At 46.2% G+C, this 288,358-nt stretch overlaps 3 protein-coding genes across 8 annotated transcripts; 2 read left to right on the forward strand and 1 right to left on the reverse strand.

Moving 5' to 3' along the window:
* The first annotated feature begins 23,223 nt into the window (after window positions 1–23,223).
* Window positions 23,224–45,571, forward strand: LOC8039013. Of its 3 annotated transcripts, none has more exons than XM_029966641.4 (6): window positions 23,224–23,721; window positions 38,085–38,246; window positions 38,665–38,906; window positions 39,045–41,115; window positions 43,424–44,100; window positions 45,189–45,571. In XM_029966641.4, exons 1-6 carry the CDS (start codon window positions 23,640–23,642, stop codon window positions 45,399–45,401), a joined length of 3,447 nt encoding a protein of 1,148 aa, XP_029822501.2. In that variant the 5' UTR covers window positions 23,224–23,639; the 3' UTR covers window positions 45,402–45,571. The 3 variants fall into 3 exon arrangements, with proteins under 3 accessions (XP_029822501.2, XP_002413100.3, XP_029822500.2); XM_002413055.5 differs by lacking the exon at window positions 23,224–23,721 and adding an exon at window positions 28,737–29,337; XM_029966640.4 differs by lacking the exon at window positions 23,224–23,721 and adding an exon at window positions 35,734–35,814.
* Window positions 45,572–65,001: 19,430 nt separating this feature from the next.
* Window positions 65,002–219,381, reverse strand: LOC8039012. 4 transcript variants are annotated; one of them, XM_029966623.4, is made up of 17 exons: window positions 219,151–219,381; window positions 217,846–217,933; window positions 217,076–217,406; window positions 192,557–192,704; window positions 122,896–123,007; window positions 120,538–120,696; window positions 118,147–118,261; window positions 110,566–110,726; window positions 106,627–106,744; window positions 99,585–99,854; window positions 97,929–98,018; window positions 90,278–90,495; window positions 86,013–86,195; window positions 82,113–83,495; window positions 76,548–77,337; window positions 72,469–75,289; window positions 65,002–67,482 (listed from the first exon to the last, which is right to left on the reverse strand). In XM_029966623.4, the coding sequence occupies exons 2-17, from the start codon at window positions 217,897–217,899 to the stop codon at window positions 66,825–66,827; spliced, it is 7,611 nt and encodes a 2,536-aa protein (XP_029822483.2). In that variant the 5' UTR covers window positions 217,900–217,933; window positions 219,151–219,381; the 3' UTR covers window positions 65,002–66,824. The 4 variants fall into 4 exon arrangements, with proteins under 4 accessions (XP_029822483.2, XP_029822485.2, XP_029822486.2 ...); XM_029966625.4 differs by having other exon boundaries at window positions 192,557–192,701; window positions 219,151–219,342; XM_029966626.4 differs by having other exon boundaries at window positions 65,002–67,428; window positions 219,151–219,340.
* A 33,573-nt stretch (window positions 219,382–252,954) lies between these two features.
* Window positions 252,955–267,085, forward strand: LOC120837341 (leucine-rich melanocyte differentiation-associated protein-like). Its single transcript, XM_040206615.2, has 3 exons — window positions 252,955–253,399; window positions 258,574–258,834; window positions 266,168–267,085. The coding sequence occupies exons 1-3, from the start codon at window positions 253,227–253,229 to the stop codon at window positions 266,331–266,333; spliced, it is 600 nt and encodes a 199-aa protein (XP_040062549.1). The 5' UTR covers window positions 252,955–253,226; the 3' UTR covers window positions 266,334–267,085.
* Window positions 267,086–288,358: the final 21,273 nt, after the last annotated feature.

Genomic DNA, 288,358 nt, shown 5'->3' on the forward strand with positions numbered 1-288,358 from the left:
CCTCTTTTTCCTTAATTAGCGCTTCCAGGGCGTCTTCTGGATCTTATGGAGCCGCCGCAGTTTAAGAAGACAAGGTAGGATCTTGCTTGCATTGCGGAGCGTTAATCCGCCTCCAAGTCTTTGTCAAATGCAACGTGGCCCGGTACTTTTTCTAGTGGTGAGAAGTAATCCGCCTCCAAGTCTTTGTCAAATGCAACGTGGCCTGGTACTTTTTCTAGTCCAAGTGGTGAGAAGAAGGCGGTAGAGGGGATCCATGTACACTGCTGCACAAAAGACATTCGTGTCAAGAAGTTGTCGCTCCCTCTTTTTCATTGACTGGACCATTGCTAACGGCGACGATGTCTTGGAAGTGTCCATAGAAAATCTCAGCCATGCGCCGTAGATATCTCCTACAGTGAGCTGTTCCTTCTGCAATCTGTTCGTCGCCACTTCTGCCGGGCGAAGCGGTACTGTGAGGATTTCTACTTCCGCCCATCCGTCTTCGGTCGACCTGGAGCTTTCTTCTTCTGAGAGCAAGCCTTCAGCGAAGCCTCTTAGTTCAAGTAGCCTGCTGAGCAAATGCAGCGTGGACATCCACCGCGTTGGATAATCAAGCATGGGTTTCTTCAACCCTAGCTTCCTGATGAGGGACATAACACATATTGGACATGTAGGCTCTTATCAAACGCACGGCTTTCTCCGGTTTGCGCGAAAATAAGTTGTTGTTTTACATTTTCGGTTTATTTTTTAGGTTACTGTGTTTTTCGCCAAGCACTTTTCACGCGACCTGACTTTGCGTATGAACCGAAAACCGCATGGAAAACATATCGGTTCTGCTCCGGGGCGGAAAAAATGATTTCGTTCCGGTTGAACTCCGGTTCGAGCGAAAATAACGGTTTTTTTCCGGTTTTCGGTTCACGGTTCGGGTTCGGCTCAATACCCTGGTGATGACACAATGCGGAAGGCTCTCGAGCCTTACGGGAAGATCAACAAAGTAACCCGAGACCTTTGGAGAGTGGAAGGCTTTCAGAATGTCCAGACAATAACAAGGCTGGTGAGAATGAACTTGAAAAGGCGTCACCAAAGATAACCTCCCGCACCAGATGCGACTGTTTGGCAGCAACGTTCTAGTCCTTGTTCCCGGAAGGACGCCCCTCTGCCTCCGATGTGAGAGGACCGTTCATAGGACAGGTCATATCCGCAGAGAATGCTGCGTCCCTCGATGTGACAAACACCACCGTTTCGGGCACGAGCTAGAAGATTGCATCCGGACGTCCGGCACCGTAATGCCGCCTGCCCCCGAGGAAGACAACTTGGAGTTCTTCATCGACGAAGAAAAAGCCTCGAAACATGAAGACGGCACTGGGCACCCAACCACCACCCATATACACTAGCGTCTTCAACCGGTCACGAACGAGACATATCGCGAGACAAAGACATCACCGCGTCAATATTGGAAGCTGACAAGTCAACTGCCTGCGGTGGCACCGGCACAGACATCGACAGTGTCACCCCAGGCCCCTCACAAAGCCAGAAAATGAAGACAGTAGACGAGAACCAGCGCCGATCAAAAGACAGATCCGAGGACGACTTGAAAATAAACGACAGTTTCGAGCCCTCCAAGCGGCCCCTGGATCGAGTCCAAGGTCCTTTATCTGGACACTTGGCGAAAACGTTGGCGAGAAATCCGGCGGCTATAATTGGCCGGCACCAAGCTAAAGTGCAGCGTTGGCTAATCACAGCCGCCACATTTCTTGCTACCTTTTTCGCCAAGTTTCCAGATTAGCTCCCCAGGAGGAGGACCCTGACATCAAGGGGCCTGACTGGAACACGCCGCAAAAAAATAAAAAAACAAAACAAACAACAAAAAAAAAACCGCAAGATTCCAACTTTCCCGGATGGTGCAATAGTTTTTTGCGTTCACATTAGGAACAGTTCATATATCTGTTTGATTAGGTTCGTGATTATTATTATTTTTTTCTTGTGATTGTTGTCATAGCTGTGAATTATGTAAGATTTGTGGGGAGTGGTTGAACATCGTGTTTTATTGCAAAGCTCCTCCTCCACCCCGATAATGCCTGCACCCAAATTTCGAACTCCTTTCACTATTGGCATAACGCTGGGAACACTCAATATTAGCGGTTAAAATTCTACCCGTACACAGTACCAGCTGTTACGGGGTCTTCACGAAGATTTACAACTACTGTTTACCAGGATTAGGAAAAAACAATATAGAACTCTATTTGAAACGTTCCCCGTGTTTTTGTCTGCTTGCTAACGACTTGCGTATGCGGAAATATCAATACCGGTAACAATAGTAGCATTTTTCATGCATCCAGAAAGTGCGGGTGTCTTTTGTGTAAAAGTGAAATACCTGTAACCAATGAGTAAAACGAATGACTTTATTGTAACTGCTCAAACTGAAATTAAAGAATATAAAAAAAAATTAAAGAAACTTGACTTGGCCGAGTGGCCTAGAGCACACCAGCTAAGAGCACGTGGAGCAAAAGCTCGAGCTGCAGAACCCAAGGATACTGGGTTCGATCCCCGCCACTGCCCATTTCGATCTGGATGAGCATCGTACCGGCGTTCGGTCGTGTATCAGTATCACTACTGCGTGGTGGACGTTAAAGACCCCAGGCTAGCAGTTGTACTGCACTGGCTATATTTCTCATCTGCAGCTGAGAGACAAGTCACCCGTTGAGGCAGACTAAGTTTAGGCTGTATAAACATACACACACACCACAATTTTCAGCAACTTTGCTTTTTACCTACAAGAAATCAGATTGCTCGAGGAAGAGCAAGTCACGAAAGCGCTACAACCCTTCCTTATCTCGTGCGACGTATGTGTAACGCATGCAGTTGGCACGGCAGGAGGCTTAGAAAATATGTTCCTCTTCCTGATGTGAGTGTCACCACCGATGCACGTGAACGTTTCCTAAAGTGTGACTTTAATTTGTTTGTCGCTCAGTGGCAAATAATTTGTCTATGCCCTTTGTAAAGTCAGTGAACAAACATTGTTTTTCCACGAAATTTCACATTACATCAGATCAGATCGGACCACAATATTTCTAGGCGACTATATGTGGGCATGTGATGCAGGTGACAGATCTCCAATCACGCAGAATAACGATGTTAGTGCAAATGTATTTTGCGAAATAATAGCAAAAACAATTTAGAAGATTTGATTTTAAATATTTCGAGCGGAACTAAGGAAATTCTGTTTACGCACTTTTAAGAATCTTCGCGTGCACGCCATGATCGCGTTTATGTTTCTGCTGACATTATCCCGTAAAACTAATATTTTTTAGTGACCACTGCCTCATAAAGGCCACAATCGGAGAAAACTAAATTTAAAAAAAAAAGTTTAATTGGTGGTTATGTAAGTTAAACACCAGTCTGATTAAAGACGAAACACTTGTAGCCAGTGGCCACAGTAGATGGCATGTTGAGGAAAATGGCAGAGCAGAATGAGACATGTCCATTTGAACGATGGGATCAGTTCAAGGGACCAAGTAAAGATGTCAACAATCCAAAATTCGAGCACGCTTAAGTTTTACGCTCGGGCAGAAGATCGAAAGCTGCAACAGGATTTACGCACAGTCTGTGAAGCTTAATGTGAAAGCCCTCGTCGAGTAGCCAAGGACATCGCGAATGCCAAATTGCGCCTCGAAAAATTCCAGAAAGGGCGATATTAAGGCGCTATGATACGTTAAAGAACACAGCGGTTTCTCTGCGGAGAACACCCACCCAGCAGGCCCCGATAGCGGAAAAAAGTACGATTTCTCTAAATAAATCCTCAAAATAGAGAGGAATGACCATAACAACAGAAAGAGCGAACTTGGAGGATGCTTTTGTGGAACATTATCGACGCCGTCTTGAGCTCGTCCCAGAGTGACAAGAAGATGCAATTGATAAACTATTGTCCTTTATGCCGATGCTTGATGACAAAATGAAGGAATAGCTGGAGGACCCCATCAGCTTGGAAGAAGTTCAAAGGGCAGTAGGTGTTGCCCGGGGGTAAAACGCCAGGCCCAAACGGGCTTTGTTCAAGTTTTTACAAGAAATAAATAAGGTACTTTCTCCCGTTTTGCTCCTTGTCATTGACAAATCTTATAAAAGAAAATAATTACCACTATGTCTTTATAGAGCCCAAACTGTGCCAATTCTAAAATTAAAGGACGCCGCCAAGTTGAGCCGTACGGAAGGTAATCGGCCAATAGGTCTATGCAGTGTAGAATATAAGATAGCAAAAATACTCAACGGAAGGCTACACCACGTAATTTGCCAATTGGTGGGTGACCCCCAAACGTGTGGCATAAAGGGCAGGTCGATCCAAACAAACGTTCGCGTAGCCAGAAGCATTTAAAAGGGCGGTGCGACGATAGTCAATTGGAATGTTTTTCACTTTACACGAGCTTACTGGCACTAGTGGGACTCAAGATCGATACTCGCACGCAACACCACTGGCCAAGAAACTCATTTCTTGCGTTGCAAGTTCAAGGACAAAAGCGAGCCTTTTCATTCAATCACTCCTTTGCGAAACTTCATGACGTAATTGGGGGATCGCAGTAACCCCCAGTGACGATATTTTAATGCGGCTCGTAGATTGGACTTGAGCATTGCACGCGCACTCGAGTTGGGCTCGTGATAATCGATAGCTCGAGAAGCCTTCTGGTAGTGGCACGTGTCCAATCGCTGCCATTACGACAATAGCCCCACCATAACGTTATCTGGAACTCAGCGCGTATCCTGTGTTTTGCCAACCCCAGCGCGTGGCTATGATCACCATTGGCGGAATATTATCGGCTCCAGGTAACATGGCCGCTTTTTCTGGCTGCGAGTTGAGCGGGTGAACCCTGCTCGTTTTTCTTTAATTTTATCCGCGACTTCTATTGCGTGAAGTGAAAAACGAACGCCTGTTTCATAGGTTATTAACGCCAGGAATCCGTTCTAAGCGGTTTTGTGCAAAGTGCAAAAATCGTCGCATCGCCCCTTAATAACTGTTGTACAGAGGAAGCAGAACAGATTCCTATGCTACAGATTGCCTCAGAAAAAGCATTCGGTTGCGTACGTCGCAAATTCCTTTGGGTCATTTTGCGACATATCAACATTGGAGATGTTACTTTTGAAGGCGTATTAATGGCGTATGATGGCTGTCCTACGTGACAAATTGTAAACCGTAACTTTATTTGCAGCATCCCTGTACTGTCCTCAGTACGCCAAAGTTGCCTGCTCTCTCCTTTATTATTCGCGCATTATCTTGAGCCTTTCTGTTAGAGCGACGCTTACAATAGAAACGCTCATTGCTGTACGCTTAATTCCCTCAAAGTCATAATATTGGCGTATGCTGATGATGTAGCAGTTTTTTTTTTTTTTTCAAGGACACAAGAAAAAAAATTTAAACAATGGTGTTGCTGCTGTATGTTATTGCTGGTGCTGCTGTAAATCTAGAAAAATGCTCTGGGTTTTGGCATGATACATGGGCCACAAAGCCTTCCGGGTTTGAAGGGTTCAAGTGGGGCACGACGCCTACGAGATACCTCAGTGTACCACTGCAGCACAAAGCGTAATCCAAGTGTTTACTGGTTCGAAGCCACAGCTGAATTGAAAATGAAAGAGTCACGGTGGCCAAACCACGACCTGTCAATTTTTGCTGGACTAACGGCCTGCAACATCTTTCTTGTTGCCAAGATCATGTATGTGCTTCAAGTAGTACATTGTGCTCAAGGCGTTATGAATAAAATTCATAGCATATGTGTCATATGCATGTGGAAACCAAACTGAAAGCGAGTGAGAAGAAGCAACATCTTTTGTCGTATTTCTTTAGAGGGATGAGTCCTATCGCATTTATTTGTGCGTCAGCTCATATCGCGATTCATATTTCTACGTGATATTGAACAACCTGTTATGTGCGCGGTAATTCAGACAAAACTGGCGGAGTATATGCCTTCATTTCTAATTTCGAGTCATGGCGAGCAGCCATCTAAGATTGTCGGATTCCTTAAAGAGGTCGTTGATGCATACAATTTTTTTGGCAGAACGCTATTCTAAAGACGTAACTCGACAATCTCTGTCCAGCGCCCAGTATGACGCTCTTTTTCCGGAGCCTTTCTATCGTACATTGTACAATCGGGGACCCGAACCACGACGTTCTCTATCGTGTCAAAAAAATGGCCATCCAGCGACGTGCCAAAAGTTTATTTCTGATACTTCATACCTCGACACTCCCCGTGAAAGCCTGGCCTTTTGAGAAAAGTAATCTTGTTCCTTCACTCTACGCACACAAAAGAAAGGATAGGCTTTACATTGCTTTGTTACATATAGTAAGGCTGTATACTTTCCGGTACTTTTTTGTCAAAAGTCTATGGATATTTTTCGGTGTCTATTTTTCGCCAAAATACCGGTGAATTTCGGTGAACTGTCTCGTGCAGGCCCAACGGCTTTTGTCGACGGAAAAAAATTGTGAATAGAAATGAACAATCAAGACGAGAAACCATTGAACTTTCATTCACATGTGATACACAGTGTTTTACACGTAATTATTGTAATATATGCATGCATACTTTCCAAGCCTCGCGTATATCATTCCTTGCCGCTCCTTCCTGTTGACGACGTGCAATATCGAGAGCGTGCGCTCTACATTTGCGCTATAGACACGGAAAGTCCGAAAATGTCCAAAAAGGCTTTGGAGAGTGCTGGCCCAGTCTGGCGAATGCAGCTTCCGGACACGCTTCCACCGAAAAATTATAAAAGACACTTCAAACCACCTAACTACGGGGTTCAATGTACAAAAGAGCACAACGAGGACAAATTTTTGGGGACATAAACTGAAGGTCAAAATAACCGGCACTGACAGAAAAAACACATGACGATTACCAAAAGTCCTTAAAAAGCCTAAAGCAACAACCGTAAGAAAAAAAAATAAAACGAAAGAACGAGTCTGGCGAACGTCTACAAAAAAACGTTTTCGATAAAAAAAAAATAAAAAAAAAACTGCCGCCTGTACGAAAGTATTCAAAAACCGGTGCTTTTCGGTTTTAACCAGAATGTTATTTTCGACACCGGCGGATGTTTATCGATGTTTTTTTCGCTTAGAACCGGAAAGTATACGGCCTACATATAATACACCTCATAACTTCAGTCGGACGTACAGCGCACTGACGTTTAACCCAAGGTACCAACTTTCACGAGCGGCTTGATAGCCCAGTTGTACAGCTTATTAAAATAGCTAATGTACGTTTACCGACTGTAAAAAAAAAAAAAAAAAAAATCGGGTTTTTTTTTTATTTTATTGCAAAACCTCAGTGCTGCTTTTTTTTTTTTTTTTTTGTAGTGTTCGATGCGTACTTTACTTGTTTAATATGTAATATCAAACCGTTATCAAACACCTGCTAAATGTTGGGGCCGTCTGTTCGGCTATAGAGCGCTGTTCGTCGAACTGAAGTTTTGGGGTGTAGTATATGTGAAAAAAAGCTGTCAAACTGCACCTTTTTTTTTTTTTTTTTTTTTAGTGTTGAATTACCATTAAGTTTTTGCAGCGTAAAACATCCGAAACTATAGAGCACGTGTTTATTTTAAATTGTGATGCCTCGTTGTCTTGGGATGAGCAGAGAACGTTAAAAAAAAAAGACTTTGAAATTACGGTTTATTCGATGCGATTTCATTCGATAACTCCACAGGAACTTGTGCCGTACAACCTTATAACATTAATCGGTCCGCATCTGGTGTTTGCGGACGGCGATGGGTACGCGGACCTTACCCGCGGCCGGTAGAAGCATACTTTGTTGAATTTGTGACTCAAATACGTAGTACCTATGCAGAACAGGATACTGTTCCTGAGTGCAGGTCGGTGAGTGTGAGAGACTTCTAAAAAGTTCTCAAAGTATTTAGTGAGACGTGTGAACCAAAAGACTGTACGCTTAGCCTTAAATTGTTTATATTGTGTAATGCTGTAATAAAAAAGTTCGAGGACACCTAAGCATTTCTTATGAGTTGTGAATGAGAAAGCATGAATGACGTTCTTCCGCTCTCTTGGTTCGTCTGCGGCGTAGTGGCACGTGGACGACCACGTTTCGGTACTGTTCAGGTGGCGGCCGACGGTCGAGCGCGCACTCCCGTGAAGTGGCCACGCCGCGCTGAGCTCGGCCGTACAACCTCTCCGGAGTTTGCCCGAGCGGGCTCTGCCGCCACCGCTCCTCTTACCGGTGGCCGGGCCGCTGCGTGCGCTGCGCCGCCATGGAGAGGGCTTTTCTGGTGCCAGTTTTTGGAACTACGCCGCACCAGACCCAATGAGAGCCTCGTTCCTTGATAACGCGCGCTAGCCAATGGGAGACTATCCACCAGAAATCGGCTTCACTTTGGGGGAACTTAGGCGCCGTTTGGCGCGGGGCTTCAAAGCTGATAACGTCGGTTCGCTTTACAAAACAATTATTGCTTTCGCATTAAACAAAATTTAAAGAAAAAATTGTGTCGTAGCTTAGGGGTAACACCTCCGCTTCCGACGTAGCGGACCCAGGTTAGATTACCGCGGGCGGCGACGGGCGATCTTTATCAAGGACTTAGCAACATCGAGGACGGACACCCTACATTGCCAGCTACAACATCAACAAGGATAATAACTACAACTACTACATCAACAGCATATACTACTACTACAACTACAACATCAACAATGGACGTCATTTCCAGGGAGGGGAAGCCCTATAGCTGTAAAACAAATGCAGAAAACTTTGCCATCTGAGCAAGTGGAAATCGGCATGTTTTTCCGGTGACACTATCACAACACATTCTCCCTTCTCAGACATAACAAGATACCAAAGCCCGTCTGTCTGCAAACACGCGCCACACAGACCTCCGTCATCCTCTCACGTCACTCCGCGACAGAAGCATCCCCGGCGCGGTCTCACCTTTGGCCTCCTATTTTTAGGTAGCGATAAAAAGAAAATAGACGAACGCGCAATGTGGCGTCTACGCTGCGCCAAGGCGCAACTCCGGAAATCCCGCAGTCCCGAAATAACCAGCGTCCAGCGACCGCACATTCTGATGGATGGCGAGCGCCCGAGAGGGTGCAAAGAGATTCCAATCGAGCCAGAAGAGTCGCCACTCAAAACCCGTACTTCGAGTGCCAAACAAATCGCCAGTGAGTACGAGAGCCAGCGGGACACTCTGAGAGCGGGTCACATACAGCGAGCTCTGACGTAACCCTCTGGGAAACCACGGGGAATCCGCCCGCGGCCCTTACAGAAGCAGGCACACACACACATAAAATGCCGGTTGCAGACCGGCGAGCAACCCACGACGCAATGCTCGCTCGCGTGTACACATTCACTTCCTTCCGACAACGTCCTTCCCCTCCGGAGTTGGTTTCCCTCTCAACGGCGCGCCGGTTTGCCGGGTCCTACCTGGCTCGGTAGGTACCGGCCCCAACGGGTTACGACAGAGCAGACCCGGCGGGGAAGCCGAGTTGGGCGCACACGCGCCGACGCTCCGTAAAGTCCGCGGTGCCGCCCCGAAGCCCTTCGACGGAGAGGCCGTTTGTTTACCCATTCCAGGTGCGCCCGTGTGCGCGGCATGGCCGGGGAAAAACGGAGCCGCCGCCGACTGTGCTATCGGATGCTGCGGGGGGAAAAAGAGAAGCGGAAGTTAACCTCGCATGCCCTGTCCGGCGTTTTACTTAGATAGCTCTTTAAACTAAACCAAAAATAAAAAGTGTTTTTTTTTTTTTTTGCGTAGTTAGTTAGGCCAGGCACGACACAAAATAAATGATCGTCGAAAATTTACTTTTCTTCAATATTTATGCTACAATACAATTTTTTCGATTTGCGGACGAAACCGAAATTGTTCCCCTGCAGGGTTCACGTGTGCGCTCTGAGGTCCAGCGAACTCGGTTACAAACGCTACCGTCATCACCCACAGGGGTACAATATCGGTTTCGCCCGCAAATCGAAAATTCGTATTGTAGCATATATACTGGGCGAAAGAAAAAAGTTTTTTTTTTTTTTCAACATTCATTTATTTTGAGATATGCCTGTCTTAACCAGGTAATTTTTTTTTTTTAATTCGGTCTTTTATCTATATTTTTTTACTCAAGCTTTTGCCTATGCGTCCGTACATTTCCCGCTAAATCTAGCGAGTGAATTCACGTTACGTGACCTATACAGCAATTCAGTCGCAAAACTACATTAGGGGGGAATGACGTCACGTGATCTGAAAACCACTTCAGTTTCCCCGCTAGCGGAAAACTTAATGTCACGTGACCTGACTTCAAGAGATCCATACACCGATTCAGTTTCGCCGCTAAATTTTGCGGGAAAATATAGATAAAAAATAGGTTCTTCTTTACACCGCGAAACTGCCGTTTAAATGTATTGTAAACGCATTTATACGATTGGCTTTTAAATGCAACATTTCATGCAATATAAAACTAAAAAGCAAAAAGGTCTTTACCATTTTTTTTTTTTTTATGCATATTTTGAGAAACGGCGATTTCGCAATTTGTGAGGTCGAGCGCGGGGCGAACAATGGTGTTGTGTCGGCGCGGATGGAAAGCACAAATGGTTTGTTGCGGACGGTCCACGAGGAAGTTTCAGGAGAAGTGTTTAGTATCCTCCCGGTCGTCAAGCGTTCTCGCCAAGTGACAAAGGCGCTCCTCGTGTCTCTACTCGCGGTTTAAGAGGTGACCTGGGAAGCCCCGACTGTCCGGCCTGGAATCTGGAGCGTCATGGAATCTCCCTGCTCTCCCGGTCAACACAAAGGGATCGTCCCAACCTCGACCTAGGACAGGTCATATGGTGTACCATAAAGCCGCTGAAGATGTTTTTTCTTGTTTTTATTTTGTTTTTACGTGCCTCTGTACATGAGCATCGTACCGGCGTGCGGTCGTGTATCGCTACTGCGTGGTCCACGTTAAAGACCGCAGGCTAGCGGTTGTACTGCACTGGCTAAATTTCTCATCTACAGCTGAGACTCCAGACGCCTATTGAGGCTGACTAACTTCAGATTGTCTAAACGTACACGCAACATAATTAATTAATTATCTGCGTTTGCGTGCCTGTCTGCGTGTGTGTCTATGTGTGTGTAGAAATGTGCCCGCGCGTGCGTATAGGTCTGCATCTATACTCCACCTCACAAGTAACTGCAGTGTAGACAAAGCCATGGGCCCGCGCGCGTGGCTTTCGAATGTGCCTGCTGTGCACGAGTTCTCGTACACACAAAAGTATTCTGCTGAGCTAGGTTCACACCCCTGTACCTTTGTTTTTACTGCAGACATGTGTGACAGGGAGTAAAGTCATGTATATATTTGGGTGTGTGTATGTGTGCATGTGTGTTTGTCTGTCTGTATATATGTATGTATGCATCGACGCACACGAACGTGTGTTTGTATACGAATAGGTATGGCGTGTGTACTATAATGTCCGAATTATTTACCGCAATTTTTTGTAGCATATTTTGCGGAACATAGTCCGGACTATGCACCGTTCCAGTTTTCATCACCCGGGTGACAAATGCCGAGTCACTGCGTTCAGAACGCCTTCCACAGCCCCAATAGACAAAGATGGCAGCGCCGCAGAAGGCGATTATTGCAATAGCCAACGGTCCGCGGACATGTTTAAAACGTCATGTTCTACGTTGTATGAACCATCTAAAGGCACGGATTACACGAGCGAATTTGATTTTTGTTTCAAGGGTGTTTCTTATCAGTGGCTCGTTCGCCAGGCGGCTTTTGAGATCATGCTCTTTCACACTGGGCGTTTGTCAGCGAAAGAAGTTGACACTGTCAGTGTAATGCTTTTGCCCGCGCTGTCCTTGCAGGCGACGCGTTAGAGAGCTGCGCCTACGTGTGGTTTAAGCTGGACCTTAAGGGCACAAATAGCCTCCACTTGAGGTTCTAAAATTATTACTACAGGTAAAGGAGTGATCGTGGAATCTTTCTGGAACAACGGTTGCGAAGTCTCCAAAATTAAGAACAGCAAGCTCGCTTTCTTCTCTGTCTCGGAAAACTAAAAACTTACAATTTGGGACAGAAGTGAGGCATGCATTCAAGGTTCGCGCTATCTCATGGCAAATCGTTTTATCAGCCAACATTTGGCCCTGTTAATTTATACCGGGTGCGGACTCCAGTCCGGGAAATGTGTATGTGCATTGGGCCGTACGCGTGTGTGCTTGTGGTGCGCATCTTCGTTGGCGAGGGCGTGCGCGATAGACCCAGTGACTCGGCAAAAATATCACAAAAAATATTGCACATTTGGTGAATGACACGTCCTGCATGGTGTAATGGACGCAAGAATCACTACATGGACAATGAATACAAGAAAATATGTGGCGCCACTAATGACTGTGGCGCTTGAGCTCAATGAGGAAAGTACGAACTGTTTGTTCTTGAGACTGCAGTGTGAGCACTTAGTCCTTTTAAAACCCAAACAGAAAAGACAGTAGATACATATAAGCATGCGTCTACTCAGCTTACTGTGCACTCGAAGCCGCATATAGGAAAGGGCACGCGCCAGCCCAGAGGACGCTTTTAGAGCCCAGCTCTTAGGCGCCCGTTTCCGGTTTGAGCGGCGTCGGCGTCGCCGTCGGCGTAATCGCGCGGTGCATTATGGGACGTTTCCCCTGATGACGCCACACGTGACGTCCCGTGTAACGTCACGATGGTCACGGGTTGCATTATGGGTGAATGAACCCGCTGAATTTAGCGGAAGAATTACGCCGTTAAATTTAGCGGAAAATGTCCCCACTAAATTTAGCGGAAAAATTTTCTGCTAAATTTAGCGAAAAAATTTCCCGCTAAATTTAGCGGAAAAAATTTCCCGCTAAACTTAGCAGAAACATTTCCAATCTAAATCTAGCAATAAAATTTCCCCGCTAAATTAAGCTGAAAATTTTCCCCGCTAAATTTAGCGGAACAACTCCCCTCGCTGAATTTAGCGGAAAACTTTCCACGCTTTTCAGCGGAAAAAATTCTCCGCTAAATTTAACGGGAAAAACACTCCGCTAAATTTATAGAGGAATTTTTCCCCGCTAAATTTAGCGGAAACAATTTCCCAGCTATATTTAGCGGGAAAATGTCCCCGCTGAATTTAGTTTAAAATGTTCCCCGCTAAATTTAGCGGGAAAATTTTCCCCTCAATGGAAGGCAAGGAAGAGAGGAGGAGGGAAGGGTACGGATGAGGAGGAGGGGCATACCATCCTCTCTGTAACGTCCCCTCCTCCTTCTCAAGAGCTGCGCTCTAGTTCGGCGTTACAGGGGATTGTAAACGCTTTTCATATTTTTTCCTCAGCTTTCCCTACCCCGCGTTACGTGCAACGATAAACATTAAATCTCAAAACAATATAGAAAAGTAAATGTTCAACTTGTACGTCTACACTAAAACGACATGCCGTAAATTCCGCCGGAACGAAAATGTATCATCACGAGGTAATCCGTTGACATTTACGGAACTGTTCAAGTGGCATACCCGAATGACGAAACACCTAAAGACTTGACACGAGGAAGTTGTAAAGAGTGGCGGGAGGGATTCCCTGGGGAAAATTGAGAATTGTTGAAATACTCATCGACCACACCGCAAGGTCAAAGACAAATAAAGCGCTGGCCTACCGGTTTAATACGGGTATATTTCGTGAAATGAATTTTATATGAAAACAAATGCTCACCTGTGTATAGAAAACACGATGAAACCTTGCGGAAACTCGAAAAACGCAAGATCAAAATGATTTATTTTTAATATAAAGCAGATGTACTCGGGTCAAGAGTTTCTCCGGAAGTGCTTAATCAGTTCTTCTCTTTTTCTTTCTTTGTTAGCCTTTCTGAAAAGTAGGAAAACACGTAAGAATAATGAAACAAATGTGTCTTTATGCCTACATGGGTCCCAAGCAGCGAGCAGAGCAAGTCACAGTCGACTGCCAGCCATCGCGACTGGTGGCTAAAAGCTGAAGAGTTGGGCAGCCTCCGCCACCAGACGATTAGGAGTTAACGTTGTGATACCGAACTATTCCTTTATTTCAATTGACTAGTTTTATTATTCAAAGTCTAGGAGAAAGAAAACAACTTGTATAAACATGTACACTACGCGACGCTGTTAACGCAAACAAGCAATCGCCGTTTTTTTTTCTATTTTCTTTTTGTCAAGAAAAAAAAAAGTTGTTACCAAAGATACCTGAGTGGTGGAAAGTCCTTTGGGGAACTTACCCGAGCTATAAAATATTTTGTCTGCTGTAAGGCTGGTCCCCCTCAAAACCCCAAGGGTTTGGAGGGGGAGGCGATAGACGTGGCCAGCCGGACGGTTAGTTTTTGCTTTGTTTGTTTCTCGGGCAAGTGGACTTTCCTCGTCGACTCTCCGCCGGTCGCGGGTTTGTGGTGCGTGTTTTTCTTTTAGCAGCGGGGGTCATTTACGTGCGGGTAAACCTCCTCCGGGGCCGATAGGGTTTCAACAGTGGAAATATCTTGCGAGTCGCCCACCATCCGACCCAGTCGAAACGAGGTAGAATTAATAAAAATTCTCCTCTTTTAGAGGCCGACTGTGCATCGGACTCTACGGTTCTCGTTGGAACTGTCAGCCAGAGTTCTGGGCACGCATGACAGATGTCAATGACCACAGTTGGTTTGTCTGCGTCACGTGCCCCTGTCAACAATTTGAAACTATATAACTCCTGTCCGAGGGCCAGGAGGTTGGTGCCCTGAAACACCCGTACACCGGTCGTGAGAGGGCGATCTTTGGCTAGGATCTTGACCCCCGCCACGGGTCCACCAGAAAACCCTTTTATTGTACTTAGATATCATATGTGTACATTGTTTGTAACGAAATTATTCGTGTAAATATAGTGTAAATAAACAGTTTGGACCTGTACGATTACGAACCCCTCGTCACACTCCTCCGACTCCACACCGAAGAAGACCTCGTCGACCATCGACCCGCATAACACCGCGGACCAACAGCAATCAACAACCATCTATATTCCTGACAATGCCCTTTCGGAGTAAAATTTAAAAAAAGAAAAAGTGCCATGTTGTGTTCGCGCTAAAAGTGCATTTAAAGAAAAAGTCCGTTTAAAGAAATAACCCGAACGAGATTTCATCAGAAGCAGGGAAAAAACAACAACACAGAACTGATTTACATTTGAGACAGGGGCAACCCGCTTTAGAGCTTTGCTTTGCTCTAAACCAAGTTTCGAGTTTAAATTACTGACACCACCATGTGACATAAAATTACACTCCGCAGAAGAACATACAAAGGTAAAAAAAGAGCTAAGGTGCTCTGAGTTCATTTCCTCTCACACATAATTCTCGAAAAACCCAATTAACAATTACCCGGCCTCTTTCTTCTAATGCGCCTACGAAATTACAAATAGTGGGAACTAATTAGTGTTTACCGACCCTAGCAGGAAAGCTCGTAAACATTTTGTCTCTATAAGAGAAATCAAAATATTATCAAACAAACCAGCACGCTTAACACCAACAGAAGAAAACAAAAATATTGCCAAAGCCGCAATTCCTCGCTTCTTTTTTTTTTTTCTTTCTTTCCGTACTAAACTTTTGGGTTGTTTATACTGATAATACAGTGATTCTTTACCCAAGTTCTTACTTGGTTTTGAGTATTTCTGGTTTAGCTGAAGGACTACGGCAAGGAGCTTAGAAAGGGCATTTGAAGTAGTTCCAAAGTAGAAATTCCGACATTGTAGGAATAGAGAGTTTTAGTAGATTGTTTCGATGACTTCGATACCCCCGTAACGATACGATACAACCGATACCCAAAAACGGCAGCAGAGCATCGGGTATCGTTAGTGGGGACATCGGAACAATCTACTAAAACTCTATATTAACGTGGCCGCACGACTAATGTTTATATAGTCCTTCATTTGCAATTTCTGCATGATAGAAAGGCTCCGGAGGGAGGTAGTAGGTAGGTATCCTACACCGGAATGTTGGCAGTCGCGAAAAGATCATGATCTTTATAACTCAAAATAAAGACAACGGTGTCACTTCATGCGAAAACGTGCCACAAAATACACGGGTCTCATGTTCACAATGGCATGATGATCAATTCTCTGTGTTCCTGGATACATATTTTATTCACAACGCAGATAAGCACTTCCTTTTGTTTTCTTCGAAGTTCATATATATAAAAGAAATTAGCACGGCAAATTTTTGTTCGAATTTTTCCAATCAGATTTACTCAACTCAGCGCTACATGAAGAAAGCGTAAAAACACTGACAAGCTGGTGAATCACATACGTGCGTTCACCCTAGGCCAAAAGAAATACTAAAAAAACACGCAACATTCGACGAATTGTGTTTTGTTTCTTTTTTTTATATATATTTTATCATCCCGGGTGGATTGGGAATGATCTCTGTTGATGGCAACCCCTCAAACTACGAGCCAAATTCAAAATCTAAGCAATGACATTTACTTGAATATACGTAAAACATGTAACCCAGACCTCTTTCAAGTAAGCGAACATACGAGGACTAAGCAGATTATATCTTCCCGTCCAATCTAATTTAAATCACTGCAGCTAAAAACAATTAGGGGCTCATCATCAGCACATGTATTCTAAAAGGTGGTAGATTGTTTGATCAATTCGTCCGATCACTGATGACATTGCGGAAAGAATGATCACTGTAAATTTAATGTACAGTTTAATTAATGACCTATTATTGGTGTAATCGCTGCCATACTATAGAACAAAAACAGCTTGATCTTTCTAGTTAGCCACAAAACATTACTAACTTTTTTGACGTTCTGATTTACTTGCAATGAGATATTACTATTTCATTTTATTTTTCTCCCGCGTTTTGATTTGCTCGCAATAGGACGTTATGCCGCCAACAAACAAAGTGGAATAAATAGAAAGAAAGCTCAATGATCCGATTTGCTCAGAAGAGCAATGCTTGTTTTTCGTGCTCAGTCTGATATATATCAGGCTGAGCACGAAAAACAAGCATTGCTCTTCTTGCTTGATGACGGCTTGATTTAAAGACAAAAGAAGGACACAAAGAAGGCATCAACTTATAGACACACGGTCAATAAGACCTGTCTTGAAATTATTTTTGCGCGAAAGGTTTCATTTAATTCACCGTAGTAAAAGTGATCTGATATAAGTCACAATTTAACTCGCGATTGAAATCATCGTGATTTGTATTCTCCAACTTGACCAGAAGTAACCGGCAAGGTTACGGCTTGAAAACCCTCTCAAAGGGGACTCAACTAAGGGACTTTCCGAAACGACCGCTTCATTCTTTTTTGCTTGATTTCTTTAATGTTTATACAACTAAGCTGATTAAGTCATTGGCCTTTTTTATATTTGTATACTCATTTATTTCTTTAGACGAGGAGCACGAAGTTGGCACTGTCATTTTTGATAAAAAGACAAGGAACGAATAAAAGATATTGGCGAATTAGCTGCGATGTGTACGAAATAAAACGCGGCGGACGCTTCCACGACGCACGTATCGAAAAGCTACAGGCAGATAAATAACCGACATTCTTATGACAAAAGTAACAAAAAACATGCAGGTGATCTGGTGATCTTTCGACATCTTAAAAACCCGAGACAATATCTTAAAACCCTAACCAAAAACCCGAGGCCATCTTAAAACCCTATTCAACGCTGTTTTCGTCAATAATTTTCGTGCGAAACGCAACTTTTAAGATTAACAAATGGTTTTCATGAAATTCTCTATCGTGGCCCACACATTGAGATGTTTTCCTGAACGTCTCCAAGGCGTTTAACAAGGTGTCTTATAAACCCCCTCCTTTTCTTTAAGACCGACAAGCTTAATATTGACCCTAATGTGCTTTCTTGGATTCGCCCATTTCTGACTAATCGATCATAATTTGTAGATTGTAATAATAGCAACTCACGAGAAATTCCGGTAACATTCGGAGTACCTCGAAGGACTGTGCTCCCTTTGTTTTGTTTTTTTGTTTTTTTTTTCGATTATATTAATGACTTACCTTTGCATGTTTCCTCTTCTATTTGCTCATTGACTTTATTTGCCGACGATTGTGTTGCATTCCGTGAAATAGCTAATAGTTCTGACATATCATTTCTTCAAAAGGACCTCGATCCTATATCACGTTGGTGCAATCTTTGACACATGCCATTAAACGTCAAAAAGTGTAAACACATGACCATTTACAGACGAGTTAGCAATCTACCTCCTATATTCTTAATGCCATGGCGTTGGAAAACGTTGACGCTTACAAATATCTGGTCGTTTAAATAACATGTAACCTCACCTAGGAGAGGGCTCACATGTTCAGCACGTCGTTTCCAACGCCAACCAGCCAACAGCTACTTTAAACGCGTCACTTTTTCCAGTCTCCTTCAACTCTGAAATTATTTATTTAAAACTGTAGTCAGGCCAAAACTGGAGTACGGTTCTGCTGTCTGCGACCCTAACATTGAGAACCTTGTCGCGCCTTGGAAGCTGTCCAGAATATATCCATGAGCTTTATTCTTTCTAATTTTCATCGCAAATCAGGCGTAACATCTCTGAAAAATAGCTTACCTTTGCCTAATCTCTGTTTACTCCGGAAGATTTCTGGTTTATGTTTGTTTCAAAAGTATTTTTTCACAACCCAGTCCAAACATTTTAACTGCTACATAACATTCTACATATTATCACGCAGCGATCATCCACATAATGTCGGGATTCCACGTCACACTATTAATTACTTCAAATCATTCGTATACCTCGTGCGTCTACTGACTGGAATCCTCTTCCCCCGTCCATTGCCACAATTCTGAATCCTTTTGATTTAGAAAATGCTGTAGACAGACTACTAGGACCTGCTTCATGATTTCCTTGTTTTGTTTTATTTTTTGTACATTGTTAACCCAAAACCCCTCCGTAACGCTTTCGGGCTTTCAAGGTGTTGGCATGTGTATGTAAATCATTTAGGGGCAAGCGCAAAAATGGATTTTAAAGAAGTTAAAGAAGGTGTTCTGACTGGTGTCGATCCTTTTCTTAGATTAACACATAAGCACGAACAATCTCTGCTGCGTATTGCGTTATATAATTATTTACGCTAAAACGACTGTCCCAATAAGGCAGGACCGTTCAATATAAGCGTCACACTCGGGTCATACGTGGAAAGCTGTGCTTTAGTGAGATTCCTGATTTAATGTGGTTTGGTTGAAAGGACAATGCTTGAGTCTAAAGGACGAAATGACCCTGCACATCCTACTACTGACGATATTTTTTTTTTTTTACTGAATACTTGATTCTGTACGCACTGTGCGGTGGGATTCTGAGCAGAACTGACCCTCTGTACGTACTCACCGCTGTGGATTTTGCACACAAAGCTCTTTCTAGGCTCAAGTTCGACATTCGATAGAAGCCTTATCTTCTCTCAATTCCACCATCCAAGCATCCTTGCTTCAACGAATTTGGTGGAAAGAGTAAGCGCCACGAAAACAAATCGAAGATCCACCTCGCGCTATTTGTATTGTGGCTTTATCGGCAGAGTGCAGATAATGACAAACGCAGCTGGTTGTCGAAGACTGGCAAAAGGTATCCCTATACGACACCGACGCGCTTCGTGTGAAGCAATAACGAGCACTGCAAAAATGGCTCACTTGTTTGACGCCAAGAGCTTTTATTCTGCATATGTTGATATAATCGACGCTCGATATTATTTCTTCGGTGAGGACTCGAAGTGGGTCGTGGTAGATAAAACTTCGATGCAGATACAACTTTTTGACAAAAGGAGGGCATGCACGTTCAGACAAAAACGTGATACCCTTCTTCAAAAGAAGATTGAGCCTATGCAAATGACCTTTGCTAGACAGTCCAGATTCTTTTATAAAAAAAACAAAAAAAAAACGCATGATATAAGTAAGCAGGGCGACTAATAAACGACTCACAACATTCAGGAAAAAAAAGAAGTGATTATTCAATCGTTTTCGATGCTTTGCCTTATAAGCCCTACGTTTGTGTGACAATATACATTACAATCTCTTTCGCGGATTAAGAAATGTGCACATTATAAAACCCCAGATGGAGGTCGACACCAGGAGAAACAAATATATCCACGGTATCAAGAAAATGTTCACTTGTTCGCGCGCCTATATAAGTTGTTGCTTCTATTCTTATTTTTATTATGCTTGCCCGACGGGTGCAAGCACGTCCGGCATGCGCGCGAACGTATAGCTTTGACAGGCTCGCACTCGCACGAGTGGAGACATGGCCCGCTCGCAACTGCCACAGTGTGCTGCTCCGCATGCTCGTCGTCACACACAGGCGACGAAAACAGGAAGCGTTACGTAGACATATACGCTCGCTCTTACGATCATACCGAATTTTCCGGACGATATTTCGATCGACAAGAAGCGCGAGAAAATACCCGACAATTTCGCAAAGAGTACATACGGGAATACACGTCGCTCTGAAATTCCAGCGAGCGCGAAAATGTCTGCACGCGCGCTACCTCCGGGAAGTCAGAGTGCCTTCGCCGTCCCAAGAATATGCGATGGAAATGGTACCGTCTTGTCAGCTCAATTAATTTTCAATGTTTATTTGATGAAATTGAGAATTTATTCCCATATTTTGGGACCGGCTACATCAATTACCCGGAGAATGAAGAGGACGTATGATGTGTGAGCTACAATGGTGAAGTCTGTAGATATTGAAAAATGCATTGGACTAAACGCAGGCGCCTAGAAGTCACAATAGCTTATACAATAGGCCCTTTACAAAAGTGGTCGCCAGCTTGTATATAGCTTCTGCGCCCTTTTATGTTTGATTACTTATACTCTGAAGATATATTGGACCCAAGGGATCTGTCAGTGTTCGGCGAGGACTTGGACTCAGCTGCACTCTTATCCTCCTTCTAACTGACCTCCGCAGCGCGCTCCGCGCAATATGATGTCAATAAACGTGTTTTAATCAATCTGCACGCTTCGTGCCCATGAATGGATGGATGGATGGATGCTATCGGCTGTACTTTTTATAACGAGCGGTAGCTTCCGCCATCTAGCCTAGAAATTAAGAAACGGCGACTCCCAATGTTGTTTGGTGGGATTTTGAAAAGGGTGTGTTACAATAAGAGATGTTCGTCTCGGCAATTGCGACCACAGCGAGATTTTATTTTGGCAAGCTTAATTTGTTCCCGCGTGTTTTTTTTTTTTTTTTCTTGATACGATGGCGGACGTCCTTTTGTTCGCTTTGTCGGAAATTTTTCGAATCGCCGCGGAAAGATCCAATAAAATAAAGGATTCCTCGACGGAATAATTGTTACCGAGCGCAGTCTTTCTGAAGCAGTTTCGGCTGACGTGGTTGAATACTGCGGTCGCATCGCGGTGAAAAGACGGAACAATTTTCGAAGGAGACCAGGAAAGAAATAGTCGGCACTTATAGCAAAATTTTCGCAACGAAAATAACTGTCCTGGCTCCCTACCCTCGTGTGCCAATTGAACAGCGCCCCGCTACCGAGATGTATAGTTGGTGAACTTTAAGCTCATACTCGCCTTAATAGAAATGTTTCCAATACCTAAAACACACTTATTGGTAAAACAAACATATGCAAGTAGTAACCAGGTTTGCGTCAGCTACCTCCACAGCAAGTTGTAGTTAAGCAAAATTCTATTCATTTACGTGTGATGGTTCTGTTAGCGCCTTTGTAGCATCAGTTGTTTGATTAAAGACTCTATTCATTTACGTGTACGGTATTTTAGCTCCCTTATTGATTCGGGGTCTTTTCGTTTGTTCGATTCCCTCTCAGGTTATAGTAAAGCAAAACGGTCTGTTTCGCAAGGCCATTATAATGTCCGACGTATACGAATGGCATAGCAAACGGGGTTATTATTCTTGGACAATAATAAAAAGCCAGCTCGCGTTCCTTCGGCACCGACCAAAGTTCGACATGGCGATTTCGTTCGGTTAGCCTGGCCTCTTCCAACAACTCCCAGCACAGACCAGCGTGACGCTGTATCGTCGGAAGCGAGGGTAGCACCCCGATACCGTCTGTCAAAATTCGCCAGCTCACTTATCATTGTTGTCGCCAGCACGATTATAGTTGCTGCTCCGCACCCGAAGTCTTGGCACTGTCCATACTAACCCGTGCTTATCAATAAACGCTGTTCACGACTCACCATATCTACCTGCAGCACACGTGGCAGCACGTGAACAAGCTGGGCAGGAATAGACGATCCGGCTGCTCCACCGTGCCCCCCACATGCTCCGAGTATTTTCTAATATTGACTGACCTAGTGGTTTTCCATGACGCGCTCAGCAAGTTTCCAAGTAGAACCGTGCGTTTATTTTCAATAACTAAAATGTTGATTAACGTATTTTAGTCCATTAGGGGACTGATCGTTACGATTAGCCCCCTATAATATGTTCCCTGGCCGTGAAACTGACCTGCACAAACCCCATTAGTGTAGCTTTCACATCATCGTTTTTCTTTTGTTGTCTTTTTTTTACAAATTTGTTAACACTATTTTACAGCGCAAAGACAAGTATAGGAACGAGAAACGAGAACGCAAGCAGATGACACGCAGTGTCCGAATGCCAAACAATCGAGTGATGCGTTAAAAAAGAAACGTTAATGGGCAACTGTACTTATAACGGTCATACCCGGAAGGAAAGTCGGGAAGAAACGACCTATCTCATACCAATTAGGAGGATAAGGCGTCGGCTGACTACGGAAACGTCAAGTCAGCTCTCTTCGCAGACACAGCGGAAGCGCGACGGCCGGTGACAGCGTTGATTTGGGAAAGTTACCCAGGAATATTCCACGGACCCGTCCCCCTCGCAGGCAGCCGCACAGGCTAGCACAGGCAGCGTCGGCACCGCCACCACGCCTGAATGCCTCGCACACGACTAATGTTCCGGCGAGCCAAAAAACAATTTACAGTCGCGTCTGACACAGATACGGCAGGACAGAGGATCTCGCTTTCAGGCGCATCCCAGAAGACCCCCGCCGCCATGGCCCCCTACCCACGGTGAACAGCATTCCCCATTCGCTGACAGTGCGGTGGAAGCTACTTGCTCACTGGACCAGTTAAATGTCTATCTTTCGCCACGTGATCGTGCTCCCGCCCATAGCCACGCGCAAAGAACGGGGTCACGCGATGAAAGGAAAGCGCTTCATTCCAGTTCACCCCCAGCTCACTGCCAGCTGAGGAGGTTAACGAAGTATAGAACCACTTATCGTGGCTGCTTCCCATGTTTTGTGACATCAGCAAAACAGCAGCAGCCGTCCTCCCAGCAGCGGAATCGCCAACAGCATCTCTCCCGCTACTGAGGCGCATGCCAAGCGGGGAAAGCGTGGCTGTGAAGAGCGAGCGGGTCATTCCCCGAAGCCTGGCGGGTTTTCTCTTTTTTGTGTGCGTGTGCGCGTGTGTATGTGTGCGTTTTTTCGCTTTCTTTTACCACCGGCGATGTGAGGGGGCACCCGCGGGAAAACCCGCCGGCGCCGGCGGCTGTGGCCGTGTACACGCGGCGAGGCGGGGATGCACCCTCGCTCACGACGGCGAGCGGCACGGGAGCAACGGAGTCCCAGGAAGGCGTCCTCACGCCGCCAGTTGAGATCGCGAGCCAAGGCCGAAGGCAGCTCAGAAGCGCGAGAGACCATCGAGACGCCCGAGTGTTGGTGGTGCAGTCCGCGTCGTTGCCTCGAATGACGGCGAAAGCCGTGGCCCAGTGAGTCCCCATGCCAGGATCGGCGTGCACCCGAGCCCGCGTCAGGATGTTCCCTTTCCACGCCAACGCAGGGCGCCAGCCGCGTCTCAGCCGTGAGTTGCTTTTCCGCCCTTCTACGCAACTATTCTACGAGCATTGCAGTCAAAAGCCCGTCACAGCGATAATCACGCAAGACACCGTCTGTCTCTTTCTTAACATGACTGTCCTTTGACGTACAAACATTGTCTGCTGGAACGTGTCCGCAGTTGATTCGATCATAATGCCTGCGGAGAACTCCGTGTTTTTTGTATGATGTACTACATACGAGGGCACCGTCACTGCGGCTGAATGACGACCGAACGATCAAATGTCGTTTTGTAAAGCCACTCCTTCAGCTGCATGTTCGTGTTATCCGCACCCCGAGAGATGAACTACGGTGTAAAATGTAAATGTTAAGAGCCGACCCAACCTGCCAGCAAAATTAAGGAGGAACGTTTCTGAGAGCTTCACAGGTGGCAGGGCCTCGTCAATCTTCGAGTATGCAGCTTTTCGCCTTGTCTCCCTTATGTCTGTGAAACAAAGGAAATGAAGACGATTATTATTGTTATTATTATTATTATTATTATTATTATTATTATTATTATTATTAGTATTATTATTATTATTATTATTATTTCGCCGAGAGTATCAGTGCGTGTTTGCAAGTCCATTGGGTCGTTTTCTAGCTTTTGACAATGTAAATGTATCTGGTTGAGCGACCCCGATCGATTACAACAATTTTCTAACGCATTATACGCTGATATTTTTATCAATCTTCGCGGCGACTGATAATTGCGTGTCCTGTTTCTTATCATCTCAAGACTTGCACACTTGCTTGGTATCGCTTGGCGTGAAATCCCATGGGTGCAGAGTTGAGAGCCTAGAAAATTCCTCCAGACCTTCTTGTTGATTAACTCGAAATTTAAATTTATTTTAGAATATCTCTTTCTTTTTGTTTTTCCTGAGTCGACAGAAAAGATGGCAGCTAGATAATCTAACTTAAAATTCCTCTAATATTTATATTACACCGCAAGTGATGCAAACAAAATGGTGCCAGTGTCTACAACAAACGACCCGCGACGCTAAGCGAAATATTCTATGCTTCGTGAATTTCTCTAATACACCCGTTTCCTATGCGCTTCGTGTTTTCTTTTTTTTTTTTTTAATTTCCTTTACGTCAAGATGGGGGGAAAATGCAGGCGAGCTGTTGAATGACATCCATATTAAACCCGAGACAAAGAATTGTTTGTAATAAACAAACATACCAACGAATTCTGTTCTTTTTTTAATTATTCCTTTGTCTCGGGTTTACTATGGATGGCATTCATGTCATTTCACTTCCGCTTAAGTGTACGCTTCAGTTGCACTTGGGTTTGTCACGTCTCACGTGTACGGAGAAAACCTCACCACTGACGAAAAAAACGAGTGCCGTTGCACCTGCGAACATGGAGCGGCAACAGAGTGCCGAACGCTTGACTCACGTGCATCACTGTGCACCTACTCTTTTCCGCACGCCCGGGGCAGCTCTGTTCTACTCAGCTGTGTTTGTCAGAATCAAAGTCCTCCACGCCGAACTGCTGCAGGAAGTAGCTCCGTGTGTATGGTGGCAGCAATCCATTCCCTTCACTTCAAAAGAAATTCGTGCGGAATTTCGTAAATACGACAGAAGCATGCGAGACTCGGGGAATTTAAGCGAAGCCCTCATTGTTCTCGGTCAGCTCAGAAGGAAGCTTTGGTCTACTCTAAATTCATTAAGCCGCGCATTAAAGTTGCAGATGCCCAGTCAAAAAATGCACTCCATAATAGCTTTTTTTTTTCTTTATTTTTTTTTTTTTTTAATCAGCATAGGAATAAAAACAAAGTATACTCAACACACTGGAGCTCGCTTGTTCGCAATTTTTCAAAGTTTAATCCACCTAAAAAAAAAAAAGAAAAAGAGAAGACGCCGAGCTCGTCTGTGCCGATATCTAAGCTACTATATGTATCCTTCAGTTGGGATTTATTTTAATAACCTAGGTCTGCGTTTCGTACAGTAATCAGTGTGAATCGAGAGCCGCACGCGCCCAACCTCAGCGGGAGAAACATAATCCACGAGCTATCGGGCGTCGGCGACCCAGTTTTTTAAAACGACGATTACGGCTCGCGTCGGTGATTTTTTTAGCGGCGCGTTTTCCGAGGTCAAGGCCCAATCTCGAGGCGTCGTAGTGCGGCTGGCGATGAGCTGGAAGCCCCAGCGTATTTGTTTACATGACCTCGCCCGCCGAGGACCGCGGTGTCTATCTGCTCGAAGCAAAAACAAGCTGAAAATCGCGGCAGTTCCAACAAACGCATTGCCAAGGTTAACGTGTGAACAGAATAACGCACTAAAACCCGTGTTCCACGCAACCTTGCATTAAAAAAAAAAAAAAAAGAATCGCGGAGATTGCTTTTAGTGGTACGTTTGCTCCCTTTATGTTGAGTGAAACACCGGCCCCGGAGTCTGTTTATGCATAATGCAGGAAGTCGCGGGAGAGCGGAGCACTACTCTTGAATGTTATCGCGGTTTTCACGCGAAACGTCGCGATGATCTTGAGCTAGTTCCTCAAGGCGACGGCTTTGAAACGGAAAATCTGTGCACTCAAGAGTATCCGTCCGCCATTCTCGAAAAAAGACGCGCGCGCGTCGACGTTCCAAATATTTTGGCTTTCTCGGGTCAAGAGTGTTCACTGGCGGCCATGTAGTAGCTTCGTTCAATTTACGTGCGCCTCCTGCACCGGTGCAGAAAAGTGCAGGGCTGTGTACTCAATGCACATACCGAAAGTAGACTGCACTACACTTTTCTGCGGTTCAGCCTGTGCGGACAGCAAGCATTCGCCAGATTAATTTTTTGCACCGTCAGAACTGTTGTTCAAGGCAGCCGATACGTTTGCTTAGCACAGAACTTGTGCTGATAATGACATCTGATTTTTTTTTTTGTCCTATTGGATGGTGAAGTTAGTTTGTTGTTAGAAGTAGCTTCAATAAATGTGACAATCGTGAGCATGTAGAGCCACATATAAAACATCGTAACGAGCTTCCGTCGTTTGCAAATATGTTCTTAATCATCTGCTTAAATTGTACAGTGCTCTTCAAACTTATCCGGACCACGCGAACGGCGTTTTATCTCATGGCAGCACTATCCAGGCGGCGACCAAAGAAATGCTGCATGGGCGCTCAGTCCGAATCAGGGGAGGCCGCTCGCTAGGCAGTGGGTACCGCAGCAATTTTGCCGGCCGGCCTATATGCTTATATTTATCGGCAGCTTTTCGCACGAAGATGAATAGAGGACTGTGGAAACAGTTGGTAATTAGATGATTCAATCAGTAAGCATTTGATGTTTCTGTCGAATCAGGCAAAACGTGTAGATCGCCTTGCAGAAAAAGTTGTTGTGCTAGCTGTCCCCGGTTCAGCAGCGGTTTTAGGCCTTGAGACAGCGAGCGATCTCCCCTGCCATGACTGTTCCATTGAACGCTTCTTCATGGAGTAGTTCTTTGGCTGCCGCCAGGATAACACTCTCGCATGAGATGAGACATCGTTCGCGTGTTCCGGATAAGTTTGGAAAGCACTGTACGCTACGTCAAACGAGACAAACTGGTTAACCTCATAAGAACGAAGTCGACTAAAAAGCGTAGCATGGCATGGAGTACCTGGAAACATAAACCCAAGCCTGTTCTGTGTTAGCTCAGGCGCAAAAAGAAAAGAAAATAATAATAATAATAATAATAAGATCGAAAGAGGGAGACGGGCAATTGTGTTTTGGGGAATATGAAGAGCTTACATCATCACTAAAGACTTCACCGGTCAAAGCTGCGCACGCATCGTAGTCGGGCAAAGTGATATATATATTTTATTATTATTTTTTTAATGTTTGCAATTGTTGTTTTGGCCTTCCTCCAGAAAACAATTTGTGCTCGCTACTATCAGCACTTCGTCACAATGGCCGTTGCCGGACCGACCAGCAACAACGTTTGTCCGCTCTCTGTTTATGAGCTAAATGCCAAAGCTTACTGAGTGAGGCACTCGACCGATAGGCTGCGATATTTTAGCTTTCCTCGCTATCTTGAGGCCACAAAGGGCCCACGAGGCGTAGGGCGGAAAGGGTTTCACTAGTGCCGCCATTCCATCTCCACAACATCTTTTATTCTAATACCAAAGTAAAAGAAAAAAAAAGCTTTGCTTTTTTTTTTCTTCCGGGTTGCAAAACACGCTGGCTCTGAGTGGGGCAGGAAATATATTGGATCAATTCTTTTTATAGAATCGAAGTTTTTTTAATGCTATTTCAGGTTTTGGGTTCTTAGCACTTCTGTGTGTTTGTGCTTCTGGGTGAGCATCGTACCGGCGTGGGATAGTGGATCACTATACTGCGCGATGCATATTAAAGGATATCAGCAGTGGTAATGCGCTAGCTAAATTTCTTATCTACAGTTAAGACACCAGACGCCGACTGGGGCTGACTTCCCGCTGTCTTCACCTGCATACAAGACAAATAAATACTCTGTGTGTGCGTGGGCGGGGGCTATGTCAAACTGGGAGGCCATACCAGTATAGTATGCACTTACAATGCAAAATCTCTTTTCTGCGTGTGTAACGAGCATTATTTTTCCAACCTTGTAACCCCTCGAATTTGTCGAAACAACAAATTTCACTTTGGCATGTAGTCGCACACGTCACAGTCGGCACTACAGGAAGTAATCAACAGCGCTGCCCATCTGATAGTGACACAGCTTCAGTACACTCTGATAAGGATAACACGGCGAGCCCACTGATCGCTACGCAAAAAGACGCAGACGGTCGACACCAGGCACGAAGCAAACCGAAGCTGAAGGGAATATGCCCCAAGACATCATCCAGAACGAAACCGAAACGACGAAGAGAGGACCCTGAAATTGTTGTTCGTCAACACTGGTCACACGCAAATTCCGATGTGCACCGAGACATTTGCTGAATGGGTTTTGGAACGCTCTATCTGTCGATAAACACGCGCTATGCCGGGAACACAATCGGCGTCACCGCTTATCTGCCGAGAACTATCTCGGACTAAATGGACCGGGCAGAAACAATCGACAATTGTCTCTCTGGACGGTCTTTGTGCCGTCAGAGAGGTTTGCCGAACGAACCCATCGTTCGGGCCTCGCTCAAGAATCATTCGTTTATCGCGCAGTATTTGATAAGGACGCGTATAGCCGCCATCAACAGCTCGTAGGAAGAAGACACCCTCCAGTCAACACCATATTCTGCAAGCTTTTTCCAATTTTTTCGGCACCAGAGGCAAGGCTTTCGCTTCGCCATCTGAACGAGGAGAGTGGCCCAACAACTTGCAATCTCCGCGGTGGACGCGTCATAGGTCTGTGACCCGTTTCAACCGAATCGCGTTCACGCGGTGACGACCAGGTGTTCTGTGATTCGGTGCCGATGTGAAAAAGTCCAAGTCGCTGTGCGGAACCTGCCGACCGCCGAAATGCAGTGGGGAAGCAACCGGATTCGCAAGATCAGCAACGTCTCTATTCCGTGCGTGGTTTGCCGGCATTCGAGCTTCGATGTGGCCCCAGTGACGCCTAAGGGGAACGGCATTGTGATCGGACACAGCTCCAGGGACTACTACGCTCGTAGGCGACGGCTCCAAGATCCCGGAGGTATGATCATCGGTGCCAGGAGGACCAGAAGACAGCGAGGTAAACTGCGGTTCTACAACGCGTTCTGGATGTCTCGTGATGCAGGGTGGCCCGCACCCCCATCGCTCCGATCCAGGTGTTGGGATAACACTCGAGAAGAGGAAGATCAGAAATGCTTTAACATAGCTTTAGAAGAAGAAGAAGAAAATAGATGGTGCTATATTCGGTGAAGTTTAGAGCCACACACGCGTACAAAAGTCCCGGTCTGCCCCTGCTAAAGCTCGACGAAATCAGAGTCTGGCAGACATGATCACGTCTGCGGACACGCGTCAAGCTCGTTCGAAGGATGTTTACTTCATACGTGCTTCCAACATGTGTGCAGACAGTTTTTCGACAACAAATGTGAGACAGTGTCGACACACTGTCCTTTGCAGGCTGTATTAATACAGGTGCCCAGGTGACGGGTTCGAATCCCGTCCGAGGTGTCCGCAATATGAGGGAGGCATATTGCGGAGAAGGCGCCGTGTAACCGAGCTGTCGGTTTGCACGTCAAAAGATGCCCAGGTGGTCGAAATGAATCCTCAGTTCTCCGCAGAGGCAATTTGACTTTGTATGCTCTATTAACGCTGCATGTGACCACCCTGCTTAAGGGCTCGACATCAAACGAGAAAACTGCTCATTTGAATTCAGTCACCCGCTGATCACGTGCGTGGTTCCGAGGTTTCAAGTGCGGGATTTGAATAACGGGTAGTTCGTTCCCCAAAACATCGACTGGTGTATGACCCGACCTGTAAACTAAGTCTCGCCTTAACTTCCACAACCATAGACAAGCATCAGCTCGATACGAATGTCAATTAATCAAAGTTTTGTCGCGCGATATGTATACGCGTGGTATACGCTGATGCTTTATTCGCCGTCAGCTCAAATCTCACGCGAGGGAGCTGCACCTCGCCGCCGCTGTCTCGTTTATGCAGCGTTGTGCATGCTTCTGCGGAAGCTTCCTCTTGCTTTTACTTGCTCTCGGTTTTCATTCGTTTAGTTTAGCTGAAGATAATATAAATGAGAGTAAATTGCGTCGAACAAGCGAAACGAACCAATTGAGACCGACGCCAATGAACTGTAGTTATTTCAGTTTTCGGTTTATATTACGAATATCGGTTGGGTGGTACATACACGTCGCAGTGTTGCAGGCAAAACGGAGTAATCCGTCCCATTCAATAATAGTGAACATTTCTTGTTGATTAGTCAAGTACGTCTTTTCTTCCTAGACACCGAAGAAGTGTGTTAAACACTCCCTTTTATCGGGCGATGGACGGAATATTCACCTAAAGTGCCAGAAACAAATGCGCACCAGAAATCCGCTCTACCACTGCATAAAACATTCAGTATATGGAGCCCATCAATGAACGGCAACACTGCTCGTTTCGAGTAAAGTTCCATAAGTGCTCCCAACAAGTAGCGATATTCTTTGAAGCGCCGACTGCATGACGGTGCAGGCTTTAGGAAGCGAATGGCGGCACACAGCAGAAGACTGAGTTGCATGACGCCATTTTGTTCTAGCGGAATGTGCTTTGTCATATGTATTGGTTGTCGGTACTTGTAGAAAGAAGCATCGAGGGACTTTAGTTTCGAGCACACGTGCGAGCGCATCTAGGGCGCCTGCCGCATTGCGGCGTTGGGTCGTTCCTATAAGGGGTATTCACACGAGGGAGAAATCCCGGGGATTCCTCCCCGGCACGCGCATTCCGCGACGAAAACGTCAAGCTTTGCGATGTGCAAAAGCCTCGCGTTTTCATCTCGTGATGCGCGCGTGCCGGGGAGAAATCCCCGGGATTTCTCCCTCGTGTGAATACCCCTTTACGTTCACCACCCACTGACCAACGAACATCGTCAGTGTCAATCGAGTGAGGCTGCATAACCTGTTGCTTTCCTGTAGACATAGTGTGATAGAATTGGGCGAAATAATTAGATATCAATCAATCGGTCCTTACTTCCGTTTGTGTATACAAACTGAGGGTGGCGAGAGAAAAAAAAAAAAGTGTTACTCGCTGCTTGACAGGTCTATACCCTGACAAGTCGGCAGTAAATCTGATAAAAATAAAAGATAAAACTAAAAATATATGTAGAGATAGTTTTATTTCTCTTTTACGGACCAGTTTTGAGCGATAGCGCCTGATAATTCTCACGCCCCCTCAATTAAGAACAGCGAGTGTAGTTAGCACAATAAATATGTTCACTTATTTTCGCTATTTTGTGCTGCTCTTGTCGTCAACTTGACCAGAACAAACTATTCTGAGTTGAGTGGGTGTTCAATGAGGGCGAAACTAAACCATGCCAAAAAACAAAGCAATTGCATAAGCGAGAAATTTGCTGCGTTTTGTGAACTCACAAGCCGACATTTTCGTGCAGCAAAGCTAAACAAACCGAAAAGCGACATAGATAGCCAAGAGCGTGTTCGTAGCTGTTTTGTCTAGCAGAAGAGTGCCGAGAAGAAAGTGTACACGTGTACAAAGCTAAATAACTTGTCCCTGGTATGTAAAATCAAGAATGACAAGCGCGCGTGTCATCTCACGGCGACCTCCACTAAAGCCCACCGCAAGACGTTGACTTCGCAAACAATGGCTGCGAGTAAAGAAGAAAACACCGACTTCTTGATGCAACTCCGGGCTTTCCTTGCTCGACCGGCGTGTAAACGCTCGCACACTCCAGTTCCAGGAAGCAGCGAGTTGCAAAAGATCGTGATGCTATGGCGGTTTGAAGAGACGCTTCAAAAGACAGCACAGCCTTGAGTTTGAGAAATTTAAGACGAACATAGAGGAAGTAGCGTTTGCGCTTTACCTCCTCATTAATTAGCTGACCGATCAGCGATTCTCGGTTTCCTCCGGTCGTAGGAATCGTTGTGCAAAGGCTGTCTCGACTTGGGGCTTTTATGGCGTGCGGCTGTCATGAGCGGCTCTATGACGAGTTCCTATCGACAGCGAAACTATTTCACCGTTGCTGCACGTCACTGGGTCCGACCATCTTGTCCCTCCACACCTTTCGCTGTCCATCTATCACGCCACCATATTGCAAGAACTGAGGCCGCAGCATTCCCGAGGTCGAGAGCGCACCCCCCTCAATTTACGAGCTAGTTGTTCCTCTAAGAGCTTTCGCAACACCTCATAACCAGGGGTGTCATGCGTCCAGAAGGGCATAAAATTGTAGGCGTCACTTTGAATATTCGCGCTTTTCTTTTGCTTTTCACGGTGACTTTTCTGTTCCTGACCCTGGTTGTTTTCCTCTTTCCTCGTGCCATAACAAAAAAATTGCACGATATCGCAGCGAACCGAGCACCTTGGAATCTAATTGCTTGTCAAGTTAAGTTTCGAAGAGGAAGAAACTACTCCTTTTCCTTTTGGCACAGGAATCACAACTTGACTATACAGTCATCTACATTAGCTGTTTGGTAAAGACACTCGCGTGAAACCCTCGCGTTTGCAGACCTCCTTACTGCTTTGCAGGCGACATCCAGACGAAGAAATTGGGTTTTTGTTTCTGGGAAGTGCCTATACGCTCCCAGCATGTGATGCTTTAGCTATTTAGTGAAGCTTAAGAATCTTCATTGTGAAGAAACTCGTCCATTAAGAGGGGAGCGCGATTTCCGCTACTTCTTCAAAGCGTACTTCAAAAAGATTCAAAATGATAGTGAAAAAAAAAATGCGATGTTTAGTTTGTTTTAAAACATGGCAATAAGCGCAGGATAAAATACGACCTAAAACACCGTTTCTACGTTCGTTGGGCTTCGTAGTTTTTCAAACCTTTCGTTCCACTGCAATTGTAAGTTTTTCTCTTTTTTTCCCCTATATTACAACATGCATTCTTCTAACTTGGACGACGCTTCGGGCTGTTCGGCTTCGAGAGCTGTGCCTGAACTCGGGAGACGAGTTGTTGTCATTGTCAACATTATTATAGCTATAGTTTCAAATCGCTGAGTCTGTTTCGTGGGCAGGCCTCTCATTGCTGTTGTCTGCGCGTTTGCGTTTGGTGGGTGCACATTTACTCGCCTTTCAAAGTAACGCGCGAGGGGAAGGGAGGCGAGGTTGAAATACGGGAAAAGCGAGTAAAGCCCTCAGCCGTGCTACTCACGGAAATAGAACAACCACCGAAATTAGATGCCAAAGATGCCCGGCGTCTACATGTACTGATATTAGTGGGCGCGCAGGCAGACCGGATCTATAATAGGGAGGGGTAGGGGGGGGGGGGGGGGGGGGGCGAGGAAAAGGGGAGGGGAGGGGGAGAGAGGAAAAGGGGAGGGGGAATGTGTGGTTCATGTAGAGATAGTCAACATGGACCTGACATCTCAACCACACTGCATATATTCCCCGATGAGTTTTCGCTCCAATGCAAAAACTAGGACAAGGGCGTGCATTTGCTATACAAGTTCTCCCTGCTCGCTAATTTGTGCAAACCTTGCTTTGCTTTGAAGCGTACTCATTCAACGACCAAAGAAGTGGGCAACATATGCTGTTTGGCCGTTTCGTGCAAACCAAAGTATTTCACTGAGCGACGCTCTTGCGCTTTAGACTTTGATAGCGCTGCGCGAAACTTGGCAGATGGAGAATTACGTGGAATGGAATGTATGCTTATACACGTACAGCACAAACAGGGGCGATAAGACGCGCTGTGCAGTCTCTCCTGATATGACATACCGTATACGGTGTGATTTTCGCTAACGCCCTCCGAGTTTCGTGTCCCTATATCGCTTCTCAACGCGGGTGCCGCCTTCTTGAATCTCGGAATTTCCGGTATGCGGGAAAATAGTTTTGCTGTCGCCATACCACCGGGAGAAGCTCGCGTTTTAATCGCGACTGTCAATCATTCTTGCTTTGCCTTTTCTATATGATTTTACTTGTTTCAAGATGTAATGCCTCGCATTTTCTGGGATTTTTCATTATCTTTTTATCCCATATATTGGATTTGTCAAGTACGTAGCTGAAAATAAGGCTAAAAAAAAATGTCTATTCACCGTATATGCTTCTGCATTCGGGAACGAACAAAAGAGTGAAGATATTTACTGCTGCAGCTCTATCGGCGCACCCGTTTTTTAAGGGATTAACAGAGCGGTGACTCGTGTGATACATTGCAGCCCTCGTTACGGCTTGTACCAATAGAGAGTTTAAGCCTATCGTTCCGATATCCGATAACGGCATGATTCATGCGCAAGGGCGTCGGCGGAGTATCGGATATGGTTATCGGAGCCATCGGAACGATCTACTAAAACTCTACTGGCGCACGCGAGATCTGCCAGTTTCGGCGACGTGTACTGCGCTCGCGACCCCGAAGGACGTCTTGGCAACGCTCAGTCGTTCCGAATCTTTGCACGTTCAGATTTGCACACAATGGTCCTTCGAAATGCTCCGACGATTCGGACGGCTACCTTCGAATCGCGTGCGTGCCGCGAAACATTACCCACACTGCTGGATGAGTCGGTCGCGGCGTGTCTCATCAACAACAAGCTTCGATAATGAGCTGTTCGTTTAGAGTCGTCGTCTTATAGGTACATAGAAAGAGACATCTACGTCGCTTGTGTTTGTGTAGCTTGAAATAAGAGGCTGTCGCATGCTTCTCATTCTAGTTTAAATGTTATAGGTGTGCCGTATTCTCAACGGATTTTACCTCGGACATTTCAAAAGTATATATGTGACTTCTATCAGATCCATCGATTATTATGCATTGGTATGTGTACGTGGGGGGATATACAATGCGTGGTGTTGTGGGTCGTCATTACGATTGTGAAACAAATAGCTGTTTTTGTGTGTTTTAGTTTAGGAGGTGCAATAGACGCGAAGTTTTATCCCGCGGCAAAAAAGAAAACACAAGGACGCGGACGTGCTGATGGAGCGCGAAGCACTAGAATTTGAGAGCCTTCAAAACGGGCGAAAAAAGAAGGAATAGACTTTGTCCTCCCTAGATTGGCTGCCCCTCTTCGTCGTTTGTTTCGTTTATCCGACATCCGGACCCTTATCACGCTCTGTGCGCTTTGTCGCACATTCCATAGTTTAGATTTTGTCGCGTGTTTCCCTGGCAAGAATACGCGAGTGAGATGAAACCGGTTTAAAGTGCGCGTGAAAACATGCTCCCGTGAAACTCAACCCTCGAATATCACACCCAAGTTGTAGTGCAAACTCAAGACACGGGCGTGTACCAAAAACAAAAAACGTTCTTAGCCGCGTTTTACAAACTTGAAGCTAGAAAATAAAATACTAAAGCAGCTAGAGGGTGAAAGATATACGTGAGCCCTATAGGTCACATCGTCGTCGTCGTGTTATCAAGACATTTCTTTGAGCGATCAAGTATGGCGTCAAGAGGCGTAAGACGTTCTCTACGCCTGCTCGAAACATGGTCTGTCGCTTTCCAAGCTCGCGGGAGATCCGTTATCAGAGCGCTTCGGTGCAGTCGCACGACTTTTTTTCTTTTTCTTTTTTAACGCATTCCTCACTACTCCTCGAGACTCTCCCGACTCCAGACATGCCGCTACCGACTCCGCAATGGCCGATTGTACGTATGCTCGCTTTCGTATATAAATTTGACCAACATTACGCGTTTTCAGAGATGTTTTGGCAGCGTATACTATCGCGTTCAATATGAGCTGAGACAGTCCTTCTTGCTTCTTCGGCGTAGCGACCAGATATATATATATATTTTTTTTTAAAGATGTGGTTTGAATAAGGAATGAATGCGAAGTTGAGGTTCCATACGTTAGACTCTTTGACAAATTGAGAGCTTGTGGGGACCCCAGACGCAGAAGAAAGCCGGATCGGCTGTTTCGGGTCATATTGATGGTGAGAGTACATGTTAGGATCTTCTGTTCTAGCTCGATTATTAGCGCGAAAGCGAAATAAGCCTTTCCTGGACGCGTGAAACCGCTTGTACCCGCTTCAAAGCCTTTGCCACGGTCGTGGACAAAGACGAACCGAATGCAAGCAGCTTGCTCAGCTTCCCCGATGGTTGAGAACGTTACCCAACCGCGATTTCTCCTATTAAATACGTGTGATTGAGGTGGATCTTGTCACGCCGTATCAAAGCTGCTAAGTAAGTAATTGCGAGCATTTAAGTTATTGTAATTAGTTACATTTTCTCTACTGTTTGAGTTACAGTAAAGTTTTAGGAACTGTAACTTAGTTACATTTCAACTGATGTAACTGTAACGTAATTAATGAGTAACCTTTACAGCTTTGTACTGTATGTAGCACGTCATCGAAAACGTTTATACTTAGTCGTCGTACCGTCATCGCTGAACGCCACGAGCGTGGTTTCTCCGCACGTTGCAACACTCATCTCGATACGTGAGATGCACCTGTCAGCTGTCTTGTGTCTCACGCGTCGCTCGAGAAGCCGGTAATTTTTTTTTTAACTTTTCCTTTATCTTCTGAGGGTTTCCCTTCGCGTTGTCAAAGGTACAATAGGCGATAGCTCCTTGGCCTTAACCGCGCACGGAGTTTCCCAGCAGTGATATCATGCTCCGTGCTTCAGCTGGGCGAGAGCACGCTGCCGTCCACCGGGGGAGTGATTGATGCGGCCTGCAGAGTCAACAGGGCTCGCTTGTGCCCTTATATGTACGAATTTCGAATCGGCACGCAGGTGTCATTTTTACATCTGTGAATTGATGCGATTGTTTCACGGTCCGTGATATGTTTACGTTGCGCCCGCTTGCATCTGTTCAGCCTGACTCACATGGTGCGATCGTACTTGCGATTTCGCATCTGCGACAATAAGAACCCGTAACCTCCACCGCGCTTTTTTTTTTTTTTTTTTCTTAATGTTTAAGCGACGTCACAACTGCGAAATTGTTAGTAATATCGCACTATAAGGCTCTGGGTTTCGGCTTCTGAAAGAAAAGCATTTCGGCGCTCAAAAAAAAAAGAGAAAAGAAAGTAATCGTTGACAAACTCGTTCAGATTACGTTGATAAAGGAGCGCGATTGTATTGTCGCTTTACTTCAATTTATAATTAGTTTTTTTAAGATGCAGTGTTAGAAAACAAACAAATAAGACAGAGTGCTGCATTTTTTTATTTTTTTTTTATAAACATAGTTGGCTAACTGAAAGCACGTTCCCCGCGAAAACGTACGTCATGTTTTACGATTTGATCCCCACCCATTACATTTCTAAATATCTGCATCTGTCGGCTTTGTTAAAATTATGTCTACTTTAGTAATATTAAATTAATTCAGAAGGTATAGGAATAATTCAAAGTAGCGTTATTACTGTTACTTAACACATTGGAATCAAAACGCTGAACCAATAACTGTGCTTGCTCGGTAAACGTCCTGAGTCGTAGTCACATTATTATGAACGCAAGAGCAGCACAGCGAACATACACAACGTTTTCCGTGTGCAACAGAGTCGGATAAATAAGCATAAAAGAAATCTGTCTTACGTGCGTTTATCCAGCTCAAACTCAAGAAGTAAAAAGTTCACTTGCTTCCTTCATATGGCGCATTTAGGTTTTAAAAATATATAACAAAAAGCACCAACAGTGCTGATATTGATATTAATGTTTCTGTTCTCAACATGGTCATCACTTCCACCCCCATCATCGGTTTGGCTAAGGAACCGAACTTTTAAACGTCAGCTCTGGGCAAAAGCGACATTTTTCTAACGGGAAAGAAGTTTCAGCGTAAACCTGAGCCACACATGGAGGTGGGAAAATATCTATGACCATACGAACGTTTTAGCATGATAAGGAAGCATGAATATAATGATGCGGTGTCTGCTGTGTGGTTTCCGGTGCATTAGTTAAATTATCTCGTTTTGCATCTTTCGCAGCGGACATTTTGAGCGTGATGGAGGACTACCGGCAGTCGTCGCTGAGTCGACTCACGTCCTGGTGCCTTTGGATATGGCACCTCCTGCTCCACCCCACAAACGCATGGAGGTCCAGCACCCTGTGGAACAAAGTGCACCTCTTCTTCTGCTACATTCTTAGCTGTACGTATTAACAATCGGATTACTCATGAATATAACCACTTTTTATAAAAGGAGCGTCCTCACAATGCGTGCGGTAGTCTGTGAATGCTCTGGTACGATAAAGGGTACTTAAAATTTTAAGACGATGAACCACAACTTCAACCCACTGACGTGCGTGTGCGATTTGCGTTGGCCACTGAGCCCCTATGGCGAGATGTTAAAATGTATTTTCTTATTATAAGACACATTCCAAGCAGGGCGTCATGTCTCCCAGAGATAGTCCCATAAGTTGGCAATAATGATAGAAATAGAACAGTGCACCCATGGACTGTGTACTATGTAGGCAATAATATTCGTATATAATTGAGTCTGACTTCCCGATAGCATTACCTTTGTCGCATCCTACACCTGCCAAAATGTGCTGTGTTTACCCTCGCAGGTATCTCGGTGGGACACCACGAGAAAAATACTTTGCTCGAGTGGGTACGCACCAGAGTCAAGAACCACCCGGTCCCAGACAACTTCTCGTCTGGCTGGAAGGACGGCATTCTGCTCTGTGCCCTGCTGGACTCCATGTACCCCGGATCATGTCCACGCTACGATCTTCTCAACCCGGACAACTGCCTCAGCAATGCCGAGCTTGCTTTCTTCCTATTGGAGAAACACACGCCGATAAGACCCGTAAGTGGACATTCGTCTCGCCCCTGCCATGCCAGTGCGTGTCAACCGCAAAAACGGGGGACTGCAATAACGTACCATAACATTTAGATGTGTTATACAAAGCCAGCCAACTTTTAACATGTTCTGCTTTATTTTCAGGAAATAACGGCAGAGGAGCTCGCCGAGGGTAGCCAGTGCATCGAGAAGGCCGTGCGCGCCATCGTGTCTCACCTCAAACAGATTTCCGCCAAGACTCAGCTGCAGAGGGCACTCGGAAAGCGGCCGTCAATCAAGGAGGACACTGATGACTCCAACAGCCTTGTCGCGAAGCAGAACTGCTTCGCCAAAGGCATGGGGCTCATCCTGGCCGTGCGAGGCCGCAAGGCAACGTTCAACATTTTTACGAGATCTACCTGCAATTTCTGCATTGTCGTCGAGATCAAAGGCCCCGACAATAGCATCTGCAAGGAAATCATCACCAACAAATCGCCTCGCAGGAAGGTGACCAAGTCCACTGAAGACAGGGACAACTCCGCCGATGAAGATCAACTGGATAAGAAGATTCTCATCGAGTACGACATTCAGCCGGGAAAAGTGGCCGTCAAGTATACTCCTGTGCTCAAAGGAAAGCATCAACTGAGCGTCATTTGGCACGGGCAGCACCTGGCGGGGAGTCCGTTCACAGTGAACGTCGACGACTCGACAGACTACGCGGAAGAAGCGATGCTTATGAGGCAAGATTCTACTGAGTCGCAAGGCTCGGAGAAGGACGACAAGCCTAGCGTGGCCAGCGCGCCAACACTTCCGGGCCAAATTAAAGGAAGGGTCAAAAGGCGTCGGGTGCTCAGGCGCATTCTCAACGTGAACGGCCAGGACATCGTGATCGAGGGCGACGATCCCGGGAAGCTCCAACAAGTTCTTCAATCGATCTCCAAGAACGCATTCCGACAGAATAACGGCGACAGCTGTCAAAAACGAGCCGCCACAACGCCGGATATAGGACACTTCAGACCCCACTTTTCTCCGTTCAGCAGCCCCGAATCGTCTCCAGAGACGTACAGCCGCAATGACTTTGGAAGCAAGTCAATGTGGGACGCTTCCAGAAGTCCTTCAAAGTTGGCAACGCCAGAAATCGTCGTGTCTTCCTTTGGTCAAACAATGAGCGACGAAGAAACTTTCGAACGACAGAACGATGCTAAGGCTGAACCGTTAGGTTCGGGCCTACAATGCTCAACAGAGACGACGTGCGAGCTGGCCCTGAAAATTCAACCCTGCATCAAGGTTGAAGAGCCATGTGTGTTCGAAGTTCCGCATCGGGAGGACGCGCCGACACTTGACAAATGTCCCGGTGTAGATACGAACGTCGAATCAGAACCGGCACAATCAACTCCTTGTAGTATTTCCCCTGAAGATCAGACACCTGCTTGCCAATCGATCTGTTCTGAGCTTCCTCAGTCAGAGTTGCAAGACAACACCGGGTGCCTGGACAGTATCCATCTTGCAGATGATAGTAGCCTGATCGACTCCTCTCTTGTTTCTCCGGAGCTCTCTGCCATAGAGGAGGCTAGGAAACTTTGTAGAGCCTTGTCCATCATATCAGAAGAAAGTGATAAGGGCCCGCTAGATCCAACCGAGCTTCATGATATCGCTGAATCGTCGAGTGGGGAAGCTCGAGAGATGCTACAGGATATCGAAAGCATGGAGCAAATTAATCAGAAGTCGAGTATTCAACCCCTACAGGAAGCTCTTCCTAGCAAAGAGCGTTTACCTTGTAAGGTCATTTCAAACCTTAATGCTTTCTCTCCTGTTGTTCCCAAGAGCGTTCTTCCAAAAACCGGATCCGCAGTAACTGTAGAAGCAAACACAAAACCTGAGCAAGCTGCAGAATCGAAAATCGAGGCGCTCTATCTCGACTCCTTGAGATTGAGACAATTTTTTGCGGACAAACTGAAGAACCGATCGCAAGCTGGCAGCTCTACAGAAGTGTCCTTCATCGGCGAACGCGAAGACTTCATTCCCGTCAAGGACAGGGTGAAAGATTGGGAAGAGAAGCACAGCCCCGACTCGTCCCGGAACGCCGAACGAGCCGCTGCCTTCGTTCGAAGCGACAGCGTCGAAGCAGTGCGACCAGTTCCGCGCAGCAGAGAACACATTGTAAATCTAGTGAAAAACTCTACTCCGCCCGAGGACAGTTCTGTCGACTCCGACACTCGACCGTCGGATGACAGAGGTACTGCAGTCGCCGAATAAGTCGTGTTCTTTGTGTCAATTACAACGTGGCTGAACGGGTCCTGTCTGTTTTGTGTCCTGTGACGTGATGTGCGGAGTGACTTTCGTCTGACCTGTGTTCCTTCGAACAAATCGTGCGCCTTGTGCGTGACTGTGCATTTATGTGCATTCAAAGAAGACTAGTCCAGCCTCATTGCCATCGTTGTGCCTTGCATTTCCACGTCGTCAGGTATGTCCCGTTGATGGAGTTAATTTCGTCACTTGTTCTCGTTTGTGCTGTACGAAAGTTTTGTTTGTAGCGTCACGTGGCAGGAGGGGACGACGTTAAGTCGGACTACGTTCCCCAAAGGGGTTCAAAGGAACACCTATTTGTCCTCTCAAAAATGTGGTGGTATTCTAGTTAAATAAATGGTTCGGTAACGAATGCGTAGGAATTGCACCAATAAAAATATAACTGGTCGTCCGACAGACCTGTTGCACGTTTGCACCCAACTCTTCTCCTCCACAAACTTTGCTTTGGCAGCCCCTAAAAAACCTCCTCAGAACATACTACTGCTTGAACTGCGTCGTTAAAAAAAAAAAAAAAAAAAAAAAAAAAAAAAGCTCTTTGTATGTCACTTTGTGTCTTGTCGCTTCTGGAAAAATTGTAATTAATGATCAAGTCATAGAAACAAAATCCTTATGAACTTACGTGAAAATAGTGGAAGATTTCCATAGGGTGTATGCAGAACCTGACGATAATGGCAGCTTTATTTCATATACATTCATCTGCTGAGATTACACACACACACGCACACACACACACGCACACACACACAGACACACACACACCCCCCTCTCTCTTTCTCTAAAAGAAGTGTGAGCTCACTTTCCTGCAAAATACTCGGGCAGTCGATCACTGCTAGCAATGGAGCACAGACGTCGTGCTCTGGTTTAAAGTGCTTGTCGTTTCTCTTCCTTAATGTGTCTGCACATATCGCTTTCCTCAGGCCCAATCGTTTTCTGAGTTTCGTCGTTCGTTGAAATCCTTCCGTTGCTCGCAGTGGCTGGCTGTCTGGCTAGGCTAAAACAATGAACCCCAGGATATAGAACGGTGCCCATAGACCGCACGTTGTACTTTATCCGACAATCGCACCCTGTGTTTGCATATAGGAAACGCGTTAATTCGGAGCAGGTCTCATCAGGGGATGGTGGCTTAGTGACGTGGTCGCTTTTAGTCCATACGTTCGACTGGAATTAACTACAAAGCAGTAACGCAGCGCGCCGGCCATAGTTATATGGAGACACACATGACAACCAATATTGTAAACGAAAAAGTTCTCATTAAATTTAATTATGTCCGTGCTCATCTTCGAGGGCTAAAGTACCCATAAGCATGTACGGCGTACCGGGCCGAGGGGCGCGTAATATATTTGTAAATCAGTAAATGTTTTCTTTGTTACGATAAGAATAAAAACGCGGGGTGCCCTTTTCGCAAAATCTTTGGCTACAGTATGCAGGCATACGTTCGTGTCCAGGCGAATTTGTTGGATTGGTTAAACAATAAGGTGCAAGCTCAAACCTGCCAAACATTCTTATTTTTATGTACAAACATGATGAAGTAGAAGGTTTAATAATAATAATAATATTAAACTTTTATCGATGGGAATAAACAAATACATATAAAGGTCTGCCTAAGCCAAGGGAGGCTTGTGTGGCATGACCTGACAGTACAACCCAATCCTTGCAGAAACAGCAGGTCACAACATAACTTAACAAATGTCAATTGTAGATCAATCACTTGGTGGTATCATGAAATAACTTTTTCAGACTTTTTGAGCCCATGGTTAGAATAAGTTGTCCGCTAGTTCATTAAAAATCTCCGAGACGTAAAATGACCTAATGCTTTCCCCCTAATAAGTATAGAATCTATAGATACGAGGAATTTCATACCGAGTAATGTTCCTAAATGTACGTGGGGCCACCCTCTTAGTTTTAAATTCACTGCACCAAAAGTGACCAAAAACGACCGTCTGAAGAAGAAACAAGGGAATTTGAGTAAACTAAATAAGTTCAGTTGAGGAAGGTGCTAAACCTTGAGCAACGCGTTTTAACAACCCCCTCAGAATGCTATCAGTTCTGGCATGCCATTGTCGAGAGCAGTTAAAAAAAAAAATAAAGTAACACCGTACCTAAGGACACTATACGCCACTATATACATACACAAGCGTCCGGTTAGAATGCTTGCGTATGCTTCTGAAATCATCCTTCACGTACTACAGCAGTGATACCGCTTCAAAATTGTTTACGTGGCGTGTTTAATCTCGCAGGACTGTCCGCTTTCGGGGGTCATGAAAATCCGCCCAGGAGCCAGCAGAGACATCGCCGCCGCGGCATGTACCACAGCCCAGCTCAGTTTCCCACGCCCACCTCGCCACATCAAGACGCCGACAATCGCAGCGTCTGCTCTCAAGGACATGCGAGTCATCCCGGCACCCTAGACTCCGGCTTAGGAACGCGAGACTCCGTCAATAGCGAAGATCACTCGTGGCGGACCAATTCAGACTCCTCACCCACTCGAGCCGAGGGCAGCGAACATCGGAAGTACTGTCATCAGAGCCACTCGTACGCCTTCTGGTTCGGCGACATCGGACAGGGACCTCGCGCGATGCGGTGCCAGTGCAGCGAGGGAAACCTGCGCAGGCACGTCTCCATGGCTACAGTCATGTCGGGGGACGAGCTTTCTTCGGGCGGGCAGTCTTCAGAATCGGAAGACAACTCCTCCGACTCCGAATACATCGATGATCTGCCCAACGAGGGCTCTCTGCTGCTGGACTGCTACCCCGCTTTCGAAAGCGTCAAGTTGTCCAGCGACGTCGTCGGTCAGATTTACTACGACGAGAATGATTCGGACCTGTTCGGCAAGTGGTCTTCTCGTCCAGAGAAGTGTGTGGCTTCCGGCCCGAGACTCTACTTCGGACAGGTTGGAGCCGAAAACCACTTCGAGGTGAGCCTTAACGCGTGACTCTCTGTGTACCGCGAGAACTTTCATTTTACTCGGAACCGCGTGCGCTGTGGCGAACCTTCGAGCTTTCGTTTTTTGTTTTTTTTTATTATTATTATTTTATTTTGATGACAAAAGTGAAAAGGAAACGCAATTTCTTTTTTTTTTTTAATTCTCTGTGCCTTTTTTATTTATTTATTTTATTATTTTTTATTTATTTATTTATTTATTTTTTTTGGGGGGGGGGGATGGGTATTTCAGGCGAATGGGTCATTGTTCACTTTTAGAAACCGGGGGTTTCACAAAGAATTATAATAATTTTTATCATATTAGTGATTGGAAATAAAATTGACTCAAAATAAGTTTGGTAACCGAGACGTGCATCAGTTAATATCGACTGCGAAAGTTCTACCAGTGAATTTCGCGTCACTTCCCATTACATACGGATATTTTAAAAAAAGATATGTAAAGTGTCACGACTACCAGTGCACGAACAGCACACGTATTTAGTCCCTCTCACTCACCACGCCTCCCCTGCCTCTTATGAGAGCTCCCCCTCATGCGCAAAGGGAAGCGCTTTGGTCGGCTTGCGTACACACATGGCCAGCGTTGTCAGCCGCAGCACGTATGTTCGAAATTTCCTGTCACACGAGAAATTAGGGTTGATAAAAAACTTATTATGCGTCCTTTTTTTTTTACGCATTTCTTTTTTTAATAAAGCATATTAGGCGGTGCGAGGAACAAGTCTAGCTCGCCCTTATTACCACTTCCTTATAAAAAAATGGAAAAAAAAAAAGAAAGGAAATTCTATACCACTTAACCAATGCTTTCAGCTTTTCCTTCAACGAGAATGGTAATCACGGAAGATTAACACGTAAAAACGTACGTCCAGATATTGGATCCTTTGTGGCATTACGACCACAAAAATGATCTACGAGGCCCGATAAAACGAACGAAAGCTTACAAGGAATCAGCGTATTTAAAAGGCCGGCTGGTACATCCGGAAATGTTTGCAAGCTTGGTGTTCAAAAAAGATTGTTCAATCGTTTATCGTGTACTAATCATGCTCCTCTTTCAACGTCTGCTTGCAGGTAAGCACGAAAGACGCAGGAAGTGGGCCACTGTCAGTGAGCATCCAAGGACCAATGCATGGGTCCGTCATCAAAGTTTCTGTGACTTACTGTGGACTGGACAACTACACCGTGATGTACAAAGTCATCGAGCCTGGCTACTATATAGTCAACATCAAGTGGGCTGACTGGCCGATTCCCGACAGTCCTGTCATGTGCAAAGTGACAATGTGAACTGATGTGTTGCGTGTTCCTAGTGCTGAAATCTTAAGACATCATGCATTCTATTCCCCTAATTTATGTTTGTGTACCATAGATACAGTTGCCCTCATAATGTTTTATTTATTTGCAGAACAGTGCGCAAAAGAATTGACCTTGAAATAAACATGGGTAGTAATACCTGATTTGTGTCTGGTGTTCTGTATCGCATGCTAGAAACTGCTTTGCAGAAATACGTAAATTTAGTGACATTCGAAAGAAGAAAAAAAAAACTTGTTTTACGTATAAAAGCCGATCTGAAAAATTTTCAACGAAGCTAAGAATATTTTCCTCTCCGGGGTACATGGGACGTATCTGTACCCAAAAATTTAAAACGCATTGCCGTAAAGTTGTGAATGCGGAGACCAGAATTATCAAAACTGATTTCAGGAGACGGGGCTAACTAGTAGAAAAGTTCCACATGTACACGTGTGTACCTTGAAAATGTCACAACCAAAAAAGAAATGTACATTTTTAGAGAGTGTTTTGGGCGTGACGGTGGTTAAAGGGTGGACCACACTGACCGAGCGATAGGTCCACTCTCTGGGAGGGTCTGACCAATGAAGAGAGAGAGAGACGTATAACAAAAAACACGAAAAAAATTTAATTTGGTTGTAGTCGGAAAGTTAGTTACACTGCATACACTCTGCACAAATCACTTCGATAGTACTGGATATAACGCTTACAAAAACAGGGTTCACAAATCTAGGTTTACGGATGCTTATACAATCCCTAATAAAGTTACTACGATTAACCGAATCAAGATATGCTAATTCCAAAAAGTAACAGCGAGTGCGGAGTCTCATTTGGCGAGTCGATGGTTGACGACGTCTCCCTGCGCGGTCCGTCCAAGGCGGAGGAGTTCCGGCGGCTGGCTGGCTCACTATGGGCGGGGCCCCCTGGCCTCGCACCCACTTCTTGAGATGGCACGCACACACTTGATGGAACTGCTTCCTGTACTTGGCGAAAGGCCGTTGACAGTGGTCCCGTCGCCCCGCTCTACGACGCGATGCGTCCGTTCGCCCTCAGAGTCTCTTCTCACACTGACCTGTGTTCTTCACACTTAAACCCAGGTTCGCACACCAAGCGTGAAAATTCCCCTCTCCCAGACGGTCATTTCTCTGCAGATCTGCCTTTTGGCCCTGAAAACAGTTGGCCCTCCAAACCCAAAACATTCCCCGCCGTTTCCCGTGAAACAACCCTGCTTGGTTCAAAGACCTCTTGGTATATGTTTTGTGCCTTGTCTGTCTTTGGGCAGAGTTAGAGGAAAGCGTGCCTTGTAACATTAATGAATGTGGATGTCCCAGACGCGGACGTGGATGTCCGTTTGCCGCCTATGGCCTCGGGAGTAACCCGGCCGAGTCTCGGGCAGGGCAGTTAAAGGGGTCATGAAATGATTCTTCAAATTTTTCCTGTTTAGCATTCCTCCTCAACCCACAAATCGCGCACTGTGCCAAACAGCTCAAGAAGACGGAAAAGAGGGAGTCCCCTCTTGCTCGGACCCTCGTTTGTGTTCCCAGACACCGCCATTCTTTCCTAGAATATTAGCCCGTCGCACAAAGCAAAAGTTGCTTTCCCCACTCCATTCACCTTGAAGCTGACAGTGCTGTGAAAGCTACGTGCTCGTTGGGCCAGCCACACTTTTTCCACATGATCACGCTCCATCGCGCACATCCACGCGCAGAGAATGAGTCGAGGTGACGAAAGGGAGGCGGCTGATTGGTCCGGAAAGCGCATAGCTCCCACAGCACTGTCAGCTTAGGGGTGAAGAGAATGAGGTCCGGTGTCGTGGGGCGTACTATCGGGGAAAAATGAAATGCGAACAGAGGAGCGCGTGGCTCGCGGTACAGGCTGCGCCGCCTGGAAGTGAACCTAGGGGCCAGGGTGCGTGGCCTACTTCGATGTGTTCACGCCCCTAGATTGGCGCTCCCCCAGCTTCGGCAGTGCGCCTCTCAGTGCGCTGAAAGCTGTCACCGCTATCTTTGCCTGCTCGGCGAGTGCGGCGAGCTTCTTTGCACCAAACGCGCTGAGCCAGCAAAGACAGCAGTGATAGCTTTCAGCGCACTAAGAGGCGCACTGCTGAAGCTTGGGGAGCGCAGAGGAAGGGCGTGAACACGTCGGAGTAGGCCACGCACCCTCGCTCCTAGGCTCACTTCCAGGCGGCGCAGCCTGTACCGCGAGCCACGCGCTCCTCTGTTCGCATTTCATTTTTCCCCGATAGTACGTTTGGGCCGTGTGGCGCACTTTGGGTACCGCGGATGTATCACGGTGAAAAGGCAGAGAGCTTTCGAAGGGAAGAAGGTACGAAATAGTCTGCTATGTTTTCAAATTATCGTACTGAAAGTCAAGCTTTTGACTTTCTACCTTTTTTCTTTTGATCCACTAAACAAAGTGCTAGTAAAATCCCAATCTAAATTTATTTATCTCAGCCCAAAATTCGTTTCATGGGCCCTTTAAGAACCGAAAGATATGCGCGTTTCCCCACCGAGCCCTGGCCGGGCGAGGTGAGGGAAGGCAACCAACGAACGCGGTGCCGAGAGACACTTTCCGCACGCGTCGATAAATTTGAAAACGGAGGAGGACTCCGGGAAACCAGGCGGTAGTTCACGTCGTTAGACATACCCTCCCCGACCTTCGTATACTACCCTTGCCGTTTTATGTGACTAAGGGTTAACGAGAAGCTACGCTCAAACATTCATATTGAACCGGGATGCAAAGGAAAACACCTGGTCTGCTGTATTTAGTAAAGACTTCTTATACTTACACGTGCACCCTTAAGTGCAGTTAAAGGAACCGTGAAACGATAGAGATCCAACATTTTTTTTTTCGCTATAGAACTCTTAAAAGAAAAGCGAACTCTTTTATGCCTTCTTTCCTTCAAAAGCTCTCTGCCTTTTCGCTGCGATGCATCCGCGGTGCCAAGAAACGTCAGCCAAATCCACGTCGCCTATTGGATAAGAGCCTACCTCACCAGCACCGCGATCCTAAACAATAGCCGGCGAAAGTTTCTTGAAGTTTTATTAAGGAATATTTTGATCCACATTTCGTGGAATAATTAGCGATGTGACGGAAATCGTCAGATTTTATAATGCTCGCAGCCATGCGCCATATATCGTGTGGTAAACGAAGCAAGAGAAAGATGAGACTGCGCCTGCGCCGGTCGCGGTTCCTGCACTGCTGAAAAAACATGGCGACGGTGGTGATTGCCGACGTGGTCGGCATGGTGGAAGTTCGTCGTTCCGCATAGAGCGCTATCCTTGACTCAATTCTCTTCGTTTGTCACGATGATAATTCAGCACATCCTAGAAGGGAAGATCCATGTACTCGTGCGGCGATGTTATGACGGCACCCTCAAAACAGCAGAAACGCTCGTGCCGTTGTGTTGTTTACTTTGACTACAGTGGTGCTTTCTTAGCATTTGTGAGCTGGAACATTGCCCGGGTTTCTTATTTTGGGCGTTCGATACGTGTGCTCAGGTTCAAGATATTACTGGTGCGTACTGTATATAAAGGCGTGTATGAAGGATGCGAATTTTGACGCATTTTCATCCCCCGAAAAAAGTGATTAGTGTTAACATTTCTTAAACGATCGCAGCGGCTATGTGACCACGAAATCATATTTCTACGTTGCTATATCTCTGCTAAGATTACTTTGTCTTTGCAATCGTACAGAACGCGTGTGGCGAGATTTGTACTATCAGTAAAGACGTGTTTTAAAGTCGTGATCGTCCAAGACGGCGTACTGCCTATCTTTTCCTTTTCTTTTTTGATCCACTCTGCCCTGCGAGTCAATCCTGACAAAATAGGAGTTAATAAAGCTTGAGCCCACAGAAAACCCTGTGCCTTTTCTGCTAAGCCAGTGAGTCACTGCGCCTTCTGTTCTTTTTAGAGATACCGCGGAAGCAACTGACGGTGGCGGAGAAGCGCCTGTCGTGCTGACGACCTGCTGCGCTTCGTACTCTGTATGGAACCAGTCCCATGCTGTCGCTGTAGCGACACATATCTAATTGAATTTTGCTCAGCTGCGATGTCTCCGTGGCTATCGCGGAGGTGAGAGGCGCCGATTCAGAAAATAATGCCGCGCGCAGGGCCGAGCAAACAACGCTCGGTCACGCACTTGAAGATTCGTGTTTATTCTTGCTCGGGGCGTAACCTTTCACTTCATCCTTCCTTCTTGTTCTCGAAAATTCCTGTACACTCTCGCCCCGAGACCGCGACGCTCGACGTTTTTTTGCCGAACATTCCAGATGCCGACACACTCCAGATAAGGAGCGGTCCGCGACCTTGCTGAGTCGGTCTCGCTCTCGCTTGCTGTTACGCCACCAAATCTCCACCCGCTTTTCTGCCGCCTCGACGCTCGTTCGTTATTTTGTTTGGAAAAAGTTCGCCGATTAAACCTTAATCTTCAGTTCACTGTTCGTCTTCTCGTCACTTTCATCCATGACAGTATATCGGTGGCGTCGGCGCCATCAGCGCAGTAAAACCCTATATTAAAAACTGCCGGCACACCGCCAGCTCGCAGCTAACGCTCCCATTCTCCTGCTGCCCGGTGCCATAGTAGGTCACGACCGTCAAAAGTGCGCCGCCCTTTGTTTTGCGGTGAGCTGGAAAGGAAGAATACCTCATTTTAATAATTTCTCGTGTAGAAGTTAATAAACCGAAACAAAAACGGATGCCTGTTCGGTGTTCAGTGAACATTGACAGTTTAATGAAGTTTTTTTGGCAAAAGTAAAAAAGTTAGTTCATGGTCCTTTTTAAGTCACAAACTGCTGTTACGCGTCACAACAACCGGAGTTATCACACTATGCTTTCGGATAGCTACATCAGGAGTAGCAAGGCGAGTGCGTGCACAGCTTTGGTGGAGCTACCCAAGCCAGGTGCGTTCATAGCTTCGTCTGCATAGCCGCAGAATGTTGTCCGCGAGCATAGCGTACATGTGGTAACCGGGGTTAAGCATAACTGCAGTTAAGTGTGCCTGTGTAACAAGGGGGTTATCTTGAGACATTGTTTCTCCTGGTTGTTCTTTGAACCCCGGGACCATTTTTGTTCCGCTTGGTCAAAACTGGACGAAAGGTACTGGCAAAATGGCAAACCTCCCGAGACCTCGTGGTGTCCGGGGCGAGCCGATTGGACACCACGAGTGCTGCTGGGTGTTCTCATCAGAGTCGAACCAAAACCGAACCATTATTTTCAGGTGAACCGGAACTGAACCGAAACAGAATCTACACCGCCATCTTGGAACTTAACCAGAACTGAACCTGAAAAAGCATAACAGTAACCGGTGCAAAACAGTTAACGGTATTTTTTTTGTTCATATAACAAGTTGAATATGTGAGAATAAAAGATTGCTAGCTGTATTTCCATGTAATTATCAAATCGTCATATACAGAATTGCAATGTATGAAAAATTGTGGGTGTACGTGACTTTTCTATTGACACTATGATTAATCATGTGTCGTCACGTGTCCCGTGACGTCACGGATTACTGTTAACAGGTGACACATAAAATTGTCAAATGAACACCCCCACACGGAGGAGGGTCAAGTTCTCCAGGAACAAAACAAAAGTATATATATATATATATATATATATATATATATATATATATATATATATATATATATATATATATGCTGTAAAGGGACCTAATTTTCGCGAATACCGCGCATCGCCTACAATTCGCGAAAAATAGGTCCCTCGAACAATTCCGGTAAAATGTAAACCCATTGGAATCTATACTGAGATCCCACCGCGTCGCGAAAATTAGAACCCGCGAATTATTCCAAAACTTCAGCTTGGTCCTAAATCGCGAAATATTGAGCCCGTGAAAAATAAGTCGTTTACAGTATATATATATATATATATATATATATATATATATATATATATATATATATATATATATATATATATATATACTCTCTAAGGGAGCAACGAAAAAAAAGGGGGAGGAGGGGTATTTTTAAAAACATACTACGTTGTAAAGTTTTCTCGACCCCGTCACTACGACACAGACCAAAAAGCGTGGCCCCGGAAACTCCTTTCTTTGCATATACACTCTTGCAAGAAAGCGCGTTTTTCTGGTGCCAGACCTCGCGCCGTTCCTCACGACGAGGCTGCACCAAGCAAGCATATTTTGTGTATCTCAAATACATGGCGCGCTCTGACGTTACATTAGCTGCCACTATGGCGGCCTTGCTGCTGAAAGTGTACCTTCTGCAGCGTATATTTTGCACCGCCAGATTTGATTTTCTCCGCAAAACCAAATCACAATGACCACCAGCATATAGTGCGATGACGTTAAGCGCATACCATGTTAAACAATTCAGTTTACTGATAAAACGCGATGTTCGCAACACTAGTAAAAGTAGCTGTCCAACTTGTAGAGTTGTACAGTGTGCACATATAGCAGTCTCGCGATCAGGGCCGGCCTTAGAGCAGCAAGCGCCCTGGGCAAACTGCTGCCGTGGCGCCTCCCCTGCCCCCCTCCCCTATTTTCGCACCCAGCATCACGTTGTTAGTAAACATGCCGGAGTGACCCAGCGCGAATGGTCACAATTTTGTCGTTGTCAGTCGAGAACCACATTCCAAAAACAAACGACACTGCTCTCTATATTCGAAGGCCCTTGGCTGACTATGGCGTCCCGGATTCGTGGTGTCAGCTTTGGTCACAATGCAGGATCAGACAGTTCGTCGCTGGCGGCCTTTATCTCATTCGATGTGTCATCACTATCTTGTTTAGTGTCACAAACTACTCTGGCAGTGGAGCCCTCGGCGTCGTCGGGATATTGCTGCGGTGTCTCAATCTTTCTTTGTTTGGGAATAATCTTCGCTTGTCGAGCTTTTTTCGTGCAATGTTTCTCCCTCTGCTGGTTCGCCTGAACTTGAGGGGCCCTCGTGTACTTCCACATACTTTTCCAGGGAATCTGCGCTCTTCCAGGATTCGCCATCTTGTTCAAATTTTCGTTTTCTGTACTACGCACCTGATGGTTTCTCTCGAGGATGTGGCATATCACTGAAATTTTAACCAACAGACTAAATCTAAATTTTACACCAGCCATTCTGACCCGTAATGCATATTGTAACAATATTTCAAAAACAAACTAGATGGTCGTAATTTATAGTATTAAAAACCCGCGACTCATAAACGCAAAAAATTATCGTCTTAAAGAAGCCGAAGGCGCACCTTATGAGACCTCGGTAGATCCGACAATATTTTGAGCAGCTCGTGGCAGCTGTGTATGCAGTACCGTAGGCATAGCACCAGATTACATGATACGGACCCCGAAGGTCAAAGTCAACGCAAAGAACAGTGGCCGAACCGATGAAAATTCACCCAGTTTACATCCAGCAACACGTCCACACTGAGCATTAACAATTAAACTCTAGAAACTAGCAGTCGTTACTTAATAATATGTTCGTGCCACGACACTTCAGTTTCAGCTACTCAGGTGTGCACGCAGTGATAAGGATTACGCAATGATCACTTCACTGGAAATGGAACAAATGCAGTTCAAGATATTCGTGCAAATAACTCGAAATCAATTATGCAATGTCTTACCTTGACAAATGAGACGGTCAGTCTCTCACCAACAGAAAATAGCAATGATAGAGATTGGCATCAGTGTTGCCAATTTAGCAGTTTTCGCGCAGTTTTCCCGCTGACATCTTTTTTTAATACCACCTGTTGTCACCAGTTTTAGGTCGAACAAGTAAAAGAAGTAGTAAAGTAAAATAAGAGTAGCTTTAGCAATATTTTTTTATATTTATACATGTTCTAAAATAATCAAAGAAATAAAATGTTTTATAAAGTCATTCTTGCACACACTATAAATTGGGCGGTTTTCGGAATTCTCGCGGCGGGTTTCTGAATTTTGAGTTGGCACCACTGATCGGCATTGCGAGTTCGGAGTCGTCGCTGGTCGCTCACACACACAATATTATTTTCAGTCGGCGGCCCTTTCAGCGCCCCCCATGAACGGCGCCCTGTGCAGCTGCACAGATCGCCCACCCCAAAAGCCGGCCCTGCTCGCGATGATATGCATGATATGGGCCTAAAACAAATGCACGTAAAACCGAATATAGCGTTAAACACCCGAGACAGTATTTCGCGAAGTTTCGAGCTCGTTCAAGCTGATGCCCAAATGTGATTTATATTAGAAGAATCTTCGTCTCTATATCGCGCAATTTACGTGTAATTAGGAATACCATTACATCTCTATGGATTCCTTTTTTGCAGTCAGGCGTTGTGAGGGGATTATATAGAAGGCCATTTATTATATATGCACATCTCATACATTTGCCTTCCGATCTATCATGTGAGCAGAAACCCTTTTTGCATACCCCGCGATCCGATGTTTCCCACTGCCAAGCAGCGAACAAGAAAAGCACGCTTCCGCAGATCGGCTCCACAGCTGGAGTATTTTCGAGTATCGTCCTCCCGTGTCAGTCTCAAGCGGTTATGTGAATTTCAAACAGTAAAATTTATAGACAATAAAAAACATTTAATTACTGACTGAAGATTTGAGAACTTAAATGAAGGGCCGATCGCCTTAAAGGTACACATCATTAGTAAATGCAGCCCCCAAATTATCCAAAAGATGCTCTGCAAATCTTTTCCGGCGTGTATATCCTCGATAGGCGCGTGTATCGGTGACCTGAGAGAGTATTAAACAAATTTCTGATTTTGAAGTTGATTAAAATTGCTATACGTTCGGGACACATAAGTAACATTTCAAACATGGGCCTGTTATTGCCTCTTTATATATGTGAGGAACAGCGATTTTATGTGTCTGTGAACTGGACAAAAACAAAATACACTGGGGCGCGTGGTGAAACTATGACGATTAAACGCACGCAGACCGCCAGCAAGCGACCAATTAAATAGCTGCAAGGTCGAGCAAGGCGTTAAACATTACATTGTTCTATTTAACAAAAGAAATAATTTAGCAAGGGTGATGCTTATTTGCAAATTGAATTAACCGGCATTTTGTCAAGAAGAAATCCAAACAGCCAGGCTATTTCAGCTAATTTATCCCCGTAGAAAAACAAATTACTTGGATACGTGCTATTTTAGGACAGCTTCGGAGGTCCATAAAGATTAGAGTGAACAATTTTGATCATTCCTTTAGGCATGATTCTGCGCCTCGTCACTGTGTGTTAGGAAAAGAAGCGTTGTGGTCACCGCCTATTGTTTCTATGTTTCTATCAAGGGTATACTGAAAGTTTCGGGACATTTTGAAAATATGATTGTTTTAGTTGAGTTACGTACGCGCGCGTCGTCGTCATAAATATTGTGAAACGTATTTTGTAAACCATATTTCATGATATATATGGTGACGACGTGCTCAGTTCATGATTTTATGTAAGTAATAAGTAATACCTTAGTTCAAGAGTACACCTGCGTTTCAATTTTTAAGACTGCGACGCAAAGTTTTATTATTCACGGGTATTTTAGGCGGCTTACCTCACTTCGTGAGAGCTTTTTATTTCAGGTAAATATGTGTGACTAAGGTAAATAAATGGATGTTGAATCGTAGAAAAACGACGTTTTTATTGTTTTTTTTTTTTAATGTTAATCTAGATTTTTTTTTTTCCTTTTACCGTTGCGGCAAAATTTAGTAACGCAGTTTCTGATGCTTGGTACCTGGAAATAAAAATAAATTGAACAAAGGGTAAAAAAAAAAAAAGGCTCGAGGTACACCTCAGCACTTCTCATGAGTTCTGAATGCGAAAGCATGAATGTCGTTCTTGCCCGCGTCCTCGTCAAGTTGCCGCGCGGCGCGGCTTCCAAGCAGGGATGCTCCAGATCGCGACTTCACGAATTTCTCTGCCGTTTGGCGGCTGATGACGTCGGCTCGCTCCATGGGACCAGTTAGTGCTTTCGCATTAAAAAAAGACAAACAAAAAAAACTATATAGTTACTTTTTTTATGGTAGAAATAGCGTTGCCTAAACAACGATCGAGGAAAACACATTCTCATTTTAACGGTTCAAACCGGTTCGAACCGTTATTTTTGCTCCCCGGAACTGAACCTAAAACCGTGAACCCGAACCAGTATAAATCTCGGTTCGACACTCTGGTTCTCACCGATTGAATGCGAGTCCCGCCTAAACGCTTATGCAGCACTCTGGTACGATCCGTGCTTCACGTTGGCCGCTTGTAGTTGACGTAGAAACATCAGTGCTACGGTTTCGCTTGCAACGGGCGGCCACTTGTACCACGTGACTTGCAACTTTTAAGGTGGTTTAAAGCTATCAGACGCTCATACTATTTTTTTGTGTGTATTTGAGGCTTAAAGTACTGGCTAATGACGTTCTCAAGGGGCAACTCTGTTCAATTCTCAATATTTCGGGATTATGAGTGATTTCACATTAAAAAGCCCCAAATAATAGGCACTACGTAATTTGCTGCGCGAAAAATGGAGTATTGTTATATCTTACATGAGCAGAAATCGAAACCGAAACTTCTGCTCCGTTCAGCAACATTGGCCTCGGGACACCCAAAGCATGGCTATCACGTGGTGCGTAATTGCGTGGTGCGTAGGGGATCACGAGATGTCACGTGATCCCCTACGCACCGACAGGCGGGATTGGGGCGGGGGTGTCAGGACCAAGTCAGGACTCAGGCGCAAGTGTCGTCTGCACCGCTCTCTTCACCCCGTTTTGGTGCCTACGACATTCGACGCCGTCTGCACAACAGCGGCATCCGTCTTCGTACGTAATGTGGACGAAACTCCGAGAGATGATATACCATCACAAACGCAGGAGACGGCAGTAACGGCAGGACGGCCAGCCGCGGTTCCCAAGAAACGCGCTGCGCAGGCGCCGCCAATCACGTGGACACTGTTGAGCGCCGAGAGGAAACGTTGCTGACGTCACCCGTTACGTTGGCTTAGTCGAATAAGTGAAAACAAAAAGGGGCAATGGTGATGACGTCTAGCCAGGGCCGGCCTTAGAGCAGCAAGAGCCCTGGGCAAACTGCGGCCGTGGCGCCCCCCCCCCCCCCCCCCCCCCCCTATTTTCGCACCCAGCATCACGTTGTTAGTAAACATGCCGGAGTGACCCAGCGCGAATGGTCACAATTTTGTCGTTGTCAGTCGAGAACCACATTCCAAAAACAAACGACGCTGCTCTCTATATTCGAAGGCCCTTGGCTGACTATGGCGTCCCGGATTCGTGGTGTCAGCTTTGGTCATAATGCAGGATCAGACAGTTCGTCGCTGGCGGCTTTTATCTCATTCGATGTGTCATCACTATCTTGTTTAGTGTCACAAACTACTCTGGCAGTGGAGCCCTCGGCGTCGTCGGGATATTGCTGCGGTGTCTCAATCTTTCTTTGTTTGGGAATAATCTTCGCTTGTCGAGCTTTTTTCGTGCAATGTTTCTCCCTCTGCTGGTTCGCCTGAACTTGAGGGGCCCTCGTGTACTTCCACATACTTTTCCAGGGAATCTGCGCTCTTCCAGGATTCGCCATCTTGTTCAAATTTTCGTTTTCTGTACTACGCACCTGATGGTTTCTTTCGAGGATGTGGCATATCACTGAAATTTTAACCAACAGACTAAATATAAATTTTACACCAGCCATTCTGACCCGTAATGCATATTGTAACAATATTTCAAAAACAAGCTAGATGGTCGTAATTTATAGTATTAAAAACCCGCGACTCATAAACGCAAAAAAAATTATCGTCTTAAAGAAGCCGAAGGCGCACCTATATGGGACCTCGGTAGATCCCACAATATTTTGAGCAGCTCGTGGCACCTGTGCATGCAGTACCGTAGGCATAGCACCAGATTACGTGATACGGACCCCGAAGGTCAAAGTCAAATCAATGGACACAATATCTTCCGGGAGGTCGATCCACTCTCTCGCGGTTTTGACAAAAAATGAATTCGCAAAACTGTCAGTCCTGTAAGTGGGAACAGCAACCTTTTTAGAATTATCACAACGGGTAGAAACGTAGGATGGCTCCATAAGATAAGTAGCTTTATCAATTCCTGTTTTGTTGTGAAAGACACGGTGGAAAAAATTTTAGTCTTAGTTTTTTTCGTCTACATTCGAGTGTTTCCCATCCCAGCATGGCTTTCATATCTGTAACACCAGCATAAGGGTAATAGTTGTTCAGTACAAAACGCGAGGCCTGATTTTGAATTTTTTCTAGTTTATTGATAAGGAAGTCGTGATAAGGGTCCCACACAACGCACGCGTAATCAAGGATCGTTCTTACCAAAGAAAAATAAAGTGTTTCTTTAACGTTTCGCGACGCGGATCTAAAATTTCGACGGATAAAATAAAACATTTTACTAGACTTTCCGATTGTACGTTCTATATGGCTGTTCCATTTTAGGGAATCCGCAAATAGCACTCCTAGGTAAACATACTCAAACACAGTACATAAAACAGTCCCGTTGATTAGGTAGCTATGAGAATCGTGCAGCTTACTTCTCGAGAAACGAATATGTATGCATTTACTTAAATTTAGGCTCATTTTCCATTGATTGCACCAAGAAGATAAAATATTTATGTCGGTTTGTAATATGACCAGGTCGTCTGACGTGTTTATTTCCCTGTACAATACGCAGTCATCGGCGAACAGTTTAATAGGAGACTGTATGTTTTCAGTGATATCATTTATGTATATGACATAACCGACGTCTCTACACAAACCGCCTGTGGGTGACCCCGGTGGCGTTGTTGACAGTGGCGGAAGATGAGCTCTATAAAGCAACCCGCGTACACCGCGCACGGCTCCACAACAACACAAAGTTCAATCTTCGCTTCGATTCCGAAGCGAAGATTTTGACCTCTAATAACTCCTCCTCAAAGTTGTGAAGCGTCACTTTGTCGTCACCAATAACTTCCACAAACGACAATCCTGCGACGAGAAAGTTCAGAGTACGTATTTACCGGCCGCCTAGGTACAATCTACGCATCATTGACTCTAACGCGGCGTAGTGATGTAGGGACACTCGGGCGAGACGTCATCAGTGCAGCCGTTCAATCGGCTGGCACCACGGTGTTGCTCGCACGCGCTTCGATGGAGCTCGCTACAAAGTTGTGTTTTACATTCTCGCTGGAATTTAAGCACCGAGGGAGCTTGGATGATTGACACCTCGCTCGGCTTGACGTCGCCGTCGCGAGAGTCCAATTAGCGCGTTCCGCAACTTTCGGACACAAAGTTGTGCTCGACGAGTTTAGCTACCCAGATGGCTGCGACCTGTCGTGGGCAACGACGTTCGCACTAGGCACACCTTCAGGGATACCAGGTTGGGCTATTAATAGCCAAATTGGGCAATGCATTTGGCGTAGAAATTCGGCGGTTGGCTATGTGGCTATTTTTGGTCATTTTCAAATCCTAACACGGCAATTTCTTTTTTTTTTTTTTTTTGCTTGATTTAGAGTAGACGTACAAAAGACACTTCAGCATGGACACAAAGCGACAGTCCACCCTTTCTGGATTCCAGTTTTCAGAAATCTTCTGTGTGAAGATGCGATGGCGTGACGCCAGATTCTATTAGCTCCAGTGAGCAGCACACTGGAGCTAATAGACATCTACTCTAAATCAAGCAAAAAAAAAAGAAATTGCCGCGTTAGAATTTGACAATGCCCAAAAATAGCCACATAGCCAACCGCTGAATTTCGACGCCAAATGTATAGCCCAATTTGGCTACTAATAGCCCAACCTGGTATCCCTGAAGGTGTGCCTAGTGCGTGCGTCGTTGCACACGACACGTCGCAGACATCGCTTTTGTATTCACTGTGGCTTATCTCATACTCCCAAGTTCTTTCTAATTCCTACTGGCTTCTCTTGTTTCCTCGATTTTCCCACCATCCACCTATAGGAGGCACCTCTTCCGAGGAAAAAGGAGACTAAAGGCAACTCGAAACATCCAGCAGATTTTGATGCCGTCCGATAACGCGGGCTACGCGTACCGCGTAATTAAAGGATGCTTTTCCGCGAAGCATGGAAGTTTCTTAAAGCACAATGAACCATAACAAAATACAACAGACTTGGAACAATGAATATTCCGAACAATGCCAAGTTCGAAGCGCAGTGGCAGCCATGTTTCCGTTGCTCTCCGAGCTTGCCATCGCGCTCCTGACACTGCTCATGTCGAGTGCCGCCGTGGAGAGATTAGGAACAATGAATATTCCGAACAATGCCAAGTTCGAAGAGCAGTGGCAGCCATGTTTCCCTTGCTATCCGAGCTTGCCATCGCGCTCCTGACACTGCTCATGTCGACTGCCGCCGTGGAGAGAGATTAGGAACAATGAATATTCCGAACAATGCCAAGTTCGAAGAGCAGTGGCAGCCATGTTTCCCTTGCTATCCGAGCTTGCCATCGCGCTCCTGACACTGCTCATGTCGAGTGCCGCCGTGGAGAGATTAGGAACAATGAATATTACGAACAATGCCAAGTTCGAAGAGCAGTGGCAGCCATGTTTCCCTTGCTATCCGAGCTTGCCATCGCGCTCCTGACACTGCTCATGTCGAATGCCGCCGTGGAGAGAGATTAGGAACAATGAATATTCCGAACAATGCCAAGTTCGAAGAGCAGTGGCAGCCATGTTTCCCTTGCTATCCGAGCTTGCCATCGCGCTCCTGACACTGCTCATGTCGAATGCCGCCGTGGAGAGAGATTAGGAACAATGAATATTCCGAACAATGCCAAGTTCGAAGAGCAGTGGCAGCCATGTTTCCGTTGCTATCCGAGCTTGCCATCGCCCCCCTGACACTGCTCATGTTGAATGCCACCGTGGAGAGATTCGGAACAATGAATATTCCGAACAATGCCAAGTTCGAAGAGCAGTGGCAGCCATCTTTCCGTTGCTCTCCGAGCTTGCCATCGGGCTCCTGACACTGCTCATGTCGAATGCCGCCGTGGAGAGATTGGGAACAATGAATATTCCGAACAATGCCAAGTTCGAAGAGCAGTGGCAGCCATGTTTCCGTTGATATCCGAGCTTGCCATCGCGCTCCTGACACTGCTCATATCGAATGCCGCCGTGGAGAGATTGGGAACAATGAATATTCCGAACAATGTCAAGCTCGAAGCGCAGTGGCAGCCATGTTTCCGTTGCATTCCGAGCATGCCATCGCACTCCTGACACTGCTCATGTCGAATGCCGCCGTGGAGAGAGATTTGGAACAATGAATATTCCGAACAATGCCAAGTTCGAAGAGCAGTGGCAGCCATGTTTCCGTTGCTATCCGAGCTTGCCATCGCGCTCCTGACACTGCTCATGTCGAATGCCGCCGTGGAGAGAGATTAGGAACAATGAATATTCCGAGCAATGCCAAGTTCGAAGAGCAGTGGCAGCCATGTTTCCCTTGCTATCCGAGCTTGCCATCGCGCTCCTGACACTGCTCATGTCGAATGCCGCCGTGGAGGGATATTAGGAACAATGAATATTCCGAACAATGCCAAGTTCGAAGAGCAGTGGCAGCCATGTTTCCGTTGCTCTCCGAGCTTGCCATCGCGCTCCTGACACTGCTCATGTCGAATGCCGCCGTGGAGAGAGATTAGGAACAATGAATATTCCGAACAATGCCAAGTTCGAAGAGCAGTGGCAGCCATGTTTCCGTTGCTCTCCGAGCTTGCCATCGCGCTCCTGACACTGCTCATGTCGAATGCCGCCGTGGAGAGAGATTAGGAACAATGAATATTCCGAGCAATGCCAAGTTCGAAGAGCAGTGGCAGCCATGTTTCCCTTGCTATCCGAGCTTGCCATCGCGCTCCTGACACTGCTCATGTCGAATGCCGCCGTGGAGGGATATTAGGAACAATGAATATTCCGAACAATGCCAAGTTCGAAGAGCAGTGGCAGCCATGTTTCCGTTGCTCTCCGAGCTTGCCATCGCGCTCCTGACACTGCTCATGTCGAATGCCGCCGTGGAGAGAGATTAGGAACAATGAATATTCCGAACAATGCCAAGTTCGAAGAGCAGTGGCAGCCATGTTTCCGTTGCTCTCCGAGCTTGCCATCGCGCTCCTGACACTGCTCATGTCGAATGCCGCCGTGGAGAGAGATTAGGAACAATGAATATTCCGAGCAATGCCAAGTTCGAAGAGCAGTGGCAGCCATGTTTCCCTTGCTATCCGAGCTTGCCATCGCGCTCCTGACACTGCTCATGTCGAATGCCGCCGTGGAGGGATATTAGGAACAATGAATATTCCGAACAATGCCAAGTTCGAAGAGCAGTGGCAGCCATGTTTCCGTTGCTCTCCGAGCTTGCCATCGCGCTCCTGACACTGCTCATGTCGAATGCCGCCGTGGAGAGAGATTAGGAACAATGAATATTCCGAACAATGCCAAGTTCGAAGAGCAGTGGCAGCCATGTTTCCGTTGCTCTCCGAGCTTGCCATCGCGCTCCTGACACTGCTCATGTCGAATGCCGCCGTGGAGAGAGATTAGGAACAATGAATATTCCGAACAATGCCAAGTTCGAAGAGCAGTGGCAGCCATGTTTCCCTTGCTATCCGAGCTTGCCATCGCGCTCCTGACACTGCTCATGTCGACTGCCGCCGTGGAGAGAGATAAGGAACAATGAATATTCCGAACAATGCCAAGTTCGAAGAGCAGTGGCAGCCATGTTTCCGTTGCTCTCCGAGCTTGCCATCGCGCTCCTGACACTGCTCATGTCGAATGCCGCCGTGGAGAGAGATTAGGAACAATGAATATTCCGAACAATGCCAAGTTCGAAGAGCAGTGGCAGCCATGTTTCCCTTGCTATCCGAGCTTGCCATCGCGCTCCTGACACTGTTCATATCGAATGCCGCCGTGGAGAGATTGGGAACAATGAATATTCCGAACAATGTCAAGCTCGAAGCGCAGTGGCAGCCATGTTTCCGTTGCTATCCGAGCTTGCCATCGCACTCCTGACACTGCTCATGTCGAATGCCGCCGTGGAGAGATTTGGAACAATGAATATTCCGAACAATGCCAAGTTCGAAGAGCAGTGGCAGCCGTGTTTCCGTTGCTATCCGAGCTTGTCATCGCACTCCTGACACTGCTCATGTCGAATGCCGCCGTGGAGAGAGATTAGGAACAATGAATATTCCGAACAATGCCAAGTTCGAAGAGCAGTGGCAGCCATGTTTCCGTTGCTACCCGAGCTTGCCATCGTGCTCCTGACACTGCTCATATCGAATGCCGCCGTGGAGAGAGATTATGAACAATGAATATTCCGAACAATGTCAAACTCGAAGCGCAGTGGCAGCCATGTTTCCGTTGCTATCCGAGCTTGCCATCGGGCTCCTGACACTGCTCATGACGAATGCCGCCATGGAGAGAAATTAGGAACAATTATTTCGAACAATGCCAAGTTCGAAGAGCAGTGGCAGCCATGTTTCCGTTGCTATCCGAGCTTGCCATCGCCCCCCTGACACTGCTCATGTTGAATGCCACCGTGGAGAGATTCGGAACAATGAATATTCCGAACAATGCCAAGTTCGAAGAGCAGTGGCAGCCATCTTTCCGTTGTTCTCCGAGCTTGCCATCGGGCTCCTGACACTGCTCATGTCGAATGCCGCCGTGGAGAGATTGGGAACAATGAATATTCCGAACAATGCCAAGTTCGAAGAGCAGTGGCAGCCATGTTTCCGTTGATATCCGAGCTTGCCATCGCGCTCCTGACACTGCTCATATCGAATGCCGCCGTGGAGAGATTGGGAACAATGAATATTCCGAACAATGTCAAGCTCGAAGCGCAGTGGCAGCCATGTTTCCGTTGCATTCCGAGCTTGCCATCGCACTCCTGACACTGCTCATGTCGAATGCCGCCGTGGAGAGAGATTTGGAACAATGAATATTCCGAACAATGCCAAGTTCGAAGAGCAGTGGCAGCCATGTTTCCGTTGCTATCCGAGCTTGCCATCGCACTCCTGACACTGCTCATGTCGAATGCCGCCGTGGAGAGAGATTTGGAACAATGAATATTCCGAACAATGCCAAGTTCGAAGAGCAGTGGCAGCCATGTTTCCGTTGCTACCCGAGCTTGCCATCGTGCTCCTGACACTGCTCATATCGAATGCCGCCGTGGAGAGAGATTATGAACAATGAATATTCCGAACAATGTCAAACTCGAAGCGCAGTGGCAGCCATGTTTCCGTTGCTATCCGAGCTTTCCATCGCACTCCTGACACTGCTCATGTCGAATGCCGCCGTGGAGAGAGTATTTAGTCACGTGTCACTCACAAATTCAGACCTAGGGAACAGGATGTTCCTTCGAACTTTTCACAACAACCTCTATGTAAAGTTTGCTTTCCTTGGGAAGAACCAGTGCTGTAAGGACATCAACCCTACTGAAGAATCTTTTGCCCGTTTTAACACGACAATTATGTATGAGGCGAGTCAGCCGAGCACGAGAAAATGTTTCATAACTATGCGAGTGTAAAAACGAGTGTGAAAAAGTATAGTACTTTTTTGTTTGAAATAAAACGTTTTTAATACATTTCAAGATGTCGCATATTTTGCAAGCTGGTCCTACATTCGAGCGCAGGAGCTTTTGGGCTCTCGAGAATAGGGCTACTTTTTTGGCTACGTTTGGGCTACACCGTCCGGCGTTTGAGCTAGAACCTACCTGCAACCCGGCACACCTTTAGTCAGTGAGAACCGTGAAGCCGCCATGGCGTCTGGGAAGCGTGCTCGTCTCGCGCCCCGGAGGCCTGGGTTTCATACCCACAAAAACAGAAATGTACAATCAGAGCATTTTTGGCGTGCTTTTACTCGTTGTGCCGTCGGCCATTTTTGGTGCCATCGCTCCGTCACGCCGCCGCCGCCGCCAAACTTTCGCGTAATAAGGCATATGAAAATGAAGCGGAGGTGCCCTTTAAGCTTGTGCATCAAGGACCCCAGCATAGGAGGCTATGACACCAGGCAGCGTTGACTCTAGTTTAGAGCTGTAAATAGCAGGCAAACGCAATAATGGCGCTGTGCGTACTGATGTGGCCACTCCATACCTTTAGTTTTAAACACGACTTAGTAGTTCACTTTAGCGCTCCCGTGCGCAAACAAAAAGCAATGCGGTGAGTATGATTTTCCCAAAGGTAATCTTTTTTGCAAAGGCAAATTTTTAACCTAAATTTGTACCGCTAACATCCAAAACCAAATCAACCATTATAGTATAAATATCGGCGAAGTGAGGACTCCATTAGTGTTTTTTTTTAAATAAATATGGACATTACATCACCTAAGCACCCGACACATTTACAATGCAGGGCAACATATCTATAAGTGTCACAACTCGATGCTCATATTCGGGGTCCTCGGCCCCCGGGCCCCAGCCGCACTCAGGGGCGGATCCAAGGGGGGGGGGGGGGGGGGGGGGGGGCAGGCGCAACCCCCCCAAACAAAGTCGACCCCCCCCCCCCCCCTTTTCGGAGGGCAATTTGGCATGAGTGGACCCCCCGGTGACATGAAAGAATGGGAGAATAGTATCCTTACAAATTATCCCCCCCCCCCGAAAAAAAAAAGCACTTCTGGATCTGTCCCTGGCCGCACTGAACCATGCACGAAGAAAAGTGCTCGGTCTACACAGGAGTCAGCCACGAAATGCAGGTGCAAGAATACAATGTTGTTGTGACTAAAGTTTATTCCTGAAGTATGGCCTTTCGTTTGTAGATCATGACTGTAAACATAACTCATATGTATACGAACAGTAAGTAAACAGACATAGCATGTCTGTAACTAAAAGTACACAGATCACACGTTTGATGCACTCCATAAAATTTTAGAAGCTGCACAGAGAGGAAGTAAATTTCAAGGTATGGCGAAAAAACAAAAAAATACTCCTTTTCACATAAAATTGCTGACCAAGCAACCAGCAATAACTTGCTTAATTATGTACACACAGACGCATAGCCTCAACTGATATGAACAATGCAAGCTAAAATATCCACAGTGGCATAGCATATTACATACATAAAGACTGCATCAATGCCATGGCATAATGCTAAATGTAATTTAGATGTTCCCATGCTGTTGCTGGTAGAATTCGACGAGAAGATGGATAAAAGTCACAATATGACGGGAAATGCAAGGAAAACAGACAATATATCAGTATACATGCCAAAACCTATAACACTACCTAAGTCATAGATTCTGGCAGCAAAGAGAATACTTCCAACCTCCGCAGCCCTTCGAAACATATCCTTCTTTCCGTTCTCCAACAAAGGTAGCCAAATGCCTGGGGTCCTTCTGCTGTTGATCTGAATCTTTCAAACAAGCATTGAAAAATTAATGCAACATATTAAATTACAAACTTTAGGTATTTAAACACAGCCTTTAACAAAGTAAAATGCCAAGTGGCATGTACACTAAAATCAACACATCAACCAAGGCACTTTCTGAATAATAAAAGGCAAGAAAATTCCATCACAAAGCCATTCAAAGACTGACTAGATTGGAGTCTTAATTCCAAGTTCATTTTCAAGTTCATAAATTGAGGCACTAAACTAGAACACACATTAAACTCTCACAATCAAAAATAAAAAAAAAGATCGATAACATTTTTTTTTCTGCTGATTTGTTAAAATAATTTCAGTCTTCCTCAGATTAAACCCAAAAGAAACTAATTATAAATATTTATAACAAAAGAAAAGAACAATGTTATTATTATTTCATCTCAGAAACTGCGTAGCAATGAAGGTGTCAAATGATTACTTACTTCAAGACCTAGAGAAAAAAAAAGCTTAGAATTTACAATACACTTTAAAAACAATTATTACAATGAACTGTCGAACTTGAATAATAAATATTGTGACAAAAGAATGGTTACAGTGTTTTGGCTGTTTTTTTTTATATTCACGACAAAAGGAACTTTATTCAGCTATTCTAGCTATTTTAATTAGGTTTTTACCATAAAATTATAATTGCTGATCTTTATTCATTTTTAAGCTATTATCAGGTAACGCACTAAAACCACACAAAAAAAAGGCTAGCAATTTGTAGAAGTATTTCCTTTGCTTCAAATGCCACCAATTTATTATCACAAGGCCAACAATCATACCCACTTTTATTTGCTTAATATTAAATCAAGTTCTTGAAAATCAATGTTATAAACAAGACAGGAGCATAAAATACTTAATCAAATTAATCAATTAAAAAGGCACTGTAGCTTCTGTAAAAAAAAAAAAGAACATCTGTATCACGGGTCAAAATAATAATAAAAAAGGCCTTTTGGTCCTTAGACATCCACCCCACAAGCATAGCACTCAACAAACCCGCACCGAACTGGAGCATTCTTCTTCACCATCGCGCACCAAGTTCCACAAATGCAGGGGCCTTCTCTTCCAAAAAAAACAAAACAAAAAACACACACACAAACTCAATGCGCCACCCTCACCTGCGAAGCCCAGAACCCTCCCAGGCCTACGAAAACAACAACCCAAGCCGTCTACTTCACTTGCAGCTCCTGCTCTGCAGTGCACCGCGGAGCGCCGGTCATCTTCATCGGCCCGGGGATCAGGGAGCGAGTGCCACCGGGTGTCGTCGGGGTTTTCGGCTTGTAGTTGAATGGCGACACCACTGCCGAAGCGGGAGACGAAGCTTTCGACTCGCCGGGTGTTGTTGTTGCCGTCGCTGCCGCCGCAAATGCCAGGTGGCTCTTCGGACTCTGGAGAGCTGGTATCTGCGAGCACGCCGGACCGCCCAGCTTGAGCCCCAGCACGGTGGGCCTACCACCTTCCTTGCAACTCGGGAGCAAGGAAGGCGAGACCACGGGACTGTGCGACGAGGCATCCGAGACCTTGCGGCCGGACCCAAAGACCCGCTTGGGTGGCGCTCCGCCGGAAAACAGTGGCTTGCTGGACGTCGGGGGTTCCGCCAGTTTCTTCCAGAAGCCGCTGGGCCGGACGGCTGGCTTGCTGCTGGCTGGAGGGACCGACGATCTGTTGCCAGTCTGCGAGTGGCCGGCTCTGGAAGGCACCTTGGACGCTACCGTGTCCCTGGACTCTGAGGACTCTACTCCGACGTCCGTCAGTTTCTCGTAGGTAGAGCTCCTGCAGAGGATTGGCTTCGCGGTTACCTGCTGTTGTTCTTCTGGACGGCTCGTTCTGTGGAAGATAGGATACACTGCCTGTTGTGGAGGCTGGATCGTCCCTTCCTTACTCCGACTCAAACTTCAAATCGCCTCTTCTACAACAAGCAGTGCTGAATTATACTGATAATAATCACTGGAGACGGGGAACAAGGGTGACAAAGGGCCAACATAAATCTCCAAACACAGCTAAAAGTCCCCGGTTTGATACCAGGACCAGGCGGGTTTTCTCAGTCGCGCACCAGTCAACTAGCTGTGTTTAAAGATTTGGGTTTGCCCTTTGTCCCCCTTCTCTAGTGATTATAATCGTTATACTTGTCCAGCTCGCTTGCACGTTTGCATTAATTGCATTACTATCATAACTGAATTATACCTCAGTGTTATTCTTTGTAAAGTTTCAGTTAAGTAATATTCTTGGTGTCTCATCGTCTGTTCTTAAACTTTCGAAATTGTTGCACGGGGTTTCGCGTTTACACTGTATTTATATAATTTTTTTTTATTAATGCCATCATCAGGAATCATGGCATTCATAAGCCGTAAAATCATAGAATCGACTTACAAAGAACTGAACAAAAAATGAAAGCCGTTTACAACTCCCTGTAACGCCGAATTCGAGCGCAGCTCTTGAGGAGGAGGGAAGGGTACTGGGGGGACCAGTTGACCTCGGAAGGGGGGGGGGGTCACGTGACCTGGGAGATTACGTGACCTCGGGGGGAGTGGTCACGTGACGATGACGTCATCAGTGATGGTGACGGTGACGATGCGGATGCCGATTACGTCATTGGCATCCACATCGCCATCGTCATTATGACTGATGACGTCATCAGTGACGTCACTGATGACGTCATCGGCATCGTCATCATCACTGATGACGTCATCGTCACGTGACCCCCCCCCCTTTAGGTCCTCCCGAAGGAACCCGAGGTCCTCCCGAAGGAGCCCGAGGTCCTCCCGAAGGAACCCGAGGTCCTTCCGAGGTCCTCCCGAAGGAACCCGAGGTCCTTCCGAGGTCCTCCCGAAGAAACCCGAGGTGCTTCCGAGGTCCTGCCGAAGGAACCCGAGGTCCTGGGGGGGGGGGGGGGTCACGTGACGATGACGTCATCAGAGACGATGACGATGCGGATGCCGATGAAGTCATTGGCATCCGCATCGCCATCGTCATCGTCACTGATAACGTCATCAGTGACGTCACTGATGATGTCATCGGCATCCGCATCGTCATCATCGCTGATGACGTCATCGTCACGTGACCCCCCCCCCTAGGTCCTCCCGAAGGAACCCGAGGTCCTCCCGAGGTCCTCCCGAAGGACCCCCAGGTCCTCCCGAGGCCCTCCCGAAGGAACCCGAGGTCCTTCCGAGGTCCTCCCGAAGGAACCCGGGGTCCTTCCGAGGTCCTCCCAAAGGACCTCGGGTTCCTTCGGGAAAATTTACCCATAATGCACCGCGCGGTTACGTCGACGGCGACACCGCTCAAGCCGGAAACGGGCGCCTAAGAGCTGCGCTCTAAAAGGGAATATCTGCAATCAACTAAATGTCAGCTTTTCAAATTTTCTTCGGGAAATATTTCTGGTATGTTACTTAGTACGACGACAACTAGTGTTAAGGCTGTGGAGATGTGACAACAGATAATTTCTAGGGCTGGGCATTTGGTTGGTTAACCTACCGATTAACCGGTTAGTGCTTTAATCACACTTAATTTTTTTAATCGGCTAAGTTTTGACGATCAAGAAAATTAAAAATTAAACGTTTCCACCACGGCAGACGTAGACGAGTACGCCTGTATGTTGGTTAACTAAATAAAATGTTGACCTAAAGCAAAGTGTACGACGAGATTTGTAATTCCATACAAGCGGAGAAGGTTATAGGTGTCCCGTCCACTTCAACGTTGTGCGAGTGTCCGTTCAGCGCAGCAGAGACTATTGTGAAAAATCAAAGGAGTTTGCTATTGCTGGAGAATATCAACGAACCTCTTTGACGAAAATAAACAGCGCGCAAAAATAGACAACGAGGAAGGAAAGGTGTGAACGATACAAGCACTTTTGTGTGTCGTTCGCATCTTCCATTCATCCTTGTCTATTTTTGCGCGCTGTTTATTTCCGATTACCATTAACCAACTCACCACTGAACCTCTTAACTTCTGCGGCTGAGGTAACCATTTATGAGTGTGGGTGTCTTTTGACTGTTCTGGAATCTGAACTAAACATCAAGGTTGATTTAAAACCTGAAATTGTACACTACCATTCATTACATATTCAGCAAAGGTAACCAATTTAATTTTAAGATCTTTAAAAAATATCTATATGGGAATGAGCGAAACCAATTAATCAATTAATTAATCGATTAAAAAGTGTTGAAATAAAAGAGGATTGTCACTGGTTTTCCTTTTCTTTTTTTTTCTTTAGATGCTTGCGTTGCAAAGCATTTTCATCCATTCATTCACCACTGACATGCAGAGAGAGCCAATGTTTTGGAAAATTGTGTTCTACTGATTGCCTTTCTTGTCTCATCAATTTATATATTTAAAAAAAACACTTAAGAGTGCTAACATGTAGGAATGCGAAAGCATTCGTACATGCAGCGTATTCCTACAAGCTGAGTGCCGCGCTGAGGCCGGCCGGGCAACCTATAGACGCTTTACACACGCGCCAAATTACAGCCGCCATTGCTGCCCTTCTCTTGTCTTACCGAGATGCCGAGCAACTAAAACGGTAGTTGACGATCCTCTACAAAGGCCGATGCTTTAGAAAATGACTCAGTTGAATCTAATGTGGCAATAACCTGGCCTGCTATGGTAATGATGAAGTGAAATAAACGAAATAAGAGGAAACAAAAACTGAAGGTCAGTTATGGCGGCGTCCATGCACAGCTGCTGCAAAGCTGCCCGGGCGGGCTCTGCCGGCCACCCTGTCCCTCTTACCGACGGCCAGGCCGCTGCGCCATGGAGAGGGCTTCATAGGAGTCATTTGGCTGGGAATTTTTCACGTTTCTCGCGGTTATATATGCCGCCGGCGCCTGGGAATTTCGCGTTTTTTCGCGGTTACAGGAACTGCCGGCTCCTCGCGTTGTTCGCGGTTACAGACGCCGCCGGCTCCGCTCCATGAAACAGTTAACGCATTAAAAAAGATATCTTGGAGGACTTTTAGGTTTCGCCTTTTAAGAGTGGAACGCGGTAGCGAAACATATAAACTCTAGTTCGTTCCTAAGCCATGCAAGTGTGTACGTGGCCTAGTCAGTAGCGTGTCTGGCTCGCAACCGAAGGGTCGTGGGTGCACATCCCACCTAAAATTTTTCGAATTTTTCGAATTACTAGCGACGACCTTTTATTCGCATTGTTTTTAATCACTTTCATTCCACGCATGACGTCACGTGTCACATGAGGGTTCTGGGTTGCTTGAAATTCCCACGCGAGGTCATGTGGTTGTGACGTCATGACCCTATCGACCAATCAGGATTTTTGCGGCACGCCACCGACACCGGCTTTTCTGCCACGCCACCGATATTCTGCGACACGAGCACCTTAACGCTATCCGGTAATATTTTCCTCGGGAGTTTTTGATCGGTTGAAAGTAGGAGAGGAGATATTGTTTGAAAACAGTATTGCAAGAGATAGTTCCGAGCAAAAAGAAAACAGTTCTATGTGAGAAGTACATTGGAAGCCCATAATCATGAGACTGTTTGCTAACATAATTTTTCGTAGAAACACCAATAACTTTGCACTTTTACATAGTGCCTGGAAATAAAAAAAAGACATGCCTGTGTGTCTGAGAAAGAAGATTCACTCAAGAGGGTTGAAACACTTCTTTGTTTCGAGAATGTGTGACGGCTGATTCAGAATTTCACATTGAATGAATTCGGAGATTTATGGCTCAACAAATTCTGCTTACAAAAACGTGAGATTAATGCTTCACCAAAAAAAAAACCTTTTCTCTGACTGCAGTTCGGTGACTTAATGTTGCTGAAGTTTCACCACTTCGTAAAATCACCTGTTCCAAATGTCCAAAATTAGCAGTGGTATTGCACTGGCTCCATTTCTCACCTACAGTGGAGACACCAGACGCCCACTGGGACTGACTTCTTTCCTAGAAACTCGTACTAATAATTAAAAAAAATGGTTAATTTTAGTTACACACTCTGCATGCTCTATAACAGTGGTTCTCAAATGGGGGTCTGCAGACCCTTTCGAGTCCGCGAAGCATTCGATGGATACGCGAAGCACTGCCTCATCAGTAAAGCCCGGCAATAAAAGTTGTCTCTTTTCAAATCGAAAAGAAATATGTTTCAGTTTTCAGGCGAGTTTTTTCAAGTGTATGTCAATGAGAGAATTCTACTTCACAATAGCTCTTATTTATCATTTTATTAAATTATCATCATAATTAACCTATACATTTCCCTTCCGCTCACCACGAACGGGGTCCTCCATCATCTCCACCAATCCACAAGGGGTCCGCGAAACATTGATGGTTGAGAACCGCTACTCTATATTATCTCTAATAATTCTTTTGAAACATTCCAAAACGTGATTGGAGCGCTGCCTTCCCAAGCACCCCCTGATTCAGTCTCCTTCTCGCACCCCGAAGCAAATATGACAGGGGTCAATCTTTGTTGCCACACGTAAAGAACTGTGACATTGACAGGGTGAGACTCAAATATAGAACAAATCAAATAGCACAGAGGCTAATGCAAAACAACAACAACCACAACGAGTTTACAGGAAACATAAATCCCCTATCCTGATGCCAGTACCGACAGACCCGCATATTATATTAGTGTTGAGGGTTGTGGGGATCACGAGGATCGCGATAAACTTAACCAAAGACTGCGAGGTGCGCGATTAGGCGTGTAAGCTGCGACCTCCGAGACCTGCTTTTTGTGGATGTGTGCGTTGTTGCTTTTGTGCTTTCTTATTCTGTTTCAAGTTTTACATAACCTTGTCGCGGAGCAGCCGACGCTGCGTGATTCATATATATGGACAATGATGATGCAGTTAGTACATCGATCTCACCTGTCAAGCTTTGGTGCTGCCTTGACGCCAGCCCTAGCAGCACTTGCGACTCCACTGGCAACGGGATTTGAGCTCTCCTTCCTCTTCCAGAGAGATGCAATCTTGCTAGGAATGGCCTCCTTCTTTGGCACGGCTGCTCTCCTGGAGGGCGCGGCAGCACTGCCCGAGCTCGACTGGGACGTCAGGCTGGCCGCACTGCCAGACTTCTGCACCCTCAGGATCCCTCCGCTGCTTAGGCTCCGCACGTACGAACCTTTCTTCTCGTCCCCGCCTAGACTCTGGGAGCTGGGCGACTGCGGGATGGTTCTCCTCTTATGAGCGGCGGCGGCGCTGGAAGACAGTCGGCCGGCGTCCGCTGGGACACTCGATGCCGAAGCGCTTTTCGTGGGCTGCGTTTTGTGTCTCGGACTGCCACCAGTACTTTTGTTTTCACGCTCCGTGGATTTCTCCCGACCTGTGGCACGCCGTCCATTTGGTATGTCGGAAGCAACGTTTTCAGCTTCTGCCGAATCGGTGGGAGAGTCTTTCGTAAAGGTGCCCTGTCGGACCAAAGGAGGTGGTTCTGTTGCACTAACAGAACTCCCAGTCACAACCTGCTCCAGACTCTTCGGTCTGACGGATGGTTTCGGAGCAGAACAGCTTTCGACAGCAGAGATGCTTCTGGTGTGGATCCTCGGAGTCCTTATGCTGAGTCTCTCGAGTGACGACCTACCTGGCGAACTCGGCGCTGTTCGCACAGAACGCTGGGGTGAGGAACTCTTGACCTGTCGTGGACCTTCTGATGATGATCTTTGATTCTGTGAAGCTCGTAGGGCAGAAGCTTTAGTATGCTTAATTGGAGACGAGTTTGGAGAAATGGACTGTCGTGGGGACCCAGTTCGCTTACCTCCAGGCCTGGAGGGGGAGAACTCTTTCCTTCGAACTACGGCAGGACCAGAGGTAGCCTTCTCTTGCTCCTTTTTCTCTTGAAGTTGTTTAATGGTGTCCCTATTGATAGGCTTCACAATCCTAGGACCTCTAGAAAAAGAGGGCTTACATTCAGCTTCTATTCTTTCGACTGCCACTGCCTCCACAATTTCTTCCACATTTGCTACATCAGAGTCATTAGACACCAAAGAAAAAGTTTCATCATCCAATTTGTAAGCTGTTCTGTCGACAGGAAAACTATCACAAAATCTTTCCCTTGCCTGTCTGATTGTCATTGCTCCCAGACAGTGTCTATTTCCAGGGTGTCCTTCAGAGTTCGAAATGCTCTTAAAACTGTTCTCGTAATCCTTGGTAATGTCATCTGCAGCAGCAGAAATGTGATCATCAGATTCCAAAGGTTCCACATCAGCCGATGTACTGGCAAGGTTCTCGGTACTATCCCCAAACTGTTCCTCTCTCATCAAAGATGAAACCTGTCTAGGGTGAAGAGTTTCAGTTGTTGATGTAAGCGGAGCATCGTCATCTTGCATCAGGTCATCGTCAAACTCAATGTCCGACGCGAATCCGTCTGATCCCATTTCTGTCACATCTTCAAAAGTCACCTGGTTTATGTCTTGATAGACAGATGGGGGTTGCACATGCTCAAGCATTTCTGAGGTACCGCTGCTGCTCTTCGTGCTACCATTCATAAGAGTGTTGAGCTCCCTGGAGTACACCTGAGCCATATTGGCAGCTGAATTCAACCTCTCCGAGATATCACTCCCTCGCTTCACTTTGCTCACGCTGGGTTCTGGAGCAAGTGGACTAGACTGGCTGTTAGCATCGTCGTCGTCGCTTGGAATGCTGTTTAGACTCATGCAGCTCCCACTGAGTGAAATGTCATCCATTGTTGATGGGGGGTTGACATTGTCTAGCTCTTCTGAATTCCCATTTTGGCTCATGATGCTTAAATTTTCTATCGACCCCATGGCTGATGGCGGACCTACAAGCTCAAGCAACTCAGAATCACTGTAAGGAGATCCCAATGAGCCACCCAAAGCACGGCGCACCGTTTCTGGAACACGCTTTCTTCTCGGAACCTTTCCATTCTTCCCATTAGAAGAGACATCTTCAGATAGGCCACTGCTTGTCATGCTCATAGACAGCAGGTCTCCCATAAGAGATGGTGGTTTGGCACATTCCAAATCAGACATCAGGCTGACAGTGCTCTGCATCATCTCATCCTCAATTTCTGGCTTCACCGCTCTTGCTTCTAAGGCAGCATTGCCCGCATTCAGGGTGACAGCTGGAACTTCCTCATCAAAAAGCCGAGATACAGCATACAAGGTGCCACTTGTCCCAGCCTGAGAGGGATGTACTTGACTCACTTTTAATGTGGATGAGGTTGTGGTAGAAGTTGTGGTACTGGACGAAGAAGTCCCTGTTAGGCAGCTCTCTGTCATACTTGCCTGCTCTGTTTCTCCCACAGCAAGACAGGCAATGTCGCACTTGGACTTTTCTTGAGCCTTCTCGTCCTCCTTACCCTTTTCCTCGTCAACAATTCTGTCATTTCGAAGCCTGGAACTCGCCATGCCCAAGTTGGACTCTGTCTTCCTGGTCTTACTTTGCTGGAGTGCTCCAGGGGTCCTCTTCTGAGGGAGGCAGGAACCCTTCTGAGCTTTGTTGAACTTTTCAATTTTTTCTCTTATTGACAGGCTAAGTTCAGGGGGCAGGCAAGCACTGGACTGGTTCAAGTGTCCTCCACCTGTGCTACCTGCTGATGTTCCAGTTTGAAAGTCCTGGACAACAGGTGCTTCTGCTTGGGGATCAGAGGAGGCTTCCTGTTCTGGTGGAAGTTGTGCAAGGGGTAAGTTGGACTTTGAAGGCTGAGATGGTGCTACAAAACTGAGATGGCCTGTGAAGTAAGAAGGGGTGAATACCTCCAATTAGTACAAATAAGCCTTTTATGCATTCAATTATATTGCCCGACTCTTTTCAGTAAAAAAAAAATCATCTGACTACCAAAGAACCCTTGGCTTAGCATTAATTAACGGGACTATAAATTGCGAAAATGTATTTTGTGCAGCTTTTTGCTTATGTACCTGACACTCCTCTTGAGAAAAGCTAAAAGCATAATTCTAAAGCGACTTCCTTTTAAACAAATGTAAGACTCATAAAGCAATTAAAATCAATAAAATATGTAAACCTTGTCATTTTCCTAAGATGGTAGAACACGAATAGTCCCATCGGAAAACAGCATTGGAGTAATAACGGCTTGCCACAGCTTTGTAGACAGACATAAATGCAGACTTTACAGGGGAGGAGAAGTGATTCTGTATTTAAAGCAAAACCCTTGATTCTTGTTCCTTTGGCATTCAGCATCACAGGTATCACAATTTTAATATTTTGTGATTTTATGCACACTAGCTAAGCAAGAAACAAATGCCTTCAAAATATTGCTGAAATAACATCTTTCCCTGGGCTGACATCATTGTGGTACCACTCACACCCACAGAGATAATATCTTCACTGGTACCGGGCATATTTTACACAACCACACAAAAGAAATTGTTGCATAGAAAATCGAGCCAAAAAAAACATGTCACATAAAGAAATACTGGGGATGGCACTGGCCAGAAAAACTGATGTGCTTCATCAAGCAACAGTCAGGATTGGCACCATGTTTAAGGATTAAAAGCGCCAAAAAATGATGGACGAGTAGAAGAGCCACACACCACAGTGACCCTGTATGAATAGGAGCTTTTGTATTTACGATCATGCACACTGTGAAAACGGAAAATGTGATGAGTGGCAATCGGAGTGAATGGGATGTGTGTCTCGTCGGCTTTGCGGTGGGTGTGTTTTTCTAAAGATTAAACCAGTTGCGCTCTGTGGTGTGTGTCTCTTCTACTCATCCATCATTTTTTAGCGCTTTTAATCCTTACACATGTTCAACTAACTAGCCCGAATGCAAACCCTTCTACAACTGGCACCATAATTTGCCTCGTTTTCCTCATTTTATTTTTCACATTTACATACATGTTCAGCAGTTATTATATTCATATTTATCACACAAAAACGTGTCCAAATTTACCGTAGAGCAATTTTTTTTTTCAAGAACCACTTCAGCCTCCTTTTAAAGATTGGAGACTGGAATGCAGAAACATAAATACCTGGCTGTAGAATCCTTGTGACTGCAGAGCAACCTGGAAGACTGTTAGCAGAATCACAAAGATGAGGTTCAGAAGGGTCGTCCGCTGGCCGAGGCTGAGGTACAGGAACCGCCTGCTGCTGAAGCTGCACAGGTTTGGCGGCCACCGGAGGCCTGGCACCGCCCTTCTTCTTCCCATAAATGTATTCGTGCAAGGAGGGGCTCGGTGCAGAGTGCCCAAAACCACAGCAGTGACCCGTGGGCCGCTTGGCGGCGTTACCAGCAGTGCCATGTTGCTGTGATGGAGCAGAATCTTGGCCAGATCCATGCCTACGTCTTTGCTGTTGCTGTATCTGCTGCTGCTGCTGCTGCTGCTGCTGCTGCTGCTGCTGCTGCTGCTGCTGCTGCTGCTGCTCCTGAGCACAATCGCTCTTGGTCAACAGCGACAGCTGCGACAGTGTAGAACCCTGCTGAATTTGGTGAGCACTTTGGTGTGGGGGAACAGGGGGAGGGGACCTCGGCCTGTCAGACGTGATGCTACTCATGTCACCAGCAGCTCGCGAAAAAGGATTAGGGCGGCCAGCAACAGACTTGGCTTCAAGGCTTGACTCTTGTGATGGTTTCTTCATTGTGTTGTTGATGGCTTTGGCGATTCGAGGTGGTGCGACAGATTCTTCTTTTGAAGGCCTAGGAATACCAGCCTTTATGGGAATGCCACTGCTTCTGAGGGAGCCAGTCATGCTGTTTGAATTGCTGCCCTGGACCCCATCTCTCGGTGTGCTGCCCTGCGGCCGATCGGCTTCCGTTGGCTCCTGAAGAAAACATCAAGTGCCATTCAGACATGCAAGGATTACGGAAGACAGCCGATGGTCACAAATGGCATTGACTACTAGAATGACCTTAATTAAGTTAAAACAGATTTTCTGACCACAGGGACAATAATGTGATGGGCCTGGTTTGCTTAATAGAACTCGTGGCTGGTGTTACAAGACCTAATCTAGCAAATTCTAGCGTGAAATCCTGAAATTAATTAAATAAACAAGGTTTTGAAGGTCAGATCTACCAACCCAACAAATGAACACATACTCAAGAACATACCACAGGAATAACCTCATATGAGTCATCTGACAAACGAAAAGCAATGCCTAATGGTATGATTCAAATATTCAATAACTACAATGAGAGCAATCTTTGACAAGGCTGATGCTTCTTCCGGTTGCAAGACAGATCCCATTGAATGCTGACAAGAAAAATTCTTAATGTACGTAATATACAATGGGAAGATCCTCATACCACAGAAGACATTGTACATGGAAGCTGATAAAAGATTGTGTTGAAGATCGACTTAATCTACTGGAGCACAGACAAATAAAGATACAATGCAAAGTGCACACACAGCAAGATTTTGTGTAGGCCTCAAAAGAATGGATCGTTGTAGGCATGGAGGTATGCAAGCTGAATGAAATATTCAATGCGTCACTGCCTCACACAGGACATGTCGCTGAACAAGAAACAAAAGGATTTTATACTCATTTTGATATCTAATACACCTTAAAAAGAACTTGTAATCTAACTTGCCCTATGACAAATGGAATGACCAAAGAAGAAATGGAGTGCTGTCTAAAAAGAAGGTGATGCAATTTTCAAATCACAAAGGGTTAATATTTGCAGACTAAATGTCCATCAAAAGAATTTAAGAAGATGGTGAACCATGTCCCCTCACTGGGTCACCATGTTACAAGCACGCATCTCTTCAAAACCCAAGTCCGACATGATGCAATGGGCAACACCGACTTTACTTTCAAACTTGGGTGTGCAAGAAAGTGATCAAGGATAGAATTTAAAGGAAACAAAAGAGCTGAATGGCCCCTGGCAAAAATTAAGAAGCAAAAAGGGGACACATATTGGATCTCATTAGTATGAAGGGGGAGTGGGTGGGGGTAGCAGGTACAGTAGAGACCCTATAAAAAGAAAGGCCTGGGGAAAAAAGTAACTGACAAAGAGCTACCGTTCTACACCTCAGCCGCCAAGTTCAGGCTCCGGTAAAGGATGAAATGTGCAAAAGTTTATATTTCTATTCTATAATCACCGTCAACAATTTTGATAGACATTGACCAGGTTAGCTTAGTTTAAGAAATTGGGAACAGTGCGCAAAAAAGACGAGGACAATGAGAGTAGAGCACAGGGAAAGGGCATGTTCACGCATTTTTTTGCGATGCTGTGTCAATGTAAGAGGGTGCGTGAACATGTCCTTTCCCTACGGTCAATGACAGGAGGTTACTTGTGCGTACACTGCAGAGACTGCTTGTGTCACCCCATCTTCAAAGATACCATAATCATTGGCAGGGGGCATACAAAAGTGCAAAGAGCGGTGCTGGAGGCGCATACAATGGGAAAATCTGGCTCGGGGCACTGCATCAGCCAGCCTTCGGTTTATTGATACAAAAAAGAGATAGATTTTATAGAGGCCTGGTGAGCGACATGCCACTGGTAGTTACGGCGTTGGTTGGTTGTGTGGTGTTTTCTTGTTTCAGACGTTTTCAATAAAACTTCAGTTGATAGTCAGCACCTGTTCTGTGCTCTCCTCACGTTGTCCTCATCTTTTTTGCGCGCTGTTCCCAATTTCTGAAGGGGGGACATGGGCCTAAGCTTCAAAATGTTTTGAAAAAATTAATTTTCAATTTTGAAGTTTTTGGTTTTAGAAACTAATTATACACCCTTACACTAAATTTCATAACCATGCGCCAAATAGTTCCGTTGATATAAAATATTTTCAACACATTGTCAGGCAGTAACAAAGTAAAGGAGTTCAATGTTTGAATGCATTTTTCTTAGTTCCACTTTTTGCTGCAAATATCATACGAAGGAATCTTTTGTTCGAAGGTAAAATTATTCTGATACCACAATCAAGATGTTTCGGAACTGAAATTTACTGGGGAATTGGGCTATCTACTTTATTTTGTTTTACATTAAAGTCCTCATTGAGAAAAGAACATATTTTCAAAAATTGACATAGGACAGATATGCATCTCATATTTTGAGGTAATCACTCTTCCTGAAATATTTACATTTGAGTTATAAAAACTAGATAGCCCGAAGTCCCACATCCCTCCCCTTTATACTCAAGCAGTTAAAATGATGCTTAATAGCTTCATTTGCATATTATAGATTTCTTAACGAAGAGTGACACATCATCTTATGCAGGTATGTAAAGTTGTCCTAGAGAGCTGAAAGTTTGCACAGTACACCTACATCTTAAGTTAAATCTCCCCTGAAAATTTCATTCCGATCACTTGAGTAGTTCAAAATTTCAACCTCTAGCCAGCGTCCCCCCTTAAGTTATGAACCAACTCGCCTGCATCGCCATCCTAATTTAGCTTAGCTGCTACAGTGCTGCAGTCCTGCATTGCTGCGAGAGTATCCGGTTTCAGCTTGCATCTCATTACGGTGCCTGGAATGAGTCTTCCGCCGGTGTGTTTAGCGTCCTACCCCGCACCATACATCAAAAGTGGCAACAAATGATGTCACGGGAGCCGGTGTGTCATGCTGTCGGATGTCCCGATCTCGGCGGTTGGTGCTAGAACTCACAGAAAAAAAAAGTATGAGCGAACGCGAGTGTTGCCGTTGCAGCGTCCCAACTCCCGAATGCCAAACTTTCTGTGGACTGCCAAGCTGGAGAGCAACCTGCAGTGGAACAGGCGTCCGCCGCATCCAGCACTGCTGCTGTAACACCGCCCGGATCGCAGCCGGTGACAGCATAACACCTCGATGACGTCGTTATGCAGAAATTGGGGGACCAGATTTTAGGACACTGTAAACACGCAAGTCGGAGGCGCATTCCACACACCCCTAGTCTCATTCCCATGCACTTGCACAAGCAGCTTTGTCAGCTTGGAGCACTGCAGAAGCTACACTACCCTCGACGACAGAGCACAAGATAGATGGCGCCGAGCGTAGCGACTGCAAAAGTTTGCTACAATCCTCCAATTTTGTTCTCGCCGATGGACGTAAAATCAAACTCCATTTTTTTCTGATATAGACTCATTGGGAAAAGTGTCTTTCAATAGGCAAGTAGATCAAACCAGCCCTATTTGTTGGCTAACACAGCAATATAGAAAGAATGGAAGTGTGACCGAGATAAAGAAGTGGCCCGATAAACGGGTGAAAAAGAGTGAAAGGGTGAGCGCACGGGCAAGCCAGTGAATAGTTGACCTAACTTAACCCGAGACAGGGAAAAGGAAGACAAAATATTGGTCGCATGTTTGGTCATTTTGCCAAACGCATTTAAAAGCGGTAGCTTCATAGGGTGGGTGGTGCTCTTATAGTTTGGGTAGTACCTAGGGCAGGATGACCCTTAGTCTTTCAGTGCCTGGGGTGAGTGGTGCTCTCAGTTCAGGTGGTGCCTAGGGCAAGGTTTTGTATGGATACAGATTACATCCTACCATTGTTTCCAGATACAAAGCTTTTGCACTGAATCTCCTGGGTCACCAAGAGAGGGAAAGTGCACTTTCCTGCCCTTTCCACCCCTCCTCGTTTCGCACACCCTCTTTACACCTGTTTCTGCTCCTTTCTTGCCTTTTCCACTCCCCCTGCTCCACGTTTTCTCACACCACCTGCTTTTGCTCCTCCCATTCCTTCATGCTGGATCCGTAGCTTAGTCAGCAGCTTACTTGGCTTCCACGCCGGTGACGGGGGTTCAATCCCTGGCACTGGTTGCCATTTTTTTCAAGATCATTTAGTGGTTACAAACTGACCGACCTACAGCTTTTGTACTAATGAGACTTCTAAAGTTGGTTGGCCCTACAAACCTACCGCTTTAAAGGACAACACAATGTCTCCGACATTTTGTGTTGTCTTTGTTTTTGTGTCTTCCTTTTGTTTCCCTAAGTTATGTCAAAAAAGAGTGCTTATATATAAATACTGTGTTCGCACGATTCTAACGCGCAGGCAAATTTAGCTTCCAGATATTCAAAAAGTAAATTGCTGCCAATTCTACCACGCAGGTAAAATAATGAAGATTGAACATATACCTCATAGAACAGATTTTATGAAATGCATAAATGGCATGCACTAGTCATTGCTGTCAGAGTCCAAGGATGGGTCTTCGCAGTCCACAAAGGTAATCTTTGCTTTTGCACTTTTATGAGTGTGCAACCATAGCCTCTGGGAGGGTTGTCTTCCAAACAATACTTTATGAGTTTGTTGGGTCACTGGGATTGTGAGGCCATGCAGGGCTGCTCCGTTCTCATCTTTTCCCGCCAGCATGATGGCCTTTCGTTTAAATAAAACCTCTAAGAGGAATTTCTTTTTGTTTTTCCATCTTAAAACGGCAAGCAGACACGAGTCCGTAGACGCAAGAGGATGCGTGTGAGATGGATACCAAAATGGCGAATGTAAACAAACAGCCACAATGGCGATGGGGCTATAGCCATCTTATACCGAGTACTGGAGTTTCAGTTTTTGGTTTCAATTGTAACGCGCATGTAGTTTTGGGCACCGATTTTGGCAAAAAAAAGTGTGCCTTAGAATCGTGCAAACACGGTAAATGATACGGCAAAAATTTTCTGTATGAATTCTGCAAACCCACCTTGTGGTTTCGGCGAGTAGGAGAGAAGAGATCGGATTCAGAGAGACACTCATCTTCTTCTTTCTCGTCGACCCCTGGTGCTTCCTTGTGCTTCTCGGCAATTTGCTGACCCACCATGTCGGGGATGTCCTCCAAGCTTCCTAAATCTGTCAGAATCACCGTATCACTGGCGCACTGCACACGTAGTCCCCTCAGTGAAGACTCTGGGCTCTGTGGTCGCTGAAACACCTGCCGCATATCAGTCACTAGATGGGGACCCCGTTCGGGGGACCTACTGCCAGTCCGGTCGAAGTGGTAAAAGCGATTTGGCCCCCCAGAGGTCGGGTTGACAGGAAACGACGAGCAGTCTGCTGTCTCGTCCTCTTCCTCGAATCCGGCCAAGCACAACACGCCATGGTCTCGGAGGTGGTCTTCGCTTGTTCGAGGCCCGTACTTGCCGAAGGCTCCGGAGACCTCGGAGATGCGCAGCGCATGACCCACTGGTACTTCCATCTCGTTCCCATTGACTACCTCTGCGTCTTCCTCCACCAAACGGTGAGAGGTCGAATTGGCCAGCGTCAGGTTCAGGTTGCCGAGCTCTCGGCCGTGCCCATACCGCTCGAACAAGTGCCTTCCCCTTCTGCGCTGCCTCGAGAAGACGGACTGGGGGGGCCTCAGGTGGCTCGGCTCCGAATGCGTGCTGCCGATGCTGTCCCGGCTGTCCGAGCGAGGCACCCGTTCCCCGGCTACGCTGTGGTACATCCTGCCAGGAAGGTACGTCTGAAAGCGTTCCAGCAACTCGGGCTGGAACCCAAACGCAAAGCGGGGCTCTCCCGTCGGGCTCGCGCGCGGACTGTCAATGTTGTCGCACGTCTCGGAAAGGCTTGCGTCCAGCTCGGTCTCCAAGGCCTTCCGCTTGCGCACCGCCAGAGACGGGAGGTTGTCGTTTCCGTTGCGATCTTCGTCGTCATTGTTGTTGTTGCGGCCGTCGCAGTCGGTCAGCTTGAGCTCCGCACCGGCCGAGAGGAGGTTCTTGAGTGCTGCGGAGCTGCCCATGGAAATCATCTTGTGCTTGGAGTGGATAAGGTTGCGTAGCATGGCCACCGCTCCCATCTCCCAGAGGCTGCGCTGGTCCTGGGGGCAGTGGGCAGAAAGGTTCCAGAGTGTGCCACAGGCGTTGCTCACCACAGTCAGGCTGGGGGACTTGAGCTGCTGCAGCAGGACCTGGAGGCAGTTGTAGTTGCGCAGGGTCTGCCGATGCTCCTCCTGCAGCGCAATGTAGCTGGACACGTTGCGGAGAATTCCGCCGCCATTCTCGACGATGGCCAGGGTCTTGGACTGACTCCGGTAGGTGAGCGTGCTTACGAGGAATGCCAGTGCACCCTCGACATTGCAGATGTCCACCTACAAAAAGTAGAGAAGATTCGAAAGAGGTTGAGGCACCCGAGATAAAGTGGATATGATCGTAAAGGGCTACTACTACTCTGAGCTGCCGAAATTTCATTTGGATGTTGCCATATTGCAGTAGAGGTAATGATAACTGAATTGTTTTTTGTAAAATGGCTTATGGTAGCTGAACAAATGCTATTGCATTTAAAAGAAAGATATCACTGCTTTCAATGAAAAAGCAAATAGAGTGCACAGTAAAAAAAAGAAGTGTGCACTCACGCATGGCCGGCGAAAGCCTGAGGCAGAGTAGCGACAATCCTGAAAGAATGCTTCGGGAATGGCTGGTGTCTTAGACCTCCCTCGTGCATTGAAAATGAAACCTGCCAGATAACCTTATTTCCACTGCATTGACGCGGCTGGAGCGCCACATGTCGCCCTTTCATCAGCCCAGCAATCACTCGCTTGTACTGACTTTTGGTGCCGATTACACACAGCAGCTGTAATGATGCTTATCAAAGACGCTCCACCGGTGCAGAGATAAGGTATCAGATTATGAAGGAAAAGTTCGTGCTTCGATTCCCAGTGAGGGACAAAGCATTTCTTGTAAAGACACCTGACCATGCTATTCTGTTCTCGTCAAAACATTTCTTTCTGAAAACACATTCTGCATTAAAATATGCAACAACGTGAAGCTTAACCACCGAGCCTGGTTAATTAAAAAAATTTTGTTTCATGCTCCAAAACTTTGGTAACTTCGGAAGCATGAAAAAGCCTCAAGATTCTGCCAACTGCACCTAAAACAGAACGCATGCTTTACTGCTTTTATTTATTGTTTGCATGGTCGATTAAACAGCAAACAATAAATGCAGCCAAGCAACTGGGCCAAACAAGCCACAAAGCCAGGTCAAACATGGTAGCGTGCATGTGCCATGGTGCCACCATCGGGTGGCTAGTATTATCCTTGGCACTCTCCCTACAGAAGCGACAAATAGTGTGGAGTGCGCACGGCCAACAAAGCCAGGCTGGAGGAATCGCACAGCCCTCGGGGACATTTTGTTTATTGATACAACACAACAAACATGCCATGATCTGCGTATCTGTTTTAGGACAGTGAAATCGTGCAAGTGGTTAGGCCTAGCAACCATTGCATAGCTGATGTATGCAGAGACCGCGTTGGTAATTCTAGAGGTAAAGCTTTTTTCTACAAGAGAACACCGACAACACCCTTCGACACGTTCATGATTTGTACTGCACGCTTATGGTGGCATGCTTATGTCAATGGAGACATGCTAAAGTCAAGGACCATTTATCATAAGCAGTACTCAAAAAAATGTGTAATTTGAGCGTATTTTTTTTTGTTGTTCATCGGAAGGACATTTTAAGATAAAGCGTTTCAGTCAGCTTAAAAATTACAGAGAATCGGCTATAGATTGAATGATTCCCGCCTCCTTAAAATTACTGTTCTACAAAACCCCCGTCAATTCTAAACTGCAATAATCAATGTCTGGTATTTAGAATCAAGGACTCAACTTGAAATCGACTCAGAAACGGAATGTATTTCCAAAACTACCCCTCACATTTCATTCTTTCTAAACAGCTGATGCAACACTGCAAGTACTACAACAATGAAAAACAACTTACCATTACCATATATCTTTTGCAACATAGGACACTATCTCGTCTCTGCTTGTTTCGTAAGATATGTTACAGTAATCACTTGGTCAGCAGAAGGTTTCCAACACAACTTTATAGTCAGCATGGATAGACCACTAACATAAAGTCGATATGTGCCCTGCAAGCGAAAGTTTATTTTAGGACTACCCTCCACACCTCAATGGGTTCAAAGAACCCTCCTGCACTTTACCATAAAATAATGAGAGATGACCCGCCCCCGAAAGGTAACCCACCCCCTATTCTTGGCTTGATTTGCTTTTTCTTTTTAAACACTGAAAGATAGCCCACTCCTAGTAATCATAGTGCTCGGATCAATGACGACCTCGGCGTAAATGCGTCTAGTTAGCTATGGCGGGATGTAAGCGAACATTGCTGACTGTGAAGTGTAGTCATCTTTGTTTCATTGATTCGCCGCAAGAGCAAGTTTGGGAAGGACAAATAACCTAAAAATAGAATTTTTTCAACTTCTCTCGATTGCACACTGAAAGTTAGCCCACTCCTTATTTTCACCCAACTTTCTTTCGAATTTAGGTGGGCTATCTCCCGGGATATTATGGTAACCCTTTGTGCTACAAAGAGCTGTCATAGCTGCGCTATTTTTATTGCATTGTTGCTCATTCTCTCATTATTTTTAGATCGCTAAAACCTAGTCTCATCTGTACTGCCTCCGACCCTTCGAATCAGTAAGTAAAAGGAAGGAAATTTGTGTGTTTGAGACATTTACTTTGCACTTGTGCCCCCATGTGTGTGACCCTCTCATGTCTAAGATGCTCAAGGACCCTTTAGATTCCCTTTAGAGTAGTAGGACTTGCAAAACCAACAGGAATGTTACTTCCATGAGTGTGCAAAGGAGGCTACCTTGTTGGCTGTACAGTGCGCAGAGAGATTCCAGAGTGCAGAAAGGATGCTCTTGAGTGTTGCCTCTTTGTTGGCCTCCATGGATGCCCTCATAAGCAGGGCCACTGCGCCCACTTCTCGTAGCGTCTCCCGACTTGACGAGTCTGCCCTCCAGGAGAGGTTCCGCAGAACGCTTGCCGTCACCTGCAGTGCAGCACCACAGAAACGCGTCTTTGACTGGCGTTCTATATTGCCCATGCATCGAAAGTGTCCCAAAGTGTTAACAAATGACATCACAAAAGCCGGAGTGTCATGCTGTCGAATGTCGCAATCCTGGCAATTGGTTGCGGAAGTTTCGGAAAAAAAATTGTGTGATGATTACACAACGTAATGCGTTTAGACAGCGGCAGCAAGGTCATGGGGCGTTTTCCTGCCAAATTTAGCGGTGGAACTGAATCGGTGCATAGGTCATGCGACGTAAATTTTTCCGCTAAATTTAGCGGGGAACCTGAATTTCCCTGCAGGTCCTATGACGTCAGGTCACGTGACATCAATTTCCTCGCCAAATATAGCGCAGAAACTGAATTGGTGCACAGGCGGTCACGTGACGTGAATTTTTCAACTAAACTTAGCGGGGAACCTGAATTTGTCTGTAGGCCCTGAATATGTCTGTAGACATTAATTTTCCCGCCAAATTTAGGGGGGGAACTGAATTGGCGCATAGGTCACGTGACATGAATTTCCCGCCAAATTTAACAGTGAAATTGAATTGGTGCATAGGTCATGTGACGTAAATTTTACAGTGAAGCTGTTTATGGCTAGTATTCCATGAATTTTTCGTGCACAGTGACCAAAAACTCTACGTCCGCATTGCCGCACGCGCCGCACGTGCAAGCCTTCCCCGTATAAAAGATTCTAAGTAAATAACCAAAATAAAGCGTTGACGAACGCACGTGCAAGATGTCATTTGTTTTAGGCTTTTGATTTAGAACAGTTATAGCTGCAGACGCCAGTACGTGCGGGGCATGAAACACCATTCCCTGCAATCTCCTTGATGCTTGGATAATTTAGCAATACGTCTATTCAGTAGATTAGTTATCAATAGGCACCATTTTCAAGATCAGTAGGCTCTCAGGTAGATAATAAAGAATTCTCGAAGATTTGCCGCTGTGCGACCCTCGTCAGCAATGTCTACGCTCGCACCGCCCTCTCTTTGTCATTGTTCCAAGCCGCTTGCGTGCCTAGTTTCCTTTCCTTCCGCTCTCCCGGGGTAGCGATTCCGATGCGTGCGTCTGCTTTCAGCCGGGTGGCGGTCCCGTCATGCATGTCTAGTTTCCTCCAGCCCCTCAATGCAGGTCTGCGTCGTGTGCTAAATAGCTTTGCTGGTCATCCACCTTCAAAGTAGAATGGCTCACTTTTTTTTTGTTTTGTTCTTTTTCGCTCAACTTAGCAGGTAACCTGAATTTGACCGTAGGTCCCGTGACGTCAGGTCACAGTCCACACATAAAGAATAAAAAACACTGAAATAGATCAGGGATAGACACTCACAGTTCTTTCAACGAGCAACGATATTTATACGACGCCCATCGCACTGCGAAAACCACTTTGGTTACTCATTGAAAGAACTGTCAGTGTCTGTCCCTCGTTTTTTCAGTGTTTGTATTCTTTCTGTGTGAACTATAGTCTATCCAACGCGCCCTGCTACGTGTATGTCGGGTCACGAGACATTAATTTTCCTGCCAAATTTAGCGGGGAAACTGAATTGGTGCATAGGTAACGTGACATTAAATTTCCCACGAAATTTAACAGGGAAACTGAATTGGTACATAGGCCACGTGACGTAAATTTTTCAGCGAGGAACCAGAATTTGTTCGTAGATATGCGACATTAAGTTTCCCACCAAATTTAGCGAGGAACCCGAATTTGTCTGTGGGCCCTGTGACGTCGGGTCACGTGACATTAATTTTCCCGCCAAATTTAGCGGGGAAACTGTTTATATTCGTCTCACGCCATTGCAAAACCGGAAGAACGGGCCACTGACAGCTGCCGCTGTAAAAGCACGCGGAAATGCAAGTGTCGCCGTCGTCACGGCATCTCATCTCCTGACTGCCGAAGCTTCCGTGGACTGTCCAGCAAGTCAGTTCGGGCGGAGATCGAGGGGCCATTTTGTGTAAAGACACCATTCGGACATGCACTCCAAGCACCATACATATAGCCAAACAGACCTGCCCTTATAAGTATGCCCCATATGCTGCTGTGGTAAACAATTGAGGCCAATGTTTCTTCTTGCTTGAAGAAACAGTGAACTTCCAGAAAACCTTTTTTTTTAGCATCTACATGGAACATGAATGCCACAAACGTTTCCCGAATTTAGAGCAACAGTATTTGTGTTGCGTGACACTGCTTCCACTTCTGAAATACCGCCACCTGTGAGAGGGGGCGGTATTTCAGTTTGTAGTGGGCCCGAAGAAAGCGACTTCCAGTTACGGCGCACTAAGGAAGCTCGTCGTAGATGGAGTATAAATCAAGGACGGGAGTGGAATAGAGAGTGGAAGCGAAAATGGAGTGAGAATCCTCAGAATCGTGCTCGGGAGGATGCAGAAACAACAATGACGATAGCAATTATGTAAGCACCGAGCTGCTGTCCCTATGACACAAGTTATGCAATAGCATAGATGCACTGGGAGTTTTCTTTTGTGAATGAGGTTAATTCATTCATTAATATTTTCACTCAAAAATTAAAAAAATATTCACCACCTAGCCATTTGTAAGCAAAATCACAGCATGGTATGTTGCAAAACTGATTTCAAACTTAAATCTACTGGGTTCAAATTCCATATAAATCACACTTGAGAACTCTAGTCCAGCATCCTTCTTTTAAATTGCATCAGGTGTAGCAGTGAGCAGGCACTGTTAAAGGCCAACCAACAGAATCGTCTTCTGATGTGCAGAAACCCCTTTCCCTAACCCTTCATTCCTCCTTACATTCTTCTTTCCCCTCTCCCAAAAGAACTGTCTCTGATTGCCCCCCCATGAAAGGAAGAATTTCCTTCTTTTATTAATGGAAACGGAGGGCAGTTCCCTCCTTTCAGCAATGGACCATGATTGGCAAACAATGCCTGCATGTCCATTTTCTTGCACCCCTGCCCGTTTCGATCTGGATGAGCATCGTACCGGCGTGCTGTCATGTATCACTACTGCGTGATGCAGGTTGAAGACCCCTGGCTAGCAGTTGTACTGCACTGGCTAAATTTCTCATCTACAGCTGGGAGACTCGTCGCCCGTTGAGCCGGACCAAGTTCTAGGCTGTGTATAAACACGCAGACAAACCAATTTTTTTTTTTTCCATTTTCTTGCAGAACATTAACTGCAACAATATGGAATGCACTCAATTCCACACATGAGTGCTCACTGCAATGCAGATATATAGCATTTTTGTGAGATTCTGTCTCAAGTTATTTTTATAGGCTCCAATGACTGGATATATATATATGCATGGGCTGTGGGAAAGCAGGCAGGTGAACCCTACCCATAAGCAGTAAGCAAATGATTCATGTACAGTGCAATCCACTTATAACGATACCACATATAACCATGTACTGCATATAACAATCAGTTTCTAGAGTTTCTAGAGTATAAACGCTCAGTTCCTAGTCCAGATACAACGATAATTGGTTATAACAATTGAATTTTCGGGTTTTCTCATTATTGTTATAAGTGGATTGCACTGTAGTAAGTAGATATGGTATCTTTACCAAATAAAAACTGTTAAACATTCAAAAGGCTTTGGATGCCTTTAGAGAGAAGACTTAAGAGAGACGCAGGTTTGAAATATGAAATAAAATGCTAGATTCTCAGAAATCACCCAGCACCCAACTAAAGATTCTGCCAAAAGTCCTGGAGGATTTTGCAACTTTTTCAGGCTCATCTCCATCATCATCATCATCATCTCCAAGTGTCGTGTTTCCCCTGTTTGCTCTGCAGCTGAACATTTGAGAACATCAGACACAAGTTGAGAATGTTAAGGTCCCATGGGACCTTAACATTCTCAACTTGTGTCGACATTTAGTTGTTGTCTCTCTGAGTGATGCCTTTGACTTTAGTGTTACGATGGGGCATGGTGCACCATGCCCCATCACACTCAAGTCAAAGGCGTCACTCAGAGAGACAACAACTAAATGCTGCGAGAATACAGGAGACAGTATAAGTACATTATTATCATAAGGCATCTTGGTGGGTCTAAGCATGTTTGTTCCCCGTATCATCGGATAGGATTCCCCTGTCACCTGTCTCAGGTCCTCGCTGGGCGAATGAAGTTGGGATACGAGGGCTCTCATGAAGCCCTTCATGGAGCAGAGTAGCGCTTTGTTGGTCCCATCGCCGAACGTCAGGTTGGTGAGCGCCATGCCGGCGTAACGACGTAGGGTGACGCAAGCAGCGTCGCCAGTGTTCCCATGGCTGTTCTGGTCTACCTGGATCAGCTCTGCTATCGCCTGAAGTCCACCTAAAAAAATTTCAAAGGTCCACTAAAGCTGACAGTATGCCCAACTTTACTTAAAAATTCTCGAGTTTAATGTGTACTTAATTTACTCCATAGAACCAGACTGTTAGGGCCCGTTCACGCTCTTGCATTTGACATACGACCGACAGAGACAAGGCCGGTCTTTAGGTCTTTTGTGACAGCTTACGACCGGCTGCTCAGCTATACAGCCGGTAGTAAGCTGTCACAAGAGGTTTAAAAACCGGTCTTGTCTCAGGCGGTCATAATCAAGCACAAGTGTGTGAATGGGCCTTTACATTCTTAATTAACGTTAGTGACGGGTTGAACTTTTATTGAATTGACAATTCGGCGCCGAATCTTGGGATTCGGCAATGCTGAATTTTTGCTGAACTTCTCTGAAGATTCAGCAGATTCAGCAAAAATACATTGTTGCAAGATGTAAAAGTAAATATTTAATTCTCCTGGGCCGAAAATTTGTTTAGGTTTTTTATTAATGCATATTGACACAGATAATTACTAAGTAAGGTGATAGTCTACAATATAATTGTATTAATGTCATTATTGGGTGTTTACCATATTTTCTGGTGTATAAGAGGCTTTTTTTTTTTTAAACATTTTTCTCGATACGTTTTATACAACGACGCGACTTATATATATTTTTTTTTTAATTCACGGTACGGCGCCATTTTTTTTATGCTCCGTGTGCTGTTTTTTGTAGAGCAGTGTAACTATGTAGCCATAGGCGGTATTTCCCCCACCCGGAGGCACTGCCGTCGCTGCACTCTTCTACAGTTTTCAGAACTGACTCGGAAAGCGAGAAATTTTATAGTTTCCCCAAAGTGGCTCAATGTGGATAGGCAAGACAGTGAAAATAAAGCATTTACAGCGTGTTATCGACGTTGCCAAATTCAGCAATGGTTCCATATTCTTTTGCTTCAGTCCAGTAACACTGAAATTTAAGTGGGCTGGTATACACGCATTGCAGAATATTCTCTCGCGTCTTTCTTCGTTTCCATTTGACGAGCAAACCGTGTTCCTACGCGTAAAAGGAAGGATTGTGCCTAGCTGATCTTTTAGAAGTACCGAGAAGAAGTATGTCAAGGTTTATCTTTCTGCCTGCACACTGAAGCTCGCGTCTCTCCGGGGCTTGGCCTAAGCTAGGTCTAGTGGTCCAAAGCCTGGTTCACGAGTGTTTAGCTCGTTAAACTTTCGTTTGCTCAGCATGTGTTCGCTCGAATAAACCCGAACAACTTCTCATTTTGCGTGTTTTAAATCCTTTTGCTGTGAAACACTCGATTGCCTCCGACAGACAGCGTCGTGTATGGGCATCTCTCGCAAGCTGAAACGTCAAAGTTGCGCAACAAATGGTATCTGCATTCTGGCCGATTGTGCGAAACCCCGATTTCGCGATACCGATGCGTGTCAACTAAAGAACTGATCACATGAACCGTGCAATGAGGTGCGGCTTATACAAAGGTGCGACTTATATACCAATTTTCCCAATAAAAACAATATTTGAATGTGCGACCTATACAACAGTGCGACTTATAGTCCGGAAAATACGGTACTCTGAATTTTACAGTGAGTTTTTGAAGAAGTGGTGTGACAACGAGGTTGGGTAGTAGCAGACGATACGCGAGTTTCGGTATTGAGGCCTCATCAGCGCAGGTCTGCAAGCGTGAACATTGTTGAAATAAAGATGGTACAGTCAAACCTCGATGTAAAGAAGTCGGTAAAGTTTGGAATTTACTTTGTTACATTGAAATTTCTCTACATTGAAATTCAAGGCTAACGTTAAAGAAAGTTTCCACAAATGTTTCTCGGGTGCACAAAACTCACCGAAGATGCCTTTATTTCGGTTGAAAGTAGTCCGTCACCTTTTTCTAGGCCACTCTTGGCATTATTATCGGCATCACGCGACGTTCATATAGCCAGACGGCCTGCATTGAGTCTTCGTCTTGCTATGTGATCGCAAACCACCTCAAGACATTGATCGCGTCCACCACTTCACGGTCATTGGGCACAACGCAGGTGTCTTGCTCATCAGGCTCGATGTCGTCCTCATCTTACATGTTCCCACGAATATCGCTAGCTATCGCCTCCTCGGTCACCAACCTCCGTTGCAATGACAGCAGAGTCGGCATATAGAAAGCCGTCGAGGTCGACGTTGCCAGGGGCGGCTCCACCGCCTTCAAGGCTCCATCGCCCAGGACAATGAGAATCGCATGCTTTTAGTTAGGCCTCGAAACAAACTACACAGCGCGAGTGGAGCTGACAGACGAAACGACAACGGCTCTAGTGTCCTCTAGTAGCCGTTCTGTACACCGCACTCACCAGGCTTGGCCCGTTTCACCCTTTGAGCTTTATCGGGGGCCCATTTCAGCGTATGTGCTTCCCAAAATCTTTTTTGGGACCCAAAAGTTTGTGACAAATTGTCCATGAAACTTCGTTACATCGAAATTTCAGCAAACGGGACTTCGTTACATAGAGGTCAAAAATACATGGCATGCATACACTTCCGGTTTGAAAAAGTTATGTACTTTGTTACATAGAGGGTTTCGTTACATAGAAGTCTGTTACATCGAGGTTTGACTGTAACACTGTGTTCTTACTTTCTCTGTGAATCATTGTTTTGTGCACGAATATGAAGGCAACGGCTGTTGAGCCTTTACCGAAAAACAACAAAATTATTGTAAATATGCATGTTTTTTCAATTTGAGTCACATCAGCTTTGCATGAAAGTGTGTGCCCCATAATTGCAACGTCTCGTTTTTAACTTTACAATGCCGGTTTCTGATGTTAGGACACATGCGGACATCTGGGAGAGTGGAAAAAGTTAGGAATGTCAGGTGTGCAACGTCGAACATGATAGTTCCGTGTTTAGTTTAATGTGAATAGATGAAAACTGCAAAATAATGTTAAGTAAAGACCATTATTTTATTTTGGCACAAACTACTCCTAAGCCGAAAAGAGGATTGCTATACAGAAATGGCGAGGAGTGATTTAAAGTTCTTGTCAGTAAACATTGCAACTACCTCATTGCATTACAGGAACGATCAAATGAAAATCACCTCATCCAGAATGTACCGCATCATTTGTCACTTGCGCAGTGGATTGTGTCAGTTCCTAGGCGATCTTCTGTTCTTCAGGCAGAAAATATTGAAGAGAACCACACTCACAAATGCTGACAAACGAACAGTTGCTATCTTACCTACTCCACACCTCGCCATAACCGCTGGTGCAACTACACTGTACGATTGTAGCGGGGCCAAATTGTATGGCGTCTCGCGCATGCACAAACGTTTGCCAAATTTTTGCCAAATCTTTGCTGAAGCTTTCTTTAAAAGTTTGGCATGTGCCGAACTTTGCCAAATTTGAAGTTCGGCAGATTTGATTCATCACAGTTAATATATCTTCCTGACTCTTCCATTCAAGAGTGCCAATCACGTTGAACACCCATAGGGATATGTGTATTATTTTCCCGTTTCTTGTTTTTGCTTTGCCAGTACCCAAAGATTGCCATCCGACATGGTTGGTGCAACACATTAGGTCGTCTGGCCGGGGCTAGAGTAACTGTATAGGCTCTACTTGCAGAGTCAGAGTATCACATTCCTTTTCTTTTGCTGCCAACTTTGTATTGGCAGAGAAACGGCCACGTGGGCCAAGGTGGATACAACTTCATGAGGGAAAGTGACCTTGCAGGCGCCGAGTTTCGGGTGGAGCGTGTTTCTCACTTTGCGTTTGCGAAATATACATCTTACACTAAAATTGAAGGAACTGCAAGGTTCCTTGACCAATGAACATTATGTGTAGCTGCTGGGTACAGTTTAATTGCGCCGTATTATAACGTGAGCAATGTTTTAAAACATGTTTCCAAAGTCTGTGAAGCAGACAACACGGAGGACTATCGAGTTGCTCGAGTCTGCAAAGCTCGCAGAGTGATACGCGACCGGCCCATCTGCACACCTTTGACCAGACGACAATGCGCAGCTACGGCTTGCAAAGGGACGTTTTATCCGGCTACTATGTTCTACCCAGGGCATAGAGAGAAACGGGAGACAGATGATGGGACGACAAAAAACATGTGGCGTGCCGCCACACTATATCGTCTCTGTTCCGCATGCCACAGCACACTGCCTCATAGCCACACCATCCGCACCTCCAGGGTCTCCTGCAGAAGCGACGGTCACTTCCTACAGTGCGGCCTTGGATCCAACATGCCCGCTTGGAAGCCCCAATGCGATACTCTGCTCCGCACACAGGGCATATACAGTTTCTCTAGCCGGGGCCATCCTCTTTCTTTTGCTCACCCCCTTTTAGAGCATAGCTCTTAGGCACCCGTTTCCATGTTTTGCAGCATTGGCATGGGGGTCAGTGCAACCGTGCTAAATTTAGCGGGGGAATTTCAGTTTTTTCACTAGATATAGCAAACAAAATCAGTTCCCCTGCCAGGTTTAGCAGGAGAATTGACGTCACGTGACCTCAACACCAATTCAAATCCCCACTAAATTTAGCGGGGAATTAAACTGGTGTTGAGGCCACGTGACCTAAATTTTTCCACTAAATCTAGCGAAGAAACTAAATTTGTTCATATGTGATGTGACAGCAAGTCATGTGACGTTATTTTCCCCACTAAATTTGGCAAGGACTTTGAGATCACGTGGCATCCCCTTTTTAGCTAAATTTAGCGGGGAAACTGTGGGAGGAGAGGAGTGTATGGAGGAGAACGAGGGGAGGGTACGGGGGAAGATGGGAGGGTATGCAGGAGGAGCAGTTGAGGGCACGGAGGAGGAGGGGGAGGAGAGGAGGAGGAGGGGCATACTCTCCCCTCCGTACCCTCCCCTCCTCATCCCCAAGAGCTGCACTCTAATTTCGCATTACTGAGATTTGTAAACGTCTTTCATTTTTTCATTTCTGCATCTCTGAGCCGTACTTCTTGCATTCTTGCCCAGGCGGGCATGACCGCAAACTAGGCTTCAAAGGAATTGAGGCTTTAGCAACGGCTTGCTCATCTGTAGTGCTCACTGATTCAGTTCTAGGTTACCTCATTTGTGCTATAGTCTCATCTCATCTCAAGTGGAGATCAAAGTTCATAATCGTGATCCGTGTGCAATGTCAAGTCTCACTTCTTTGCACTGGCATGCTCGTGCTGGGAGCAGCAGCTGACATGGGGGAGCAACTGAGTTAGCTCGATGGACCCAGAAATTCTGTTCACCCTTGTAGGTTCACACTCTTTTATTATGCTCATTGATTGGGCCCTAATTTTAAACAACAATCTTGAAAAAAGTCTACATAAAATAAATTGCTGTGTAAAGCTTGCATACTGACTCATCCACAGGCTTTCAAAACATTATTTGTTACATAGGTAAGCGCCAAGAAAACGCAGAGACAAGAGAGTAGACAGACAAGGGCTCACCCGCAACTATGTTTATTGAAAAAAACTAATCATATATATATAGCAGTGCCAGAACAAACAGTAACGTCTAATTCCAATATAACCCTCGTAACAAAAATAAAAAAATCATTTGCTGATAAAGGCAATGACGCGTCACTTATACACTCCTCGACCTTTACTTCGATTGTGAAAGCTTTAGGCCGCACTCTAAAAACCTTATCTGGATACCTAGCCAAAAACCTGCTGTCGCTAAATGACAGGGCACATGGGCAACGACTGCCCTCAGTGGCAAGGTGTTTTGACGGGGTAGCTTGCGTGGATGCGGTATGCTTGCGTGCATAATCATTAAAGCACCAATGCCTGTCTGGCCAATATAAAAGGAGCCACCTGACAAGGGTACTTCATACACTACTTTCATAATTCACTCTGTGTATTTGGTGATGTGCCTGGTTTTGCAAGAACTTGTAGAATCACTCGGATTGTCTTTATTGGCAAATGAGCATTCTTTTTTTGTTAGGGGGGGGGGGGGGGGGGGGGGTTACGCCAGAACTGGATGCGACAGTTTGTTCCACCACGGCTACATATATGTCGTTTTTTTTCAAATAAAATTGGTCAAGAATGCGCCCTTGCCTGTTTACTTTCTTGTCCCTGTGTTTTCTGCCACTTACCTACATGTTCATAAACCAACTGACCCGAGACGAGATGAGAGGCTCAAGTCCACGACTGGAGAATTGCGAATGAACGAAGCAAAATGGTAACAATGATGATGACGATAATGACACACAGCTAGAGAAAAGAAAAGCCATAGCGTACCTAGTGGCAGGACTTAGCAGTACTCAAGTATAGCACTGACAAGCCAAGCCAATCGAGGTACAGCCTAAATAGAATTTAAAATGGCGGCTTCTTGTTGGTGTTTCCCGCTGATCGCTCGTAACGATTTTGTCCAAAACATCTAGCTTTTGGACGTCAAGCTGTCCAAAAAATCAGTTTTGAATATGCACTATTTCTAATGGGTAGGTAGGTCACGGTTCCTCCTTTAGATCCAAAATATCAAACAAGTTTGAATTATTGGTGTTTGAAAAATTGGTCAGCGACGACTGTACATACAAAGTTGGCAATTCTGACAACAAAAAAAGCACAAATTGTGAAAGCTAATTTTGAAATTATCTACATCTTATTACCATGTCTATAAGGTATTATGAATCGAAAAGTTTGCTGTGAAAGGAGCCCGAAAGATTGACACCTGCATGTGAAGAGCTCAAATTTTCATCAAAGCCATATTTTGATGGCACATCTTACCATGTAAGAATTCAATTAACTTGTGAAAAATTAGAGCAACAGCAATGACATTCTCAAGGATGAGCGAACACTAACAACCAATTCAGTAGAGTCATGCTTATAGCACCTTTTCTTGACAAGTGGAGGAAGCGCTCTGTCTAAAGATGGCAATTACCTAGTGGTTGCTGCACCCATCAGGAGATGGCACCACAAGCACAGTTTTCGGGTGCCTCAGTCATCCCATCTGTGTTCATGTCCGCCATTGAAAATTTCAATGGTGTATAGTAACAGCAAACTTACCATTTTTACATATCTTTGGTCAAGCTCATTACATGCGGACACCAACTTTTCCAGTTCATTTTGCAGCGAGCCCCTCAATTTAACTTACATATATAACTTATAAAATTTTAACCTCTGGCTCAACCGCTGTTACCCTTCAACAAATTTAAGTAATCACACAAACAGATACTCTTTGATTAAGAGTTATTGAATTTGCAAAGAACTTTTTGTAATTACTTCATTTCAAAGCCGATTGCTCACTGCAAGACATGGAAAGAGATCCATTTTAAGTTATATTGATACTACGGTGATTATGAAACAGCATAGTTGAAAACTGAACATGCCCTGTCATCAATTTAGTGTAAGGAGTTTCTTTGGGACATGATCAGTTTGTTTAGTATATATTATATTTAGGTGATGTAACTGCAACCATTCCAAAATATCATGGCATTTTAATCTCAAACAAGTGCAGTGGCCACTTTACCCAGCTGGCACATGGCATGCCTGTGCTCCTCATCAAAGGAAAGCTTCATTAGAGCAGCAATGGCAGGGCCAGGATGCTGGTCACCAGTCTCTGGAAAGAAAGATGCCTATAAAATCAGCTATGCAGGTTGCATTAGAACAGCATGCACACTTGAAAAAACTTAGCTTGCAAGCCCTAAACCAGCAGCATAGCATTGTCAAATGCAACGGAATCCACTCTCCTAAGAGACATTCATTGTAGCACTGGTTAGACTTTTCCAAAACTAAAATACCGGGCAAGTGCCCACTCAAAATCTAGAGATAGTCGCGAAAAAATGGAGGATGGGCGCTTGTCCGGTCATCAATTTTACATATAAATGTACTGTGCATATTTTGTCAGATCTTAGATATTTGGATATGGAGGCTTAATGTGGGAATGGGCGGATGCGTGGTATCCTACGGTAGTGGGCTGGTGGCATGCTCTCACGAAATCTTCAGAACAAGCATAGATGTATGTACCATTACATGAAGCACCTTCCACTTAATTTAGTTTTATCCAATTCCAGTCAATTTTTTGACTCTGTACCTACTGTTGCAATTTCTTTTGCATTTAATGACAACTGACGTTCATCTAGAGCAGGAGTTGGCAACCTCTGAAAGTGGTGGAACAGCCTGGCTTCAGTTGGATGTTATAAAAATAGCTGAAATATATTCAGACACCCTGTAAGAAGAGTAACCAACAGGTGGCCCGACGGCCAGCCTTCTATCAAGGTCTAAGAGCTGATCATTGGTCGCCAAAACTTGTTTTGAAGAAAATCGAAGCACAAAAAAATAGATTCTTTCTAAATGTTCTTTGATATGGTATGTCATAATGGTTGTCTTTTATTCATGAAAACATATCTCTACAGCTAAATGTCACATGTAACACTGTAAGCAAGCCAATTTAACATTTCACAATACAGCTTGTAGTGTCCTCTGCAGTTCATAGTGAGGTGAAACAGAGTATGGCAGAAACTGTGGTTCGTTTGTTCAAAATCGTTTTGTTTCCGATGTCATGCTCCAAAAGTGCTCTAGCACAAATGTCAATTCATGTGCCCAGCGTGCAACACTAAATAACACATCTGCTCCCCCAAATTATCAGCTTTAAAATGAAGTTTAAAATACTGTTTCCAGAAACACAAGCCTCCTCTCTCTCTCTATGTCTCATTCTGCATGGGTGCACAACAGAACTTGTGCATAACATCACATTTCATATATTATTTTTATGTTATATGCCTATTATGACATAAATATAATTGTAGTATAATTGTAATAATTGTATAATTATCAAAGTTATATATTAGTTATACTGTGATGTGCAAAAATACAATCTGGACAATGAACAAAACCTGTCAGATTTGCTGATCTCTGAACACATAATGGCACAATTCTATGATCAGTCTAAATATCAACAACAAGTATCCACCCAAAAGGAGCCCCCAATTCAACCCAAGAGCCCGCCGTTCTGCTCTCAGACTGTCACAGCAGGCAACACGCTGCATTCTTACCTGCATAATATGCATGCCATTCACCGTGCCTCACGGTGTTTTAACTCCAACCCACGCCCGTAGCTTCATTCGACAGCCAGTGCTACAACACTCGCAGCGGACAGGCGTAGACAAAATGGCCTCGGGCTCACCGTTCTGGTTGGACTCGGCGATGCAGGCCTCGATGTCCCGCAGGTAGTCGCAGAAGTCGCGTATCTGCTCGAGCAGCCGCAGCACCCTTGCCTCCCGGCGGCTGTGCTTGTCGTCCGGGTGTGCGTGAACCACGTTGTGCAGGGCCTGGCTGGCACGCAGCCGCAGCTCCCGCATTACCCGGCGCTGCTCCTCTGCACTCTCCTCTGTCGGGGAGGAGGCCTCCTTCTCAGTGGCCCCATGCAGCAGCTGGATCAGCAGCGGGAGGCAGCCTGTCCCGGGGGACGCGAGAGATTGCATACAGGTGCTCCGGCATCTCGCTCAGTCACAACGGCAATGCGCTGTAGTATGGCCGGCGGCCACGTGAGCCGGCCCAGACTATAGACCATTCTATTTAGAGCTCTCAGGTCAGGGCGGCACCATTTTGTTTGACTACAACGCCCTCTCCACACATCCGAGAACCTCAGCAGGTTCGGCGGGGTAAAACGAGAGAGAGGGCATGCGCCCGACTCTGCTGGCAGACAACAAACCGGGAGGTTGCCGTTCTCCATTTCATTTCATTTATTGTTCTCTCAGGGCCCGAAGGCATTACAGAGAGGAGTGGGGTTTTTTTTTTAAACGGAAACATATGAGTATAACGATACATAAGGCAAGACATAAAACAAAAGTTATTGAACATCAAAAAACTTAGTAATGGCAATTTTAAAAACAGTAGCATCAGTTATCGAGACTATGGGTGCAGGAAGGCGATTCCAATCTATTGAGGTCTGAGGGAGGAAGGAGGCATTGAAAGATGAGGTGTTACACTGGGGGACGCCCACTTTTAGATGGTGATTAGTTCGTAGCGAAATGTAAGATGGTTCTAAAAATAATGTTTGACGAAGTGTTGGATTAGAGTGAAAAATCTTCTGAAAAAGACAAAGCCGGGATATTTTCCTGCGAAGAGAGAGGTTAGGCAAGGAAAGGGATGCTTTCATAGATGTGACACTGGATGTGCGATGATAGTTTGAGAGGATGAAACGAGCGGAATGATTTTGTATGGATTCAACAGCGGATGAAAGGGTGATACCGGAGTCCCGCCGGTACAACCCATCTTTGGGTTGTACCGAACATCGAACTTTCGCTCGTGGCTGCCGTTATGAAGTGGTTCGCGTTCTTAGAATATGTATGGCTGCTCCAAAATCAGCCTTTAGTGCTCTGTTGTTTTACTTCAGTAAATGATCAACTAGCGTACCTTTTTTCCGTTACTTTAATAGCAGTGGAGTCAGCCGGCAACTCAATCACTGCGTCTATTGCGCCAGGGGAGCACGTTTTTATTTATTATTCCAGACTTCCACTCATTGTCGCTAAAGGCCTACACCAGTACGAACTTCGTATAGTAAAATAGCTACAGGAACCGGATTTACTTTTCACCAGACCGCCCAGCCACTCTGACACAGTTTTTCCATTTTTTTTTATTTGCATTCAGGTAACATTGCAGTTAGACCCGGTTCATTTTTTTTATCGAGCATAGCATTCCACAATCACTTGCATATCAAAATCCGCGCATCTGCGCTTAAAATTTTCAAAATGACACGATTTTAAACCGAGTTTGAACGCCAGCCGGATGTTATGTACAGCCCACTTGGAGGAGCAGGCGATGCACGGGGTGAGAAGGGAAAGGCAGTTATTTCCTTTTGCTCTTCCTAGAGGAACGGTCTATACCCATGGGGCAGTGAAGTTTGGTTGGACATTTAGCACCATCATATACCGAATGCTCGCAACCCCATCTTGAGCTCGAACGTCCAAATGTCGTGACAAACTTGGACGCGGCACTTATGTCCAATCACTTTGCAGCAAAATCTTCCCGAAGTTGCCTTTTCTTACCACCAGCCGCACCGACTATCGGCTGACTGAGGCGCCTCCTCTTCACTGTCCTGAGACTATAGGGCAGTTTCACGAAATGCCTTTTCCTTTTCGATAGGCTGCAATCCTCCATATCAATAAACAACGTCCACCACTTTCACAATTTGTTTATATGCAGATGCTTAGTAATGGTGTCATTCTTGGGGTTGGTGAAACGCTGAAGTGTGGCGAGTGGCTCCTTTGACAAGAGAACTCAGTATTTTGGTTGCATAAATCCAAGTTCATTCTGAAGTAAAGCAAGTGTTGCCAAAGACTACTCAAGCAGCACACACTGTAGACATTTTTTTTTTTTAACCTTATAGTGAGGTTCCATGAGGAGTTTACTCCAGAATGAAAAAATTAAAACAAGCAGAAAGATGCTGGTAAACCTTCGGGACCTTGGCTCCATAACCACCAACAGGAGTTTAAAGGATCCTGCTCTTGAGACGCCCCGCAACAGCTTTTTATAAGCACCGACTGCAAGCAACTGCTCCGAAGTCAGTGTCGGGTTTGCCAGTGCGAGTGAATACTTTTTCTTCCTCCCAGTGATGCGAGTAGTCCAATGGTTTCAGGGACATTTGAGGTATAACCCCTTATTAAGGCGAAAGACTTATATGTCTCATCGTTCAGTCAACCTTCAAAAAACATGTCGGCGGCACGAAATGTACCAAAACGAAAGGTACGAATGAAACGGCGCCAAAAGTGTGTCAACAGAGAGTGCGTTGTCTTCGGAGGTTCACTATCACCGGGACCACAGCCGACACCACGATCTAACTGGGATAAGGAAACGGCGCCAAAGGATCATCGTCAGAGAGCGCGCTGTCTTCGGAGGTTCACTATCATGTTCATGTGACCACTCAGGCAAATTAGACGCAATTTAAAAGGAATCAATGTGAATTAAGTAGATTATGTGTCTGTCTTTAATGCATCGGCACTTGGGCTTTCGCCCTCAAGTCGTCCTAGGGATAACATAAGAGACCCCGTGAATTTTTCTTTAACTTGAAGTCGTACATCCAAATGGCCGCTAAGGCCTAAATTACTGCATTTAGAAGGGACAAGATTGCTACTAAAACTTATTGAAACACTTCCCCCTTAAAATAGACAATGTGTAGGTATACAATTTATTTTTTAAATACCTCCAATTTTTATTAGAAATATTTTCAATGTAAATGAGCTCGAACGACAGTGGTCAATGTATTGGAATCACATGCAGTTTCTCTTATGGCTGTAGGAGTCTGTGTTTGCTTGTGACACGAGGGTTCAGTTATTAGAAGGGCATCGACGAAGTGGCTCGATCCCATAAAGACTGCCTCAACCACCAAAATTTTTTTCTTGCCCGTGTTGCTCCCTTCACTGATCACACCAGTAATTATTTAACAAAGGTGTAGTTAGACAACTTCCAGTCATTGGAAAACTGGAAGTTCTTTAGATTTTTTTATGAAGCTGCTGGATTTGAAAGAAACCATCTGAATATTTTCAACATTTTAGAATTACACGAAACTGGGGTGATAACAGAAAAACAAGCAGGAACTTGCACCAGCTCACATGTGCCCTCATGTTTGGTTCATGAATATTTCCCCAACATTTTATTGATTATAGTTTTGTACATACACATTACACTATAAAGTGCTAGAGCAATTGATTATTTGCAAGGCAGTTTCCAATTAAAAATCAATTCTGCCCTATTGGCAGCAAGGGAAACTGAATTCCATTGAATCTATGAATCTAGAAAACGCTTGAAAAAAATGATCAAATTAAACATATCCAGATTTCACAAGATGGTAAAAAAAACATAATGGCGTCATCGTCGTTACCTAGTAGGAGCCCCAAACAGCCTTAGCCCGGGGCACAAAAATGCCTTAACCAGCACTACCTAGAGATGCCAAATTATACTGCTTGATGTCAAACAAAGTGTTAGGAATTCAGGGATTGTCTCCCCAGTATTTTTAGTGGTTGCAAAGTCTCACTTTGCATCTGGCTCCCGCCCTCTTTTGAACCGGGTTTGGGTTCATAGCCGTAGTGCTGTGCAAATATTCAAATTTTCTAATAGTAGTTTCGAGTAATATCCTATTCCATATTCACTTCGAGGTGAACTGTGATACTCGTATTTTTAAAAATGTTGATCACGACAGGTTAGCCCTGTTGAGTGCGCTTCTAGCACTGGTGCACTGCAGAAAAGCAGCACTCGCAAAACTCACTTCCGAGGATGTTGCTTCTCCCCAGTGCACCGGTGCTCGGTAAGAAGCGCACTCCACGGTGCTAAAACGCTTTGATCAGTACCTTAAAAGATACAAATATTGCAGCCGCGTGCTTAGGAGGGAAGTGCACTGTCAAAGCGGCACGGTACACGAGCGCGTCTGGCGTATTTAAAAAGAAACAAACTTTGTGAATGTTGATCTCTACATTGCTGTAAAATTTTCAAAATTAAAGTGCCTATTATATGTATGAGTATATATCAGGCAGAGGTATTCTGACAACCTCCGTTAATCATTTGTGACTGGAGAAAAGGTATTTGTATATAGCAAGAATATTTATAAATTCCTTCGATTGAGTATAGCTGTACATCTCATAGGTTTAATTTTACGTCAAATGCATCATTTACTTGCCAATCCAGTGTAGGTATTGATCTTTCTGAGGTCCACAGACGATAAACATAGTTCGATTAAAATGAATTTAGCTTATAAATGAATAAATGAAAGCTTAAGAACAACCTTCACAAGTTCAGCTGGGTTTTCGTTTAAGAATTGTGCAGTAGTGAAAGACTCACGAGAAACTGTCTGATATTCAAAAAGAAAATAATGTTAAACACGCATAATGTGTATAACGAGTCTTGGTTGGCTATGAAACGATCGGGATGTTAAATAAACTGTTGTTAATGCAAACACTGCATCCTCGATGTTTCTTGACCGGTGCAGATGTACAACAAGGGTTGCGGCACACCAAGAAAAAAATTATCATATTGCAGCCTGCGTCGCGGTTGTACGAGATACTCACTTTCCGACAGCATATGTCATGCAATCGACCACAATTTCTATAACACAAGATTCAGGTCCTCCGTCTACACAAATAATGTAAAATTAATTATGAAAAGCAATGGTGCCGCATTCTGTAATGTTTAGCACAACCAAGCAAGCATTGCGTGCAGCCTCACAGCCAAGGTATACTTTTGAGAAGTCTTCTTGCATTCCCCATCACTTAAAAGGCCATAAAGACGATAGTCGACTGCACGAGATTTGTATTACGGAAATGTGTGTTGAACTGCTACGCCGACTGCAAGCAAGGTGATATTCTATTTTACAACCAATTTCGATCGCCATCAAGTTTATGTCTCTGATGTTTTAAAATTAAAACATCAAAATAATGAAAATTTTGTTTCTTTTAACAGGGGACGTCAAAATAACTTTTTTAAATACTTTTTCGTCTTGAAGAAGTGGCGTCACAGACGTCAAAATAATAGTACTTCAAATTATTTTGAAAATGGATGTCGAAATAGTCACTGCCTTTCTGGCACACATCTACAGACAACAAAAACAGGGAGAAAGCTAATGCAGGGGAAAATAAAAATGACTGCCTTGGTGTGCTATTTATGTTTAGGCACTTCAAAATGGCCTGTCTTCTCGAAGGGCATGAGATCCATGGATATAGAGAGTGCACCAGGTGGCACCATTGCATACTACCATGTGTTTGTTGATAGCTAAGAAATGAAGAAGCTACCCACTGCCTATGGTTGCCAATTTGTGTGCCACTGTTGATAATGCAGGACAGGGTTTTCTGTTGCTTCTTGTTTATAATGGACCTTTTTCCAGTAAGCTGCTGCACATGTGCAAAACCCCCTCCCCTAGCCTTGCTTCCCACTGTCACCATTTTTACAGGGCAAAGTTCCGGTCGTCCAACATATTCAGCAACTATATTTGTGCATAATTCGTCTTCTTTGGTGATTCTTGTTTGAGTATACGCTAGCATGGAATATAAAAGGCAACAAAAAATAATACAACGGCACAATGCCAATGTATTCTGACGGGCGGAGGCAAGCTGGGCCGCTCTTCATTTGTAGTTCGAAGACAACTCTGTAGACGGTGCTCGTTACTAAAAAAAGGTCCATTAAACTCGGAGAAAAATGCAGTAACTTCAGTTTCTTTTCTATTTATGTATGAGTGCCTTTGCTTGCGTTAACAAGCAAAGGTTTAAAGTGCTCTGCTTTGTTGAATTTTCCACTTGTTCTCAACTTCTTTTGAACCAGTTACATCACTTGTTAGGACTTGTTCTCTTCTTTTAAGTGATTTGCTTACTGGTAGAACTAACAAGCAGACAATCAATGTGATCTCCACTAGCAAATGCTAGCGAAAAGGCACATTGCTTTCTCCCATCCAATTTCATTGCATTACATTACTTGACATCCCCTCTACTTTGCTGCATGAAATTCAAGTACAATTGCTGAAGGCACGTTTTATTTCTGGGGTAATAGACCTCTTCCAGAATTGAAGTGATACTAGCGGTGTGCCATGCAAAACATCTTGGGTACTGGTTGGCCGCTTAGTTTTGGTTTCAATTGGCAAACCTCAATTCATGACATCATATCAAGACCAAAGACAGTGCTTGCATTTTCAAATATGCGACTTTCTTTAAATTTATGATACTGTCATGTCACCTACCGATAAGTATAGAATGCTGGTGCACGTGTTGGAGTTAGTGTGCAGGTAAACACAGGACGATGGCAGCACATGGAAGGAGAAGTATACCGGGCCAGCCATCCTGTTTCATTGGCTTTTCAAATCATTTGCAAGCTGGGAGGGTCATGCTGCACTCCGGAGTAGCCAGGACGCCAGCAAGGTATGGGATGCGGCAGGCCGTACTCCTACTCCTTACTAAACCTAGGCAGGCCCCTATGGCCTCTGGATGTCCGTGTTTCCACGGTGGCTCTCACGAAGATGAGTGATGCAATGTAAGCTAGCGCCGACTTCATTTTCATGCAGTGTTGATATGCGATGTTTTGTCAACGAGGTGATCAAAATTGAAACCATGCGCCACTCCTCTCTATGGCCAACCAGATCCCACGATTCAATGTGCGCAGTGTTGCATGCAGGGATTGTCGGAAGTAGTCTACTACCACACCCCCTTCCCCGGGGTGCACCCTGGCTACTACATCGTGTCAATACTCACCAGACTGCCTCATGGCTATGCAGCTTTCTTGGGAGCCTGACATGGTGAGCAGCGTTCTGCTAAGGTCGTCTTTATCGTGGGTTCCCAACATGGACAGTAACGAGTACACCATCTCCACCTGGCAGCATGAAAGCATGGAAAAAACAGTGATCAGCAAGGAGCACGCAATAGCTCATTTTGTGACATACTAAATATAAAGTGTAAAAGACAGACGAAGACCTGAAGAAGACAGGACAGCAAAAAACAAGTTAGTCATTAGTCTAACTTGTTTTAACTGCCCTGAGCTAACAAGTCAGCCAGAACATGGCAAAATTGTTACCCACTGTAGATGATAAATTTAGCCAGTGCAGTACAACCACTAGCCTGGGGTATTTAGCATGTACCATGCAATAGTGATTCATGACCGCATGCCAGTACGATGCTCATCCAGATCGAAACGGGCAGGGTTGGGGTTGAACCCAGGATCCGTGGGTTCTGCAGCACAAGCTTTCGCTCCATGGGCTTCGAGCTGGCGCGTACTAGCCCACTCGGCCACAGATCCCCCACAGGACAGCGCTCCTAGGCTACCGCTATGTTGCTAATGATGATGCAGCTGGTGTGACTCTCGTACCCCCTATCACCTAGATATTTTCTGCCACTCTCCTGGACTGTAGAAACCTGCCCAGCATGATTCTCTGCCTATGTTTTGCGGTTTTGCATTCCAAGTTTTCTAGACTCTCTTGGAAGTTACCACTTTATTTTCCCTGTGCATGCTATATACCCTTTTTGTGTTATCTTCCCCTTTGATAAATAAAGTTGGTAAGTGCATACCATGTAAGCGTTTCTGCTCAACATTCACGGGAAACGAAAAAAGGGAAGAACGTTGAATGGCCCTCGAAGCGATTTCGCGAACAATAACAACTGTTCTCTTTAACACCAGAGATAATCTGTGTGAAGTACTTCTCAGTCATTGCCAAAATTAGCTGTTCTGGTTGGGGTGGAAAGCAAACCAGTCACGTCCGTTCCTTTGCCTTGGTGCTCGTGTTGTGAGAAAAGGAAGCTCTTCCCAAAACAAGCCCTAAAATGAAGTCCTCTTGGATTCCATCCTATCATCAAATCTGACTTTCGTTGACACTGTTGTGCTGTGTTATTTGGGATCTTTCTCAAAGAAACCCTTTTTGGATAAAGCTGCACCGTGTGGCACATACAATATATTGCTCGAATGTTGACACTTACTAAGTTTCATGTCCGAGTTCTGCCGTCTAGTTTAAAAATCAGTGCATGTAAAATATGCATGAATTTAGGCTGTATTCTATTGTGAATTATTTCTGACAGCTAAGCGCTTTCTAGAATGACACGGCCAAAGGGGCGGCGACGTTAAAGCTTATCGTCAAATAAAACAAACAATACAGTCGCATTTGCTCTGTCGGGCACATACCCCAATAATAGATTAGAGTTTGTTTTTGTTTCAAATGTGGCACAACACTTTCTCAATGTCCTCGAGAAAATATAGACACCACGGAAAGCAAAAAACAGCGGGAAAAGGCGAGAATTTTGAAACTGGCATTGCCTGAAATTGAACTAATGCAAGCTGCGCCCATCGAAATCAACAGTCCGACATCAGCAGTCCAAAGCTCCCTGAACATAGCCTCAAGCCCATGAGTGGGCTCTAAAAAGGTTCCCTTGTTCCTGAGGTCGAGTGTTTTTTAAAAAAGGTGTAAACTTACAACTGGCGCCTGATATTGTTTTTTCAAATATACAACAACATTATTAGAATTGATAAATCCAAATATGTAAAGCCGAAAAGCTACCGGCTAGATCGCCTGCACCACCAGAAAGTTTTAACCACCAGTGATGCCCGTATAAATATTTTTAAACAGTCATTTTTTGTTCAGGCGGTAGTGCTGTGGAATAAACTTCCTGCTAGTGTCGTTGCACTGGAATCCCTTCCTGAATTCGAGAATGCCATAAGCGTATTGTTTGGCCTGTAAGTGTGACCCTTCTTGTGGGTGTATCTGTGAGTGTATATTTTTGGGGTGAGGTTCCCAAAGGTTGATTTTGAAAGCGGTGCTTGAGGTGTATATTTTTGTGGTGCGGATCCTAGAGATTGCTCTGAATGTTGATATTTGAAAGCAGTGTTGTATTTGATTTCCGTGTCTGTATTACCCCCTCCTGCCTTGGCCCTTGAAGGGGCTGGCAGTATTGTGAAAAAAAAAAATAATAATAAAAGCATATAAGGAAGCAAAGAAATAAATAAGAGAAATGATGCTGAAGACAAAAAGGATGAAAATAAAAGAAAGAAACGGATGGAAAAGGATAAATTAAAGTTAATGCAATCCTCAGCATCACTTCTCCCACTCCTTTCTTCTCTTCCTTACATTTTTTTATTAAGGTGCCTGTTGCAAGTATACAGCTGTCTCTGTCGTCTTCATGTCCTTGTCTGTCTTTTTCACACTTAGGTAGTATGTTGGACCAACTAGAGCTTTTTAATATTTCAGTTTATTGTGAAACCAACCAAAGGCTCACATCATCCGCAGCAACTCATTCATATTCTGTTCATGGGGATTTCAATTGAGACTCAGCATGGGATGTGACAATTAATAATGTTGCTAGTTTCATCATAGTATGCGGTCTAGACATGACTGTCTTCGTTATCAAAACTCCACTCCTTTTAGAAGCTTCTTAATTCTCTGACTTATTATAGCAGGGGTTCTTAAACCTTTCTACTTCGAGGAACACCTACCCATGTTGGATGCCAGCCCAAAAAACCCCATCTAGTCTCGGCACTGATCCAGTAAAGCTATGCACAAGCCTGCAGACCTTGTAAACAATAATCCAAATACTAAAAAGTGTTTGGCTCTGCGGGTCACTCGACCATGTCCAACACCCGATTCAATCAAGCCGCACTACAGTTGCTCCCAAGGAAGTCACACAACACAGCGAATGCAACGAGAACAGTTGACCAACTCGCAGTCCCGTCGGCCAAGTTCCGTTCCCTCGTCCGTCCTCCAACGACCGCTATGGCTCTCCTAGCACTAGACGCTTAAGCCGTAAGACGACTTCTTTTAGCCTTATGACTGACGACCTCCCGACCCCCAATAGCTCTCCCCTTAAGTAGTCCCTGAACAGGGGTAGATTTAGAGGGGGGGTCCGGATGTCCTGACCCCACTCTTGAATTCTGCATGTGTAAAATTTAGGGCGTGAAACGAGAGAGAGGGGGAGTGGGTTCCTAAACAAATGGTACACTGACCAACACCTGACCCCCCCCCCCCTCAGGAAATTCCTGCATCCGCCCCTGTCCCTGAACCCTTCATCTCCCACCACCTTTCTGCCCTACCAAGTATGTTTATGTCCATATAAGGTCATCGGTTAACCTCGAAGCGCATGGTGGCAGAGTCTGGCGAGAAATAGCAGCAGCGATACTGTAACGCAAACCTCTTTGCAACAACACATTTATGCCGGTAGACAGGCCTCGGCGCTGGAGACATGACTGAGTCCAAAAGGTCTTAAAATAGTGTGGGAATCTCGGCCTTGGCGCTGGAGGCATGAGGGTTAATGTGTCTTCAGACCAGCAAAAATGTGGGCCTCAGTGCCAGAGCCACGGCCCATATTCCTGGAAAGTTAAAGGTTCTCCACAGCTTATGGCTATGCATCAATGAGAGGCTGAGGCCCGCTCAAATATTCCTTAATCTGGAAAAAAAACAATTTGCATGGGGGAGGCACGGTTGAGGAAATTTGGGAGCTCAGGGAACCCAACAGGATGCCCTAAAGAACTCCTCGATTCCTAGGAAGTGCATTATGAAAACTTGTGCTTTAGAGGTTGCTTTCTAGCTGAAAAAGAGACCCCGTCTGCAATTGTGGAATGACAGTTGAGTGGCACTCTAATAGATCCGGGTGTAAGAGGTGCAGGCCCTGTTTGACCAGGGTTTATGACAGGCAATAATGGCAAATTTTTTTCACCTTTGAACTGAGGCGATGGGAGTGCGACCTCCGGCCCCCATAGTAGCTAGCACTCATTCCAACACCAAGGCTGGCACCACCTCCAAACTCGTCTTCAAAGAAGTGGGAGGGATCTGTAACTCCACCGACACCCATGGTAGTTGGAAGGCTTCTCCAGAGGACTGTGAAGGAGAGATGAAAACATCACACCATGGCTTCATGAAAACTCCCTAGTCATGCAACCCTATTCCAGAGCTTACATTAGAATGCTCAGCCTACTCTTACAGAGTTTGTTCTATTCCCAGGATAGCACACTCTTTTCTGCATTTTCACAGGATACAGAGAGATAGACCCCCAGTTAAAAATTGGCATATTAACATAAACTGTAAAAGAAACTATAAAGCTACAAAGAAAGGCTAAAAAGGCATGCCAAAAATTATGGCCAGTCATGGATGGCATGCCTAAAAAAGTGGCCAGTCATGGATAGCCACCCAGAACTGCTCTCTTCTGGCACCAACAGTTTTTTTTAAAGTCGTAAACAGTGATTCTGTGTGACAAGATGATCTAGTTGTCTTAACATCAACTGGGTTGCTTATTTTTTAGTGTACACAACGAGTAGATTAACTATTTCTTCGGCTTTTGATGTACAAAACAAAAAGACAAACAGGTTTACAAGAAGCAGGTTTAGCAACATTCCTGAGACAACATTTCTCGCACCATTCTCACCTCCTCACTGTAAAGACACTTCCTTTAAAAAGTGAACATGATAACCAGTGTTGGGTAAAGTACAGCTAAAAAGTACTTGAAGTAAAAGCATAGAGTGAATGAGAGGTCCCATTCACTCTGTACTATACTTCAAGCGTAGTGTTAAAGGGGCACTGAAGTCATTTTTAAAAAAGGTCGTTTTGATATTATACTGTTTTAAAGGGGCACTGACACATCAAAATCATATTTTATTTTACTATCCGAAACGATTGGAAACGATGCCTGGACATTACCCTCAAAATTTGAAACTTGGGAATTCAGTATTTCTGAATTAAAAAAAACAATTTCCAAATGTCAAATTTGAAGTTCCCGCGCGATCCGCGCCAGTGCAGTGAGTCAAATTTTGCGGTCTCCTGCGACTTGACTTTCTTTCGGACCTCCGCTCCACGCTGTGAAGCTAAGCGCCGTTGCTACCGCGGCCCGAAGCGAGGAGGAGGCGAGCAGGCGGGATAGAAGGGTGCCGGCGCGGGAAAAAAACCGGTTTCGTCCCCGACTCGCCGATAATCCTCTGCTCGAGCGCCGCCAAGTTTTCCGAGGGAGCATACAAATCCAGGAAGCGACATCACACCGAAATCTTATTTTCGGTATTTCAAAAAGAAAGGCCTATAGTGCATTCGCAATTGCGTTAAAAAACATGTTTTACGATTGCCGTTATTAAATGTTATAGAAAGGTCGCCTACAAAGCTTCTAAATTTCCTGATTTTTGACGTCACCGATCAAAAGAAGCAAGGAGGTGAGCGCGGGAAATCTAAACGCCACAAATAAAAAGGCGCGCGCGCGGGGAAATTTTTTTTCGCGATGCGGTTTTTTTTGCGTGTTTATGACTACAACTTGCATCGTTTTAGACAATAAAAAAGAATACGACCTTTGGGGTGTCAGTGCTCCTTTAATGCCGAAAATATCATATTATAAATTACAACACTGCCTATTTATCTCAGGGCAAGAGAAAAACATGCACTCTTTTTTCTCGCGGACTACAATGTGTGGACCAATCAAAGCCCTACAATACACACAGATTCTGAATGATTTTATTATAACTCGTTTCAAAGAGAGTCTGATAGGTACACATTTGGATAAGACTCCTCTATTTCACCGCGGGCAAAGCCATCGCTCTCAACTCGCCGTCAAGCGCATTTCGTCGACCACTTCACTCGGCTTCACTCGGAAGAAAATTCTTCCCAAAAAGGGCGTGTCGCGATCTTCGAACACACTTTTAACGAGGAAATAAGCTATGCACGATTGTGATTTCGGGTTTGTTGGGATGCTTGGAGCGTCTAGATTGAGTTGTCACCACAAAAAGACAATCTCAGAATCGACTACAGTGCCCCTTTAAGTACACTGGGTGCAATGTACCTAAGTTGCGGTGGCCAGTTCATCGGCCAGACAGGAAGGTGTCCGAATGTTCATATCAGTTAAAGTAAAGTACTACTATAAATACAATGTACTTTTGCAGCAAAGCACAAGTACCTTTTGACACAATCATTCATCATGCCTTTTCATTCCCCTATAGTGATATCTTGTTTGTTTCTGAACTGGTATGCATTGCCCCAGGGGTAATCAGGGGTGCATCAGTTATCTTCGGAAATGGTGGCGAATACCAAATAAAGTCAAGTGGCCACAAAGTAGTTATTCTCGGAAATGGCACCAAATTCAGAAGTTCCTCTGACTACTGAATTTGGCACCGCTGGCACCCAAGGCGGTTAAATGTATTACAAGCAGACTTGTACACGTTACTGAAAAAAAGTAACCGATTACAATTACAATTACTACAGTCAAAAAAGTAACCGATTACCGTTACTGATTACTGCCTCCCAGAAGTAATTGAACAATTACTGCAAAGTAATTGATTACTTTTCACGTTACTTTCACGTTACTTTTTATTGCGATGACAGAAATACACAAATACACATTAAAATATTGCGCACACAATTTTGTTTGGTTATTGTTTCCTTTTTTGTTTTCAGACCCGGACCTTGTCGTGTAGCTGACGCGTCGACCTAAGGAACAAAGCCCACTAAAAAGTCAATAGCGAGTTCCCGCTTCCCGTCGACTTTATCAGCAATCTGCAACGAGATCCGGAACTCCCCAGCCAAGGCTGGTGGCGCGCTTGTAGAAGAGCGTGGCGTAAAAGAAAAAAGGATTTGCCGACTAATCCTAGTTTTATTTTTTTTAGATGTTAAAAAAATGTCAATCATTTTTGCTCCATGGCTGAGTGACTATGCTGATTTTTGTGAGAAAAAAAAATTGTGGGATGAAAAATGTAATTGGTAATTGCGTAATTGATTTTGTAATTGATTACAGAAAAAAAGTAATTGAATTACTCCGAGCGTTACAGCTTGACAAATGTAATTGAAGCGTTACAAAATTACACTCAACTGTAATTGATTACAAGTAATCAATTACTTGTAACGCGTTACGTACAAGTCTGATTACAAGAGAGCATGATGTTGACCCCATTGCTTCTGCAAGCAATCCTCTAGTGGAGGAGTGTCCTCTCCTAATATTTTTATCCTTTTCACTTGCACTGACTTAGCAAGTTAGAAATGCTGTAAGGAAGCTGCCCCCCCCCCCCCCCCCCCCCACACACACACACACACACTTCAGTACAAACAAAGTAATGAGTCGTCTGCTCATGCTTCTGATGAGAGTCGAATATCCTCTCAGTATTTCTTCAGAGTTGACAAAGCATCATTTTGTTTTACAAATTTAACAATACCAAATTTGGGGAATTGACTCTGAAGTTGGGAGTTGTACTTTCCAGTGATGTGATTGGCCTAAGCCATTTTGAAGCACCCTTCAGAGCAGCCTGAACAGTGTTGTAGAGCTGCAAATGTGGCCTTTGGAGCAACCAAAACAGTGTTTTGGAGTAGCAAAAATGGCTTTTGGAGCAGCCAGAACAGTGTTTCGAAGCAACAAAAGTGGCTTTTAGAGCAGGTATTCTTAGAAAAATTAAAATATTTGTTTTAAGTGCTGCACAAACACAGGGCACTTTGTGCTGTGTTGTGTTCTGATGTTACGTGTTGTGACAAAACTCGCTGCTTCTGTTTTTACAGCTGATAGATCCCGCAAGTGTACAGTGCTGTAGGCATTGCCGGGCGATTCCGAAAAACCGCTTGCCACCATTTTACTGGTTCCCGACGTGCCAGATTTTCGTCAAAAGTAAGCAAACATAATACAATACAAGCGCCCCAACATTCTAAAAAAAAAAAAAAAAAAAGAGTATCACTTTACACTTTTTGTCTTATATAATGCACCCCAAAACTTCAGTTCGATGTACAGCGCACTATAGTCGAACAGACAGCCTCAAACTTTACGAGGGGCTTGATAACGGTGCGATATAACTTATTAAATGGCTAAAACATGTATCAAGGACCACTGAAAGAAAACACTGAGATTTTGCACTAGGTCCTAAAAAACTCCGATTATCTTTTTTTATGTTTTTAGTTTGTAACACATACATTAGCTATTTTAATGAGTTGTACCACACGGCTATCATGCCTCTCATGATAGTTAATACCGTCAGATCGACGTCAATGCACTGTACGTTGGACTGAAGTTTTGGGGTGTATTATAGGGGACAAAGGGTGTAATAATATACCTTTTTTTCCGAGAGTGTGTTCTCATGCACGTGAGGGCAACTTCAGCAGGCTTGCAGTTGTGCGTGCTTCATCGTGCGAGCGGAGACAGCGGCTGTTCGATCGAAACCGAAACCATGCCACCCCGCTCCGTCGCCAACTGATTCCCAAAATTGTATGCAAAATGTAACTGTCAAGCATATGACAAAAAACAGTCCAGCGGTGCGTACTTACCGGGCCGGCAAACAAGTTAGTACAAGCTAAACACACACAAAAAAAGAACCTGAGCGCATCGACGCAAGACATCGCGAGCCACGGTCAAAATGTTCTTGGAGCGCTTTGTACAACGACTGAACTCGGGACAAACAAGCGTGCTGTGCGGGTTCAGTGTGCCTTCTTTGCTTTAGTTCACTTCTCTCCACCAACTTTCTTTCGCGGCAGATTTTTTACGTACAGGGGTACCTCTCGAAGGAAAGCCCACCGAGAGAAACCTAGGTAATCAATACTTCGACACAACAGTCTTTGAGTTAAAGAGGGATATTTTTAGTAACGTATGATTAAAACAAGAAAAGGAATGTTGATGAACATGCGGCGGTACTTAGTTTCATTTTAGAAAGCGCCATAACTGCAGCGACGTGGGGACGGCAAGACCCGACGTCGCACGACCACAGTGACTGGAAGGCAGGGACCAAATATAGTTTTCCTATGGACATTGCTTTCAGGAGTGAGTGCTTCAGCTCACAAAGTAACTCCTCCCACAGCCCGTGCAAAAACGTGGTTTCGTTTCGCAGCATGACGGCATGGCTAGTACCCGGCATGCTAGCGTCGGAGCGTCCGCACACACCCGTGTCTATCGTTAAAAATACTTTTAAAAAAGACGCGAGAAGAGACCCACGGCACGATTTGAACGCGAGACAGTGGGAAAACCATGCAAGACCGGATGGACAATTGATGGAGGGCATTTTGCGTCGGGCGGCTGCTTGCGCCACATAACCAGACTTGGAAGTAATCTGTTACAAGTAACGGAATTACTTGTAATTAATTACTTTTCTAGTAATTTTGTAATTAATTCGTTACTTTTCTAAAAATGTAATTTGTAATCTAATTTCATTACTTTTTCAGTAACGCGTTACTGAAATTACTCGTTACAATTCTTTCGCCCCGTCAAAGGGAAAAATAGAGAGGAAGAAGGGCGATGCAACGGCCTTTGCGCTTTTAGCATAAGAACACAAGACGGGGGTTTGCTCGCAAAGAGATCTAGTGCTGGCGAAGGAAAGGAATTCACGGAAACCACAACAGCCCAGCCAGAGCCTGTTTCTGGAGTTGTTCGTACGGGCAGTCAGGCTGGGAGGATTCGACTGTCTACATGAAGGCAACAAGCTTTGACTTGGAAAACGAACGGACTGCTTCGATCGCACAAAAGAGCACAAAACTAATGGCCCATAAAACCATCGAGTGGGAGTCGTGAAGAGTACGAACATGGACACTGTGACCATGGTGCAGATGTCCGCTCGCCCCCTTCCCCCCCCCCCCCTCCTTTCCACCCCACCCCCTGCGTGTTATCCCCCAAAAACCAATCAGCATTTTTTTTTTGTCACACGAGACCGTCCTTTGCTTGTCGATGTTCTGCCTACACACACCCACCCCGCAGTAAACAACAACAACAAAAAAACTGTAACGAGATCTCGACCCTATTCATATCTGACAGCGCTGTGAAAGCTAAATACTGGCTGGACCAACCAGCTTTGTGGTTTCTGTCACTTAACTTCGCACTAGCGGATGCGTAAGGCACAAACATAAGGGAAGCGACGGCAGCAGCTCATTGGAACAGAAAAAGAATGTAGCATCAACACTACTGTCAGTTCAAACAGTAACTTTAGACAGCAGGTAATAAGGTGGCCAGGGAGCACAGCCAAAATGGCTTGGGACTTCGAAGCTGAACCCATGTTCCTAGAAAGGAGAATGTTGGGGTTCTCGTCAGCGGATTGTGCCTATGGGAACTTAATCGAACATTTTAGGGAAAGGGAACACAGCCCGAGTTTTCTGAGAATAAACAGTGGCTGACTTGGACACAGTAGGGTGCCTCCACAGGAGCTAAGGCAGCTCAAGGTGGCTGTAAACGCGTGAGATACATTGAAGCCTGCTGTTCACTGAAAATTGTGCTTTTTTTAATATTTCCTAAACGGAAAAATCAGCCTGGCTGAAAGATTGTGGATGTATATTTCGTGTGAAGTTTCAGTTTTGATTAGTTTGATGACCAAGAAAAAAGATCGAGTGGGCTAAGGCCGGATAACAACCTTTAACAAGCGGTACTCTGAAATCTGCCCAAACGCAAGTACCGCACGGACGTCTTACAGCCAGTTGGTTTTAGTGGCTAAACCAGCCCATATTTAGGCAATATATAGCAACCGTAGAAAAACCACATCTTCAGGAGAGTCGTGTTCTAAAGTTTGCCGTTTCCATATTTCGAATGGTGTGCGTGCCTCCACCACTCATGTGCATTCGTCGCATGTTTATGGGATTCAGTTCTATTCCGGGTGGACAGCGCTAAATTCGTTTATATCGAATACCTGTTCCAGTTCTTTAAAGCTTTATAGATCCATCGTCGTAAAATTATTATCCTAAAATAATCGGTAGATATAGTACTGAATCTGTTTTATCTTCGATGGGGCCCGAAATTCCCCCCACAAACACGCAGTAGATATTGCAGGTATTTTGCGTGTTTCTTTAAAATAATGCAAAAGTAATTGAGTAAAGTAACGAAGTAATTAATCAGTTACTTTTTACGGGGAGTAATTTGTAACGGTTATCCACTACTTTTTAGGCCAAGTAATTGTAATTGTAATTAATTACTTTTTTTGAGTAACGGGCACAATAACCCATGCATTCTCAATTAAGGTACTCAGTTTAGTTTCGATTTTGAAAGGGAACCGAAATTGTTTGTTTTTTTGTGCAGGTTTGGCGCAGATTACCCATATTTTGGCAAAATGTAGCAGGACGTAGCAGGGCTAGCCCCTTGGTGCAGTTTGGCGCAATTGGCGCAGCAATCAGATCACTGACTTTCTTTTGAAAGTACCAGAAAAAAATACTTCAAGTAAAGTACAAGTACATACTCAGAGAATGTACTTCAAGGAAAGAATGAGTTTTCTAAATTTACTTGAAGTAGTACTTTAAGTTAATCATAGTTATTCTGAATAAATTAACCAATATACAAAGTAACCTTTTCTTCTTCTGAGACAAATTGCTGATAGTGATTGCCCACCTTGGTCCTCTGCCCAGTCATCTTGGCAGAAAGAAATGCCAACATGTTCTTCAGTAGAAAGCCCCATTCCGTTTCTTAGTGGTGGGCCGACTTCAGTTGGAGACTGTGGCAGGGCCTGAAATAACCGCAAAGGCTGTCAAAACCAATCGTAGAGGCATATCGTGCCTAAACAAATGCTTCTGTGCCATACTCAAATAGTTCGGATGATACCCAGTAGTTATTATAAGACTAGCATGGTCAGAGGAGAAGAACACTGAACGTGGTTTCTTTTAATACCCTAGCCCCACTAGAGAAACAAACAGAAATTGACACTGACAATCCTCGAGCACATGCCGCATGCACGTTAAGGTATCTCTGGCAAGCTTGCAATCGCTAATGCAAACATCACGAGCACAGAGACTCGAAGCTGGCCAAAGGTACCTCTGCGAGCACGTTGCACGTGTTTGAAGCTAGTTAGTATTGGTTGTTTCTGTTTGCCGCTCCAGTGGGACGTGGGTATAAATGAAACCATTCAGTTCAGTGGCATTTATGTTTACCAAAGAATGGAAAAGTAGCAGACCATACTAACTGCATCACACTTTATGACAGCATTTTGACTACATTTTAGTATTGGTAGCATCACAAACAATTTACCGTAAAGTTCTGAGAGAACGCCCGCCACCGAGAAATCGCCTATCGCGTTTTTCTCGCTAAATATCCGTAACATCAAAATTCAGAAACATTCCCCACCCCCCGATTCCCGTCGGACGTCACGCGATGTCCGACGGGAATCGTATCAACAGCTCAATTTGCTGTACCGGCACGTCTGACAAGCGAGTTCACAGCGGGTTTTCGCGCTTTCGTCCGCGATCTGCGTGCGCGATATCGGTTCCCGTGACAGGCTAGTTTGTAGCGGGTTCCCGCGTGTTTATTGTACCATTAACTTGATTTGCTGCGTCTGCGGTATTCGTTCCCGCAAAATGCGAGTTCCGGGCGGGTTTTCTTCGCACCGTGAAAGGCGAATCTGCTGCGTCTGCAACCTGCGCGCTATCCTTTCCCGTGACACAGGAGTTCCTAGTGAATCCCCGAGCGTTTATCGCATCGGGAAACGCGAATTTGCCGTGTCCGCGATCTGAGGTAACAGTTCTCGCGGTACGTGGTTTGTAGCCGGTGCCAGAGTATTTATTATTATTTATTTATTTTATTTTATTTTCCTGTGGCATCTTCAAAGATAGCCCAGCCTGTCTATCACCATTTATCTCTTCCTTTAGGTGGGCGTTCTTTCGGAACTTTACCGCAATTTTTGTCGCTCGGCAGTGGCGTAACAAGGTCATCCGGCATCCAGGGCCCTTAAATCTTTCGTAGGCCCCTGCTTCCCCCCCCCCTCCCCCCCGAGATCGCAACCAGTAAAGCAGGGGGGGGGGGGGAGGGGGGCGCCAGAGGTGGCACCCACACACAGACACACAGGTGACTGGGACGCCTGGTATCCGGGGCTAAGGTACCCCAGCCTCCCCCGTTAGTACGCCACTGTAGCTCGGTAAATAATTCGACAAAATCCGAGTATTACTTGGTATCCCATTTTGTTCAATGAAGCTAAAAGCACGCCTTATGTGACAGAAATACCAATATCAGCACAGATACTTATTAAGATTGTCAAAGAACAGAAAGGGCAGTTCAGAAATATAACAAATGTTGTACATAAGTTGAGCAAGGTTAACACAAGGAAAAAATAAATATTGAATGTTTCATTGATCTTTCATCAAAATTTAACGAAGTCAGTCTCCTACTTTATGAAATCTGTGTCTAACTAAAACTTTGTCCTTCCAACATTTTCTTTGATAACACCAACAAAAAATGCTTAATTACAATCTCCCATAAATTGAGGGGGTTATCTACAATTTATGATAGGGTGGGTGGTGAAAGTCGGTGCGGGGTTCAAGCCCCTTTGAGATCATTATCATCATCATCCGTTCTCTCTCTCTCTGCCTCCCTCCCTTTCTTCCTCTCCCCTCCTCCCCTCCCCACTCTGTTATGTCTGACAAATGTAAAAAAGCATAAAAATAAGAATGCAGACCAAAAACAATAGACCAGATAAGCCATTGTCTGCTGTGTCGTTCCTTGGTCTGCATCTTTATTTTTACATTCATTACGAATAATGTCTGAGGCATAACGGAGGTCCACAGTGTGGACAGTTATGAATCTGGTGGACAGTATTAAATGAAAAGAGCAAGTTCAGAGACTCAATAACACACTGGAATGACAGTCAAATATCTGTAAGGCTTTTACAATTCTCAAATTGTTTTACGGCTCTTTTCAAAAAGTTTTTATTTCTGGCTTTGAGGCAATCCTACTTCACTAAATTATGAAAACTTTTAGCTCATGCAGTAGTATATTACAATGCATGATACTCACCTGTCCATGTAGAAAATGTGAAGAATTTGCCATTGTTACTTCTGTAGGAAGCGAACTAGTGCAGTGGCGCAATTCATTTCCCTTCTCAAGTAGAAAGCTGCTTGTGAAGCACTTTGGCAACTTTCCGGGTGAAGAGGCAGAGACATAGCTGCTGTAAACCTAAGAAGAAACACACCAATTAAGTTTCCCCATTCCTCTCTCATCCCTTCCCTCTCTTTCCCTCCCTCTCCCCACCCCTTTTCTCACCGTCTTATAGGGCCCCCTCCTTTGCCCCAGTTGTCTCCATTTCCCCTCCCTTTTCCTGGTCACCGTGACACACATATTCAGTTTCCCCAAAATTGATAGGAATGTAGGTTGTTCACTCCCAAAATAACTCTTTCATGTCTTCCACAACTGAAGGAATTGCTCCTAGACTGTAGAAAAACTGCTTTGTCTTTGCCTTCATTCTCCTCCAAATTAAGACGTCAGCTGAGAGTAAGCACTTGTCTTGTGTAGTCTTCCACTTGTCCTTGTCTTTTGCACTTTCTATTTCCATGAAGCTCTTAAACACTGCATTTCACGAATTATAGGACTTCGAAGATAAAGGTTGCCGCGAATTTTTCTTTATACACAACATTTTCTTTTCAACTGGAAATACTATGTACTACAGCATATAAGGTCATAAATGCTGTGTTCTATTATTCTCGAAAATAGCAACTACGTGGTACCATTTATTTATAAGTAGCAATCAAGGGCGAGATGAGAACTTCACAACTGGTAGAAGTGGAAAGTTGTTTTGACCCATCTTTGCCAATGTTGTTTCCTTCCATCTATTTTTTTTATGGAAAACTGTTATGCAGGACCATGTTTCATAATAATGGTATAGCAGTAATTAGGGCCATCTTTTCTCCCATTACTCACTTAAAAGACAACTTCAGGAATGGCCTATGTAATTAGTATCCAACACACATTTTTTACTTCCCAGATCTGAGTGTTTTCTCCCCTCCCACATCTTTTCCCTTTTCATCCCCCCCTCTCCAAGCAGAGTTTTTGTGAAGCCATCATATTTCCTTTTCAGCCTTCCTCACATCTTTTGCTTAGCTTGCTGCAGTTCAGTGGAGGGGTGAACCAAGACAATATATTTTACCCTGTGGGAGGTGACAAGACCAGATGACATTTCTCCGTAACCTTGAATTCCGCACTCTCCTCATCCAACTTTTTTTTTTTTGAATTTATCATAGTTTTTATTTTTATTTTCATAATTTAACTATTCTAGCATTTAAAAAGGGCGTGAAGAAATATGTAGAGAACAGCACACTAAGAGTGCTCCATTGTTGTGAGAGAATCTTAGGTCACCTTTTATATTGACAGCATTTCCATCCTGAAGCAGCTTAGTAAATGTATTTCATACACTTTTGTTTAGCCTATCCATCCGTTTTTCTCGCTGACTTTCAAATGCAAGCATGTGTATTATGTTCAACCATTGCCAGCTCGTTTTTTCCCAAACATTTTATTTTTATTATGCTGTATGTATACTTATTGTGAGCACTGTATTGTTGAATTCTTTCCTCTGTTCTAAAGCATTATAGTTGTAGTACTTGTCTATAAGTTTGTGCTTTCTTGTCATGTGGTTTCTTTTTTGTCTATATCTTGAATTCTAGTTCTTTTTTCTTGTGTTTTGTCCTTCCTTACTTAATGCTCTGCATAAGCCTGTAAGGTATTAAAAATAAACAAATTCAGAAAAACTACATGGCCTTCACAATTTTTGCCCAGGACTGCCATCTTGCAGCCTGGGTGGATAAATGATAATGGCTGTACCTATTGTAATGGGCGGTAGCTTGCGCCACCTAGCCTAAAAACAATAACAAAAACCTGATTTCCCCTTCCCAGCCAATGTGTTTCTCTAACCATCACCAGGCAGAAGATGATTGCCAGACAAAAGATGATTGCCAGGTTTACCTTTGGGGGTTTGATAAAAAAAAAATAAAAACATCAGTCCCAACCTTCTCCCCACGGCGAAGGAGTTGCCAATTTTTTCCTGGTCAAACCTTGTCGGCGTCAAGTAACACCCGACCCACTGGGGGACAGTGTTGAGACTTTGGGCCGTAGCCACGCGGGAGGGAGTCCCAATTTTCCTCTGTCCCACCTGTCCCCCAACTGTGCTAGTTAGTTGTACTTAGTTCAAGTTTTCCTAGATAATTCCTACCAGCACTGCAATCTTGCTAACATGTGTCCACCACTGCCAGACTGGCATCCCAACAAAGCATTTTTCCACATACCGTAGCCAGATTAGCTTTTGAAGTGTGGCTAATTGCAAATGTGGATAGGTATATGATACAGAAAAAAAAACTGAAAAAAGGAATAAAAAAAGTCTACTACCTTAGGTTCAGAAACTCCTGTTTTCTCAAAAGCTAGGCCCAAATCAGATTTCTGAGGCTGCTGCCAAGAGTGGGACTTGTGGCACTGCTGAAGATGAATCAGGTGATTTGACCTGAAAAGAAGCAAAGGGTTCCATGTCAGTAATTACTTTCCCAAAAGCACATATCTATAATACAAAATACCTTGTTCACAACACACATAACTTCTACAACAATTTTCCATATCAGAATACACCATGCTCTTGTATCCCTGAGTAATGTGAGCAAAGAACTTTAGTCTAGAAGCATTGCCAAAAGTGTGCACATGATTGGAGACGAAGACAACATGAAGTATGCTTTTCAGGATTATGGCCTATACCTAGAGGGCAATGTACTAGATTTAACTTCTATTTCTGCTTTTAGAATGCTAATACGGCTTAATTCTTTGAAGAAAAAAAATCAGTGCTCAATTTAGTTTTTGTTTTCTTTTTTTACTGCAAATTTTATTTTGATAAGAAAAATATTGTTATGTGTACCAGGTTTCAAATATTTTAACAATAAACATAGAAGTAACAAATGGTATTTGGACAATGAAAACATGCTATTTAAAATAGAAAAATCTAATCAGACAACTTTTACTCTGCACAATGTATTTTAAACTGAAGATGTTCTCAGACACAAAAAGAGCCAAACTATTTTTCGATGTAAAAGCATTATGCATTTCTGATTTGGAATATTATCATAAAAATGCATGCAGAACTACCCCCCTTCACCAAAAGTAGAGGTTAGATATTGGTTTTATAAAAAAAATCAACACTGAAAAACTATACATATACATATATTTACGTATATATATTGGGAGCCTCATCACATCAACATATGGCTATTAATGAACTTGATTATTTATATGTTTCTTTAGACGGTTTACAGTGAAGCATATTTCCGAACTCATCAACAAGAAATCCTAAACTGGCAAATGAACATCACAAGTGAGAAATTTCGGATTTGTTACTATCATGATATAAAGTAAAGACTTGTTGGTCACCGAAGCACACTATCTGATGCAAAAAAATCCATGTTAAAGTAAAGCACCCATGTCTTGAGACACTCTCAAAACCGCAACAAAGATGATTGGCAAATTTATGACAAATATCTCAAAAACTAGACTGGTAACAAAAATGCTGCTGCGATCTGTTCTAGGAAGCAATAAAGCTTATACGATCTCTTTCATCACATAACCAAATTTTTAGAAAACAAGTAGAATAACAGAAGTGTCGTGAAAAAAATAAATAAAAAAGTCTTAATCATACAACGCACACTGATCATAGAATAAGCCATGCAGCCTTTAAACCAAAAAGACACAACAAAAAAATATTTTTTCGCTTAAGTATCCTCGTTTAAAACTTTGCTTGTGTTCAAGCGCAAGCGTACGTGGAACACCCTGTAGCGCTACCCCACACGACAAGAGCCTTTCCCCGACCGCCCTTGGCAGAAGCTGGCATAACGACATTCGCCTCTATCGCAAATATAGCGCCACCGTTTTATTGCCCTATCCTCGCCCACTCCGTTGGTCAGCAAACACGGCAAATAGGAAACCAGTCACGAATTTGCAATCTCCGTCTTCCCTATCACCCTTCCGGACTCTGACGAGTGTTCTTTTCTGACTAGCGTACTTCATCGAGCCCTCTCCCTCTCATCGACACTCGATCGTATCTCTAATTGCTTTAGTGCACTTCCTCGAATGTCCCCTTACGGGCCTTACCCAAAACGCGCTTCGCAAATGTAAACAGTCATTCGGTTTCTTTTTTTTTTTTTTTTCCCCGGAGAATTGCAGTTCTTTGATCAACGCGACTTCTGATACGATAGCCCCGGGTGTATTTGACAAGAAGAGCAATCCAAAGAGAAGTAAACTTTCCCTGCCCCTCTCCCGTTGACACGAACGGAGAAGAGACAAGAAGAGGAAGAGCTCACAGCAGAGCCCTTTCGGCGCCGTTTGCGTGTTACCCGTGCACGCAGACGGCGACTGCGCCGTCGAAAGACAAACACCGCGATGTCAAGTTTAGGGTCACGCATACGAAGGGGGAGAGGGAAAGACTCCCCCTGGTTGCGGGGTCACGCGACTCGAACTTTGAAGACGCCTGCCTGCTGCCATGCCACCAAGACCCGGATCGCTCGATCCGCGGTCAACGAACCCCGCACCCCCGCTGCGCACGGGGACGTCGTCGTGCCACGGAGGAAATCGGATCAAATCAATATAACCAGAAAAAAAAAAAAAAAAAAGACTCATGCCCTCCTACACGTTTGTGGGAGACATCCGAAATCGCGAGATAGGAACCTCGATGGTCCGCGAACGATTGGGGCACCCGTAGATCGTTTTTCTCCTCCGCTATACGGTATCCGTAAAGAAAACGCCGCAGCTGCGCATGCGCGCCGCCAACCTTGTCTGCATAGTTCAAGGTCTTGTGGCGGATTATGGAGCGCTATTCGGGTGCCTAGCGGGCTGCGGAAACGGTCTACCAAAAGACCCTACTGGTGACGAACGCACGAGGAGTTTCAAACTTGCTAGAAGAGTGCCAGCATGGTGAAGCAATAAATAATTCTCTGAAGAGGACATCTATGCGCATGCTATGCACACGCAAAAAAAAAAACGCATGTTCTTGCGCACACGTAGAACTTAACATCACAGTTAAAAAAGAGCGTAGTAAAAAAATAAACATATTCGCTATCTTAAACCAGTCAGTGCAATGAAGAAAAATAATTTGCGCTACACCTATTTTATCATAAAAGGAATAAAAGAAATTGCAAAAAAAAAAATGCCATTTTCAAAGAGCTAACAAAAGGTTCTTGAATTTTTCATAAATATAAAAAATATACCTTCAGACCAAGCCTCGATAGTTGCATTTTACATGTTATAAATCATACATATGCAAATAAAATTCTTGTGCGCAAACTGTGAAAATACCCCAAAATGGCATAGAGATAAACGCGTTTTCGAATAGATGTGTCACAACAAAAAAATTAAAATTACAATTTATAAATATATATATATATATATATATATATATATATATATATATATATATATATATATATATATATATATATATATATATATATATATATATACATGATTTCCCATGATTAAGCCACAGAAATTATGATGGAAAGGAGACGACTAGGACGACTTCTCAACATAAATGTGATGGCAGGCAACGTAACAATTTGAAGAACCACGCACACAAAAATGGCTCATATTTATGCCGCTCTGGATTGCCGGGAGTTCTTCAAATGCGTAATTAACTAATGTCGCAATCATGAACAGTCCTTGATACTTTTAGAGGTAAAATATAAAGATTCAAGGGTACTACAAAACCTTAAATCGCAATTTTTGCGAAATATTGCCGTTTTTCCATTTTTAGGTAACAAGTATGACAAAACATGTAGTGTACGACATGTACGAACATTTCAGTAGGCTTTTATTCAGCATGAAAACTAGAGCAGGTTTTTTGTCGAAAATTAGCATATGGCGTCATTCCAGGGACAGCGCCCTGGTGTACGTAATACATATCCAGGTATATCAAGACGAAGTTACTTAACTCAAAAACAAAAGAACCCTTAAAAACCGAAATTTTTATGAATGGGATTCAATGGAAAACGTAGTACCACATTTCCACGTGATGCAGTTATAGTTACCTGATGTGTGGCCAGTAAAAACAGGGCACAGACTAATATGTTGTTAAAACTAACCAGGGCCTTCTCTGTGGGAACATGAGGAACGAGCACTCTTTTTAACAACACCGCAGAGTTGCGATTCTTGCATTTGTCGATTTTGCCCAAACTAGGCACCGACCAGGACTTATTACCTCAAGGTTGACGTTGTTCGCGCATTCCCGACCGAGAGAACCTTTCATTGAGGACTTTCACAAATCTTGCTGCCCCTTGGCCCGTTTCCTCGATTGAACTGCTTGACAGCCAGTAACGCCTATGAGATGTTACCGATTGCCAAGTCCAAATCCTTGCGAACGGTTAGATTGACAAGGACTTGGACATGCCCACACAGAAGACAGCGGCGCCTTGGCGTCTTCCATTCTGACTGGAGTGAGCGACGTTCGGGGCCGTCAAACGCCTGGCAGACAAACGTCACAGCAAGAAGCGAGCGACAGGCCCTGCGAAAGGCCGAAGAAGCGAGTATCTCTTGTACAAATGACGAGCTCCCCACGGGCGTGTCGCTGGAGTCTCTCTGGACAACGTCGTCGTCCGGATGTGTCAAGAGCCGCAACGCCGTCGTGGACGACCCCCTCCTCTTGACGCCGTTCATCGCGGTGACGTGTGTACACTTAAGGACTCCCCGTCGCGAAGGCTGACGCCGAACGGCGAGTCTCACGGTCGCCGACCCATCAGCGGCGAAAGGAGTTTTCAGAGGTGACCATCAGCGAAGTTCAACGAACGCGACGACCGTACGCGGCGTATATTTGCACGGACTGCCCTCTCTTTTCGAGTACAACGCTTGTAAATCCTGAAGTGGTGCGGGCTTTTATTAAATTAATCGCGCGCGCGGACCGCTCACGTGACGTGGGCGTATATGAGTGGGGCCGATGTTTAGTTCACGATACAGGATCGATAGAACACGCCGGAGTGAGTGTCACCGACAAGGACAAGCGCTTCAGTGATCTGAGACTCACCGTGCCGATCCGTCCTTCAAAATGACAGAAGGTTCGCTATTACTAATAGAGAATTGCGAAAGCTACTACTCATATACGAGGTTACTAAGAGGACAATGCCGCTGCTCAAAGAGCGCATTCATGAGGGTGCCTGTATTGGAAACGAAACGTCGCATCCTATGCTTCGTGAAAAGAGAAAGAGAGGGGGTGATGTTAATTTTAAATTTTCATATGTTTTGATTAAAGCGGTTATTCATAGATTTCCTTTACAAACATCCATGGCGGGCGCGCTTCTGTAAACACTGCTGATGCGAAAACGAAGCCACGAAGCGGTCCAAATGGCGGAACGCTACGGACTGCTTCCTGCTTTGACAAAAATATTTGGTCTACGTTTACGAGTTCGATACTGAGATTCGGCAGAAGTATAGAGCCGCTATCGTATACGCAGACATAACAGATGCCGCTGTCCGGCACTCGGTAAAACTAATTTATAATAATAATATTTATTTAAACTCTGAAGAGTTCCGGCACCGCAGTAAGGCGGGTAAGCCCGTACCAAAAGCCCAGCGAAGGAAATAGCTTTCCACTGCATAAATTCCACACATGGAAAAAAAAAACACTCCACTAAACCATTTCACGGTGATTTATAAACAAAGCCGCATTGTCAAAACTAGACGCGAGAATGAAAACAAGGCTGAAGTCGGTACAGCAAACAAAGGACGCTAGACGTTAGGAATGCGCTGTCAGCTTGTTACTGGGGATGTCTGTAGTTAGACTGGCAGTTGTGTCTCCGCAGCAAACTTGTCTACCGACAGTCATGCGAGTTGTATGACTGGCGCGTCGTCCCCGTCCCGACCCTAGTCGCCCCAGATTCGTGTCGTGTGCAAACAAACACAAACAAACGAACGGAGAGGGGAAGCTCCATTTCCCGGAGATACGACGCCCCAAGATGTTCATGCGGTATAGTAATGTCGCGCGAGCATTACGATACAGCCCAATCATCATTACGCGAGGAATCTTTACTTGTCCGTTGACGCCAAGACCGAAGGTTAGCGCCAATTCCTCTGCCCGCGCTGCTGCAAGCCGTAATGTTAGTTCCTGCTCTAATAATTTCCGATTATATACGACACGCCCGAGCGGTATGCTGCTGCTCTAAGCCTGTTGTAGTTGCAGCGACGACCCAGATAAGCGGAGGCAAGAGGCGAGCCTGCCCGGCCTGGCGCGGCGGCGACTCGGCGATTTCCTCCTCAATGGCTCGCCGCGAACAAAGCGCTCATTTCGGAGCCAGAATATCGGCTGGTCCCCACTTTCGCGCAAAGCGGCCAAGGTCTGCCCTTACGGGAACTCGGCAAGCACGCGTCGCTGACGCAAGGACGTGATGTGGGTGACACAAGCGCTCGCATATATGCAAACGGGGCGCGACAGGGTCGTGCGATCGAGTGCCAGAGTGCCTCAACGTTGCTGGGGCACTCTATTGAATTTGAAGCACCCTATCGAGTGTGCTCGTGTGTCAAGTATCCGTACTAATCTCTCTCTTTTTTTTTTTTTTTTGGGGGGGGGGGGAGGGGGGGGAGGCGGGAGCTTTTTACGTTGAAGATATTTATTAGTAAAGCAGAAAAAAAAGATGAGACCAACGAAGCAAAAAAAAAAAATAACGATAATAATAATGAACTAAACTCACTAACAAGCTTCCAGGGCTAAGGGGTCTAGGAACTACACGGCGGTCAAAGTAATTCCACAAGTGCCGGTTAATTATTCTGGCCTCGCTGTCGACGCAATAAGATTAGAATAATTAATCTGGTTAATATATTCCTCGCTTCTAAAACTTAGACGCATACGTGGTGTGTTTTCTTTTTCTGCAAGATGCCGCGAGTCTTAATTTTATTTAGATTATGTTGTCTCAGTGTTACTGAGACGGCGCCACAATTTGTAACGTCTCCAGCATGCGCTCGTTGCCTACTTTGGCTAAGCGTGTACGCTCGAGGTTCACGAGACGCGGTTATCGAAGGTGGGAAGCGGGTCATCTGAAGGACCTTCGTGTCGTTCTAATTCTGTCAGTGACTGCAGACGCACGAAGCACGTCACGAGAAAGTCAACAGACAAAGCAATCGCGTGTGACAGAATGGCTGCGAGCCATCGGTCAAAGCTCAAGCAGGACGCTGCTTCATGTCTGCTCCGTACCCCAGAAAGAAGTAAAGTGAGACAAAATGTTCTCAACCCCACCACGGTGCGTACAAATCCAGGTGTTTTCTTATACATATATGGATATAAACTTCCGACTGAAATCCCCACGATATTTTAGTCATACAAGCTATACGATTCCGAGCCTCACTTGTCACGCGCCGCAGTATGGAACAACCCGAATTTTTACTACCTCTCCTAATAGGGACGTTTAGCAAACCGTTACCGTGTTCCGCGTACCGTACTACCCGAGCCTTTGAAGCATGCCCTGCGGTCACGGTATCACCCGGGAGCGCTTTAAAGCATGCGGTACGCGAAACCCGGTAACGGTTTGCTAAAAGTCCCGAATGTTATTTTGCGGTGTCCTAACGTTTCTCCCTCCTCTATGTAAAGGTCCTCATTGGCAATAAATGAAATGAAATCAAGTAGTTCAGACTGCATATGTTAACAGAGAATAAAATTTATGTTACTGTTTACGTGTCAGGGCCAGCAAACCCAGCTTTTCTGCGCCCCCGTTGGCCAGCCTGTGTTACTTGGCGAATCACGAGAGAGACAACATAATGGGTATATGAAAGAAAGAAAGAAAGCTGTCTTATTTCCTGGCGTCCCGGGAAACAAAAAGAAAAGTAGTCTAAAAATATACTTATCAATATTGGTCTTGCCCGAATACGGAGCATGAGCTCACACGCGGTAATCTCGATGAGAATTATATTTCGACTTCATTTGTTTACGTGCCATTGAAAGGGCGAAAAAAGCGGAAGATGCACTCGGTCTCTGTGAAGATCTCATTGCATGAGACATTTCGGTCCCGGCGTTGATGGTCCCAGTTGCGGAGGTAAAGGCCTGGTTCAAACAGCACCGTTTTCTTACATTACCTTACGTATAAGTCACCGAAACATTCGTGCCTCGAAAGTCGCGTGCCAGGCCTTGGACTGGTAGCCACGCCTATAAAGCACAGATGTCCTGGGGTGCTATGTTGCGCTTTTTGGACTCCCAGGCAAGGAGGTTAGAAGTACTAGGAGGGGGCACGTTGCAATATTGGTGAAGCCTAGTCATAAAAAGTTTAAACGATTTTGTGCCCAGCGTGACCGCAGATCTGTCTGGCGATTGGTGCGCGTGACATGTCACGTGCGAGATGGATGGTTGATTGCAAGAGGATCCTTGCAGGCTTGCGCGCGCTCCGTCCGGTGGGTTTTATCAGATCGAAGGCTAGGTTGTGGTGTATTCTAGTACACCATAGCTAGACGAAGGCTAGCTACGGTCACGTGGTGTGGTGAGAGTAAGGAGGAAAATGCGAAAGAGGCGAGGCGTCAGGGGAGCATGGCCTGCGGAGGCTACGCGGCTGACGTCATGCCCTCTCCTACCCTTCTATTCTCCATGCTCCCAGGAGACTTGGAAGAAGGAAGTGACGTCAACGACTAGAGCAAACGCAGATTGGATGTTGACAGAAGAAAACGAAATCAACATCCAATCTGCATTTGCTGCGTCGTTGACGTCACTTCCTTCTCCCTAGTCTCCTGGGAGTCCAAAACGTGCAACATAGCCCCCCTGGTGACTGGTGCATAAGCTTTCGTAACGTGACGTAGAAATCGGGGACTGTGTGAACCATACATAATTGATTGCAAATATTTTCGGCTAATAATCCGCTATAATAGTGGAATAGAGCGATTGCAAATCGGAGGAATCCGCTTTTTATAACCTAGGTTTCTTGGATTTCTTAAGCTTTGCTTACACACGATCCTAAAGTTTCGATTGTTTCTCAAAAGCGATTAAGTTCATTTCTATGCCACCAGGAAAATTCAACGCTCAAATCGTTATGGCTTTTAACCTTATACATGTGATCAATGGCAGTAAAACACAATTATATATTTCCAAAACTGCTCTTACTAATCGAAAATACGCATGCCACCAAAGGATTCGTGCCATGTTGGCAAGGAGATCAAACTATAGGGGGAGCTCTTTCCAGTTTGTTTTCCCCAGAGCTCGGTGTTTACCTATAACACAATGTTTGTCGACTTTATTCTTTACACAATGTAAACAGTGTGGGCAATAAACGGAGTGACGTTGGCAGGACACGAAAAGCCGGAACTCTCGTGAAAGCAGTGGCCAGAGGATACGAGCTTGACCAATACCACCTTGAATCAACAAAACATGTGCACTCGGACGTCATAAGAGTGAGATCGAGCGAAGACACAGGTTGGATCCGAGTGCTGCGTCAGTGCTCGGCTGAGCCTCGTGTCCAATCAACGCGCCGAAAGACGCTCGCCATCGGCCTCGGGGCCAATTGCTGATTTGGCGCCATCCGGCTGTGATGAAGTTTAGTGAAGGAACAGTGGGGAGTTCGAGGGCCTTCATCACTCTATACTCGTTTAAACCTCAAGAACCGTAGTGAACGATATACAGGAAGATCCATTGGAGGATTCTTAGGGAATGCGTTAGCTTGACCCTTGGGAAACGTCACACACGTCCCCCTTTGAGAATCGCTAATGCTGATCCATTAACGTTCCTCTTTTGGCTTTCTCTTTTGCTTCGTCTGTTTTTTGCTGCCTCTTTTTAATCTCGTTACGGGGTCAGCGTTAGCGTTTGCCAGAGGGGGACGTGTGTGGCGGTTCCCAAGGGCCATGCTAACGCATTCCCTAACAATCCACCAATGGATCTTCCGTTTTTGTTTCTTTTTACCCCTTTTCTGTACTTAGTTTGTCAAGGTACGTCGACGGCCTAGGATACGGTAATCCATATGACCCATAGAAAGAACCATATCCATACTACTTTACCCCTTTTTACCCCTTTTATGGACTTAATTTGTCAAGGTACGTCGAAGCCCTAAGGTACGGTAACCCATATGGCTCAGAAAAAACCACATCCATACTACTTTACCCCTTTTCTGTACTTTGTCAAGGTACGACGACGCCCTAGGATACGGCAATCCGTATGACTCATATGAGGAACCACATCCGTACTACGCATAGAAAGAACCACATCTATACTACTCCATATCACTCGTGGAGGGAACCGCATCCATCGTTTTAACTGCAGACACGCGTAACAAACAGTCCACGCACAGCTACTACGGAAATCCAGAGTGAAGTACAACCGGTGACGGCAGAGCGGCACCTGAGCACGCCCGCATTCCACCGCGCCAGCTGTGCGCGTGACGGACGAAAACGAAAGGGCTCGCTTCGACGAAAACCCGGCGGTGCCTGTTAGTTTGTCAGCGGCGGGGAGAGTGGGAGAGGTTGACGCGTGCTGACATCAGCGCTTCGGACTAATAGGAGCGCGTCACTCTCTCCCCCTCCCTCTCTCCCCGGCGCTGACAAAGGAAAGACACCGCCGGGTTTTCGTCAAAACGAGCGTTCTAATGCTAACGCATTAAAGGAGTCCGACTCTTCACGGAGCATTACTGCTTTTCTCTTTTATGTACAGAATTAAGATATATTTAGGTGCATTCTAGATTACATATTTGTTACCTTATCAAGACGTACACGTTTCAAATACCAAAATCATCGCTTCTTCCTCTGACAACAAAATCTTGTAAGAACTACTCCGCGCGGCATGTGAACAGCGGGCAAAACTTACTTCTTTCTCGGGGTGAAAATGAGGCACTTCAAGCCTTTTTGCTAAACAGGTACTGTGGTCACGTGCACGATGCATGCTGCATTGTCCACGCAGGCCGGAGTGGCTGATCGCTGAAGCAGTGTTCGGCTACGGCAGCCGAGCGCTGCGTTACTGTTGATGTCCACATATCCATGGTTCTGGCTGTCCCTAGGTTGTCCCCAGAAGTGTAGTTGCAAAGTTAGCCGCTCGGGGCGTAGCGATCTCCTCTCCAATAGGAGTGCGTCCCAGAAACGCTTCAGTGCGCGCTCTTCCGGCTCGTGGCCATTACGGGTGATCCTTCGACGGCTGGCACTATCAATATTCGTCACAGTTACGCACCATGGGTTAGCAATGCTGATGACACGTGTAGTGCCCATACATAGTTATAGTTCTTCGATTTCCGCCAAGGTGCTAATTGGTCGCTAACCGGAACCCGAGCATTCACCGACGGATTGATCTCGTTACCCAGCGCATGATATCCTGAGTGACGCAGCGCTCGTTTCTTCGGTAATCGTGAGTTGGATTCAGCTGACGTGGTAGAGCGTACTGCGTATGCACCAAGGTAAAAAAAAAAAAAAAAAAAAAACAGAAAGCTTAGCAAGAAAAAAAAATAATCCACTCTTGTTTTTTTTGTTTTTACAGGAAAAATTACTGTTTCTGGCTTCTTACCCTCGTGTATTAGGTGTATGTTGCCCCATTACACAATACGTAATATAAATCTAACCCAATATCGTTTCATGGTCCCACTGACGTTCTCATAGCTGTTGTCGAAGAACGCGGGAGATGGAAAAGGTTGCCCTCAAACTTTTGCTTCCTCCGCTCTTCCGTTTTTGTTTTGTTTTTCAAAACTACTGGCAAAAAAAGAAAAGAAAAAGATTGTGATATTAGCAGTGAAACGGTATTCCTGAAAGTGTTACGCGCCGAATAATATTCCTTCCAAATTTATTCACCCGACCATACGAGGCGTGTTTTGGGTTCCCCTTCGTAACCACTATTCAACACAAAAACTTCGGGTAGATGAGTGTATTTCGAGTGACCTGGATTCCGGAAAACACGCATTTCCCGATGTGGTCGTTCAGCTGTTGCACCCGATTTCTTTATTCCTTAGCCGAAAGGAAAGGGTACTATAGGGAACTAGCGTATAGTTTCGCCTGTCCTGCTTTCCTGGTTACTGCAAAACCACAGACCAGGAATGTAACCTTAAAGTGGTAATTGGTTCCCTTCTGTTTACAACGAGACGCATAAGTCAGAACATACATCGATGTCGACTAATTAAATATTTTTTTTTTTACTATTTGCAAGTGACCTGTATCTATGCCAACGAGTTAAACTTTCATCTCTAAATAATTTTCGTTTCTTTTTTTTTATGTATTACTGAAATAGACAGGTGACAGCAGGCTCCAATTTTCTTCGCTTCTTAGTCAAAAGTTGCCTGTTTCACTGGATAACGCAGTTCAATCCGTTATCCAGTGTAGGGAACTATAATAGAAAGAAAAACATGTTTAAAGAGCATTAAGAAAAGGACATGATATGAGTCTAATTTATTGCGCTCCTCGATTCGATAAACCACAGTAAGGGCATCAAAAACTTCCAGTCGAAAAATGTATTCATAAAGTTTCTTATCCAAAACATATATACAGAACAAAAATAGTACGGAGTCGGAGGGTTAAAGGGTGAAACGAGTCCACGCGATATCTATAGGCGATGTGCACATTTTTGCATGACGACCTTACGAAGATCTCGGACAACCGTGCCAATTCTCAAAGTAACCTCTACACCGTGGCCACCGAGCACCAATTTTCCAAAGTACCGCAAAGACTATCGTCGTATTCTTTGACCGAGCTACAATTGGCACGTCGCGCAGCTGTCTCTGGGTCAGAGCAACGCAGACACATTTACGGCGGCCTCCTCGATCGCTTAGCCGGACACCAAACGCGACGGTAGACGAGCGTCCATACAATGTATGCACCTTTGAGCACAACAACAGCGATAAGCCTTGGTTCACTATTCGTGTCAACCATTGTAAAGCATCCCGCGTGTAAAGACCGAAATCTCTACGCTCAGCTCATTCGGGGAAGGCATACTCCGTATGCATGGCTGAAGCAATCTCACGATCTCCAAATAAAAGAAGAAGAAAACAACTTTGTATACGTTTTTGAGAAGTGTGTTACTTCTGCTGGCCGACGTCGCAATGGGCCGAATGTTCTTATAAACACACTCGCTTTGTAGCACGGCTTCTCGCGTATAACCACGCGAGAGCGCTGTCACACGAAATAAGAAACTTGAAGCACTGGAGAGGGGGAGCGGCAGGTCGAGCAACAAGCGGACATTGTTCTCCGTTTCCTCCTTTACGACCGCGGCCGTAGTGGATGCTACGAGCCATCAGAGCCAATCCGTTGCCGGCGGAATGTCACGTGCCCACCGGGACGAGCGCATGCAGCCATAGAGTTATTATAATGTACGCTAGAGGTTCAACTGGCGCTAGTGTCTATGCGACTTCCGGGAGGCAAATTGAAGCAGACAGCAACCAGTCTACTTTTGCGGTGCTCCTGTGCATTCCTATTGGAAAACGCACGTGCATTTTGTCTCTTCGCCGGAAAACAACATGAATAACTTTTGTTATTTCTGTCGTAACGAATAGTATGTACCTTTATTGGTATTGTGAAAGTGTAATTGCTTTAGTTACAGCATTTTTCTTTACCGCTGAACGATGTTAAACTTTGCTATATTTCAGGCCCAAACCTCTGTTCCACGGCAGGTATGCAAAAACGAGCGACGATTCTAAGCAAGATAACGATCGAAAGGAATGCAGAGTGTGTTCGAGCTTCGCTAGCATTCCGGTGGCGCTTATATATTGCTAATATGCCCGTCCTGTCTTTATATGAAAATGACTCCGTCGTGCGCATCTTTACGATCGGTTAAAAAAATATTTGAACATAAAAAAATAAAGTACGTTGGCCACGAAAGGTGTGTCTTTTTATTATTTCCTATGTCGGGCAGCTTTTATCGGGCACCTGTTCTCTGACTTCTCCCTATTTGGAAAGATTTGGAGCGTGCGGGTGACGCTTTGAACCCAGAACAAGCATCTTCGCACACGAGTAGAAAGAATAAAGCAGTACTTATTTAATGGAAATCGGACTATATTACGTGGCTTTCAATTTATTTTGATCGTCTGCATGCACAAGGAGTTACTTATCCAGTGTTACTGCGAAGTTCTTGCCGCCTTTTGGTTTTCCAGATGTCCTTCGTTCGTTTGCCCCGATGCTAGAAAGCGCCGATGCCGTGTTCGCGCTAACAGTGTCCGACAGTGCACATAAATACACGTACGAAGCGGTTTTAGCACCGTTTTTCAGGCCACGAATTTAAAATAAAAACGCCGTAAGTGACCAATTATTTTGTCTGCGTGACTGAGAAATGTTCCAATGTGCCTAGTACGTACGAATTATTCGTGATATTTGCTCTTACAATCGAGCGCAGAGAGAAAATGCACTCGCTTTTTCCCATAGCAATGCATTACCGGAAGTCAATTTCGGACTGGTTGCTGTCTGCTTCAATTTGCAGCAGCACACTAGCGCCAGTTGAACCTCTAGCGTACATTATAATAACTCTATGCATGCAGCGGGGGAGGGGGGCGGCACGATAGTCATGTGATGCGTTCGCAGCGCTGCAATTGGCTGGGATGGCTCGTATAGCACTCGCCGCGGTCCATCGAAAGGTGAAACTGGGTATAGCGGTGCTTCGCTCGTATACGGCGCATCGCGGAAACCGGGTCGCGCGAAAGCGTGCTCACAACAACAGTGTACACCGGTTGTGTGAACAAGCTGAGAAAACGCAAACATTCGAAGACACCAAGAGCAGCTGCAGCAGCAGCAGGCGATCCAAAGGGAGCAAACAGCTTTAATGTGTTTCACAAGAGCCAACAAAGCCCGTATGTCAGCCCACAACGGCCGTCGGCACCTCGTTTGACCAACGCAGACGGGCGTTTATTCTTGGAGAACTTTGAGCGCTCGACGAGTGGCGGGAAAACGAAAGGGACGGGCGAAAGACGTTAAGAACAGCGAACCAATTCCCACTCGGTCATTCAACGCCGAACCCGCGATGGTGGTGTGGAACTCATACCTTGCCTAGAGTTCCTGTATAGGCTCCCTACGGGAGCCAGTGTGGCGCGTTTGATTCCACGTGCCGCGTGCCGCCCTCGCCGCTATTCGCCGAGATTCGATTACGTGAGAAGCCGTATCAAGTGTCGTGCAGCAAAGTAGACGTTGCACGCGCGCCAAGGTACGTTCCCCGGCTTTTGAGCGCGCCGCGCGCCTCGAACGCGCGGCGCTGCTATTCGCCGAATTCAGTCACGTGAGGAGCTGTATCCACATGCCATGCATGAACGCGCAACTCTGGCTCCCGTAGGGAGCCTCTACAGGAACTCTAACCTTGCTTTCTGAGAGAGAAAATGATCGGGGACGCGGATTCAGCGTTCCGGCCAAGGGCTCATAAGTTAGAAGCTATACCCTAAAGATCGACTTCCACGCGTGATGAAATAATGAGGCTCAAAGGCTCACTTTCCGAATTCTGGAGATGGCCAATATCAACAAGAGAGCCGACCCAAAACTTGTTTTCGTCGCGAGAATTCCCCAGCACCGGCAGACTCCTCCCGATTTTTTCATCCCACGCAAAGCCGAGCGCGATTGTTTGTAAACAGAGTACAACCGCGTGTAACTCCTGCAGAGCGGAACTGTTTAAATAGAGCGGGAGCGCGCGCCACGCGCGATAAGCACGATTTTGGGAGGGAAACGAAACGTGTGCACTCGTCCGGTGAAGGGAGCTGACGGACCCCCCAAAACACGCTCTGAGGTGCTCATGAAGACGCTGCTCGCTCCTCGGTGCAAGGGTGAACGCCAAAGCGGCCAAGAAGCAATCGTGCACGAACGAAACCTCCGCGCAGTAATCGGGACGTTTACAGTTTCTGTAGCGTGTTTCCTTCCGCCGGTAATGAGGCGCAGCTGCTGACGGAACAGATGGCCCCGCACGGGGACCTCCGGAGCCAAACACCGAACCGGTGAGCACACTGCAATCACTAAACGTCTGACGCGCGCTCGAAAGACGCGCCGGCGCAATTGCCGACAAATTGCACTCCGCCCAAGTATACGCAGCGGCGCGCATCCCGACCCCAACGCGAGAAAATAGCGGCGAAGTAAAACGAGTGTCGCTCGAGATTAGCGCATTGAGGCAAACACTATATATATATATATATATATATATATATATATAGAGAGAGAGAGAGAGAGAGAAAGCGGAACAGACGTCGCCCATCAACCGCGCGTTCAACGCGGCTTCTGTCTTCATCTTTAAAGTTTCCGCTCGGCTTGGCAGCTCGACAACTTGTCGTTGCTCTGTTTGATTTTTTTTTTTTTTTTTCTGGTTTAACTTTTCATGTACACAAAGCTGGAACCAGTTTAGCGACTCGAACAGTTTTACTGTTCCGGTTTGCCTGTCATTTGGAATATTTGCATGCGTCCAGAGGCACGAGCACGCGTGGCGCTTTAAATTCTTCAACAGTGTGGACATGAACTCTCGTTTACAAGAGCCACCCACAATCTTCACAAGTTGGCCACCGGCCACTGACCTTAGCTCTGACACGTACTTCCAGTAGGCTTCCGTGCGCCTCGAGTTCGAACCGTGTCGCCACCGTGCGGCCGAAATCGGTAACATCCGAAAGTGGGGATACCACCGTGCGTCGTCTGCTACGGGCGCACGTTCAGAAGCATGGACCTCGACGACGCAAGTACGTTTTTGGCTGAGCTGGACCCTCCCTATTAAATGCTTGTTGTTGCAGTTTTTTTTTTTTCTTTTTTGCTAAAGGTTGTGTCGTGCCGTTTCACATGCGCGGAAATTCAGCAAAGCAATAAATATTAACTCGAATGGTTCTATAGCCTTAGTGACGTGGTTTGTAGAACTGATGGTCCTATGCATTTTTTTTTAACTCTCGCAATCCATAGCTTTCATAAAACATTGCTTGCTCATGGGAGCTGAGGGTTGAATAAAAAATTAACTCTGCTGCTTTATCTGCGGGAGCTGGCGCTAACGCAGATAAAGCAGCAGAGTGATGATGTGAAATGAAGGTAGTGGAAGATCGCCTTCATACGCGGTAACGCACAAAACAATGGCGGCCAGTGTTTTTGTTTTTGTTTTCCTAAGTGTTGCAAAAAGAATGGGAAAGGGGGAGGAGGTTCTCCATCCTTGCTATAGCAAGCTGTAACGTGTGCTCACAAGCCTCTAGGGCAGCAAACTGTCAAATAATCATGCGTGAACTATAGGTGCACTAAGTGAACAGTCGAGTAACTTCTCACACTAACGCACGCCTCGTTAATACAATCACCCTCTGCCAACTTGCAGGTGGCCCGTTGAATCGGAAGAGACCTTTTACCTCGTTTGGCAAAAGTTTTTTTTTTTTTTTTTTAACGTTTTCATGAATGTATTGACCATATATTGACGCCGTTTGAGCGTGACCGGAGAGCGAACAAGGCTCTCGTGTCGATGGAAAGCGCTCAATGATTGAGCCCTGGACTAAGGGCACCCCACTATATATTCTTTACAACTTTACTTCCATACTCCCCCCCCCCCCCCCTTTTTTTTTTTTTCTATTCAATCTATCACTTAACTAAGACTTCAGAAAGAAACCATTGTCGATTAGAGGAATGAAGAAAAAAACTGAGAACAGGTTACAGATTATTTCAAGAGGCATAGTATTATAGCATGAAATGCTTTAATAATATTGTCCGTCCGTCGGTGCATTTCCCGCTAAATTCAGCGGGGAAACTAAATTGGCGTTTAGGTCACGTGATGTCAATTGATGTCCCGTGACCTGAGGTCAGGTGAACCATACATTAGGGAGTTTCCGTAGACCGCGTTTCTGCCTCCGCTAAGCCTTCCGCAACGAAGAAGCCGCTACTGCGCCTGCGCGCCGATGGCCTTGACTGTAGACTTCCGGGTATCGTAGCGGGTTGCCGAGAGCGTTGCGGGACGGCGAAAACGATCTACGGAAAACTCCTTATCAATTCACTTTCCCCGCTAAATTTAGCGGGAAAATTGACATGACGTGACCTGACGTCACGTGGCATATACACCAATTGACTTTCCCGCTAAATTTAGCGGAAAATTTATGTCACGTGACCGGACGTCACGTGAACTACACACATCAATTGAGTGTCCCCACTTAATTTAGAAAGAAAATTGACATGACGTGACCTGAAGTCACGTGACCTCCACAACAATTCCGTTTCTCAGCTAAATTCGGCGGGGAAAATGATGTTACATGTACTAAGCATACGCTTCAGCACCATCAGTTTCCCCGCTAAATGTACCGAGGAAATCGACATCACATGACCCATCCATGCAATTTCTCCGCTAAATCAAGCAGAAGAACTGACTTGACGCGACCTATAGACTAATTTAGTCTCCCCGCTAAATTCGCGCCACATGACCTACGCAACCGGTCCCCCCCCCCCTCCCCCCCTCCCCCCCCCCCCCCCCCAATTTACCATGGAAATTATTATAAATGCAAAGCTCCCTCTCTCCCAGAAATGACGGTCTAATGTCGTCTAAATAATATTAAGCGATCATACCTTAAACATTATATTTCATGCATTATAGAACCTTTAAAAAAACATTGCTGCCTTTTTTTCTTTTTGTGTGTGTGGGAGTCATGCAGGTGTTGTAACTTATATGTATATAGACCGTTCCATTAGGGTCATAGCAGAGAGGGTAAAAGAAAAAAAAATGCACTCCCCCTCTCACCCCGCATATCGTCCGCTCCGCCGAGTGGGCTGTAGCTGGCGTCCGGCTGGCGTGCAAACTCTGTTTAAAATCGCGTCATTTTGGAACTTTCAAGCCAGATGCGCAGATTTTGGTATGCCAGTTATCGTGTAATGCTATGCTAGATAAAAAGACTCGCAGGGTCCAGTTGCGCTGCTACCTGCGTGGAAATAAAAAACAAAAATAGGGAAAACTGCGTCAGATTGGCCGGTCTCTTTGGCGAAAAGAAAATCCGGTGGCTGTACCTTTTTTACTATACAAAAGTTCGTACTGGTGTAGGCTTTTAGCGACCGTGAGTGGAAGTCTGAAATAATAAATAAAACGTGCTCTCCTGCCGCAATACACGCAGTAGTTGAGGGTAATACTGCCGGCTGACTCAGCTGCTATTTAAGTAACGGAAAAAATATATGCTAGTTGATCATTTACCGAAATAGAACAGCAGAGGGCTATAGGCTGATTTTGGAGTAGCCACAACTATTCTAAGAACGCGAACCACTTCACAACGGCAGCCACGAGCGAAAGTTCGACGTTTGGTAGAGCTCGCCGATACAGCCCAAAGATGGAGAACGGCAACCTCCCGGTTTGTCGTCTGCTAGCGGAGTCGGCGGCGTGCCCTCTCTCTCGTTTTACCCCGCCGAACCCGCTGAACTTCCCGGATGTGTGGAGAGGGCGCTGCGGTCGAACAAAATGGTGCCGCCCAGAGAACGCTAAATGGAATGGTCTATACCCGTTGGAAAGTCACGTGCCGATTGTTGTTATCACTGGGGGCTTAAAGGAACACCAACAGGGTATTTATGCTCGCCAAGGTTTTTATTTGTTCATGACATATGAGAGCCCAACTACACAAAACACAATATGCGGCTCGAAATTAGCTTTCTTTGCGCCCGAAAACAGCCGATCGTGAACTGGCCGGTATGAGTCGCGCTCACTCTCTTCTTTGTGGTCACGTGGCGTTTTCTGTGGTTTAGACAGAACCAGCAAATATAATCAGAGTCGCAGGTTATCGAAGGCACGCACACAATATAAAAAACACACACACACACACACACAAAAAAAAAAAGACACCCATTGCAGTGGCTTTTAAGACACCGCAAATACGTTGATTAACGACAAAAAATAAATAATAAAAAAGTTCACAGTTACGTGATTTTCGGCACATTCTTCTCTATATTTCTTCTTCCTCTCCAGTCCAGTTTCGGTTTCGAGCAGTTGCGTAATTTGACTTTATTAAAAATATACGTGAGGCTGTAGCAAAATATTGATTAGGTAGTCTCCTGACAACATAATAAATCGCCTGGGAAAAAGCTTAAAAAAGGTTTGGCGGGTGGCGATATTCCACAGCTTCCAACATCAGCAGACTTTCGAACGGGTAGGATGACCCCATATGCCCTTTCGCAGAATGACGTTAATTTTGATCGACCATCGGTCAAATTATTCACTCCGTTCACGTTGGAGGAACGAGGAACGTTGACGACCTGCACAGACACGGAGGACTCTTCCGCGTGACCTTGATTTACGCTCAGAGAAATCATCACGGCGACGTGACTCGCCTATCAGAAGCCCATTATGGAGTAAACTAGAAGCAAAGAAAGAAGAAAAAGAAAAGAAATGAAAGAAAACGACCGAAGGGCGATGAAAACATCGTCTGTTCTTTTAGTTATCGACCTTCTGCTAATAGAGTTGCAAAGGTTGGCGGTTCGTAGGCATGATGTGGTGGACATTGGAAAGCCCTAAAGCAAGACCAGGAATATCCCAGAAACAACACCACATTTTAAAGTCCGTATTTTTTTTTTTTTTTTTTCTTAGACGGTAACACTAGAGAAAGCGAAGTTTATTAGGTAAAATGCTCACACTGCGTGATCAAGAGATTTCAAATGGAAAAAGAAAGATTCTCTTACTGCTCAAGTGTGTTTGAGTTTCGACAGACCGATCTCACCAGCCAGTTACTACGCCACCGCTACCGCAATGCATCGAAGTAACTTGAGTTAGGGTGTAGCGACCGCGTCGGCTTCTTCATAGGAGCTGGGTGTTGTGTTGCACAATTCTGCCGCAGGGGCCTGAGGCGGCGCTGCCATTCACAGCGGAGCAGAGCCTGGGCTTCTCGACAACAAGCGGAAGAGCCAATACTGCTGAAGCCTTTTGGAAGACCCTCGAGCAGACGAAAAGACGACTGAAGGATCGGTGGCATCAAACACAACAGAGGGGGCGCTGAATTCACCCCCAGGCTTGGGCACGATTAATCGAGCCCGCCCTTTATAAAAGGAGCAGCCACAGTATCATCATCATCGTCAGGCCAGGAGGTCTAACGGGCTGTGTTTGGCGAGGCTGGGGTGGGGCGTGTTGGTGTGACTATTTCTTGTTTTTCGTTGCGTTTGTGCAATAAAATGCTTAGATGGGCCAGTTGGTACATCATGGGAAAATAAGCGCCAAAAGAACAGGGACAAAGAGTAGAATAACAACGACACAGGGCGCACTCTCAGCTGGAAAAAACACAAACGTATATACCAACGGGAGCACACCATCAGACACCACACGTCACGTTAGTCTCTGCCCAGACCACGTTTCAAATATTTAAACTCATCCGTAGACAGAGCCCACTCCTAATCTCAAATGCCTCGTGAAGCTCGCGTGACACTTTGTTTTTGTACTTCGCCAATATTTTAACATACAATATAGTGTGATTGCTAGCTGTGCCGAAGAGACAAAGGACTCACAACGACGTCAAATACGGCGGAGAAAAAGACGTTGGTGTTTCATGTCGGGGTGCAACGTAGGTTACAGCGCATGCAAAGAGAAACACTCCTCGTTTCGGACGTCGAGCGACGCCTCTCTGTTCCCAGAATGGGATAGTCTGATCCCAGTGGAAAACAACAATAAAACTGATACAGAGCAAAGAAAAAGGAGTCTAAGAAGAATGTGTGAACTGTGTGACATGTCAGAGAAAACAGATTTCTCTAAGTGGTATGGCTCGTCAATAAAGACAACATTGAAAGTTGCTCTATTTATCTTGCCAGTTTAGGTGTTTAATTTCATATCATACATGCTCACTAGACCAAATCAACTCAGACATTTCCTAGTCTAAGCTTTGGCTGAAAATGCGGAAGTCAAGAAAAAAGTCTCTTTCGTCAATTCATGCCGAGAAAAATTAACACCAGAACAAAAATGAGGTATTTAAAGGTCTGCAAACGTACAGCTGCCAAAAAAAACAATCAAATGAGTTTTAACACTAAAGTGGAGAGGAAAGTACTGCATATCATATCACACTCAGAGTTCGATTTCTTAGTCTCGTGTAAGGGCAGATAGACAATTATTTGTTCACACCAAACCAAGACGATAAAACAAAATGACCGCATCTCCACGTGGTGAATGATGTTGATTGGGGCGAAGCTCAAGTGGTGCTTGTCTGCGTATGACGCCGCAGCATGCCGAGCCTTTCGTTCGTTTTCACCCATGTCAGAAAGAGAATGTGTGGTATGGAACGTGGTTATATACGCATTTAAGCATTTGACTGCAGCGCCCTCTCCTGTATAGACGTTGAGCGGCTACATGCAACGTTTCATCCATGACTGAAACCCCAGCCCTTGAGTTGCTACCACATCTCAGAGCCCCCTACTCAACTACCATTGAGGTCTCCCCGCACAGGTTCGAATCCTGCCGACTGCGCAAACATTTTCTTTTTTTTTTTTTTTTTGTTTTTTGCCCTACAAGACCACGTGAGCACGTGAGCTCACGAGCACGAGCACGATCACGAGCACCAGCAAGATCGATGTGAGCACGGACGCCGGACGGACAAGGATAGACCCTAAGGAGCTTCGCCCCTAAAAAATTACAAACGCGAGACTATGCAAGTAACTGATAGGTTCGAAACGGCATTCGCGCTTTGAATTTAATACCTGTGCCACATGGGCAACTCGAATGCCGTTTACAACGAATGACATTGGAACGATCGGCCAATCAGCGCGCGACACTCCGAGCGTGGGGCGCTCCACGCGCGACAGATCGCGAGCCGATTCGTCGATCACACGAATGTCATTCGTTGTAAATGGCATTCGAGTTGCCCATGTGGCACGGGTATAAGTTCCAGCCGCTCGCGCAACTCACGTTTATCACAAGGGCACAGTGACCAAGAATGAGGTAATGGGCTCACCGCGCCCGCTCGCTGAGGCGGTTCATGTCTAAATTGACAGATGGTGCTCCGGTTGGCTCCTCCTGAAGATTTCTAGCGCGAATCTGCGATCGCTTGCGTATTCGTGCGTGTGTGCGTCGGTGTTCTCTTGGTCAGACGTAGCAGGGAAAACTCGGAAGAATCATAGGAACTACGTCGGCCGAAAGCATTGGTTTCCCACGCTGAACGCGTACCTCTACACCGCTGATGACCGTGCACGTAATCTCTAATTACGTACTGTGGTTCAAAATGTAATTCGCGCACAGCAGGGGTTTCATCTATAGTCTTGCCCGCTCGATGCAAGTTCTTATCCCACAGTTTTTGCCGCTCCTCGTCTTCGGGTACACCGAACAAAGACACCTTTGGACCGTATTTCACGCAGGCGTATCCTGTGTTACAGCCGGGCGCAAAACATTATAATTTCGCCGGCGATTATCGATGCTTCCATTTGAGTCGAAGAACAGAAACGCAATACAACAGTAGTGCCAGTGGCCACAAGACAAAAGCACGCAGACGAAAACACGCGAACTGCAGTTGCTCACTCAACGACAAGATCGAAGTCGAACGCAAACACACTCTCAAGAAAAAGGGTGTAGAAGGGTGTATCGTTACACCCTTTGTCCCATATAATACACCCTAAAACTTCATTTCGACGTACTGAGCCCTATAGTCGAACAGAAGGCCCAAAATTTTACGAGGGGCTTGAGAGCGGTGCGATATAACTTTTTAAATAGCTAAAGTACGTATCAAAGACCACATAAAGAAAACACCGAGTTTTTACAGTAGAACCAAAAAGACCCCGTTAATCATTTTTTATTTTTTTTTGTATTCGGTAAAACGTACGTAAGCTACTTTAATAAGTTGTACCACCACGGCTATCAAGCCCCTCGAAACATTTCGGGCCGTCTGTTCGATTGTAGGGCCCTGTACGTCGAATTGAAGTTTTGTGGTGTATTATATGGGACAAAGGGTGTAACGATACACCCTTTTTTATTCAAAATGCAGGCGGCCCGGCGTAGCCGGGATGCAGGACGCTGTCGGAAGGAGTCGACAGCAGCGCCCCCGTCAGCCTCCGACATAGACCGCCTCATCTCGAAGCATGAGCGAGAGAGGGCCAGTGCGCTCACTGCCCCATTCTAGGTCACCGTAACAGGGGTGTGAGATAGAATGGAACTTAATTCTCACAACCGAACAGACAAAAAAAAAAAAAAAAAAAAAACGAAGAATACGACCATTTTCACGCCGAATAAGGCATCTCTGCTGCGACCGCCAGGCCTCTGTCAGCCGTCGGATGGCCGCGCTCTAAAGCCCCTAAATGTGTTTGGGTTTGTCTTGCAATTAGCGTCAAATGAGCCAGTGAACGAGGCCCGTGTCTCGAGCGGCACTTGGAAGCAAATGGCGGTGCAGCACTGAAATGAGTAAAGCTCATCTATCCTGGGAAAAGTGGCGCCATTCATTTTTGTAGAAATGCTCGAGGCACGTGCCGCGCGCCACTTCTGGGAAATTCATGGCGTCTGAAATCTAGCTCAGTGCTACACTGTATCAGTGCTGCGCTGTGCCGCCATGATCTTCCAAAGGGCTGCACGTTGCACGTGCCTCATGCATCGATGAACATTGCGCTACTTTTGAAACATAAAGGGGCTTTGGAAATGAGCGGCTCTTTGATCCTTGGAAGCAAATGGCGGCGGAGCACCCACTCGTGGCACGTGTCTTGCGCGTTTCCACGCCAACGGGGGGATCGATGGCGGAGTGGGCTAGCGCACACCAGGCTCTGGCGCACACCAGCTCGGAACACGTGGAGCGAAAGCTCGCGCTGTAGAACGCAGAGATCCTGGGTTCAATTCCCACCCCCGCCCCTTTCAATCTGGGAGCACCGTACCAACGTGCGGTCGTGTACCACTATTGCGTGGTGCACGTTAAAGACCTCAGGTTAGCGGTGTGCTGCACTGGCTAAATTTCTCATCTACTGCGAGCGACACGTCGCAACTTTGAAATGGCTGACCAACTACACGCTGTCTAAATATCCACACAACCCCAAATATTATTATTTCCACGCCAACAGTTGGCGGTACTTGTAAGCGTGAATTTTATCAAGAGACTGTACCACGCTCTGACCCACAGCGCCCTCGCCGGCGTGCTTGCCTATCGCATGCACTCTCATGGCCGCCGGACGGAAGGCACACCTCCCCATTCTAGTTTTGGAACGTGCGACAACCTCGGTGGAGCTCTGCGGGTGTCGAGCACAAGACTGCACGAGCTTGCGCTCGTCTTCCTCATGTGAACTGAACGCATGCGCTGAACGCCGAGTCGGATCGGTCTGTTGAAAAACGCACGCCCATGGCCACTGTCCGGACATGGGTGGTCTGAATCTCTCTCTCTCTCCCTCCCCTCTCTCGCTCGCTCTCTTTCTTTTCTTTTGTTTTCTTTCTTTTTTTTTTTTTTGTACGTGCAACCCCTCTTTTCCCCTCCCTCCCTCCCTCCCTCCCTCCCCCCCCCCCCCCCCTCCCTCCCCCGTCGCTCACGCGAGGGGACCGAAAGACATACCCTGGGCATTCCTATATACCCGCACGTGATAACTAAGGCAGCGAAAATTCAAGCAAAAATAATTTTCTTTGGTTTGCGCAAGCAGAGTGGGTTCCCTGTTGGTCTTTCCGCTTTTAGATTCCAGACTGATCAAGAAGGGGCCGCTTCATCTGCCTAAATACGCGGCCGCGACACGGAGAAGTCCGCATAATTTCAGCCCTGCCGTCTAAATTACGGTAGAACCTAGCAAACATCTGCAATGGAGCCGGCCCTAGGAGTCATTTATTGCCCCACTACAATATGCTGTAGGGATAAATGGGTGAAACAGGTGGAAGATTTACGTTGCAAGTGCAACTAAAAAAGAAAGAACCAAAGCGCACACAAAACGCTCGACGTGGTTCGTCGCCTACTTACGCTTAAAGGAGCTGTGCAACGATATTCAATTGAAATGTTTTTCACTTGACACGAGCTTACTGGCACACCTGGGACTCAAGGATACTCGCACGCAACGCCACTGGCCAAGAAACTCCTTTGTTGCGGTGTAATTTCAAGGACAAAAGCGATCATTTTCATTCAATCTCTCCTTCGCAAAATTTGGTGACGTACCGTGGGGATCGCAGTACACCCAAGTGACGATGTTTGAATGCGGTTCATAGATTGGTCCCGAGCATTGCGTGGGCACTCGACTTGGGCTCGTGATAATCGCTACCTCGGGTAGTGACCCGTGTCCAATCGCTGCAACGACGACAACAGCCGAGCCATAACAATGTCTGGAACTCAGCGCGTGTCCTGCGCTTTGCCAACCCCAGCGCGTGGCTATGATCAACACTGGCGGCATATAATCGGCTTCAGATCACGTGGCCGCTTGTACTAGCTGCGAGTTGAGGGGGTGAACGCTGCTCGTTTGTCTTTAATTTTTTTCTGGGACTTCTATTGCGTGGGGTGAAAAACGAACGCGTGTTTCATAAGTCATTAACGTTAGGGATCCGTTTTAAGCGGTATTTGCGCAAAGTACAAAAATTGTTGCATCGCTCCTTTAACAGCTGCCTCGGGCCATACCACGACAGTTATAACATTAGAGATGAAGGGACAACTTCGTTTATTCGCTAGTCTTCTAAGCTACCATGCAGACGAGCAGACCGCTCGTCAAAACTCTATATATGGGTTTGTCCATTACTGCTTTCGACGTTCAAAGCTGATGGATAATGTTACGCGACTCGCGTTGTTGCGTATAAATCAGCAACATACACGAGCGGCATGTTTCCTGCATCCAACTGCACCGAGAGATTAGATGGCCGATCGGACCTCGGGGCTGACAGCTCGGCGCAGCTGCCGCAGGGTCGGCACGGCAGACGGACGACCGCGGCCATCTGGCCACCCCCCGTCGTCCGACAGGAGGCATGGCCCAGGCTCGAGGATATATAGAACGGCCACTTGGCGCAGCGCCACGCCGCCGCGTAAACAAAGCGCGGAGCGAGCGCGTCTTCGGGGTCCGATGCCTTCGGCGCTGCTCGCTGCCGTTCGGCCCGGGTTACGGCAACAGACCCACGCCCGGGGAGCCAGCTGACTTCGGCCGCTGGCGGCTCGTGACTCAACTCCGGGCGTGGTGACGTCACTGGCGAGGGAAGCCGTAAAAAAAGGAACGCGCATCCTGTACACTCGCCGCGTCGCATCGCGGTTCAATTATCTCGGTCCGACAGCTGCAGAGGAGATACTGGCACGGGTCCCGGCTATTCCTGACGGCCATGGGACCGCGCCTCGGCTGATTGGCGGGTGCGTCTAGACTTGTAGGCGTAATAAGAGTCTGCCAGAAGGCCCGGGAATACCCTCAAGGAGCGTTGTATTCGTCGCCTTTCTCGTGAATGATCGCCGGACCAGCACAACACCACCTAGATAGAAAGTCGTGCCGAATTCGATACGTAGCCTACCTAGGGCCAGCGTGGGACACCTACACTGGACAGGAGAGACGCGTCAGCGTTCGACTGAAACTCGCGTCAAAGAGAACATAAACTGAACGCTGACACAGCACTCGTATCCAAATCTGTGACCCGCACAGGCCTTCAAGTGACGTGCTACGACCTTCCATCCAGGTGGTACTAAACCGCAGCACACGAGTTCCCTCGACGAACCATCCACGGCTGATCGCATACACTTTCGACATCTATTATAGCCGCTTGCGCACAGCCGTTTTCCTCCCTTGCCACGGCCTTCGTCCTTGATGGGGAGATAAATGACAAAGTGCGCTGCAGGAGAGTGGTGCCAGCTGAGGCACGTAAAAATCCGCTCACAGTGCGGCCCGTGCGGGCGCGGCTGTCCTGCTATTACGGATTCAAAGATGGCGATAGAATGTAGAGCTCGCGGGCCGCGCGTGACCGCGCCACGACGTTACGAGCCCTGCAGGAGTGGCGTGGTTAGCGCACCGCAGACACTTTCCGTTTAGTCTCCTGCACACACATCCGGTTTGTGCGACAAAAAAGAACCTGCAACAAGTGCGTATATAAATATATATATAAAAGAAGCAAACCAAGGATTGACAGCGGTGATAAAACAAATTGGGTTTTGGGTATGTTTATAGTACAGGCCTGAACTTAGCCTGTCTCAACGGGCGACTTCACTGTCAGCCGTGTGAGAAATTTAGCCAGTGCAGTACAACCGCTAGCCTGGGGGTCTTTAACGTGCCCCAAGCAGTATAGTGATACACGACCGCACACCGGTACGATGCTCATCCAGATCAAAACGGGCAGGGGTAAGGATTGAAGCCAGGATCCCTGGGTACTGCAGCGCGAGCTTTCGCTACACGCGCTCCGAGCTGACAGCAGTGATAAAAACGCGAACGCTTCCCAGTTGCGTGCCAAGGGCAAAACGATGTTTTACCCAATACCGGAAGTCCCGCGATTCAAGATGGCGACGACTACACGGAAAAGGTCGATAGGAGCGCAACGCACAAAACTCAAACGATCAAGAATGTTAATAAAACAAGAAGAATCCACCGTAGGCGTCTGACAGCGGTACAAAACCGGCCTGCTCGATTTATCTTACCACCTATCATATTTCTATCGGTGCGTAAACTCCGGCGATTCTTTCGAGTTACCCCAACTAACTATATTTTCGGAATCACCGGCCTTTAACCTTTCCAGTATGCTATTTAGTATCGCGAAATTCACAATAGTTATAGTGAAATCGGCAAGTGAAAAGGATGCCAAAACAAACATTCAAATAGACCCGCGCTTTTCAGTGCGGTGACATCAGTGGACGCAGTCTTGTAGGTCGAGCGGGCAATCGAAGAATGCACTCTGCTGGGCATTTGTTTCGTGCTTCTGCGCTGGTGCTGAAGCGAGCTTCCAAAGCATTGATTTGACACCATGAAACTGCTTGCAATCAGGTGGAAGAAAGTCTACAGTCCAAAGTATGAACACCTGCCTTCCGCTCACGTCACTTTTTTATTGTGGCCAGTAGAGACTTTCGCTTTGAAAAACACAGTGAGGAGCAACATTGTAAATCAACAACTTAAAAAAAAAAATTTTTTTTGGCTTAATATTTGGGTTATGCTTTTAGCGATGACTGTTGGTCTGTTTAGCAGATTTTCAGGCAAATCGAGGGCTGTGTTGAAAACGCCGGAGTACTCCTTCAAGAACTTGTCCTCACCTCCTGAAAGCACATGTGAACGACTCACGTGCCATCAGACGTATTCCCGTTTTTATTAACGTTTTCTTCTATCCTTCGTTCTTCAAGTCATCTGAGACAGTCTCCGTCGTCACCATCCTGGATCTGACTGTTTTTCATTAAAGTTTACAGGGACATTTTCCTTGTCGTCCCTACTTGATTTCGCAATTTTAAGTTTGCTGCGTTGTTCGGAATGTATAGTATACTTAAGTATCGCGCTTATCTGTTGTTTTTATTTTGTGAACGGTGCTATCACCCCTCCCCCATTTACGTAACGCCCTTAACGGGTCCTTAAAATGCAATAAATGAATGAATGCATGCACCCTTACACAACCACCAAACAAACATTTTTTTCTCTTTTCTTCGAGAGTTTTTTTTTTGCGATTTTCGGTTCCAAGAGCAAGGAGCCGAGTTCACGGTCACGTATATTCTCAGCCGCAACGCGCAGCCCGCAGTGGCGCGTCGTCTATTACGAGCAATCCCCGACGCCCGGAGAGTAGCTCCCTTTAAATATGCATGACGCCCCACTGCACGCAGCGGCCATTATAAGGCGGGCGGCCCGTGCCACGTACGTCAGTCCAACGCGCCCCGAAGCCGAACAGCGGATGGGCACTTTCGCCGGTGCATCACCGGAGGCGTACGGAGCACTGCGGGCTCTTGCGCGCTTCAAAGCGTGCCGCCCTAAAAACAGGCACGCCCAGCGGGCACCCACATTTCAGCGGCGTCCGCTCGCAATCCCCTCAGTCAGGACGCGGCCGACAGGTACCGAGTTTTCTCGTGAACAACGCGCGCGATGTGCGTTTGACTGTACCCGACTGCGTCACGACCGCTTGTGACTCCCAGCCGAATACGGCGCAGCACTCCCGTCCAATCTGTGGCCCGGGTTCGATCGAGGTAGATGACGTGAAGACCCCAGTCCAGAGGCCATGTGTTGGGTATATATTGAGCTACGTGTAAGAGAGCAACATGGACAAAGCGTCCCTTATAGACCTTTTCATTTCAGTAGTTGCCTGAGCGGCGGGTAGAGGGCGCTGGCGCACTCGGCGCCATTAGGTTGCTTCAATTTGGTCGGTTTCGGTTTCAACGTACACGCGATTGTGATGCTGTTTCATGCCACTTTCGATTAATTTTGCGATATGAATTTCTTTCTTGTAGCACACAGCGAATGAAACAATAGTATTGAGCCACTTGGCAAACCGCGAAGTGGTTTCGAGCCTAAATTGCGACCTTTTTTTACTAACACTATATGCGTCTGATTCCGTTCATCATTAATTTCGGCCAGGTTCAGCGGTGAAACAACTGCGCTGATGCACAGGGAAAGGTACCATTGTCCACGGCCGTACCTGCGGACACTAATTTCAAGAAGGAAAAAAGAAATAAAGAGCAGGACAAGCTCCTCCTGCAGCGTGCGCTCGTTGCCTGCCACCGTGCTTTGGCTGTGCGTGCACCGAGCGGTACGGAAGTAGATAGCTCGCGCTCAAGTCAGATATTGAACTGATCATCTTATATTGCAACAGACTATATTGCATGAGTGCTTAGGGAAAAATCAGGTCGACAACATGATTAACAATCTGCTAAATCACCAAGAACAGATGAACTGACGAGTTTACTGTTCGATGTTTGGTTTCCGTACACCAAACTTTTCTAACTTCGAGACTGGAAACGTCTTTTATAATGACTAGAAAAGTTTAATATAATCACGTAGATAATATAAAAAAGTGTTATTAGCTCGGCCTGTTTTATTTAAAGAAATTAACGCTCGAGAAATATTTTGATAGACCAGCCTAGGCTGATTAGAAAATTTCTTTAACTAAAGTACTCATTTACAGCATTTCAAAATATTGGCCTTATGAAATAAACTTTTTGTTATATGGACATTTGCTTACGACGTTCTCAAGGTATGAGAATGGTAAGATAAGTGAATTCCAGGCTTCAAATAAAGTCTGATAGTCATCTTTCGTAAAATTTGCCGAATAAAATTGAAGATCGCAAAAGAAATTATCTCCGATAAGTTTGGCTGAAGTCGAACGCCAGGCGCCACCCAATGGACCTTTGTAGAAAGCTGTTCACTGATTTGAAACGATGCGCTTTGCACATTTTGACGTCGCCATCTACTGAAAGTAACTCCCTATTCGAAGCCGACAACCGGCTACACTCGGGTGATTTTCATGCAGAAGAATTCTTTTCGGCGTCACATTTTATGAATCATAGGCACTATCAAGTTGTCTGTGGCAGTTTCTTACGCGGGGAGTTCAAATATTTGTGTTGAAATAAATTAATTGAAACTGCATGGTTATATCAAAAAATGACTTAAGCAACTGAAAGACTATGGACATGGGACCAAGCAATATATACAATTCCGTAGAATTCATAAGTAAACCGATAAAGCGAATGCTTATATTACACACGCGATTAAGAACGTAAAACAGACATAGGTGTGATATTGCGAACAAACAAGTTGCCCAATGTTAAGGTACCATTATTTCTAGCATTAAAAATAATTCAAACTAAATGTTTGTTCCCGCGCCTTGTCCACTAGTTCCTTGGTGTAATCAAAAGAAACTGTTTTCGATCTGTTGGAACTACAAAACACCATGTTTTCAGGGAAAACACGTGGCTAATTACGCTGAGTGTTTTTGTTTTCTTCCTTGACACCAATGCGCACTCATATATATATAATAACATTGGGCTTCCTATTGCAAATGGTCCGCCCTTATTAGTAGCCAAACCTCAGTTCTCATAAGTTATTGGTATTTGAACCCTCGAGGCTCTCTTCAAGTCATATATGTATTCAATGTGCGCAAGTGCTAACGCTGATTCCTGTTCCTATAAAACCTTTTCACACGTATCTCGCACGCCGACGGTAAAAAATATTCAAAACGTGTTACAAAATCAACTACAGAAGTTGTGCGCATAATGATGTAATGCAATTGCATGGTAAGTATAAGTATCGGACGACACTTTACGGAGCAAAGCAAGAGACGCGGTGAAACGCGACGAAAAACACGAATTCAACGCATCCGCCAAGGCGCGGACGGGAGAGCGGAGCAACAAGTTGAAGCAACCTAATGGCGGCCGCATCACGTGATCCCAAGATGGCAGCGCCCATGCGGCGGAGGGTGAAAAGGTCTATAGTTCCACCTCCTCGCTCGCGCGCTCTCCTCTCTCCCCTCTTCATCCCCATTTTACTACTTCCTTGTTTGTAATTAATTACAAGCAGACGTCTCTCTCTTTTTCCGAGAGGCTTCCGATCGTTTGTTTGTTTGTATCCGCGAGCTGCATATACAAGCTTGAGAGCGCCAGGCGCGTTGGTGAGTTCACTCGAATTCTCATGCAAAAACAGGAGCTTTTTTTTTTTATTTATTTATTTATTTTTTTTTTGTTTTTTTGTTTACGTTGTTTTTGAGCCTCCTGAGTCTGAAGTTGACCCGCGGAAAGCTCCCGAGACGCGGACGTTTGGAATTTCCGATCAAAGCGCCATCCCGAAACAACTGAGGAGAGCGGACATGGAGCAGGCAGTATCATGTATACATCGCGATTGGTGATGTCCAGCCAGACTTCCGCAATATTTGGTCGTGACACGCAACGGGCGTGTTTCACGTGCAGCGATTTTAGCCCTAGAGCGGCGCGATTTCTGCCTTCGCGGCGCTCGTGCGGCTCAACCGCTGGTGCTGGCCAGAGAGCCGCGACGGCAGAAATCGCGCCGCTCTAGGGCCAAAACCGCTGCATGTGAAACATGCTTAACACGCGATACAGCGAAAAGCGGCACAGACGATTGCAAGCCGGGCGACTGGCCGCCGACAAGCAAGCCTCTGCTCGCGCGGGCACGCCCGTGCGATTGTAAGCTTGCCGAAGCTACGTTCACGCGCACGTTGCACGTGCTTGCGAGCATGGGGCACCATAAGACCTTTCCAAAAAGGGGCTCCTGGCCGGTTCCGTTCGTGCGTATGGCGCGTGATTTGCTCGCTTTCCGAAGCGACCAACACGCGCGTGCTGGGCTGAGATCGCAGTTGGGCTGAGGACTTGTAAATATTGGAATGGTGTATAGGGAGTATTCACTGGCGGCCGTTGCTGTGTGCGGGAATGCCGAGCGCGCGCTGATGACGAGCTTCCACAGTTCTTCCGCAACGTCCATTCCGCACCATCAAGATTGCCGGTCTTAGCAGGCTATTAATGCGAGCTCGTTCTGAGCATGCGCTCTTAACATCGCCCTCAAATATGCGTCCAGTAAATGCCCCCTATACGAGCTCAGTAGAAGCCGCTTTTAAATTTGAGAGTTTGCGCGTTTTAGCCACCCCTGTGTTCAATACGCCAAATCATTGCTGCTAAACAATTAAGAACGTTTGCCGATGATAGTCACAGGTTAAGAAAAGTTTTCCAGGGAAAGGAGGCCAGGGGAGGATGAAGCAGACGAAATGCTGGTCAGGAGAGGGGGAAATATCCTCCTCTCTTCAGCATTCCGTCTGTTTCCTCCTCCCCAGCCAGAAAACTATAACCCTGTCACTGACTACACTCTAAAACCGGTCCCTCATAAAAACGCTGTCCCTCTGATTTTAGAGGGGACAACAATGCTTTCAGGGGGACAGCCCTTTTTAAGAGGGAAATTGAAAAATAAAATAGCAACATCTAGAGGGACACCAACATATTAAGAGAGACCAAGGAAACCGTTTCGTTAGTCCCTCTGAACAGGAAAGACAGACAAAAAGATTCACGCGTGTCCCTTCATATTAAGAGGGGACCGGTCCCTCTTAACTGGACCAATGTAGTTCGGTCAGGAGGAGGGGGGCAGGCGCACTAATCCACGGCAAAGAGTTCAGACGGTGCTAAGGCTTCGCGCCAATTCACGGAGAGCTGGAAACGGTCGTTGCCGGAGAGTCGCAAGCGTCATGCTGCTCGTTTGACTTCCTTCGGGTAAGTAATCCTGTCATATTATCGCTTTTGTTTTGGGTGCGTTGCGGGTGGGAATAACGAGCCATCAATATTTTCACGCTGGCTGTGAGATGCACGAGCTTTGCATGTAGAGTGAGAGTGTTCAGCTGTAGTCCGCGGACGCGGTCGCTTCCTGGATCTGCTCGTTCAGCTAGTACAAAGCGTCGCTAATCGTTTGCCCTGCCGTGTGCCGCAGGGCTGTCTTTCGCACAAAACACTTTTAGCGGGTTGGGGTGTCCCAATGTGTACGCGTCTGTCTTAAGCTGGTGATATCAGACCATTTTCTGTCCGACGCTTTTGTCTACTTTTCAATTTCGAACGCGCGATCGTTCTTCTCCCAGCTCGAGCTGCTAACTTTGGCAGTGCTACGCCGGCATTTTATTACCGGCAATTTGCTGGTATTTTATCCGTGAGCGTACACTGTCGGCATCGAGTACTACAAAGGATGGCATCACCCTCCCTAAGGCAAAGCCAACATAAAGGCACCCTAGCTGGGGCAGTCAGTGTTTGTAAGCTTGGCTCGCCGATTTGTTTTTCGGTGTGCACTCTAAATGCTTGAGGTTGACCGCCCGAGAGTGTTGATTGACAGAAACAATGTTGGCGATTTTTGCGTTTGTTTGCCTTCACAATTCATTACAGCAATTTACACTGCAACGTTATGTTGTAGACATCGTTAGCGTTGAAGTGATTATGAACATTTTTTTCTCAAGTGGGCGGCGAGTAAAAACCCATAATGTGTGTGTATGTTTGTGAAAAGGGCAGGGGGATTGGACGAGCACAAAACAAAAAGAAGAAATAAAGGTTTTTTTTTCTTCGCGTGTTCGCGTTGCGTCGGCGTCGCGGCGTCTGGGGGAAGGGTGTAGCGGCGGCCAGGGAGTACATTTTTTTTTTTTCTTGTATTCCTTTGGCGTACTGTTTTGTTCGTTATATTTTGACGGTCGTGCCGGCACAGCTACCGGCTTTTTTTTTTTTTTTTCTGTGTCGTGCATCCGCGAAAAATATATAAACAGAAGTTTGCTTTTTTTTTTCTTTTCTTTCTTATGCGCTTTAGGGCTGGTGCGTAGACTGTGGGCGTTAAATGACTGACCGTTATTAACAATCTTGTTTTCAGAGTGAGGCAATGGCAACGAACGTTGACATGAAGGGAATCAGGCGGGGGTTCCGCTCGGATTGCTCGTGTAAAGAGCTCTACCGGGACCCTCTGCACGGTGGAACGCACCACTCTGAGTGGTGAGCCTACTGCGGCCACCCGCACACGGTTCACAACGAACTTGGTAATTATTAACTTTTTTGTATTCGGTATGTAGGTAGGCTCTATTTACGTTCTGTTAGCATATGCACTGCTTCTGAAAAAAAAAAAAAAAAAAATGAATGGCTTGCGGCGAAATATTTACAGAAATGTAATTTTTTATTTGATTATGTTGCTGTCTAAAACATGCGCTAGATCACTTCTGCAGCTTCGAGCCGCAAATGCAATCCATGCTTTCCAAAGCACATGGGGCTTCTAAAGTTCATCTACTACTAAATGCGTTTTCGTTTTGCCTTGGTAATACAGAAACAATTGATTCTCGTAAATTAATTACAACTGAAGTCTATTCTCGTACCAAAAATTAATAGTAGCAGAAGTTGCGTCATAAGCTAATGTCACTCGTTATTTCATCGCATACAGATTGGGTTCCGAATCCTTGAACTGTTTGCACTTTATTTTCGCATTTGTTTCCTATCGCCTGCTTGATAACAGGTGAAAGCGCTTCATTATCTTTATTCTAATTCCCACCCTCTGTATCTAAAGGAAAACAATATGGTCTTTCATTCAGCTAAAGGTGGATGCACAACTTCGGTTCCATAACACGATCGTCACCATGCTGGGAAACCTGGAGGAGGTAAAAGGGGCCTTCTGCGGAGACAACCCAACAACATTCTTGAACATTAAGACCATCCTCCGGTCTCGATTGGCCAGAAGTTCTTTCATCACCTATGGTATGGGAAAAAGCGAATGCAAAAATAGAAATCTAAGTTTGACGCTGACGCAATTTTTTTTTTTTAAGAATTGCTGCTTGCAGGACGATTTTACCCCTGACGAAAAAGTTCCAAGACCCAAGACTTTCTTCGGTTCGGAGAAAGGGATCGTTTCTGGGAACTGGTCAGTGAAACTCACCGCTAGCACGACTATGGAGGGGGCACTAGTCATGTGCTTATGGGTGTATTACATAACGGGACTTTCCTACCTCGTGGCATGTGGGCAAACCCTTGGACTCCTCTAAATTCTGCTCGTTGAAAATAAAGTGTTTCGATTCAGTTTATGTCGGAGAAGCTCATAAAATCGCTTATGGCCGTTCAAAAACAACAGAAATTCTGAGCTTCTGCTGATGGCAAGAGACTCCGAATAATTAGTTTTTAATGCTATAAAGTGGGTAACTACGCTCCAAAAAAAAGCACAGGAATCTACTTTCCCGAGCCAGCACTTGGAAAGTCAATCACCGTAACTCACGGAAGCAGCTCAGCGAATCACGATGCCGAAACATAAGATTAGACCAAAAAAGCCAGTCCGAGTTGTGACATTAACCAATGCAAAACATCACGCTTGTTGTGCTTAATGTCGCAACTCATTTTTTTGGTATAATCCTATGTTTCGGCATCTACATTCGCTGAGCTGCCTCCGAGAGTTATGGTGATTGTCTTTCCAAGTGTTGTGCGGGAAAGTAGACGCACGGGCTTTTTTTTAGAATGTACTTTTCTTTTTGTGTAATCCGCTAAAAAAAGTTTTTTTTTTTTTTTTTTTTTTTTTTTTCCAGCACGATTGTATTGTTGTTGTTTATGATAGGCAAAATGAGTCACTCTGCAGCACGAAATTTTTTGTGTGATAGCTTCCAAGAAACGCCGATTTCTGGCGTCGTTCTAAGTCTTTTTTTATTCGTAAAAGCTACCAGAACATCGTTATAGAATTATTATTTTGATGAAGACATATCAAAATATTTTCTTGTGTCATGGCAAATAAAACAGTGTTTACTCTTAAAGATTGTTACTGTTTTCTTTAACACATTGATTCCGTTTATCAAACAAGATATACAGATCAAATTTCAATTCTGCTACGCAGCACAGAATAACTTTGGTTAAACCATATCAGCAAAAGTGCGAGAAGTGCAGTGCAGCATGTCAGCTTACACTCAAACCACGAAGGAGCAGAAATTCTACGATACAATAACAGAGGTAACTTAAAGCCGGGGTCACGCTGCTTATACATCATACAAAATACATTCTGCAGACATGTTCCAATACGAGTCACCGCGGCATCCGTGCTTTGCATGCCACGTGACAAAGTAACCTCTTGATTGGTTACCTCGTGGCGTACGAAGCGCGGATGTCGAGGCGACTCGTTTCGGAACATGTCTGCAGAATGTATTTTGTATGAAGTATAAGCAGCGTGACCCCAACTTAAGGGGGACTATGCCCCTGCATTTTAAGCGGGCCACCGTCCCTCCGAATTTAAGGAAGAAAATATCTAAAAACTGTCCCTCTTAATTAAGGGACTCTGACCTCAAATTTAAGGGAGACGCCGCCTCGCTTACTTTAAGAGGGGTGGTGTCTCACTTAATAAAGAGGGAGCATCTCCATGTAATATTAAGAGGTCTGTCGCCCCCCTTAAAGTTAAGTGGGAAAAAATCGAAGAAATGTCCCTCTTACTAAGTGGGACCGGGCTTAGAGTGTATACACGTTTGCAAGAAAGGCTCCTGTGCGCTGCCATTTTGACCGATGCTGGCGCCCCGTACCGTTTCCGCCATGCTGGGGTGCGCCAGGGGCACCTCATTGGGGTGCGCGATGACAAGATGGTGCCGTTTGCTGCATCGCCGATGGCTAACGTTAGCGGCACACTTACTGTCTCGGAACGCAGGAGGAGGTATCCACACAGAATCGTAGCGTCACATATTGTAGGACGGGGCATCTTTCAGGGTTGGAGCTGACTTTATAACGATCGCAGCCTCTGTTCCTGCATGTTGTGGAAGCCAGAGCTGCCGCGAGCGCAGCCATCGTTGATGCAAAGGCCATGCGACTTTTGGCGCATTCTGAAGAAAGCGTCTTGAGACTTTAGATCTTTTTGAAAATTTTCGATGCGTTACCGCTTTAGGCATTTTATTTAATTGTCCGTGCTATTTCGCTGTCGAAAACGACACGTGTACGTTTTATAATTATTTTTTTTTTAATTTCTTTCTGCGCTCAGTGGTGTACGCTTCGGCGAGAGACGCTTGGCAACATTGTACGACAACCAGCGAACGTCCTGGCTGGAGAGTAGGTCCGCCTCACCTTGGCGCGCGGTTCGAGGTTAAGCAGGGATCCCACTTGCAAAGGTGTATAGACCGACACGCGGAGCGACTCTGTTTACCAACACGGCCGGAAGGCCGCGCACGCGCGGTAGCTATGTGGGCAAAAGCAGCCCGGCTCTCCGTGTTTTCGCCATTGCGTTCTATGGCGTGCGCCCGTTGTGGACGTTGTAGGGACGCTTGTATCTTTATTTGTGCGTCGTATTTCTTGACAACGTATGTCGTATGCTATGCCCGACTATTTCAGCTCGCTTCCCGAGCTTGAACTGCAGCGGTATCGAAACAAACTGCGCGTGGACGGCGTTGCCTTCGAGGATCCGTACGCCGTAAACAAGGCCTCTGGAGTTCTGACGTAAAGTTGCTGCCACCGAAGTCGACGTCTCACGTCGTCGTTTATTTAGTTTTTTCGCCAAGCCAGTTTATGGCCGACACGGAGCAGGCGTACAAGTCTCTCGAGGCCTAAGATTACTTCGAGTCGGTCTCCGCACTGCCGGCGGGATCAGCAGACTGTGGGTCTGCGGAAGGGTATTCATTAATTGATTAAATACACACAGCGTCTTCAAGTCAAGGTATGCTATTTTTCCTACTCTCTTGACCACAAGGCATGACAAGCAGGAACGTTTTGTCCGTTCTGCAGTCTTGGCGGTAACGCGTTACAAGTAACGGCGTTGCCGGTAACGCGTTACTTTTTTCAGTAACGTAGTAACCTACTCGCTACGTTTTCGACACAGTAACGGGTAACGCACTTACGTTAACATTTCAAGTGACTACTTTACTCATTACTACTCCCCAAGTCTTAAAGAAATTACGCTTCATTTCTTTCCGTGTTTTAGGCGTCAAGCAATGTTTTTCTTTGCGTTTTTTCTCGTGAGTATTTAGGTGAAACCGTAAAAAGAGATAAAGTAATTATGTTCAGTTTCTGCATGAACATAATATTTCTTGATATATGGCCTGTATCGTCAAAACCGCAAAATCTGTTAAATCATAATTTTAAAAAAGTCACGCAGAAGTAACGAGCGTTACTTTTTATCGGTAGCGGTAACGCGTTCCTTTTATTTTTAGGTAACGTAGCTCAGTAACGCGTACCTTTTATTTGCAATTAACAAGTGACGCATTTCGTTACTTTTTTTCGGGAATGCCTGCAACCAGGGCCGTAACCAGAGGGGGGGTTAGGGGGTTCTGACCCCCCCCCCCCCGCCCCGAAATTGTTTTCTGGGTACGGCCCTGGTCGGTGCACTGGCAGTCAGCCGATTTTAACCTCCACCTCTGCGCACGCGCAGTGGCGCCGGTCGGCAACCGGGTACCAAACCGGCACCGGTTCTCCGGTTTGCTGAAACTCTCCATTATATGCCACCGATGCACATGATTCATAGGCAAAAATAAGACAATAGACACTTTCAAAATGGCCGCCGTTGTGCCCGAAACCCCCCCCCCCCCCCCCCCCCCCCCCCGAAATTTTTTTCTTGGTACGGCCCTGCCTGCAACACTGCCGTTCTGTCGCCATCCCCTTCTGCTGGGTAGCACGGGCGTAGCGAGCATCGGACGAGCGCTTGGCCGATGCTTTGTGCCCGCACACCATGGGAACAAAATCCGGGTGGTCTCGATCAGACAACGGTTTCTTTGCACATAAGCAAGCCTCCGGACGGAGATTGAAATGGAAGCCGCACTTGCTTTGAAGAAAGTGTTTGCCGCAGAAACGGTCGTTTGCGCGAACCGACCATTTTTTTTTTTTCCATCCACGGATATTATCCACCTTCTATGCCTTTCAGAGTCTGCCGGGAACTTGTGGAAACTCACTCCGGTGCTTTTCTTGTACATTTCGGTGCAATTAAGGGCAACACAGCTTCGCGGCATGCAGAAATGCTATGACGCCCATGCAAAACGTGCGCGCTTTTGCCCACACCCCCCGGGCTCCGGTGCGATTGCAGCGCCGCCGCAGCTCCGTGACGTCAAGCCCGCGTGTCGGTGTATAGCTATAAACACTGTAAACGCGCGGTTTTTTTTTTTTTTTTTTTTTTTTTTGCTATGTTTAAATATATTTGTATTTTCGTCATTTACCGAGCTCGCTCCGTAAATTGGCAATGGATCTCCCAATTGCCTCCATACATGAGCTACGCTTTGAGCCTCGGCACTTCGTTTCTCGATATTGTTGTGGGCGCCCCCATCTTAGTGCTTAGTATACAGGGCAGACGCAACTGCAGATCGTCACGATGTAAAAAAGGTCGATTTCCTCGGCATTAAATTCGGTGTTAGGAAGCTCACGTAATGCTGCTTCGCTCCTCGTCGCAAACTGTTTAAACATGTGTGGAGGACGGAAAAGCGTCTCCTGCGATTCCGGATAAAGCCCCAGGTAACTGGCAACCACGATTCTAAGCCCCAAGATGGGTGTAAGTGTCGTTACTCTGAAGCGTAAAGCTTATTTAGTGGCTCTACATCGTACAAAAGACACGCTCTGCAGACGTTATGACATGATTACATACGCCTCAAGCATGCAGGTTCGAAACATGATTGCTTCATACATACATGTCTGCTTCGAACATGCCTGCAAAAAGAGTTCGTATGACCCATGTGAAAGGACACGCCCCACACAGTGTCTCCGGACTTCGTTTTGTACGATGTATAAACATAGTGGTCGAAGTTTTTAGAGTGTAGCCACGCTGACGAACCCTGTTCCCTTCCCGGAAAACATCGAGACTGCGAGGGAAAGAGTCCAGGCCCGTCGGTCGTGTTAGAGCGAGTCAGACAGTGGAAGCACGGCTGAGAACCGCAGTCGACATTTCGGCGGACAATGCACGCGCTCGCATCTGGAGGCAGTCACGCTAAAATAAGCCGACAACTGCGCCGCGGCGTCGCGGGCGTATGTGTGAAGGCACACTCTTTGTTCGCCACGGGTAGAACCCAGCTGCAACGATACTATTTATCGCGCGCACGAAATACGACCGTGGATCGAGCACGAAGAACGCGAGAACGAACCGCACGCGAGAATAGTAGTTTTGAGGACTACAAGTATACTTCCTAATGCGTGGACTCGAGAGAAGAAAGAAAACGGAAAGAACAGGCACCCTACAGAAAGCATCAAAGCGCGGCGTATCGTGTCCGGACTGGTGTTATCTCGGTGAAGTGAGCTCGCGACGCATCGAAATAGCGCTTCTTCCGTAAGTATAGAGGGGATAGCTGCGAGCCGCAAAGCTCTGCATGTGCGAGTACAAGATTTTCAGATTGTACACCACGCTTCTCGCCGCCAGTACAAGAAACAAAAACGAAAAAGACGATATAAAAAATTCAAGATCACGTTTCTCGCCTTCGTTTATTCAGTGCCCAACCGGAAATCTCGTTAAAGCAAATAGAGAAAAAAAAGAAAAAAAGAACAGTATGAGTTACACGAACGTGAGATACAAAGCTCCCATCGCCCCGTAGAAATCTACAGCGTTGTACTGTTTAATAGAGAAACAAACAAGCGCAGTTTGGTGCACACTCCAAGTAATATCGGATGACGGAGACCGCGAACAAATATTTACTATAGAGCAACCCATACGGCTTACGTTATAACTGGGGCGGTGACGTGTCGAGCGCGCTTCCGGCACTTCCGCGACCTATGGGGCCAGTCACGCAGCACGGCATCGCATGGGACAGTTGCGGCATTTTGCTGGAAACTCGCGGCACAGCTGGCGCGAACACGACAGTGGCACCTTTGCGCATTCTTAGTCGGACAAGATAAAGATGAGCACAAAGTTCTTACGTTTAGGTTGGTGCCTCGAATGAACACTTTGCACCCCGTCCGTTGTCTTCACGAGTTTTCAAGTTTTTTTTAACAGGTAAACGGGGCAAATCGCGCTCGCAATTTTTACGTTAACTGTACAGTGCCACCCTCTGCATACTTCTCTCGCAGAAATGAAACAGACCTTCATATACAGGGTGTTTCGCCAACGACTGATAGTACATTTGGAAAAGACCAGCCACCACAAGCTTGTCAGCGGCGGATAACACTGCACGAAATCAACGCCAGTTCTCCTCCCCCGGGAGAAGGCGTGCGCCTGTTCCTACCAGAGAGACAGCCTTCTATTTCGGGGCAGCAAGACACGGCCGCGGGGCTCGGTGTCACTGGCGCGCACGCCGAGCGCGAACTCGAAGAAAGCCAGCAGACGGTCCCGGCCGGAACTCGAAGCAGGCAATGCAGCAAACACTTCAATCTTTAAAAAAGAAAGCTTCGACTCTTCCTTCGCTTCCTGCCCACGTCCTCTCCCGCGCATCCTCCTTCCCCGCACTACACCACCCGCGGCAACGAGAGCGGAACAGGCGCCAGAGGCGTGCTGCCGGAGCCCCGAACCAGACACCAGGGCCCGAGATAGGCCAAGGATGGAGACCGCGGCTGCCAAAAGTTCCGAGAAGACTGGCGGCACTGCGAGGCTTTCTCCGAACTACGCCTGCTTCGTTGCGTGAGGGCGCTCTCGAAGCCGACTACATGGCGGACATTCCGTCAGCGGGAGGGGTTCGCGAGGACCGGAACTGTGGCTGACTCGAGCTGGGGTTCGCGTCTAACTTACGAGCCGTTGTTACGGCCGAGTTGAACGGCTACTGCTCCAATTCCATGAAGCGGCGACGCTGGCGATCGATGACATGGTGGGCTAGGGCCGCGTGGGCCACATCGGGTTAATAATAATAACAATAAGATCTAGCGCAGACAGAGATCGATCAATGTGAGCAACACTTGGAGACGGGCTAGGGCCCAATCGCCGAGTTGGCGCCACCCTGACGAGGTTTCATGAATGTAGAGCGGGCTCTTCACGGGCTTTGTTTAGGTGATGTTCGTTGAGCTCGCGTCATAGCCTGGTCACACTGAGCGAACGACCAAACAACACTGCTCGCCGACACTGAAAAATCATTGTTTTGGTCACGCGATCGAGCTAATACAGTTTGTTCACAAGCACGTTCTTTTACCACCGGTTGACTAAAATACTTGGTGGCAGTGTTTGTTGCCTGGTCGTTTTGTCGGGCTCTTATGAATTTGGTTGGCGCAACTTGCTCCGCGTGAACATACAAATACGCCTCCGACATTAAAGCGTGAAACACATGCACGACGAAACCGTCCGATCCGACGTCCGACCGCGCAGCACGACGGTCGGAGGCGAGGATTTTCAACGCTCTCCGATGCTACGAAAACCCTCGCAGGTCATTCCGGCAGTCCGCACGTCGGATCGGACGGTTTTGTCGTACATGTGTTTCGCGCTTTACTGCCTCTCAGTAATACCCGTGCAACACGGGCAACTCGAATGCCATTTACAACGAATGATATTTGAGCGGGCGGCCAATCAGCGCGCGACACTCGAGGCGTGGCGCATTCCACGCGCGACAGATTGCGAGCTGATTCGCCGATCACACAAATGTCATTCGTTGTAAATGGCACTCGAGTTGCCCGAGTGGCACGGGTATAAGTCTCCGTCAAATGTTTGTGTCATTTACCGGTGCTGCGAGCGGACGATTGGTACAATAGGCCCAAATGACTATATATAGTCAGTTGAGGGCTAAGGAAAGCCCGACCGGCTGCTGTAACAAAGCGCTTCCCTTTTCCACTTTGGCGGAGCGAACGCTGAAAGGGAGGTGAGTGCAGAGGAGGAAGCCATCAATCATGGCGAGCAGCGATTCTTGTGGGAGGGAGTCGTTCTACTTTTCGTAACCTGCAACAGACTGTGTAGTCCATCTGTGGCCAGAGCTTCCAGTCGTTTTCCAAAGTTACAATAACGTACACATTTTCAAACGCTAATACACCTAGATTCACAGTTGAAGAAAAACGAAAGTAACATTTTCAAAACACGCCGATATGCCCAGCACCGTGGGTCTGCAAGTTCAAAAAAATACGTCAAAACTGTGCTAATAATAATAATAAAAAAAAGTGAACGTTTGACGTGGAGGCTACAAACTTGTGAAGCACTCGAAACTTAAATGACGATAATGTGTGAATTATGGTGTACAAATAAGCACATAGCGGATGTCATGGGGATAGCCGAGCAGACTCGCTTATAATTCGAAAACTTCTCCAACTGTCCACCATATGCCAAGACGTCGGCAACGCTGCAAGGCACCAAAGCGTCGGAGGCTGATGTGGTTAGACACTGTTAACAGCCCTATATGCCCAGTCACTCCCAGTTTCGGAAACGTCGCATTTTGTTTGAAAACGAGCGCTACATTACATGGTGCACTCACGAGAAAATTTATTCGGAAAATCAAGGGACAGGACAATAAATTGCAGCAAAACTAGCTGCACATGCACCTAGCAGATAGGCAAAATGAACTGGGTTAATACATGCATTTTTGTCTCTTTCTAACGAACAACTCACATTACAGACGATTTTACGGGGAATGGAGGTGTCCATACATATAAACGAAACATGACTTCGATGTTTTCGGGGTTTACGTACGGTATACGAGCCAAAACGACGGAGGGCATCTAACGCACTCTACAGAAGTCAAATCTCTAATGCACTACACCGAACGTCCCGACTACGCCACAAGAACACTTCTCAGATAGCAGTACCGACATTCATGACCAAATTTTGCTACCAGTACGCACTAGCAGACACTTCCCTGACACACTGTGAAACTAGATCAAGGCGACGTCAACCGCAGAATGTCCTTGTCAACAGCGGCCCGAACAATGCTCTTTTGATCAGAAATTCATTCAGATATTTCATACGAACATCCGATTCCAGCGAGAACAGAGGGACAGCAGAAATACGAAAGTATCTTGCTTTCCTGCAACCAACTGCAGGACGTTTGCGCACACCCTATATCGAGGCAGTAGAAACAACCATGGGTTTATATCAGGACGTCATAAAGACGCTGCAGCTGCTGGAACTTAAAAAAAAGAAAATAGTTGCAGCGAACGACACCTTTGCTAAACTGTACTTTTGTCTCCACTAAAAACCCATCCGTGCTTTTTTTTGTTTTGTTTTACTTTTATTACATTTGAGGTTCGATTACAAAAGGCGCTATAAAAACGGGAAATTACTTCATACACGAGTATTGCCGTTACAGCCCCATTCGCAAGGCCGCTACACGCTGAAAGGGAAGTTAATTACAGGGACTGCACAGCACCTGGAGCGGTCTATCTCGCCTAGGTGTGTCTTCTGCGTGTGCGTTTGCGCAGCAATGTAATGGAATTAGGGCTAAAAATAAATTTTGAGCCTTCCCTGCGAAACAGGCATTTTGCGACCTTTCGGATCTTGTAGGAGCTCGGCAATCGGTCAATCAGCTCGCGCTCGGCCGATATATCTCGTTTTTCCTTTTTGGCCGATTTTTCTCGTTTCTCTGCGGTGGAAAGGAATGATTCAGTAAACTAAGGCGCTCGTAAATTCTTTCCATAAACAGGGTACAGGCATATTATAAGTAAAACGCGAAAGTCTGTCGACATCGTGTTCGCGCTAACTGTGTCGATCAGTGTCCGTGCCCACAGAACTGGGCGCGGCAAGGTCACTTCGCATGCCAAAACAAGCTTTGTGGTCCCTTCGGGAGCCCCTGTCACGTGATCGCAGGAAATAAGTAGTAGGCCACACATTTCTGCAATCGACAAATGTAACTGTAAAGTAATAAATATATCTCTGAAATTCCGGCACAACATCATCACCGCGGTGTCAAGACGCATCGAGCCCTGTCCCTCGTTCTCTTCCCAACCTCAGAAGTGTCAAGCCGCTCGAAACGATTAATTAAGGCAGCGCGTGCTACTTTGCCATGGCACAGTTTCAAAGAGGTCCAATAAATAAAGCTCGCAGTCGTACGTACACTCTCGTCTCTCGTGATTAGGGCAAGGCAGTTTATATACAAAAGCTTACGACAAACTACAAGCGTTAAAACCGTAATAAGAGGTCAAAACGTGGGGAAACTATTTTAAAAGTACAAGGAGGCAGTTTGTGAAGCGAGCGATGGCTCGCGACCAAGAAACATGACTCGAAGCCTTGCTGCGGCAAATTGCTAACGGGAAGGTCCCCTGACCCCGCCCAATTCGGGGCGACCTTGACACAGGACGGTGAAACACGCGTGTAAGCGTGGGAGCAAAAACCGGCAAGTGTCTAGTCCGTCCTGTCAGCGGAGGCACAGCTCGGAATAGCCCAGGTTGGATCAGGCCGAGAATAACAACGAGGGCGCGAATTAGCGGCCCCAGGCATGTCATCGCGATCCTCTGGGCTGTGTACCTTCCCTCTTTCTCTCATGACCCATACCGATTTCTCCCCAACTCAGCACGCGCCTTTTCCCACGTAGAACCGACAGACTGCAGTAGACGTTATCTAATTATGGTAAGAAAGATGGCACTGTATGCCGTCATTATTTAACGGTTTGCCAGAGTCTTGGTTCAATTTATTATCCATTCGAGTGGTCAAAAAGGATGGAAAAGAATGTTGCCACATGTTCTCGCACCAATCATTATGCAAGTCCAATGTTGTAGTTCTCTTCTTTTACTATTTCTTTTGCTCATATTGATTTTCTTGTAGTATTCTGTAATGATGTGTACAGTGTTCTGCTGACTGCTTGGTCCAACATACAAGCAACTTTGCATTCGTGGGTCAGTACGCTTGCATATGTGTTTAAATGTAAAACAAAGGCATTATTATTATTATTATTATTATATTTATTATTATTCTTGTTATTATTAATATTATTATTCTTATTTTACATATTTGACGTCCGTTCCTTCCCAACCCTGAAACCTTGCACGAGATAAATCTGATGAATTTCTCGCTGATTAGCAACTGGCGTCGGCAGAAATTTGTCCACTCAAGGTTCTTCAGATTGTTCGAGTTCGCAGCAGTCGTGCAGAAAGTCCCCAAATATATTTCTATTTTACGCGTCTCCCCCCCCCCCCCCCTTCCCTTGCTTCCTGTAGAGCAAATAATATTTTGTTATTGATACTGTCGGCCCTTTACAAGGCCTTTACAGGAGCGGTAATACATACAAGATGTAAAAGAAGAATCATGCATTGACACTTCAAAAAAGTGATTCACCCGGAGAAATAAAAAGGCAAAAGTTTTTTTTTTTGTTTCTATTTATTTACTTGCCACGTTAACCCGTGTCATTTATTTTGTACGTTCTTCCTTTTCCCTCCTCCACTGTGACACATAGTGCGCGGCTGGGTATAGACAATCAACTGCAACGGAGCAGTACACTAATTTATGTAATGCCTCGTAATATTTTTTTTACTGTTTAGTGCTTTTATGAATAGTACACGGCTTCCCCAATTGCATCATTTATTTATTTATTTATTTTACGTATTTATTTGAATTTATTTATACTTTCAGTCATCGTGCGATACAGTCCACACTGACTGAGAGGCGAAACGTAAACACGCATCAAGTCCTGCACTCTAACTCGTTTTGTCGTGAGTGATTTCTTGCTCAATGAATTCCGAGTATGAGCGCGTGAAACGGCAGCTACTGTTGACAACGAAATACCAATCATGAAAACCGAGGAAAATATAGTTACTTCGCCACGTCGATTACGAAGCGTGTTTCGATAGATCTAGTAACCACTATGCGAGCATTTTTACCGAGGTTCGATATGGCAGTGCCACGGTCACTCGAATCTGGCTCCCGCTGCTGCGCCATTCAACGGAAACTTTTTCCTCGATGCTGCTGAACTTCTTGACGAGGAATTCCAAAATCCTCCAGTGACACGAGGCATACAAAGGGAGACGAACTGGAGCACAACGCTCAGATACAATCAGCACCTCCTATTACCAATCTATTGTAACAGTCCAAGCCCGAGTGCTCTGATAATGCACTAGGAAAAGACCGGACACTATATGGGGCATTAGCGCTACACGGTGCGAAACTAAAATGTTCGTCAATTACACTAAATATTATACTGAGGCCGAATTAGGAAAGTTAACATTTACTACTTTCTTGTGGATACGTCGCACTCGCGTTGTTCACCACATTCCCCAATTTTAAACGACGTCAAAGATGGAAAGATACCGTACACTCATTCTGGAAGCCTGCGGCTGGAAACAAGCCGAGCCAAGTAAGCCGCCCACTTTGCATGGTCACCAGCGCGCGTCACGCTGGTGGCCGCGCAAAGTGGGTAGTACACTCGATAGCACCCACGCGCCGACGTCGCTAGGCCATCTTCGAAGATTACGGAAGCAATTACTTCGCCAAACAAAAAATAAAGAAATGTCTGGAAGTAAAGAGCGTTAGTAGTGATTATATTGACCCTTCCAACCGCAAGTTAGAAAAAGACGAAGCAAACTATTATATAGTTTTCCCTTTGCTTCTTTTATATATATATATAAAATGAGGAAGAAACAGGAGCATTTGAAGAAAGGCACAAATAATCGAAACACCAATCAAACAGCCTGATAAAAAAAAATAATAGAACAAGCGCGTTTGTGCATCATCGAAGTGTAGACAGTGAAAACGAGGCACAAACTGCCCGCAATGTCCAGAAAGGCTGAACGCTCTACACAAAGAACGTTGCTCTATTGGCACTGAGACTGCAGACAAAAAAAAAATTCGTACAAAAAAAAAAAAAACGAAAAATCTGCGGTAGCGCGACGAAAATTGCGGTAACTTCGACAGAAGGTTTCATGCACAAAACAGATGACGCTATATCCTCTGACCGCTAACAAGGGTTCGTTTTCCTTATTATTGTTATTAGAGATGTTGTAGTTATTGTCGTCGCTTTTCAACGATGCGAAAGAGATAAACCTCGCTTTGGTGGACAAAGCGAATGACGGACGTGGCGCCGCCCTGGAGCCGATAAAGCTGTCGTGGGAACAGTACGTGACGCCGATTCGCAACATCGCTTCCGCGGAGGCAATGGGGCGCGGCACGAATAGTCCAAAGAAACGTCCCCTGAGCACCGGCGTCAGGCTCGGCTGCCTTCGAAAAGAGCGAGCAGTTGCATTGTTTTCTCGTCGACGCGTGCATTGTTGTCATTTCTCAGATCGGGAGGGGGCCAGACAGTATGCCGGCGCGCCATCACGGTACTTACCGCGCAGCTAGATCTATCCTAGAATTACTAGAGACGCGAAGATAAACAGGGGCAGCAATAAAACTCTAATATGGGCCGTTGATGTCCAGGTACATACACCAAGTGGACAACAACCTATCGCAGTACTACTAGACGAGGCGGAAACTCGCCGAAAAATATTGCAATCATCATTTTTTCCCATTCTTAATATAAGGACTTTTTTTTCTTTTTTTTTTTGTCAGCGAGGCAAGGAATTGTGAGGAACGTAAGAGGTTAAAATGTAAATTATGCATTGTAAAAAAAAACAAAAAAACAACGCAACTTTTTCAAAGTTCCAGTATAACGGTGAAATGCTCATAGCGCCCATCTAGTCGTCAGTGCAGCACAAAAAGCGTTCACTGGAACTAAAAAAGGAAAAACACTTTACTGATAATTTTACTATATACCAAAACAGGTAAAAGCGTACATGAAAAAAAAGAAAGAAATCTTAAAGAACATTTGGATTGCGAAACGAAACTTTCAGAAGCTGTCGCATTGAAAGAAGCTTACATGCAAACGGTCAACCTTGCAAAAAGGAGGTGTACAGATACATTTATTTCGAAATAAAATGTTGGTGCATCGGTAACTTTCTGGGCAGCTCATGAAGTGAGAAGTCATTCTATCCGCATTTAAAAAAAGAAAATGAAGGGAGAAGGCCCTCGACCTTAATCGTAGGCTTCTTTTCGAAGCCCTCGACAAAAACGAAGGACGGGCGAACGTACGCCACAATAATTGCGCAGACCTTGTCCGTGGCGTCCATGCCGGCAGCTTGGAGCGTCCTCGTCACGCTGAACGCTCCTGGCGAACGCGCCATGAGGAAGAAATGACTACCTCATACGATTAAAAGCTGAATGCATTAAGGTGGGAATGAACTTCGTGTGGCATTAGATGAAGCGAAGCAGTCACACGAACCGATGAAACTGTGGCTTTTGCCGACGTCAGATACAGACGTTCTGACACCGCCGATATTACCTTCCGAGCCATGTCGTCCGAAGTACACCGCGCGCTAACTCATACTCATAAAATAAGTCATAAAATAAAAAGGAAAGAGGTAAACAGCGAACTCGGAGAACCAGTGCGTGGAAAGTGTTTATGGAGTAATACTATTTTACGAGACCTACACATCGCTTGCACGTGGCCTCATGCAAGGAGCGCTCCGATGGCCACCAGAGAAGAGGGCAAGAAGGAGATCCACTCTGACCAAGACCCTGTCTGGTGTCTCCCAGATTTGCCCAGACATCGCTGCTCTCGCCCCAAAAGATTATAGAAGATTAACACGTCACTCAAAATTTCTACAAAAGCAGCTTCCTTCTCCCTCTCTCTCTCTTTCATGGTGTCCAGAAGTCTCGTTCACAAGTGCCCTCTATAAACAGGAGTGGACTCGCAAAAGCGCTTCCACAAAACGAGCCCTTCAAAATAGCCCCATAGCTACGTGGCCGCCGGCCATGGATATCGATCAGCCTGGTTTCGCCGACAATGTTCACAGAAAGTCGCAAAGACCGACGGCGATAGCTGAAAGTAACGTTGTTCAAACTTGTTTTTCCGTCCCACGGACAGCCTTTTCTGTAGCGGCGCTCGCAAAAGCCCATTCGCGAGAGTGCAGTCACGAGACCCTTAATTGCACGAAGCAAGCAACAAAAACGTATTGAAACGAAAATCACACGCTTTCACACGATGCTTCCCCTACGCTGCATCAGGAGATATCCAACACACACTTCCCTCTCGCTTCTAATTTACGCGCGCCCCGTCGGTGTAAAAGAAAGACGTTTAAAGGGGCGATGCAACGATTTTCGCATTTTGCGCAAATACCACTTAGAACGGATCTCTGACGTTAATGACCTGTGAAATACCCGTTGGTTTTTCATTACACGCAATCGAAGTCGCAGAAAAAAATAAAGAAAAACGAGCAGAGTTAACTCCCTCAACTCGCAGCCAGAACAAGCGGTCACGTGATCTCGAGCCAATTATATGCCGCCAATGTTGATCATAGCCATGCGCTGGGGTTGGCAAGGAACATGACACGCGCTGAGTTCCAGACATTGTTAGGGTTCGGCTGTTGTCGTCATTGCAGCGATTGGACACAGGACACTACCCGAATGCTTCTCGAGCTATCGATTATCACGAGCCCAAATCGACTGTCCACGCAATGCTCGGGTCCAATCTATGAGCCGCATTCAAATATCGTCACTGGGCGGTACTGCTACCGCCCAGCTACGTCATCAGGTTTGGCGAAGGAGAGATTGAATGAAAACGCTCGCTTTTGTTCTTGAAATTACACCGCGACAAAGGAGTTTCTTGGCCAGTGGCGTTGCGTGCGAGCAGAGCCGTTTATACTGAGAGAGTTTGGCCGATGGGCGGAGCTTGTTGGCCGCTAGAACAAGCGGATTTCGCGATAACACAATATGGCGTTACTTCTTTGTCTTGTTCATTCCTGTTAATTCGCGTAGAGTTCCTATGAGTCAGATCCACAATATGGCGGACGGAAGTAGTCATCCCCCGGTTGTCAGACTGCGATGCTGTGGTTGTCAGACTGTCAAAATCTCCTTAAGAAGGCCAAACTCTCTCAGTATAAACGGCTCTGCGTGCGAGTATCCTTGAGTTCCTCTAGTGCCAGTAAGCTCGTGCCAAGTGAAAAACATTCCAATTGAATATCGTTGCCCCACCCCTTTAAGATTGAGGTTTCTCATATGTTTTACACACCTGTGTCGCACAGGATTTTCTTCTTCTTTCTTTTACATTCTTGCTTATCTTCTTCCGTGTATTTGTACATCCTTTTCGCGTCAGTTTGTGCGCTAGTATATAACGACTGTCGAGCAAAAAGATAATAATAAAGCCTGTCCATCGATAGGGGCAGCACGCAGATAGCAAGTTTTACGGAATACTGACCTTTAAATGAGTAGAAAGACAGCTCTGGGAAACAAGCGAGTCAAGTTGCGAAAGAACGACTTTGTGCCGTGAAGAAAGCAAAGCGTGTGAAAGGCTCTGAGCGAAGCGTCGCGTGCGCGGACTAGCACGGACGTTCTACCCGGGCGACCCTTTCCGACGCAGTTCCAGTTGGCTGCGGTAATCGGACGACTCACGCGACGCCGTTGTGTTGTGCACGTCAGCCGGCCACACGGCACACGGGTCGGCGGTGCTGGCCGAACCAGCGCACCGTTTGCATCTTAATCGACACATAGGAATGGCGCGAACTTTTGCCGAACATGAGGTTCGACCGGTTCGGCGAACTTTCGAAATATCGGCGAAACTCGACTTGTGATCAGTTTTGCCCCACCTCAACGCGAAATGTTCCAAATACCGAAGACATTTCATTTAGACGGAAGCCTCTTTTTTTTTTTTAACTTTTGGAACATTAGCGATTTTTGCAGAACATGCACTGGGCTTCACTGTTCGCGCGATCAACCTATCGTCATTTAAGTTTGCGTTTTTTCTTGGAATGGAAAGTTGTGTCGACAATACTACTAGCGCGATGGAAAGCTCTTATTTGGGTCACTAACCAAGGAAAATACGAAAAGCGCTAATGTCGTGTTCGCCGACAGTGTCGCGAAATGTACGCTCAAAACAAACCGTTCTTTTTTTTCTTTTTTTTTTTTTTTTGAACTTTGGTTGATTTTGAACGTCAGCAGGTTCGCGACATGCCTAATCGAGACGTCTCGCCGATCCGTCGCGGTCGCGCATTCCTCCGATACGCTACACGCCGCCCTTTTGGTTTCCGTCGGCCGCCTCGGGCAGCGCAACGAATAGAGCTGCCGAAACGCGCGGATGACGTGAGAGGGGCGTGCACGGTGGAAGCAGAAGAAAGGAAGCGACGGGACCAGGTGGGGAAAGCAGACGCAATAAGGAACCCGTGACGTCCAAGGTGAAATATTCCGAGAATGACGTATACATTCTCGACTCGTTTATTTGTGGCACTACGAGCCATAAACTGGTATCCCGTTCACGTACAGGCAGAAGTGACCCCCCCCCCTGGCTGCCGCCATGTTGTACAATTCTGACCACTAAACATGTGACCGTACCAAATCCTGGGGCTTTTACGCAAAACTGAGCGGAGATTTGTATCGCGATCACCGTAGAAAACATGATAATTTTTTTTTTCACTACTGTTAGCCCCAGAGATTAGTGTCTAGCTCCGATAAAAACCCAAAATACAGCACCGCGGCTGACGGTATCTAGCGGAGGCAGTGCGAATCTGTCCGAGTTTTTGCCGTAAAAGCACCATTTTGGACTTAAAACAAACGAAACATAACTTATCTCGTTGGTAATGTTATTAGAGATCAATAAGCAATTATTACCGCGGTACTTCGTCAAAAATCTTGAAGTAAAGCTATAGGTCCCGTGTCTAGTGGTCAAAAATGTGCAACATGGCGGCGGCCAATTGGGGGTCAGTTTCAGCTGGCAGGACCTCTATACTTCGTCTCACCTTAGTATGGACTATTGTAAGCCGCCCGTGCTAAAAGCGCGAGCTAGTCGCTTTGAATGAGGCTGCGGCGGCTGCACGAGCGCTCGTGCAGCAAGGGCTCTAGTCAAGGCAGTCAAGGCTGGCCGCTCGCGCTATAGCTCAGCCTTCGCGGGTAGTCCATGCTAGGGTGAGACGAAGTATACCTCGTTGATTTGTGGCGCGCACGTACATGCGGCGGTCGCTTCCTAATTACCGACGGTTTATATCCTAGGCGCGTGATCCAAAATAAACCCACGTATTTTCATGTCCCAAGCTGATCAAAGCCTTACTATACAGTCCCTAGTGGCTTAAGAAAATCGGGGCTTATCACGTTACACTTCTTGCTTCGCGATTCGTTCTTGGGCATCCTTACCGGCACATCCAGCCATCTGATTGGCTACGGAGCAATAATAATATGTACAGGGACACGCGTTCCATACTGTGTGTACGCTAGCATGTGGGAGGGTTGCCTTGCCGAGTGCCCTACCCTGGGAAGCAGCAGCAGGGAGTCAGATTTCGAGGAATAGATATATAATTAGACACTTAGTGGTAAAACGAAAACAGCTTACTAAACGAAGTATAAATAAACATCACAGCTGCGGTGTTCACCTGCTCGACAGGGTCTGGCCGGTCCGATCTCTTGCGTTTCCTTTTTTTTTTTTTTGCGTACTTTATTACGGTTTACAGGCCTGGCTAGTGGCACGGGCGTTTAACGGCATTTTTATAGTCACAATGCCCCGACGTGCGGTGGACAACGCAGAAGTTCCACCAGCTGTCGGTTACGATGTGAGAGAATTAACTTTATTATAGACGCTTTACACACGCGCCAAATTACAGCCGCCATTGCTGACCTTCTCTTGTCTTACCGAGATGCCGAGCAACTGAAACGGTAGTTGACGACCCTCTACAAAGGCCGATGCTTTAGAAAAGGACACAGTTGAATCGAATGTGGCAATAACCTGGCCTGCTATGGTAATGATGAAGTGAAATAAACGAAATAAGAGGAAACAAAAACTGAATGTCACTTATGGCGGCGTCCATGCACAGCTGCTGCAAAGCGTCTATAGTCTCGACATTAGCTCCGCTTTTATCCCCTCTTTCCGACAAAGATATCTCGATATGTTTCCCTGAGCTCTGGGTGGCGTGTCTTGGGCCAGTGTCTAGAGAGACTGAAGGGCGCGTGTGTAACTCAAGGGCCATAAAGTGCACTGCGTGCAATTATTATTTTGTATACTCGACTAGGTGCGCGTAAAACAAACCGGGAAAAAAAAAGCACTCAGCACAATTATTTTTTTTTTTTTTTTTGTAATTAAGAAGTGCTACGATTGCAAGAAGACTGAGGAAGACATCATATTTCTTCTCCCTCTGAGAAATTTCCTCAGGAGTGTCTTCGATCAAATAGGAGCTTTAAACGACCGCCCCTCCACCTCTTCTTCCCAAGAAAAAGAAAAGATGTTTACATCGTTCTAGTTTTCGTCTGAACATAACCAAAACTCTGTGCTGCCAACAACACAATCGAGAAACCGTTATAGAATGCTCTCTGAAAGCAGAAAGCGCGAGCATGTACGCGCTTCCGCCTGCAAAATCATGTCCGTGATTTCGATAATAAAAAAAAAAATACGTTGTGAACGTATTTACACAGCGTGAGCCACAGCCACCTGAGATTTCCGCCCTAGCTATCTATTTCCTCGTTTTCACATTTCGACTGTGTCGTGATCACGTTGGCATCCGTCCACTTTTCACTGTCGTAGGGGCGTTGCCACCGGTACTCTAGTTCTTGAGTCTATTCCATTAGCGTACAACGTCGAAAAAAGCCCATCTCGTACGGGCTATATCAGCAGCTCCGGTAAGGTCTCACTAATAAATATCCATCGTCAACTGCAAAATCGAAAAGGGAATACGTTGAAAGAGTTCGCGTCTTTCCGATAAAGCATCAATTAACGCGACAGCAGAGGGTCAGGCGAACTGGTGACTGCTCAACAACATTTTGAAACCCGAGACAAGGCTGAAAGACAACACTGAGTGGAAAGGACCGAAATACGACAACAGATAGGCTGCATCTGCAGCGTTCTGTTTCTATCCACAGAGTGGCCTCCTGTATCAAAACGTGCGCCCGACACTGTAAAAAATAGGCCAAACGTGTACGCATAGATCCACTTCCTACTCACAAATTCTGACTGAACGCGGCATCAGGGATCGACAAGAAGCAGCGGGGATCAAGCGTACACAATCGAAAAGATCCGATTAGAAACTATACTAGCTTAAAATACTTCCGTCCGAGGCCTTTCCCCCGCAAAAAAAAGGAAACGGCGACGTACGTGCCGACACGCTACAGAGACGCGCACTCGTTATCGATTCACGGGCAGGCAAGCAGGCACCGCCGTCGTCGTACGCGCCGCCTCCACTCCCTCGGCGCGGCAAAGAGGTGCACCCGCGACACCCACCCAATCGCGATTCCGAAATTCCGCACCGAACCCGTCGCGCTCTCTTCCTGTTTAGATCTGACCGGCACAGGGCGTAAGCAACGTCAAGAGCATCTCCTCCGCCCCCCTCCGCCGCCGCACCCAAGGACGAAGCACCGGCGAAAGACGAGAGAAAGCAGCGCGCGGCCTCCACCCAGTGATCTCCATCCCAGCGCTCGACTCTCCTACGCACTGCAAAAACGCGGTACACGAAGAAGAAAAAGAACGTGTATGTCGCGTCTTCTTACCTCTCTTCAACCTCTTTCCGTCAGTTAGGTGGCCCGAGTTTGACGTTGTTGTTGGCCGGTGGGTGGTATAAATCCTCCACTGGCAGGCAGTCTGCATTGGAGCGCAGCAGCGAAGGGATTCGGAAGCGGTGGCCGCCGCCGATCAATACTGGAGTGGCGCCGCACGCGGCAGCAGCATCCGTAGGCTTTCTCCTTTGGGCCGCAGCCTGCCGCCAAGCAGACACCACGCAACACACGGAGAGGGCGAGGAAAAACACACCCAACGCCGTCCGCGGGTTTTGGGCGGTCGTGACGCGCACCTCTTGCGCTGTCGGGGGAGGACCAGTGCTCGAACGGCAAGATTTGTGTGCCCGCCGCGCAAAACGAGACAAACAGAGAGAGAAGTGCCGCTCTCGTTTGGTTTCAAGAGGCAGCGAAGAGGAGCATCTTCCGCGCAGCAGCGGCTTCGGAATCGGCGGCGCGCCGGTAGGGTGCTCTCTACGCGCGCTGCTGGCGGCACCGACCTAGGCGCTCCTGGCGGAAGAGCTCAAAGGCGACGAAAGAAAGAGAGGAAGCAGGTCGTAGGAGAGGAGGAAGAGGAAGAGGGAGGGCTGATGCCAGCGGCGCTACACGGCGGATTAGATCCCTAAAGCGCGGCATCGGATGTGGTGGTGGCGTGGGTGGCGTCATCGGTAAATGTACAATATTGAACAAGTGGGCGGGGCATTGCGAGGAAAATACCTTTCTTTTTATTTGCTTTATTTTTTTTAATTTTTCAGTTTTTGTTTTTTCTCAATGACATCTGAAAGTTCGGAAATAAAAAGTCGGCCTAATTAAAAAGAGAGTATCCCACTTTCTACTTCCCGCGCGCGTACACGCACCCACAGTTTGTCAGAACACCTGTTCGCACACGATTCATCGGAACCATTCGGGAGATGGGGGAGAGAGATCCTCCCCTCCCCCCTTTTCCACTGACATGTCATCATTAGGGGTGTCGCGAAATTTTGTCGAAACTCAAGGTTCGACTAGTTCGCCGAACCTTCGACCTTTAACTAAAGGTCAAAGAAGTTCGACTTATGGGCAGTGTTGCACCGGCTTCTACACGAATATTTGGAATTTCGGGAAACAAAGAATTTAGAAAGTAGTTTATTTTATATTTTATAAAATGGTCACCAACGTTTACACCATATAAAAGCGAAACTATTTTCTTTTAATGCTTTCGTTACTTTGTAATGTGAACCAGTGATGCCAATACACCTAACAAATATTGCACTTTTCCTCCGCCAAATAAAATCAACCGAGTCGAATTTGGTCGAACTCGAACCTGGGCCAGCAGGTTCGCGACATGCCTAACCTGCATGATAGGGTACTTTTACGCGACCAAAGTTCCGTTTTTGTTGCTACCCCAAAAGTTAATTTTGTTTTATCTAAAACGTGCACTTCCATCGCATGAGCGTTTGCGCGACACGCGTTCTCTTTTTCAGGTGAAGACCTCGCGCAGCCTGCCTACACTCTCAAACCGCTGGTTCAGAAAATAAGTATATTCTATACAGGGTATTCCAAGGTAAACATAAACAAGTAAAGGCGGAACTTCCTGGGGCCGAGATAACTTCCGGTTGACCAGCTTCATGCGTATCTTTCAATGAGCAGGAATGTGCTGCGCGTCTTTGAAGTTTTTATCAGCGAAAAATCGGAAAAGGTATGTCGAAAACCCGACGTAAGGGAGATCGGTGTGTGTTTCTGGACCATGCGGTGCCAAAAAAAAAAAAAAAAAAAAAAAAAAAAACACCGAACCTCGTTTTATTTGGCTTCCGTGGCGAAATTTACCAAACCCTACCTGACGGGCCAGTGGAAATTTGTGTACCCATGAGACATTCAACGAAGTTGGACGCCCACAAATCAACCGAGGCATCGGTATGTAATTGTTTCGTGTTTTTCGTGCATGGGAGAGCTTGTGTGGGAACAGCCTCGCTTCATCAACTGCGCGACGTCGCTGTGAGTGTTCGAGCTGGCCAAAGCGGAACTAGGCTACGCCTGTCGGTCGTAGTCGAAGGAAGGTGCGAAGGATTTTGCAACTGGCGCTCGATCGAGCCCGGGAAAAAGCGAGCGGTGCGCTTTCGACGACGAGTGGAGATCTTGTGATTGTGACAATGTCGGCCCACCACGGCCATCCCGATATTCACGCGGATACAGGTGCGGGTACGGACGTCAAAATAATTTTAGATTCTAGAACCCAGCTGGGGATAAAGCAAGAAAAATAGTGTCGCATCCAATTTGTTACGATCATGCGAGACACATGTTCTGTTTGGGCAGGCATACACACAAGCGCTGTTGTGTTCGACGACATGGGTAAGTAATAAAATCGAAAGGAGGCTACCGATGCCGTTTCACGTCCTGCTTTAATCGTGTCACGAACAGAAGCTTCATTACATGCTGAAAAGAAAAAAAGATGGGCTCTGGAACTTCAAAAATTGACGTGTCTGAAATTAAAGTGGAACCGAAACTCTCAAAATTTACAAGTTTTCTTTATTTTTTTTTATTATTTTTTTTTTTTTAGTTTGTCCGTTGGTTTTTGCTGTAGTTTGTTCGGGGCTCACATAAACCGTTTGTTCACAAGTTCACATGCACTTGAAAAGTAACGTCATCAAATATTTCTGCTCTAAAACAAAAAAGTTATAAAAAAACTATTATTTTATGTATTAAATATTCTATGCAGTAGTACGGGTAGTACCAAGTGGGTCTGTGTTACGAAAACCTGCGTTTCGACTAAAATGAAAAGTTATACCTGGGCGTAAACTAATTAATCTTGATTTGCATAAGACCTCAAGTGTGATTTGTTCGATCAAGTATCCTCGCTGTCCGGAAGAGTCGGATGTGTGTATCTGATTTCAAAATTAAGCGATCCTAGCGTTGAGCGTGAAATCGACGCTCGCGTGACAAAGACTGTTCGCGCTCGACGGCCACGGCTTGCTGCATCTTTTATTTCTCGGATATCTGCCATGGCAAAGTTGCCCAGCTAGTAGCAAGGCAACAAAAAAAAAAAAGAAAAAGTTTCACGTCGACAACAAGAAATTATTAAAAGTTAACGGAACTCGGGAGAAATAATTTTTCCACGGGCTTCCGAGAAAGCATGATGCACCACATATATGCAGCGAACTTATTTGTGTACTTAAATATAGTACGGGTTTGCGAGGTATTTGAGAACACAACTTCAGGGTGCATATAGCTTTTCCTCGCCTTCGACTGCATCTATGTCATCTATCTATTGTGTCAATTCGAAAATGGCAGCTTCCGGTCTGACACAAGAAATTAAAAGGCGTGCCGTCCTGGTTGCCTTGGCCGCCGATCACAGCGAGCTTCACATAGCCACATTCTTGAATGTGTCAAGGCCATTCGTTTTCAAGGTCAGAATACAGCTTTCAGGTTCTGATGGGGAAATTGCATCAATGGCCAAGCAAAAGAAAAACTAAAAAAAAAAAAAAAAAATTCTTAGCGGTAAGACGTTGTCAGGACGGCGAGTTTGTCCGGCAGGTGCAGGACGTTGTGAACGACGATCCCAGGAAGTCAATGAGGACCGTCGCCAAGAGCCCACTATCAGGCCTGTGGTGCATGGGTACTTTAGACACCAGTCATACGTAATGAGGAGAGGTCAGATTAGCTCACAAAGGAACCAGGAAAACCCCGCCACCGCCGGTTCAAGCGCTTGTTGAACACGCTCAAGCAGCCCAAGGAACCGGATGTGTTTTGGTTTTCTTCCGACGAGAACATCTTTGACCGAGACAAATAATGCGAACAGGAGAAATGACAAATGGCTCTGTGGGAGCTCCGATGAGGTCCGTACGGTCATGCAGAGATAAAGCTTCCGTCATCTGTGACCGTCCTAGCCGTTGGGAGTAACGAGGGCTACGTCACGCTCCGGCACTTCTTTAAACAGGGCATTAAGGTAGAGTCAAAGGTCTGCATAGAAACCCTGGGCACTGTAGTCAAACCTTGGATAGGAGGAGTGGCCCAGGGGAGGCTGTGTATTTTTCAACGTGACTCTGCTCCATGCCACATGGACCACGCGGTCCAACATTGGCTGTCTGAACACCTTCACGACCACGTCACTCCAGACATGTGGCCTCCTAACTCTCCAGATGTAACCCCCTTGGACTACTACATCTGGGGCGTGGTCGAGAGGCAGGCCAACGAACAGTCCCGCAACCCCAAATAGTCGTTAAAGACTACCATTGTGCACGCTACGGCCAACATCAACTACGACCACTTGATCAGGGCATGCAGGTGCTTGCGACGCCGCATCGAGTCAGTCATTGCCTCTAAAGGTGGTTTTATCCAATGAAGTTAGAGGACACGAATAGGAAACGGCATCTGTAGCAAATTCCGTGCAAATGTATTTTTTTGTTTTTTTTTATTTCTTCAAGACACCTTCCCATCTTTTTTTTTTTCTTTCTTTTGCTATGGTGTTTGCAATTTTTTTTTTTAATACCTCACGCACCCTGTATATTGAAAACAATATTGGCTGCCGCAGAGGCACAGCCGCCTACTCCGTGTTCAATAAAGATGTAAATAAAAGCAAGCAAGTCAAACCCGCACTATAAATAAACTCACCCATATATTGTCGCAGTTGCCTTATGTCGCCTTCCCCCATAACGCCCCCCCCCCCCCCCCCCCGCGAAAAAAAAGTATGTATATATATATATATAAATGTAATTAAGATTGTTAGTTAAATCAAGTGCACCAGAAGATCAGCCGCGTGATCAGCGAAACTTCATCCAAGCGACTTCTTTTGCACTTTGGCCTTCTCCATTCTCGGCATGAGTAGTCCGTAAAAAAGCACACGCGGAAGACACGTCGCGCGCACTTGCACAAGCAAAAGAAAATAAAGAAAACAAAAAACCTCGGACATTCGGACAGATCATTTCAGATCTTGTAATACAGGTTCCCAGTTAATACCGTCGCGCATAACATATATAGCCTAAGAAAAAATAATATAAAAAAAAATATATAAAATGACGGGCGCTCGTAGCTTTGCCACAGTTTGCACCTGCACAAAAGCAACGCCCCCGTTCCCACCCCGCCAGCCAGGCTGCCACAATAATCCCCACCGACAATCAACCCAAACACACAACAACGACGAACAGCACCAGGTACGAAAGGCACCGAACACACTGCAAGCACACACCTTCCCCGACACGGCGCCGTCGTTGCCGATAAGACATCGTACTCAGCCCAGGCTCGACTCTACGCGGCCGAACAAAAGAAGAAAATAAAAACGCCAAGAAGGCGGCACATCGTGAATAGGGCCAAAAGCTGGAGAAGCGGACCGTATAAATTGGACGCTCGTTTGCGACCACACGTCTCCGCGAGGGAAGAAAACTGGAACGCCCGCAAGTACACAGCAGAGGGGGCCCAGGCAGCGCGGCGGCCGGCAATCTAAAGACCTCATCTCACACGTCAGAGCCGCCGCGCACGGCGTCGCCAGGCCAGCCCTCAAGTGCAACGACCACACAGGAGGTGGGGGGACCCACCAGGAGACCACCGAAAACCTCGGAGCCGAGCGGCCACGAAGTGCCGTTTCGACGACGTTCGTGCCGCAGGAACGTTTGACCTCCGCGATCCGTGGGTGACATCTTCGTCGGCGATCGGTCGCACGGGCAGCGCAATCCCCACGAAGATAACTAGCTATCTCACAAAATAGATATATTGAGTACGCGGTACTTACGCGGTACAATAGTGCCCTTCCAACTGTGGCTGTGTTTCTCCCACACCTCGTACATCGCACAAAAGACACGGTGTTCACTCCTGACACGATGACAAAATTATCTCTGGACACAAGCATGTGTGCTTCGTGTACATGTGGATATGCTTCGAACATGCGTAAAATAGGTAAATAAACATACCGATCAATCGATGCATTAATAAACAAGAAAATAGCTCAGCGACGGTAAAGAAACAATATAATACGCGAGATGGATCGTTTATTCGTATTCACGAATCGAAATCCAGCGCTCCATTATGAGGTGCGATCAAAACGTTCCGGGTCTGATCTTGTAGCGCAAAACGAGAGGGCAACGCGGTGATTCGCGCGTGTCAGTCGAAGTCGGGAACGTTCGTGTCTCATTGAGCCGAAGGACGTCGTTTTGCGAACATTTGGAGCTGCGCTACGCGAGGTTTTTGTGTCCAGATGCACGAGCGCAATGGAGATTTTACAGGAGACTTCAAATCAGGGCGTGAGCGAGCGTCAATTCTGCTTCAGAACGTCGCCGGAAGACAAAGAAGTCGGAGAAGGTCGCCTTAGCTCTCTTCGCCTTCCAGCGAAGTTCTGGTGTTCTTGAAGTGCCACACAAAACACTTCGCACAATTCGCTGCTTTTTGACATAAACCTGCTCAATCATTTCACAAGGTCTCTGTTTCAGATTTGCCGACTTTGACGCAGATTTGATGTCTGCTCTCGGTCTGGTTTGCAGTCTATGGTGAAATCGCCATTGTGCTCCTCTACGTGGCCACAAGAACTCGTGTAGCCCAGCTCCAGATGCTCACGTAGTGAGATACGAACGTCCCGGGATCCGCACATTTCGGTGCACAGGCTTTTCGGTGTAAAACATTTCAATTTACAGATGTTTCGGAGCACGGACTTTTCGGTGTAAATATGAGTTTCGATTTGTTTTCTCACACTTCAAGAAACACAATGTAAAATAGCACAGATACCAACGGTCTGCATTTGGGGAGCAAAACCGGAAGTCCGAAATATGTCGGCTTGCGATGCAGCGAATACATATCATACAGACTTCTCATATCGTCATACGCTTGTCGTGTATTATTTCATCGCTCTACAGGCGCCGTGAATTTCCGAAAAATAAATCATGACTGAAAACGTATGCCATGTTTCCCTTCTCGCGCAACCCAGAGGGATCTATACGTGAATATACCAGGTATCCCCGACAACGCGCCCCGATTTCATCTTTTTTTTTTTTTTCTTTAAAAGTGGATTGTTTTATGGCGATGAGACTAGCCGTATTTTGTTAGCAAGCATCTTGTGAGAGTTGCAGTATTTTGAAATGAAGCACAAACAATAAAATGTTAGGACTAATTACCTCGTTTTTTTTTTTTTTAATGTTGTATTAAGAGCCAAAATGTCAATGGGAAAGTTGTTGAGCTCCTTGAGAAACACCAGAATTAGCTGTTTGCAACATGATACGGTTTGCGTGATGTTTTTTTCTTTTGCTGACCAGTAGAAAACATTTCTGAAACGTGACAAAATACCCTGATAACGCGCCCGCCCCTTGATGGGAAACGTCGTGGAAGAAAAAGGACACAGGAAGAAGGACGTCTCAAAGTTCCACGAAGTTTCCCGTCTTTTATCACAGTCTCGAGTTATTTTAAATATTCTCAAGCTTCTTGCTGTTGGAGCCTTTCCTACACAGATTACCAATAATAAACCAATCACGTTGGACACCGGCAAACGATCGTTTGCCGGTGTCCAACGTCTCCAGTCCTCACGCAGGATGGTGCTGCACCTACCAAAGTCACTTAGGTCGTATATCAGTTAGTGACTGCAAATGGATGACCAAGTCTACAAAATTATAACGTGCAAAAACAAAAGGCATTTCTAGCTAAAATAGTGCTCATTAATTTCAGAAGGAAAAAAAAAAAAAAAACTCGCGATTTTGGTTGACCGAGCAACGAAATGTCCGTGCACCAAAAAGTCCGTGCACCGAAAAGTAAGCACTGAAACGTCCTACACCGAAACGCCCTGCACCGAAAAGTCATAGACCCGAAGGTCCCTAACTTCGACTACTGCGCGCACGCGTAACACCGTACTGCCCTCTCTTTTTACGACACAAAATTAATCTCGCTACTTTTTGATCACACCTCGTATCGGTGCTGAATGAGCATAATGCACCTAAAAAAAATGCTTGAAAACTGCAAAGTAAGCCCAAAAACCCCTTCCTTCAAGTAAAATAACACGCGCATTAGTCACAGGTCTACTTTCTAAAAACTACAGTAAACGTACCCTACTTTGAAAGTCAACTACCAGCAGAATATTCAACACCGTTTTAGCTGAGTATACGCACGCCCCCCAGGGGTGCTCAACTGGGTGATCAAAGATCTTCCCCTATTTAAATCGTTATTATTCCAAGTGCATACAAATGAACAACGAGTTCACGCCATGCAAGCGAGAAAACGTGAATCTACAACGCACAGCGGCTGTACAACCTAGAGAGCACGTGCCTTTCTTCACGGGCATGTGTGCCTCCGCTTTTGCGCGTGCACACAATTTTCGGTCGAAGGGTGTGACACTTCCAGCACCTTCCCGTCATTTTAAAATATGTAAGAAAGGCACTCCATACTGACCAAGTTTGGTGGCCTTCGTATAAGTCATCGCCAAAAGCAACCATATACTAAAAAAAAATAGTGCACGCTGAACATTTTCTTTTGCCAAAAGATAAGTGCACGTGGAAAAGCGGAGTCATATACGTGTCTGTGAGGACAAGCCTTAACCGCATCGCAATATAGCGATCTTACAGCCAGCTTCATTACGTCACCCATGTCGTCATGCATCGTGGGAACTGTAGCCTTTCTGTACCCGCGGCGATTCCGCTGAGGGTCTGCGCGAACAGAGCACGTGGTGGACGAACTGTCTCGTGAACTGGCGACAGCCTCCTATGAACTACAGTTATGGCGGCATCGCGCATGCGTGGAACGCTTAGTGAAATCGGTCTATTGCTGAATGCGAGTAAGCCGCCAAAGTGCTCGACGCCAGCAATTCAGGTATGGTGGTACGCGAGGCACTGCTCGAAGCCCTTTCGGGTGGCCCAGGTTTGATGCAGACATCAGAGCCACTGAAGCTGAGCGCGAGATTTGCCAACAATATCAATGACAATAGAAGACCAGTCAGGCGTTGATACATCTGCAATAGATCAACGCCCGCCTCAACGATCGACTCATGAGGAAGCATCCACACCGACTTCGTCGGACCATCGTCGGACCGTCGTCAACGTTTACTTACAGGCACACCAGACGCACTTCGCGGTGTGCAGCTTTATCATCGTCACACGTTTGCGACATCTGCAGTGACAACAACTATTTTATATGACGAAGGGAAATTATTTAGCTTTTTTTAACAAAAATAAAAACACAGCAAGAACGCTATATTGTCAGAGATGGAAAATAGTACACCAATGTTAACCTGAAAACAAATGTTTAATGACGCGAGCTTGTGCTATACAAACTTCAACGGAAAATAGCTGTACATTGTGCGACGGCGACGAAAGAGCGATTGTCTCGAAGCAACGCGTTACCGCTGCTTTTGTACGCGTGGCATGTAACCACGTACACGGGCACCATGGCGATTTCACCATAGATTGCAAACCAGAACGAGAGCGAACATCAATTCTGCGTCAAAAGCTAAAACAGAGACCTTTGAAATGATTCGGCAGGCTCGTGTCAAAAAGCAGCTAATTTCGGGAAGTGTTTTAGGTGGCACTCGCACTTCAGGAACGGCAGAACATCGCTGGAAGACAAAGAGCGGTATGACGAAACTATCCGACCTCCCCTTGATTTCAGTGACGTTCTGCCATTCTTGAGGCGCGAGTGCCACTCAAGACACCTCGCACACCTCACTGCTTTTTGACATAAGCCTTTCTAACTCATTCAAAAGGTCTGTTTTAGATTTGCCGAGTTTGACGGAAAATTGGTGTTCGCTCTCGCTTTGGTTTGCTGTCTGTGGAAAGATCGCCATTGTGCTCGTGCATGCGGTCAAACAAACTCGTATAGCGCAGTTTCAAACACTCACAGAGTGAGGCCCTTTGGCATAATGACGCAGGAAGGTCCCTGCCTTCAACTACTGCGTGCGCTTTACTGTGTTGCCCTCTTATATTTCGCTACAAAACCAATCTCGGAACTTTTTGGTCGCATTTCGTACTCAATGTTTAAAATAAATCTGAAGAAACGGATTTCGGTTTCTCGTGTCTTCATGCTTCTAGCCATACCTACACCTATGACGATCAGTGACGCACCTTGTGCGGAAAGAACTTACAGCTATCTAGCGTAGGGTTTCCAAACCAGAGACATCTCAGGATTACGATCGAATGTATCGTGGGCGAAACAAAGAAGGATTTCGGGAGCAAGAACCTGGCTATCATGCACTCAACTGTGCAGTTGAGTGCAGGACAACCATTTTTGTTCCGACGACACACCGACGTGTCATCTTTCAGGGAACAGCGCTTGCCGAAGCAATGTATGGCCGACCAATAGCCCCTCGATCTTAGGGATCAGCTACAAGCAAAGAATGGGAAGCTTCGAGAGGCGAAGTGGCGGAACAACATTCGGCAGGATGCTCCAACTACTTGAAAAACCAGCAGGACTCCGTCATGGTTGCGGGTTTTCCTGGGACCGATGAGCATTCGGTCATTTCCAACAGTGAGACGACAGAAAACGTCAACGCCGACGCTTGGGCCATATTTGACACCGACGACTAAGGAAAAGAGCCGTGAAGGTCGAAGAAAGGGAGCAGCTCTCTTCATAATGAACCTAAAGGCCCAAATACCAAGCTCATCAATAAAACGAAAACACAAGAGGGCGCAAGGCAAGACCGCCACCATGGACAACAGCGGGGACGTCCACGCAGACTTCGTCTCAACTACTGGACGGTGCGGTGCAGTTGCAGCATCAAGCAGCCAGCACATTTTAAGATACCATGTGCTATTTGACCAAGGATGGGGAGACTGATATGTATCCCATGGCAACGAGGACTAAGATTATTGACGTAAGCATCGAGCACGCGACAACGAGCTGCGAGAATTCCATGTCAGCAGTGGCTAACTTCACTTTCAATCGTAAATAAACTAGAACACAAACGTAACATTAAAAAGAAAATCGAATAAATCGACATCTACCTGACAAATCGTTGGATCGGTAAAACTCGCCTCCGAGATGCGCATCATTAAATAGCCACGGTCCGCCCTCTCTCCCAAACCGGTCACACGCTCCGAGCGCCAAGATGCATCGGTCTATAGAGAAAACGTCTTGATCATAACTGCTCGTGGGAAAAGTAATTACGTCTATCGATTACTGCGCTTCAACTTAGGCAAATTATCGACTAGCATCGCATCAAGACGCACTCGACCCAGTTCAAAATAAAGCTCGGCAGCGCTAATTCTGGAATCGATTCGCGCACCTGCCGTCCGAAGCAAAGATATCGCCGCCCAATCAGCAAAAGGGAGCGTAAGGACGCGCAAAGGAGTGAAAAATATGAAAGATGGCATGGATCGATGATTCCTCCAGACTGTCATCTCGCTAACGTTTTCTCGAAGCGAAGCGCAATCAGTTGACCTTTCGGGTTGTGTACGTCTAGACTCTCAGGCTCGACCGCACGGAAGGTTGTCAGGAACTCCCCCAGGCTTCGTGCTTAATTACATTATAAATGCTCACGGCAGAAAGAGATATTAGTGTGGGCACTCATATTCCCGCACTTTAATGGCCAAAAACAGACGGCCTAAAAACAACACAACGAGAGAAAAAAAAAAAACGACCACCTTCAGCAAAACATGAGCGCCAAACCGAGGCTTCTATATAAGGTTATTTTTAGAGTTCTTCCAGCTTCCAGTGCATTCGTGATCTGTTAACTACTTTTGCGAATCGTTTCATAATCGTTTTTTTTTTCTACTTTTCCCGTAGTGATTGTGCCAGTAATTGAATTATCTTAAGGAAATCATTTTAAATAAACTTAGTAGTCATGCTTACTTTCAGGAGCCATCCCCGGATGATCCATTACGACGGACATCGAACAAGGAGGCGGCAGCTCTTTTGCTAAGATTGGGGTTAAACTATTTGTAGTGCAGCAACTTTCCACCGATCGTGTAGAAAGGCATGCACCAATACCAGGTGCAAGCCACAAAACTTTCGTAGAAATACCTCCCATAAAATCCGAGGTTAAACTGTCTGGCTTTACAGCCTATAAGTCCGCCAAGCTATGACGCTCACGACGTAGTCAAATAGTCAATAAATAGTTTTTTTGTCATTTAATTGGGTAGGAAGGTACCCACAGAAATAGTGCACTAACTCATCACCTTGAACTAGGACGGATTGAAATCGGTATGGATTTTTTTTTTTTTCAGTGACGCATTCAAGACACCAGGAAAACACCCGCTTTGCAGGGTCAACCCGATGTCGTGCTCTCGGTATCAACTCCAACTCTCTGCGATACCTCCCTACAAACAACGTGGCATGTCGACATATGTCGACTCACCATCGGACACACGCGGTACCGAACAGATTGACCAAGTCCGTGAACACAGCCTGTCAACGGACCAACGGAAGTGGGAATCGACCCCAGGCAACAATGCTGGAAAGACGCGCGCCAAGGTCCACAAATATTTGAATTGCGCAGTACACTCCCGCTGAAGCGAGGTGTATACACGGTGTTCGATTAGCACTTGCATTTGATAGGCAAACGGAACGGAATCGACTGACTTCCGGATTAAAAAGTGACCAATTTCCTACACTTTTTTTTTTTTTATAGCCGAGGATAATTTCAGATTCTTCAATGGGCGGGAGGGAGGCACAACGCGGCGTACGGCATAAAACGAAAGGCGCTTCGGCAGGTGCAGAAAACGCGCGAGTCACGGCATCGTGACGGGGTCGGCCCTGACCGAGGGGAGTCCAACGCGCGATTACGGACGCGGTTCTCGAACGAGCCGCGACGTCGACCAGCCGGACCCACCTAGAAGACAAGGCCTGCGCCTTTCCTGCCTAAACGTCATCACTTATTGAGGACTCACACAGCGGCGCCTAGCTCGCGTCAGCGGCGCCGCCAGCGCGTCTGTCTCACAACAAGCGCGACGCCAGCAAGCGGCGACGCAAAGGCTCACACGTCTGCGGCTTTGCGTCAAGCTTAGGCGCATCTGCCGCTTGGAGTGGGTCCCGGATCCACTAACCATGACGTCATGGGCAGGCCTCGTCTTTTAGGTGGCCCGACTGCTCGTGCGCCGAGAGACTGCAGCCCCGAAAGGAATGCTGGGGCGACACTGCGGACGCTGTTCCACTCGTGGGATATACGTATGTGGAAGGCGGGAACGGCTGGTCAGTGGGTCTTCGGATATTGCTATTGGGCTTGCGCTAAAATAATTTCTAACAAAGTTATTCGCAGGGTTACACCTTTCGAAATGTAGCTTTTGATAGAGCTGCACGTAATTTGCAAGATGAAGCAAAAGGCGGTGTCAACGGGGCTGCGGGAGTGTCAAGCGGGTACTTTCAGAAACCGCAAAGATGCTTTCGCGAACGAACGAGTTCGCAGTTTCGGTTTTGTCCGAACAACAAAGCTCAGAATAGGGCGTAACATTGCTCCAACTAAAGCCCCTCGATGGGGTTGCGTTTGTCTTGCAAGTAGCGTCAAATGCGCGAGTGCACGAAGCGCATGTCTCGAGCGGCCCTTGGAAGCAAATGGCGGCGCAGCACTGAAATGAGCGGGCCTTGGAAGCGAATGGCGGCGGAGCACCCGCTCACGGCACGTGTCTCGCGCGCTTCCACAACAATGGTTGGCGGTACTTGTAAAAAACGCTTTTATCAAGGGGCTTTAGCTCCAACAGATTCCAATTGCCAAAACTTTTTTCTTTTTTCTTCTTTTTTGGGGGGTTGTGTCAGACGATGGCGTTTCAAAAACAATGCCAGTATCAACCTTCGCAAGAGTGAAGTGCCTAGAAGCATGACGCACCTTTCGCGGCGCAACTGCTGCAGCAGGGAAGCGAGATGTCGCTCGGCCGTCGGCGAGCTTAGCCGGGGTGTGGGCCTCCGTTCGGCCCTGGGTTCACCCGAGACGCCCTTGAGGGGCACGGGGCTGGCTGCACCCGCCGCCGCTGCTGCTGCGAGGATGAAGAACACAAGGAGTCAAACAAGGCACAGAACGGTAAGGCGTTTAGGAAGGTCGGTCCGCCCGCCTTCTGTCACCGTACATGTTACAGAAAAAGCAAAATAGCATGTTCGAAGATCAAATAAAATCACGGTAAGTGGATACTTATACAGCTTGGGCTGTGTTCCAAATCTTACCCAAACGGATCCGACTTACTCCGGCCAGTCGTGTCACGTGACAACACAAATTGAAACACGTTGGACGCGAGCAGGTTTCAGAACGCCATGGTGCAAAACCCTTACCCTGGAGTAAGACCAAAAGAATTTTGTAACAAGGTGTAAAGTTGGGTGAGTTGGTTGATGGTCATATTGAATGGGTTAAAACAGCGCAAAAAAGACGAAGGACCAGTAAAAGGAAACACACAGACACAGCGCTGACTTACAACTGAGTCAGTTGTAAGTCATCGCTGTGTCTATGTGTTTCCTTTTACTGGTCCTTCGTCTTTTTTTTTTTTTTTTTTTTTTGCGCTGTTTTAGCCCATTCAATACGAATTTTGTAACACAACTTCGAAGTGTACCGTGACATCTTGTGTCGCGTTGTAGTGTGTTAGGAAACTGACGTTTGTCGCGTTTTCCGTCTTGCTTCTAGGTGGTTACACTTTGCTGCGATGAAGGCCAATCAACTCCCCTGTCTGTTTCTTTTAATCGGTGAAATGGAAGAGAAAGGTGAGACGAGGCAGCTACCATCTTGATTCTTAGAGAGACACACAGAAGAGAAAAAAAAAACGGCAGACATATGCGTTTACTTGAACGAAGATCGCTTTACAATTAAGAGGGTATGAAGTCGGGCAACTTAGGAAAAGTGATGTTAGCTTTGTCGCAAAACAAAAAGCCGCGAGGACGTCTATAAGAACAAAAATAAAAAAAAAAAGTCGCGCGTTTTATTTTGTTTCTATTGCCCTTTTCCCAGATGCGCGATGTTTCCAGGTGTCGAAACCATGCAGGGTCTCGGACTGGACGCAGGTTCCGGATAATCGCCTTTCGCAACCCTGGCCGTGAGCAGCGCGTGCTCATATAAACGACGCGGGGGACGGTTGGCATGGGAACGGATCGCCGCAGCGAAGCCTCCGGCGAGGAAACCGTCCAGGGCACGCCCAACGGGAGACATCAAGGTCGACGCCTTCTTGGCATTGCACGCCACGGATCCCGTATACCACTACGGGGCAGATGTGAAGGTTGACGTAGGCCGGGGGAGAGGCAAGAGCCGTGATCACGGCAGAATAGAGCATCACGTTATGATGAGCAAAGAGGCGTGATGGCGTACCCGAGATCGTCCAACGATAATGCGTTTGTTTTCACATCGGCTCAAAGAACTGAATGCATTCCCCCAAAACACCTGAACTGGCTTGCTGTACTTCGTTTTACCTTAAGTCTAGACGCAGCTGATGATACCAGTTGATGGGAAAAATCAGAAAGCGTCAGAAAGGCCCCATCATGGTGTTCGTCATGCGTGTTATTTCATCGCTGAACCAATCATAGACAAAAAAGGCCCAGTGACTTCCGCTTTTGACGCTGCTTGATAGGGCCCATTAGCTCGTAGCGTCGGCTGCGTCTGGACTCAAGGGATACTGAACCGAAATTTCGAGCTCACAAAACAAGGCTGGATGGATAGGCGGGACGCTGCAAAACTCAAAAACATCACTCATATACAACGATATCTCTAACGGATCGCCGTGTTTCGGAAAAGAAGTGCGCGATTGAACACGGCCGACGTGACGACAAGTTACATCACGATTTTTATTCCCTCTCCTCCTCGCTACGTCCCGTCGAGCTGGTGAACCGAAGCTAGGAGGAGAGAACCGAGTCCGCTTCCCCTCACTCTCAAATTTTCCAGGAGGCCAGTGACGTCACAGCCCTGGCTTGATCGCGCCCTTTTCCAAAAGTACGCCGTTCCGTTTGAAATGCCGATGTATGAGTCATGTTTTCGAGTTCGTAGCGTCCCGTTCAACGCTTCTGCGGCCTTATTTTGCGAAATCAAAAATTCGGTTGAGTATTCCTTTAAGCTGAAACGAAGTATAGAGTCAGCGTCTAAGAAGCGCCTGAGACTGTGTGAAAGAAAGCCTCACCACCAAAGGTAGCGCACGAGCGGAGTGGCACGTGAAGTCGAGTCTCCAGAGCTAGCGCGCCCCAGGCTTGGCAGGCTTTCTTTCACACGCGGTCTAATTCTAGCAAGAGCCGGCCCTGGAACTCCTCTTGGACCGCTGAAAATTGGGCGAATTGGTTATGCATAGTTACGAAGAGGGAAACAGCGCCCAAAAGACGAACATACATCGGACCATCGCCTAAGGGCACGTGTCACAGCTCTCCAAGAACATGATTTCCTTATCAAAAAGCGCAATCGAGGGAGCACTGACGCACTCATCCTTATACTTCGAAATGTAATAGGCCTCGAATATTTCACGAGTCGCCTGCTGACTGTGCCGAGCAACAATCGTCGTATTTTCCAGAAAAGGGGAGCACCCACATCTACCAGAATGAATGGACAAATTACCCGAAGGTGGAGATCCCCATCGAAGTTCTGAGCCTCTGCCAGACTCCAATGTCGGTGGGTGATGCGAAGAGGGTCACCAAAATTCTACGATCAGAAGCCTGGAGACGTTCGAGACTACTGCAAGAATCGCAAAAGGTACGGTGCTATTCCGTTACCAGTGACAATGGAGCGGCGTCTCGGTTGCTGGAGAAGTGCCTACGAGAGGATGCGCAGAGTATACCGAGTTCTTCGGCAACGTGTCAGAGTGTCGATTGTGGCTACGAAAAAAAAAAAGAAGAATGGAATGGTCCGCAGGAACGTTGTGCTGTTGGGGGACGTGTTGAAGGTCCTGGAGAAAGGCCCCAAATTCACCACTGAAGCGATGGTAAAGCCTCAAGAACTGTTGTCTATGGTTAGGAATGTTGCTTCCAAGGCGGGGGAGGTCGACAGAGACAGATGCATTTTGGAGAGAGCCGAATCCTTGCCCAGGGTGTCCAGTGCTCACAACAATACGTCTAATGTAGGTAAGGTCGTCTCTTACTGCTTGGAGAAAGAGTTAAAGCTAATGCTTACTGACAAGGAAGGAGGTTTTGCCTTAGTGTCTGAAGGTGTCTTTTCAGAGAAAACGGGAGTTGCGAATTGTAAGAACTTTAAAATGGTTCACAAAGTGAGTTCGAATAAAATTAAACAGAGGGCTATCCAGCTGTGTGAAGATCTGGGTCTTGACAGGCTTAGGGCCTCAGTCCAGAGGGAAAAGGGTCTCCACCTGACTTTGTTTTTTTACGGTGAAGTCACACAAAGAGTCGATGCCATTTAGCACCATTGTGGCGCAAAAGGGTGCTTGGCAGATACATTGGGCATCTTTTTTGAAGAGGCACCTTACATCCCTCGAGCTACAAGACCCTTTTAGGGTGTGTAGTTCGATGAGTGTGGTCAGTTTTTGACTGCGGAAACCGCGGCTCATGTGACGCCGTGTCTTTTGACGTTGAAGATCTGTTTTATGCTATTGCGCACCAGGAGTTATTCGGGGCGGTCCAAGAATGTGTTGAGTCATCTGTACGAGTGTCTTTACAGAACGCCTGCGGTGCTAGCGTAGAAAATTTCTTGGAATTGTTGCGTTTTTATCTTAGGTCTGTGATGTTGTGCATGATGACACACTGTTTTTGCAGAAGCAGGGTGTATGTATCGGGGCTAGCGTTGCTCCAGTTCTGAGTGACATATTTTTTTCTATGTGCGATAGAGCTAGCGAAGTCGGTCTAGGAAGAGAGGTGATTCGTGTTTTTAGATACGTCGACGATTATCTGATTTTATTTACGAGAGTATCTGGCGAAAGTAACAATGAGTGCATCAAAATCATGTTGTGTGCGTTAAAATCCAACTCATGTGGTTTGAATTTTACAATGGAAAAGCCAGTAGACGGAAGGCTTCAGTTTTTAGATATTAATTTTAGCTTTAATGAAGATCATGTGTGCTGGCGGTACTGGCCGAGAACAAAAAAGGTGTGCTGCCTTTTGACTCTAGCCACCAGAAGTCGGCATTTTAGGTCACCCTCACTCACCTTCCCCCTCACAGCCACACTCACCTAAGCCCCTCACTCACCCTCACCCTCACAGCTACACTCCCCTTCAGCCCCTCACTCACCCTCACCTTCACACTCACCTTCAGCCCTTCACTTACCCTCATTGAACCTTTAGGTCCTCACGCCCCTCACGCACTCACGGCCCTCACCACACTCATACCCCTCACGCCCCCCACGCACTCATGGCCCTCACCGCCCTCACGGCCCTCACGGACTCATAGCCCTCACGCCCCTCACGCACTCACCGCCCTCACGTACCCATACCCCTCACGCCCCTCACGCACTAATGGCCCTCACGCCACTCAGGCCCGCTTCAGATGGGGCAATTTCGCCCAGAAAGTTGACGTCGCAACACGGGCACAAGCAGCAACCAATTGGTGCAATTTGCCATCATCATCATGAAATTTTATTTTTCTTGCACTATTTAGACACAGAATTACGCGCTATAAACGTGTTTTTATGCATTTAAATCTCGTTGAGAATACTAATGCATCTTTCTGAAACAGTTTATTTTCAAAAACAATAAATTTCAAGCCAGAACCAAGTATTTTGTTGTCATCATCATCGGCACGAGGTATCACGTGAAAATATCGCGTCCCTGATTCGATGCAGCCGCTTCAAAAGTCTTCGAATTGCTCCGAGTTGCTCGCTTGTTTCGAGCCGGACCTGAACTCAGGGAAAGCTAGGGAACAACCCACCAGCAACACCAAAATTGCTAAGAAAGTGGCTCCGTATGAACTTGAAGAATGCCTCACACACTCACCGCTCTCACGCCCCTCACGCACTCATGGCCCTCACGCCACTCACACACTAACCGCCCTCACGGCCCTCACACCCCTCACGCGCTTATGCCCCTCACACCCCTCACGCACTCACCGCCCTCACACACTCATGGCCCTCATGCCACTCACCGCCCTCACGCCACTCACCGCCCTTAAGCCCCTCACGCACTCATGGCCCTCACACCCCTCACGGCCTTCACGGTCCTCACAGCCCTGACAGCCCTCACGGCCCTCACTCACCCTCACACTCATGAATTTTCCTGATTCAAAAACTCACTCACCCTCACCTTACCTGTAAAGATGAGAGTGAGTGAGGGCCCTCAAGAGTGAGGTTTGCCGAGGTATGCTAGCCACTCGAAGGTTGTAAAGAGAGGGATTGGGAGAGGTTGTATGCAGGCGGCCCTGGTGAGGTCTAGACCTCACCAGATGATGGCTAGTTTTTGCAACCATGTCGACAGGCTCGCACAGGGAGGGTACCTTAGGGAGGTCCTTGTCAATGTGGCGGAGAGCCTGTTGAAAAGTCTACGACGCCCCAAGTCCTAGCCTAGGAAAAAACCCAACGTGAGACCGGTGGTTCTTTCTTCTATACATAAGGTTACGCACAGACTCAAAAGGGCAGCACAGCGACATGAAGCCCCCGTGGTGTTCTCTGCGCCTTCAAAACTGGGGAGTCTATGTTCTAACTTGGTTGAGAGGGGTCGTCCAGAAAAGCTCGGCTGTGGAAAGAAGCACAAGGCGGCTTGTGCCGTGCGCGGTCGGCGTGGTGTACAAAAGTGAGTTATCCTCCGGGAGAGTGCACTTTGGCCAATCAGGGAGGTGTATCAATAATAGGCTCAGAAAACACGCCCTTTCGATAAGATCTTCACCTTCGGGAAATTCGGCCATTCATTGTGATAGATGTGGGTCTCCCCCTTTTGGAAAAGAGGGCGATTGTCGCTCGGCACAGTCAGCAGGTGACTCGTGAAATATTCGAGGCCTATTACATTTCGAAGTATAAGGATGAGTACGTCAGTGCTCCCTCGATTGCGTTCTTCGATAAAAAAATCGTGTTCTATGAGAGCTGCGACACGTGCCCTTAGGCGATGGTCCGATGTATGTTTGTCTACGGTTTTTATGCCGGTAGGTGGTTTCCAGAAATAAACCAGTTGTCAGTCAGCGCTCGGTCTGTGTGTTCCTCGTTCTTCGTCCTCCGTACTTTTGGCGCTGTTTCCCTCTTCGTAACTATCCTCTTGGACCGATCCAAGAGTTACGGGGTTACGAAAAGCGAAGCAAGCTCCTGCCACAGGTCCCTCCCCTCTTTAGGCAGAGCGAACACTGGACAGGAGGGAAGCACCGATCATGGCGAGCACAGAGAGCTACGCGGGAACGAATTGTCTCGCTTTTTTTTTTCCCTTGCAACAGACCTCTGCAACAGACTACTCGCGACTCGAATCAACACCACCTAGAGTAAAGGCCGCAGCGCTCCTCCCGTGACGTCACCGAAGGAGGCGATCGAGTCGGACAGGCCATTTCGGGATAACGCTGATATAAAGGCAACGCGCGTGAATATGCCGTAGTAAAAGCAAGCTTTTATTCACACAAACATGTTTTATTATCTATACAGTAGTTTAGAAATAACAGATTATATTGAACCTGAGAAACTTTATAACAAACTGAGAAACTTAATGATATAAATACAAGTGACGTAGCGCATAGACACACCTTTCGGCACTCCTTAAGACGACCTTCACAGATTCGCACAAATTACGGAAAGCAAACTAAAGATTATCAGATGACCAAATTATTAAATTCAATTAAAACCTTCATAGATTTTAAAAACTTTTTTTTTTATTTAAGAAAATCTTAGGACACTCTCGGTGGCCAGTGGCACTGTTTGATAGCCATACTTATACATGTATAAATTGGTGGTTTTGCTTCTGAACGTGTGAAATAGTATCTTTCATAATTTACATTACTACCTGTGATCCTCTCTTGGTGATACCATACGAAGCCATAACGTTGTTTTGAATCCCTGATGTTTACGGCTGTACGAAGTGTATGATACTGTGTACCGTATGTACGAACTGCAAAGGGGACAGAGACCTCGTCAGGCATTATTTGCCTTTAGTCTCTGTTCCCCTTTCGGTTGGATCCGAAAGAAATAAACTTCAAACTTCAGATATTGTTGCACGGGAAGCGATCTGGCGCCGCTGAACAGCTCTGACCTGTTGAGAGCGGATTTACATTCGGAGCTATAGGATTTGTTTATTTTTAACGCAGACATGTTTTATTTATTAGAATGATAGTTACACACAGCAGCTAAGCTTAAAAGGTGTACACAGGCAAATTGCTAGGGCACAGAAACATTGAGTCGCAGGGTAAGAACAATACGTGTGCAAGGGTGCCTCGGGAAAGATGGGTTTGCTTTGAAGCAAACTTCGTATGTAATGTAAATGTCACTCGGAAAGGCAGACGTTTTATAAACAATAATCCTCATAAAATGGCACGACACCGAATGATGCGACATGGCAAAACGGTTCATAGCTGCAATGTAATTAATGCATACAGAACCAAACGCTCACGGAAAGTATTGCCTACAAAAGCAGTAACGTGTTGTAAAAGAATTGGTTTCTTTTTTAGGATAAAACAGCATAAAAGTTACTTTGTTGGTGGGAGGAAAAATGACTGCGAATAAAAGTGGGGAAGCATCATTTTTGAAGAGTTGAGCTACCTTAATCTTCCACATTTATTTGTAATTAATCAAAGTCAATTCAGTTAATCAAGTTCATCGCTGCTTTACTACTAAGAAACTTATGAATGCTCATTGTTTTTATCACTTATTGCCCAACAACATACTCTTTTAGACGAATGTCTATCTTCAAGGGTGGAAGCAAGCTTCAGAGTTTTTTTAGCACGTCTGGGAGCAGCAAAGATGCCCCTTTGGAGCAGCTTTGGAGCAGCTCAGAAGACACAAAAGTATTTTCGTAGCGGCTAAAATCCTGGAGCTGGTCACCAAACTGGGGTGTATAAGCGCGGAGACGTTTTTTCCAAATACAACAAATATCATAACGAAAAAGTATCTACATGTAACGTCCAGCACAATTTCCAAGCATACCCTTTCCTTAAATCCTAATCCAGCCCATAGCATTAAAAGGCAAACAGCATAATTGCAATTTATCTAAATGGTAGATATTGAAAAACTGTCCTGGTAGAGGGTTGGTTCCTCCCATCGATTTCCAAAAGAAAGCATAGTCAACAAAATAAGCACAAGTTAAGCGTCATGAAACCAAAACGTTGTGCCTATTTAGCAACCCAAATCACAAGTATCCATAAGTTGAGAACAAAACCATTTAAAAATGCAATAGTATGGGATGAAATAAAGCCCAACACTTACTGACTATAGTTTCCATTATTAGAAGATACAAATGTTCCCCAATACCATGTTTAGCAGTCATAAATGCATTCCAATACTCAAGCTTCATGATATCATCTCTGCTCATACCCATGCGGGCCTAAGACCTTACTAGAACAAGCATGACTGAATAAAATAAACAAAAGCTTGCTTAGGAGTTCGTTAAAAAAATGGCTGACACAACTAGCAAGTAAGACTATAAAACAAAAGGTTTTCCTACGAATCGATTGCATTGATGAGTTCCAGTACTGCGGTTTAGATTATGTGACGCTCAGCAGGACATTCTGTTCTCCTTGCCCTCCCGCCGATTTGCTGATTGCGAGCCAGCGCGTGTGCTCGCCACGTGTGTCGTCTTTACAGAAGTTTACAGATGTGTCAGAAAGTTTACAGATGAGGTAACCAATTATCGCACGCATTGCTACGTTTACGCCCCGAATGAGGAGCGCGAAAGCGGTCTCGGCAAAATCAAACACCCTAAACTGGCAAACAACAACAAAAACAATTAGGCCAAATGTCTGTTTAATTTTGTAGCGTAATTATTGCTTTCCCCGGAGATTTGATAATAGGTGAACATGTCAACACGCCCCCACGTACACTTATACACCGTAAAGTCCTAAATAAACGCCAACCCAAATTAAAAAATGAATGGTGAAAAGGATGGGGTAATGTTCAAAAATGCGACAGCAATTTTTTTTTTCTTTTTTATACAATTGGTGATACGTACGGGTGTGAAAAATGCACGGAACTTCGCTATGACCTTCTCAGTCACGGCAACCACAAAAGAACGCGGACACAGCGCATTCGCGATTCACAGTGCGATATACACGCAAAAATCCACTAGAAACCCGGGTATCACGGGAACCAAAAACGCGCGCACAAGTCGCGAAAAGAAAAAAAAAAATGTGGGAAGGAGTTACGAACTCTGCAGCGTCCGCAGATTGCAAACGCTGCAGAGTCGCGTGTCACGGTGCGATAAGCGCGAGGGAACCCGCGGCGAACCAGGCGAACTCGCTTGTCACACGTACCGATACTGCAGACCGCATTGCGTCTTCAAAAACGGCCGCCTGATCGTTCGAACTGTCGTCTGGCTCTTTCAAACGTTTCTGCTTGTTCTCGCCTGCTCGTTCAAACGACAGCGGCCCATAGACCAACCGCTGACCCTGTGATTGCGATAAGAAGTGCAGGCTTCAAAATACTTTCTTTTAAGTTTGAAGGTTGGTTGGGTAAGCAGGCTCGGTGTATAAACAGTAGATACAAGGAGATGTTCATAATCGTTTCCAGAGGCCATCCCCGACTTGCTATATGCCTGATCCACATGGTCGGATTCTGCTCGCAATTTTCAGTATCGACGTCGACCATCTCAGCTGGTTCATGCTTTTGCAGCCCGAGCGACGTCATGACTGAAAATAGCGAGCAGAATCTCACCATGGGAATTGGGCTTCAGCGTCCATTCTGCGACGTCCACGCGGAATGAATCGCCGCATGTCAGATTATTCACGGGAAGTTTTGCAGTGTAACGAGTCTCGCTAATTTCCCTGATGCCGCTAAAGTAGTCAGACATAGACAGGAAGGCGTAGAATCAACAATTCCAACGCGGAAAAGAGCACGGGGACTCACAGCGACGCAGACAATATTGGATTCCAATGGTTTGTTTATGGGCGACGGCGAGCTTCTTGCTTACACTCCACCCATCGCATATGCGCGGCGCCGGTGGCGTCCGCTAAGGACGCTCCGGTTTGTTTGTAAACTCCCGCCCTTTTGCAGATGGTATTCACTAAGTGAGGCCACGGGTTACAGGTTGGGGGACAGGTTGGGTCGCAAGGTGACTGCTTTTTTTTTTTTTTTTTTTTTTTTGGGGGGGGGGGGGGGAGGGGCGGGGGGGGGGGGGTGACCGAGGGCCCTAGGGGCACTGAAGTAACTGAAAACCCAACAAAGTCACGAGAGGCACCCAGGGTTAAAAAGAGGAGAAATCGTAAGAACGGGTATAAACAAACAGCACAATCAGACATTGGATATATTGACATGCAGGGTGGTAGAAATAGGCTAAAATGGGAAGAAGTAGAGAAGCAACCGAAGAAAGGAGGAGTTAGAGGAGTATGGGTTTGTGGAAACACATCTCAGAGACATGGAGCAGCCACCTTCCAACCTTGACTACGCGCTCGAAGAATGCAACATAATGGAGGGAACGAGGAAGGGAGGTGGAATTGCAGCATTTATTAAGAAGAACATAAACTTTCAAAGGATTAGAAAGGAGTGCGCCGAACATTTGTGGCTCAAAGAAAAAGTCGCTGGGGAATCAACAGTCCTTTGAGTTGTTTACTTATGGACAGGGACAGGTGCTAAAGAGGAAAATAGAAAAACATTATTGATTGCATATCAAGAGACATAAGTGAGCTAGGCGAAGGCTCTGAAATAATTATTATGGGAAACATGAATGCCCATATCGAGGGTCTGGATGGGTATACGGACTCAAGTGGAAGCATATGACTAGAACTGGTGGAAAAGCATGACTTAGTTTTATGTAATACCAGTCAGAAGTGTGACGGGCACATAACGTGGGAAACTGGCAATCTACATTCACTATAGATTACGTACTTTTGTCACACAAAATATATGGTAAGTTACAAGGAATGGAACTAGATGAAGAAGGTTCTAAAATTCTTGGAAGTGATCACAAACGTATTAAGCTGAATTTTGCCAGAGAAGTAAATGCTAAAACTAGACAACATAATTCAAAGCAAACTTTCTGCAGCGACAAAGAGTTGGAAATAGTTGCTGAAAGAATAGAGGAAGCAGTTTCAGGGCAACGGTATGCAGATTGGACCTTTGAGAACCTAACTAGGCTTTTTGCTCTGGAACTAGACAAAGTTCAGAGTAAGTGAAAGGGGAAGCAAGGACATAGACCAAAATGCTGGTGGGACAAAGAAGTGAAGCAAGCGATACAAAAACGTCAGGAAGCCTCTAGAGAACACAGGCATTCCAAGCGTAGTGGGGAGTAAGAAAGGGAAGTAAAAAGAAAATGGGACACTTTTATAACATGTCGCCGAGAGGCATCCAGTTTGATCAATGCGAAAATTCAGAGAAAGGGTGAAGAATAGATGAGTAATGTAAGCAAGAAAAAAAAAACGCAGCCAAGAAGTTTTGGGAGCACCTGAACTCACTCGGTGAAACGATGCAAGCTAAACAGAGGTTCATAGTCTCGTATCTGGGAGATCAATTCGAGGGAGATGATGCGATACGACATATAGGAGCAGTGATGGAGGAGAGATTTCGAAAACGGGTACATGTGAAAGATAGGAGAACCGAAGGAAGTAGCAGTCCATGCTTGTGACATCGCGGATTTTGGACAAAGATAATGGGACAAGGCGGAACCAAGAGTCCCTAGTGGCACGTCGACAGGCACAGATGGTATCCCAATCAAGCTGGTGAAAAATTCGGGTCCTAAATCTAAGGCAAAACTAAGAGAGGTAGTGAGCATTATGATAACAAAAGGAAATATTCCAGATGAATGGAGGCTTAATAGGATGAGTATGATATATAAGGGAAAGGGAGATAAGTGTGATATTAGGAATTATCATCCCATAACCGTGACACCAGTTATTTACAGGTTGGTAATGCAGATTATAAAGAACAGTCTGGAGGAATGGGTAGAATGCGAGGGCGTACTGGGCGAGTTACAGAACGGGTTTCGGAAACAAAGAAGGTTGGAGGACAATATATTTTTTCTAACACAGTGTATAGAAGTAGCGCAAAAAGAAAACAGACAGCTCTGACTGGCATTTCTGGATATCAGGGGTGCCTATGACAATGTGAACCAAAGGAATCTGTGGGACATAGTGGAGAGCTTAAACCTAGATGAAGGACTAACAGCACTATTAAGGAACATTTACAAAGATAATAAAGTGATTATAACATGGGAAGGAAAGACGGGGAAAATAGAGATAAGACGAGGCCTTAGGCAGGGGTGCCCGTTATCGCCTTTGCTGTTTATGTTGTATCTGCGGGGATTGGAGGAGAGACTAGAAAGAGTGGGCTTGGATTCGACTTTTCGTACAGTAAGCTAGGCCAAAAAGTTCAGCAATCCTTACCGGGATTGATGTATGCAGATGACATCGTACTAATGGCTAGCAACAGGATAGATTTCCAGGAATTAACGAGCATCTGTGGTAGGGAAGGCGAGGAATTAGGTTTAAAATTCAGTAGTGAAAAATCAACAGTCTTGATTTTTAACACTGATGAAGTTGAGAGGCTGTAGATAGAGAATATTACGATTGAGAGAGCTAGTAAATACAAGTATCTAGGAGTATGGATATGTGATGGTGCACAATATTTCAGTGAGCATGAAAAGTATATAATAGATGAGGGTAACAGAAATGCAGCTGTAATGAAAAATAGAGCACTTTGGAATTACAACAAGTTAGAGGTGGTGAGAAAGATTTGGAAAGGGGTCATGGTGCCTGGCATGACTTTTAGAAACGCAGTGCTATGCATGAAATCCGGAGTGCATGCAAGACTAGAAATAAAACAGCGCGGAGTAGGTAGGCTGGCTTTGGGGGCACCTTGCAAAACGCCAAACCAGGGAGTACAAGAAGACATGCAATGGACGTCATTTGAAGGCAGGGAAGCTGTGAGCAAGATAGAATTTGAGTATGGGGAGCAATGGGCACAAAAGGTTTTCAGCTATTTATACATGAGGGGGATAGACACAAAGTGGAGACAGCGCACTAGGAAATTAAGAGGAAAGTTTTTAGGCTATAGTGGAGTTACGGAAGAGCAGGTCTCTGTTAAGAAGAAAGTTAAGGCCACAGAAAGAGATCGGTGGCTAGAGGGAATGCAGACAAAGACGGCTCTGGAAAGCTATAGAGTAAACAAACAGTTATTGCCAAAAAAAGCATTTATGACAATTCTAGGGGAAGCTCATTGTTGTTTGAGGCAATGACGGTATTTTGCGAACCAGAACATACAGAGCGAAGTACCGGGAAATGGGTACAGTGTGCGCTGCTTGTGGAGAGGAGGACGAGACGGCTGAGCACTTGATACTCTACTGTAAAGGGCATCACCCTATGCCTACCGAAGACATCATAGATTTAATAAAGTCATTGGGTTTTAGAGACAGCGAAGGAAAAGTGGAATTCAGGACAGTAGAGATTACCAAGCAAAGATTAAGTTAATGATGGCAGAAAGCGAGAGGAAACTATGTATTTTCTTATTAAGTAATAGCAAGGGGGTTTTATAGCCTCACTTTCTTTTCAGTGCGGAGTGAATATAGTTTTCACATTTAAACATTCTAAGCTTAAATGGTAAAACAAAATGGCTAGGTGGCGTAAGCTACCGCCCGATCCAAAGGGCTCAGCCGGATTCATTTATCCATCCAAACATGAGTTGGTGCTTACTTATTAATGCTATCAATGCATGCTTATTAAAAAAAAAATACAACCTTATACAAACGGGTATACGTAAAATTATATTTAGCAACATGTTGAATACGGCACTATGACTACCACTGTGTTCGGCGTTCGACTGTCCGCAAAGAAAGAAGAGCAGAAAAGTAGGAAAACCCAAGGAGAAGCCTAAGGAAAAGCCAAACTTCCAGGATCGCCCCATCCTTCTGACGTTGGGGAAGTCACGCCTCTAAGCGCTACGGACTTGACTCTAAGTGGTGTTGCTCCAATTCACTATAGGTGGCGCCACTCGTTTTCCAAAATGGCGGTTTTAGTGAGGGTCGGAGATACGTGCCGGTGTACCAGCAGCTGAGCTTGTCCAGTGTGCTGGCTTCATTGAGCGACACCAATTTTTCCTGCTTATACGAGGAAGCTAGGGTGTTATGGGCGCAGGTCACCTCCTTATCATGAAAACAAAAACGTTGTTCACCGCAATATTTACGTCAGGAGGCACGTTTTGATTCTGGAATGACGCCGAAGCTAACCTCTTTTTGGATTTAATTTCTCGGTATAGATAGGTGTTAATTTTGAATTCCTTCATAACTCAAGATGTGTCTCAAATCGTAATTATTGAGCTAAATAAGTTGTTCATAGACACTTCATTTTGTGACATACGTGTCCGATCCAGGAACTTTAAAAGATTTTGGAGAGTTCAGTGTCCCTTTAAAGTATCATACTTTCATACACCTTAGAGGTAACATAGAGTATTGTAGTTGTTGAAAAAATAGTGCTAATATTTGTGCGTTCTCGCTGCCTTTTCTCGTTCAGATAATTGTCATGTGAAATAATGAACTGCGGGCATTTTAATCGGTTTTGGGGTATTTAGATGATTAATTGCTTTAATATTATTCGCAGCAGAAGAATAACACAATCAATCGACATTTTACCAAATATCGCCACGGGTGATGAGTTTAGAATATGTTTCCAAGACGTATAAATTAAGAAAAGCTGTTCTCACTACAATAACCCAAAAAAGGAAATCGAGTCAGACAGCAGAAGTGTTTGTGTTTTTTAAAGCAACAGCGTGACTCACAGCCCTTTATTTTACACCTTTACTTTGTTTCAGCTTCTGTCCGAGCGCAGCCAAAGGCTGAGGGACGGTTCGCCAACTCGAGAAAAGCATTCCTACGCACCACAAAGTAGACTGCAAAAGTTATTGTTTTTAAATAATTGTTGTGTGCGTAAGGATTGCACAAAATTCCAGATGTACACTGCAGAGAATGATTTGTAACTAAAGGAATGAAACATCTGAAGTTTACGTTTTTATTAATACGTGTAAATGCATGTGGTTTGGTAAAACACGTGCATCCGCTGACAACACGGCTGCAGCGCTCGGTTTTTCTGTGTGATTTCGTTCCCGGTATTGGCCGAATCATGTGCTTCGCTGCTTTCCTCGCCGAGTCGCTTCAAAACGTCCTTTCGCAAAGGCACGTTTGGGCGTCAGGTGCGAGAGGTCGTGATGAATGTCTGCTTTCAAATTCGGCAGGAGACTCCGGCCGCGTCGTACCGCGAATGCGTTTTTGTCAACAAGAAAAGCGTCCGGACCAGTACAGTTCCCTGATACGCGGCGAAATCAGGGCACCCCTTTACCTGCCGATCACATTGAACGCCGAGAAGCTATAGCGGAAAGGACTGCGCCTCGAGCCCTGGTATATCCAGACAATACAAGGAAACATCAACGGCCGGGTCATCGAGCCCTTTGCAACGTGTACTTACATCTCAAAACTATCTATGCCGAACAGGTGGAAAGCTTGGACACAGACGCCAGTGGCCAACCTACGTACTGACATCCCCGTGACTAAATTTCAGAACGTGAAAGGACACTTTTTAAACCTGTAACGATACCGTTGACACACCCGTAGCAGACGAAACCCTCGGCTAGTGCGGGCGGCGCGGGCGGCGCGGACGACCAGCGGCGCAGCGGAGTGGTACAAAAGTGCAGGCGAGATCGCGTGACTTATTGCCGGCGTGTGATTGGCTCCGGTCACACGTAGCTTTGGCTGCGCTCGGACGGAAGCTGAAACGGAGTATAGCGTTTGACTGTTTGTCCATCTTGATAACGATGTTAGTTTCTCACGTTCTAAAAATGAAAACAAAATTAGACCTTTCTAGAAAGACTATTATGGTTAAATGGGAGATTTTTGTGATCGTGGTGTTTATTGGGGGCCAATATTCATTGCCGCAATTTGTATTAACAATAATAACACAATGAAAATATTTTAGTTCGCAGTTTTTTAAGCTCTAATATGTTATTTACGAGATAATTTCATACGCGCTAAGAAATATGGCAATCAAAAGTGTACAAATTATAATCACTGGTGTCAATTGTAGCATTTTAATAAGTAATAAACTAAAAATACTCTAAAATCAATTAAAACATTCTAGCTAATCTGAGAAATCTACGTAAAATTAAATTAATTGTGGGTAAAGCATTTGGTGCTCTCAAAGTCGCGACGTTTGACAATCGGCAGAACTTCCAATGTCGCCGCCAATCTTTCGAAACCAAATGCCCCAAAATAAAAAAAAAATAAAAATAATAAAAATAAAAAAAGAGAACGTATAGAACGTATAGTTATTTTTCCTTTGTTTACCTTTTTTTTTTTTTTTGTTCAGAACATTTAGTTTCTTTAATTTTTTACGCGCCATCGTTTTGCCAATTTCAGCCTTTCCAGTTCAAAGGAACGCCTACCTGCTTGCACGTTTGCTCACTGCAGCACGTTTCGTTGGCGCTGGAAACCGGTGAAACAGTAGTGCGTTTTGGTATTCCGTATACGAGCGACCGCAAGCACTGTCTTTGTGTTAGCGTTACGTGTTCCACACTGCGCGTGCGCGGAGCCCAAAACCGCCTTCTTGAATTGGAGCATGGGGACGAAGCGCATGCACAGCGTGGAGCAAGCCGCAAAAGCACAGGACTTGCTTGTATACGCAATACTAAAACCCTCTAATAAGGTACAATCCCATACCGGCTGCAGCATCACGTTGGGACAGTATTGTTGCATTCGGAAATGACGCGAGCCATGATCGCGAGCGGTTGCCCCGTACCCGCTGAGCAGGAGAACCGGGGAACCTTCACTAAAGCGCTTTCCGTTTCCGCCGCGGGAAGGCGAGCAACGAGCTGGGGACATTATTAGAGGCAGTGGTGCTGCTACAGATGCCAGCTCCACTCGCTCGTGTTATTATAATGCCTGAAAGGATCGGAAAGGCAGGGAGGTTTCTCAGCCCATTCCAGAGAGGGCTTCCTACTGTAGCGACTCTATGACGTCACCGAAGCACGTGACGCTGGGCGAATACGAAAGAGGCTTCCTGAGGTCCTCGAACACATAAAACGAAGAAAAGAAAAAACCTGGAAACCTGTGAGGCCTTGGCGAGGCCGCAGGGCTTCCTATGGGCTCCTCCGTAACAATAAACAATTCGTTCGTGTCTTTTTTTTCCTCGCGAAGTGTGAAGGGGCGATGAAACGATTCTTTACTTTGCGCAAATACCGCTTAGAGCGAATCCATGACGTAAATGACCTATAAAACACGCGTTCGTTTCTTTCTTTTTTTCTTTTTTTTCTTATTACACGTTATAGAAGTCGCAGAAAAAATTAAAGAAAAACGAGCAGCGTTTACTCCCTCAACTCGCAGCCAGAACAAGCGGCGACGTGACCTGGAGCCGATTATATGCCACCAATGATTATTATAGCCACGCGCTGGGGTTGGCAAGGGTCAGGACACGCGCGCCGAGTTCGAGGCATTGTTATGGTTCCGCTATGTTCGTCATAGTTGCGATTCGACACGGGCTACATACCCCAATGCTTGTAGAGCTATGGATTATCACCAGCCCATATCGAGTGCTCACTCAAATATCGTCACTGGGGGACACTACGCCAAGACTGCAACCCCCCAGCTACGTCATCCAAGTTTCGCGAAGGAGAGATTGGAAGAAAACGCTCGCTTTTGTCGTTGAAATTACATTGCAACAAAGGAGTTTCTTGGTCAGTGGCGTTGCGTGCAGATATACTGGGGTCCCACTAGTGCCAGTAAGCCCGTGTAAAAAGAAACAAATTCCAAGCGAATATGATGATGATGATAAGGAACAACAAGTCGGAAGAGGAGTTCCCACAACTGGCTCGTTATGCAAATGGGTCAGCGTCATTGTTACGTTAGTAGCTCGTTAGCTAAACGAGGAAGTTAGTCTGCACTAAGGTCGCTGGATTGTGGGAAAGCTGCGCCGTTGCCTTCCCTAGCCGGAAGCAAACAGATACTAACACACAGACGACCAAAACCACGCAAGGCGATTGGCTAAACGGTCTCCGTTGCCCTGGCGATCGCCGTTTCGTTCCATTCAAGACTTCGAAGATTCGAGAGGTTCGTTCTAAACCAGTCGCACCAAAATCACCATGCGGCATCATTGTACTGAAGGCTTTCCTCGACAACATACACTGCACGAAGTAGTTGCTACAAAATTTAATCGTTGAGGGAAAAAATAAAACTACGCCTTTTCTCTCTGAAACCTGTAGGTTGTGATAAAATGACAAACTCGCCAGATAAAAGCGGAATTAGTAATGCTCCGCAAAGAACCGAACATCTTCACTGCAAGTCTGCAAATGGATCCCTAGACTGAGCTTACGTTTAAAATTACGAAAATGTATAAAATTACAAAAATTGCATTTCGGGACCGCAATAACGTTCTGTAGACTGTCAGTTAACAACAGAGTAGATGTAGGGACGACCCACTTTAGAGCATGAAATGCATATTTTACTAACTCACTGTCGGCATGCGCCCCCCGCCTATCGCTCGCACGAAACCCACGAAGACCGGTCAGCTCCCACGAAGCCTTTCACGACACAGCCGCCAGCAGCAGATCGGGCCGCGTTGGAAACGATGAGCCGCAAATAATGCCACGGAAGCATCGCGATGCACCGTCCCGTACACCCAGAAAATGATCGAGTGCTGATGGTCGTGCTAGTGGAAATAGCACGACGGGTTCTCTCTTCTACGACCGAAATATAGCCCGACAGCGAACCTCCCTCCGCTTTGTTCATCGCTAAAACAGATAACGGGCCAATCCAATTGGAGCAGCCATCGTGCAGTGCAGTAGTGTACGCCGCTCCCTTTCGGGCCTTAGGTGTATACGCCCGAAAACATGGGATATACACTGTCCACTTCTAAACCGGGAGTGCGGTAGAAGCTAGAGTGCTCGTTGTACCAGTCTTTCTTTCAACACGTGATCACGCTCCCGCCCACACCCATGGGCACAGGGAGTGCGGGGTCAGGCGACGAAAGAGAGGCTGCTGATTGGTACGGGGAGTGCGTATAGCTACAACTGCAATGTCAGGTTGTGAACGGAGCATACCCTGCATCACGGGGGACCCCGCTACGGGAGTAATTGCCCGCATCATGCCCGCCGCGGGAGTAAGTAAGTGGAGCGGTATAATGCGGGGATTTGCACCGACCACTTTCGCTGTGACCCCCGACTCGAATCTCGTGCTCCCGAATCATCGGAGCAGCCGCTTTCTCCCTCTCCTTCTCGAGGCCGCACCTGCCCGCAATCTGGTCGGAATGGTCTGCTCGTGCCCCCCATATGCAGGCAGCCTTCGATTACTTGGCAGTGCGCACCCCCCCCCCCCCTCCCCCCCTTCTCCGCTGCCGACACGTTGAGACTACGGCTGATTAGTATGCGCGGCTCGGAGCGCGCTTTCAACGTTCCATCTTCCTATATATAGCGGGTGATCGCCGGGAGGAGGCTGAGGCAGGGTCTCGAGGAACAGTCTTAATTGTTTATCGGGCGGGGGAACACGGGCAAGCACGACTATCCTCATGGGGGTTCCTTTTGCGCTGCCACTGCACGGGCCCAATTGCAGCGTGCAGCACGAGTGAGCGATGACCCGCTTTCGTCGGACGCTCTGATCTTCGTTGGAGCCCTCGCGCGATAAACTGATCAACACATCTCAATGCCTCGGACTACCTCGAATTGGAGACTGACCGCTAAGATTGCGAGCGCGATCGGGTATCGGGGCTCCCACTGCACGCGAGTTCGTGCTGTCGAGGCGAACGCTGGGGGCAAGGCAATCGTCGGCATTAGGGCACTACAGGTTCGAGAACGCGACAACAGTGGCAACGTCGACATAAGATCGCACATGATGGCAAAAAATATATATATTTTTTTTTCTTTTTTTTTTTAAATTTGGGGGCTCGCTGAGATTACAACTGCCAAGCAAATACCATTATACATTTTTTTTTTCCTTATATGACGTACCATGCCTATAGTCGCGCTGCCGCTTCGAGAACGAAATTGTCCCAATCGAGAGTTTAGCCAATCGTCTTTTAAGTTCATATATACCGCTACGGACACGCGCCTCAAAGGGATTAGGCACAGGAATAAAGTGCCGAAGGGGGGTATCTGGCCCTGCCTCCATGCGAACGTTTCCCTATAAGATTATGTAACAAAATCGAGGAAGCAAACACTGCAAGAGCGTGCTTGAGGTCGAAGCCCAGATCGCCCAAGCCACCGGCCATGACCTCAGGAATGCACCGGATCACGGCACTCTCAACGAAACGCCTAAAGGTCGCCCATTACACAGCCAAGAAACCCCCCCGATGGCGTACGATCGCAGACATTATGAACTGCGCTGACAGTATTTCACGCTCCTTTGGCACACCTGCCACTTCCCGAGAGCTGTGGTGGATAGAATGCGAAATTTAGGTCCCATTCTCTTACCTATTTGATAAGTTGAGAAATAGTAGAGCTTGTGGGGAACGTGTTTGCAGAAAAGGGACCGATCCGGTGATGCAGCTAATATTGTCCGCGGCGAGGGTACATCCGAGTCGCGAAGAGCGCAATCCCTGCACACGTTTCCCCGACAGACATGTTTTGTCACGGCATTCCCTTCGAGCTTCCCCGTCCTCAAGAATGCAGTCCGGCAAAGTCTGGATCCTCCCGCGAAGCGCCCGCGGCAGCTTTCGGAAGAGAAATGAACCCAACGTTCAACGTCAAAATTCTTCGGAGTGCATAGACTCGAATAAAGAGACCCGGGTCATCCATTATTCCCGCTGCGCAAGACCCGCTCGTATATATCCAACGAAAATCTCCGCTAGAGGCGTTCCTCACTCGTCCGCATGCCAAATCTTTCTAAGAGGAAGGAATCCCTCAACGAGTCTTGAAGACAAATAAGCCCTATCGACGTGAGAGAGTTAATGGGAGGTCCAGAAGTGAGCTTTTCAGGCGTTAAATAATGAACCTTTCCCTACGAAGATATATTTTTCAGGCTAAGGTAAACCATAGCTTCGCCGACCGCCAGCCATGTCCTTTTGAAAAAACATCACAAAAAGAGTTCACAATAGGACATTTTTCGGGCGCTGCAGTGTGATGACACAGAGGCGCCATTCAATGAACTAGCAGCGATTTTAATTTATATGACAGTTAGTGGAATCTTGATTACTATAGTATCGAACAAACGACGATTAAAGGTGCTTGATTTTGAGGCCGTTTGAACGGCATTTCGTCTCCGAGAACAAGCGGCTCGTCGCGTGTATGAGGGAATAACGCGTAACAACAATCTGCAATGAGTGCTTGGTTCATGAATTCGCCATGTCTATCAGCCCCCTAAGCTTTTAGGCACAGCAAAAACACCACGCGATCGAAGAAAAAAAAATACGCGTGCGGAGCAAAACAATTTTAGAAACAAAAGCAGGTCACCATGCAAAGGTAAACATTGCGCATGCGCGAGGGCATGTCTCCAGAGAAAAGTCATGATCGCGCAACCAAGCGACGTTACGATCCCGGTTCGACCCTTAATCTCCAATTATCACGACGTCACAAGAGCGCGAATAAATCTTTGCTACAACTTATCACCTCTGCTTCACTGCCTAACTGAAACCGTACATCACACCCAGCGCAAGCACGGCTACGTCCGTAAAGAGCGCTAGGCCTTCACAACTCGCTCATCGAAAGCGAAAACAAAAACAAAAACGAAAGAAAAAAAAAAAAGGAAGAGACCTGTCAAGCGACGTTCACGGCGTGCGAAAGAGAGGAGCAATTACACCTTGTGACCCGCAGTAGGTTTAATTGCTTGGGTGCCCGACATGGCACGACTCCAGGACCGGGGAGTGCTGACCCTCTCCCCCTATATTCCCTCGCCACAAATCAATCTGTGCCTATTTTTAGACCACCGACACTAAAAGAAACTCTGATGTCAACAACCTTCATTATCAAAGTTCGTTTGCCTATGACAACGAGGGAGTCGCGTTTCCAATCTTACCTCAGAGTAACAACACGGACCAGTCGCGCCGCAAACAAACGGCTAACCGATTCCTTATCGGAAGAAAAACAACGCATCCACGGCTTTGAACTGACTCGGGAAGAAAGCTGGAAGAGAAGAGCCACAAGCGAGTGCCACTCCAACGTACGCAGCGGTACGCAAATCGCGTCGCGGCTTCGGTAGGAAATGGGGCATTGTTGTGGTAGTACTCACGAGGCAACGCGCAGGCGAGCTTTTCCGCAGTGCATCGCGATCGAGCGGGAGAGCTAGACGTGCAGGACCAGGCACGCTAGCCTTGAGCCCAGCGCGCCGCTACGCTTTGTGCTTTTCGCTCCCCGCCGAGTCTGCGCAACGTGTGCTTTCCGGGTTCGAGGCTAAGGAAACGCGGGGAATTTGAAATCGGAGCGACCCTATCGGATATGCTTGAGTTGAAAGTACATTCTCGCTTTCATCCCGCGTTAAAACCCGATTTTTTCCTGGTTTGACACTTGAGGAAGCTGAAACATTTCTGGCAAAAATGAAATAGAGGTTCATTCTAGCGTAGTTCTATCCCGTGAACTTAAATATCACGTTCGTTTTTTTTTTTTTTTTCACGAAAATGTAATTTAAGGCGAGAAAACACGAAAAACCTCCCACAAGTCATTACGTCATAAGAGGGTCTTTCGACTGCCAAGCGCGTGTCGCTCGAGGGCCGCGCGAGCAATTGCAAGCCTGCCACGCATATTCCCCCACACTAACACCAGTCGTTACGTCTTTTTTTTTTTTTTTTTTTTAATAGCAAGAGTGCGCGTGCGTGGCTTCGATAGGCGCTGAAGATGCGTGAGAGCGGAGATTCCGAAAAGTCATCTTGTGACTCCCCGCTCCGGGAAAGAGGGCAATCAGCGGTACTTTAAAAATGATTTTTTTCAACCTAAATGCACCAAATTAAAAATAATAATAATTTCGATATTAGCGATCCTGGAGGTCAAATGAAGACGATTTAAGTGTGTTCCCTCAAATAGAAAACCACTTCAGCCCCCTTTTAAGCGACTAGTCGCGTTTCTATTCACTCACAACCTACTCTATTACCTATTGTACTTTTACCATGACTTCCCATCATGACGTAGATGGCATCAAGACGCTGTATTCACTCCAGAGCAGTGTTAGATTTTTGCTTGCACACTAAGATACTTATGTTGGAATAGTGGTGCCTACAAAATATAATTAAAGTTACTTGTGCCTGACCATCATAGCAAACGGGAATCACTTTATAATCTCGTAAAATCAACACCCATCGCAGTTCCATACTTTAATGCAAATGCCAAATTTCATCGTAAACATTCAGAAACTATTAAGTGCAGGAGAACCAGTGACATCGGTTAGTGTGGTTATAACGCCTATGAACATAAACAAAGCTGAATATCATTGTACTGCGAGCCACAAGACTTTAAGTCTATCCAGGATTAAAATCAATAGGTCTTGCAAGAAATGTCAATAACATTTTTAAGAAAAAGGTTATTTCACCCTTCACCTTTAATAGAAGCTTGAATAACAACATTTATGAACATCAAACTCCTCCAACCCCTTACAATAGCCAATTTCTTTTTTTACATCATGCAGTGTCGTTATAGAAAATTGTTAAGAAGATTTTTACTGCTGATGCAACCGCACTACAAGCATGTTTGTCTGTCCACTCCATTACTATTAGTTCTATAGGACTAATGACTGTACACAAAGAAAGTTCAAGGTAAAACATTATGTAATGCTGCGAGTTCCCTGCTATCACAGATCTAGATTCATTCATCTACTGCAAGACTGCCTAATGTTCTTTTTTTTTTTCCTTTAAAGTAGCTAAATTGAATATAGCAATACACAAGAATTGTTCTCGTTATACAAAAAAATATCCGCACAGTTGTTTCCTTATAATATTTTAAGAAAAAGATCTTTAGTTACCTTTGTACACTTCTTGAAAACTTCACGCTACATAAGATGGTCACTAGCTTTGTTAATTTTGGAATAATTTGCAATATTCGTCACCATTACCACAGCTAGCCCATTAATGGCAGTATACTGCACGAAGCAGCCAGCTTAAATGGGGGATTGGTTTTTGCTTGTAGTTCACTCACGCCTGACTTCTGAGCTCCTGAGAGTGTGAACTGCACTTACACATCACATACAGACATTCCACAAAGGATAAAATTGTCAACAGTCTATTGTCAACAACGGATAACAGCCCCAAGCAAAATGTAAGAGCCCATTAAATTGAGCATTCAGGCAGACCGTGGTGCACACAGCACTAGGGTACAAAAAATGCAGACAGTTCTCCAGCTACATTGCTCTGGCTGTAATGAGGCACTGTGAATTTTGTGATTTGCAGGCTGAATCAAACTACATTGCAAATGCAGAAAAGAAGATAAAAAGATAAAGAAAGGAAACTCACCCTTGACAGGGCACGGTGAGAAGTTTGCAGCGCTTCCCACTCTGCAACTTGCTGGACGGACAAACTGTTCTACATTCACTGACGGATCGCCAAGCACGCTCACCAGGGACATGGCAGGATTCCCAAACAGACTCGGAGTGGGTGGTCGGTCTACTGATTTCAAACCCATGTTTCTGGAAGCAAATATGCCAGCGAAAGCTTGCTGGTTCAACAAACACGTCCGAGCATCCTCCGTAGATCGAGTTTCTTTGTTTCTCAAATGTCTTCCCCGCCTTCGAGCTGTGTTATGACGGTAGATTCGTCTTTCCAATACCTTGTAGTTGTGATGGCTCTGGAAAAGAAAAAAAATAGATTAAAGAAAGGTGCTCTGGACACACAGAGCAACAACATTCTGCGAAGAACAGTATGATCTTGGTTCATTTTCGTGAAAGACTTTCAGTGCATTTTATAAAGTGAGATCAAGATTACGACTAAATATTTCTATGATCTTATTTGGGCTTATCTCCTAGAGAATGAAATCACCGCAAATGCTCTACTCAAAAGCTTCAAGAAACAAATAACAATGCTTTGTCGTAAGAAACAAAGTAACTCTGTATGAATTTTACCAAAGTTACCATCAATACCTGCATAACACTAAACAAGAAAAAAAAAAAAAAGAAGAATTAGCTGCACATCACTGTGATCACAAAGTGCGATAAAAGATATGCCACGATTTTCACATTTCTAAAGCGAAGTGAAAGGCTGTTTAAGCAAAATCACTGCCAACTCACAGACTCTGTTGAAGAGCTGCTGGTGTCTTCAGCTTCAGAAAAGTCTCCATCCATACCGACCTTCTGAGGCAAGACGCCCGCCACCTGCCTGGATGAAGAAAAGCAAGTGAACGATGACAATATAAAGCTAACGCACATGATATGAAAAAAAAAAGGGGTTTTCATTTACTACGAAACAATTGCAAAATGTTCCTATGTCAAAAGATGTGAGTGACACACACCATTCTGGCAGGTATTTGGAAGACACGGGGGCCGTCTGTACACGAGAAAGACACCAGGGGCACTGAGCGCGCTCGGAGACAGTTACCACGCCGCGCCCAGAACACCTGGAGAGTGATCAATATTCTGGGTATCTCCTCTGTGGCTTCCCCTTACCTACCTGACTCACCAAATTTTGTATTACGTTTGGGCGTTTTTTTTTTTCGTTTGTTTCTGCTAAGTAGGATCTATACATTGCCGCAACCGCCATCTATGCGTCGATTGTAGAACTAATGTTCACACATACAAGCCGGTCGTGAGTTCTGACCAAGCTCGGAAGCGATTTTAAAACAGATGTTGTAAATTACGTGGAAAGCTATCAAATCGGTAATTTTAGTACAAATTTGACTGCCTAGAAATGCACGTAGATGAGGCGTTCGTGTGAGTTTTGAATAAACGCCGAGCGAAGTTCAAATAAAAATAAATATCTTCTTTTCCTAAAAAGTTCTTTTCCCGACGCAAATGCAAAGGAGTTGCAAATGTATGCAAACGTAAATGCAAAGGAGACTACAGAGACGGCAAATAACAAGCGGATATAAACTTCATGGTGGTATAACAAGTCGACCTTGGCAAACGACGAGACCGCAAAAACAAACGCAAAAAAAAAAAAAAAGAGGAAATAATTAGAACAGCTGATATACGCTTCCCGGACAGCTTTCACACACGCTATTTGGCACAATGCAGGCAGACAGGTACTTTGGACTTCTGATCTCGCGTCTGACGAAACCCAAGCAACTTATACATAAAGAACATTTAGAGAAACGGGGAGTAAGTTGCAAATATGTGCCTGTAGCAAGCTACACAGAAAGCCATGGTCGATTCGCTGGTACTTTGAGACCGTTCGTCCAATGCACTTTGACAGTCAGTTCCCAAGCAACTCGTCGTATCGGCCGATATCTAGGAAGGACGGAACTCGCATGCTTGTCAACTGATCAGCCGGCAACACCCTTTTTGAGTCATTCGCAAGCGGGCAAACTGTATCGGGCCGAATGCCATTTTTGGTAACGCAGCGGGGGTTTATGATCGGTAACACAAAACAAAACGTACGGTTTGCCTAGGAGACCACGGTCATCCCGCCTTCGGTTCTTGCATCTCGGTAAAGCGCTACGGGAGCGCTGCGTCTCAACTCAGGAACCCGGGAAAGTTTGTCGAACTCGCCAAGCACAGACGGGATTGTTCGGACTTCCCCATTGACGGCCAGCAGCAGCCGCCGTCAACGCGGTCAGCGTCACGTTGTGAATTGCAGAAGGTGACGCCGGCGACGCCGGCTTTACTCGTGGCGCCATCTGTTGGAAAGCCAATAACACGCTGTGCGCGCTTGGAAGTTTCGGTTTTGATTTAAAATCCTACCTGATTTGATCAACGTCCGGCTTATTAAATGTAGAATAAAATTAAAATAAAATAAAAAAAAAACAATTCATTTTTACGGGGTGTATGTAGTTGTTGAACAAGGCGAGCTGCCAGTGCACTACAAATCTTATTAAACTATTTTCTTTTAAGGTTTCTTTTTGTAAATTTATTATAGACCAGTTGTTAAGTGTACTTTCATTCTCCATATCAGTAATTATTTTTGACCTGCTGAAACTCTTGGGCATTCATAACGTTTCAGCAGATTGTGCAATCTTCTCCGTAGCTTCAACAGTTGTTTTAGTTAACCTGGCAGCCACAAGGTGGAGGCACCGCACTGCTAGCCCTGCTGAATAGCGCGAAGTGCCAAATTGAATTCCGATTTGATTTTTTTCGTCCAAAAACTAATTAAATTGGCCCGAATAACACTTGACACTCATCCACATCAACCGGTTGCATGTTGCATGGAGCCAGGGGCACCTTGAGTCAAAGTTGAGATAATTCTAGACCGGGGAGCGAAAATATTCGATAAAAATGTTTCACTCTCAGCAGCGACGCTTATTTTCGACCTCCATGCCGATGTTTCAGCACTAACCGCAATCTCATTCAGAAGTTATGTGATCTTATAAATATTTCAATGGGGATGAGGTCCCTTTTCGTCCGTTTTAGCCGATTCACACGACGGACCAAATCGCGATTTTCGTCCGCGGACCGTGTACCACGTGACCGGCACGTCACCGATTCCTGCGATCCGCGCCTCCTCCGCGGAGGCGCGGACTGATAAAGTCGAGCGCCTTTTTCACTCGCGGACGTTTGGCGGCAGACTGACTTGGAAAGCATTTAGTCTGGCAACGGTACATGGTTTTCTTGGTATTTTGCTTCTGGTCGTTCAAAACAAAAATGGCGCGTCGTTGTGTTTTGTGCGTTCGTTGGTTCATTTTGTCGTACGATTCTTGGTTCCACGCGTGAGAGAAACTCCAGAAACTTTGTCCGGCTGACGCGACGCAGGTATGCAGGTTCCGGTGCTCCTCCGGGTCCGTGTCAAGAAGCTCCCGTCAAAACTAGTCTAGCACGGCGCGATAATTCTTGCACGTCCAATCAGGATTTCACCGAGCAAGCCTTCTCTTGTGGATGTGGTGTGCTTGAGTGTTGTGCACGAGCGCGGAGTGTGTGAAGGCATCTCCAAACGCCCCTCAGCGAGCCCAGAAGTTCGTCACGTCTACGCCGAAGCTTTCTCGGGCAGGATCATGCCTGTGTCACTGTCATGCTTTGGGTTAGTAAAGTTAGTGGCGCTTCGCGCGAAGCCTGTCCCGGTGTTTTGTTCTCGATCTGTACGTTGCAGCGGCGAACGATTCTTTATCGCGGTAGCAACCGTCGATTTCTCTCTTGGACAACGGTAGTACTGTGCGATGTTGGAGTTTCGCGGTACTGTGGGGTGCGAACAGGTTCGGTCCGTCCTCGCTGGCGTCTGCTCGTCGTCTCCCTCGTGTGGATGCGCTTGGGAGACGGACGAACCGCGGATATGTCGTCACGTGATCAATCCGTCCGCGGATCAGTCCGTCGTGTGAATCGGCTATTTGCGGTAACTGGGAGCACCTCCTAGAGAGCTTGCCTGCGCGTCACGTGACATGACGTCAGGTCCCGGAGGCCTGCACGGGTGCTAATTGGATGCGAGTGCCGCGTAAGCGTTCGCGTGGGACTATGATAGGAAAAGAGCCCACGCGAACGCTGACGCGCCACTCGCATCCAATCAGCGCACGTGCAGGCCTCCGGGACGTGACGTCACGTCACGTCCCGGGGGGCTCAACGGGCCTGTCCAGGGCAGACATGTACAAATTACTCAAAAAAGATAGTTAAAGGGGCACTGACACATCAAAATCATATTTTTTTTTTATTATCCGAAACGATTGAAAACGATGCCGGGACATTACCCTCAAAATTTGAAATTTGGGAATTCAGTATTTGTGAAGTAAAAAAACAATTTCCAAATGTCGAATTCGAAGTTCCCGCGCGATCGGCGCCGGTGCCTTGACGTCAAAAATCGCGGAGACCTGAGAGTCGACTTTCTTTCACCACTCTCTGCTGTTGCCATGGCGACCCAAAGCGAGGAGGAAAGGAGTGAGCGGCGGCGTTACGGCGGACCGGGTTTGAGCGGTGTCGCCTGTTTTCCGTTGGAGGATACAAATCCAGAAGACGGCACCACAACGAACTCCCGATTTTTGGTATTTCAAAAAGAAGGGCCGTAGTGCGTTCGCAATTGCGTTAAAAAACATGTTTTACGATTGCCGTTATTAAATGTTATAGAGATGTCGCCTACAAAGCTTCTAAATTTCCTGATTTTTGACGTCACCGATCAAAAGAAGCGAGGAGGCGAGAGGCGGGAAAATCAAACGGCAAAATTAAAAAGGCGCGCGCGCGCGCGAGAAAATTTTTTTTCGCGATGCGGTTTTTTTTGCGTGTCTATGACTGCAACTTGCATCGTTTTAGACAATAAAAATAAATACGACCTTTGGGGTGTCAGTGCCCCTTTAAGTTAAGTTACTGAGTATCGACGTTAAAAGTAATTGGAGTAGAGTAGAAATTACGCATTTGTAATAGTGATTGAGTAAACTACTAACTACTGTAAAAAGTAGCGAGTTACTTTGAAGTTACTTTCGAAGTTACTTTTTTTATATTTTTGTGGTAGCAAAATGAACAGCAGTTTTGATCAATGAAAAACCCTGCGAGCCTAAAATAAATGCAGTCTATTTATGGCTTGCGTTTTCGCCAAAATAGTTTTTTCGCTCGCAGAAGCAATTGACTTTCAAAGTTCTTGATAGGAGAGTTTTCCCCTTTTCCTTCTAAGGACCTCCCCAGCCAAGCTAAATAGACGTTCCACCGACGGGCTGGATGGAACGGCAGCGTGGAATTTGAGAAACCGGCTGCGCAGGGTCGGGTAAGCGAGTGTCGGCATCTTAGGTGTCCATGACGAAACATGTGAGGTTTGCCTCGGGTAGATTGTCTTTTATAACAAACTTTCCTCCTTTTTTTCTTCTTTCTTCGTCAAGTTGAGATTGTTATGACTGGTCCCTCTTTATTCCGACGTCGTTCTGAGTGTACGCTGAGCGAGTGCACCAGACCTTCAAGGGTTCAAGTCTCGCGCCACGACGATGAGATCATCCGAACGACTGCGCCTCCCGTTGTAGTGCTACTGCTACGCTACTGAAAATAAAATTGTTTTGGTTTAACAGAAGATGAAAAGAAGTATACTTCGCCGCTGACGCCGGGTCCAACAAAATGATCTCCCAAGGGTAACTCGCAATCCTCGCCGGTGACTACAATATTCTGATGCGCCTCACACGCCTGACAAGTAAATCGTTTTAACAAAGAGGAGGTCTCCCAGGCATGGATGGTCGGAAGGACGCGAAGGATTACATGAACAAGCATCGTCGCTCTTATACAGTTGCAGCTGGAAGCGGGAACGTGCTCCCATGAACGGATTATCCATGCCAGGGTTTGTGCGCGGGGGAGTCCGGCTTTGCAAAGGCGTATGCGCTGACGACAAGGCGACCATAGGAACAGGCGCCCAGCTGCGAGGTCATTCCAGTGGCGCCTCCCGTGGAACCTACCGCTTGAGTCAGAACTCCGCTAAAGACAGACAACACGAAAACAACTCTCGGAGTGTACCCGTCTTTCACGGTTGCAACTGGAAACGCGGCGCCTGCGTGCATTACCGGATTAGGTCAATACCCGACCAAGGCTTGTTAAGCATCTCTTCCTGAATTCGTGCGTGCCGGTGTTATGTTTTGGCTGCTCGTCGCCACCTTGGCCCAAGGACGCCTTCCCGAACTAGGGGGCCCCTTGTTCGGGAATGCCACTTTATCTGCCGGCGTCTTATTCATTTCTGCGCTCAAACGTTCGTGATGGGCAAAATTAGCACTATATAATTTCGAAAGTAGTTAGTAATTTGAGTAGAAGTTACCTGAAGAAAGTAGTTAAATTAAACTACTAATTACCAAAATCAAGTTGTAATTGAAAGTTACCAAGTTACTCGAAAAAGTAGTTAAACTACAGTAGTTTAAGTAGAGTAGTTGAACTACGTCCAAGTCTGGTCCAGGGTGTAACATAGACAGGTGGGGAAACGAGAGCCAAATGAGCGACCGGATTGTGTCCCTCTCGGGTTTCTCTTTTTTTGTGGCGCCATCTATGTGGAGCACCGCGAACTCTCATTCCGGGTGGGCGACCGGTGGCGACCGGCTAAACCGACGGAGATGATTTCTCGTGGATATTTAATGAAGGACGGTCGTGCTCTCGGTTTATTTTCCGCACTCTCCCATAGAGTTCCATGCAAATCCGATTCCGATTTTTTTCCTCTCGCCGCAGCGCCATCTGTCGCATATCGGGGGTACCCGCAAGCAGACGAGTACACAATCCGGTCACGGTGCTGCGGTAGGCTTCTATGGGCCGTTTCCCCACCTGTCTATCTTACACCCTGGGCCTGTCACACATACCGTCCCCCGTGCACCCGACCTCGAGGTCCCCGAAACGAGTTCCTTCTGGGAGGGGGGGGGGGGGGGGGGGGGGGGGGGGGTTGCTGACCCCAGTGACACCACGTCCCAGCGGAATAATTACGCCGCAGTTGTGTCCAATCTGCGCCCCAGAGTCGCCTCCTTTAGTGACGCAGGCAAATTCAGCACTTACGATGTCATCCCTAGTAACCCTGAGACATAGGGAAAAGGGAAAGGGGGGGGGGAAACAGAACAACGACGCTTTTAACACAACTTCTGTGCGTTTTTTTTTTCTAACGTTTTAGGGTTGTTGTGGATGTCATTCACCAGCTCGCCTGCGCTCTTTTTTTTTTTACCTTTCTTCACTTAGGATGTGTTGCTCAAGCAACATCACCGCTCTTAAGATCGCAACCATTTGTAAGTGGGTGGTTCGACCGAAGAGCCAAGCGTGGAGGGTCGCGCCGATCGGCAAAGCTACATACTAAGTATTATTGAATTAACAATATGATCAACCACCTAGCCCACCAGATGATCATGATACATACTAAGTAAAAGGCTTGTTATTTGGGGGTCAACGTTCTCTCAGCTACAAGCGGAGGTGTCGGCGCCTTACTCCCCCGGGATGAAAAGGCCGGTGAGAAAGTGTCGTACGTTTTCCCGGTTTTTCTTTCTCCTTTTTGATGGAGAAGAAGCGCTTAAGAACGAGGACGTCCTCGCTTTCGTCCTTCAGAGTAGTAAGGGAAGTCTAGTGACTCTCTAGGGACGCGAGCGAGGACGTCCTGTCCTGGGTCTCTAGGCGGTACTGTTCCATAAAGAGAAAAGAAAAAGAAAAAACAGGAAAACGCACGATCCTTTTTACCCGGCCTTTCCATTCCGGGGGGAAAGGTGCCGACACGGCCGCATGTAGTCGGGAAAAAGTTAAGTGAAAATAACCGGCGTTAGGAGTGTACCCGCGATCGGCGCCACCCAAGAAAACAGCAGTCTTGGGTGGTATCGCGATACTTCTATCCGATACTGTAACTTGTTACATTTTTTTTTTTTGGGGGGGGGGGGGGGATTCCCCCCGGAACCCTTCCCTCCCTTCGTACCTTTCCCTCCTCCTCAGGAGCTGCGCTCTAATTTGGCATTACAGAAAATTCTAAACGTCCTTTCATTTTTTCCTTTTTTACACTAATTTCTTTACCTTGTTTAATACAAGGTCGTTTCCCCTTTATTCAGTTACAAATGGTTTAGCCTTCTGCTCCCCTCGTTCACCTTGTATGGGCCCGTCTGTTCATCGGTGTAGCCCTTTGCTGTCAGCTGAGAGAACGTCGCAAAAAAAGAAGGAAAATAGTTCGATAGTAATTAACCGTTGCCGCTCAAACGAGAGGTTGTCATGAGTGACGAACGGCAGGTATTACCGCTACCCGGCTATGAACTGTACTTTGATTTTCTCGAACATTGTGACGATATTTCACTGCTCACTGCAGACACTGCAAAAAAAAAAGAGTGTACGCAGCCCGGGAGATTCTCTTCTTCCAACCTTCGCAAGCACCTCGGGGAGAGTTTCGACTTTCCTTTGTGGACACTACCGCTAGTCATGGAGACGGAATGATGGAAAACTGAAACCTTGACAGCGCTCTCCAGCCTGAACAACTCTCTTACCATTAGGATTTTTTTTTTATTGAGCGAGCCGACGTCATCAGCTTTGAAGCCGCGCCAAACGGCACCTTAAATCCTTTCTCCAAGTGAAGCCAGCTCCCAGCTATAAACCACGCGAAAAGACTAGACAACGGCACTCAGTTTCCCCGATCCCAAAGGAGCGGTGTAAAGCTGATGGATTTCGGCTTCGGTCCCATTGGTTGACGCGCGTCGGCGAGGCTCCCATTGGCCGCTGCGCGTCAGTTTCAACGGCCGCCACCCCATGACGCCGCGTGCCCGAGAGGCAGCGGCTCCACCGCTCCACGCCTTTTAGGTCAGCGCGGCGAGGAGAGCGCGCGCGCTCCACCGTCGACCCAAGTACGGCACGGACGAAAGAAGGGAGCAGAAGAGCGGCGTGCATGCTTTCGCATCCACAACTCATAAGAAGTGCTCAGGTGTACCTCGAGCCTTTTTTCTTTCTTTTGTTTGCACGACTGGAATGCTCCAGATGACTCGCGAATCTTGTTGTTTGTTCGTTCTTGGAAACCTCTAGATACCCGCGTACTTACAAAAGGAGTTTTGCATTGCTGATTGAGTCAGTCGTCCTTCCGTCGCCGTCAAAGTATGCACGGTCTTTTTTACTTTATGTTTCTCGGCACAAGTTCGCCGCATTAAACGTTCATTTCAAGTTTTATTAATCAAGTTTATATTTTTATTCGTGACAATATAGTGTATTGAACCATGGATAAAAGCGCTAAGAAAATACGTACACAAGATAGAAGATATCTTGTGTACGTCTTTTTTTAACGCTTTTAACCATGGTTCAATTCAGTCAACACCAACTAGCCCAACAACAAGTTCTTTTACAATATAGTGTATCGATTTGGTGGCTTGTAACCACATGCATTGTGCACATGAAAGCGGCTTTAGCATTCTCGCAATTGCATGTGCTTACTTGAACGAAGAGATATTGCTCGGTTAACGCAAATATTGAGCATCCGCCCATTCCACAATCGCCCACTTCTCAATTTTGTAACATTTGGAAAATATACAAAGGACATATCTTTATATATCGTGAACTGAAGGAGCGCCCTTTTCCCAGTCTTACCTGATTATCTCCATATTTTGACTGGGTACTTGCTCATGGTCTTATGTAAACAAGTAACAAAAACGGAAATTATACAGTTATAAAGCAAATACGAAAGCTCGACCATTACACAGTTTCAGTCTTTGTTGAATGCAGAACATTCAAAGCATGCAAGAGTTACAGCACTGCACGGATGCATAGTGCCTTGAATGCTTGCTGCGCTCGTGGTACTGTCAGAAACTATTGATCGCCCAAATTGTATCATTCAAGCATTGTGAAAAACATTGGAGTATAAAAGTGCACATTTGCAGGCCCAAGTCTCAGCAGCTGGACTGCCGCATCAGAATGTCCCTTGAGGGGTGGCAGCTTTTCTGGTCACGGAGGAGCCAGTATTGTTCGATTCTTTCGACTCTGCCTCCCCCCACTGCAGCAGCGATGCGCCACACAACTGCATATTTCCTGCTCACAGCAGCATGCCAGACTCTGATGCGACACACTCTCCATCTCGCTCTGTCGAAGGTTTCGGGAGGTAAGCTAAGCGTAAATGCGCCTAGAACTCGTGAATAGCGCTTTACATAATCATATTTCAGTGATGAGCAAACGTCAATGAAGTCCACCAGCCCCAGACAATGACGCCAGTTTCTGGTTTTTGAGAGCTGCTTGCGAGGACTCTTCAGGATGTGCCACGGGTGCTCAAGATCCTTCCACAATGACATCACGAGCCAGGGCACGCTCATCACTATGGTCCAGTGCCGTACCAACTTGTTGTTGAGTGGGGGAACAAACCAAACCGGCGGCGGTGCCCTTGGTATCCCTTGGGTGCCGCCGGCCAGTGTTTGCCCTGCCCAGTGACGGCTGTTTCGGGGGGAGGGGGGAGGGGGGGGGGGGGGGCAGAACACGTGCCTTGCCCCCCGACTTTGAGAACTGGGGGGACAAGTGTCCCCTTTGCCTCCCCCCCTCCCCCGGGTTGGTACACCCATGGTCAGCATCTGCCCTCTCGAGCATGTGAAGGAGTGGAGCAGTCAGCCCATCATCAATGAAAGAGACGCGGGAAACTTCCTGCTGACCAGCCACCTGCTCTTCTCTGGAGGCAAAGTCACAAGAACACTGCGGATGCTGCGCCACATGAATGTCAAGGTCATGAACGATCAAATGTACAACGCGCATCAGAACACCCTCCTGTTCCTTGCAGTGGAGAAGGTGAGGAACATTCCGACGGTATCGTTATGGCACTTTTATGTACTCAAATCAAGCCGATTCCCAGGCATAGGAAACTTCCTCTGAATCATTAAACTAAGGTTATTTACATATTCAGTGACGATGAGGTAGAAAAGTCTTATCAATCCAGTTTCACCGCACCGAAAATTGAAATATGTCATGGGGATTGCTACCAAGGTCAGATTTACATACTTTTTTTGTGAAAACATTCATTTGTAGGGGAGAGGGGGGGGGGGGGGGGTGATAGTTGTAGGCCAGAAAATGCAATACTTCATATAGCGGCACATTTAATTTTTAATGAAATATTTTATCCTGCAGAATTGGACTTGCAATCCTACACTACAAGGAAATCACTGACCGCTGCCAAACCGTCAACAGGGCCATCCACGTTTCACGGCGACCACATCGAAGGTACGAAAGGCGCATTTTACAGCACGTGAAAAAAAACAAAAAAAAACAGATCCAATTTATGGTAAGTGTGGTTGTTAAATCCAGACTGAATGCCTTGCTATGTGTATTTCGGGATGCCATCATGCAGGTGCTTTAATTCCAGAGTATATTGCAAAGCTTATACAAGAGGTGACGGCCAGCAACAAGCGGTGCACGTCCCTCGATGAGGTGGTAATGACCAACAAGCGCATCTTTCCGGCGCCCATGAATGTCGCCCTCGCGAGACCTTCTAATAAAAAACTCGTAGAGGTAAGGAGGTCCCGGTTTGCCCAGGGTACTCCGTGAGGGGCCCCCTCAATCTATCATGTCGCCCTTGCAGTCAATAGTATAAGACAAGTGAACAAGGCCCCCGACCTGCCGGATGAAGAGAAGTTTCAGGCTGAGGCAACAAATTTTGTTTCGCAGGAATTCTGCCTCGGCCAAGGGGCACGAGCGGAAAGGGGATCTTGCACACCCGCGCCCCATCTTGATACGAGAGCTCCACCTGCGGCAAGGGGACTTAAGTTCTAACTGCATTCATTTTTCAAAGGAATTCAAATCTGTTGTGATCGTCAAGTTTCAATGCCAGGACCATTGACCAGCCTCAATGAGCGACACCGACGCGCAGGTGCTGTGAGCTGCCCTTTCCAGCCAGATATGGGGAACTTTGATACTGTCAGTCATAACAGAGAACAGAAAAAGCCAGTGCTGCAGCATTTTCTTTATAATCTACTCAATGCAAATCGGCTACCTCAGTGCAGATCTTCATGACCCCGATAGTTTTGCCCTACAAGGCACTAAGCACTGCGTTGTTTGCTCACTAACACAAAGGAAGTAGTGACCAGTAGACATCAAAGCCCGAGATCTTACGCAGCTCTTTACAAGTGATTCCTGTCCAAGTTCACAAGCTTAGTATGTAGCCAATGTTTTGCTAATGCACCGAGAAACTGACGGAGAGAAGGAGACGAGAGCGCGCAGGGACGTCAGAACGTCGAGCTCTGGTTAAAATGATTGGTGAGTATTGACGTAAATCTAGCTGCCTTTGTCATCCACTGCACTCGCCGAATGCGTTTGAATGCGAAAGCCAAACGCCGGGCGTCGGTGTTTTGCGTTCTAACGCGTTCGACGAGTGAAGTGGAGATAAAGGAAGTTAGCTTGAGGTGTACCCACTAATCATCCCAACCAGAGCTCGACGTTTTGATTCTATGTATTAAATTTATTAAAAAAAAAACCGGATCGGCGGACGAGCGAACTAGTGCACACTATAAAGTCACTAAATACTGGGAAAGTAGCACCATTGCCTTCCATGCCTCCAAGCCGTAAACAAACAAAATAATAATTGGGGTTGTGGGGATATTTATACAGCGTGTCGTTGGTCTGCCATTTTAAAGTTGCGACGAGTCACACGCTGTAGATGAGCAATTTAGCCAGTGCAGTACAACCGCTAACCTGGGGTCTTTAACGTGCACCACGCAGTAGTGATACACGACCGCACGCCGGTACGATGCTCATCCAGATCGAAACGGGCAGGGGTGGGGCTCGAACCCAGGATCCCTGGGTTCTGCAGCGCGAGCTTTCGCTCCACGCGCGTCGAGCTGGGTGTGCGCTTCAGCCCACTCGGCCACCGATCCCCCCGTAAACAAACAAATACTCACATACAGACAACCAAAACCTTACAAGGCGATTGGCTAATCAGCCTCCGTTGCTATGGCAATCGCAACCTCGGCCCCTTTAAATCTTCGAAGCTCTGAGAGGGTCGTTCTGAACCAGTCGCACCAAGATAAGCATGAAGCCTCATCGTACTGAAGGTGTCCCTCGCCAATATAAGCGTCTTTAGCACTGTGTATGCAATGAACTTATCAATTAATAATGCCCATCGCCACGGATCTCTTACAATTATACTGTTCATCTTGCGTATTTCAAAAGAGGAAAATTATTTTTCAATGTCTCCAAGCACCGACGCCTCATGTGGTGGAGGGACGAAGATATGAACGCTTGTTTCGCCGGCGTGTGCATAGCAAAAGGTGGGGATCGGTGGCCGAGGAGAAAGAAGAAGACGCCGTTTTCGAACGGACGTATTTTCATGTTCTCCAGTGAAAATCAACAATCGGCCCCAGGCCGAGGAAACCCTTCTACTTCAGGTCTAACCGTTAATAACGACATTCAAAGGATGAACCCGGACAACTCAACGACGGCACCGGAAGGCCCAGAGGACATCCGGGCGCAGGCGACAAGCCAAGATGAGTACAGGATTCTCCTTCTTCGTTTCCCTCCGGGAGCTTTATGCCTCAACTCCGTCTTTCTCCATGCTTACCTTACAGGCCGGCCCTACCGTGCAATAGACGTTCGCGATGGACTGAAGGGTGTAATCGATTTGAGTGAAGTGATGTCCCTGGGGCAGTTTCAAATGAGCCATTTTTGGATGGCAACGCTCGCAAGCCCCGCAGCCGCGGAAAGGCTGAAAGCGGTGAAAGAACTCAATGTGAAAGGAAAGAAATGTCTCATAATAGATCCGAAATCTAAGGATGTAAAGATCAAGCTTCTCTGGCTGCCGCTGTATTTAGAAGATAAGAAGATTGCTGAGGCGTTGGCGCCCTGTGGGACTGTGCGGAGCGTGACGCGAGAAAAGTGGCGAGTTCCAGGGATGGAGAACATGGAAACAATGAACAGAGAAGCCTGTCTGACTCTACATGACACAGCGACAACAAAAAACGTGCCTCATCTGCTCAAAGTCGTCGGTTCCCAGTGTCTTGTGGTCATGACCGGCACACTTGGGTAGTAATTCAATTACAGTAATTAAATTACTGTAATTTAATTACTTTTCCTGGTAATTTGTAATTGTAATAATTACTTTTGGCTAAAAGGAATTGTAATTGTAATTTAATTACTTTCTAGCGTCAGTAATTGCTAAATTTCAGGCACAATTACAATTACTTTTGCAAGATTTTGTGGCGGCGGCGCTTTTCCCCCCTGGCCACGGAGACGACAGCACAGCCAAAGCGACAGAGGAGAGAGCGTCTCCCAACCTGCTAAAAAAAAAAAAAAGATGGAAAAGAGGGATGGGAAAGAAAGGCAGGGCTAGAACGAAATGAAGGATTTTGTAAACTGTAAAACGATTTAATGAAGAATTTGAGAAATAATTTGATAAATGAGGGCTACATTCGCGTCCGTTTTCCTTCCTGTCGTAGTTGAATCTGACTCTTCGTCTCGTTTGCTTCCTGTTGCTCCCGCTTCTAGGGGTCTTTCTTATTTCTCATTCCCACACGGGGGCATCGGAGGTCGAAGTTGAGCTGGTTGGCTCCGATCACATCATCCGGTCGAGGCGGGGAGGTTCGAGGTTCTCCTTACGCGCCTTCGCCGCTAGCATATTCGCTTACATATTTCAGTCAAGTTTGGAACTTCTTTGTTCATGAAATTATTCTCTTTTCTTTATGAGTTTTTCCCATCCTTCTCCTCTATCTCGTACGCTGATACCACTAACAGTAAGTCGTGCTACTCTAACATCGAGGCGAAGAAGCAAAGAAGCTGCAAGTCTCATTAACACGACTCACCCTGCCTTACTTCCAACTGTTCTTGCTACACTGCTCTTCCTTCTCCCAATCCTCGTCTACCTTTTTGTATAAATCTTCATTATTTAGTGTTCGCTCTACCTAACCCTTTCAACCGTTTGTCAGCCTGAATGGACGAGATTCCAAAACTTACAAACCGCGGCTTTAGCTGTAGGGAGCTTGTTTTTGCATTTGTTGTTCGTTGAAGGCTTCTTTTTTTATAGAGGGCTTGGCTTGCACATTGTTTTTACACCTCTATCATGACCCTCCACGCGTTGTCCTCTCGTCTTGGCCTGTGGAACCGCCCCGAGGCGCGCAGTGCTGCTTTGCATTGAGAAGCTGCAACAGTCTTATCTACAATGGAAAAGGAAAGGCTGCCGGGGCCTTGTTGCGAAAAATTCTCTAAACAGATTAGCACCAATGTAAAAAACTATAATCGTGAGGAGCAAACTCTCCGGACCGTTTCTGAAAACAAATTCAATAAACCGAAAGGCGACCTCCAATTTGCGGAAACACTTGCAGGTAGGCAACTTTCTTGTTACTTTGAATAATACTTACAGTTATAAAAAAAATATTAATAATAGCTCGTCTATATCTTCCAGCTGAAACGCGCTCAAGTAAATCGTGAAGTCGAGGCGTCCAAGAGGCCGCAGTTTTGGAATAATTCGCGGATTCTAATTTTCGCGACGCGGTGCGGTCGCGATATAGATTCCAATGTGTTTACATTTTTTTTCGCGAATTGTAGGCGATTCGCGAAATTCGCGAAAATAAAGTCGTTTGCAGTGTATGATGAATTTTTCGAGGTTGTTTTTGCCATGCTAAATTCAAATCGGTCTTCTTTATGAGACGCATAACATCGATACAATCATTGCTATCCTAATGATTAGCTACATGACGATCCTAAATTTATTATTTATCTCAGGAGCTTTTTGGGTGTTACCGTGCACTGAATTAACCCAGAATCCCTGGCAATAGAGTTGCTGCTATTGTGACACTAGTTTTATGGAAGCGACCACAGTTCGTGTGCTACGGTTACCCACATCCGGCATGTTACAAGTCCACAGACAGGGAGAGGCAGCGAATCATCGTGGCTGAAATGTTTTCGTAAGTTGTCGTATCCTTTAAATGTTTGACGTCGTTTACAAGTTTCTCTTATTAGCCATTTTTACGTGAGTTTTATGATACCAGTACATTCGCATATTTGTTTCCTTGTATTATTTTTAAGTTTATTTTTTCTTGGTTTGACTTGGATACCATTTGCGTAAGCTCTAAGGAGATTCACCTCGCACCTGTGAATTTTGTCGCCATATTTTATGTTTTGAGAATATATGAACGCAGGAGTTCATTAGTCCAAACTATTAAGTTCTATAATCCATTTAACAAATTTCATAAAAGGAAAGTACAATGCGTGACATTTATACAGCGGCCATATAACTCGTTTACAGTTATATGGTCCAATGTGGGGGTAACTCAGAAATAAGTAATTGTAAAGTAATTGCATTACTTTTAAAAAGTAATTTGTAATTGCAATGAACTACTTTTGCGTAGTAGTAATTGTAATTGTAGTTAAACTACTTTTGGAGCTAAGTAATTGTAATTGTAATTAAATTACATTTTGAGAGTAATTTACCCATGTATGATGACCGGACGGCCACCCTTGTGTCTACGATGCAAAAAGGTCGGCCACATCCGTAGACAGTCTGGTACTCCAAAGTGTGCACGTTGCAACAGATTTGGTCATGAAAGTTATGAGTGCTACTGTAGCTATGCAACCTTGCTGTGAGGTTCTCTCATTGAACCAGACGCCAATTCGGAACTATTGAGTGACATCACCGAAGTGGTAGACGCTAGCGGTGAGGTCCTTTCCTCACAAGAGAGGCCAAAAAACCCCGTGCCTCCAAGTTCTGATGACAGCAAGTCCACAACTGACAAAATACTTTCTGGGAGTCAAGCCAGCGCGACCACGCAAGCAGTTGTAACAGCTTGCCAGGAGACCAAGCAGGAAGACACCCAGGAAACGTTGAAAGTACCTGGGCAGATAGCAGCTACAACAGAAGACCACGAGTCATCGGATTGCGAGGAGGAGCCCCCAACCGAAATGGACACAACAGTCAGCACTAAGGATGCTAATGACAGCAAGCGAAAAAAAGAGGTGCCGGCTGGCACCGTCGCGAGTAAGCGAAAATTCACCCTTTCACGCTAGACATTCATGTATAAGCAAAACCCTCCCCCTCCCTTCTTTCTCCTCCTCCCACTCCCCCTCACCTTCCCTTAGTTGATGGCCTTCGTTTTGCGACTTTAAATGTAAAGGGTTTTAATTCTAGGAAAAAAACAGTATCATTTAAAGCGCCTAATCGAAGATAAAGAAATTGATTTTCTGGCTATACAGGAAACAAAGCTTTCGCCAGATGAGCAGGTAGAACGTGCCTTGCAATATTTTCTGCAAGACTACGAAGTATGCGTGAGCCATGCTGTTGGTCTTTGTGGTGGCTGTTTATTGTACATTAGAAAGTCTTTTCACCTCTCTGAATTAATGGTCACAACAGACCTTTGTGGCCGCTTCATTATGTGCGATTTTCGAGTCTTTGACACAAGGTGGAGAGTCATATGTGTTTATGCGCCAAATGAGGTTGCTAACAGAGTAAGGTTTTTTTGCCAACTCCGACCTTATTTAATTTGTGACAGGATGTTAGTTCTTCTAGGAGATTTCAACTGTGTTTGCGATGAAGCTGACAGAGCTCCAACTAAAGCACGAATTGACTAGAGCGCAAGGCTGCTGCTAGATTTAGTTGATGAAAGTAATCTTTTCGATGCTGCTTCATTTCAGCTAGGCGGAAAACAGCTTCCATACACACATTTTCAAAATTCATCTCACGCAAGGCTAAATAGAATTTACTGCTCCACAGAACTGTTTGAAAATTTAAATGGTTACGCGGTAGACCCAGTATTTTTTACAGATTACTGCATGGTATCAGTAACTGCTGGTCATAAACGTAGAAATAAAAATACAAACTGGAAGCTATGGAAGCTTAATAACCAACGGCTAAAAGATGAAGAGTTTCTGGCTAGTACGACCGATCTGCTCCAGCAAATAGGACACACAACTGAGCATATATTTGTTAAATGGGAGCGTTTCAAGCAAGAACTCAAACAGCTGGCAATTGAGAGAGGTAGTATTATAAAATTTCAGAAGCCTGAAGCAGAAAAGACGCTGCAAAATAATTTGCGCGTCTTGGTTGAACTTCAATGCAAATATCCTGGGCAAGGTTTAGAAGATATTGCCGCGCGCGCAGCTGGCCAAGTAGGCGGCGCGCGCGTGGCCTAGCGGTTATCGCGCTTGCCTTACACGCAGAAGGCCAGGGTTCGATTCCTGGCCGCGGCTACACATTTTTATTGACACTGTAATGTGATGTTCTGGTGAATTCGAGAACCGTCTTGCTGATTCGAGGTAGAATGTTCTACGCGCCGAACCTTCTACGCCGAACGATCCAGAACCCATAAGGGTGGGATTCCGCAAGGCGAACGGACTCAGTTTTCGCCCCAGCGTTCGACTGCTGCTAGGCCGACCTCGACGCCCGCGACCCTCTGTTATTATCATTTGTACCCTTTTATTTTTGGCACAAGTTCGCCACATTAAACGTTTATTTATTCCTGTTTATTTCTTGTTTATTGGTCACCACCCGTGACAATATAACTCACATAAAAGCTGAGTTAGATCAATTTTATCACGAACGTTACCAGGGCGCGGTTCTGCGCACGCGTGCTGAAAAATATTTCTTGGAAGAACAGCCAACAAAAAAGGCAATGGAGGAGGAGAAAAGGTATGCGATGTTGAAAGAAATACATAAAATAGAACAAAATAGCGTGCTTATCCAAGATAAAGAGATTATAGTGAATGCGTTTTGTGAACATTACAAGAAGGTATTTGGCAATAACGAAACATCGAAAGATAATGAATATCTGAAAGAACTGGTATCTCTACTGCCCCAGTTAAATCAACAGTGCACAAAAAAGTCGGAGGGACCTTTCAGCGTAGCTGAAATAGAAAAGGCCGTGGATGCCCTTCCAAATAACAAAAAAACATATAAACACCAGGTCCAGATGGCCTCACTGCAGAATTTTATAGATTGCGTAAAAATTTCTTATGTCCCATCTTGCTAGGGATTTTTGAAGAGGCCTATGAGGCTAATTCTCCTTCCACCTTCATTTCTGCGTACACATATACTATTCTCATTCCAAAGACTGATGGCAAGCAGAAACTCTTACATGTAACGGGCTATAGACCAATTGCGTTATGCAATGTAGATTACAAAATATTCGCAAAAAATGTTAATAGATTACAACGTGTCATTTGCGATCTAGTTGGGAATCACCAGATATGTGGAATTCGTGCTAGGGCAATCCAGACAAATGTTTACATTGCGAGGAGTGCATTGGAATGTGTAACCGACAGCAGTAATCAAGTTGCAATACTTCAGATTAATCTCGCTAAAGCATTTGACCGTGTTTGTAATAGCGTGCTTTTTACAATTCTTTCATATGTTAGCGTTGGAAATATGATATTTCAAGGCGTCAAAATGTCTTACAGTAACTGCTACACGAGCTTAGTCATAAACAATAACGTCACAAGGAACATTCCAGTCCGTTTTTGGTTCGGCAAGGCTGTCCTTTGTCCCCCTCGCTCTTTACGTTATACCTTGAACCCTTGTGCCAAAGTATAAAGAGAAGTGAGCAAGTACAGGGCTACATTCTGTGCAAAACAGAAATTAAAGTCCAGGCTTACGCAGATGATGTAGCCTACTTCTGCAAGGACAAGAAAAGCGTGACCCACGCTATAGAGCTCACACGCCGCTTTTGCGAAGCTACTGGAGCCTCACTAAATATCGAAAAGTGCAGAGGTTTCTGGCATGGTGCTTGGACCACAGCACCAGAACAATACGAATGCATTTAGTGGAGTTGCACTCCTTGCGATTACCTGGGAGTGCCCTTGAGACACTTCCAGAACAGCACATTCTATTGGTCCGAAGTTGCGAGTGCCATAGAAAGGCGAGCCAAGAGTTGGTCTCACAGGAATTTGTCAATCTTTGCACGATCGACAGTTTGTACCGTATTTCTAGTGGTCGAGCTCTGGTATGTCCTGCAGGTCCTTCACTGTGCACGGACTAATATTCAAAAGGTGCACAGAGTGTTTGCTGTTTTCGTTTGGAAGTCTTCTTGGAAACCTATGCGCCGCGACTCGTTTCGTCGTGTGTCTGACGGTGGACTTGGCCTTCCTCATTTATTCATACGCCAATTGGTTTCACGATTTCTTTTTCTTAGAGACCAAGAACATCCCTTCCTTCGAGAAGTCATACAAAATAGACTGGCACCTCTCTTCCAGATTTTGTTGTATTTTCCGCCGGAAGCCCAACATATGTGGCGCCAATGTATCGCATATTGCTTGATAATAACCCCGGCCAAGATGTACTACGTCGGGTAAAGAAAATGTGAATTCCCGCTGCGGCTGAAACTTTTTTTTTTTTTTAAACTGCATTGCTCCGTATTGCCTACCACAATGTGGTTATAAGAAAAGGGACTATTCGTACCAAGGTCAGAAAACTGTACCCTGTGTAAAACACCTGAAACAGTAGAGCACGCTTCTATCCACTGCTGGGATGCAGTGTTTTTTTGGGATGTTTTGCAGCGCACTCTAAAGAAAGACATTGTTGATACAAGTTACACGATTCGTTTCTTACGTTTCTTAGTGGGCTAGCGCACAGCAGCTCGGAGCACGTGGAGCAAAAGCTCGCGCTGCAGAACCCGGGGATCCTGGGTTCAATCCCCACCCCTGTCCGTTTCGATCTGGATGAGCATCGTACCGGCGTGCGGTCGTAAACTATACGGCGTGGTGCACGTTAAAGACTCAGGTTAGCGGTTGTACCACACTGGCTAAATTGGTCATCTACAGCGAGTGATTCATCAAAACTTTGAAATGGCTGACCAACTACGCGCTGTATAAATATCCACACAACCCCAATTATTGAGCAAAATCTCGCTATACAAGAAACGTCGCTATAAAGCTACCCGTGAAGAAGACGACGAAGCTTCTGAATGGTCCGTGGTTTTGTTTACTCCTCGATTTTTTGAAACATATTATTAATAAAACACAACATCGCATCGTTGCGAACGATAGCTTCCAGAGTATTTCGCAGTACCCCCAACCACAAATCTGAGCTCTAACAAGCGACAGCTCAAGATGTCAGCACACCGACCAACGTGGTACCAGAACCGATTTCAACTTCTCCCGGAAGAGCAAGGCGACTCTACCTCCTTAAAAAGACCTGGAAGCTTATTAATGGAAAGCAGACAAACATCAGTCACTGCAAACAACGCCGAGGCTCCAGACATTCCAACCAAAAGACCACCGGGTAAAAATATCACACAAACTCATAAAGACATCAACTAACGACCCTTCATCCGAAGGTGCTTCTTTCACGTACGAACTGAAATAAGACATGATTGAAGATGACGACACCGGATTCATCCAGGTGACTTAGAAGAAGAACAGGTTGGCAGGAATACCAATTATATTTTATACGAACTCCAAGGAGTTCTCGTTCTGGAAAGTAAATCCGAATGCACTGGCAAACGAGGTGCTTGGGATCGCACAAGAAGCAATTCTGTCTCACAGAATCACAAAGGATGGTAGTCTCGCAGTGAGTGCCGCTTCACTACCTGCAGCGAATAAATTGCTAGCGACTACTTCTCTCACGGTTTTCGAATTAAAGCCATCCACGCCGAAGTCATATTCGGAGAACATAGGAAAAATCAAAGGAGTTTCACTACAGTTCATAGTCAACGACCTTCTGGAGTACTTACATGATGCAGGTGTTACGTACGTACAAAGGCAGGTCCCATACAGAAGACAAGAGGACGGCAACTCAACGCCTCACCCCAAGGACTGCGTGATTCTTAGTTTTATAGAAGATTGTCCGATGCCAAGTCGTGAGCGTCTAGTTTTCACGAGCCACCCTGTGGAGGAATACTTTAGCGCCCCAATTCAATGCTACCAATGCCAACGGTTTGGACATATCACAGAAAACTGTCGGAGCACAAGACGTTGCAAGATCTGTGCCGGTCCACATCACCACAAGGACTGCAACTATTGCTGTGAACCAAACTGCGCATATTGCGGATGTTCTCAAGCGGCAACATATGCCGGCTGTGCCAGCGCCAGCAAGAAAGCTAACACCGTGCTAAGGAAACAGAAAATACTGAACGGTCGCGCCCCCAGTCGTAGATCGCCACCTCTGAATCCAGGGACGGTACACCAGCCTGAAACACCGAGTCAAGGGGAAAAATCAACGCCTCAGAAAAAACGGATGTACTCGCATGATTTGCTACGACCGCAGAAGAAACAGGCAATTACCACAAGTGAGAAAGCTCAGTGTGATCCAATGACCTCTGCAACAATTTGACAGAGAGTATCTCAACAGTCAGGGTCACCGGTGCCTACTGCATCTGCTGCCCGCAGATCTTCAAGACCCTCAACTTCCCATGTAAAAGTGTCGACCAGTTGTGACACGGCCATCATCGGTACAGGCATACCAGTCACCCCACCATGCCAAGGGATAGATCAACAATTGATTCTCTAACTTGTCTTTCCGGCAGTGAAAGCAGTCGTTAAATCGATTCCCGATGCCCTAAACATCTCCAAGGTAAAAACGCTTCTAGCTATGGAGCCACTTTTATTGGCTTCGAATAGGTCGATGTAAATGAATGAAGAATGTCGCCGAACGACAATATTTCAGTGGAACGACAATTCTCTTCGTACAAAAATGGGCGACTTCAGGAAGCTCGTCGCCGAATTTAAGTTTCCTGTTATAGCAATTTTTGAAGGATACGCGGATGACCCATTCAGACTCGCTGGCTATGTCTTATACAGCTCAAAACATTCACGTGGTCCAAGTCGAGCCTTGATTTGTGTGAACAAACAATACAATTCGAGCTTTTTATACACATCTTCTGATGGGCCAGAATATGTTGCATGCAAAGTCCTGTTTGGTGAGAAAGTATTGAGCGTAATTAGCATTTATATCGAACCAGCTATAGCTATCCCCGAAAAAGATATCCCGTCCATCTTAGATGCTGTTAATAGTCCGTTCGTTATGTGTGGCGATTTTAGCGCACGTAATACTCTATGGGGAGGTATGCAATGTGACAAACATGGTAAAATAAAAGGAGACATCATTGACAAAAATATAAGGGCTCACAAACCATTCGTGGATGCAGTTATTTGAGCGTTCTGGACCTAACAATTTGCTCGCAATAATACCTTTTCTGATATGATCCGGGACATAGATGTTGAAACGCACGGGAGTGCCCACCTTCCCATTCTTGTACTGTATTCAAAAGCAATGTCTTCAAGCCGAAAACAAAGAAAGATCAATATCACGAACTGGCATATTTCCGGCGACTGAATACAATGCACTGCAAAGTATGGATAGGTTAGAAGATGTTTATCTCGATTGTGAAGGCGAATTTCGATCGTGTAACACGGTCAGTAATTGCCCCCGAAGGGTATACGGGAATAGATGCATCACACGAGTAAGGGCGATGAGCCGTAGAGCAGAAAGAAAATATCGAAGGTCGGGGATGATAGAGGAATATCGGAAAGCTCAGCACGCACACGACCTTATCTGCCGCAAGCTGAAACAGCTATCCAGGCATCGATGGCGACAACTCTGTGCCAAGATGGCAGCTGTGAGAGATCTTACAAGGCAATGAAACGTAGTCAAAGCACTCCGTTCAACAGTTATACAGAGGTATCCCCTCCACGCAGTGGCGTTGTCAAGAGGAGTATCAGAATCGGGACTCGCAGACCAATCTTGTGAATTAATGGTAAACTCGAGCAATGCAGCTCAGACCTCAAGGTACCGTGCATCGTGTGTAATAACCCAAAAAGCCACTGACTGCGAATTACATGCCTCCGATGCACAAATGGACCGCCCTTTACTATACTTCATGAAATGAAATGCGCTATACAATCAATTCGCAGACGGAAGTCACCCGGTCCCGTCTTGATAACATGGGGAATACTGGCGAATCTCGGTCTGACTGCCACAAGCAATCTACTCAAAATGTTTAACTCTGTCAAGATTGGCGAAGCTGTGCCTGAACAGTAGGGGACAGCCAAAGTCACGGCTCTCCTGAAACCAGAATAGACACCTATATGGAATTAGCTTCGTTTCGGCCAATCAGCCTCACTAGCTGCGTTGAAAAGTTTTTTGAAAAAAAAAATTATTAATCAACGCTTACAATATTGGCTTCAAACAACCAAAAGCCTTCCGGATGAATTAGCCGGGTTTCGTTCAAAACGTTACACAATGAACTGCATTCTAGACTTAAGGTCTGTTCACATGATGCATCTTTTAGGCGCGCCACAGTTTCGCGAAACTCAAGTTTCGCGAAATGTGTTCGTTCACGCGTACCGCTTCACGTGCAACAACGATGACGTTGAGACTCGCGAAAATAGTTTGGGTGTTGACCATAGTGGCGCTTCAGTTGAAAGCCAACATCATCATCATCACCATTTGTTATTCAGCGTCGTGTTCTCCATCTCCCGCCACATTCTAAGAGTCAAAACGCAGGCGAGCTGGTGAACAATCATAATTAAGAAATAGAACCTTAAGACAAGGAAACAAAAAGGGACACACCCAACACCGTCTTAAAACCAGCACAGCATACAGCTGTCATTTACTTCCATTTACTTAATTTACTCTTAAATTGTCCTTTACTAGTTGTTGAATTGTCATTTACTGCCATTTACTTTGTTTACTGTTGAATATGTATAATTTGGATGGAGGTTGACAAAGAAGAAGACTGTTGTGGAAGTAAACGAGAGCTGTACGCTGTGCTGGTTTTGAGACGGTACTGTGTACGCCCCTTTTTGTTTCCTTGTCTCATGGTTTTATTTCTTAATTATGACTAAAAATAGACGCGAATTACCATCATCACCAATTATGTCTTCGTCCATCGTTGGATTTTTTTCCGATATGCTACTCACATTTCCTTCAGTGGTGCTTGACGTGCTTGCGGAAGCGCCGGCAGTATCCATCGTTCGTGGTTTCGGTTTTTTTCGGATTCGGCTCGGCTACAACACCAGCAGTGAAGTGGTCTTCTCAAACAGCTCGCTCCCACCTCAAAGGCCACGTGAGAGCGTTTCTGAGCGGCCATTGGCGAAGCCCTCAAAGTGATTGACAGGACTCGGCAAAGTTTCAGCAAAAGCTCGCTCCAGAAGCGAGGTGTGCGCGCAACGTTTTTTAGATGCGCGCGTCCTTTTCGGACTCGTTCAGACGGCGCAACCATTTCGAGAAACTACGTTTCGTGACACTAGATTCGCGAGAAAAATGCATCGTGTGAACGGGCCTTTAGTCATTTTGATGCAACACGAACGTAAGCTTGGAAAGATTACAGTTGCCGTACTCTTAGATATTAAGCGAGCATATGACACTGTTAGTCATGTACACGTTATTCACAGCTTTCTAAAGCTCTAAGTGTTTTACGATCGATTAAAAACGTCATTACAAATAGAACTATATTTACGCAGACAACAACTGGAGAGACCAGAAGACGTTCTCAAACACGTTCGGCAGGGAAGTGTTCTCAGTCCAACACTATTTAATTGAATCATGGCTGAACTACCAAGTCGTCTTCCATCACCGATGGGCGTCACAATATATGCAGATGATATTTGTATATAGATTTCAGATAGCTGTGTCGAAACATTAAAAAGACAGCCTCAAACTGGACTCAACATCATTGAGCAATACGTAAATGAACAAGCCATGAACATAGCCCATACCTAATCGGTTATGCTCCTTTTCACCAGGAAGCACCTTAAAGGACTTCATATCTCAATGAAGGGTCAGATACTCGAACGCATAAAACGCCACCGATTTGTCGGAATAATCATGGATCAATGTCTTACATGGGTCAAACATGTGGACATGTTGGTAGACAAAATGCATGGAGCATAAATATTATTTTGCTGGGACAAACTGGGAAGTGTCAACGGAGTCACCAGTCAGTTTTACACTCATCTCTGGTACGGCAAACAATTGCTTACTCAATCCCAGCACTATCTAGTGTATCAGCAACTCAAGAGAATAGAATACATTTTATGCTGGCTCGAAGTGTGCGAGTTTGTCTCGGCGTACCACGTTCGACGTCGGGAACCCTTGTATTAGCAGAGGCCAAGCAATTACCACTATCATCATTATGTTAACGGGAACTACTGCCTTATTTACTACGAGTATCGACGCAGCACTGTAACCACCCGCTTGCTGACGTGTTATTGACTTGAAGCGAATCCTGTACAAGCTACGCACTTGCAACATCAACTTTTCCACTCCCCAACTATACGGTGGGGGTTCAAGAACCTAATAAACCACTCTGGATATACCAGACTCCAGAAATCAAAATAGATCTACCAGATTTCAAATCGAAAGTAAAAACGACTGCATTGGTTATTGCTCGAAGTGCCCTTACATACATAGAGGTAACATATACTGATCATATACACGTATACACCGATGGATCCACAAAGGAGGACTGATCAACATCGGCATAAATCATACCAACACTTCGAGTCCAAAACTCATCCCGACCCTCCCACAAAACGTCATCAACAACAGCATAGCTACAGGCTATCCTCTCTTCAACAGAACAGATAAGAGAGACAAGCGGTTCAAACAAGTGGCTGATATGTACAGATTTTCAGGCAATATCAATGCAATGAGCCCTCAAAGCCCAAACTCGTCACTCGTTTATAGAATTATAGGAACTAGCTTCTCTAACAATAGAAGCTCGCTTCTATTGTAACCTTATTGCTTCTTCAGAATTTAAGCAGCCATTGATAGATATCAACGATTTCTTAAATTGTGGACAGGCAATATGGTTACAATGGATCCCAGGCCATAGTGGTATCCAAGGCAATATGGAGGCGGACAAGCTTACCACAAACGGACACACTTGTAACAGGGTGCAGATGATACCTTATGCAAGCACCGACATAAAGTCTATGATAGAGAATCACTTCGAAGAAATATGATGGAATATATGGTTTAAAGGGACAATGAAGGCGATTTTATTTAATTTTTTTTAAATGGTGTTTTTAGGCTTCTTGGCAACCTAGCATGCTGACCAATTTTTTGGTAGACATTTGTGACGCGTATTTCTGTGTCTACAAAAGAACTGAAGAAACCGAAACTGAACTATCTCCATTCTCATTTCTGGGCCTTCGAAAACGGAGGTGACGTAGGGAGTGACGTCAAGTGTGAATAGTCGGTATCGGTAGCATTTAGGAGAACGAGACTGGTTACTGCGATGGGTTATAGCACCGCGGTGGCGCGATCGTTTCGTCGGATCTGTCAACATGCACGACAATGCCGCTCTCGCGAGCGAGTTCGGTTCGGGCTTCCGTTCAGTGACCTAACACCAACGGAACGGGAGTACGTGTGTGGCGTTCTTCGCTATCTCCCGAGGCCGACGGTGACCGCCCATGCCGGCAACGAGCGGCCCGCTGGCTCCGAGCAGCAGAGCTGTGAGCAACATTCGCACGGGCGAGACGAGAGCGGCGCGTTGCCGAAGGACAGGCCCTGTCCCTGTCCGACAGGGACGCGGGGGAAATGCCGAGGGGAAAGCGGCAGCGATCCGGGAACCGGTTCCACCGCGGGGGACGCCTCCCCGAGATGGAGAAAATGAACAGCACCATTTTTGTTTTCGCCGGAGTCGGACGTCCACTCATTTCGTCGTCAAAGAACAAGGACGATTACTGGTCTTCAGTCGACCGTTTGAACAGCCATCTACGGCGAACAAATTTGGCATGACTACCACTTTGCAGAATCCTTCGAGTACCGTGTTCCCAAAGTAAACACGACATCGACGTCTCCAGCGTGCTCCACGCTGTGTTCTTTTTTATTTATTTCGTTTGCTCATAGTTGCTCGTTGCCCGTTTCGCGTTCAACGTAGCAAAGAAAAAATAAGTATGCTGTTTTATTTACGGTTTAGTAATCATCTCGGGTCCGATTTATACTTTTCATGGTTATTCAAGCGGAAAGTAGAACAGGATTCCTAAAAACTGCGAACCAAAACGTGATCGAGGGAACGTCTCTCGTTCCGACCAATGACTGACGCGTCTCTTGTGACGTCGCGCTTCTTGGCCCCGCATATGTCACGTGAGCTCCGCTTCTCCAGGCTTCTCCCGCAACTCTCGGGGCGTCACCCCAGTCGATCTCGGTACGATTATTACCGCGACTGTTTTATTGATTTGCGCGGCGCGCAAGCGCTGGTTTCGGCTGAAATTTGGGCAACGTGGCCTGAGACGTGCCTGGAACCAACTTCAATCGTCAAAAAAAAAAAAATCTGAAATTGCCTTCATTGTCCCTTTAATGTTTGAGGTAGAAACACTATATTATATCAAGTAGAGCCAAAATATCCTTCTACCAATGCAAAATGACATTTCAAGAAAGATCGAAGCGTTAATACATCGCTTACGTTTCGGAATAGCATACACGAATGATTTTTTTTTCTTCATAAAATTAACCGAATAAATGACCCTTGCTGTGATAGTGTGCACGAGACAGAAACAATAGAACATCTTTTCATCGATTGCCCTCGGTTCGACCAGAATCGATCACGACTAAAAGTACGACTGAACATTATTGACAACCGAGCATTTTCTCTCAACAAGGTACAAGGGCCGTGGCCTAACCATAGCTCGGAGAAACAAGCATTTTCGCCATCAAACAATTCCTAATAATAAATAATTACTAAAATGGGATGTACTAAATAATGTAATATCTATCTGTTCAAGTGACTGATAATGTCACGAATGGCGATGTGACAAACAAGGAATAACTGATGAAACTGAAACGTATAATGGGGCGAACTTGTGCCCAAAATAAAAAAAGGAAACAGAAGATAACAGCAGAGCGTCGCGGGGGTCGAAGTCGGCGTAAAAGCAGAGTCGAACGCTGGGGCGAGACTGACTGCATTCGCTACTCGGAGTTCATAAGCTTGCGACGCTCTCGCGGCTGCGGATGCGAGCATATGGCCCCTTGTGGCCCGATTCAACGTAAGTGCGAGCGAAGCCAGTGCGAAACGCACGAGTATGCTTTCTCTCCATACATTAAAAAAAGAAAAAAATAGCGAGTTATTTGAAATCGTGGAGATTATAATTGTAATTGTGCGGTTGGTATGATGCTTAAAAACGGTTTGCGATTCCTTTGAAGCCGAAGGGCCGGACAGGTACCCATGAAGCACTGACCGATAATTCCACTCGGTAGGGACGATTGGGACGACTATACAAAGCACTTTTGGGATTCACGGTTGACCGAACAGACCTAGGGTGGCTTCATGCAGGGCGGTCGGATGCGAATGCGGGCTCTAAATGAGGTCGTTGCCATACTTATATGACGAGAGAAGTCCACACGACCGTCATCGCGCCATTCCAGCTGACCGAGACCTGGAGACGCTTGGGAACATCCAGAGGGCGCCTCCGTCGCAAACCGGAAGTTAGAGGTGGGGTAAGGAAGGTTTTTTGGAGGAGGGGTGACGAGAATGCGCCACTTTTCCCACGTAGAGGGGCTTTAGAAACGCACGCATTCAGGTGTCACGTTTCGCTACAGTTGTAGCTCTCGCTACAGTTACTCTCATGGGTACTGAGTTACTCTCGAGCTCAAGGTCCGAGAGTAACTCCCTACTGAGAGGAGATTAGGATTTAAGGATGCAGGGGGAAAAGGGTACTGATATGTAGAGAGAGAATTAAAGGGACCATGAAGGCAGTTTCGAAGTTTTATTCGACGATTGAAATGGATGTCAGGCACGTCTCAGATACTGTTGACCAAGTTCTAGCCCGAACAGAAGTTTGGGTGCCGCACCAATCCAGCAAACAGGCGCGATAATAATAGCGCCGGGAACGACGCCTGAGACCCCACCGAGGCGGCGGCAGAAAGGTGAACTAAAGTGCGCCGTCGAAGCGTGACGACAACGGGCTCCTCGTCTGGCGATTGGTTCAAACGATAGACGCGCTCTTGGTTTCGATTTTGGTGGTGAGATGTGATGAAAAAGTGAAAGCCGTTTACAACTCCCTGTAACGCCGAATTGGAGCGCAGCTCTTGAGGAGGAGGAGTGAAGGGTACTGAGGGGAGGGTAGACCCCTCCTCCTTCTCCTCCTCCTTCCCTCATTCTTTAATATGCTCCGGGGGGGGGTCACGTGACCTCGGGAGGGTGTCACGTGACTTCGGGGAGGGGAGGGTCACGTGACCTCAGGGAGGCCTGACCTGGGGAGTCACGTGACCTTGGGGTGTCACGTGGGGGTCACCTTGGGGGTCACGTGACCTTGAGGTGACCTTCGGGAGGAGACCACGTGACCTCGGAGGGGTCACGTGACCTGGGGGTCATGTGACCTTGTGTCACGTGACCTTCAGGGGGTCACCTTGGGGGTCACGTGACCTTGATGTGACCTTGGGAGGGGTCACATGACCTTGGGGGTCACGTGACGTGGAGGGGTCACGTGACCTTGGGATGACCTTGGGGGTCATGTGACCTTGGGATGGGCTTGGTTACGCCGACGGCGACGGCGACGGCGACGCCGCTCAAGCCGGAAACGGGCGCCTAAGAGCTGCGCTCTAAAAAGTTTATTTGAACGTTGGATAATCTTTTGAAGTTGTAGTTGGGAATTAATACGTTTCATATCGTGTATAAAAGCATAATCTGAAGCGATCCCTCCGTTTGTCACTGGTTGAACGCATCCCGCACTGCTACCTCGGGCACGTAACAAGCATCGAGCAACCATGGACAAAAAAAAAAAAAGAAAAAGAGGTACGAGCGCCGGGGGCGGAGGACTCTTGGTTCTGGTTTCGTGTGTCGTCTCGTGTTCGCTTTGCGAACTGGTGTCTCACCAATCATGCCGCGTTTATGTGCAGTAGTAGGTTGCACGAAAGGTCGGCTAAAGACGTGCGGTCGATCGGGCGACGTTAGTTTGCATAAACTGCCGACCGATGCAGCAATGCGCAGCATTTGGTTGCGCGCCGTCGTCTTGCGTATAGCTGTGGACAGTGGTGTCAGGATTTGTTCGTTGCATTTCCGACCAGACGACTTTGGGCAGCACCTTCACGTCAGCCGGAGTCTGGCTAAAACTGGGGCGGGGAGTCGCTCTGAGGCGGCGACCGAGGAGTTGGTGGTAGGTCTGAGGCGCCCTCGTAAAGCGCCAATCCAGAGTTCTGCGTCCTTAGCAGCATCTCCCGTTCAGTCGGCGTGAGGTCGCTGAACGGGAGCTCAAACTCGTTCGCGAGCGCGGCGTTGTCGTCCATTTCTTCCAGGTTTTCTTCACAGACCGCCGTGCACTAGAGCGTGCCACGGGAACCACACTGAGTGTGCACTAAATCCTACCGATGCCGACAGTGCTCCCTGACGTCACTTCTCTTTCCAGAGGTGAAAAAGGGAAGAAATCTGAATGTTTGTTTCGGTTTCGCAAATTTATTTGCAGGTACAGAAATAAGAGTCACAACGTTCTAGAAAAAAAATTGTGTGGCATGCCAGGACCCCAATGCTTCCGAAAACACCTTCTCTTTAAAAAAAAATAAAAAATAAATTGCCTTCATGGTCCCTTTAAGGTAGCGTAACTCCTTCCGCTTAATCCACTTTTACACCTTTTTTTTAGAGCGCAGCTCCTAGGCGCCCGTTTCCGGAAGATGCACGTATCCTCCCGCACACCGCGATCTAACAAGACGCGAGGCCGTCCAATGGCGCAAACTACAAACAGGCAGCTTTCCACACCCGCTTTTATACAATAAAATCTTTCCTCAACAGATAGCACCCAGGTGCAAACACCGCTCAGCTCCGGGCACCCTCATACACATGGTGTGGACATGTACACACTACAACGCAGACAACTTGAACACCCCAGAGACATGGGAGTCCCTCCTGCGTACGTCCGAGCCGGAAGACCAACGCCGGTTTATCCAGCGCGCGGTGGAGGCCGCGACATCCCAAAGGATCGCCGCCGACCTCCTCTAAGCGAGCGCAACCGGTCCTGGGACTGGTCCCCTCTGTTTATGGGAGAAATAAAGAGTTCACCACCACCACCGGTTGAGCGTCGTCGTCGTCGGCTCAACCGCGCGGTGCATTATGGGTAAATTGCCCCTCTAAATTTAGCGGAAAAACTTCCCCGCTAAATTTAGCTGAAAAATTCCCCGCTAAATTTAGTGAGAAAATTACCCGCTAAATTTAGCAGAAAAATTTCCCTCCAAACTTAGCGGGAAAAAGCTTTCCGCCAAATTTAGCGGAAAATTTCCCCCAAATGAAATGGGAGGCGAGCAGGAAAGGAGGAGGGGTATAGCCCCCTCTCAGTACCTTCCCCTCCTCCTCCTCTAGAGCTGCGCTCTAATTCGGCGTTACAGGGGACTGTAAACGTCTTTCATTTTTCTTTCTTCTTCTTTATTGTGTAAAAAACGACTGGGTTTCCAAGGTTAGGGGACAGATGAAGACTGTCAAGGCAGACCGCTACAAGGCAGATATGTAAAAGCATTCAAGTTTGCACCTCTACACGTCTTACAAGACCGACATCGCTCCTATCCACTGATGTGGAAATACGATGGGGAGTCGCCTCCTCACCGAGGCCCGCAGTGTGTCTGGCGTACCCGTCTGCACTGAAGATATGACACCATCGTAACGGACACGCTGTGCAATGCATGTGGAGATGTGGACGAAACTTTACAACATTTGCTTCTCGAGCGTCTAGCACTGGAACCTACAGAAGGCGTCGGTACTCGCTTCGAGCAAGCTCTTGGATTTACAGAAGAGACCAAATTTCTGAGGTGCACGAAGCGGAGGCTCGAGGCTAAGTGGTCGGTCCACCTGTGAAACTAAAAAAAAAAAAAAAATATTACTCCGTTGTTGTCATGTTTTTTCTTCTTTTTTTTTCGTTTCTTTTTTTTTTTTTTTTTTTTGGGGGGGGGGGGGGGGGGTGGCGTGTCTGTTTTATAAACGCTCATTGCAGAGATCAAGCGCCCCATAAATGCCTACATACATACACATACCAGAAGGAGGCTCCAATTTGGGTGGTTTTGGTTTCAGCGGGCTCGCAGCTGTGTTATGTCGTTTTTGCTTTGTTTTGCGATATAAATGTATCCCTTGATGTACAGAAGCAATGACACAGTGCTAATCGGCAACCTTGAGAACTAAGACGTAGTTAAAAGCCTAAATTGTGGACGTTTTAACGCACACCTTCGTCTGATCATATTCCTCGTCCGGCCAGGTACCGCGGTGAGAAACGACTCAAATGATGCGGAAAAGGGTTAGCGTTGTCTACGGCCGTACTGCACGTACCCGCTGATACTAGTTTCCATAAAAATAAACTAATGAAGAGTCTAATACATAGAGGCAGTGAAAAGGCAGGCCGACGGCCTGACTAACGATGTGCTGAATTGCACAGAACAGGTGAACTCGCTAGTGTAGTGCTCACTGTTCGGTTTTTGAGGACATCAACGTTTTGTGAAAATTCCCGACCGGGAACCCCCCTGTAATAGCACGTAAAATGAAAAAAACAAACAAAAAGATATATATATTTCTAAGTACTTGAGAGATGTTTCATGGCGCTTCCTAGGCCGAGTAGGACATTTTCTTTCAACTCCAGCCCTGCTAAAGTATTCATTAGCAGCATTTAACAATGTTAACCTTAAGAAACTATTTTTATAAGGACATATCCAACGTATTGAGAATATGAGATAAGGGACAAACCCGGCAATTGAAGTCTGACGCCTGCCTTCCGTATAAATTGCGGAATAAAATTAAATGGCGCAGGAGAATTTACCTCTAGTAAGTTTGGCTGAAGTCAAATGCCAGGCACCACTTCACGGATTTGTATGGGCAGGTCTTTATTTCTTTGAAGAGGTACTAGTACGCTTTTTTACTTTCAGTGGCGTCGAGAGTAAATTCGGCATCGACAACGCGGCACTCGAGTGATTTCCACGCAGACGGCTTCTTTTCGGGCGTCACATATCACGTACCTCGGGCGCTTTTGTCACGCACTCGCAAGCCGTCTTTGAGACGTTTTTCACCCGGGGAGCGCAACCCTTTTGTGTCTAAACAAATTAATTAAATTGGATATCTTAAGAAAATTTATTGAACGCAGACATGAGACCTAGCAAAGTCTATATAGTGTATTTAAATTCACAAATAAACAGGACAAGCGAATGTCTATGCCGCCAAATATGATTTCCCCATATAATCAACATCAATTCGTTTTGGTTTCTTATGAAGGAAGTGCACTATACTTTCGAGAAACACACAGTAACTCCTTGCGATAACTATATGTGCCTTCTTTTTTGAGATCATAAATGCGTGTTCATAAATAAACATTGCTTTTTCTAACTGCGCAGCTATCACTTAGCGAATTTGCGCTGTCATAGATAATTGGCCTCTCAACCCTCGTGTGTCTTAGAGTCATCTACACACTCAATGTGCGTCAATGCTAACGCTGATTCCTTTCCTCACGCGTATCCGCTATGCCGACGGTGCAAACAGTCAAAACGTGCAATCAAATCAAGTGCAGACGTTGTGCATATAAGGATATGGCATATAGGTACTAGCTATAAGTATCAGGCTACACTTTACAAATCAGGGCAAAAAGGGCTGTAAAACGCGGCGAAAAACACGAATACAACGCCTTCGCCAGGGCGCGAAGTGGAGAGAGGAGCGACGATATGAACTTGAAGCCACCTTAAGGCGGCCGCGTCGCGTTATTCCAAGATGGCAGCGCCCATGCGACAAAGGATGAAAAGGGGAAGTAGTCTGCTTTAAAGTGGCATCTGATAAGAGGCAATTTAGCCAACACATGCAGCTACCAACCTGAGGATTCTTTTAAATTGAATGATGCTGTAGAACAATTACACGAATGCACGCCGGTACAATGTCCGCCGTTGTCGAGTTCATCGGGACTGTGGTTTGAGCTCATGCCCTCCTCGGAGTTCTGCAGCGCTAGCTTTTGCTGCAGTGCATGCGTCGCCACCGATCCCTCCATGCGAACTTCTGGGAAGGCTAAACGCTTCCTAATATCTGTATAGATATCCCTTTCCTTGTTTGCTTCCTTAAAAATGGCGGCTGCCGTCCAGTTTAGGGGAACAAAAAACAAGGACGTTCAGGAGGAAACGAAGTATGGGCATCAAAAGATGCCCTTTTTGCCGAGACGAGCGCGCGTAAACCAAAATCGATATTTTGCCGTGCCCCACAAACGTAAACTGCTAAAAAAAAAGTTTTATACGTTTTTTATGACACGCAAATGTTCAAAAGGAGAACACAAAAAAATATTGCAATAGTTCGTTTTACCTTACGATGGATCGCAGGACGCACGAGCCATCGGATCCCAACCCAATGCCGTGTGCGTGTTACGTGACCTTGAAAAGAGTTACAGCGGCGCGCCTAAGGTCACGTGACACGTTCACGGCGCTAGATTGGCTCAGATGGGTCGTATCGTCCCCTGCGGTTCATCATCGAGCAAAAACACGGGATCTGCGTGCTGCTGATATTCCGTGCCGGAGCTGTACCAGCAACAAAGGACAAGGCGTGCGGGGCCGTCGTCCGCCCGCGTGCCTCGCTCTCGCTCGATAGGAAGGCTTATCCAGTTAAACGAGCGATGACACCACCGACAGACAATCAATCATGCTGACCACGCGGACATTTTTAACGATTGTTCATCACGGCGCCTCCCACCGAACCGACCCGCGCTGGAACGACCATGTCGAATGTCCTCGAGCACTGTTTGGCTGCGGCACGTCCCCTTATCTTTCTCCCCCCAACTCTCCCATTTCCCAGTTATCAGTACGCGTATAGTGCGTCTAGATCTCAGAGTGCTTCCAACTGCTTGATTGGGGTCACGTGGTTTATAGGACGCCTTTGAAGTACGAACTGCAAAGAGGAAGCGTCCATCGTGTGCAAGCACCTCCGCCCCTCATCACGCGACGACGAAGCTCACGCACACTTCCGGCGAACCCCCGCAAAAGGCGTCCACCATTCAATTGGGAGCGCCCTCCGGGGCTTGAGTTGATGCCTCTCTTAAAGCTAGGCTCTTCTAGAGCGCACGCGAGGGCCCCGCCGTCGTCACCCGTTTCGGATCAGCCGCCGGAGATATGTTTATCTCTTTGGTAACGTTTGCGCCGAGAACGAATCATCGCCGATATTGATTTTCGGATACGCTGGCACCCTAACTTCTAAAGGGCACGGAGCGAAGTTTCGCGACAATCGAAAGTGTAGCCAGCGCGGCTCAGTGGGAGCGGAGTTGAGGAAACATCGACGTCTTCCATCGGGATTTTGCGGTGCTTCGGTGCTCCGGATGATTTTGGCGACATGTGCGCCGCACAGGCCGTGTCCGTGTCTAGGCCTAACTTGTCTCCGGCGGGGCAACAGCAAAAGAAGCAGTTGAGTTTGGCTTACGAAGATTTGACTGTCGTGCCATACAGCCTCATCGAGAAATACACGTCCGACGTCGAGGTTTTGGACTTGAGCCACAACCAATTGAAGTACGTACGCACTAATAGGTTGTTTTCCTGTGAATGAAGGAAGCTATGAAACACTGTTTACATCCGCGTTTTTCCCCGTGTAGAAGAGGCCTGATGAACTAGAGCTGATCGCGTGCATCCCGATAGAACAAGCATCTTATTGATGCCCAGTAGTCTGATCAATTTCATGTGGATTTTTAAATGAGGCCGTTTCCTTTTTAACTTTTACCGCTTTTGTGACGCCTGCCAGTGTGACTGGGGTATATTGCTGCAGCGCACCAAATTGACGTCGGCACCGAATTACGTCACATGCGCATTCGTACCGGGTCAGCTTGCCCTGTTTTGAAGCTGTAGTGTCTAAGGGGTTGTGATAGTCTCGTTGTTTCTTAGTTGCGAATATAGCTTTATTGCATAAGGTAAAATCGGATCGATCGTGCACGGGTAACAGGCTATTGGCGAGGTGATCGAACCCGTTTGTTTTCTCCGCATTTTGGCGCTTACCTAATATAAGGCCTGGGGACATTCCCACAGGCCTTGTGGGCATGTCCACGTCATCTTCAATAAAGCGCGGGGCTCAGTGTAACGTAAAGATACCAACAGTAAACCAAGTGTTGTTTATTGTTAGTGCCGGACCTTTCTTCCGAAAGCAGTCGTCAGAAAATGTGAGCTTTACCCACTTCGAATTTTGTGCTGAGCTATGCACCGTGAATGCTGCATTGTTCAAGCAGCCGGCATGGTAACGAAAGAGCCCCCTTTCCCCTTCGGGCGACCGGAGAACACGAACTCCAGCCGAACGCTGACGCGGCGTTTGGTTACGTCAGCCGAGCGTACCTTTGCTAAAGTGGGAAGAGCTGGGAGGATCTTCCCTATGCTCTAAACCTGTCACCGACTGTAATTTTCTGTTCAGATCGGTAACTAAAGGCTCGTTCAGGCACCTGCGACTAACTGCGACCGACTCCGACATAACCGGTTTTTAACCCGCTTGTGACTGGTTACGACGGGCGGCGCAGCGGCGATGGCGGTCGCAAGCGGCTTAAAAACCGATTCTGTCATAGTCGGTCCCAGCGGTGGCAAAAATGTGAACCAGCCTTAAAGGCCGTATAGCTAAAGGCCCGTTCACACACTTCCGACCGACTACGACCGACTTCAACACTACCGGTTGGTCCTACGATACTCCGTTGTAAGCAGCAGGTTCTACGCCGTCGTAAAAGGCTTAAACCCGGTCTTGTCTCTCTCGGTTGTACTCGGTTGCACGTGTGTGAACGGGATTTTAAAAACAGGTCTTGTCTCTCTTGGCCCTACTGTCTTACTCGGCTGCAAGTGTGTGAACGGCGCTTAAGGCCCGTTCACACTCTTGCGACCGAGTAAGACCGAGAGAGACCAGACCGGTTTTTAAGCCCTTTGCGATCTCTTAGGACCAGCTCCGCTGCAGCGCATCCGGTCCTAAGAAGTCGCAAAAGGCTTAAAAACCGGTCTGGTCTCTGTCGGTCTTACTCGGTCGCAAGAGTGTGACCGACGGCGCTTAGGACTGGCTGCTCTGGTGCGGAGCCGGTCGTATAAGCCGTGACTAAGGGCTTAAAAACCGGCTTTAAGCCTCGTCTTTGACTATGACGGACTGAGACTAGACCGGTTTTTAAACCTTTTCTGACGTCTTATGACCGGCTGCGCAGCAGTACAGCTGGTCGTAAGCAGTCACAAGAGGATTAAAGTGGTATTGTCTCAGTTAGTCAAACGCAATAGTGTGAACGGGCCTTAAGCACTCGCTCGTGTAGCCAAGGAAGCTCGTTGTAGCACGACAGTGACACCGAGTTTGAATGATAATTTAAATATATTTAGGGGCTGCACAACATTGCAACGCCTAAGCTTCACTGTGCTAGGAGCATGCGCACAACTCTCTCAAGGTGGTTTCAGCTTATCATAATTACGTTAATTCATTACATTAATCAATGTTTGCAAGGCAGCACTTCGGATTCCGTGTTTTTAGTGTTTATTTTGTGCAAAAGTCGCGCTTTTTCGGTGTTTAATTCTTTTCATTCGGCTTCTTTGCTCCGAGTGCTTTTATCACTAAAAGACCCCTTTCTGCCCGTGTAAAAACTGAACAGGGTACAATAATTATATTTTCTTTCTCGTCTTATCATGAATGTCGGTGAAAGAGAGCCCTCGAGGTAATCTGGGACCCTGGTAGATTGTGGATTTTGCAACAAACAAGTGATATCCCCCACACATTGTTTGACTCTCCCCTTTTGTTTTCTGCGAAAGCTTCTTTTCTTTTTTTCATTTATTATTTATGTGGTTATCACTTATGTCAGTTTGCCAGCCAGTTTTATAACGCAAATACTTTTCGGTATTGATGATTAGGAGAGTATTGGAACCTGCGATAGTAAAAGTATAATATGCCCTTGCACATTATTGGACAGAAGTTACACGTTCAAATATAATTCTACAGACTCAGTCCGAATGTAGGGCGCGAAACCTGTTTCGCTTAGATTGGTCAAAGACGAAAGTTGGAACCCCAACGGAAGTTTGACGCGACAAATAGAGATTTGGGGCAGCTCTTAAATGATTATTGATAAGGCACACTTGAAATAGAAGCCCCGATGGGGAAGGCGGAGAGTTGAACCTCTCTCCCATCTTCGTTGCCTGGCGCGCTGCTTCATAAATTGATTAAACGTGAACCAACTCGCCCACGTCGCCGCTCTAAGAGAGTTTCAACAACGGCGAAGTTGTTCACACCCTCTGCCACATCGGTAAAGGTCACACTGAAAAAACGTCATCATGAACGATGACAAAAAAAAAACAACAACAAAAAACACGGTGACTCAAACGTAGTGTTTGGCGGATTGGCATTGGCAAAACAAACGTCAAGCAAAAAAGAAAAAAAAGAACGAGTGTTTTTGCCATTTGGTAAATTTAAAAAAAAATATGCAAGTCAAACATTATACTGATAAAGAGTATATTTTGCAAGCTAACTCGCATCAAAATCGCGTTAGTCTAAACTGTCAAAATTCATAGCTGCAATAAACACGCTGCCTCTCGTAGTTTGGTCAGTACCGAGAAACGTGAAAATATTCCGTGCAGGTCGGCGTTACCCCTCTTTCCCCAGCTGTGAATATTTTATGCCGTCTCGAATAACGGTCCCGCCTATCTTGGCACTTATGATGCCTCGATCGCTTAAAGACTGACAACCCCAACATCAACATTTGTTTTAATATTGTTGCAAACGTTTGTAAATGATTCCGAGGGATCGCCCTAAAAATATCAAGCTTGAGAATTGCGTATTTGCGGAGAAAAAAAAATGTTTTCAGGAAGCTTGATCTGAAACGTCCGCCCGAATTTATGACGTAGTTAGCGAAATGGTACACTATTTGACTTTTCGGATGACTTCAAATAGGAAGTGCCGTTTAACTTTCTTGATTTCTCTCTTGTCGTTCGCTGGCACGCGCACGCGCCATCCGGCCAACCGGCAAAGATTCTGCATGAGAGGTTATCCCAACCTATCCGAGAGCTTATCCGGCACCGACTCGTCCGCGCCGTCCTGCACTTTTCCGTCCTCTCAACGCCCTGAGCACAGCCGCCGGGTGCCGCCATGTTGAAAGTATATGAAGGAAAAGCTATAGCAGGACTCCCGATGTTTTCTCATGAACACTTCCGCACTCCGAGTTTTATTTTTCGAAGTAGTACAGTCTTCGTAAAAGCACGTATTTTATGAATGACAGTAATATTTTTACAAACATGCAACTTGCGCCCCCCCCCCCCTTTCCCAAAAGAAAGGGGGAAAAAAAGCGAGAAGGAGCTTAATTTGAGGGAGCAGGAGACACACACGCACCTTAACTCTTTCAACGCGCTACAAAAAAAAAAAAAGTTTTTTTTTTTTTTTTTGCGATATTTTTTTTTTATTGTGTGTTTCACCACGGTGCTTTCGGAGCGTTTGAGACGGTAAACAAAAGAATACCGATATTGGTGTTGTCAGTGGCCCTTTAAGCCGTGATCACACTGCTCGTATATCCTACAAAAAAAAAAAAAAAAAAACAGTCTGCAAACACGAGTGACCGCAATATCCGTGATTCTAATTCCGAGTGCCAAGTTTCCTCCTTGAGCTCATTGCAACGCGGCATTCGAAGCAGGGATCTCGCGATTATTCCCGCTCGAATCTGTGTGCAGACTGACTTTTGTACTATGCATAAGCAGTGTCACACTGCTCGAATACTTCACGCAGAAGACACGGTGTTTGCTGCAGACATGTGATGATCACGCATCAAGCATGTTCTAAGCATGTTTGCTTCATACATGCTTTGAACTTGACTCCAGATGGGTTTTGTACGACCGATGTGACCGTCATACTAGGGGGAAACACACCTGAGACAGCGTCTTCTAACAACTGTTCTTTTTGTACGATGTATGCAGCACGGAGATTTGAGACTGCTTAACCCTGACCGCACCAAAATCTGAAAACACCCGGTTGCTTTCGAAAGATATACGGAGTATTGAAACGACGTGAACAGGTTTCGCTGGGGTCGCCAATACTCCATCCCCAGAATCACGCACAGGACAACAATGTGTAACGCAAAGGTGCAAGCGTGTCGTATAGGAATAGCAAATAAGGTTAGGAAGGAAGAGACAACAGGAAGGAAAGAGTGCTGTCTCTTCCTTTCCTTATTCGCACACTTTAATTCAATATGTCTAACCGACTCACCCAGCAACTCATTTTGGTATAGGAAGCACGGTGTCTTGCGTTATGACTCGTACGAAGCGAGAAAATACCATCGCGCTGTGCCCTCACTTTACTCTCATTGTTTGATTCACTGACGTAATGGACCCTCCTCAAAAATCTGCGCCAACGCCTGTCCGCCATTGCTTGATTACCTACTCTGAGCATGTACTCGGCTCAGCTCGGATTGGACACGAGTGCTGACGTCAGCGTTCGGCGAGTACTCGGATCCAGCCACGCGCCTCGCGTCCAAACAATGGTAACCACCAAAGTTGCTGGATGGACTTTTGAAAAGGGTCAATTTCGTCCATCATTCTGTTGTTACGAACTCTCTGGCGCGAACCTAAGGCGAGCATTACATGCATTCCCGTGCTCGAATTGCTAGTGTAAGTCGTCACGCCGACATGGAACAACAAAAGGGCGGATTGTGAATCTGAATAGTAGTGAGACGGGGTGGAGAAGTTGATGCACGCCGTGCCATCGGCAGGGACGTCCGGTTCCTGTCGCATTTCGAGTGCCTGCACACGGTCATCCTAGACCACAACCGGCTGGACTGCCTGTCTGCGCTGCCCGTGCTGCCCCGGCTGCGGGTGCTCTGGCTCAACTTCAACCGGCTCCTCAACGCCACGCTCTTCGTGCCGGGCTTGGCGCGCAGCTGCCCGGGCCTGCGCGTCCTCTGCCTCATGGGCAACGAGCTGGCGCCCTCCTACCTCAACGGCGGCACCACGCAGCAGAACGCAAACTACAGGTGAACGACGCCCGCGCAGCACATCCGAGCAAAAACTGCGCCGTGTCGCTCCGCGAGCGACGTAACCATAGCGACCGTCGCTGACACTTTGACGTGGCGGCGCGACACTGAAATGGCGGCGCCTATACACAGCCACGGCAAAATGTGTATAAGAAGCTTTGCAGCAGCTGCGCAGGGGCTCCGCCAAAACCGAAATTCAGTTTTCGTTTTCTCTAAAGCGGGGTCAGACTGCTTATATAGACATCATACAAAAGACAGACTGCAAATGAATCCGAGATCCGTGCTTCGAATGTCGGATGGCAACGAGTTCAAGGAGGAAACTAGTCACACGGCATTCGAACCACGGATATGGCGGTGACTTGTGTTTGCACACTGTCGTTTATATGATGTATGGGCAGTGTGACCCCGGCTTCGAGGTTGGTTCACACAGTTGCGTGAGTCCGACGGAGTGCGACTGCAACGACTTGCGACGTAGGGTCGCTGTAGCAACAGCTGCGTCGGCTCCAACGAAACGGGGTAAAAACGGTTTTGTTAGAGCTGACGCAGGCTGTGGCCATAGCAACCCGTACGTCGCAAGCCGTTGCAGTGGCACTCGTCCGGGTTCGACGCAAATGTGTGAATCGCCCTTTATTTCGTTCACTTTACTTCATCATTACAACAGCAGGACAGGCAGGCTAGTGCCATTCTAGATTCTACCGTGTCCTTATCCCCAGCATTGGACTATGTGGAGGCTCGTCAATGCCTGCTTTAGTGGCTCGGCATCTCGATAAGACAAGGGAAGGTCAACAATGGTCGCCGGCGGTTGCTATGGTTACGCCACTCGGCGACGCGACGCAACGTGGTTTTTGCTTAGATGCGTGTAATGGTTAAAGGGCGATTCACACTTTCGTCGAGTTTGACGACAAAAATAATAGAACAGTTCAACTAGCAAATAGTAAAAAAAAAAAAAAAATAAATAAATGAAGGGTAGACAAAACGAAAATGGGTGACGTTTATGCTTATATCCTAAATGCATCCTATTAGCGTGGCAACGGCAAAACAATGTTTTCGCCCATACTGGAAGTGACGACATTTCAAGATGGCGGCGCCCTTGTGAATTAGGTCTATATTGACAGACCATGGCCAACCAACGGAGCTTGGGGCTCACAAGAACAAGCCGACTTCGCGATAAACAAAGTGGCGTGGATCGAGAAACAGTCATTGTTATGGGTCACCAACAAAGGATGGCGGAGGGAAGGTACCATTTCACAGTTAACAGACCCCCAGCAGTGGTGGACTGTTCGCATCTTTGAAAAACTGAATATCTCTCCCAATATATAAACGGTTGCGACCCTTAGTATTAGTAGCAGCGCGCACCAGGACAAGATAGAATCTGTCCTGATTTTTTTTTACGTGATCTTTGAGGATTTGATGTTCGCCTGTGGTTCAATTCTTAGCGACTGACGGAAGAAGTTATAGCTACGAGCTCATCTTCGTCTCCGTCTGGTATAATTCTCTGCAACTGGTGGTTAAAGTTACTTCAAAGCCTGAATTGTCGCAATCGCAAGCCAACGCATGGTATAGAAAGTGCTGAAGGGGAAATGTCCAAAAGATAATGGCATAGCATATCGCAAAGGAAAAGTGATAGGAGTATCGTCTTCTTTAGTTATTTAAATATTGTCAAACTGCAGTGAATCGGCTAAATATTTCATCTCTGGCCACCGTTGCACGAACTGAATTTAGAAAAACCTGAAATAAACGTGATAATAAAATGTGAGGTTACAGTACTCGATTAGTTTAATCGTCACTCCTGCCCGTTTCCATCTGGATGAGCATCGTAACGGCGTGAGGGTCGTGTGTCACCATTCTATGATGCACGTTAAAGACCCCAGGCTAGCGGTTGTACAGCACTGGCTAAATTGCTCATCTACGGCTCAGACAATATGCCGCCACTATGGCAGAATAACGTCCAGATGTATAAACATGCGCACAATAATTTGTACTCGACTACGCGATAAGATTCAATAAGTGTTTACAAAGCTTGTGAGTTAGCTTGCCGTAATGCTTTGGGTAAACCACTTGAATATGCCAGAGTCTGGACTCTGGAAGCAATATCGCAGAGCCGCCACGAAGACAGGAGCTCGTGCTGAATTCTTTTGGAATCCCGGACAGAAGCTCACCGGACAGAAGCTCACTGGACAAAAGCTCACCATTTTTTTCACAGACCCGGACAAAAGCTCACCAGGAGAAAATTTCATGTTGGTCTTAACACGAGTGCGGACAACTTAGGCGCATGCGTGCGGCACTAAAATACAACGATAAAGTAAATTTAACAGCTGCATGGTTTGCTGATTAGAGTGGAAACAAGTTTATTTATCGATTGGTTAGAAGCGCGAATGCAGTCCCTTACTAGCTCCAGCAGTCTTGGTAGATCTGGGTGTACCTGGAACTGCTCGAAAATATTTTTTAGAGGCGATTTTGCAGGCGCAGAGTGGTTTTTCGCACCCGCGCGCTTCTCCGGGGGTTCACCCCTCCGGGCTTGTGTCAATGCCGTGGCAACGAGCGCCTGCTTTTCATGTAGGCATTCAATCAGCCTCCAGACGCTTGCATAGGCGTGTCCGGCAAACTTCTGGAACCCTGTATTAGATCCTTCGTGGTTGTTGTTCGTGCGGTCTTTATTTTGAAGAGTGGCGTCGCACATATTCCGCCGTTCCCGAGGAAACTCCGGTCGTCGTCGGCGCACAGTCAGGCACAGAGAAGAATTCGCTCTGGGTGCCGCCGCAGAAGTAGCAAAAGCATAACTGAAGGGGCCGTTGACATACATGCAATCAAAGTAGTCCAGTAGGTCGCCGATGTCACCGGCAGACTTGTCCCTGGTGTAGGTGAGTCCTTCGGGCACAAGCTGTGGTGGAAGAAACGCCAGCCTATCCAAAATTCCGCACAGCTTTCTAAATTGGTTGTCTGTCTTGCACTTGTCCAAAAGGCCCAACTCCCGCTTTTTCAATATATTAAAAAAAATCGCAACTCAATGCTTTTTACATTACAGTTTTTCTTCAGTTTCCCTTTCACATCACCCTGAAACAACCCTTCATTGCCAATGCATTATTACGACGCTCAGTGACGGAAATTATTTAAATTTCCTAGCCATTCACTTCAAATATTGCCCAAGAAAACCCATGCATTAGTGATGACATTGTGCCTAACCTTTATGTGCGCGTTTCGCGTGACATAAGTACAATGACAAAGCGACGTCACAGAAGGGTGACTTCGCTTCTTCGGTCACTCTTCGGGTTCAAAAACTTCGGTTCACGAAGTTTCTTGAACGTGGCACAAGGGTGCTCCGGCATACCTTGAGTCAAGCAAGCTTTATCTTATCAGCTCCACTCAGTTTCAGTGACCTAAATTTCAGTCCAAAATCGTTGCGTCTCTGCCTGTTATCGTTTATCTGTCGACACCTTTCCATGGGATGGAATGCCAGTTCTCCTAAAAATGGTGCAATGTCAATCGCGTCCGCATTTTACCCCAGCCCGTGTTTCGCCCGGGCAGCAAAAAAAAAAAAAAAGGGTGAGCTTTTGTCCGGTTACCATTCTTTCGATGCGGCCACGGCCGGGCTAGAATGAAAAGGCGCGCTTTGCCCCACATTTGGGGATAGTTTGTCCTTCCCACCGCAGATCGGTAGGGTTGCTGCGACCTCGCCCCTCCTACGGCGCTTTAACTCATTCTAACAAAACACCCTGATATCACAGTGAGACCGATCTCACCAAGCGTTCGGCGCATGCGTGAAGCCGCCATAAATTTAGCTCACAAGAGGCAGGCGGCAATGCTCAAGTCGCCTCGTGCCGTCTCGTGCTCTGCACGCGAAGAGCTCCAGCGAGAATCGGGCAGGTGCAGAAAGACGAAAGTTCCCTCGATGCATTGTGGCAACGGTGGCATAGCCAAACTGACTGATCAAATTGGTCTATTGGAGGAATTTGCAGGCTAGTTAGATCTGCTACTAAAACCCTTTAATGAAGGTTTTTTTTTTTTTTCTGCAAGTTGTAGAAAAAGTTACAAGTAGTTTTATCGAAAACAATGGTTGGTGTACTTGTAAAATACGCCTTCATCAAGAGGCTTTAGGATTACTCTTCCGGAATAAAACCTATCACGCCACGTGTTCCACAAGGAAGTATTTTAGGACCACTTCTTTTAACTTACACGCAAACGACATTGTGAACGCTAATAAGAAAGCGAACATTGTCAGCTACGCAAATAATACAAGCATATTTTTTTTTCGAACTAAGTGATGGTTTAATGGATATGGCGAACCTGACTTTATTCAAGATAAAATCCTGTTGCGATAGTAACTATTTAAAAATAATCATTAATCAAACAAAATCTGTCATTTTCCTTCCAAAAAGCAAGCCGGTTGTACTATCTAAATAACTTCCTATCCCATCAAAATAGTCAGTTCCTTCAAAACTGTTGGCGTATTTTTTAATGAGAACATGTCCTGGGATTAAATTATCTTATCCCGGAGCTATCCCGAGTGATACGAATCCTAAATCTCTACCGCTCTCTGTTGCCCGCGAACGCCAAATTGTTCATTTAGAACTCTCTCTTTTACTCTCACTTAACATGCTGCCATCTAGTCTGGGGTTCACCAACCCTGACCAAAATGGGAAAACTGGTTCTGTAACAAAAATATATATATTAAGGAGCGTATATGTAATATTCTTTGACACTCACACTCCTGAAATATTTGAGAACTTCAAGATAATTTCTCTTTACAAGTTATATTAAGAGACAAGTTGAATATAAACCATGCGTCAGTTTAAGAAGAAAAAAATAAGGGGCTCATGTTTTTTTCTAAAAAGAAACCTTGCGTCTTTGGAGGAAAATTTACCAACATACCCCATTCGCCGCGCAGAGAGGTGATGGATGGTCACTCAGCGAACGAACTATGGATTTCAAATGCTTAAACTTGCACTGTCACAGTTGTTAAATAATTTTTATATTAATAATGTGGATTTAGGCTGTATCACTTTTAAAGATTTGAGCTTGTATTTTTGCACGTGATTTCTGTTTTTGTTTTGTTTCTTTGATAGGTTAAAATACGCGTAGTCATTTGAGTTTCAATTGTCGCTTTCTCTGTGCGTGTAATTACTTTATTCTATATTTCCTACATGCTTGTAGCTAACCATTGTAGGAACATAAGCACCAGTCAAGGTCACGGTGTACGACACACTCTTTAGGTGAGGACACGGCGGGGCTGAACGCGCAGCGCGAGGAATCAGATAGTGTTCGTTCGACGGGCATCCGAAAGGCTGCATTATTCCGCGGCCACCGTGCCCGCGGCTGACAGTGTCGCCGGCGGTCAAATGGCGAAACTGTGTGAGAGCGAAAAACATGATCTCGTTGCCATAACACCCCCGTACACCGTCGTCTTTTTGCACGAGCGACAACCTCGCTGGAGCTCTGCGCGTGTGGAGCATGAGGCGGCACGAGCCGTCTTTGCCGTGTCCACGGGTCGACGAGTCATCTGCCGGCGCCGCTTGAAACCATAGAGAGAGAGAGAGAAAGAGAGAGTGAAAAGCGAACTTTATCTGCTCAGCGCGAGGAGCGCGCTGCCCTCAGCTGAAGAGTATTATCTTACACCGTGGTCAAGCTGCAGACTGCAGCTTTTCTTTTTCTTAGGTCCCACAGTCATAATGGATAAAAAATAAAGTTATTTTTATTACTGTCAAAGGGAACATTAAAAGGTTCTTTAAAAAGACGAGTTAGAGGTGAATTGTGTATTCTGTGAATCTGAATATCACGTTCATTTTCACCGAAGGTGGTACTAAACACGAGAAAACACTAAAACCCTCCGACCAGTCGTTACGTTCGAAAATAATCTTTCGGCCGCCAAGCGCGTGCAATTGACATCAGTCTTGACGGCTTTTTTTTTACACCAGTACGATGCTTATCCAGGTCGAAACAGGCAGCGGTGGGGATGTGGGGATTGAACCCAGGATCCCTGGGTTCTGCAGCGTGAGCTTTCGCTCCACGTGCTCCGAGCTGGTGTGCGCTAGCCCACTCGGCCACCGATCCACAGCAAGAGTGCGCGTGCATAGCTTTGATAGGCGCTGAAGATGCGGGGGATCGCTGATTCCGAAAACTCCTCTTATGACGTAGCGCTCCGAGAAGAAGGGGCATTAGCGGTACATTGAAAATGATTTTCTGCAGCCTCCGTGCACCAAATTGAAAAATAATCTCGATACTTGTGATTTAATGACAAGATGAAGACGATTTAAGTGTTTTCACTCAAATACAAAACCGCTTCAGTTTCCATTTAAAGCACCTCGATGTATTTGCATTAGAGGGGGTTAAAGCGCTTTCCCCTTCATGTCTTAAAAGTAGTGCGACGTGCAGCCCTTGGGAAGGTCATGACGGCACAGCGCAGCACTGAGGTAGATTTCAGATGCCATGTTCTTCCCAGAAGCGGCGCGTGGCACGTGTCTCGAGGATATCCGCAGCGATGAACGGCGCCACTCTTCTCAGGAAAGATGGGGTTTAGGAGAGATCAGAGCCGTTTATACTTGGAGAGTTTGGCCTTCTTAAGGAGATTTGGACAGCCTGGCAACCACAGCAGCATAGTCTGATAACCGGGGGATGACTACTGCAGTCCATCATTTTGTGACTCTGACTCGTAGGAACTCCATGCGATTTCTCAGGAATAAACAAGACAAAGGAACGCCATATTGTGTTATCGCAAAATCCGCTGGTTCTAGCGGGCAACAAGCTCCGCCCATTGGCCAAACACACTCTGTATTAACTTCTCTGGGAGAGATGGCGTTGTCGCGCCCCCACGCGGTAGAAAAACTCTCATTGCTTCTAAGTCGAAAGCAAAGCTTCCATAAGGAATGCCGCTCCCGGCTGTGCAACGGCGAAGCCACCCGTCCCAATCGAGTCCAACCTTGCCTGTAGTCACCTGCTGCGTCACAGTTCGACTGTGACGTCCTAAGCGAGCTCGGTTCTTTCTTCCCTTATCACAGAAGTTGCGAACGTCGTTTCAGTGATTTCAGCGGAGTATCGCTAGTTTTAGAAGATATTGGATAAAAAATTCGAGCAAATGGGCGTTATATGGCAGTTCCCTAAAAAGCAAAACCTCCCCCCCCCCCCACACACACACACGCACACACTTTTTTTTTAACCTCAGCACGCCAATAATTAAGATTGTTTTCGGAATTCTTTAAAAAAATAGTAAGGTGAGGTTTATCGTTATTTAATTTCAGATTCTCATCTCGGGCTTACTCTTTTTAGGTGCGTAACTTGGAACAAGCCTGGAAGAATGTGCGTCCAGTCAACGTTCCTTCTCTCTTCCTGCCTCTTTCAGGTTGTATGTGATCTCGCACTTCCCGGAGCTGGTGTACCTGGACGACCAGCCCGTACGCGCAGACGAGCGCCACAGGGCCCACGCCGTCCGCAGCCACATCGCCGAGGTGCTGCAGGAGCACGACGCGTTCGTTGCCAGGAACAGCCTCCAGGGACTCCGCAAGTGAGCGGGACACATCGCACGCCGAACTGCCAGCCCCATCGAGACCCCAGACGACCTCGTTCTGACGGTTGGCTAAGGAGACCTCGTCTAGACATTGACGGGACGTCATCTTAACGTTGGACCGGGGGGACGTCATCGCAACGCCATACTAAGGAGACGTCGTCTAATGATTCTATGGAAAAGACGTCGTGCCGACGGTTAACTGAAGAGGTGTCTAGAGGAAGTTTGAGAAGACGTTATCCCGACGTTGAACTGAAGAGGTGTCTACACGACGTTTGAGAAGACGTCGCTTAAAGTTTGAAATGAAGAGACGCCTACACGACGTTTGAGAAGGCGTCTTCCCGATGTTGAACTGAAGAAATGTTGACACAACCTCCGAGAAGACGTCTTCCCGGCATTGAACTGAAGAGACGTCTGCACAACGTCTGAGAAGACGTCTGCACAATGTCTGAGAAGACGTCTGCACAACGTTTGAGAAGACGTCTGCACAACGTTTGAGAAGACGTCTTCCCGACGTTGAAATAGAAAGGCGTCGTCGACTCCTCAGTTCTATGCGGGTAGCTGGTCTAACAGATAAAAAAAGAAAACAAAACATGTGGAATCATTTTGTGACCTGCACCTTCGCCTTGCACATAAACGTGGTGTCTCCTGTGAAATGCCCCGACACGCCGGGTCACTGAGAATTTGAGCGGAATCCAGATACAATATTTTAAGTGTCGTAATTCGGTTATAAATAAACATATTTATTCAAAAACAGCCGCAGTAAAATCAATGCATCGTTAAGAGCATGATGAAAGTTCTTAAATATAATTTATTTGCAAATTTCATAGTTGCACGTGCACGTATGGATGAATTCGTATTTATCGTTGCACATGTTGCACATATCGTTGCACATCGCTGCACACCTATAAAATGAGATCAGAATTCGTGTCAACACTATACTCCGTTTCATCTTATGTTGTACCGCAGTGAAGGCCAGGAGCGCGAGCTCATAGCGTTGAGAGCTGCTTTTAACGCACGAGAGCTTGTACCGCCGAGATGCGCCTTAGAACAAGGAGCTCGCGCTTGTAGCCTTTCCTGCGGTACATCGTAAGGTGAAACAGAGTATAGTGTAAACACCCGATTAAAGTTGTTACCTTTATGTAATCTTAAGAGTGGTTCATGCACAAAGTCTGGGCTGGCTTAATAGAATTAGCACCTTAGCTGAGTCTGTGTGAAAGAAAGTACTGCAGAAGCCAGCGCACGAGCGGAGTGGCGTCAAGCCGAGTTTCAAGCGTTTGGGCGCTCCAGGCTTGGCAGGCTTTCCTTCACACAGTCCAAGCTAAGACATTGATTATATTCTTCGTCTCACTTTAGCATGAACTAACTGCGAAGGCTGTACAAGCGCGAGCGGCTAGCCTGACTGCTTTGACTGGAGCACTCGCTGCACGAGCGCTCGTGCAACCACCGGGGCTTCATGCAATGCATTAGCCCGCTCTTTTAGCATGCGCGGTTTACAATAGTCCATGCTAAGGTGAAACAAAGTGTAGCAAGCCGGCCCTGACTTCGTCTTATAAATTTGCTTTAGTTTTTAGAGCGCAGCTCTTAGGCGCCCGCTTTCGGCTTGAGCGGCCTCGCCGTCGGCGTAACCGCGCGGTGCGTTATGGGTAAATTTCCCCGCTAAATCTAGCGGAAAAATTTCCCCGCTAGATTTAGCGGAATAATTTCCCCACTAAATTTAGCGGAAACGTTTCCCCGCTAAATCGTGCGGAAAAATTTCCCTGCTAAATCTAGCGGAAAAATTTCTCCGCTAAATCTAGGGGAAAAATTTCCTCGCTAAATCGAGCGGAAAAATTTGCCCGCTAAATCTAGCGGAAAACTTTCCCCGCTAAATCTAGCGGAAAACTCCCTCTGGGGGTCACGTGATCCCCCGATGTCACGTGACCCCCCCCCCCCCCCAAGGTCACGTGAGCACACCCCCAGATCACATGACCCCCCCGAGAACGTGACCTCCCCCAGGTAGCACGCCAGAGGAATGCCCAACTTGGGCAAAGGTCTGGCAAACATAAGGGCCCAACTTTGGCACAGTTAGGTTTTTGCACCATGGCATTCATCAGTGCCAAAGTACGGTGCCTAACTATAGCCTTAGTTGGGCGATCCTATGGCATGCCAAAGTTTGGCTCTTCTCCGGTACGCCAGAGGAGTGCCAAAGTTGGTGCCATACTTGAGCCATAACTGCCATAGTAAATCCTAATCTGAGATTTCGGGGCATGCCAAGGTTTGGCATTTCTCTGGTCTGCCAGAGGAGCGCCAAAGTTGGTGCCATACTTCAGCCATAACTGCCAGACCAACGCCTAATTTCGGTATTTGGGACGTGCCAAGGTTTGGCGTTTCTCTGGTCCGCCAGAGGAGCGCCAAAGTTGGTGCCATACTTCAGCCATAGCTGCCAGAGCAACGCCTAATTTCGGTATTTGGGACGTGCCAAAGTTTGGCTTTTCTCGGGTCCGCCACAGGATTGCCGAAGTAGTGCAATACTAGAGCTATAACTGCCAGAGCAATGCCCAATTTGGGTATTTTGGACATGCCAAAGTTTGGCGTTGCTCTGGTCCGCCAGAGGAGCGCTAAAGTTGGTGCCATACTTCAGCCATAGCTGCCAGAGCAACGCCTCATTTCGGTATTTGGGACGTGCCAAGGTTTGGCGTTTCTCTGGCCCGCCAGAGGAGCGCCAAAGTTGATGCAATAATTCAGCCATAACTGCCAGAGCAACACCTAATTTGGGTATTTCGGACACGCCAAAATTTGGCGTTTCTCTGATACGCCACAGGAGTGCCGAAGTGTGTCATACTTGAGCCATAACTACCAAAGCAACGCCTAATTTCGGTATTTCAGCCTCGCCGAGTTTGGCTTTTCTCTGGTCCGCCACAGTTGTGCCAGACTTGAGCCATAACTGCCGCAGTAAATCTTAATTTGTCGATTCGGGGCATGCCGAAGTTTGGCTCTTTTCTGGCTACCCACTGAAGTGCCAAATAACTGCCAAAAGTGGCAAAGAAAGCCGAGAGGCCAGCCCAAGTTTCGAATATCTCTGGTGTGTCACAGAAGTGCTCTTTTACGCGTCCCAGAAGAGAAATAAAATAAATAACCGTTGGAAGCACGATAGTAAGATGTCGTCACCTCCGTTCCCAAGCAGCACGGCAATACTTTGCAGTATCGTGCCAGTGCCGGCCGAAAGTTGGTTCCAATATCGCTCAACTGTCCAGTTATGCACCACCGTTTGATACCCGGCAGGTATTGCCGTACAGCTGTTTCGCCCCGGCCTAGCGCTCGCGTAATATTGTGCGAAAACTCTACGATGCGTCTGCTTCGTATTGGCCGAACGTCGTGCAAGTATGTGTACGTTGCATCACTTATACGGACAAACAAATTTTTTTCAATCGCTCCCAGAAGTTTATTAAACAACTATCATTACACGCAGTGTATTCTCAATATATGTACAAAGGTCACACTTCTCTGTAAAACGACAAGCAAATTATAAAATACAATTAACACTGTCCTCATGCCAACCAAAACTCATCACACGTAAAACCGCGGAGAATGAAAGGAAAGCAGGACGACTATCAGAATCATGCTTGCAGTGCACTTACTAATGAAAGAGCGATATCATGTAATCCTTGATAGATGCATAATCCAACTCAGGCACCCCACAAACACATTCGAGGAACAAGGTTGCGCACATTCAACTGACGTCTCGTCGTCGGCGAAGAGCAGTTTTTGTCGAAGCGTGTCTAACAAACACATCACAAGTATTCCACGAACTCCGGTGCAAAAAATGACTGTTACCGAAAAATTGGCATGGACATATTCCGACCGTTTACGACGAAAAAACACGGCCGCGTCTGCAACGCACGAAAGCAACAGAACACTGAAGAGCACAGTTCGAAAACCGGACCCACGTGGCCTGCTTATTTCTATAACTGGGCAAACGGCGAAAACGACAGCCCCAGAGATCCCATCAGCGTGACAGAGAAAGTCACGTGACAAATTTTCGTTCAAACGTTTTTGCCCTACGCGTCCTATGTAGAGAGGTCACGCTGAGTCACGCGTTTCGCTTCATCCTTTTGATTTGCTTAAAGCGGCTGTCGCGCTCTCTGACAGCCACACGAAGACGAAAAAGCAGGTGGGGAGGATTTGCAAAAGGCGAGGTCGAAGGGGAATCAACAACGCATAAAAGGAAAGGCCGCTTCTGCCGGTGACCTTGTCGCCTTGCCTAGTCTGTCAGCGTTCGGCTTCCATTAAAGGGGTCATGAAACGCTTTTCCAACTTTTTCCTGAGCTTTCCTCCTCAGCTCATAAATCGCGCATTCCACCAAACAGTTAAAGGAGACGAAAAGGGGGAGTCCCCTCTTGCTCGCACTCTCGTTTGTGTAATCCGGACACATCCATTCTCCCCCTAGAAGATTAGCCCGTCGCTCAAAATTCAGACAAAAGTTGCTTTCCCCACCCCGTTCATTCCGAAGCTGACAGTGCTGTTCAAGCTACGTGCTCGTTGGGCCAGCCACACTTGCCACGTGAGCGTGGCAAATGTAGCTGCAGAGAATGAAGTCAGGTGATGAAAGGGAGGCGGCTGATTGGTCCGGCAAGCGCGTAGCTTCCACCACAATGTCAGCTTAGGGGTGAAGGGAATAAGTGAGGTCCGGTTGCGTGTGACGTCAGTTTGGACCCGATAACGCGCTTTTGGGACAGCGGATGTATCACAGTAAAAAGGCAGAGAGGTTGCGAAGGGGAGGAGGTGCGAAATAGTCCGCTCTGTTTTCAAATTTTCGCACTGAAAGTTAGGCTTTTGACTTTCTACCTTTTTTCTTTTGGTCCACTGAACGATGTACTATTAGTAAAATCCCAATCTAAAATGATTTATCCCAACCCAAAAATCGTTTTATGGGCCCTTTAAGGGCCTCAGAAAGATAATCTCCTTTCTTGAGAGCGAAATGGACGGGGTGGTTATGTTTTCCGGGCTTGTCGCCATCCGATAGGCCTAAATTATTTCTTTCCCCATTTGCTCGCAGTGGCCTCCCATGGCTGTCGTGCCGGTGAAATTAGGAGCGCAAAAATACTCCAGAAGCCGGGCGAAGACGTGATAAATGTAATAACAAAAACGGCTTGACATAACAAAAATAGCAATTTAATTAAACGTTTCGCCTCCCATGCGGGAGGCATCTTCAGTAGAGCGCAGAGCGAGTGAGAGTCGCACAAAAAAGTTCGGTTATTTAGGCATAAAGTTTGTGTGCACGTCCGGCAGGGGGCCACGGTTCTTGTTTACCAGCAATGAATCACTTCCGCGTTTGTCATTCTGGATGAACCAAGATTCCAGCAGCTTCCTCGGTTCCCACTTTTTATCCCCCTCCAAGGTCGATGCCTTGTCAATGTCAAATTGGTGTCCTGACGTCCATGCGTGGTCGACGAGTTCGGACTTGAAGCGGGTGGCGATCCCGTGCGTGTTCTTTTAGTCTTGTTTTTCTTTTTCATCCCGTCGCTCCAATGTAGGAAGCGTCACATTCCTTGCACTGTACCTGGTAGATCACGACCCTTTCTGCCTCTGGCGGGGTCGGGTCTTTTGGCTTGGAGATAACATTGGCGATTGTTCTGTAGGGTTTGTATACAGTTCGTACCCCCAACGGCCTAAGGCCGCGTCCCTATGCCTCCGAAACCTTTAACGTAACGTGTTCGTTCGGCTCGATCCAGGCGCCGATGGGACATTTGTTTGTTGGTCAACAAGAACGCATTGCTCCTAATGAGTTGAAGTCAGACAGCTCCATCATGATTTTAAAGGCCGACAAAGGAAAAAGAACCGTTGTGCTTGATAGGGATGACTACATGAAGAAGATGTATGAAGTTATAAACGACAGTCACTATTTCGTGAGGCTATCAAGAGATCCCGCTGCTAAGTCCGAAAGAGAGTTGTTGACCACCCTCGAGAGCTGAAAAAGAAAGGACGCATCAGTGACGACCTATACCGTCGTCTCTTCTCCTTCGACGCCGCGACACCCAAGATATATGGACTCCCCAAAATTCACAAACCGGGTTGCCCCCTACGCCCGATTGTATCTTTTATTAGTTCATCCACTTACAGCCTTTCCAAATATCTGGTTATGATTCTGAGCTCTCTTACAAGAAAAAATGAGTTTAGCGTCCGGAATTCCCATGACTTTGTTGAACTTATACGCGCTCAGACCCTGCTACCGCACGAGGCTATGGTATCCTTGATGTGATTTCATTATTTACGAATGTCCCCAACGCCCTGGCGGTTGACGTCGCCCGTGACCGGTTGTTGGCAGACCAGTCGTTGTCCACTCGCACAACCCTCCTTGTTGAAGACGTTATACTATTTTGAGTTTTTATCTCAACCAGTGTAATCATAGTTTTAATGGGGACATATATCATCAGGTCAGCGGATGCCCTATGGGGAGTTCAGTTTCCGTAACCGTCTCGAATCTCATCATGGAATATGTTGAGGAAAGGTAATGTCTGGCATTGATTTCCCTGTGAAGTTCTACCGTCGTTATGTCGATGACACTTTTCTAATGGTTAACAGAGAGAACGTAACTGATTTTCACCGCAATTTGAATAGTGTCCACTCCTCAATTCAGTTCACCTGCGAACATGAAACCGATAGTACCTTGCCGTGCTTAGATATACGTGTCCATAGAACTAGTGAACCTTTTTTTAAGATGAAGACATCCGTATATCGTCAACCATGTGACAGACAAAACTTTCTAAGTTGACTACCACTCTCATCACCCTACTCAACACAAAAGCTCAGTTGTAAGATCGTTACTTCAGCGTTCAGAAACTGTCCCATCTAAGCCAACACTTCGCATTCAAGAACTTAGCCATGTGCGGGAGGCTTTGAAAAAACGTAACTACCCCAATTGGTTTGTCAATCGCGTTAAGAAACAGATGTCCCGTCGGCGCCCGGATCGAGCCGAACGAACACGTGACATCGTGTGCATCCCGGAGGCATTGGGACGCGCCCTTAGGCCGTTGGGGGTACGAAAGAACAATAGACCGATCTCACCAGGAGTTGCACGACGCCACCGCTGCCGCGGTGCATTCTGGTACCTGTAGTTCTCCCCAGTTTTCTGGCCGCGTCAAGGCGCGTTGTACGTCCGGCGTTTGGGAATTTTCAGGTTAGCACGAAACTTTTAGTCGGCCGTTTACTCACGGTTCTTAATGGGTGTCTTCACCCGTTCTGTGTCAAGGTGCTACAATAACAGCACCAGGCAAAAAGGTATAGGATTTTATGTCTTCCCGGAAGAAAGCAGCCCATGAAAAGTGTCTAAAACAGGTAAAGAGAGCGGTAGAAGAGCGGCAGGAAAAAGCGTTTTTAGATTTGTTTCGTTATTTGATTCATAATTTATATTCACCCCATTGCACGATAACTAAAGAGTGTAAGCTTACTCAGGGCATGAGACGTAGTAGGGCGTACCAAAGTGTTCCGTACGTGGGAATCTTTCAGAGCACTCGCTCCGTAGCGGTATATCGGAACTTCCACACTGCCTTGCGGCGACCGTTTTTAATACAATGTTTGGTTGATGCATTTTGATGGTTACAACTGTTATTGATACGACATGTTTTGAGCACAACTGTGCTTCAAAAGACCAGTACAATCACCGAAGAGCAGCGATTCTCGGTATGTATATATACATAATTTGAAATAAAACGACTTTTTTCAATATCAGACTTAATTTTTTAGTGGGCTATTATGCCACAATCTGATTTTGCTGGCGTTACTGATCCATTCTGTATTAACACCAATCGACACAGTGGAAAAAAGCATTCCCCGTCGGTCAGCTCTTACCGTTCGGAGCTTGAGCAAACCAAATAAAATTGAATAGAAACTGTACACAAGAGCTCATCTCTACCAGAAGTTCTCAGGCATCTCTCATGGTTACGTTTCATTCTGACAAATGCGAGTTGTTACGGCTCGTCAGGCAGATTCTTTTTGTAGATCGTTTCTTTGTGTGCACGCTTCCCCCGCAGTTCATATGTACCCTGTCGCAAAGGCTCTCAACCAGAATAGAACGAGTTTTAGAAAACTATTGCTCTCCGAGAATGTGTATTGAGCTCTTCTTACTTCATTGTCGAATAAAAGTTATGCCCAAGCCTGCGCACAAGATAGCTAAGTGTTTCACCGACACGTTTGACGCTGTTCCGCGGTGCTACACCGAGCCGATGGTCCCTCGAATTTTGTGCTCTTTCACGTTGAGGTAGATATTCACTTGCTTCCAAGTTTATTGAGACGTAGGAGCACCCTGACTGCTCGAGGGAGAAGGGGCCTCGTTGTTTTGCCGCTGTTGCAGTAAGGCCACAGCGTGAACGCAGTAGGTTCACGCGCGTTCACGAAGGCGAAGAAGCGGACGACGACGAAGCAGACGACAAAGCGATTCTAAAGCGATAAGACGACTGAAACTTTTTTTTGCGCCTGATGACAAAGTAAGACATCACACACAACACAATCTTATAAAGTACTGATATGCAGGAGAATCCAAGCTAACACCAGGGCTTCCCAAACTATGATGTACGCCCACATGAGCCCTTTTCAGCCGGGAAGCCGGAGAGCGATGACTACAAGAAGCATGGCGGCGGCAATACTTCCAAAATGCGCGCGCCTGCGCAGTTCGCTTGGTGGTATCGGCCTATTGTCAATGCTATCTCCATGCCAAAAGACCCGACCCCGCCAGAGGCAGAAAGGGGCGTGATCTACCAGGTGCACTGCAAGGAATGTGACCCTTCCTACATTGGAGAGACGGGACGAAAAAGAATAACAAGACTAAAAGAACACGCACGGGATGTCGCCAATTCCACGAACGCCACCCGCTTCAAGTCCGAACTCGTCGACCACGCATGGACGTCAGGACACCAATTTGGCTTTGGCAAGGCCTTGACGAGAGATATAAGGTGGGGACCGAGGAAGCTGCTGGAATCTTGGTTCATCCAGAATGACAAATGCGGAAGTGATTCATCGCTGGTAAACAAGAACCGTGGCCCCCTGCCGGACGTGTACACAAACTTTATGCCTAAATAGCCGAACTTTTTTGTGCGACTCTCACTCGCTCTGTGCTCTAATGAAGATGCCTCCCGCATTGGAGGCGCAACGTTTAATTAAATTGTTATATTTGTTATGTCAAGCCGTTTTTGTTATTACATAAATTAGGAGCGCAACCGGGACATTTTCTCCCGTGAATGACGATCGGGTGCTTGGACTCCGAAGCAGCTCTTTCGGCGTCCATTTGATGTTCTCGGAGTCGGTCGTTGAGGCATCGCCCCGTTTGCCCGATGTACCTGGTCCCGCAGGACAAGGGGGATCGCGTACACTTTCTTCGCTTCCTCTCCTTCTGCCAAGATTTCTCTTTCCGGTACTCCCACGGAGCGGGCGGGTTTTGAGGTTGAAGCTGAAAATAAAGTTCGCTCTTTCCACTTTTTTTGCGTTTCCTCCTCTCCTGCCCTCCTTTCCTCCCTTCACCGCCCTCCCCCGAGGGGCCAACACGGAGAATGGATTAGGAGACGCCTCCGTTAATCCGGCATAACCCGCCATAGAGGGGGCGTGCTGCTTGACTAACGATTATCTCGCTGCACAAAAAAAAAAAAAAAAAAAAAAAAAAACGTCGCGGGCAGCGATTTAATGCATGAATGTAAACGTTCGGCAGCCCTCTGCCTGGTTAGGAGTAGACATGAAGCGAAAAATAGTGACTCTAACCAAAAGTTTAATAAACATTTACCCGACGTTTCAGGACCAGTTCGGTCCCTTGTTCACGGGCGAGTGACGAAAAGAAAAGAACACGTGTCGCCTAAATGCACATACGGATGTAGGGGGCTTCGCTCACGTCACGCAGTCCCGAGGCGTAGCTGGTGGGCAGGGAGCCCGAAGAACGATTCACGTTCGCCTTTGTGTGCTGGATAAACCAGGACTCAACGAAGAGCCGCTTTCGCCAATTCCTCTCCAAGGCCAGCACGGTGCTTCCCTCGAAGTCGACAGTGTGGCCGGCCTCTTCTGCATGCTCCGCGAGGGCGCTCGCCTCCACATCCTTCTTCCGGACATCATATTTGTGCCGCGTAAGCCTCTCTGCGAAGTTCTTGCTTTCGCCAACGTATGAGGCCGGGCAATCCTTGCATGGTATGCGGTAGACCAAGCCTTGGGCCCTTTCTTTGGGGGGCCGATCCTTCGGGAGAGGGAGGCGATGACCGATCGTCGACACGGGCTTATGAGTCACCGCAATCCCGTAGCGACCGAGGACGCGGGAAAGGGTCTCGCTGGTGCGGCTAATGTAGGGGACACAGACGCGGTTGGAAGGGGGACTGCTGCGCCTCAGGGGTGGATGCCTTGATTTCTCGAGTATTCGAAGAATAAACCGTTTAGGGTAGCCGTTCTTGCGGAGATCCGATGTAACGACCTTGATTTCCTCCTGGAGGCTTTTCTTTGTGGAGCAGGTGGCGAAGGCGCGCCTGAAGAGTGCAGAGGCCACCGACGCTTTATGACATCGGGGGTGGCGCTTTGCCGGATGCGTAACGCTCCGCCTTGCCGGATGCGCCTTGAACAAGCTGGTATGCATTGGACTAACATTTTTCGAAGCGCGGCAGGTTTAGTGTAGGTCCTATCATAATGGTCCTGCAAGACTTCCCTGTCCGCCACAAGCTAGCCAATAATTCAAGGACATAACGACGGCAGCGTATTCAAACAGTGTAAAATAAAATGTATATAATATTTATAAGAACACCATCGTCTTCACTGCTTGGCTTTCAAATTTTTAGCGCCGCAAATAATCGTAATCATAATATTTTTATGATTGAAGACCCCTCGTCGTGCATCGAACCCAAAAATTACGCTTACGTGAAACATGATTCGGCGCGGGAGCAACTCGAGTCACCGTAATCTTTTTTTTTTTTAACGTGGATTTTGTTTTTTAATCTAACTGAGGTACCACTGGCAGAACACGAATCGCATACTTGGAAAGATCTGAAAACTCATATAGCTGGTTGAGTGAATGCAATACTATCGCATTCGTTGAAGCTCGATTTGTTGATTCGAACTTCAACAAATCACACGCACCCATTCTCCCTATTTCTGTTTACCCAGTCATAGTCGTTCCCTCACGATGCAATACGAGTACAAGTAACGGCAGGTTATGCATTGTTGACGTTGCACAGCCGTTATCGCACGGTTTTTAGAAGCGCTATAGAACGAGCACAAGCGTCGAATTTCGGTACTCTGATTGATTTCTGTCTTCCCACCGTGACACCACACGAGAAAAGCGATTTCGTTCTGTCTGTGAAACTAGGAACAAAGAAATCAAGATATAATCCCGTAATAAAACAACGCGAAATGGATCTCTGCAGCCAATACCCAACCGTTCGCGAGGTGACTGGGCAAAAGCATATATTACCTCCGTGCCTTTACCCTCTGCGCACCGCCAGAGAGAGTCATACAAACTCCTTTGCGCTATTATCAACACGATTGCGTTTGCAAGCCGGTAGTTTGACTCGGCTGGGATTCGTCCCTTCTGACTTTCATAGCTCTCTATGAAACCAGAAAGGTAGATACTTTTCTCCATTGGGTTAGTTTTCCCGGGGCCTCCAGTTATTTACGGCCAAAATCACACTAGAGGCGCTTCAGCAATGTTCACTCTGGTCGACCCACGTGCTCCTTAAAAATGCCTGTCGTCAACTCTTTCCCAAAAGATACTTGAAGAGCCAATCATAGAGACCGACGGATAACGAGGCCTTAGACCTCAAAGAAATTATAACACAAATTTGGCGCCGTCATTCCCAAACTGGTTGCCGGACGAAATCCAGGGTTGGTAATAGTAACATAAGATACGTAAGGCAGAATTCCCTGCCATAAATAAAATGATTTGGCTAACGCCAATGTAACGCGAAATAGGTGCAAAGAGTTTTGCGATAGGAAGCGTAAACCGAAAAAAAGAAAAAAAAAGAAAGAAAGAAAGAAAGAAAGAAAGACTGAAGAAAAGGAGAAATTAGAAAAAAAATATCTCTGGTGACTTGGCAAAAACAAATTCTGTTCATGTGATTTTTCTAGCCACGTGACCAAACAAAAAAAAAACGAAAAAAAAATAACACGAGAAAAAAAAACCATCCCCTGCCCGGTTTCGAAGCTAGGCCCTCTTGATCAAGAAACTAGCGCGCTATCCGTTGCGCCAACATAACTTTTTTTTTTTCTTTCTTTATTGCAAGTTGCACCAACATAACTCTGCCTGTAATGCACACGCATTCCCACATCATAGGCGAAAGCTTAGGTGCCTTCGCAGTTTTTCATGCATGTGTTATTTTTATTTGTGGCAAGGGTTCACGTCCAGAATGCTTTTAGAGTTTTCGACCAAAACGAGTTTTCTTCATCCGAGTCACCTTCTAGAACCAGTAGACCGCACTGGGTCGTCCGGCTAATCAAGCAGCTATTTTCAAATTCTCTGGCGTGCCCGTCCTCGGATCCGAGGTCGCCGTTTGACAAGCTTATCTTCCACCTGGTAGCCGGAACCCCCAGCAAAGCGCACATGAAGGCTCCCTACCCACGGCAGCTTTGTTCCGTCCCCACTCCCTCTCGAGAGGATGGCTCGCCCCGAGGCTAATCCCATACTCTAAACCTTTCCATCCAACGCTTGACCTTTCCCTCCCCGTCCCCCAGCTTCGGGAGAGAAGGTTCTTCTCTGCAGAACGTCCCGTTTGTACAGCGGCTTTAAAGTTCAGAGATTGTCCTGTCTTTATCGTCCCTTTTGTGTCTCCACTTTTAATGTTTAAAAAGTATCAACACGCTAAAAGAGTACAATTTCCGGGATTTCATTTTCATCCCCCAAGTGTGATGCGGGAACCGCGCCATAGAGCCACGGTCGTTTCCGCACTTTGTTATCGCTAGGATTTGACAGTGCTCAATCACAATGCAAGACACGCACAGAGCCACGCTCGCTTTTGCAATGCGCCGCATAAAGGGGTGTCCAAACAGGACACGACTCCGACAAATCGTGAAAATTGAAGCGGGCTTGGAGCGGGCGCGTCCGCTTCAATTTTCATGATTTGTAGGAGTCGTGCGTTTTGTAGTGTCCTGTTTGGACACCCCTTAATAATGATATATCTTGTTCAGACGTGCGCACATCCGTCTTGCGCAGTGTTAGCTCAATGGCAACACTTTCTGTAAAGGCGGATTCACACCGGGGATAGCAGTCGCGCGATCCAACTAAATCGCATCGCAAAAAAAAAAAGAAAAAAAAAAGTAATTAGTTGGTCAATTTGGCGTGCGCGATGAGCGAGTCCAATGCCTTCGTTGGCGAGTCGCGTCTCAAAAACTCTCGCTCCGAACGCCGTTGGTTGGCTCGGCCTCTCCGCGACTAGAGTGCATCGCAAAACGTCGGGTCAGCAAGCGACTGCTCAAAACCCGTCACTTTTTGCCCGCGATGGTCGCTTTTGCGATAAAGGTTATGGCGCGACTAGATCGCATCGCCGGTGTGAACGCGCCATAATGTCGAACCAGTCTCACGGCGCGTCCCGATATTGGCTTGTGTACCTACGCGCGAGTAAAACATCTGGCACAATTTGCGTTTGAAAAGCCCGCTCCAGCCGCGTCAAAACATTCAGCCAACCTTTGAACTGCAGAAATCAAGAGACAACCAAAATAAGAGAAAGTTTCCAGCCGAATAAACTTGATTTCTATTTAATTAAGATGAATACCACCCGCGTGCATCAAATACCTCATCAGCCGAACTCCAAGGCAGTAAGCCTAGTTCTGGCACTTGTTTGGCACCTTTGGCCCGTCGCTGCCAGATCACAGCCAAACTATCGGGAAGCGAAGCCTAACTTGGGCACTTGCTTGGCGACTTGGGCCCAAAGACGCGAGATCTCAACCGAACTACAAGGTAGTAAGCCTAACTCTGGCACATTTGTGGCGATTTTGGCCCGAATGTGCTAGGTGACAGCCGAACTGTCAAAAAGTGAAGCCTAACTTTGGCATTAGTTTGGCGATTTTGGCCCGAAAATGCCAAAGCTCTGTCGAACTACAAGGTAGTAAGCCTAACTCTGGCACATCTGTGGCGATTTTGGCCCGAATGTGCCTGGTGACAGCCGAACTGTCAAAAAGTGAAGCCTAACTTTGGCATTAGTTTGGCGATTTTGGCCCGAAAATGCCAAAGCTCTGCCGAACTACAAGGTAGTAAGCCTAACTCTGGCACATCTGTGGCGATTTTGGCCCGAATGTGCCTGGTGACAGCCGAACTGTGAAAAAGTGAAGCCTAACTTTGGCATTAGTTTGGCGATTTTGGCCCAAAAATGCCAAAGCTCTGCCGAACTACAAGGTAGTAAGCCTAACTCTGGCACATCTGTGGCGATTTTGGCCCGAATGTGCCAGGTGATAGCCGAACTATCAAAAAGTGAAGCCTAACTTTGGCATTAGTTTGGCGATTTTGGCCCAAAAATGTCAAAGATCTGCCGAACTAACGGGCAGTAACCCTAAATTTGGCATTTGTTAGGCGATTTAGGCCCGAAGATGCCAGATAATAACCGAACTACCCGGGAGCGAAGCCTAAGTTTGGCACTTGTTTGGCGAATTAGGGCCAAGATACCCAGACTGTTGCCAAGGGAGGTCAGGTTTGGCACTACTTTGGCTTCTTCGGGCTTTTTAATGCCCTAAACTGCCAGACGCAAGCCAAGTTTTGGCCCAGAACTCGGTGCTGCCTGGGCCAGTATCCTTCCCTCCTCCTCCTCAAGAGCTGCGCTCTAATTCGGCGTTACAGGGAGTTGTAAACGGCTTTCATTTTTTTTGTCTTCAGAAGAAACATGCGAGAGCAAACACAAGCTGGTGAAAGGTATTGCCGCTTGATCGAAGTGTGACAACTCCCGCAAGCATAAAAGGAGTGCGAGCAATTACTTCGCAAACACAGGGATAAAAAGTGAAACCTTTCCGAAACAACACAAACCTGCAATTCCACACGAGAAATAAAATAATACGTAAAAATGGAGGAAAAAACGCTACTCTAAATGACAGTGTTCTACGTGATATTGGTACTTTGCTACCTCCCTTTCATACAATTTGCTTCAATTACCTTTTGGGACAACGTGGACAAATAAGTAAACATAAATATTTAATATAGAACAGTCCAGCAAAAATGAAGCTTCCAAGATGTTTAGGCTCTATACTTACGCCCGATCCGCGTGGTTACAGCGGTCAGAAAAAATGCTATAGCGCGGCGCCGGTGCCACAGAAGCATCACACTATAATTTTGTTTCTATCAATACGGGCGCCAAACGCGCCCCGCCACTGGACTCGGTCGTCTGCGTCGCCGTCCGCCGTTGATCCTGGCAAGTTTTTTGGCCCCTATTTTTTACACAAAGGAAGCTACGCTTTGTAGTTTTACATGGAAAAACCGACCTGTGAAATAGCACCTTGACGAAAAGGGTTACGTGCAGGCGCCAATTTTACGGCCAATTTTAGATTGAGCCTGGTTATTATTGCGAACGCAATAACTGTCCCATTGTGCGAAACCGGCATTGTCTGCAGTCGGTCTGTAGCAGCGAAAGACGGCACCTAAATTCTCATTGGCTGAGCAAAACTGCACCTGAATTCTCATTGGCTAAAAACTCAGCAACGAGATGCTTCATCACGGAAGCCGTGGTTCCGGCTGGGGAACCGCGGCTGCGTAGTGTACAGGGGGATGGCATCACGTGATTTTTTTGAAGGCTAGTCATAAAAAAATGTCGGCCCGGAAGTCGGCCGGTTGGCGGTATACTATAAGATGCTATGTCGTTCGGTGGGATTTACGGGTGATGAAGTTGTCAAAATGACGGGCGGTGGGCTGGTTGGTTGTTAATACTGGAAGTTAGACGCCAAAACAACAGGGATACAGTGATAGATGCAGACAGGACGAGGTGCCTCGTCTTGTTTGCTCCTATCCTTGCGTCCCTGTTGTGTTGGCTTTTAACTTTAAGCATGACGGGCGGAGCCGACGGTGGAGCGACGCGCGGCGATGCCCGAGATCGTCGAGATGCGGAGTCTACGAACCACCGAAGCGTGAAATCCGCGTGATGACGCAGAGCACCGCTTGAGCAACAGTTCTGACGACGGGGAACGACATCAAAGGTGTAGTCTCAATTGAAGAATCCCCTTGCAAAGTGTTTGCGATCGCGGCGGTCGCGCTCGATTGTGTGGAGGAATCGTGCTGGTGTTTCCTAACCATGGTGTGATTGTGTAGTGTACGAATTTGCAGTAATCGGTCTGAGCGATCAAAGAAGTCGCCCACTGGTGTCTCGTTTCGTCGGTGCTTTCGCTCTTTGATGAGGAAACGCTTTATTGCCAAAGACATCTTTAGTTCACTAAATGACCACATGCCTGAGAGTGAACCTATGGAGAACCACGCCTATCATCTCATGCGGTCTGTTGCACAGTAGTACCTGGACATCAGACAGCGAAGCATAAGCACGGTGTCCACGGATGAACTACACCAACAGAAAGTAAGGCGAAGGCATACCGAACTCGCACAGTTCAAAGGCCAGTAGATATATATTGTGGGGATTGTGATCCCTCAACATTCTGTCGCGTCAGCGTTTGGGCGCGCCGTGGCGGCCGCGCCGACGTAGCGAGAGATGGCGCTGCTTACCACTGTGAGTGACTTCCTCCTCTCCACCTTTGGGGCGATTTCCGTAACGAACCCCCGCACAAAGGAGATCGACGTGTCGCTCCTTGATTGGCCACTTCGCCCCCGCCGTTATCTTAAAACCAGCGGACAGCAGGATCTCGCTGCTCCCTAACCCTTTTTCCTGGAATTCGGCGGCGGCGACCACGGGGAACTGTCCGGCGCACCGGGGAGCGTTTACCCCGTCCTTTACCTTTGTGAACGACCGTTCGGCCGTGGGCGATCTCCACACCGACAGCGTTCACCACCTTATAGCCGCTGTGTTCTTGTTATTTGTTTCATTGTAAATAAACAGAGTTTATCACCGTTACCAACGTGACTGGTGTCTGTTTGCGCTCAACGAGCAGCATGCCACGCGAGTACGAACCCGCTTCGCGGTAGAGCGTCTCGCCGCGAACGTGGTACTCCCAAAGGCAGTGGCCCCAAGGAGAACCACAATATATATAAGCCAAATTAAACAGATTACCATGTCTTCTGCCAACCTTGTAATTATTTTGTCCATCTGAAAGGGGTACCGTAACTAATTTTAGAAGTCAATGTTGTGCTGCAAATCTTTTCCTATGCTGTAAATAAGTGTTCTATATGTATTGTTTTAATTTTCGAAGTGATTCTAATGTAAATAAAATACGTGAATTAAGACACTTCGAGACAGACTTGTACACGTTACTGAAAAATAGTAAGGGATTACATTTACAATTACTCAAAGCTAAATTGTAATTTATTACAATTACAATTACCCTCCCATGAAAGTAACTGTCCGTTACCCCAAAAAGTAATCCGTTACTTTCGTGGCGTTACTTTTAACATTATTGTTCTCAAGTAAGAAACAAAGGGAAGAGAGTTATTCAAGTTCTTATTGTTGCCACCTTTTTCATTTAATGACCTTGAGTATTTTGAGCAACAGCTGGCTCTCGAAAGTCTCTTCAGACATTTTGCGTTATTTCTTACTCAATGTGTCGACTGCTACGCTGAACACCATTTGACCTGAAGCACTGGATGAGAGTGCCATATTGTTCCTCACGAATGCTTCATGCTCTGCATTGAGCGTTTTCAGCGAAGCAGGTGAACTACTATTTACCACGAATGCAGAGCAAAGCTTCGTCGTTGCAGTCGTTGCCTGCTATGCGAGAAAGTAGGGAGATTTTGCAGATCGTTTTCGCCGTCCCGCAAGGCCCTCCGCAACCCGCTACGATAGCGGGAACTCCACAATCAAGGCTATCGGCGCGCAGGCGCAGTAGCAACTTCTTCGTTGCGGAACGCTTAGCGGAGGGGGCAACGCGGTCTACGAAAGCTTCCTATTTAGCAGATCCTTCAGATACCTCCGATACCCGCGATAACGGTACCCGATAACAATATGATGCATACGCAAAGACGGCGGCGAAGTATCGGATATTGTTATCGGAGTCATCGGACCGATCTACTAAAATTCTTTATAGTCTAAATCGCGAAGCTGTAGAAGTCATCAATATCAAAACAGAGTTGTAACAGTAAGGTGATAATTAATAATAAATAAGGTTTGGCTCGATATTCTTCTTCCTTTGGTTCTGAGCAGTTCGAGCCTCACTTGAGACGTTGGTGAATACAAAAAAATTTCCAGTATATAAATATAAGTAATAAAAGAAAAAGAAGGACACTTATAACAACAATTAATTAAAACGTCGGTTAAAACAAGGAAATGTAAACGCACGTTTGCCGCGTGTACCTTTCTTCGTGCCGTTCAAAAACGCACGGAGCACGAATCGACTGCAGTTAACTCCGGAGTTCTCCAGATAGACGTCCGCTGATGCCACGGGCAGCAAAGGGTACAGTACCAAGTAAGCCGCGCTATGGCACCACTCACGAATTTCACTCTCTCAAGCCCAGAATATCAAGTCTACGTCAGCCACCATTATGTTTTATTTGTAAAAATATCTGCTTGAGATAAGATGCGTCCTGCTGGGGCAAAACAGGAAGAAAATATTCGCGACTCCAGCAAAACGGACGCCGCCAAGCGGGAAAACCGGGAACCAGCCGGTCCAGGTCGCTCCGCGCTTCTCCGCGTCTCTGGTGGCTTTCGCGGACACGTGTTGTCGGCGCGGTGGCGAACATTGTAATTTAACAAAGGTCCGAAAATTTCTTAAGTTTGCCTGAGTGTTCATTAGTGTGGTGAAGCCTCAGATAGATTGCTTCCTTCCATCACGTGTTTGAAAGACCGTTTACTCCACAACACATAGTCGCGTGCTTTCGATTTCTTGAATGGGGAGGAATCACGGAAAAACGTTTTGATTTCTTGTCTGTCTTGAATCACATTCAAAGTGACGACTACTTGGTAACTGATAAGGGTTTTTTTTTTATAAGGATGTAGAACAGTGGACTATGGACGACAGACGAGGTGTTTCACTGGAAGGAACACCAATGTTGCAGTCAAGTGAATGGGAAGGTTCGATAGCTGCTTTTCTTGAGTTTGGTTGTGCTCGATTAGCTTCAAGTTTGAGCCACCCACGCCGGCCGGTGCGTTGGCTATTCATTTTGGCTGCTTTTCGACGAAAAAGCCTCTGGACATTACTGAAGGAGTTGGTCTAATTTCGCAATTACTTGATTCAGGAAAACCTGCTCGCTGCCTACGATTAATGAGGGAAATTATCTGCTTTCAAAAGGTGGGGGACGCGTCTCGCAAAGTTAGAAGCTGCCATGGCATTAGGATCTATCGCGCCTCCAATATTGATATCATACCCCCGTCGAAGCCAGCAGCAATATACGTCAATATTGCTCAGGTTGACCGGTCACAAAAAATACTCATTTTATCCGTTCACGATTCGAAGTCAAGTTCAATGCAGAGAGGTTCTGAGTGAATCTCCGATGAAGACTCTCTTCAATTTGTCCGCATTCGTCTCCGTGCTACCGGCTAGAACCATTTGGCTACGTTTACGCATAGTATTTCTCTGTCTGTCAAATATTATTTTATTCAGCAGGTCACCTGATAGCTAGTCAACTAAGTTCATATTTCAGCCCGAAGAATATACTAATATCGCTTTAGTGGAACCATAGTACGTAATATAATACATAACCCGCTCGTCAAAATGACTTCTCGATTGCTACTAAAACCTGAATTTAAATACGAGTATCAGCTGCTTAGTGAAGCGCCAGCGGGTTAACATGTTCCTTGGCTCAAGAAGCGCTTGCTTAATTTTCGTAATTTTCCTGCAGCCTGTGTTGTTGACCGAGCAGACGACTGGAGCTGTTTCTTAAACGTGGATACGCGCAAAAGCTCGATTTCTCGGACAGATAAGTCGCATGGTCGAGGCATGCGAGTTAGCTAAAAATTACTCTCGGTGGAACAATTCTGTAGCCATCGCCGCTTTCCTTAGATGATCAAAATAATTAGAGTCTATTACCGTTTTTCCGGAGCCCATAGTTTCGATTTTGAACGAAGTCTCCGGAACGAAAGTTTGACATGAAAAGAACAAAAAAACACCGGCAAAACAAAACTATGCTCGGCAAGTTTATGCGCACCGGCTACATTTAACCAGCTCAGTTCAAATGCCTATAAAATTGGGCAGTAAACAAAAGAAAATTTGTTAAACTGAATGCGCCACCCGTTCAGGCGGCCCGGCCGAGCCGACGCGACCTGGACCCAGCCGCCATGTTTGTTTGGTGGTGGCGCCCCCTATAGGTCGCTGGAGTCGCGAATTACCATTTTCGAAATGCTCGCAAAAAGCTGACTCACAAAAAGGGTGGGGTAGAAGGAGCGTTGTCTCGTGTTGTGACCGAGAACGACATTGTTAATTCTTTTTAGTGTACTTACCGCCTCGAGCTTCTCGAAGAGGCGCACAATCACAGGGTGTCCTTCTCTCCCCGTCTTCGATCGCAAGAGAAAAAACAGAAGGACTAAAAAAAAAAGCGGAAATAACTTGCCCCCCCCCCCCCCCCCACTTCTTTTTTTTTTTTTTTTTGTAGAATTGTTCATTTGATTTTTTTGACACTGATGTTAGGGTCTAAAAAAAAAAAAAAAAAGATAGATTCAGGGGCTTGGTGTTGCAAAAAAAAAAAAAAAAAGGCTTTGTGGAACTCTCTTTGCGCTGGTCGATTCGCGTGACAGTGTCACAGCGCTGGACTTTGCAAAAATGAAAAAAAAAAAAAAATTATTTGGAATTGAGGGGTTGGGGGGGCGGGGTTGGTTGTGACAAAAAAAATGTAACGGATTACAAGGAATCCGTTGCGTCAAAAATGTAAGGGAATTACTTTAAAATTACTCTAGAAAATATGTAATTATTCCTTTACAAAATTACTGATAGATGTAAGGGATTACAAGTAATTTCGTTACTTGTAACGGATTACGTACAAGTCTGCTTCGAGAGCAGTGGAACTGGGCTTTACTCGCGGTGACAAAATGAAGCTGCCTCAGCAAGGTAAATTCATATCACACGAGCACAGCAGGAGGGGTATAGAGTTCACCATGATTCGTTTTCATTCCTGTGTTGGACCTTCCGAATTTTCGGGCGGACGCCTCGCATCGCTAAATCATTTCTCGGTGCCGAAGACATCGCGATGACAACGTCTGCTCTTGAGCGTTTTCGCAAAAAAAAAAAAAGTTTTTTTTTTGAGCGGCTTGGAAGAGAAGGCCAAAGCGCACGGAAGGACCGCTGCCCAGGACCGGCTTGCCCGAATGCAGCGTCTCAGCTGAGACGAACTTAAAAAAAGCACTGTCAAGGTTGGATCGCGCGAGCGCGTGAGACGCGATTTGAGATTGAGCGCTACCTTTGACAGCGCTTTCTTGAGACAGTCTCTGCTGAGACGCTGCTTCGAGCGAGCCGCTCGACTTACATTAATCGAAGCCTCCTAGAGATTCATTCACCAACGACGTAGGTGCACCGCAGAGAAGTGCTTTAGTTCTGAAATTCCACAGTTCATGCTCTATTCGTAGCGGTCGAGAATTAAAGGCAAAAGAACAACAAGCAGATGCTACAAATCCGACACCCACCGCCTCCGCGCTCACTGCCTACTCCGTAAATACAAGGTAAAAGAAAGACAAGCAGACGCTACAAATCCGACACCCACCGCCTCCGCGCTCACTGCCTATGCCTACTCCGCAAATTGAACATACTACGGCTCACCATAATAGCGTCTCTACTAGAACCTACCAATAAAAGTTACATGACGGGGCCGACTCGCCCGAGATGCATACCGTTTCCGGAAAAAATGTGAGGAGGGTAAGGGAGAGAGGCGGCTTCAGAAGAAGTTGCCTTGCGGAGGCTAGTCTCGTGACGTCATGCCATCCCCCTAGTAGTGTAGAAGCCTGATGACACCGCCAGATCGCCGTGTGAAAAAGCAAGACGTGGCGCGCTGCTCGTAGGAATGCTCTCGCGTTCCTACACGTAAGCAGTCTTAAG

Source organism: Ixodes scapularis, unplaced genomic scaffold (assembly GCF_016920785.2).
Source record: "Ixodes scapularis isolate PalLabHiFi unplaced genomic scaffold, ASM1692078v2 PGA_scaffold0__279_contigs__length_252992795, whole genome shotgun sequence".
Lineage (NCBI taxonomy): Eukaryota > Metazoa > Arthropoda > Arachnida > Ixodida > Ixodidae > Ixodes > Ixodes scapularis.

Excerpts from the sequence above, each read along its gene's own strand:
- LOC8039013 (XM_002413055.5), top strand. The coding sequence starts at position 29,124 with ATGCAGTGGGGAAGCAACCGGATTCGCAAGATCAGCAACGTCTCTATT. Across the intron at positions 38,247-38,664 it reads CTTCTGCTACATTCTTAGCT|GTATCTCGGTGGGACACCAC; the intron begins GTACGTATTAAC and ends TTACCCTCGCAG. Across the intron at positions 41,116-43,423 it reads TCGACCGTCGGATGACAGAG|GACTGTCCGCTTTCGGGGGT; the intron begins GTACTGCAGTCG and ends TTAATCTCGCAG.
- LOC8039012 (XM_029966623.4), bottom strand. The coding sequence starts at position 217,899 with ATGGATGGAGACTTTTCTGAAGCTGAAGACACCAGCAGCTCTTCAACA. Across the intron at positions 118,262-120,537 it reads CACATTTTCTACATGGACAG|GCCCTGCCACAGTCTCCAAC; the intron begins GTGAGTATCATG and ends CGGTTATTTCAG. Across the intron at positions 110,727-118,146 it reads TGACTGGGCAGAGGACCAAG|TCCTCTGGAGAAGCCTTCCA; the intron begins GTGGGCAATCAC and ends TCTCCTTCACAG.
- LOC120837341 (XM_040206615.2), top strand. The coding sequence starts at position 253,227 with ATGTGCGCCGCACAGGCCGTGTCCGTGTCTAGGCCTAACTTGTCTCCG. Across the intron at positions 253,400-258,573 it reads TTGAGCCACAACCAATTGAA|GGACGTCCGGTTCCTGTCGC; the intron begins GTACGTACGCAC and ends TGCCATCGGCAG. Across the intron at positions 258,835-266,167 it reads CAGCAGAACGCAAACTACAG|GTTGTATGTGATCTCGCACT; the intron begins GTGAACGACGCC and ends TGCCTCTTTCAG.